At 42.7% G+C, this 282,929-nt stretch overlaps 3 protein-coding genes and 1 pseudogene across 11 annotated transcripts; 3 read left to right on the top strand and 1 right to left on the bottom strand.

Moving 5' to 3' along the window:
• Positions 1-47,472: 47,472 nt before the first annotated feature.
• LOC110502449 (elongation factor 1-alpha, somatic form) lies at positions 47,473-52,469 on the top strand. Its single transcript, XM_021580472.3, has 8 exons — positions 47,473-47,813; positions 49,114-49,280; positions 49,534-49,713; positions 49,935-50,231; positions 50,436-50,586; positions 50,672-50,928; positions 51,305-51,539; positions 51,672-52,469. The coding sequence occupies exons 2-8, from the start codon at positions 49,137-49,139 to the stop codon at positions 51,794-51,796; spliced, it is 1,389 nt and encodes a 462-aa protein (XP_021436147.1). The 5' UTR covers positions 47,473-47,813; positions 49,114-49,136; the 3' UTR covers positions 51,797-52,469.
• Positions 52,470-59,310: 6,841 nt separating this feature from the next.
• Positions 59,311-62,835, top strand: LOC110502447 (cyclic GMP-AMP synthase). 2 transcript variants are annotated; one of them, XM_090217994.1, is made up of 5 exons: positions 59,311-59,814; positions 60,002-60,218; positions 60,322-60,585; positions 60,949-61,048; positions 61,224-62,835. In XM_090217994.1, exons 1-5 carry the CDS (start codon positions 59,443-59,445, stop codon positions 61,558-61,560), a joined length of 1,290 nt encoding a protein of 429 aa, XP_090074120.1. In that variant the 5' UTR covers positions 59,311-59,442; the 3' UTR covers positions 61,561-62,835. The 2 variants fall into 2 exon arrangements, with proteins under 2 accessions (XP_090074120.1, XP_021436146.3); XM_021580471.3 differs by having other exon boundaries at positions 59,345-59,907.
• Positions 62,836-119,034: 56,199 nt separating this feature from the next.
• LOC110502446 (potassium voltage-gated channel subfamily KQT member 5) lies at positions 119,035-260,417 on the bottom strand. Of its 7 annotated transcripts, none has more exons than XM_036960013.2 (16): positions 258,940-260,417; positions 159,128-159,224; positions 139,916-140,042; positions 138,484-138,659; positions 138,107-138,232; positions 137,218-137,328; positions 137,018-137,113; positions 134,603-134,697; positions 133,483-133,509; positions 129,734-129,969; positions 126,384-126,492; positions 123,661-123,792; positions 123,323-123,457; positions 122,777-122,896; positions 121,700-121,826; positions 119,035-120,765 (listed from the first exon to the last, which is right to left on the bottom strand). In XM_036960013.2, the coding sequence occupies exons 1-16, from the start codon at positions 259,386-259,388 to the stop codon at positions 119,653-119,655; spliced, it is 3,276 nt and encodes a 1,091-aa protein (XP_036815908.1). In that variant the 5' UTR covers positions 259,389-260,417; the 3' UTR covers positions 119,035-119,652. The 7 variants fall into 7 exon arrangements, with proteins under 7 accessions (XP_036815908.1, XP_036815909.1, XP_036815910.1 ...); XM_036960014.2 differs by having other exon boundaries at positions 159,134-159,224; XM_036960015.2 differs by lacking the exon at positions 133,483-133,509.
• Positions 260,418-278,129: 17,712 nt separating this feature from the next.
• LOC110502445 (arylsulfatase I-like) lies at positions 278,130-282,093 on the top strand (annotated as a pseudogene). The gene is made up of 3 exons (XR_016490963.1): positions 278,130-278,388; positions 278,537-278,850; positions 279,121-282,093. The product of XR_016490963.1 is annotated as an arylsulfatase I-like (transcript).
• The last annotated feature ends 836 nt before the right edge of the window (positions 282,094-282,929 follow it).

The following is a 282,929-nucleotide window of genomic DNA, read 5'->3' as shown; positions in this document are numbered from 1 at the left end:
GGTGTGCGAGCAAGATTAATCAATAACGAGTGGCGGTTCCTCAGAGGAGGAAAGGGAGGACCATCCTCTGATTTTCAGAAAAATAAAAGTGAAACATTAAAGTTATCCTTTTTAGATAAAACTATACAAAATATATTAAAATGGCACCAATTGATAACTAATTTGCAATGAAGGTATACAGTAACCTCTGCAAAATTCTGTAGTGTAGCATCATGGTGTGGCCGGAGGACAGCTAGCTTCTGTCCTCTGGGTACATTGACTTCAATACAAAACCTAGGAGGCTCATGGTTCTCACCCCCTTCCATAGACTTACATAGTAATACCTTCCGAAGGACGTCCTCCAACCTATCAGAGCTCTTGTGGCTCTGATAGTAATCAGAGCTCTATCAAAGCTCCATCTATATTTTGTAGTGTGTGTGTGTGTGTGTCACACAACCGTTCAAAAGTTTGGGGTCACTTAGAAATGTCCTTGTTTTTTTAAAGAAAATCACTTTAGTCCGGTAAAATAACATCAAATTGATCATAAATAGTGTAGACATTATTGATGTTGTAAATGACTATTGTAGCTGGAAATGGATTAATATTTATCTAGAGGCCCATTATCAGCAACCATCACTCCTGTGTTCCAATGGCACGTTGTGTTAGCTAATCCAAGTTTATAATTTTAAAAGGCTAATTGATCATTAGAAAAACCTTTTGCAATTGTTAGCACAGCTGAAAACTGTTCTGATTAAGGAAGCAATAAAACTGTCCATCTTTAGACTAGTTCAGTATCTGGAGCATCAGCATTTGTGGGTTCGATTACAGGCTCCAAAATGTCCAGAAACAAATAACTTTCTTCTGAAACTCAGTCTATTCTTGTTCTCAGAATGAAGGCTATTCCAATGGAAAAATTGCCAAGAAACTGAAGATCTCGTACAACGCTGTGTATTACTCCCTTCACAGAACAGTGCAAACTGGCTCTAACCAGAATAGAAAGAGTGGGTGGCCCCGGTGCACAACTGAGCAAGAGGACAATTACATTAGTGTCTAGTTTGACACTGGCAGCTTCATTAAATAGTACTTGCAAAACACCAGTCTCAACGTCAACAGTGAAGAGGCGTCTCCGGGATGCTGGCCTTCTAGGCAGAGTTCCTCTGTCCAGTGTCTGTTCTTTTGCCCAAATTAATATTTTTTATTTTTATTGGCCTGTCTGAGATATGGCTTTTTCTTTGCCACTTTGCCTAGAGCATAGAAGTTATTTAGCTCGTCTGGTACGCTCGTGTCACTGGGCAGCTGGTTGCACATTTAACATGCCGATTAGAAATTAGGTTAAACTCTTTAAGTTACCCTGTGTTAAAGTCCCCAGCCACTAGGAGCGCTGCCTCTGGATGAGTTTTCCTGTTTGCTTATGGCGGAATACAGCTCATTGAGTGCAGTTTAAGTGCCAGCTTCGATCTGTGGTGGTACGTAGACAGCTGTGAAAAATACATATGACAACTCTCTAGGTATATAGTGTGGTCTACAGCTTATCGTGAGATACTCTACTTCAGGTGAGCATAACCCTGAGACTTCCTTAGATATCGTGCACCAGCTATTGTTTACAAATATGCATAGGCCCCCGCCTGGTGTCTTACCAGAGGCTGCTGTTCTGTCCTGCCAATAGTTTATGTTCTTAATGTCGTCATTCAGCCACGACTCTGAAATAAGATATTTGTTTTTAATGTTGTGTTGGTAGGATATACTTGCTTTCAGTTCGGCCCATTTATTTTCTGCCGATTGACCGTTAGATAGCAGAATGGAAGGCAAAGGCAGATTAGCCACTCGTCGCCTGATCCTCACAAGGCATCCTGATCTCTTTCTGCGACACCTACGTTATCTTTTCCAGCGAATAACGGGGATCTGGGCCTGCTTGGGTGTCCGTAGTATGTCCCTCGCAGCGGACTCATTGAAGAACTCCTCGTCCAATTTGAGGTGAGTAATCCCAGTTCTGATGTCCAGAAGCTCTTTTCTAAAACAGCATGGTTGGTTAATTAAGAGCCAATAAAACCGCAGCCCTACCGATTATAACTTTTTTTTTAAACAGAAGCAAACGGAACGCAACTGGGATAAACATACCTGAACTTGTCCAATAGAAGCTCTTGTTTGCAACTGTTGGCTTAATGATTACAACCTAGATCATCTAGATGCAGGAAAGAATGTGCAAGGCGGTAATGAATGTCTGTCACCTTGATTATTCTAATTTCTCTTGACCTGTGCACCTACCTTGTAAACTTTCATTCTTAGGCTTTGTTGGAGCAACCTCATGATGGGTATAGAGGAAATTTTAGTATCATGTAGTAGACTAAACCTATAAATGTTACATTGAGCTGTGTGAATGGAATATGAATGAGTCATCCAAAATGCTGTAATAGAAATAAGGCCATGCGCTTAAAGAAAAAAAATCCTCCCTCGCCACTCGCCCCCGCAACTGGTTTGAACATCTACAAATATTTTTGTCATGGTAGGGCGCTAAAGTACTGCCCAAACTCTAAGCAAAATTTACACGTAGTAGGTTTACAGATGCAATTATTGCTCAAAAAATATTAACTTACAAGTTTGCAAATGCGAATACAACTAACAAAAGTATATTTTATTTCATGTTCACAACTCATCAGTTACATGTTTGGGAATGAGGGGAGGGGGGAATGCCTGCATGCAGGAATGCCCGAATTGTAGGCTGCAGTTGTACACTATTGAGCTAGCAAGCCCTCTGCGACAATGTTATTGGGACACTGGAATTTCTGATTTGTATATAAATGTTAACTGTCATTGAAGTTGATGGTTACTGCTGTACTGGTTTCAGATCCGAAGCGAGAGAAATGGTCTGCATGTTTTGGTAAGGGGTCAGTGACGTACCACCCCCAAAGAAGCTCAATCAACCCGATGGGTTCGCGACTCATGAATATTCATACAATTTGCCACTGCTTTTCTACCGCTAAGCCATGTTCATGCGCTTGTCGGAACTAGGAAACTCAGACATTCCCGACTGGCTAACTGGTGGAACGCAGCAAGTGTAAAACTATAACCAGTTAGCAAGTCGGAAATGTCAGTTTCCTAGTTCCGACTAGCATATGAACAAGGCAGAAATTTCGCCTCGGGTTCATGCCTCAGTGGGTTCCCCTCAACGTCCGCTCACAGTTCTCGTGATTAAATGCTGACTGCCGTACTTTCATACAACAAACATTTAACTCTGATGTGCAATAGACCTATATGCATCGGAGACCGATGAGCAAGAACGACCATTGTTACTCAGCCGAAAAGATGATCCAGCTTGCACTGACCTTTTTCAACTGTAACAGCTGCTTGAAGCAATCTGACCGTTGCCCCAGGCTAGACTGGCCCTGAAATATCATAGCCTGTATTAACACAACCATTTGTTACCCCTGGGCTAAGGTTTAGCACTGACCTAATACACACTAATATTCCAAAGTCCTGGGCTAACGGACAAACAATGCGACCAACATTCTATCTCTGACACGCAATCAATGTTAAAAGCAAAGCAATAGCACACTTATTAACACTAACACTAACACCTCTTGCACTAGCATTGTATTTCCAACAGTGGTGGTTTGTATAAACCTTGCTGACTGCCTGTCTGACCTCGTAAACAAAATGTTTTACTTTTGAAATTCGACCTCGCTCCTGTCAGAATGATGTGCACGAACGAGACATCACCTTTTCTGATCCAGGCGAAATCATGAAACAATATTATTAAAATGGTTATATCCAATCAAATATCAATATAAAAGTTATGAAAACAGACAAAATGGCGCATTTCCTGCACTTCCAATTGTAGAGTTTGTAGCTTTACTAGTTGGCTAAGTGAGAAGAGCCTGCATAGCAACCATTTTTGTTATTCATGGCAACCAATGATTTAGAGCGAGTGAAAGTTTTTTTTTTTTTTTTGTCCTCAGATGTAAATAGTATGCATCTACTTATCAAAATAATGCAGAACGCATTACAGCCATCACGAGCATATGTTAATTGACAGTGCAACTTTTGATGGACAGTGAGCATTCTAGGCGTTTTTCTAGACCCAATTTCACACGGGCTATTTTGGCACCGTATTTCTGGGGCTAACCCCGAAAACTCGGTCTTAAGTACATAGCCGTTGAATGTTGGGGGCTGCAGCACCCCCTGAAAAATCGGAATTCGTTTTTTTCATATAAAACATTTAAAATAAACTTCAATAATTTTTTCAAAAGTAGCTCACTCTTGCAAAAAAAAATACTGTCAGGCTGTTGTATAACTGTAGTTAGAGTGCAGTATAACTGCAGAATGTTGCAATTACCACATCCAAAATATTAGTCGAAATACTAGTTGACTGCAGTTTCAAAACAACATACTTTTTTTTTGTAAGGGCAGGGCCTTTACTGTTCTTCTATTGGCGGACCGATGTAGCAGGCAGATCATTTTTTTGCATCCTGTTTCCATTGATCATCCTAGATGTTTCTACAACTTGATTGGAGTCCACCTGTGGTAAATTAAATTGATGGGACATGATTCGAAAAGGCACACACCTGTCTATGTAAGGTCCCACAGTTGACAGTGCATTTGAGAGCAAAGACCCGGCCATGAGGTCGAAGGAATTGTCCGTAGAGCTCCGAGACAGGATTGTGTCGAGGCATAGATCTGGAAAAGGGTAACAAAACATTTCTGCAGCATTGACGGCCCCCAACAACACAGTGGCCTCCATCATTCTTAAATGGAAGAAGTTTGGAACAACCTAGAGCTGGCCGCCCGGCCAAACTGAGCAATCGTGGGAGAAGGGCCTTAGTTGGGTTAATGGTTAATGGTCACTCTGACAGAGCTCCAGAGTTCCTCTGTGGAGATGGGAGAACCTTCCAGAAGGACAACCATCTCTGCAGCACTTCACCAATCAGGCCTTTAAGGTAGAGTAGCCAGCCACTCCTCAGTAAAAGGCACATGACAGCCCACTTGGAGTTTCACAAAAGACACCTAAAGGACTCTCAGACAATGAGAAACAAGATTCTCTGATCTGATGAAACCAAGATTGAACTATTTGGCCTGAATGCCAAGTCTGGCGGAAACCTGTCACCATCTGTACAGTGAAGCATGGTTGTGGCAGCATCATGCCGTGGGGATGTTTTTCAGCGGCAGGGACTGGGAGACTAGTCAGGATCGAGGGAAAGATTATACAGAGCAAAGTACAGAGAAATCCTTGAAGAAAAGAGCTCAGGACCTCAGACTGGGGCAAATGTTCACCTTCCAACAGGACAACAACCCTAAGCAAACAGCCACACACAGCCAAGACAACGCAGGAGTGGCTTCGGGGGGGGCGGGGGGATCTTATTATTAAGCAGACTTTCCAAATGTGGGCCTGCTGTAGACCCACTTCCTCTCTGCTTACTTCTTGTCAAAATTAAAGTCCTATAAGTGTGCCATATGTGGACAAAAAAGGAATAACTTGTAGTGGACTTTTATATTGACATGAGGTAAGCAGCAGAGATGAAGTGGAGCTACAACAGACCCACATTTGGCAAGTCTGTTTAATAATACAAACCTATTTAGTACCCACTACAATCAAATGCAATGCAAGTGTTTGTAAATACACCCGTGTTGCAAAAAGAACCTACCTGGGTCCCAGTCTGTTTTTTCTCTCTTGCCAACTCCTTGTGGAATTGTCATGCCACCTAGAAAAAGATTCACTGTTGAACCTTGCTCCACTACAAGATCTTTTGCACTACCATTACCAGCTGTTTATTGATTCATTGTGTCACGGGTTGTGGAACTAATTTCCATCACTAGGGCTAGTTAAGAAACTTATAAAGTCAAAGTTCACTCTCGAAATCTGTCAGATGTTTTCAGACCTTGGTGTTATGCCAAGATTAGTTCACGTTTCATTCCACCTCAAAAAGCACAAGAAAAAGATTGACACCTGCCATCTCAGATTGTGTTGGAATTAGAAACAGAGATTAGCATTCCTGCAACATTATTTTGTTGAAATATAATTTGACCTGTGAGAAATAAAGGTAATTGCACCCAAATTGGCCACTTAATTTATAAGATTCTTATATTCAATAAATATTTTACCCAACATCGGATTTGGACTGAACATATTTTCTAACACTGAGTGAGACATGAGGAATCCAAATAAATTGTCAAAAGCCACCCACAGACGATGACTATGTAGTATTAGTTCTCTGTTTGACACGACTTGTTTTTCTATTTAGAGAAATTCGTCATTGAAGTTTTGGGGTTTGTCCCATCCTGCATCCTGATATGTTCAGGTTCTGATCACCTAGATGGTACCGTTCCTGCTATTAGGTGATTTTTTTTTTTTTTAATGGATCAATCACTCAATTTACAAAATTCCATATTTGGTTTTCTTACCCAGTAAGCCAGCGTTTCTTAAAGTATGGGTCGCGGACCTGTTATTGGTGGGTCGCGAAGTAAATGTATAATTATTTCATTAATTACGGGAATTGATTTGGCCAAGTAACTGGCTCTCGGTTCAGTGCGCTCTCTGCTTAGCTGCTCAGTTTGGCAGCTGCGCCAGTGGGAGAGGGAGAAGCGTGTGTGCTTTGCGGTTTCCCTGATATTTTTTAGGAAGTTTTCTTGAAGTTAACTCATCGACCCACACTCTGCATCGCTGTCTTTCAGCAGCAGACGATGCCCTGTCAGCCACTGACTTGTCATTCCCACTCACCGCTGTCATGAAATGGTCTCATGCTGGACACAAGTTCCGACTGAGCGCAATCGTCATGACACGCAAATACAGTGATGCCTCTCCGTCTCTTTCATACAAACCTTGAGAAATAACGAGGAACACCGACAATGTGCGGGGAAGTGCTTAGTAATGAGTCTTTCAAAACGAACAAATAAATAAAACGACACGTCCTGACCAAACATCCACAACTTGACGGTAAACCCAGGGAGTTATTTCAGAACAGGGCAGAATGCTTCAGGAAACAGTGCTACGAAAGTGGAAAAGTCAACCAACAAGACATTGTCATTTTATAACAGGTGGGTGATAAGCAGAAATAAGGGAGTACTATCTCTCATAGTAGATGTGAGTTTCTCTTTCAAACAGTACAGATGAAAAATTATACTGTACATATGATTGTTGAACACATGTCTAGGTTGGAACTGTTGCTGTTAAAATACAACTAATAATTTTATTCTGAACTGGAATAAACAGATTGAAGCAAGATGTTTTTTGAGACAAACATACTCACTATTCTGCCCTGGAATTGCGTTCTCATACAAAACCAGACAGACAGCTAACAACGGAGTCTTCAATAAACTCCCAATTGCGTGACTTTTCTGAATGAATATATATATTGACAGCGTTTGTTGTAAAACCGCGAAATGCAGAAAATAATATACTTTAATATTCAATTTACATCAACATACTGTAGCTGTACATTATACATTTCAAGCTGAAGTTACATAAATACAAAGCATGGGCCAAGGTACCATGTACCTGGCATGATGCCAAACCAGATAGCCAATTATGAGTAGCAACTAGCCAACTCCTTTCATTACTCGAATGATGTGCAAACACCTCCGTACATTAACAAAGCATATTACACTAGAAACAGTAACAAAACTACAGTATTGTATGTTTTACAATTCGTTTACATGACGCACGAGCAAACTAATACAGCTGACGGCATACATGCAAGGCAATTTGCGTGAGTAAATGCAACCAACTAGCATTGATAAGTAAGCAATTCTACCAATAACAATATCATCAGTAGCAATATGCTTGAATCGAACTTAGAAACAAATATTTTCCGAGGCTGAAGCGTGACAAGAAATGGCTGCACTGAAATAACTGCACCGTAGCGTTGTTTTTAGCCGATTCTCTGCGTGCAGAAATGACTACTCTAATCTACTTCCTGTTTCCGTGCAGTCTTTATAAGTACAAGAGAGCTCCACTAGGGGGCGATAAACACCATGGAACACAATGAAAGTCCATTTTAACCACTATAATAAAATAATCTGTTACATTCTAACAGGATGGCAGCACACTCACACAGTTCTGGGTTGCTCATCTACAGCAGGTCATCATGACCTTAGTGTTGCGCTGTCAAAACCTGAGCCCAAAATAGACATTCTTGTTGAAAACTTCAACCAGCCACACACCTCATTTAGGACTCTGTGTGTGTGTGTGTGTTTTCTGATCTACATCTGTGTGATGTGATCAATTAGTCCAGTTTAGAATGAAATTAATTATTGTATTTCAACAGCAACAGTTCCAACCTAGACAGGGATGTAAGAGTGTTTTTAATTGGGAAAAAATAAACTTGAAAATATATTTATGGGTATTTCATTGTTTGTTTTTTAAGCATAAGGGCAATGTACTGATATTTACATATAGTTTCATATTTTCCTAAGCTTGGGTTCCAGGAAAACACAGAATTTCTCATTTGGGTCCCAGGCTGAAAAAGTTTAAGAACCCCTGCTGTAAGCAGTCTATGGACCATGTATATTACCCCAACCCATGCTTTGGTTTTGTTTACCTGGCCACTTACAAGGTTAGACAACCAATATGTAATTTGGGTGAATTATTCCTTTAACAATTGAAAACTAATCACCTACAATCTTTGAAAAATAATCACCTGATTGCAGGAACAGCAACATCTAGTGGTCAGAAGTTGGTAATATCAGGATGCAGGATGGGCCATAAACCCAACAACTTCAAAAACAGATTTCTCTGAATAGGGGGAAAAATTATTAAATGAGAATACATTACATAGGATAAAGAAACAATATTCAGAGCCACGGCTCCATAATACTTGACAAAATAGAGAACTGATACTATATACTGGTTGTTGGGATAGGATTGGCATTTGGTGTGGAGGGGTCCGTAGATGGCTTTTGATCACTTTTTTAGATAACGCATGTTCTACTCATTGTTAGAAAAAAGTTTGGGCCACATCTGATGTTAGGTATTATAATTATTGAGTATTATATAAATCCTATAAATTAAAATGGCCAATTTGGGTGCAATCAATTAGCTTAATTTCTCAGATCAAATTATATTTCAACAAGATGTTTCCTGAATGCTTATCTGTTTTTAACTACAGAACTGATTTCAGAACAATCTGAGATGGTGGGTGCCATGGCCTGCTGAAATGACAAGGAATGACTCTCACATTACATCCCACGCCTGTTATTTCAGTGGTGCATATCAATCCCAAATAAATGAGGAAGATCGTGTTAGAATGGTGCTTATCCTATGAATTCCAGCACCAATAGGTTGTAGCCTAGGACCAGTCCATATATTTATTTGGCCTAGACTAGTAGAGGAACATTTCTAAAGGACTTTGAACAGGCAGGCCAATTTTAATATTTTGCCCAATTATAGGCCAAAGAGCTGATCTGATTGGTTAAAAGCCAATTTGGTGGAAAAAGATTAGAATTGGACTGCTTGTGTAAACACAGCCAGAGAGAGGAGGGGTGTATTCATTACACCAATTCTGTTGCAAAATGTTCCTTAAACGGAAGAAAGCGGAACGAAACAGGGATGGACCTAGCTGAATTTGTCCAATAATAGAAACTCTTGTTTTCATTTTGCAACTGTTTGGACTAATAATTCCTCCCCAGAATTATTATTTAACAAGCTAAATTTAAATCAGATGTGTTCATTCCTCCTCCTTGACTCTGCTTCTCGTTAGCCCCAAAAATCGAATTATGTCTTCAAAATAAGGTTGATTAGCGTACTGGGGCTACGCTTGTCCTGTGGCAAAGTGAAGCTAGCAAGAAGGAATCTACCACCCTTCACACATCCAATTTGTCAATCTGTAAAAAGGTATTAAAGTTTTTTTTCTGGACAGAACCCGGAAAAGTTTTCAATATTGATTGATTAGGCATGTTGTGGAAGTATTAAATGTGTCACACTTTGTCAGCAAGCTGGAGAGGTCACAGTCAAACTTAGATGCATAAGTACCGGCCTTAAGTGCCTCCAGAAGGGCATTCCTTACATAGTATATAGTATATAAGGCTCTATCTAAACCTACATCAACATGATTCATTGGATCGGTTCCCACATGTGACTGGCTCTGTCTCTTATCTTAACTGAAAGAGCATATTCTGGGGCGTTCTGACCCCCCCCCCCTTTACTGTGTCTGGTCCATTTCCAACGGGTTACAGCATCTTACAACTCTCTCTGGTCTCCCTCCACTCTCTCCTTCTATCTCTCCCTCCCTCTCTCCTTCAGCCCCTGCGTGCTGCTGGTCGAGGTACGGTCTGTCCCTGCTCTCCTGTTATGGTTTCTTTGTGGCTTATGCCCTTAGGGTCAACCTCAGTGTTGACATGCTTAACACAGACGCCAGCAGCAACACCACCAGCACATCAGTGTGTCCTGCACACCCCAGCCCTGCTCGTCCCAAGCACAACCACACTGCGTGTATCACCACCCCAGCCCTGCTCGCCCCAAACACAGTAGAGTAGATAATGTAGATAAGTAGATAATGAAACATGTTCAATTTGGTTTAAATAATGCAAAAACAAAGTGTTGGAGAAGAACGTAAAAGTGTAATATGTGCTATGTAAGAAAGCTAACGTTTCAGTTCCTTGCTCAGAACATGAGAACATATGAAAGCTGGTGGTTCCTTTTAACATGAGTCTTCAATATTCCCAGGTAAGAAGTTTTAGGTTGTAGTTATTATAGGACTATTTCCCTCTATACCATGTGTATTTCATTAACCTTTGACTATTGGATGTTCTTATAGGCACTTTAGTATTGCCAGTGTAACAGTATAGCTTCCGCCCCTCTCCTCGCTCCTCCCTGGGCTCGAACCAGCAACACAACGACAAAAGCCACCACATCGAAGTAGCGTTACCCATGCAGAGCAAGGGAAACAACCACCCCAAGGCTCAGAGCAAGTGAAGTTTGAAACGCTACTAGCGCGCGTTAACTAGCCAGCCATTTCACTTCGGTCACACCAGCCTCATCTCGGGAGTTGATAGGTTTGAAGTCATAAACAGCGCAATGCTTGATGCACAATGAAGAGCTGCTGGCAAAACGCATGAAAGTGCTGTTTGAATGAATGTTTACACGTCTGCTTCTGCCTACCACCGCTCAGTCAGATACTTAGGATACTTGTATGCTCAATCAGATTATATGCAACACAGGACATGCTAGATAATATCCACCATGTGTAGTTAACTAGTGATTAGGATTGATTGTTTTTTATAAGATAAGTTTAATGCTAGCTAGCAACTTACACAAATGCAGTAAGCCAAGGTAACAGGCTCCTTGTGGAGTGCAACGAGAGAGGCAGGTCGTTATTGCGTTGGACTAGTTAACTGTAAGGTTGCAAGATTGGATCCCCCGAGCTGACAAGGTGAAAATCTGTCTTTCTGCCCCTGAACGAGGCAGTTAACCCACCGTTCCTAGGCCGTCATTGAAAATAAGAATGTGTTCTTAACTGACTTGCCTAGTTAAATAAATATTAAATAAAGGTGTAAAAAAAAAAAATGGGGAAAATCGGGGCCCAAAAATACCGATTTCCGATTGTTATGAAAACTTGAAATCGACCCTAATTAATCGGCTGACCTCTAGTGTGTACACGCAAGACTGCTATAAACTTCTCAGTGTGTCCTGAGTCTGTGCCCAGTCATAACCCAGGGATATTTGTGTCTGTCAACAGGGAGTGACGTTTCCCGCCATGCAGCCCCCCCCCCCCCCCCCCAAAAAAAAAAAAATATGAAATAATATTTTAGGATTTCTTGGGGGGGGAACCACTAACTTCCAACAATTCTCCAAATGTTACCATGGGTCAAAGAGAAACATGTTCTGTTTTATAGCTAATTTCACGATAATCTACACATTTTGCCATGAGGCTGAGAGGAAAATGTGCAGTTTTTCAATTCTGGTTTTCCAATTCTATATGCAAGAATACAGAGACAAAATCAGAAGGTCAATGGCATGGAGGAGGATTGCAGAGAGTGTTGGTGGGTGAAGAGAGATTTGCACAACAATGTTTGCCTGTTCTGTTAGCTAGCGATGAAACTCAATCAATCTAAACCTCAAAACTGATCAAGGCCACTATTTGTGAATGTGTTGACTAATTTTGATTAAATTTGCCCACCGAAGGGTAGAAATCACCAGTAACACACAACATTGTGAATTAAACACCGGGCATGAATTTCCCATGTTAAATGCTACCAATTTAATTATGGTATCTTAACATCATGATTCTCATATATTATATCTTATGGCTCTTTCATTATACCTGTGTCTTGATATGGATGACTATAGCTCACTTCCTGTAAAATACATTGGCCTACATGTAATGGGTACTTTAGGTAAAGGTTTTGACTTGCAAACATCGTGCAAAGCTCTCTTCACCTAACTTCAACAATCTCTGCAATCCTCCTCCATGCCATTGACCTTGTACTCTAAAATCATTCTCAGCAAATAAACAAGGTAGAATTACGCGCCCCAAGATCCTTTTCGACATTTTGAATTACCCTACAAATTGTCAGCTCCTTATTTTCATATACAATAATGCACCTACAATACAAGGGATGGATTTGCACTAAACAATTTCATGTCAGAAAAAAAACAAAGGAGGTTGGTTAGCCTCATTATCTGCTGGTATCATTTTAAACAGGTTTTGCTTTGGCAGGCCTTGTTTTTTTATTGACATTTGTCAATAAAACTCATGAATACATCTATATATGTAAACTTGTTTTGTATGCTACTTGTAGCTCTGGTTGTCCTGAAAAGAACAATGGTAAAACACTTCACTATGAGGCTAAATATAAGACCTGGACATGCAGATTCAGTTGAAGTCGGAAGTTTACATGAACTTAGGTTGTAGTCATTAAAACTCGTTTTTCAACCACTCAACAAGAAATTTGTGAACAAACTATAGTTTTGGCAAGTCGGTTAGGACATTTACTTTGTGCATGACAAGTAATCTTTCCAACAATTGTTTACAGACAGAACATTTCACTTATAATCCACTGTATCACAATTCCAGTGGGTCAGAAGTGTACAAACACTAAGTTGACTGTGCCTTTAAAAAGCTTGGACAATTCCAGAAAATGATGAAGCTTCTGATAAGCTTCTGTTTACATATTTAGAAGCTTCTGATAGGCTAATTGACATCATTTGAGTCAATTGGAGGTGTGCCTGTGGATGTATTTCAAGGCCTACCTTCAAACTCAGTGCCTCTTTGCTTGACATCATGGGAAGTATCTATATCCACTGTAAAACAAGTCCTATAACGACATAACCTGAAAGGCTGCTCAGCAAGGAAGATGCCACTGCTCCAGACTACAGTTTGCAACTGCACATGGGGACAAAAATTGTACTTTTTGTAGAAATGCCCTCTGGTCTGATGAAACAAAAATAGAACTGTTTGGCCATAATGTCCATTATGTTTGGAGAAAAAGGGGGAGGCTTGCAAGCCGAAGTACACCATCCCAACCGTGAAGCATGGGGGTGGCAGCATCATGTTGTGGGGGTGCTTTGCTACAGGAGGGACTGGTGCACTTCACAAAATAGATGGTATCATGAGGCAAGGAAAATTATGTGGATATATTGAAGCAATATCTCAAGACATCAGTCAGGAAGTTAAGGGGTTCATAGCAAAGCGGGTAATACATATGCACGCACCACTTTTCTGTTTAAAATATATATATATTTGGAAACAAGTTCTTTTTTATCATTTAGCTTCACCAATTTGGACTATTTTGTGTATGTCCATTACATGAAATCCAAATAGAAATCAATTTAAATTACAGGTTGTAATGCAACAAAATAGGAAAATCGCCAAGGGGGATGAATACTTTTGCAAGGCACTGTACATAAGTATTCAGACCCTTTACTCAGTACTTTGTTGAGGCACTTTTGGCAGTGATAACAGCCTTGAGTCTTCTTGGGTATGACTCTACAAGCTTGCCGCACCTCTGTTTGGATAGTTTCTCCCATTATTCTCTGCAGATCCTCTCAAGCTCTGTCAGGTTGGATGGGGAGTGTTGCTTCACAGCTATTTTAACCAGTTAGAGCTCTAGGGGCGCTATTTCATTTTTGGATAAAAAACGTTCCCGTTTTAAGCGCGATATTTTGTCACGAAAAGATGCTCGACTATGCATATTCTTGAAAGAAAACACTCTGAAGTTTCAGAATCTGCAAAGATTTTGTCTGTAAGTGCCCCAGAACTCATTCTACAGGCGAAACCAAGATGATGCATCACCCAGGAATTAGCAGAATTTCTGAAGCTCTGTTTTCCATTCTCTCCTTATATGGCTGTGATTGCGCAAGGAATGAGCCTACACTTTCTGTCGTTCGCCCAAGGTCTTAGCAGCATTGTGACGTATTTGTAGGCATATCATTGGAAGATTGGCCATAAGAGACTACATTTTCCAGAGGTCCGCCCGGTGTCCTTTGTCTAAATTTGTGCGTAATCTTCAGGTGCGGGCATTTTCTCCTGGGATTCAGGAGAGAAAGCATGTGTCCAAGAACGATGTATCAATGAAGAGATATGTGAAAAACACCTTGAGGATTGATTCTAAACAACGTTTGCCATGTTTTCAGTCGATATTATGGAGTTAATTTGGAAAAAAGTTTGCGTTTTGAGGACTGAATTTATGGATTTTTTTTGGTAGCCAAATGTGATGTATAAAACGGAGCTATTTCTAATACACAAGGAATCTTTTTGGAAAAACTGAGCATCTGCTATCTAACTGAGAGTATCCTCATTGAAAACATCAGAAGTTCTTCAAAGGTAAATGATTTTATTTGAAGGCTTTTATGTTTTTGTTAATGTTGCGTGCTGGATGCTAACGCTAATGCTAACGCTAAATGCTAACGCGAAATGCTAACTCTAGCTAGCTACTTTTACACAAATGATTGTTTTCCTATGGTTGAGAAGCATATTTTGAAAATCTGAGATGACAGTGTTGTTTACAAAAGGCTAAGCTTGAGAGATGGCATATTTATTTCATTTCATTTGCGATTTTCATAAATAGTTAACGTTGTGTTATGCTAATGAGCTTGCTGATAGATTTACACAATCCTGGATACAGGGGTTTTTTCATAGCTAAACGTGACGCAGAAAACGGAGCGATTTGTCCTAAACAAATAATCTTTCAGGAAAAACTGAACATTTGCTATCTGAGAGTCTCCTCAATGAAAACATCTGAAGTTCTTCAAAGGTAAATGATTTTTTTGAATGCTTTTCTGTTTTTTTGTGTAAATGTTGCCAGCTGAATGCTAATGCTAAATGCTACGTTAGCCATCAATACTGTTACACAAATGATTGTTTTGCAATGGTTGAGAAGCATATTTTGAAAATCTGAGATGACAGTGTTGTTAACAAAAGGCTAAGCTTGAGAGCTAGCATATTTATTTCATTTCATTTGCGATTTTCATGAATAGTTAACGTTGCGTTATGGTAATGAGCTTGAGTCTGTATTCACGAACCCGGATCCGGGATGGGGAGATCAGAAAGGTTAAGGTCTCCAGAGATGTTCGATCTGATTCATGTCCGGGCTCTGGCTGGGCCACTCAACAACATTCAGAGACTTGTCCCAAAGCTGTTTCTGTGTTGTCTTGGATGTGTGCTTAGGGTTGTTATCTTGTTGGAATGTGAACCTTCGCCCCAGTCAGAGAACCTGCTCCAGAGCACTCAGGATTTCATCAAGGTTCTCTCTGTACGATGCTCCATTAATCTTTCTCACGATCCTGACTAGTCTTCCAGTCCCTGCTACTGAAAATCATCCCCACAGCATGAAATGTAATCCATTGTATAATAAAGCTGTAACTTAACAAAACCTTGAAAAAGTCAAGGGGTCTGAATACTTTCCGATTGCACTGTAAACGGAGTTGAAAAACACCTACAATAGTGCCTAAGGAGCAATACATCAGTCAATTCAAACCAGAATATTATGGTGCCATTTTTTCCTGTGTTAGTCTTTGGTCTAGCCTTACTTAGCGATCTTGAAATATAGGTGACTGGGTAGAGGCTAACAGTTTTCACTCGATCAATTTACACATTTAAACTTGACAATTTAAACATGAAAGGTAAGTATCACTAACATTTTCTATAGACAATGTGCTTTTGTACACCACATACCTGTTTAAGATAAAGAAAAAACGGATAGGAGAAAGGGTAGAATTGTCACAGGCGTCTTCCATTGGTTTCCATTGGGAATTGCTGGATGCAACAGGCATTAACTATTCCCAATGGAAATCTTTGGAGGACTCTAACCAAAATAGTTGATTACAACCATATACAGTAATTGATTACAACAATATCTAAACCATGTTTTATAAATACAATGTGATTCCATTATCTTATGGGCAGCCACAACTATAGTTTGCGAAAAATAAATATTCATACTTGTATATCTGTGAGTTTTCAAAACTTGTACATTACAAATTATAAACCTACAATTATCATGTTTCAGGGAAGACCCAGATGCAGACAGTGTCAAGGTAACAAAAGTGTATTACTAGGACAGTGGGCAGGCAAATCGACAGGTCAAGGGCAGGCAGAGGTCAATAATCCTGATCAGAGTCCAAACATAACAGAACGGCAGGCAGTCTCAGGGTCAGGGCAGGCAGAGGTCAATACTCCAGTGTAGTGTGAGAAGGTACAGAACAGCAGGCAGGCTCAGGGTAGGCAGTATGGTCAAAACCTGGAAAACTAAAAAACAGGAACTAGAAACCGACAGGACCAAGGGTAAAAACACAGGTAGGCTTGATGAACAAAACGAACTGGCAACAGACAAACAGGGAACACCGGTATAAATACACTGGGGATAATGGGCGACACCTGGAGGGGGGTGGAGACGAGTACAAAGACCGTTGAAACAGATCTCAATTTAATCTCAAAATGAGATGACAACATAAAACAAAGTAGTCATAAAGCCTAACACTAAAATTATAATAATTATATGCCATGTATGTCAGCTGCGTGAATGAGGACCCAAAAGCGAATTAACAAAACAGAGTTTCTTAAATAACGAAACACACGTAGGCTCAGATGGACAGGCAGATTCCGACAGGACAGGACAAGGTTGCAGCAAACACGACGATAGTCTGGTTCAGGCATGAGTAACACAAACGAGAATCCGACAAAGACAGGAGCAGAAACAGAGAGAGATATATAGAGACCTAATCAGAGGGAAAAAGGGAACAGGTGGGAAAAGGGGTGAACGAGGTAGTCAGAGAAGACAAGGAACAGCTGGGGGAAAGAGGGGAAGAAAAGGTAACCTAGTACGACCAGCAGAGGGAGACAGGGTGAAGAGAAAGGACAGAAACAAGACACAACATGACAATACATGACAGTACCCCCCCACTCACCGAGCGCCTCCTGGCGCACTCGAGGAGGAAACCTGAAGGCAACGGAGGAAATCATCGATCAGCGAACGGTCCAGCACGTCCCGAGAGGGGACCCAACTCCTCTCCTCAGGACCGTACCCCTCCCAATCCACTAGGTACTGATGACCACGGCCCCGAGGACGCATGTCCAAAATCTTACGGACCCTGTAGATAGGTGCGCCCTCGACAAGGATGGGGGGGGGGGGGGGGAAGACGAGCGGGGGCGCGAAGAACGGGCTTAACACAGGAGACATGGAAGACCGGGTGGACGCGACGAAGATATCACGGAAGAAGAAGTCGCACTGCGACAGGATTAATGATCTGAGAAATACGGAACGGACCAATGAACCGCGGGGTCAACTTGCGAGAAGCTGTCTTAAGGGGAAGGTTCTGAGTGGAGAGCCAAACTCTCTGACCGCGACAATATCTAGGACTCTTAGTTCTACGCTTATTAGCAGCTCTCACAGTCTGCGCCCTATAACGGCAAAGTGCAGACCTGACCCTCTTCCAGGTGCGCTCGCAACGTTGGACAAAAGCCTGAGCGGAGGGGACGCTGGACTCGGCGAACTGAGATGAGAACAGCGGAGGCTGGTACCCGAGGCTACTCTGAAAAGGAGATAGCCCGGTCGCAGACGAAGGAAGCGAGTTGTGGGCGTATTCTGCCCAGGGGAGCTGTTCTGACCAAGACGCAGGGTTGCGAAAAGAAAGACTGCGTAAGATGCGACCAATAGTCTGATTGGCCCGTTCTGCTTGACCGTTAGACTGGGGTGAAAGCCGGAAGAGAGACTGACGGAAGCCCCAATCAAACGGCAAAACTCCCTCCAAAATTGAGACGTGAATTGCGGACCTCTGTCCGAAACGACGTCTGACGGAAGGCCATGAATTCTGAAAACATTCTCGATGATGATTTGTGCCGTCTCTTTAGCAGAAGGAAGCTTAGCAAGGGGAATAAAATGAGCCGCCTTAGAGAACCTATCGACAACCGTAAGAATAACAGTCTTCCCCGCTGACGAAGGCAGTCCGGTGACAAAATCTAAGGCGATGTGAGACCACGGTCGAGAGGGAATGGGAAGCGGCCTGAGACGGCCGGCAGGAGGGGAGTTACCGGACTTAGTCTGCGCGCAGACCGAACAAGCAGCCACGAAACGACGCGTGTCATGCTCCCGGGTGGGCCACCAAAAACGCTGGCGAATGGAAGCAAGCGTACCCCGAACGCCAGGGTGGCCGGCTAACTTGGCAGAGTGAGCCCACTGAAGAACGGCCAGACGAGTAGGAACGGGAACGAAAAGAAGGTTCCTAGGACAAGCGCGCGGCGACGGAGTGTGAGTGAGTGCTTGCTTTACCTGCCTCTCAATTCCCCAGACAGTCAACCCGACAACACGCCCCTCAGGGAGAATCCCCTCGGGGTCAGTGGAGGCTACTGAAGAACTGAAGAGACGAGATAAAGCATCAGGCTTGGTGTTCTTAGAGCCCGGACGATAAGAAATCACGAACTCGAAACGAGCGAAAAACAGCGCCCAGCGCGCCTGACGCGCATTAAGTCGTTTGGCAGAACGGATGTACTCAAGGTTCCTATGGTCAGTCCAAACGACAAAAGGAACGGTCGCCCCCTCCAACCACTGTCGCCATTTGCCTAGGGCTAAGCGGATGGCGAGCAGTTCGCGGTTTCCCACATCATAGTTACGTTCCGACGGCGACAGGCGATGAGAAAAATACGCGCAAGGGTGGACCTTGTCGTCAGAGAGGGAGCGCTGAGAAAGAATGGCTCCCACGCCCACCTCTGACGCGTCAACCTCGACAACGAACTGTCTAGAGACGTCAGGTGTAACAAGGATAGGTGCGGATGTAAAACGATTCTTGAGGAGATCAAAAGCTCCCTGGGCGGAAACGGACCACTTAAAGCACGTCTTGACAGAAGTAAGGGCTGTGAGAGGAGCTGCCACCTGACCGAAATTACGGATGAAACGACGATAGAAGTTCGCGAAGCCGAGAAAGCGCTGCAGCTCGACGCGTGACTTAGGGACGGGCCAATCAATGACAGCTTGGACCTTAGCGGGATCCATCTTAATGCCTTCAGCGGAAATAACAGAACCGAGAAATGTGACGGAGGAGGCATGAAAAGTGCACTTCTCAGCCTTCACAAAAAGACAATTCTCTAAAAGGCGCTGGAGGACACGTCGAACGTGCTGAACATGAATCTGGAGTGACGGTGAAAAAAATCAGGATATCGTCAAGGTAAACGAAAACAAAGATGTTCAGCATGTCTCTCAGGACATCATTGACTAATGCCTGAAAGACAGCTGGAGCGTTAGCGAGGCCGAAAGGAAGAACCCGGTATTCAAAGTGCCCTAACGGAGTGTTAAACACCGTCTTCCACTCGTCCCCCTCCCTGATGCGCACGAGATGGTAAGCGTTACGAAGGTCCAACTTAGTGAAAAACCTGGCTCCCTGCAGGATCTCGAAGGCTGAAGACATAAGAGGAAGCGGATAACGATTCTTCACTGTTATGTCATTCAGCCCTCGATAATCTATGCAGGGGCGCAGGGACCCGTCCTTCTTCTTAACAAAAAAAAACCCCGCTCCGGCGGGAGAGGAGGAGGGGACTATGGTACCGGCGGCAAGAGCTACAGACAAATAATCTTCGAGAGCCTTACGTTCGGGAGCCGACAGAGAGTATAGTCTACCCCGGGGGGGAGTGGTTCCCGGAAGGAGATCAATACTACAATCATACGACCGGTGTGGAGGAAGAGAGGTGGCCCTGGACCGACTGAACACCGTGCGCAGATCGTGATATTCCTCCGGCACCCCTGTCAAATCACCAGGCTCCTCCTGTGAAGAAGAGACAGAGGAAACAGGAGGGATAGCAGACATTAAACATTTCACATGACAAGAGACGTTCCAGGAGAGGATAGAATTACTAGACCAATTAATAGAAGGATTATGACAAACTAGCCAGGGATGGCCCAAAACAACAGGTGTAAAAGGTGAACGAAAAATTAAAAAAGAAATGGTTTCGCTATGATTACCAGAGACAGTGAGGGTTAAAGGTAGCGTCTCACGCTGAATCCTGGGGAGAGGACTACCATCCAAGGCGAACAAGGCCGTGGGCTCCCTTAACTGTCTGAGAGGAATGTCATGTTCCCGAGCCCAGGTCTCGTCCATAAAACAGCCCTCCGCCCCAGAGTCTATCAAGGCACTGCAGGAAGCTGACGAACCGGTCCAGCGTAGATGGACCGACAAGGTAGTGCAGGATCTTGAAGGAGAGACAGGAGTAGTAGCGCTCACCAGTAGCCCTCCGCTTACTGATGAGCTCTGGCTTTTACTGGACATGAAGTGACAAAATGACCAGCGGAACCGCAATAGAGACAGAGGCGGTTGGTGATTCTCCGTTCCCTCTCTTTAGTCGAGATGCGGATACCTCCCAGCTGCATAGGCTCAGCACCCGAGCCGGCAGAGGAAGATGGTAGTGATGCGGAGAGGGGGGCAACGGAGAACGCAAGCTCCTTTCCACGAGCTCGGTGACGAAGATCAACCCGTCGCTCAATGCGAATAGCGAGTTCAATCAAGGAATCCACGTTGGAAGGAACCTCCCGGGAGAGAATCTCATCCTTTACCACTGCGCGGAGACCCTCCAGAAAACGAGCGAGCAAAGCCGGCTCGTTCCAGCCACTGGAGGCAGCAAGAGTGCGAAACTCAATAGAGTAGTCTGTTATGGATTGATTACCTTGACATAGGGAAGACAGGACCCTGGAAGCCTCCTCCCCAAAAACAGATCGATCAAAAACCCGTATCATCTCCTCCTTAAAGTCCTGATACTGGTTAGTACACTCAGCCCTTGCCTCCCAGATTGCCGTGCCCCACTCACGAGCCCGTCCAGTAAGGAGAGATATGACGTAGGCGATACGAGCAGTGCTCCTGGAGTAAGTGTTGGGCTGGAGAGAAAACACAATATCACACTGGGTGAGGAACGAGCGGCATTCAGTGGGCTCCCCAGAGTAACACGGCGGGTTATTGATTCTGGGCTCCGGAGATTCGAAAGCCCTGGAAGTGGCCGGTGGATCGAGGCGGAGATGGTGAACCTGTTCTGTGAGGTTGGAGACTTGGGTGGCCAGGGTCTCAACGGCATGTCGAGCAGCAGACAATTCCTGCTCGTGTCTGCCTAGCATCGCTCCCTGGATCTCGACGGCTGAGTGGAGAGGATCCGAAGTCGCTGGGTCCATTCTTGGTCGGATTCTTCTGTCAGGTGCGTGAATGAGGACCCAAAAGCGAATTAACAAAACAGAGTTTCTTAAATAACGAAACACACGTAGGCTCAGATGGACAGGCAGATTCCGACAGGACAGGACAAGGTTGCAGCAAACACAACGATAGTCTGGTTCAGGCATGAGTAACACAAACGAGAATCCGACAAAGACAGGAGCAGAAACAGAGAGAGATATAGAGACCTAATCAGAGGGAAAAAGGGAACAGGTGGGAAAAGGGGTGAACGAGGTAGTCAGAGAAGACAAGGAACAGCTGGGGGAAAGAGGGGAAGAAAAGGTAACCTAGTACGACCAGCAGAGGGAGACAGGGTGAAGAGAAAGGACAGAAACAAGACACAACATGACAATACATGACAATGTAAAAAAACAAACATTTGTGGAACACATTTCATAACAATAAATGAATGTACTTATTTTTCTGAGTACATGATAAATACATATCCATATTATAATATTTTTATGGGGAGTGTGAGATTTATAAATGTTATTAAAATATATGTCACGTTTATATATGGGTTTTAAATATATGATCATATATTTTAAAATAGACTGACTTTTCTGTTTCCATTTACGTGGGCCGGCACCCATGTCTCACTGACCCATGGCTCCAGTGTCAACTCATTTACATAAGTATTCACACCACTGAGTAAATACTTTGAAGAAGCAACTTTAGTAGCTGCTACAGCTGTGAGTCTTTCTGGGTAAGTACTGTATCTAACAGCTTTCCACACATGATTGTGCAAACTAATTAGCCTATTATTCTTTTCAAAATTCTTCAAGCTCTGTCAAATTGATTGTTATTAATTTATAGGCAACCATTTTCAGGTCTTGCCATAGATTTTCAAGTAGATTTAAGTCAAAACTGTAACTCAGCCACTCAGGAACATTCACTGTCTTTTTGGTAAGCAATCCCAGTATAGATATGCCTTGTTTTTTTAGGTTACTGTTCTGCTGAAAGGTGAATTCATCTCCCAGTGTCTGGTGGAAAGCAGACTAAATGGAATAGAGAGTTAGCACAGGCAAAATCCTAGAGGAAAACTCTAGAATTTTGCCTGTGCTATATCTCTATTCCGTTTATTTTTTTATCCTGAAAAACTCCCCAGTCCTTAACAATTACAAACATACCCATAACATGATGCAGCCACCATTATGCTTGAAAATATGGAGAGTGGTACTCAGTAATGTGTCAGTATTGGATTTAACCTAACTTAAAAGTGAATTGCTTTGCCACATTTTTGGCTGTTTTACTACTACTACACCTGTTTGTTCATGTTTGTTTTCCTGAGTTTTCCCCGCATTCCCAGCATAAGGAGCTCGTCGATTCAGGCGCGGCTGGGAATTTTCTTGACAGAGCGTTCGCCCTTAGTTTAGGGATTCCCATTGTTCCTGTGGTTAGACCTTTCCCGGTACACCCTCTGGATAGTCGACCATTGGATAGTCGACCAGGTTGTTAGCCCTCCTGAGATCCAGTTTAGTGAAGAAGCGCGCCCCGTGCATTAACTCAATCGCCGTGGCGATGAGAGGTAGCGGGTAACCTCACCGGGATTTGATTGAGACCTCGATAGTCAATGCACGGGCACAGACCTCCCTCTTCCTTCTTTACAAAAAAAGAAACTTGAGGAGGCGGGTGAAGTGGAGGGCCGAATGTACCCCTGACACAGGGGTTCAGAGACATATGTCTCCTGGGCGAACTCCTGGGCACTCCTCACAGGCAGACACTTTATTTAGGCAGGAGCAAACAGCAACTGTGTCAAAACCTCCAGCAAAAATGGCAAAAGTGCAAAGCACGAAAACAGTCACAAGAGCTATAGTTACCAAATAAATATACATCGTGAAAGAAACGGAACATGGAAAACCAGCCTGGTGCGTCACATAAAACAATTCCACACAAGGACATGGGGGGAAACAGAGGAATATATATACACAATGTGATTAGGGAATGTAAACCAGGTGTGCGGGGAACAAGACAAAACAAATGGAACAATGAAAAATGGAGCGGCGATGGCGAGAAGGCCGATGACGTCGACCGCCGAACGCCGCCCGAACAAGGAGAGGAGCCGACTTCGGTGGAAGTCGTGACATTGATGGCATGTATGCATATGCTTCAGACTACAGATTTAAACCTCTAAGGAATCGGTGGCCCTATACCGGGACGCTTGTTGCTAACGTGCACTAATGTGACTAGAATGAAGTAACTAACAGCCAAATTTTCACAACATAGCCTGACGTGGCCTGTCTTATATGGGCAGAAAGCTTAAATTCTTGTTAATTTAATTGAAGTGTCCAATTTACAGTAGCGATTACAGTGAAAACAATACTATGCTATTGTTTGAGGAGAGTGTACAACAACAATCTTTTAAACACGGTAACTGGTTTGATACATTCACCTCTGAAGGTAAATAATGTACTTTACATTCAGTAATCTTGCTCTGATTTGTCATCCTGATGGTCCCAGAGATAAAATGTAGTATAGTTTTTTTTTATAAAATACATTTTTATATTCAAATGTAGGAACTGGGTTCTACAGTTTGAACCCCTGCTGTGTCTTGCTTCAGGTCCTGAGATACAGGCAGGTAGATTTGGGTATGTCATTTGCGGCGAAAATTGAAAAAAAAAGGTCAAATCCTTAAGAGTTTTTTTTAAGGGCATTGAAGTGGTAAAAACAATGTCACAAGGGGAAAAGCAGTAAAGATGAAAAAAACACATTTACAATGGTTTTCTATGTATTCATATTACTGTATCCACATCAGCCCATTTAAACACCTAGGTAGAGCAGAGAGGACTTAGAGCATGTGGCTTGGCAACAATCAAATGTTTCATCTCCACACTGGGATGATTTTAACACCACACAGGTAAACCATAAACCCAACAACTTCAAAAACAGATTTCTCTGAATAGGGGGAAAAATTATTAAATGAGAATACATTACATAGGATAAAGAAACAATATTCAGAGCCACGGCTCCATAATACTTGACAAAATAGAGAACTGATACTATATACTGGTTGTTGGGATAGGATTGGCATTTGGTGTGGAGGGGTCCGTAGATGGCTTTTGATCACTTTTTTAGATAACGCATGTTCTACTCATTGTTAGAAAAAAGTTTGGGCCACATCTGATGTTAGGTATTATAATTATTGAGTATTATATAAATCCTATAAATTAAAATGGCCAATTTGGGTGCAATCAATTAGCTTAATTTCTCAGATCAAATTATATTTCAACAAGATGTTTCCTGAATGCTTATCTGTTTTTAACTACAGAACTGATTTCAGAACAATCTGAGATGGTGGGTGCCATGGCCTGCTGAAATGACAAGGAATGACTCTCACATTACATCCCACGCCTGTTATTTCAGTGGTGCATATCAATCCCAAATAAATGAGGAAGATCGTGTTAGAATGGTGCTTATCCTATGAATTCCAGCACCAATAGGTTGTAGCCTAGGACCAGTCCATATATTTATTTGGCCTAGACTAGTAGAGGAACATTTCTAAAGGACTTTGAACAGGCAGGCCAATTTTAATATTTTGCCCAATTATAGGCCAAAGAGCTGATCTGATTGGTTAAAAGCCAATTTGGTGGAAAAAGATTAGAATTGGACTGCTTGTGTAAACACAGCCAGAGAGAGGAGGGGTGTATTCATTACACCAATTCTGTTGCAAAATGTTCCTTAAACGGAAGAAAGCGGAACGAAACAGGGATGGACCTAGCTGAATTTGTCCAATAATAGAAACTCTTGTTTTCATTTTGCAACTGTTTGGACTAATAATTCCTCCCCAGAATTATTATTTAACAAGCTAAATTTAAATCAGATGTGTTCATTCCTCCTCCTTGACTCTGCTTCTCGTTAGCCCCAAAAATCGAATTATGTCTTCAAAATAAGGTTGATTAGCGTACTGGGGCTACGCTTGTCCTGTGGCAAAGTGAAGCTAGCAAGAAGGAATCTACCACCCTTCACACATCCAATTTGTCAATCTGTAAAAAGGTATTAAAGTTTTTTTTCTGGACAGAACCCGGAAAAGTTTTCAATATTGATTGATTAGGCATGTTGTGGAAGTATTAAATGTGTCACACTTTGTCAGCAAGCTGGAGAGGTCACAGTCAAACTTAGATGCATAAGTACCGGCCTTAAGTGCCTCCAGAAGGGCATTCCTTACATAGTATATAGTATATAAGGCTCTATCTAAACCTACATCAACATGATTCATTGGATCGGTTCCCACATGTGACTGGCTCTGTCTCTTATCTTAACTGAAAGAGCATATTCTGGGGCGTTCTGACCCCCCCCCCCTTTACTGTGTCTGGTCCATTTCCAACGGGTTACAGCATCTTACAACTCTCTCTGGTCTCCCTCCACTCTCTCCTTCTATCTCTCCCTCCCTCTCTCCTTCAGCCCCTGCGTGCTGCTGGTCGAGGTACGGTCTGTCCCTGCTCTCCTGTTATGGTTTCTTTGTGGCTTATGCCCTTAGGGTCAACCTCAGTGTTGACATGCTTAACACAGACGCCAGCAGCAACACCACCAGCACATCAGTGTGTCCTGCACACCCCAGCCCTGCTCGTCCCAAGCACAACCACACTGCGTGTATCACCACCCCAGCCCTGCTCGCCCCAAACACAGTAGAGTAGATAATGTAGATAAGTAGATAATGAAACATGTTCAATTTGGTTTAAATAATGCAAAAACAAAGTGTTGGAGAAGAACGTAAAAGTGTAATATGTGCTATGTAAGAAAGCTAACGTTTCAGTTCCTTGCTCAGAACATGAGAACATATGAAAGCTGGTGGTTCCTTTTAACATGAGTCTTCAATATTCCCAGGTAAGAAGTTTTAGGTTGTAGTTATTATAGGACTATTTCCCTCTATACCATGTGTATTTCATTAACCTTTGACTATTGGATGTTCTTATAGGCACTTTAGTATTGCCAGTGTAACAGTATAGCTTCCGCCCCTCTCCTCGCTCCTCCCTGGGCTCGAACCAGCAACACAACGACAAAAGCCACCACATCGAAGTAGCGTTACCCATGCAGAGCAAGGGAAACAACCACCCCAAGGCTCAGAGCAAGTGAAGTTTGAAACGCTACTAGCGCGCGTTAACTAGCCAGCCATTTCACTTCGGTCACACCAGCCTCATCTCGGGAGTTGATAGGTTTGAAGTCATAAACAGCGCAATGCTTGATGCACAATGAAGAGCTGCTGGCAAAACGCATGAAAGTGCTGTTTGAATGAATGTTTACACGTCTGCTTCTGCCTACCACCGCTCAGTCAGATACTTAGGATACTTGTATGCTCAATCAGATTATATGCAACACAGGACATGCTAGATAATATCCACCATGTGTAGTTAACTAGTGATTAGGATTGATTGTTTTTTATAAGATAAGTTTAATGCTAGCTAGCAACTTACACAAATGCAGTAAGCCAAGGTAACAGGCTCCTTGTGGAGTGCAACGAGAGAGGCAGGTCGTTATTGCGTTGGACTAGTTAACTGTAAGGTTGCAAGATTGGATCCCCCGAGCTGACAAGGTGAAAATCTGTCTTTCTGCCCCTGAACGAGGCAGTTAACCCACCGTTCCTAGGCCGTCATTGAAAATAAGAATGTGTTCTTAACTGACTTGCCTAGTTAAATAAATATTAAATAAAGGTGTAAAAAAAAAAAATGGGGAAAATCGGGGCCCAAAAATACCGATTTCCGATTGTTATGAAAACTTGAAATCGACCCTAATTAATCGGCTGACCTCTAGTGTGTACACGCAAGACTGCTATAAACTTCTCAGTGTGTCCTGAGTCTGTGCCCAGTCATAACCCAGGGATATTTGTGTCTGTCAACAGGGAGTGACGTTTCCCGCCATGCAGCCCCCCCCCCCCCCCCCCAAAAAAAAAAAAATATGAAATAATATTTTAGGATTTCTTGGGGGGGGAACCACTAACTTCCAACAATTCTCCAAATGTTACCATGGGTCAAAGAGAAACATGTTCTGTTTTATAGCTAATTTCACGATAATCTACACATTTTGCCATGAGGCTGAGAGGAAAATGTGCAGTTTTTCAATTCTGGTTTTCCAATTCTATATGCAAGAATACAGAGACAAAATCAGAAGGTCAATGGCATGGAGGAGGATTGCAGAGAGTGTTGGTGGGTGAAGAGAGATTTGCACAACAATGTTTGCCTGTTCTGTTAGCTAGCGATGAAACTCAATCAATCTAAACCTCAAAACTGATCAAGGCCACTATTTGTGAATGTGTTGACTAATTTTGATTAAATTTGCCCACCGAAGGGTAGAAATCACCAGTAACACACAACATTGTGAATTAAACACCGGGCATGAATTTCCCATGTTAAATGCTACCAATTTAATTATGGTATCTTAACATCATGATTCTCATATATTATATCTTATGGCTCTTTCATTATACCTGTGTCTTGATATGGATGACTATAGCTCACTTCCTGTAAAATACATTGGCCTACATGTAATGGGTACTTTAGGTAAAGGTTTTGACTTGCAAACATCGTGCAAAGCTCTCTTCACCTAACTTCAACAATCTCTGCAATCCTCCTCCATGCCATTGACCTTGTACTCTAAAATCATTCTCAGCAAATAAACAAGGTAGAATTACGCGCCCCAAGATCCTTTTCGACATTTTGAATTACCCTACAAATTGTCAGCTCCTTATTTTCATATACAATAATGCACCTACAATACAAGGGATGGATTTGCACTAAACAATTTCATGTCAGAAAAAAAACAAAGGAGGTTGGTTAGCCTCATTATCTGCTGGTATCATTTTAAACAGGTTTTGCTTTGGCAGGCCTTGTTTTTTTATTGACATTTGTCAATAAAACTCATGAATACATCTATATATGTAAACTTGTTTTGTATGCTACTTGTAGCTCTGGTTGTCCTGAAAAGAACAATGGTAAAACACTTCACTATGAGGCTAAATATAAGACCTGGACATGCAGATTCAGTTGAAGTCGGAAGTTTACATGAACTTAGGTTGTAGTCATTAAAACTCGTTTTTCAACCACTCAACAAGAAATTTGTGAACAAACTATAGTTTTGGCAAGTCGGTTAGGACATTTACTTTGTGCATGACAAGTAATCTTTCCAACAATTGTTTACAGACAGAACATTTCACTTATAATCCACTGTATCACAATTCCAGTGGGTCAGAAGTGTACAAACACTAAGTTGACTGTGCCTTTAAAAAGCTTGGACAATTCCAGAAAATGATGAAGCTTCTGATAAGCTTCTGTTTACATATTTAGAAGCTTCTGATAGGCTAATTGACATCATTTGAGTCAATTGGAGGTGTGCCTGTGGATGTATTTCAAGGCCTACCTTCAAACTCAGTGCCTCTTTGCTTGACATCATGGGAAGTATCTATATCCACTGTAAAACAAGTCCTATAACGACATAACCTGAAAGGCTGCTCAGCAAGGAAGATGCCACTGCTCCAGACTACAGTTTGCAACTGCACATGGGGACAAAAATTGTACTTTTTGTAGAAATGCCCTCTGGTCTGATGAAACAAAAATAGAACTGTTTGGCCATAATGTCCATTATGTTTGGAGAAAAAGGGGGAGGCTTGCAAGCCGAAGTACACCATCCCAACCGTGAAGCATGGGGGTGGCAGCATCATGTTGTGGGGGTGCTTTGCTACAGGAGGGACTGGTGCACTTCACAAAATAGATGGTATCATGAGGCAAGGAAAATTATGTGGATATATTGAAGCAATATCTCAAGACATCAGTCAGGAAGTTAAGGGGTTCATAGCAAAGCGGGTAATACATATGCACGCACCACTTTTCTGTTTAAAATATATATATATTTGGAAACAAGTTCTTTTTTATCATTTAGCTTCACCAATTTGGACTATTTTGTGTATGTCCATTACATGAAATCCAAATAGAAATCAATTTAAATTACAGGTTGTAATGCAACAAAATAGGAAAATCGCCAAGGGGGATGAATACTTTTGCAAGGCACTGTACATAAGTATTCAGACCCTTTACTCAGTACTTTGTTGAGGCACTTTTGGCAGTGATAACAGCCTTGAGTCTTCTTGGGTATGACTCTACAAGCTTGCCGCACCTCTGTTTGGATAGTTTCTCCCATTATTCTCTGCAGATCCTCTCAAGCTCTGTCAGGTTGGATGGGGAGTGTTGCTTCACAGCTATTTTAACCAGTTAGAGCTCTAGGGGCGCTATTTCATTTTTGGATAAAAAACGTTCCCGTTTTAAGCGCGATATTTTGTCACGAAAAGATGCTCGACTATGCATATTCTTGAAAGAAAACACTCTGAAGTTTCAGAATCTGCAAAGATTTTGTCTGTAAGTGCCCCAGAACTCATTCTACAGGCGAAACCAAGATGATGCATCACCCAGGAATTAGCAGAATTTCTGAAGCTCTGTTTTCCATTCTCTCCTTATATGGCTGTGATTGCGCAAGGAATGAGCCTACACTTTCTGTCGTTCGCCCAAGGTCTTAGCAGCATTGTGACGTATTTGTAGGCATATCATTGGAAGATTGGCCATAAGAGACTACATTTTCCAGAGGTCCGCCCGGTGTCCTTTGTCTAAATTTGTGCGTAATCTTCAGGTGCGGGCATTTTCTCCTGGGATTCAGGAGAGAAAGCATGTGTCCAAGAACGATGTATCAATGAAGAGATATGTGAAAAACACCTTGAGGATTGATTCTAAACAACGTTTGCCATGTTTTCAGTCGATATTATGGAGTTAATTTGGAAAAAAGTTTGCGTTTTGAGGACTGAATTTATGGATTTTTTTTGGTAGCCAAATGTGATGTATAAAACGGAGCTATTTCTAATACACAAGGAATCTTTTTGGAAAAACTGAGCATCTGCTATCTAACTGAGAGTATCCTCATTGAAAACATCAGAAGTTCTTCAAAGGTAAATGATTTTATTTGAAGGCTTTTATGTTTTTGTTAATGTTGCGTGCTGGATGCTAACGCTAATGCTAACGCTAAATGCTAACGCGAAATGCTAACTCTAGCTAGCTACTTTTACACAAATGATTGTTTTCCTATGGTTGAGAAGCATATTTTGAAAATCTGAGATGACAGTGTTGTTTACAAAAGGCTAAGCTTGAGAGATGGCATATTTATTTCATTTCATTTGCGATTTTCATAAATAGTTAACGTTGTGTTATGCTAATGAGCTTGCTGATAGATTTACACAATCCTGGATACAGGGGTTTTTTCATAGCTAAACGTGACGCAGAAAACGGAGCGATTTGTCCTAAACAAATAATCTTTCAGGAAAAACTGAACATTTGCTATCTGAGAGTCTCCTCAATGAAAACATCTGAAGTTCTTCAAAGGTAAATGATTTTTTTGAATGCTTTTCTGTTTTTTTGTGTAAATGTTGCCAGCTGAATGCTAATGCTAAATGCTACGTTAGCCATCAATACTGTTACACAAATGATTGTTTTGCAATGGTTGAGAAGCATATTTTGAAAATCTGAGATGACAGTGTTGTTAACAAAAGGCTAAGCTTGAGAGCTAGCATATTTATTTCATTTCATTTGCGATTTTCATGAATAGTTAACGTTGCGTTATGGTAATGAGCTTGAGTCTGTATTCACGAACCCGGATCCGGGATGGGGAGATCAGAAAGGTTAAGGTCTCCAGAGATGTTCGATCTGATTCATGTCCGGGCTCTGGCTGGGCCACTCAACAACATTCAGAGACTTGTCCCAAAGCTGTTTCTGTGTTGTCTTGGATGTGTGCTTAGGGTTGTTATCTTGTTGGAATGTGAACCTTCGCCCCAGTCAGAGAACCTGCTCCAGAGCACTCAGGATTTCATCAAGGTTCTCTCTGTACGATGCTCCATTAATCTTTCTCACGATCCTGACTAGTCTTCCAGTCCCTGCTACTGAAAATCATCCCCACAGCATGAAATGTAATCCATTGTATAATAAAGCTGTAACTTAACAAAACCTTGAAAAAGTCAAGGGGTCTGAATACTTTCCGATTGCACTGTAAACGGAGTTGAAAAACACCTACAATAGTGCCTAAGGAGCAATACATCAGTCAATTCAAACCAGAATATTATGGTGCCATTTTTTCCTGTGTTAGTCTTTGGTCTAGCCTTACTTAGCGATCTTGAAATATAGGTGACTGGGTAGAGGCTAACAGTTTTCACTCGATCAATTTACACATTTAAACTTGACAATTTAAACATGAAAGGTAAGTATCACTAACATTTTCTATAGACAATGTGCTTTTGTACACCACATACCTGTTTAAGATAAAGAAAAAACGGATAGGAGAAAGGGTAGAATTGTCACAGGCGTCTTCCATTGGTTTCCATTGGGAATTGCTGGATGCAACAGGCATTAACTATTCCCAATGGAAATCTTTGGAGGACTCTAACCAAAATAGTTGATTACAACCATATACAGTAATTGATTACAACAATATCTAAACCATGTTTTATAAATACAATGTGATTCCATTATCTTATGGGCAGCCACAACTATAGTTTGCGAAAAATAAATATTCATACTTGTATATCTGTGAGTTTTCAAAACTTGTACATTACAAATTATAAACCTACAATTATCATGTTTCAGGGAAGACCCAGATGCAGACAGTGTCAAGGTAACAAAAGTGTATTACTAGGACAGTGGGCAGGCAAATCGACAGGTCAAGGGCAGGCAGAGGTCAATAATCCTGATCAGAGTCCAAACATAACAGAACGGCAGGCAGTCTCAGGGTCAGGGCAGGCAGAGGTCAATACTCCAGTGTAGTGTGAGAAGGTACAGAACAGCAGGCAGGCTCAGGGTAGGCAGTATGGTCAAAACCTGGAAAACTAAAAAACAGGAACTAGAAACCGACAGGACCAAGGGTAAAAACACAGGTAGGCTTGATGAACAAAACGAACTGGCAACAGACAAACAGGGAACACCGGTATAAATACACTGGGGATAATGGGCGACACCTGGAGGGGGGTGGAGACGAGTACAAAGACCGTTGAAACAGATCTCAATTTAATCTCAAAATGAGATGACAACATAAAACAAAGTAGTCATAAAGCCTAACACTAAAATTATAATAATTATATGCCATGTATGTCAGCTGCGTGAATGAGGACCCAAAAGCGAATTAACAAAACAGAGTTTCTTAAATAACGAAACACACGTAGGCTCAGATGGACAGGCAGATTCCGACAGGACAGGACAAGGTTGCAGCAAACACGACGATAGTCTGGTTCAGGCATGAGTAACACAAACGAGAATCCGACAAAGACAGGAGCAGAAACAGAGAGAGATATATAGAGACCTAATCAGAGGGAAAAAGGGAACAGGTGGGAAAAGGGGTGAACGAGGTAGTCAGAGAAGACAAGGAACAGCTGGGGGAAAGAGGGGAAGAAAAGGTAACCTAGTACGACCAGCAGAGGGAGACAGGGTGAAGAGAAAGGACAGAAACAAGACACAACATGACAATACATGACAGTACCCCCCCACTCACCGAGCGCCTCCTGGCGCACTCGAGGAGGAAACCTGAAGGCAACGGAGGAAATCATCGATCAGCGAACGGTCCAGCACGTCCCGAGAGGGGACCCAACTCCTCTCCTCAGGACCGTACCCCTCCCAATCCACTAGGTACTGATGACCACGGCCCCGAGGACGCATGTCCAAAATCTTACGGACCCTGTAGATAGGTGCGCCCTCGACAAGGATGGGGGGGGGGGGGGGGAAGACGAGCGGGGGCGCGAAGAACGGGCTTAACACAGGAGACATGGAAGACCGGGTGGACGCGACGAAGATATCACGGAAGAAGAAGTCGCACTGCGACAGGATTAATGATCTGAGAAATACGGAACGGACCAATGAACCGCGGGGTCAACTTGCGAGAAGCTGTCTTAAGGGGAAGGTTCTGAGTGGAGAGCCAAACTCTCTGACCGCGACAATATCTAGGACTCTTAGTTCTACGCTTATTAGCAGCTCTCACAGTCTGCGCCCTATAACGGCAAAGTGCAGACCTGACCCTCTTCCAGGTGCGCTCGCAACGTTGGACAAAAGCCTGAGCGGAGGGGACGCTGGACTCGGCGAACTGAGATGAGAACAGCGGAGGCTGGTACCCGAGGCTACTCTGAAAAGGAGATAGCCCGGTCGCAGACGAAGGAAGCGAGTTGTGGGCGTATTCTGCCCAGGGGAGCTGTTCTGACCAAGACGCAGGGTTGCGAAAAGAAAGACTGCGTAAGATGCGACCAATAGTCTGATTGGCCCGTTCTGCTTGACCGTTAGACTGGGGTGAAAGCCGGAAGAGAGACTGACGGAAGCCCCAATCAAACGGCAAAACTCCCTCCAAAATTGAGACGTGAATTGCGGACCTCTGTCCGAAACGACGTCTGACGGAAGGCCATGAATTCTGAAAACATTCTCGATGATGATTTGTGCCGTCTCTTTAGCAGAAGGAAGCTTAGCAAGGGGAATAAAATGAGCCGCCTTAGAGAACCTATCGACAACCGTAAGAATAACAGTCTTCCCCGCTGACGAAGGCAGTCCGGTGACAAAATCTAAGGCGATGTGAGACCACGGTCGAGAGGGAATGGGAAGCGGCCTGAGACGGCCGGCAGGAGGGGAGTTACCGGACTTAGTCTGCGCGCAGACCGAACAAGCAGCCACGAAACGACGCGTGTCATGCTCCCGGGTGGGCCACCAAAAACGCTGGCGAATGGAAGCAAGCGTACCCCGAACGCCAGGGTGGCCGGCTAACTTGGCAGAGTGAGCCCACTGAAGAACGGCCAGACGAGTAGGAACGGGAACGAAAAGAAGGTTCCTAGGACAAGCGCGCGGCGACGGAGTGTGAGTGAGTGCTTGCTTTACCTGCCTCTCAATTCCCCAGACAGTCAACCCGACAACACGCCCCTCAGGGAGAATCCCCTCGGGGTCAGTGGAGGCTACTGAAGAACTGAAGAGACGAGATAAAGCATCAGGCTTGGTGTTCTTAGAGCCCGGACGATAAGAAATCACGAACTCGAAACGAGCGAAAAACAGCGCCCAGCGCGCCTGACGCGCATTAAGTCGTTTGGCAGAACGGATGTACTCAAGGTTCCTATGGTCAGTCCAAACGACAAAAGGAACGGTCGCCCCCTCCAACCACTGTCGCCATTTGCCTAGGGCTAAGCGGATGGCGAGCAGTTCGCGGTTTCCCACATCATAGTTACGTTCCGACGGCGACAGGCGATGAGAAAAATACGCGCAAGGGTGGACCTTGTCGTCAGAGAGGGAGCGCTGAGAAAGAATGGCTCCCACGCCCACCTCTGACGCGTCAACCTCGACAACGAACTGTCTAGAGACGTCAGGTGTAACAAGGATAGGTGCGGATGTAAAACGATTCTTGAGGAGATCAAAAGCTCCCTGGGCGGAAACGGACCACTTAAAGCACGTCTTGACAGAAGTAAGGGCTGTGAGAGGAGCTGCCACCTGACCGAAATTACGGATGAAACGACGATAGAAGTTCGCGAAGCCGAGAAAGCGCTGCAGCTCGACGCGTGACTTAGGGACGGGCCAATCAATGACAGCTTGGACCTTAGCGGGATCCATCTTAATGCCTTCAGCGGAAATAACAGAACCGAGAAATGTGACGGAGGAGGCATGAAAAGTGCACTTCTCAGCCTTCACAAAAAGACAATTCTCTAAAAGGCGCTGGAGGACACGTCGAACGTGCTGAACATGAATCTGGAGTGACGGTGAAAAAAATCAGGATATCGTCAAGGTAAACGAAAACAAAGATGTTCAGCATGTCTCTCAGGACATCATTGACTAATGCCTGAAAGACAGCTGGAGCGTTAGCGAGGCCGAAAGGAAGAACCCGGTATTCAAAGTGCCCTAACGGAGTGTTAAACACCGTCTTCCACTCGTCCCCCTCCCTGATGCGCACGAGATGGTAAGCGTTACGAAGGTCCAACTTAGTGAAAAACCTGGCTCCCTGCAGGATCTCGAAGGCTGAAGACATAAGAGGAAGCGGATAACGATTCTTCACTGTTATGTCATTCAGCCCTCGATAATCTATGCAGGGGCGCAGGGACCCGTCCTTCTTCTTAACAAAAAAAAACCCCGCTCCGGCGGGAGAGGAGGAGGGGACTATGGTACCGGCGGCAAGAGCTACAGACAAATAATCTTCGAGAGCCTTACGTTCGGGAGCCGACAGAGAGTATAGTCTACCCCGGGGGGGAGTGGTTCCCGGAAGGAGATCAATACTACAATCATACGACCGGTGTGGAGGAAGAGAGGTGGCCCTGGACCGACTGAACACCGTGCGCAGATCGTGATATTCCTCCGGCACCCCTGTCAAATCACCAGGCTCCTCCTGTGAAGAAGAGACAGAGGAAACAGGAGGGATAGCAGACATTAAACATTTCACATGACAAGAGACGTTCCAGGAGAGGATAGAATTACTAGACCAATTAATAGAAGGATTATGACAAACTAGCCAGGGATGGCCCAAAACAACAGGTGTAAAAGGTGAACGAAAAATTAAAAAAGAAATGGTTTCGCTATGATTACCAGAGACAGTGAGGGTTAAAGGTAGCGTCTCACGCTGAATCCTGGGGAGAGGACTACCATCCAAGGCGAACAAGGCCGTGGGCTCCCTTAACTGTCTGAGAGGAATGTCATGTTCCCGAGCCCAGGTCTCGTCCATAAAACAGCCCTCCGCCCCAGAGTCTATCAAGGCACTGCAGGAAGCTGACGAACCGGTCCAGCGTAGATGGACCGACAAGGTAGTGCAGGATCTTGAAGGAGAGACAGGAGTAGTAGCGCTCACCAGTAGCCCTCCGCTTACTGATGAGCTCTGGCTTTTACTGGACATGAAGTGACAAAATGACCAGCGGAACCGCAATAGAGACAGAGGCGGTTGGTGATTCTCCGTTCCCTCTCTTTAGTCGAGATGCGGATACCTCCCAGCTGCATAGGCTCAGCACCCGAGCCGGCAGAGGAAGATGGTAGTGATGCGGAGAGGGGGGCAACGGAGAACGCAAGCTCCTTTCCACGAGCTCGGTGACGAAGATCAACCCGTCGCTCAATGCGAATAGCGAGTTCAATCAAGGAATCCACGTTGGAAGGAACCTCCCGGGAGAGAATCTCATCCTTTACCACTGCGCGGAGACCCTCCAGAAAACGAGCGAGCAAAGCCGGCTCGTTCCAGCCACTGGAGGCAGCAAGAGTGCGAAACTCAATAGAGTAGTCTGTTATGGATTGATTACCTTGACATAGGGAAGACAGGACCCTGGAAGCCTCCTCCCCAAAAACAGATCGATCAAAAACCCGTATCATCTCCTCCTTAAAGTCCTGATACTGGTTAGTACACTCAGCCCTTGCCTCCCAGATTGCCGTGCCCCACTCACGAGCCCGTCCAGTAAGGAGAGATATGACGTAGGCGATACGAGCAGTGCTCCTGGAGTAAGTGTTGGGCTGGAGAGAAAACACAATATCACACTGGGTGAGGAACGAGCGGCATTCAGTGGGCTCCCCAGAGTAACACGGCGGGTTATTGATTCTGGGCTCCGGAGATTCGAAAGCCCTGGAAGTGGCCGGTGGATCGAGGCGGAGATGGTGAACCTGTTCTGTGAGGTTGGAGACTTGGGTGGCCAGGGTCTCAACGGCATGTCGAGCAGCAGACAATTCCTGCTCGTGTCTGCCTAGCATCGCTCCCTGGATCTCGACGGCTGAGTGGAGAGGATCCGAAGTCGCTGGGTCCATTCTTGGTCGGATTCTTCTGTCAGGTGCGTGAATGAGGACCCAAAAGCGAATTAACAAAACAGAGTTTCTTAAATAACGAAACACACGTAGGCTCAGATGGACAGGCAGATTCCGACAGGACAGGACAAGGTTGCAGCAAACACAACGATAGTCTGGTTCAGGCATGAGTAACACAAACGAGAATCCGACAAAGACAGGAGCAGAAACAGAGAGAGATATAGAGACCTAATCAGAGGGAAAAAGGGAACAGGTGGGAAAAGGGGTGAACGAGGTAGTCAGAGAAGACAAGGAACAGCTGGGGGAAAGAGGGGAAGAAAAGGTAACCTAGTACGACCAGCAGAGGGAGACAGGGTGAAGAGAAAGGACAGAAACAAGACACAACATGACAATACATGACAATGTAAAAAAACAAACATTTGTGGAACACATTTCATAACAATAAATGAATGTACTTATTTTTCTGAGTACATGATAAATACATATCCATATTATAATATTTTTATGGGGAGTGTGAGATTTATAAATGTTATTAAAATATATGTCACGTTTATATATGGGTTTTAAATATATGATCATATATTTTAAAATAGACTGACTTTTCTGTTTCCATTTACGTGGGCCGGCACCCATGTCTCACTGACCCATGGCTCCAGTGTCAACTCATTTACATAAGTATTCACACCACTGAGTAAATACTTTGAAGAAGCAACTTTAGTAGCTGCTACAGCTGTGAGTCTTTCTGGGTAAGTACTGTATCTAACAGCTTTCCACACATGATTGTGCAAACTAATTAGCCTATTATTCTTTTCAAAATTCTTCAAGCTCTGTCAAATTGATTGTTATTAATTTATAGGCAACCATTTTCAGGTCTTGCCATAGATTTTCAAGTAGATTTAAGTCAAAACTGTAACTCAGCCACTCAGGAACATTCACTGTCTTTTTGGTAAGCAATCCCAGTATAGATATGCCTTGTTTTTTTAGGTTACTGTTCTGCTGAAAGGTGAATTCATCTCCCAGTGTCTGGTGGAAAGCAGACTAAATGGAATAGAGAGTTAGCACAGGCAAAATCCTAGAGGAAAACTCTAGAATTTTGCCTGTGCTATATCTCTATTCCGTTTATTTTTTTATCCTGAAAAACTCCCCAGTCCTTAACAATTACAAACATACCCATAACATGATGCAGCCACCATTATGCTTGAAAATATGGAGAGTGGTACTCAGTAATGTGTCAGTATTGGATTTAACCTAACTTAAAAGTGAATTGCTTTGCCACATTTTTGGCTGTTTTACTACTACTACACCTGTTTGTTCATGTTTGTTTTCCTGAGTTTTCCCCGCATTCCCAGCATAAGGAGCTCGTCGATTCAGGCGCGGCTGGGAATTTTCTTGACAGAGCGTTCGCCCTTAGTTTAGGGATTCCCATTGTTCCTGTGGTTAGACCTTTCCCGGTACACCCTCTGGATAGTCGACCATTGGATAGTCGACCAGGTTGTTAGCCCTCCTGAGATCCAGTTTAGTGAAGAAGCGCGCCCCGTGCATTAACTCAATCGCCGTGGCGATGAGAGGTAGCGGGTAACCTCACCGGGATTTGATTGAGACCTCGATAGTCAATGCACGGGCACAGACCTCCCTCTTCCTTCTTTACAAAAAAAGAAACTTGAGGAGGCGGGTGAAGTGGAGGGCCGAATGTACCCCTGACACAGGGGTTCAGAGACATATGTCTCCTGGGCGAACTCCTGGGCACTCCTCACAGGCAGACACTTTATTTAGGCAGGAGCAAACAGCAACTGTGTCAAAACCTCCAGCAAAAATGGCAAAAGTGCAAAGCACGAAAACAGTCACAAGAGCTATAGTTACCAAATAAATATACATCGTGAAAGAAACGGAACATGGAAAACCAGCCTGGTGCGTCACATAAAACAATTCCACACAAGGACATGGGGGGAAACAGAGGAATATATATACACAATGTGATTAGGGAATGTAAACCAGGTGTGCGGGGAACAAGACAAAACAAATGGAACAATGAAAAATGGAGCGGCGATGGCGAGAAGGCCGATGACGTCGACCGCCGAACGCCGCCCGAACAAGGAGAGGAGCCGACTTCGGTGGAAGTCGTGACATTGATGGCATGTATGCATATGCTTCAGACTACAGATTTAAACCTCTAAGGAATCGGTGGCCCTATACCGGGACGCTTGTTGCTAACGTGCACTAATGTGACTAGAATGAAGTAACTAACAGCCAAATTTTCACAACATAGCCTGACGTGGCCTGTCTTATATGGGCAGAAAGCTTAAATTCTTGTTAATTTAATTGAAGTGTCCAATTTACAGTAGCGATTACAGTGAAAACAATACTATGCTATTGTTTGAGGAGAGTGTACAACAACAATCTTTTAAACACGGTAACTGGTTTGATACATTCACCTCTGAAGGTAAATAATGTACTTTACATTCAGTAATCTTGCTCTGATTTGTCATCCTGATGGTCCCAGAGATAAAATGTAGTATAGTTTTTTTTTATAAAATACATTTTTATATTCAAATGTAGGAACTGGGTTCTACAGTTTGAACCCCTGCTGTGTCTTGCTTCAGGTCCTGAGATACAGGCAGGTAGATTTGGGTATGTCATTTGCGGCGAAAATTGAAAAAAAAAGGTCAAATCCTTAAGAGTTTTTTTTAAGGGCATTGAAGTGGTAAAAACAATGTCACAAGGGGAAAAGCAGTAAAGATGAAAAAAACACATTTACAATGGTTTTCTATGTATTCATATTACTGTATCCACATCAGCCCATTTAAACACCTAGGTAGAGCAGAGAGGACTTAGAGCATGTGGCTTGGCAACAATCAAATGTTTCATCTCCACACTGGGATGATTTTAACACCACACAGGTCTCATGCCGCTCAGGTAGGAGGGTACCAGTAATAAATTAATAAAAACACAAAACTAATGAAAGCGCACACAGGATCACAGCACTTCAGGAGCACAGACACCAAAAACATCAATTTTCAACTGACCCGGCTCGCTATTCCACAAATGGACATTTATTAAAGGCAGATAAAATTCCTATTGAGAGGGATGGCTGGAAACAGCCGATGAATCTGCCAAAGACTGCCAAAAGCTACAGCACTGTGTTTGTTAGTGAAAATCAGGAGATTTGTTTGAGTTCCTCTGCTAAAACCTGTTAGAGTCTAGGCTTGTGTAGTGTGGCACTGTCATTGACAGTGAAGAGAAAGAATATGAGCACTACGATCATGATGAAGTAGAGGATGGTAGTGGCTGCCGCGCTAATGATATGCAGCTTGGAGAAGAAGTAGTGCAAGTCGTAGACAAAAGGGTAGACTGCCATGAAGAGACTGGTCAGGAAGCAATGCCACAACCCGTGAGTACAATACAAAACACAACACATTCTTTACGTTTGGCTCAATTTTTTGGACACTGTAGTGAGGTCTAATTGCTTGTATCGATGAGCAGAGAAACATTTGCATCATTTAGAAAGTTTTCATGAAAAGAAATCGATTTACTGTTGACACGAAGACTTGACACTTGGTTGTTAAACATACTGGCACAGATAATCTGGCAAACTGAAAACGTTGGAAATGCGTTTAGCAAATATTACACAATACTTTTATACTAAACGAAAATGTAAATGTAACAATTTAAATGATTTTACTGAGTTACAGTTCATATAAGGAAATCAGTCAATTTAAATAAATTCATTAGGCGTTTATATAGATTTCACATGGCTGGGAATACAGATATGCATCTGTCGGTCACAGATACCTTAAAGGCTGATTGTGGCCTGTGGAATGTTGTCCCACTCCTCTTTAATGGCTGTGCGAAGTTGCTAGATATTGGCGGGAACTGGAACACTGTTGTACATGTCAATCCAGAGCATCCTAAACATGCTCAATGGGTGACGTCTGAATATGCAAGCTATGGAAAAACTGGGAATGTTCACCTTCCAGGAATTATGTACAGATCCTTGCTGTGCATTATCACGCTGAAACATGAGGTTATGCCGGGGGATGAATGGCACAACACTGGGCCTCGGGATCTCTTCACGGTATTTCTGTGCATTCAAATTTCCATCTATAAAATGCAATTGTGTTCGTTGTCCATAGCTTATGCCTGCCCATACCATAAACACACTCTGTTCACAGCGTTGACATCAGCAAACCACTCACACCACACAATGCCAAAGATTTGTCACCAAAGCCCCTTATACCACCCACCACTGCGACCTGTATGCTCTAGTCGGCTGGCCCCCGCTACATATTCGTCTCCAGATCCACTGGCTCCATGTCATCTATAAGTCTATGCTAGATAAAGCTCCACCTTATCTCAGCTCACTGGTCACGATAACAACACCCACCCATAGCACGCACTCCAGCAGGTATATCTCACTGGTCATCCCCAAAGCCAACACCTTATTTGGCCACCTTTCCTTCCAGTTCTCTGCTGCCAATGACTGGAATGAATTGTAAAAAAAATTGCTGAAGCTGGAGACTTATATTTCCCACACTAACTTTAAACATCGGCTATCTGAGCAGTTAACCGATTGCTGCAGCTGTACATAGCCCATCTGTAAATAGCCCACCCAATATACCTACCTCATCCCCATATTGTTTTTATTTACTTTTCTGCTCTTTTGCACACCAGCATTTCTACTTGCACATCACCATCTGCTCATCTATCGCTCCAGTGTTAATTAGCTAAATTGTAATTACTTCGCTAATATGGCCTATCCTCCTCACGCCATTTGCATACTCTGTATATAGACTTTCTTTTTTTTCTATTGTATTATTGACTGTACGCTTGTTTATTCCATGTGTAACTCCGTGTTGTTGCTTGTGTCGCACTGTTTTGCTTTATCTTGGCCAGGTTGCAGTTGTAAATGAGAACTTGTTCTCAACTAGCTTACCTGGTTAAATAAAGTTAAAATAAAAAATGTGGTTTGCGGTTGTGAGGCGGGTTGGATGTTGTGCCAAATTCTCTAAAACGACATCGGATGCGGCTTATGCTAGAGAAATAAACTAATTCTCCGGCAACTGCTCTGGTGTACATTCCTGCAGTCAGCATGCCAATTGCATGCTCCTTTAAAACTTTATACATCTGTGGCCTTGTGTTGTGTGACAAATCTTCACATTTTAGAGTGGCCTTTTATTGTCCCCAGCACATGAATAATGATCATACTGTTTAATCAGCTTCTTGATATGCCACACATGTCAGGTGGATGGACTTCCTTGACAAAGGAGATATGCTCACTAACAAGGATGTAAACAAATTTGTGCTTAACTTTTGAGACAAATAAGCTATGTGTGCTTATTATTTTTTAGATATTTTATTTCAGCTCATGAAACATGGGACCAAGTCTTTACATGTTGTGTTTATATTTTTGTAAGGTTTACATACAGAGAGAGCACAGTATGCCATTATCGTAATCCATGTAAAGTACCAGTCAAAGTTAGGACACACCTACTTATTTAAGGTTTTTCTTTATTTGTACTATTTTCTACATTGTAGAATAATAGTGAAGACAAACTATGAAATAACACATATGGAATCATGTAGTAACCAAAAAAGTGTTAAACAAATCAAAATATATTTTATATTTGAGATTCTTCAAAGTAGCCACCCTTTGCCTTGATGACAGCTTTTCCAACTCTTGGTATTCTCTCAACCTGCTTCATGAGGTAGTCACCTGGAATGCATTTCAAATAACAATTAACGGTGTGCCTTGTGAAAAGTTAATTTGTGGAATTTCTTTCCACTGTGAAACATGGAGGTGTGATGGTGTGGGAGTGCTTTGCTGGTGACACTGTCAGTGATTTATTTAGAATTTAAGGCACACTTAACCAGCATGGCTACCACAGCATTCTGCAGTAATACACCATCACATCTGGTTTGCCCTTAGTGGGACTGTCAACTGTATTTCAACAGGACAATGACCCAACATACCTCCAGGCTGTGTAAGGGCTATTTGACCAAGAAGGAGAGTGATGGAGTGTTGCATCAGATGACCTGGCCTACACAATCACCTGACCTCAACCCAATTGAGAGGGTTTGGGATGAGTTGGACCACAGATTGAATTAAAAGCAGCTAACAAGTGCTCAGCATATGTGGGAACTCCTTCAAGACTTTTGGAAAAGCATTCCTCATTAAGCTGGTTGAGAGAATGCCAAGAGTGTGCAAAGCTGTCATCAAGGCAAAGGGTGGCTACTTTGAAGAATCTCATATAAAATATATTTTGATTTGTTTAACACTTTTTTGGTTACTAGATGATTCCATATGTGTTATTTCATAGTTTTGATCACTTCACTGTTATTCTACAATGTAGAAAATAGTAAAAAAAATCAAGAAAACCCTTGAATGAAGCACATAGGGTTGGGAAGTTCAGCTCTTTTTACTGACACAGATCTTTTCGACTCGTTCAGTGAAATTAACCGGTGGTGGAAAAAGTACCTAATTGTCACACTTGAGTGAAAGTGAAAGTCACCCAGTAAAGTACTACTTGAAGTATTTGCTTTTAAATATACTTAAGTATCAAAAGTAAATGTAATTGCAAAAATAACTTTTGATAATTAAGTATAAAGTATAAATAATTTCAAATGGCTTATATTAGGCAAACCAGACAGAACACTTTTTTAAATATTTCTTTAAATTTATGGAACCCAGGGGCACACTACAATATGCAGACATAATTTACAAATAAAGCATTTGTGTTTAGTGAGTCCTCCAGACCAGAGGCAGTAGGGATGACCAGTGCATGAATTGGACCATTTTCCTGTCCTGCTAAGCAATAAAAATGTAACTAGTACTTTTGGGTATCAGGGAAAATGTATGGAGTAAAAAGTACAATATTTTCTTTGGGAATGCAGTGAAGTAAAAGTTTTCAAATACAAATAGTTAAGTAGTTTTTTGGGGTATCTGAACTTTTACTTAAGTAGTACTTTGTAGTATTTTTACTTAAGTACTTTAGCCCACTGAAAATAACAAATCTTTCGACTTATTTCATTAATTTGCATCAGTAATGCCCAGAGCACACAGGACCGCCTACCGGCGAACAAAGAGTATTGATGCTACAAGCCTCTTGTTCACTTTTCGTTCACCACAAGGGTAGTGGTGGGGGGGTCACGTCCTAAAGAATTGATTCCACCAGTCCTTGCCCGTCGACTCCTATTTCTGGGTGTCAAGACTTCTACGATTCTGTATTTTTGAAAGGAGGAAACTAATTTCCACAGTATACTTTGAGAACACAAACTCTCACATCTTTCACAGCAAAGAGAGAGAGCTAGCGAGGGAGAGAGAGAGATGGCAGGGCCACAGCCAGGCATAGGTAGGCATGTTTCCAAGTGTTTTGGGAGTCGAGCAAGAGTCAACTCCTGGTTGGAGTCGACTCCAAAAATCCTGAAGTCGTGCAGCGCTACATAAGGGGCTTATTAGGGATGTTATTTGTGACTGAGTCACGTAAAATTGTGCTTTAAAAGATGTACATTTGTTGTTGGCTAGACATAAAAATATCATTATTTCTTGCTAGATTTGAAACAAGGTCTAGTTGTGGCAGCAACCGGACAAGATTTTGAACGACTACTTGCGGAATGTATTACCATTACAAAAAAAGATTGCAGTTTTGAAACTGCAGTAAAAGTGCAGTAACTGCAGTCCTCTGTGGTATTTTGGAAGCAGTACTTGCAGAATAACTGTAACTGCAGTTACACTGCAAAATTACTGCAGTAAAAAAAACGGTGTTATTTTGGATGCAGTATTTCCAGCATACTGCACTATAACTGCAGTTATACTGTAGTGTAATTCAGTTTTACTGCACTGTGACTGCAATATTGTTTGTAAGGTTTTGCTTGACTGCCATGAGGGCGATAACCACAATACAGTTCGAACTGCAGCACCCCAAATGATTCGTTTTTCAGTTTTTTGAGCAAGTGTTACAGAATGTCTCTGCAGAGGGCGCTGTGTTGTTGTTTATGTCTGGCTGGAGCCATGCTGAATGACTCTCACCCTTTCTCCCCTTCACCTGAGAGATCACGTCTCCTCCAGCTCATGGCTTCAGCCAATCAGACAATAGCCATGTGTCTCACCCCTGTGCACACTAACCATGCAGTCTCTCCAGGTTCTGATTGGCTAGCCAGCCTGAACCACACTCTCAAAAGGGAGTAAAGATTACCACACTGTACCTGAACTTGGTATTCCAGTCTGTGATTGTGGGTGGACATATAAGTATGTGCATGGGATGCTTGAGTAAGTTATTGTTGTTTAGCTTGGCTTTGTATGGCTACGTAGCTATTACAATGTTATATGCTGAAGTTGTTATTAGGATTGGCAATTATTACCTTTTAGTGTAATGCTTGCTATTTATGTTTCCCATTTGTATAGCCTTATTGTATAGTATTAGGTAAGATGTTTACATTAACTCTGCTGTTATTATTGTACTAATATTTAATACCTGGTTATTAGAGACGGTCCTTACCTATTGTGCTATTGCGGTTTTCTTCCATTTTTTTAATTCACTGTTTTAGCCCATTTCATATGCAGACATTCATCCTGCTCTATTCATTGCTTTCCATTTGTATATGAATTATTTCTCTGTTTCTGTACCTTTACAGAACCATATACCCCATGTATATACCCGTGTTCATCTTGTCCTGTGTGTGAATAAAAGTTATGTATGCGTTTTAACTCTTGGACTGCCTTATTCCCCTCTAACCAGCGGCGGTGTCAGTGAGTCACAAACCAAACCAGTGAAATACGTAGGGCAGGGTCGCGCTCTTTCACAAAGGCTGTTGAGAAAATACTCAACAATCAAAATCACACTCCTTGCTCCACTCCTTGTTAATTACACATTAGCAATCAATGAATTACTTGTTTGTTTCTTTAGGAATCATTATACAAGCACCGCAAGTCAATTCAGTTCATGGTTGAGTGACAGACTTGACACTTGTTATTAACAGCCGCTGAGCGCAACTGCAGATCCTAGTTACTAGGCACCGCTGTTAAGGACGTCATGCTGCTTACTTAGCGAGGACCACCAAAGATTATGGATATACTGACAAGATACATGTCTCTCCAACCTAACAGTGAGAGTCGTTTGTCCACAAAGCGGCACAGCGTGCTGTCTAGCTCCCACCTATGTTTTCTTTGGATTGGTGGATACATCTCATTATTGTATCCTTTTTTTAACATTAGGGTTTTTCATTTATTTATTTTTTCATTTTTGGAGTAACGAGTACAATATTTTCTTTAGGAATGTAGTGGAGTAAAAGTAAAAGTTGTTATCAATATAAATAGTAATGTACAGATACACCCAAAAACGACTTAAGCAGTACTTCAAAGTATTTGTACTTAAATTCTTTACACCACTGATCAGTGGTTCCACTTTCGCTTTGGCCCATACCTGGCGAGAACTCGGGACCTCTGCCTCGCTAGCACACGTGACCGCCCTCCTGAAGCGTCTTATATACAGTACACACTATGGTTTTACCAGTCGGCATCACGCGAAAAGCTAGCTAGCTATTCGCTGGCGCAAGTGTGGACACTGCCCGCGGATGAGTACGTTTCACACATCCCCATGTGCTACACTTGCTTGCAGAGCAGCTCTTACAAAACAGAAGATTAACCAGTTGCAATTGTTGTAAATAAATTGCATTCATTCTCAAATTGAGTTACATGCTTGCAAATCGTATTGAATTTATTCACATATCAAGTTACATGTTTGCAAGTGTTATATTTTTTCACATCACATTACGTGTTTGCGAGTATTGCTGCATTTATTCTCAAAATAATTTACATGTTTGCAAATATTTTATGCAACTACAAAACGGATTATACAGGTGCAACTCATATTTTACAAGTGCAAGTCATACTTTACATGCCTACACAATACATTGTCTTTAATTTACTTCCATAGCAGGACCTCATGTTTAGGAGTCCATGCTTATGTTATAGGTCGGTCTTATTTATAGGACCTTATTTAGTTTATACACAATTATTATTTCTCTCCGAAAATACTTGTACTGATTATATCCCTAACCGCTAACACTTTCATTGACGAATTCAAATTAAGTTGAGCATTAAAAATTAGAAAAAAGTCAGGGGTTGTATTCGATAAGTTTTTATTAAAAGTCTGAATTTCAGCACCACGCGGAAGGACTGCGGTTGTGTAGGAAGGGTAGGCGTTTTCATAATTACAATTTGTACAAGTATGGACTGATGGCGGCTCAATGTTGTCGCTAGCAAAACGCGGGACCTGTTATCGTAACTCAACTGTGCCTCAATGTAAGAAAAGTGAGTGTGCCTTATCTACTCGTTCCCTTGCTCTGATGCTCTGTCTAGGACGGTCTAGGAGGGGGTATGAGAATTGAGCGCAATTGCATAACCCCCTACTGTCTGGGATATAAGCGGATCAGCATCTCGTCACACACGGTCTTTCATTCAGCACCGAACTTGACTATCGTTTGAGCAGGTAGGCAACAGTTTCCGATAATATTTCACCCTTTGATAAATTGTTCTCAAATGCAATGCTGTAAATGGCAAATGATTGAATTATCTTTCTCTATTTTCAATGTGTCCTTATAATATTGTTGTCCGTAATGTTTGTGTGCGTGTGAATATTGCATTGACGCTGGAAGCCGACAGTCGGCCGCTAATGCGCATAGATAGTCTATTCCAGTAAACAGAGGGATGAGAGAACATGGCGGCAGAGGCAGAAGGAGAGCTCGAAAAGCCTGCTAAATCCCCTAGACTCCCTTAGAATGATCTGGTCGCGCTGCTAATTGTAGCACCCGCCCCCGTTTTCTAGTCACCTATTTTTAAATACATGGACAGCAAAGGAAAATGAACAGTGGAGAAAAAAAACTATTGCAAAGAAAATTAAACTATTGCAAAGCTACCAGAATTTTATAGTAAAAATAACTCAGTTCTGATTATATCTGGTATCAGCTCCCAGTGCACATAGATAATCTTGCAGAACTGGCTACTGTAACAATTTCCATACATTACTCAGCTAATGAAATGTTATGTCATAAATAAATAACAACCTAGGGTGTTGATTTAATGTGGCAATTGCAAAATTAGGTGAATTTGTGATGATCTTGTGTTTATCTGTCATTGTCATGTTGTAAGTCAATGAAAAGGAATCCACACTACTGTCCTAGAAAAGCCAGGAATTGTTGACATGTTATTCCCCTTCATTTAACCTGTGCATGCATCCACTGCAGTAGTCTGGCTTCAGAAATGGCTGCTGCACTTCCAATGGCAAGGATCATGACAAAATGGAGGACTATCTGTGAGGCTATAGTTAGCTAAATTGATACGGAATACGGAGGATATTCAGTGACATAAGATCTGATCGTCTCAATGTCTCATTACTGAGCTGAGCTGTGTTGGCAGAGGAAAGGAGGGATAACTAGCTGGCCTGCTAAGTGGAAGAAGAGAGGTGTGTGGAGGGATGTGAGGACAGTGAAGAAACTGTCAGTGTGTCTTGAGCTTGACACAATTCTGTGCCCACTGATGTGATGCCCAATTTGCTGACATTAAGTGATTGCTTATTTGTCTCGTGGTGACAAATATGTGAAATTGTTTGTGTGTGTGTGTAAACTGTGCTTGCCCTTAGAAGTTATACCGAGGCAGTAGCTGCTGGGGCTGTTACGCAATGGCAAGTCAGTTGTAGTGTCCTTGTGCTATAATTCAATGTATTCCCTGCTGTGTTTTTGCCAAGGAAATCCCTTAAGATCCGTTGACCGTGCAGTGTTTTCCGTTTGCAGACTCTCTCACTGTCACGTTAACCATGGGCAAGGAAAAGCTTCACATCAACATTGTGGTGATCGGCCACGTGGACTCTGGAAAGTCCACCACCACTGGCCACCTGATCTACAAGTGCGGTGGCATTGACAAGAGGACCATCGAGAAGTTTGAGAAGGAGGCTGCTGAGGTGAGTAGGAGTTCGTACTGTACTCTTCAATCAACTCTTGATAGTCCGTTCTTCTGTTAGCCGACATGTTATGAAAAGGGTTTGTAGACTGCTGTTGTATTGTATTTTCCAATCATCTTTATAGGCTACTTAAAGATAGTGTTTTCTTGTCTATGTGTCAAAAATGCGACAATCCTTCATCTTGCGAGTAAAATTCACCACCATGTTACTCCTCAGTAACATGTTTACAACCAGTGATGTGTGGTTTTCTCAGATGGGGAAGGGCTCCTTTAAGTACGCCTGGGTGCTGGACAAGCTGAAGGCAGAGAGGGAGCGTGGCATTACCATTGACATCTCACTGTGGAAGTTTGAGACCAGCAGGTACTACGTCACCATTATCGATGCTCCCGGACACAGGGACTTCATCAAGAACATGATTACTGGAACCTCCCAGGTCTGAACCACTATGACAATCTTTCCTTACACACAGACACCTGCCAGGTCTTCACTTGCAGGGCCTGGAAGTCTATTATTAAACTTGCAGCTTTGGTTTTCAAGGTTAGCTTATAGCTGTACTATAACCCCAGACAAATTCAGTAGTCGTAAAGTGCCATCGTAGCATGACTTTTTTGAAAGCTTACTATATGCATTATTCCCATGTTCTGGTGTTTACAGGCGGACTGTGCAGTGCTGATCGTGGCGGCTGGCGTGGGGGAATTCGAGGCGGGCATCTCAAAGAACGGGCAGACCCGCGAGCACGCCCTCCTAGCCTACACCCTGGGGGTCAAGCAGCTGATCGTGGGAATCAATAAGATGGACTCCACTGAGCCCAACTACAGTCAGAAGCGCTATGAGGAGATTGTGAAGGAAGTCAGCACCTACATCAAGAAGATTGGCTACAGCCCGGATATGGTAGCCTTTGTTCCTATCTCTGGCTGGAACGGAGACAACATGCTAGAGGCCAGTCCTAATGTACGTAAGCACAAAACTTAAGCGCATTTCTTGTTATTTCTGGTCATTATTCTAGGATAGCGTTGCAGCCACAGTGAGCCATCTATGACTATATGTAATATAATCTGCTCTCCACTTTAATTTGAAGTACGTCAATGTGTAGCACAGCACACTTCATAACTTTGCTTTGAACATACTGCTAACTCCTGTCTCCTGCATGCTCAGATGACCTGGTTTAAGGGATGGAAGATCACCCGGAAGGATGGCAGCTCGTCCGGGACCACCCTGCTGGAAGCTCTGGATGCCATCCAGCCCCCGTCCCGCCCCACCGACAAGCCCCTCCGCCTGCCCCTTCAGGATGTCTACAAGATTGGAGGTGAGCATCACACCCACCCTAGAGGCTGTACATCCATAATGATGATACATTTATCACGCTCACTTTCTTATCCTCTCTCACTCAGGAATTGGCACAGTGCCCGTGGGGCGTGTGGAGACGGGTATGATCAAGCCAGGCATGGTGGTGACCTTTGCCCCTGTTAACGTGACAACCGAAGTGAAGTCTGTGGAGATGCACCACGAGGCTCTGACCGAAGCAATGCCCGGAGACAACGTGGGCTTCAACGTCAAGAACGTGTCCGTCAAAGATATTCGCCGTGGCAACGTGGCCGGAGACAGCAAGAACGACCCCCCAATGGAGGCAGCCGTCTTCACTGCTCAGGTGGGCAGGGTCACACACACACACACACACACACACTACTGTAGAGGTGTAAAAACCATAGAACCAAAAGTCATACAACTACAAATAATTATTATGTTTAGCTATGATACACAGTAATGATCACATGGATAAAAGTATTTGTGTCGATGATACAGCTTAGTAGTTACTATTAATATCCCATATTTCTTTCCACTGTTTTATACTGCTCTTCTCTTTTTTCTCACAAATATATATTTGTGGCACAGTGTGATGAGCTGTGGGGAACTATTTTTGGCAGAAAAGGGGCCAACATTGAATGTCATGGTTACCACATCAGTGCTGATACAGGTGTTGACAGAACAACCACGTTAACTGTGTCTGATGTTCCCCCCTTTAGGTGATCATCCTGAACCACCCAGGTCAGATCAGTGCTGGGTATGCCCCGGTGCTGGACTGCCACACCGCCCACATCGCTTGCAAGTTTGCTGAGCTCAAGGAGAAGATAGACCGTCGCTCAGGCAAGAAACTGGAGGACAACCCCAAGGCCCTGAAGTCTGGGGATGCCGCCATCGTGGATATGGTCCCGGGAAAGCCCATGTGTGTGGAGAGCTTCTCTGAGTACCCTCCACTGGGTGAGTATTGTTGGGTAGTAGTTCTCTTGGGCCTGGTTGGAATTCTTTGAAAAATCATTCCACTCTCCCTTGAAGTTACCATTGATCTGACATCCTCTCTTTCTCTCTCTCGCTCTCTCTCTCTCTCTGCAGGTCGTTTTGCAGTGCGTGACATGCGCCAGACAGTGGCAGTCGGGGTGATCAAGGGTGTGGAGAAGAAAGCTCCCTCCACTGGCAAGGTCACCAAGTCTGCCCAGAAGGCCCAGAAGACCAAATGAATGTTGTGCTGTGCTGCCGACTCCAGAGTCACCCATGGCAGGACAGTAGTCACCCAACCCCATCCCCCTATTGGCTGCTTCAACTCCATAGTCAAGGACTGGTTAATAATCACAATGCATCGCAAAAGTATCAGAAGGAAAGAAAAAAAAAAGCCTAGTCCTTAAGACAGTGTTTGTTCTTCCTCCCATTTCAAAGTGGCTATATTCATATATTCATATTCATATGTATTTACGTTGTAATAGCACATTGCTAGCACATTGCTAGTTTTAAACGTGTACTGTTAAATAAGTGAATGACCATGTTCCCCGTGTGTGAGATATTTTAACTCACTCTTCACGCAGTCTGTTGTCTTGCTTTTAGTGTTTCTTTGTAAACTACCTGGTGCTTTATAGCAGCCTATGGTAATACAACTTAAAACTCTTATAAGTAGAACATTTGAGAAAAGTTAAGTGTATGTTGTATTATAGCTTTAAAGGAAACAAAAAAGCTGAACATTTTACATTTGTCTCACTCTAGGCATACTGAGCCGACCAATTGTTGACTCTAAGCACTTTTAATTGGCGTTTTGTTAACTTTGCACTGGAAAACGTTTTAATTGGCAGAAGCTGTTGCATCTTATTCTGTTCAAGATGGCAGAAGCCCTGTTCATGACATTAAAGATGTTTCAACCAACCAGAATGTTCACGTACACAGTTTTTGCAGATGCAATCGCAGGTGCACGAAATGCTTGTTTCTCGCTCCGACAATGCAGCAATATCTAGCAATACACACAGGTTGAGCAATATCAGAACGTGCAATGTCAGGACCAGAATGTAAATGTATACAGAATGTATTTGAATGGTGTGTATAGACAGAATGGACAGTAGGGGAGTGAAGTCATTTGAGCCGAAGGGTTACTTGAGCCACCACCCTTTTCTAGGAAACCATACCCAAAATGAATCTTAAACCAAATATTAAGGAAGATGTCATCTTCAAATCAAATTTGATTTGTCACATGCGCTGAATACTTACAGTGAAATGCTTACTTACAAGCCCTTAACCAACAGTGTTTTAAGAAAAAAAGTGTTAAGTAAAAATAGATATGTAAAAAAAAAAAGAGAAAATAACGTTTTTTTATTTTTATTAAACAGAAGCAGTAAGATGACTATAGCGAGGCTATATACATGGTGTCTGAAGAAAGAAACCACATGGAAAATGTGGTAAGCAAGTTAGGTCCAAAAAACTGATTTTCACAGTCGAATAAATGTATTGTGTTACAGTGGCTTGCAAAAGTATTCACCCCCCTTGGCATTTTTCCTATTTTGTTGCCTTGCAACCTGGAATTAAAATATATTTTTTGGGGTGTTTGTATCATTTGATTTACACAACATGCCAACCACTTTGAAGATGCAAACTATTTTTTCTTGTGAAACAAACAAGAAATAAGACAAAAAAAACTGAAAACTTGAGCGTGCATAACTATTCTCTTGGGGTATGTCTCTATAAGCTTGGCACATCTAGCCAATGGGATTTTAGCCCATTCTTCAAGGCAAAACTGCTCCAGCTCCTTCAAGTTGGATGGGTTCCGCTGGTGTACCGCAATCTTTAAGTCATACCACAGATTCTCAATTGGATTGAGGTCTGGGCTTTGACTAGGCCATTCCAAGACATTTAAATGTTTCCCCTTAAACCACTCAAGTGTTGCTTTAGCAGTATCCTTAGGGTCATTGTCCTGCTGGAAGGTGAACCTCCGTCCCAGTCTCAAATCTCTGGAAGTCTGAAACAGGTTTCCCTCAAGAATTTCCATGTATTTAGCACCATCCATCATTCCTTCAATTCTGACCAGTTTCCCAGTCCCTGCCGATGAAAAACATCCTCACAGCATGATGCTGCCACCACCATGCTACACTGTGTTGGGTTTGCGTCAGACATAGCGTTGTCCTTGATGACCAAAAAGCTCAATTTTAGTCTAATCTGACCAGAGTATCTTCTTCCATATGTTTGGGGAGTCTCCCACATGCCTTTTGGCAAACACCAAACATATTTGCTTATTTTCTTCTTTAAGTAATGGCTTTTTTTCTGGCCACTCTTCCGTAAAGCCCAGCTCTGTGGAGTGTACGGCTTAAAGTGATCCCATAGACAGATACTCCAATCTCCGCTGTGGAGCTTTGCAGCTCCTTCAGTGTTATCTTTGGTCTCTTTGTTGCCTCTGATTAATGCCGTCCTTGCCTGGTCTGTGAGTTTTGGTGGGCGGCCCTCTCTTGGCAGGTTTGTTGTGGTGCCATATTCATATTTCTTTTTTAATCATGGATTTAATGGTGCTCATGGGGTATTTTTTTATAACCCAACCCTGATACGATATATCCGTGATATTTTTTTATAACCCAACCCTGATCTGTACTTCTCCACAACTTTGTCACTGACCTGTTTGGAGAGCTCCTTGGTATTCATGGTGCCACTAGCTTGGTGGTGCCCCTTGCTTAGTGGTGTGGCAGACACTGGGGCCTTTCAGAACAGGTGTATATATACTGAGATCATGTGACAAATCATGTGACACTTAGATTACACACAGGTGGACTTAACTAATTATGTGACTTCTGAATGTAATTGGTTGCACCAGATCTTATTTAAGGGGTTCATAGAAAAGGGGGTAATACATATGCACGCACCACTTTTCCGTTTAAAAAATGTATATATTTGGAAACAAGTTATTTTTATCATTTCACTTCACCTATTTGGATTTTTTTGTGTATGTCCATTACACGAAATCCATATAAAAATCCATTTAAATTACAGGTTGTAATGCAACAAAATAGGAAAAACGGCAAAGGGGATGAATACTTTTGCAAGGCACTGTATAGGTTTCATGCTTGTATCTAAACCAAAGTACATATTTTTAACATCGTTTTATACATCAGTTGGGGTCTCTATAAACTAGAATATGAGTTCCTTAACCCAGCATGAAAGTGCATCCTTGTAGCTGTGTGGGCTAATATATTCATGTGTTTTTGAACACGGGTAGGTTGAGCCAATAGCCATGGGGTAAATTGAGCCAATGGCCACCATACCACATACAAATTATGAGTACATTTCTTCAGGTTCTTGAGAGAGCAGTCAAGGAAGTGAGAGAAGGGAAGAAGTCCAATCGAGCAGCAGCAAGGTATGAAAAAAATAGACTGAATGACACAGAAGAGGTACATTGACAAAAAGGAAAGAGTATCTGTGCGAAAGAGAGGCTATGATAGAGTAGCAGAGGCACACACAGTTTTATCTGCTGACATGGAGGCTTAAGGTATCAAGAATCTTCAGAGTAGTTTAATGGGCATAGTAGCATCAAATGCAGAGATCTTAACTACAAATTGACACATTGATACAACATCCCTGTCCCAGACAACTGGTCAAAAAATAGAAGGGTAAGTGATATTGAACAGAGAGATCTACAGTGCCTTCAGAAAGTATTCATAACCCTTGACTTACTCCACCATTTTTTGTGTTACAGCCTGAATTCAAAATCGATTAAAAACAATCTCACCCATCTACACACCATACCCCATAATGACAAAGTGAAAACATGTTTTTAGAAATTTTAGCACATTTATTGAAAATGAAATACAAAAATATCTCATTTACATACTGTACGTATTCACACCCCTGAGTCAATACTTTGTAGAAACACCTTTGAAAGAGATTACAACTGCAAGTCTTTCTGGGTAAGTCTCTTAGAGCTTTCCACAAATGTGCAACATTTTCCCATTATTATTTTCAAAATTCTTCAAGATATGTTGAATTAGTTGTTGATCATTGCTAGACAACCATTTTAAGGTCTTGCCATAGATTTTCAAGTAGATTTAAGTCAAAACTGTAACTCGGTTACTCAGAAACAATCATTGTCTTCTTGGTAAGCAACTCCAGCATAGATTTGGCCTTGTGTTTTAGGTTATTGTCCTGTTGAAATGTGAAATCATCTCCCAGTGTCTGGTGGAAAGCAAACTGAGGCAGGTTTTTCTCTAGGATTTTACCTGTGCTTAGCTCCATTCCATTCATTTTTTTATCCTAAAAAAACTCCCCAGTCCTTAACAATTACAAACATACACATAACATGATGCAGCTACCGTTTTGCTTGAAAATATGGAGAGTGGTACTCCGTAATGTGTTGTATTGGATTTGTCCCAAACACAACACGTTGTATTCAGGACAAAAAGTGAATTGCTTTGCCACATTTTTTGCAGTATTAGCTTAGTGCCTTGTTGCCAACAGGATGCATGTTTTGGAATATTTGTATTATGTACAGGTTACCTTCTTTTCACTCTGTCAATTAGGATAATATTGTGGAGTAACTACAATGTTTTTCATCCATTCTCAGTTCCTCCTATCACAGCAATTATACTTTGTCACTGTTTTAACGTCACCATTGGCCTCATGGTGAAATCCTTCCTTTCCGGCAACTGTGTTAGGAAGGAAGCCTGTATCATTGTAGTGACTGGGTGTATTAATACACTATCCAAAATGTAATTAATAACTTCACCATGATCAAAGGGATATTCAATATCTGATTTTTTAATTTTTTACCCATCCACTGACCAATAGGTGCCCTTCTTTGCGAAGCACTGGAAAACATCCCTGGTCTTTGTGGTTGAATCTGTGTTTGAAATGCACTGCTCGACTGAGGGAACTAACTTATGTATGAGGTAGTCATTAAAAATAATGTTAAACACTATTATTGCACACAGAGTGAGACCATTCAACTTACTATTGGACTTGTTAAACACATTTTTACTCTTGAAGTTATGTAGGCTTGCCATAACAAAGGGCATGAGTACGTACTGCCTCAAGACATTTCAACTTTTCATTTTTTATGAATTTTTCACTTCTTGTGAACTCAAATGTTGAGTGTTTTTATAGGGCAGGGCAGCTCTAACCAACATCTCCAATCTCGTCTCATTGATTGGACTCCAGGTTAGCTGATTCCTGACTCCAATTAGCTTTTGGAGAAGTCATTAGCCTAGGGGTTCACGTATTTTTTACAACCTACACTGTGAATGTTTAAATGATGTATTCAATATAGACAAGAAAAATAGAACAATTTGTGTGTTATTGGTTTAAGCACACTGTGTTAGTCTATTATTGTGACTTAGATGAAGATCAGATCAAATTTTATGACTAATTTATGCAGAAATCCAGGTAATTCCAAAGGGTTCACATACTTTTTCTTGCAATTGTACCTGCACCATCGCCCCTTGTCACAGGACACCATCACCCACTTATCCCAAGGCTGCTCAATTTAACCTGTCCCTATGCTCAACTTACCCACACCTGGGGTAAATTGTGTCAAGAGACCACTTTTTTTTGGACAAGCTATCTTTTCAAAGCTGTTATGTTTTCATAAATTCTGATTATTTCCAAGGATTCACAACATTCTGAAATATATGTAGATATCTTTGTTAGAAATAATACTATATTTCCCTTGAAGTAGTGATGCTGAATGTAAATAATGGCTCAACATACCCCACTCTCCCCTATATGAATAGAAAAGGTGTGTACATCAGTAGTTATATAGAATGAGCCAAAGTGCTGGAGTACAGAGACAAAAAAAACAATTATGTTTTTTTTATGCTATGTGAATGGCATTAAACACCAGCCATTACCACGTGCCCGTCCTGCCCAATTAAGGTGCCACCAACCTCCTGTGGACTAGAAGTAACATTAAATGTAATCCGGGACACTCAAGTTAGTATGATATGTTAAGGCTACCCTGGGGCGGCAGGGTAGTTAGAGCGTTGGACTAATAACTGGAAGGTTGCAAGTTCATATCCCTGAGCTGACAAGGTACAAATCTGTCGTTCTGCCCCTGAACAGGCAGTTAACCCACTGTTCCTAGGCCGTCATTGAAAATAAGAATTTGTTCTTAACTGACTTGAGTAGTTAAACAAAGGTCAAATAAAAAAGTTTGGTATGGTCACATAAGACAGAACATTATTTAAGGCAAAAACAAAAGGAGGGTGGTTGGTCCATGGTGGATGGATAGCCATATAATGTGAACTTCTAGCAACCCAAAGGTTGCGTGTTTGAAAATCATCTTGAGCATTTTAGCTAATTAGCAACTTTTCAACTAATTGCTACTTTTTAGCTACTTTGCAACTACCATGAATGTTCGCTAACCCTTACTAACACTCAAGTTAGTAACCTTAACTCTTGTAGCTAACTCTAACCTTAACCGTCTACCCTATCTCCTTACCTTACCCAGCTAGCACAGTGGAGCTGGGCCGTTTCCGGCTGAGGGTCGGGGCACTCGGCTGAGAGTCAGACTTGGCCAATGTCATGTGGCCGAGTCTGGGCCGCCATCGGCAGTATTAATTATGGCTAGGATGCTCGGGCTGCTTCCGGTGTGAGTTATCTGGCCCAAATGTATATATTACTTGGTGCTCAGGCCATTTCCGGTGTGACTTATCTGGCCCAAATCTCTTACTTGGGGCTTGGCCGATTCCGGTGAGAGTTATCTGGCCTAAATGTATATATTACTTGGTGCTCGGGCCAATTCCGGTTATCCGGTCCCAATCTGTTACTTGGGGCTCAGACCGATTGGCGCTACTCTCTGGCAGATGATTACACGGGCTGCTTTATATAATTAATATTTCATTAATTATTTATTTATTCCATATTTTCCTCATTGCTTCTGTGATCAAAAAATACAATTAACATTTAAATTAAATTCTTTAAGAGTCCTGTGTAGTATTTTAGTATTTTGGTACTTTGTGCAGGGCAATTGATAAGCATTAAAAACTTTGTGGGAGGAACTTCCTGAGTGGCGCAGTGGTCTAAGACACTGCATTGCTAACCCCTAACTCCTAGCCTAGCTAATGTTAGCCAGTTAGCTAACGTTAGCATTAGCAATCTAGCCACCTAGCTAACGTTAGCCACAACATATTCGAATTCATAACATATCATTAGTTTTGCACGTTCGGGACATATTTTACGTTTTGCAAATTCTTAACATATCATACAAATTCATAACATATAATTTGAGAAATGGATGATGGACATCCACAAATTAATGCTTACCATACAAAATGTAACATATCCCACTAAATAGAGTGTCTCGGATTTACGTACAGAATAACACAAAATGCTCTGATACCAGGTTGATAGGGCAGCAGTCTCTATGGTCCAGGATAGAGATGACTGTTTAACAGCCTGATGACCTGAAGAGCCCCTCTGGTGTTCATGGATATCTCAAGAGACATCTTATACTTGTTTAACTGGGTTAGGGTAGTCATTTGCCCCGGTTTAGTAATATAGTTCATTAATGTAAGAGTAAAATAGTAAACGTTACATATTTATCACTATCATACTGAAAGTTAAGTTCATTAAGTTACTCGATGGAAGATAGGGATTTGGAGCAACAAGCATTTCTCACGTCATTTACCTGACAATAGCACATTTCAGGGCAATCATACATGACACAAGTGAGCGGTGGGCGTGCATGTGCTTTTGTTTACTCTGTCTCAATAGCTTTCGACACAAGAGGGCGACGAACGGATTCTGTATGTGGAAAGGGGAGTGTTCACATTCACTTTTCATCACACGGAAACAGTGAAGAGAGTATCATTTAGCTAGCATAGAATACAGTTGAACTCGTCGGTGTCACATCACGATCATACTTACTACAATGAGCGGCAGAGGGAAACCACGAAGCGTGCGCGCAAAAAGTCCGGAACCAGCGCATGCCAAGAATCCGGTTCGGGCCAAGAGTGCCCGGCAACCTCTAAAGGAACCAGTGAAAGACACTAAGAAGGAAACGCATCAGGCCACTGATGAATACAACCCCAAGAAAACCAAGGAACATAAGCAGCCTAAGCGCACCACTGAGGAAAAGGCACCTGTGCCACAGAAGTGCGTAGAAGTTAAAACCGGATCAAGGATGGTCAAAAAAGGTTACAGCGTTGACTCAAATCCGAATAAGATCCTGTTTACAACCATTGAACAATTGAAGATTAAGAAGAAACAGAAATCGGAATCAGCAAGTATTGTCAATGACACGGTAAAGCATATAATGGACCACATGAAAAAGTGTACAGAATGCTTCAAAGATGTAAATGAACTGCGCACTGGGAGTTATTACGAGAATTTAAAGGTGGGTCATTAATTAAATTCAATCATACATCACCAGTGTGACCCAATAGTCTTTCATGCTTCACAAATGTTTAACGATTTTTTGATCAATATAGATTTCTAATCCCGACGAATTTGACGTGATGTTAACTGTGCCTGTCGAGCGGGTGGACATTCGGCCGTTTGGGGATGTTGGGGCGTTTTACAGCGTGGCGTTCAAACGAGGAAAACACTCGTTGGATCGCTTTCTATGTGAAGACAACACAATATCTGCCAGTGGAATGCTTACGGAGTTCAGAAACGAGGTTAAAAAGTGTGTGAAGATACTCAAAGGTGTGTACGTCTATAGCGCGCGTTTCCCAAATGCCTGTACTGTAGCGTATGTATGCAAAACATGTGTTCATTAAATGTTTATTTTTTCCATACTTCTATCAAGGCGTGGTGTTGGATAAGAAAAAGAAGGGTTGCCCGGCGGTGACCTTACTGATAAACGGGACGGGAACGGTCCCTATCTCACTGGACATTGTTCTGGGTCTTGAGGTCCGCTCGAGCTGGCCCACTTTCACCCAAGGAGGCATAGACAAAATAGACAACTGGCTCGGGACCAAAGTGAAGAAAGAACAAAAGCTTAAGGGGTACTACCTCGTTCCGAAGTACGAGGGAAAGGGCACGGTGGAACGGGATGGTGTCTGCGCTAGAGGTAACCTTTTTGTAAACATTAAGTCAACACTATTAAAGCTTACACATCTTGAATAAAACTATCACTTTCATTTGTGATTTCTTCATGAATGGGAGTTGCAAAGGGCGATCAGGATGCCTGCAGAACCCCCCCCCCCCCCCCCCCCAAACAAAAATCTGAATAAAAAATGTTTTGAAATTGTTGAAAAAAATATTTTTCTCACAAAATTAGGGCCTTTACTAGTCCTGTATTAGAGGTCACATATAGGTGTCAAAAATACATTCAGCACTGCTTCCCCCCTTACCAGAGAAAGGGGAAGTGGCATGTAACTATGTCCCTTTTCTGAGTTTCCTAAATGTTTTTTTCTTGTCCTGTTACCTACAGACGCATGGCGCATCTCATTCTCGCATGTGGAGAAGAGTATCCTAACAAATCATGGCTCCCAGAAGACCTGCTGCGAGGCCAGCGGGACTCGCTGCTGCAGGTAAGCCTACTATAGAATGAATACTACAAACATGAAAACTGTAGTCATAACGATCAAGTGGATTTTTCCTAGTCGTATGAATTTACACATTTTATGAACTCGTCATTAAACCCATTTCCTTTGATAAATTGTGTATTATCATGTGTGCCTTAGACTTGCCATTTTCTTGCTTCAGGAAGTTATGTCTGAAGCTTCTGAAGCACCTGTTGGACTTGCTGAAGGCAGAGAACCCTAGTCTGTCCAAGTTCTGTTCCTACCACGCCAAGACCACCCTGCTCCACGCCTGCTGCTCCAGGACCCAGGACAGCGACTGGGAGGCGGCCCAGCTGGGACTCTGCTTCCAGCAGCTGCTGGAGGACTTTGAGGGCCACCTGAAAGATGGCATGCTCCCCAACTTCTTTATCCCCAAACACAATCTACTGGGCTCTGGCCATGACCGCAGGAGCTGTCAGTTTCTGGCCCGGCGCATCGAGGAGGAACGCAACAATGGTTTCCCCATTTTCCGCAAGTGAGTCGGGACCTCGATCACCTCCCTTTAATGACTCACCCAGAGGCCCAATAGGCATAAGTGGAGTACAGTGGTGGTTCTCATAATGTTGTCTATTCTTAAAGCAAAGGCATAGGCAGGAGGAATTGAAGAGCAGAGGAGTCGGAAGTTTAATTTCATTCAGATCTTACTTGACAAGTTGAGTGAGAGCCAACTGCTCCTCCAACAAATTATAAAAGGTAATGTAGCCCTTTCCTGCTGTCAATGAACAAAAGCGCGCTCTTAGGACTCATGGGTGGAATGTTATTAATATATTTTTTTAATAATTTCATAACGAAGATTATTTTTTTCTATAAGATAATTTTTTTGCTATATTTCAGTCTTCTGTGATGTATATAAGTGTAAAATTGGGATGCAAAGTAAAAAATGTATACATCTCAACTCTGTATCTGACACGGTACAGGTGTCTTCTTTTTTTAAGCCCATAACCATGTTTGAGGTGTATACTTTTGTTTAAGACTACCAAGAATCACTCTGTGTGACCCTACATTTTGCCCACTGCAGTAAAAGGTAAAACAAACTCAGTACAACACTATTAATTGTTCAATAAATTTAAAAAAAAACATACAAATGTGCAACACAAAAAAAGCCTGAACACTGGAGGTTCCAGCATGGAAGTAGCAAGTTGCTTCTTCTGAGGAAAGAAATTAGATTCGAAAGACAAATTGGCAATGGGATATTGGACTCTAAACCACAAAATATTAGTCGTTTTAGCACTAGGAGCTAACATGAGCTTTCAATGAGGATTTTCCATAACTTTTTTTTAAAATCGCTTAAAAATAATTCCATACTAAATTCTACCTACTCAGGATGTCAACACCATCTATTCCTTGCAGAGTATTTGTCCACCTGTGTGTCGGTCTTGGCCAAACCAGGAGGAAGAAACAGATTTTCCGTGGTGTATGTTTTGCTCTTTTGAGTTGTTAGAAACTGACTGTGTGACAGTTGGTCCAGGTGCATGCTGGGAAACTCCAGCTATAATTTTTGTTGACCACGGTCATTGATTCGAACTGTCTAACAGAGAGTGTGTGTGTGTGTGTGATGTGAACACATTGCAGGTGCCTCTCTGTTTACCCGATATGTATTTCTGTTCAGCTTTTGTTCACACAAGTTTATTATTAGCCATTCATTGGAATTTAAGGCCTGAGGGCAGAGGTGTTATCAGCTGTATACCAATAAATTGGAATGTGCATGTGTGACATACTCTACTTTATAATAAAACAGAATACATAATGGAAAATATGTCTTATCTCTGAACCCAAAGGACTAGACTATTGTTGAAACCCTACCCCTTTTCTTCACACATGTATGCTTAACCTGTTCAATAGGCATGGTCTGACTCAGTGGCCTTGTGGTTGAGACTCCACCCTGTGATGGGAATTTTGTGAGTTCAATCCCTGGCTGAGTCATACTGAGTCTTTGCTTGGCAAGGAGCTAGATTGGGGGTAAGGCCCTGCGATAGACTAGCTAGGGGGTGTAGTTGCACATTAAGCTGCCTTGTGCTACTGAAACAGGAAATAGGCTCCTGCCCTATGAGACATTTCGGCTTGCACAAGCAAGGCTACTTACTCATGGTATGACAAACACTGCTGTAGCTCGGCCACCTTCCATACAATATTCTTAAAATGTTTTATTAATGGATTTAATGGTGCTCTGTGGGATGTTCAAAGTTTCGGGATATGTTTTTATAACCCAACCCTGATCTGAACTTCTCCACAACTTTGTCTCTGACCTGTTTGGAGAGCTCCTTTGTTTTCATGGCGCCGCATGCTTGGTGGTGCCCTTGCTTAGTGGTGTTGCAGACTCTGGGGCCTTTCAGAACAGGTGTATATATATATACATATATATATATATATATATATATACACTGAGATCATGTGACACTTAAAGTCCACCTGTGTGCAATCTAACTAATTATGTGACTTCTGAATGTAATTGATTGCACCAGATCTTATGTTGGGGCTTCGTAGCATATTCAAGCACCACTTTTCAGTTTTTTAGAATTTTTTTAAACAAGTATTCTTTTCATTTCACTTCACCTATTTGGACTATTTTGTGTATGTCCATTACATGAAATTCAAATAAAAATCCATTTAAATTACAGGTTGTAATGCAACAAAATAGGGAAAATGCCAAGGGGGATTGTAATGGGTGGGTGTTGGGTGCAGGGAAGTCAGGCGCAGGAGAACGGACTTGGTAAAAACAGTTGTTTAATAAATGCTGATAAAACTCCAAAAAAACTAAATGTGCAAAATAACAAAAGTGGGTACAAAACCCATCACACACCTACATACTACATGCCCGTCACATACCATCAAACAATCTCCGACAACGACATGAGGGGAAACAGACGGTTAAATACAAAACATGTAATTGATGGGATTGGAACCAGGTGTGAAGGAAGACAAGACAAAACCAATGGAAAATGAAAAATGGATCAGTGATGGCTAGAAGGCCGGTGACGTAGACCGCCGAACACCGTCCGAACAAGGAGAGGGACCGACTTTGACAGGGATGAAAACTTTTGCAAGGCACTGTAAGCTGTATCAAGTTAGTTACAACTGGGGATGGAATGAGAACCTACAGGAAGTTAACTTTCCAAGAACAGGGCTGGATAGCCCTGGCCTATTGTTTCTGTAACAATAGCCTAGAGCTAAAACCACTATTGTTTGTCAGAGTAGCCTGTAATTTTGGTCATCCGTGTGGTCATAAACAATATTCTGCTTACGTCTCCAGTCATGCCCTTACCAAAATATCAGGCTTCTGGCAAACAGTTGTGGAAAACCTTAGGCAAATTTGCTGCAAGCTCATATTTTCACATGCAAAGTAGTTTTTTCACAGAGAACTGAACCATGTGTACTATATATGCATTGAACAAAAATATAAACACAACATGTAAAGTGTTGGTCCTATGTTTCATGAGCTGAAATAAAAGATACCAGAAATTTTCCATATGCACAAAAAGCATTTCTCTCTCAATTTTGTGCACAAATTTGTTTACAGCCCTTTTAGTGCGCATTTCTCCTATTCCCATATGTTGTCTCGTCAAGTACAACGTCCGCTGTTGCCCCCTGACGACCGGCTTCATCGTGGACTCCCTTCAAAACCGTCGCCCTCGTGGAGGTGGGTACTACATACTGGTTAGTCTTCTTCTTTGAAAGCAAACTATTGGTAACGTGATATAGTACACCCATTTTCAGAGTGAGCTTCTCCCAGGTCTTCAGAATCCTTAGAGCCTCGAGTGTTTCTTGGCCACATTCCCTCCTAGAAGGTCTCTGGCCCCTGTCCACGTAGAAGACAACTATGGCGAGTGCGTCATCCTGGCGCTGCTTTGATATCAAGTCGTCATAGGATAGCACTCTCACATCTGACATCTCAGATGGCACCAGTGACTGAGTGAGCTTAGGCAGTAGCAGCGCACTGTTCTGCAGACCAGCCTTCCCTCCCCTCTCAAGGTCGAATGGGTAGTTCGACCAGCCGAACACATCTTGCACCTTCTCAGCATGTACTCCCGCAGCTTCTTCCAGCAAGGCCTTGTATGGAACCCTTGTGATGTGGTGGAGAGCGCTCGGCTGCATAAATGGCCATCTACTGAGTGCATCAGCAATGACGTTCTTGGGACTGGGGATGTACTTGATGTCAAACTCGAATGGAGCGAGCTTAGCAACCCATCTCTGTTCACAGGCGTTGGCAGGATGTACGTTAAAACTTTTAGTGAGCATTTCTCCTTTTCCAAGATAATTCATCCACTTTACAGGTGTGTCAAATCAAGAAGATGATTAAACAGCATAATCATTACACAGGTCAATCACTCAAACTGATTACATAGCCCTTTTAACATCAGCAGATGTCACAAATTGCTTATACAGAAACCCAGCCTAAAACCCCCAAACAGCAAGCAATGCAGACGTAGAAGCACGGTGCCTAGGAAAAACTCCCTGGAAAAGGAGGACCCTAGGAAAAAACCTAGAGAGGAACCAGACTCTGAGGGGAGGGGGAGAGGGAGAAGGAGAAAACAGCAGGTCCAGGACAAGGTAACACTTCCGGTGAACAGGTCAGGGTTCCATAGCCACAGGCAGAAGAGTTGAAACTGGAGCAGCAGCACAACCAAGTAGACTGGGGACAGCCAGGAGTCATCAGGCCAGGTAGTCCCGAGGCATGATCCTAGGGCTCAGAGAGAGAGAGAGAATTAGAGGTAGCATACTTAAATTCACACAGGACACCAGATAAGACAGGATAATTACACCAGGTATAACAGACTGACCACAGCCTCCTGGCACATAGACTATTGCAGCATAGATACTAGAGGCTGAGACAGGGGTGGTCGGGGGACACTGTGGCACCATCCAACCAGGCAGGATATAACCCTACCCACTTTGCCAAACCACAGCCCCCACACTACTAGAGGGAAATCAACAGACCACCAACTTACTACACTGACAAAAGGCTGATTATAGCCCATGAAGATCTCCTCCACCGCACAAGCCTGAGGGGGAGCAAGACAGGACAGGAAGATCAAGTCAGTGACTCAACCCACTCAAGTAGAGTATAATACATAAAAGCCTGGCACCCTTCCTAGAAATGGCATGCAAGAGTAAACCAGTGACTCAGCCCCCGTAATAGGGTCAGAGGCAAAGAATCCCAGTGGAGATAGGGGAGCCGGCCAGTGGTCCCAGTTGAGCATTATTTATTATCTGCTGTTGTTAAATAGGAAACAGCACGTTAGTTGTGCAGGGCTTGATGATGTTGATGGCTGTCGATGGTAAAATCGGTAGCATGAAAACAAATGTTAGCAGTGGGCTTATGTGACCAGCATGCTAGCTAACACACTTATATACAGCAAACATATACCAAAGCACATCTCAGAAAGACCCTTAATCCCTAACAGGTACCATATACCCACACATGTATAAATCAGCAATGTACAGCAAACTTGTACACATTGTAAAATAGAAAATAGAAAACAGTATTCAGAACGTGACCTATCCCTTGCATCACATTTTCATACCGGGGAGACCCGACGTTCGCGATCTCCCACTATCTGCAAGCGGGGCCAATCCCAACACGCCTTGTCATTGGATTGAACCAACCAATAAGAATGCTTGAACATTAAATACACCTTTCTTTAGAGGCAAGTGGTAACATAACCAACCCTGTAACATTCTCCTCTGCTGAATTACACTTGCATACTATAAAGAAACAAAATGAGGTATGCAATAACATTGCAATACATAGAGGTCAACCGATTAAATGGAATGGCTGATTAATTAGGCCTGATTTCAAGTTTTCATACGTCATTTTTAGACACCGATTGTGGACGATTTTTAAATTATTTTTAAAATGTTATATATACATTTTTTACCTTTATTTAACTAGGCAAGTCAGTTAAGAACACATTCTTATTTTCAATGACGGCCTAGGAATGGTGGGTGAACTGCCTTGTTCAGGGGCAGAACGACAGATTTTTACCTTGTCGATTCGATCGTGCAACCTTACGGTTAACTAGTCCAACACTCTAACCACCTGTCTTACATTGCACTCCATGAGGAGCCTACATGGCAGGCTGACTACCTGTTACGCGAGTGCAGCAAGAAGCCAAGGTAAGTTGCAAGCTAGCATTAAACTTATCTTATAAAAAACAATCAATCAATCATAATTTCTGGTTAACTACACATGGTTGATGATATCACTAGTTTATCTAGCGTGTCCTGCATTGCATATAATCGATATGGTGCCTGTTAATTTCTCATCGAATCACAGCCTACTTCTCCAAAGGGGTGACGATTTAACATGCGCATTCGCGAAAAAAGCAATGTCGTTGCACCAATGTGTACCTAACCATAAACATCAATGCCTTTCTTTAAAATCCATACACAAGTATATATTTTTAAACCTGCATATTTAGTTAATATTGCCTGCTAACATGACTTTCTTTTAACTAGGGAAAAGTGTTTCACTTCTCTTACATGCACAGAACGCATGTATATGCAGCAGTTTGGGTCGCCTGGCTCGTTGCGAACTGTGTGAAGACCATTTATTCCTAACAAAGAACGTAATTAATTTGCCAGAATTCTACATAATTATGACATAACATTGAAGGTTGTACAATTTAACAGCAATATTTAGACTTAGGGATGCCACCCGTTAGATAAAATACAGAAAGGTTCTGTATTTCACTGAAAGAATAAACGTTTTGTTTTCAAAATGATAGTTTCTGGATTTGACCATATTGATGACCTACGGCTCGTATTTCTGTGTGTTATTATGTTATAATTATGTCTATAATTTGATATTTGATAGAGCAGTCTGACTGAGCGGTGGTAGGCAGCAGCAGGCTCGTAAGCATGCATTCAAACAGCACTTTCGTGCTGGCAAACGCACCTCTTCACTGTGCTTCAAGCATTGAGCTGTTTATTACTTCAAGCCTATCAACTCCCGAGATTAGGCTGGTGTAACAGATATGAAATGGCTAGCTATTCAGCGGGGTACGCGCTAATAGCGTTTCAATTGGTGACGTCACTCGCTCTTAGACCTGAAGTAGTTGTTCCCCTTGCTCGGCAATGGCCACGGCTTTTGTGGAGCGACGGGTAATGATGCTTAGAGGGTGGCTGTTGTCGATGTGTTGTTCCTGGTTCGAGCCCAGGTAGGGGCGAGGAGAGGGATAGAAGCTATATTGTCACACTGGCAATACTAAAGTGCCTATAAGAACATCTAATAGTCAAAGGTATATGAAATACAAATGTTATAGAGATAAATAGTCCTTTAATTCCTATAATAACAACTACAACCTAAAAAAAACTTCTTACCTGGGAATATTGAAGACTCATGTTAAAAGTAACCACCAGCTTTCATATGTTCATGTTCTGAGCAAGGAACTTAAAACTCTAGCTTTTTTTACATGGCACATATTGCACTTTTACTTTCTTCTCCAACATTTTGTTTTTGCATTAATTAAACCAAATTGAACATGTTTCATTATTTATTTGAGGCTAAATTGATTTTATTGATGTATTATATTAAGTTCAAATAAGTGTTCATTCAGTATTGTTGTAATTGCCATAATTACAAATAAATCAATAAAAAAATCATCCGATTAATCGGTATCGGCTTTTTTCGGGGTCCTCCAATAATCAGTATCGGCATTGAAAAATCATAATCGGTCGACCTCTAATAGATATGTCACCAAATATTACAATGCAAAGACTATTCTCTAAAGAGAATTAGGGGAATTCAAAGACCCCGTAGAAAAACATGCCTGTTACATATTCAGTACACTCAGTGACAATAAGAACCTCAGACAGAAAAACCTTGGCCTACTTGACCACTGACCCATTACCTCCATAGGGTCTCTTGAAAGTAAAAAAAAAAAATGGGCTGCAGACCTTGAAATCTACAGGCCAACATGTATTCCAATCCTAGGTATTCTAATGAACTCTGTATGAAAACCCCTCTGTGTCTGCATAGTCTCTATGAGTCTCACTGGGTGTTTCCTAACCCGACTAGCCCCTGACCTGACAGGCCTAACAGAGTTATAATTTTGTTAAACCTGTTCAACTACAACCACCATTGTTGGGTCACTGTCCACAGTCGGTGGATAGTCAAGGTCAAAGGTTCTGTGACTGTTGCTGGAGCTTGTGCTACCAGCGGCATCTTCAGAATGATTCCTTCTTCAGAGGGTTCGAACATTTTTTCTACCAAAGGTAAGCTCTGACGTACTTGTGCCACAAGTGGTACCCTCAGAAGTGGTGAGTTCTGAGGGTCCCTCGCCAGTGGCCCATCTTCCAGCACATCTGGGGTCTCTTTTTCAGAGGGCTCCGACTCTGAGGTCTGTTCTGATACCAACACACCAGTCTTCTCACCAATATCCATTTCTGGTATATCGTTCATGGATGAGTCCTCCATCTCCTCACTCTGATCCTCACGGTCTCCCGTATTAGGTGTCTCCAAGGCAGTGTCAGGGAGAAGCAAGAAGTTTACAGGCATTATCAGATTACGGTTGACTGTTCTCTCCTGGCTAGTCAACATGTTCTGTATCTTGAGGATGTGGATGTCACTATTCTTCTCCGTAACAATAGAGGTTGTTCTCACAACGATCAGCCAGCTTCCTCTTTCCACGTTCACCCTTATTCACCAGCCGCACCCAATCACTGACCTCCACTGGAGCTCCTCTGATCTTCCTGTTGTAGAGGCCTGCATGCCTCTTCAGCTGTTTGGTTGCAGACACCTGTACCGTCTCCATGGCCTCCCTCAGGTCTCTCGGCAGGGACTTGATGTACTCGTCATAATCTACAACCACTGAGTCTTGCAGCACAGTACCAAACATGTCAACAGGCAGACGTGGGGTTTTCCCAAACATCATCTGGAAAGGGGCTTGGCCCGTGGTTTCATGGACTGTGCAGTTGTAGGCAAAGTTCAACGACTTCAGCTTCTGGGGCCACCTGTGCTTCGCTCTCGTAGGTAAGGCCCTGATCATGTTTCCCAGCGTTTTATTGAACCTTTCAAATCCCCCGTTCCCCATCGGAGTCGTGTGTGACTTCTGGACTCAATCAATTTACTTTCAAAGTTGGCCCCTTGGTCGGAGTGGATACGATGAGGAAAACCATACACACAGAAGATGTTGTTCCACAGCTGAAGGGCCACTGCTTTAGCTGATTGGTTCGGACACAAGAAGGCATGGGCCATCTTAGTAAAATGGTCAGTGATGACCAGAACATCCAAGGACTTGTTGTTGGAGTCTTCAGCAGACCAGCAGTCCACACACACCGACTCGAGGGGCTCAGTCGTGATGATGTTCTCCAATGGAGCTCTGGCCTTTGGCTCGGGGGCCTTACTGAACACACACCTCTTGCAGGTCTTGATGTACTCTCTCACATCAGACTCCAGACCATGCCAGAAGAACCTCTGTCTCGTCACGTACAACATCCACTGTTGCCCCCGATGACCGGCTTCATCGTGGACACCCTTCAAAACCGTCGCCCTCGTGGAGGTGGGTACTACATACTGATAAGTCTTCTTCTTTGACAGCAAACTATTGGTAACGCGATATTAGTACACCCATTTTCAGAGTGAGCTTCTCCCAGGTCTTCAGAATCCTCAGAGCCTCGAGTGTTTCTTGGCCAAGTTCCCTCCTAGAAGGTCTCTGGCCCCTGTCCCTGTAGTAGACAACTATGGCGAGTGCGTCATCCTGGCGCTGCTTTGATATCAAGTCGTCACGGGATAGCACTCTCACATCTGACATCTCAGATGGCACCAGTGAGCTGAGGCAGTAGCAGCGCACAGTTCTGCAGACCAGCCTCCCCTCCCCTCTCAAGGTCGAATGGGTGGTTCGACCAGCCGAACACATCTTGCATCTTCTCAGCATAATACTCCCGTAGCTTCTTCCAGCAAGGCCTTGTATGGAACCCTTGTGATGTGGTGGAGAGCGCTCGGCTACACAAATGACCATCTACGGAGTGCATCAGCAATGACGTTCTTGGGACTGGGGATGTACTTGATGTCAAACTCGAATGGAGCGAGCATTTGTTATTAGTATTGGATAGAAAACACCCTGAAGTTTCTAAAAATGTTGAATGATGTATGTGAGTATAAACAGAACTCATATGGCAGGCAAAAACCTGAGAAAAATCCAACCAGGAAGGGGGATATCTGAGGTTTGTAGTTTTTCAAAGCTTGGCCTACCGAATACACAGTGTCTATGGAGTCAAGTTGCACTTTCTATGGCTTCCACTAGATGTCAACCATCTTTAGAAACTGGTTTGAGGATTCTACTATAGAGAGTCAGTGGTCTGGCAGTGTCTCAGGCTCGTGACACGCGCTCCCGACAGAGTTAGCTCTCATTCCAGTGCTTTTCTTCAGACATAGGAATTCTCCGGGTTGGAACATTGAGGTTATATGTTAAAAACATCCTAAAGATTGATTTCAAACATCGTTTGACTTGTTTCTACGACCTGTAATGGAACTTTGAGTTTTTGTCTGGATGAAGTGCTCGCGCCTCATGAAGATGGATTACTGGGCTGAACACGCAAACAACAAGTGGCTATTTGGACATAAATGATGGACTTTATGGAACAAATCAGTCATTTATTGTCGAACTGGGATTCCTGGGAGTGCCTTCTGATGAAGATCAAAGGTAAGTGAATATTTATAGTGTTATTTCTAACTTCTGTTGACTCCAAAATGGTGGATATTTCTCTGGACGGATTGGGCTCTGAGCGCCGTTCTCAGATTATGCTTCTTCCATAAAGTTTTTTTAAAATCTGACACAGCGGTTGCATTAACCTTTCTAGGGCAGGCGTTCCGCTAGCGGAACCCCACGACAACATTCCGCTGAAAAGGCAGCGCGCGAAATTCAAAAATATTTTTGGGAAATATGTAACTTTCACACACGAACAATTCCAATACAGCAAATGAAAAACTTTGTTAATCTACCCATGTCCGAATTCAAAAATGCTTTACAGCGAAAGCACAACATATGATTATGTTAGATCACCGCCAAGTAAAAAAAAACACACAGCCATTTTTCCAGCCAAAGATAGTCACAAAAAGCAGAAATATAGATCAAATTCATCACTAACCTTTGATCTTCATCAGATGACACTCATAGGACATCCTGTTACACAATACATGTATGTTTTGTTCGATAATGTGCATATTTATATCCAAAAATCTCAGTTTACATTGGCGCGTTACGTGCAGTAATATTTTGATTCCAAAACATCTGGTGATTTTGCAGAAATACTCATAAACATTGATAAAAGATACAAGTGTTATTCACAGAATTAAAGATAGACGTCTCCTTAATGGGTTGTTCTATCCATACAGTAAAGGCTTGTCCCTTAACCAATGATTAAACTTCTCAGACGGTCCAGCGCAAAGCAAAAAACTGTAACCTATGGGCAGGATACTTTGATTATGCATAAGTGATTTACTAGCAAAGGCTACGGGTATGGCCGCAGACCCATCCTCTGGCACCTGGGAGAGGACAGCACCTAAGCCATTACTAGATGCATCGACAGACAGTAAGAAAGGTCTACTAAAATCAGGGTGGGCTAACATGACCTGATCGAGGAGAGCGTGTTTCAACTGACTGAAGGCCTGTTTGCATTCACGAATCCAGTCTGCTACTGTGAGTTTCCTATGTATTCCTCGTTTCCTCTTGCCTTTCCCATGGCGTGGTGCCTTCGTCCCAGTTGTCAGCCCATGCAGCGGCTTAGCGATGGTGGAGCACCCCTCAATGAACTGCTGGTAATAGAGTATCATTCCGAGAAAGGACCGAATCTTCCCCTGGGAGGGCACTTCCTCTGGGAGGGCACTTCCTCTGGTACTCCTCCAGCCTCCTATGGACCTCCGCAGCTGTCCATTCATGCAATGGTTTGCACATGAATATCAATGACATCTCTGGGTTCGGACAGTGCTTGATGAACATGACAGTCAGAACACTTTTGTACAGAGGCATGTTTTTTGGACTTTCATATTATACTTGCAGTTATGTAGCCAATGTTCAGTTTCATTGACTCGGTGTATAGATGTGTTTATTGTGTGCTGTTGGCTTTATGGACACCAGTAAGGGAACATTAAAATCTACATGTTTTGTAGAGGACTGCTTTGTCGGCTTTTGTATTATACTTACTTACATTGTTGTAGCTTATGTTCAAGTTTAGTGAATGTGTGTGAAGTGTTTTGATACTCTTGATATGTTTGATGCTTGAATATAAAGATATCCAGAGTTAGCTCAAATGTTCAAACGGTTCTCATTCTCTTTTTAAAAAGTGTAGGTTAATTGTTTTGTGTGTCTAGCCTTGTACATTTGTATGTGCTATGATTGGTGTATTCCTAGTGAGTTGAGGGTGCACCCATAGCCATAGCATACCTTAAAAACTCAGTGTTCAGATAGGCTACTTGTTGGTCAGTCCCAAATGTTTCTATTTTGTAATGTGGATAACTTTCTTCCCAGATGATCATAGTGTCCAAATGTATAACTAGTTTGGTACCTGTTACATCAACAAATAGGGTTAGCCTACAAAATTAGCGGTCTGGTGGTTTGCGTGAACAGGGTGGCCTTGGATGGAGTAAAAATATATATATATATATATTTTTTTTTAAAATTTTCACCCCTTTTTCTCCCCAATTTCGTGGTATCCAATTGTTGTAGTAGCTACTATTGTGTCTCATCGCTACAACTCCCATACGGGCTCGGGAGAGACGAAGGTTGAAAGTCATGCGTCCTCCGATACACAACCCAACCAGCCGCCCGGAAGCCAGCCGCACCAATGTGTCGGAGGCTACACGTGCACCTGGCAACCTTGGTTAGCGCGCACTGCGCCCGGCCCGCTACAGGAGTCGCTGGTGCGCGATGAGACAAGGACATCCCTACCGACCAAGCCCTCTCTAACCCAGACGACGCTAGGCCAATTGTGCGTCGCCCCACGGACCTCCCGGTCGCGGCCGGTTACGACAGAGCCTGGGCGCAAACCCAGGGACTCTGATGGCACATCTGGCGCTGCAGTACAGCGCCCTTAACCACTGCGCCACCCGGGAGGCCGGATGGAGTCAAAATGCCTGCCTGAATTATTTCAGTCCGCCCTTGGCTAGGGGCATGTCAGAGTTGATTGTGTCGCTAAAGTGATGCTTCAGAATGTCAAAACCGGTCTAGGGCCCTGGCTTAAGTCAACATGATTACTGCGTAGGCCTACTCTTACCATGTCATGTGACTGCCCCGTCAGCTTGCCCAAAACATAATCTGACCTCTCCTGCCCACCAAACCCCTTCTGCATGTACACTAACATGATCTCCTCCCACTCATGCATTCCTCTGAACCACCCCCCCTGAAACACACTGGTTCCCTGACATCATTTTTCACCACTACATTTAGACTAGAGCTGGTCCCAACCTTGGTACCACCAACATAATCAGCCTTCTGAAGTTCCACCCAATCTCCCATAGCCTTTGATTCCAAACAAGAGGCAATATTATCACCTATGGAGTGACCTATCTGCTTACCAATGCCTGCCAGGAAATCCACAGACACATCCTCATTCCTATGACTAGGTGAAACTGTCTCGAATGCACTGAGTTGAGGTAACTCTAAATGATGTGGAAGGCGCACACTTGACTGTGCAGTTGGCCTGGCCAGAGGTGTGGAAGTAAGTGGAGAAATAGCCACCCCCCCTACCCACTGACGGTGAAGGGTTAAACATGAGAACTCCCCTACCTCTCCCAAAACTCTCCATTTAAAAAAATATAAAACAATAAATATATATATATTTATTTTTATGCAAATAAAATTAGGTAAAAAAAATCTATATATCACAATCAATATGAACACAAATCAGCTTGAACATACTGTACTCAAAATAAAAGTTCAGGAGTAGTTGCACTAACAAGTAGCTAGTAGTAGTTGTCTAACAAGACCAAGAATCGACGCAGAAAAGTAACAAGAAACGCCCTCAAATAATAGCTGTCACCACCGTTTGGCAAGAAAAAAGGCGTCGCATTCACATTAATTGGCTTCGGAAAGTTACTAGCATAACAGCACAAGTACATCACTAAATAATCATACTATCCCCGCATACAAGTAATAAACAGTATATTATATTTCCCCACTCTCTCATGCAACCAGGAGCTCCCAGAGAAATCCACTTGTGCAGAATGCGAAACCTAGGCCACTGGTGTGCATCAGCAACCGCAGTACTTCTTGAAGCCAGGTCTCTGAACCATCCACGTGACGTCCGGCGAAGACAAGACGACGAGTCTCGGCACCAGTGTAACAGATGTTGATCGTACTCTGCGTGCATTGTGTTTTGTCCAAAAAAATCACCCCAGCCAGTGGTCCCAGTTGAGCATTATTTATTATTTGCTGTTGTTAAATAGGAAACAGCACGTTAGTTGTGCAGGGCTTGATGTTGATGGCTGTCGATGGTAAAATCTGTAGCATGAAAACAACTGTGTTAGCAGTGGGCTTATGTGACCAGCACGCTAGCTAACACACTTATATACAGCAATCATATACCAAAGTACATCCCAGAAAGACCCTCAATCCCTAACAGGTTCCATATACCCACACAAATATAAAATCAGCAATGTACAGCAAACTTGTACACATTGTAAAATAGAAAACAGTACTCAGAACGGGACCTATCCCTTAAATCACATTTTCATACTGGGGAGACCTGACGTTCGTGATCTCCACCTATCTGCAAGTGGGGCCAATCACAACACACCTTATTGTCATTGGAATTGAACCAACTAATAAGAATGCTTGAACGTTAAATACGCCTTTCTTTAGAGGCAAGTGTAAACATAACCAACCCTGTTACATTCAGAAGCTTCTGATAGGCTAATTGACATCATTTGAGTCAATTGGAGGTGTACCTGTGGATGTAGTTCAAGGCCTACCTTCAAACTCAGTGCCTCTTTCTTTGACATCATGGGAAAATCAAAAGAAATCAGCCAAGACCTCAGAAAATAAATTGTAGACCTCCACAAGTCTGGTTCATCCTAGTGAGAAATTTCCAAACGCCTGAAGGTACCACGTTCATCTGTACAAATAATAGTATGCAAGTATAAACACCATGGGACCACACAGCCATCATACCGCTCAGGAAGGAGACACGTTCTGTCTCCTAGAGATGAACGTACTTTGGTGCGAAACATGCAAATCAGTCTCAGAACAGCAGCAAAGGACCTTGGTGAAGATGCTGGAGGAAACGGGTACAAAAGTATCTATATCCACAGTAAAACGAGTCCTATATCGACACAACCTGAAAGGCCGCTTAGCAAGGAAGAATCCACTGCTTCGAAACCGCCATAAAAAAGCCAGGCTACGGTTTGCAACTGCACATGCGGACAAAGATCGTGCTTTTTGGAGAAATGTCCTCTGGTCTGATGAAACAAAAATAGAACTGTTTGGCCATAATGATCATCGTCATGTTTGGAGGACAAAGGGGGACGCTTGCAAGCTGAAGAACACCATGAAGAACACCACCCCCGTGCCACCCCCGGGTAGCATCATGTTGTGGGGGTGCTCTCCTGCAGGAGGGACTGGTGCACTTCACAAAATAGACTGCTTCATGGTAAAGGAAATTTATGTGGATATATTGAAGCAACATCTCAAGTCATCAGTTAAAGCTTGGTCGCAAATGGGTCTTCCAAATGGACAATGACCCCAAGCATACTTCCAAAGTTGTGGAAAATGGCTTAAGGACAACAAAGTCAAGGTATTGGAGTGGCCATCACAAAGCCCTGACCTCATCCTTTAGAACATTTGTGGGCAGAACTGAAAAAGTGTGTGTGAGCAAGGAGGCCTACAAACCTGACTCAGTTACACCAGCTCTGTCAGGAGGAATGGACCAAAATCACTCAACGTATTGTAGGAAGCTTGTGGGAAGGATACCCGAAACGTTTGACCCAAGTTAAACATTTTAATAGGAGCATCGAAAGGAGGAATGGACATGGGAGGACGTCTTGGACGGCAAGGGTTGTTACACTTGGGAGGAGATCCTGGCTGGAAGAGATTGCCTCCCATGGGAACAGGTGGAGGCACTTAGGAGAGCAGAGGCAGCCGGAGAGAGGAGCCGGCGTTACGAGGGAACACGGTTGGCAAGGAAGCCCGAGAGTCAGCCCCAAAAATGTATTGGGGAGGCACACAGGGAGTATGGTGAAGCCCGGTAGGAGACCTGCGCCAACTTCCTGTGCTTACCGGGGGGCTAGAGAGAACGGGCAGGCACCGTGTTATGCTATGGAGCGCACAGTGTCTCCAGTGCGGGTGCATAGCCCGGTGCGGTACATACCAGCTCCTCGTATCGGCCGGGCTAGAGTAAGCATCGAGCCAAGTGTCATGAAGCCGGCTCTTCGCATCTGGTCTCCAGTGCGTCTCCTTGGGCCGGCTAACATGGCACCAGCCTTGCGCACGGTGTCCCCGGTTCGCCTGCATAGCCCAGTGCGGGCTATTCCACCTCGCCGCACTGGCAGGGCGACCGGGAGTATTCAACCAGGTAAGGTTGGGCAGGCTCGGTGCTCAAGAGCTCCAGTGCGCCTGCACGGTCCGGTCTATCCAGTACCACCTCCACGCACCAGCCCTCCGGTGGCAGCTCCCCGCACCAGGCTTCCTGTGCGTGTCCTCGGCCCAGTACCACCAGTGCCAGCACCACGTACCAGGCCTTCAGTGCGCTTCGCCTGTCCAGCACTGCCAGAGCCTTCCTCCTCTCCAGCGCTGCCGGAGTCTCCCGCCTGTTCAGCGCTGCCGGAGTCTTCCTCCTCTCCAGCGCTGCCGGAGTCTCCCGCCTGTCCAGCGCTGCCAGAGCTGCCAGTCTGCAAGGAGGAGCCAGAGCTGTCAGTCTTCAAGGAGCCGCCAGTCTGCAGGGAGCTGCCGTCTGCAAGGAGCTGCCAGTCTACAAGGAGCCTCCAGAGCCGCCAGTCTGCATGGAGCCGCCAGTCTGTGGGAGAACGTGCACAATTGGTGGCTGACTAAATACTTTTTTGCCCCACTGTAACTGTTAATAACTTGGAGCCGCCAGAGCCGCCAGTCTGCAAGGTCCTGGAGTGGCCTAGCCAGTATCCAGATCTCAACCCCATAGAAAATCTTTGGAGGGAGTTGAAATTCCGTGTTGCCCAGCAACAGCCCCAAAACGTCACTGCTCTAGAGGAGATCTGCATGGAGGAATGGGCCAAAATACCAGCAACAGTGTGTGAAAACCTTGTGAAGACTTACAGAAAATGTTTGACCTCTGTTATATACCCTGTTGGCAATGACAAAGTATTGAGATAAACTTTTGTTATTGACCAAATACTTATTTTCCACCATAATTTGCAAATAAATTCATTAAAAATCCTACAATGTAATTTCTTCTTCTTTTCTTTCTAATTTTGTCTGTCATAGTTGAAGTGTACCTATGATGAAAATTACAGGCCTCTCATCTTTTTAAGTGGGAGAACTTGCACAATTGGTGGCTGACTAAATACTTTTTTGCCCCACTGTAACTGTTAATAACTTACTAATAAAACATCTGCTCGGCTTAGAAAACCACATGAACTGCTTGACACAAATATATATATATATTTTTAAACCAAATATTGAAATGGTCTTAATGGGTATGTGGGCTTAATAAGGTACACGTACCCTTTGCCTCATGCCAGACCATAAACTAATACACCTTTTTTTCCACATGCAAATAAATAAAAGGTTAAATTTAAAATCAAAGGCAAAGCACAAAACTGTTACAAAAAGCTAAAAAGCTAAAGACCTCAACCAGAGAACTAAGCACATAATTACACACATGATTACACAAATCAAAACTATAAATCTCTCGCCTCATCTTTCTCTTTGTCTCAGCTACATGGGGAGTGGCACTGGACTGGAAAGGGCGAGGCGGGTGGTAGGACAGAGATAAGTTTAGTTTTCCTGCAAATATTCATTGGGACATACAATTTTCTAATCCAAGCCAAAGGCAGTCAAGTTGACATTTGTTTGAGCCATATAATGAGTGCATGACTCACAGGAAATGCTAAAATGATGACTTGGCATATCTTTGTCGACAATTCCCTTGTCCTTTGTTTATCATGTTGTGTTTCTGCAATGGCATTCTGCCACGGTTAGGACTCCTACCCCCCTTAGCCATTGTGAAAAGTCAACAACCTATCAGAAATGTAGAGCTACTACCATATACTGTATATCCTTTACACCGGTCCAATGTTATACCAATCTAATTCGGTCAGATTTACATGAAGTGCCTCTTGAATCGGACAAGGAATAAATGCATAGGTCTCTCAATGTCTTGCTAGCCGTCATGTTGTGCGACACTATTCTTGCCTATGAAGAAGATTAGAACTTGGTCCTCAGGCTCCACAGTAGCAGTTGTTCATTCTTCTGTGTAACAGTTGGGATTATCGGACAATTCGGGGGGAAAACATATTTATCCCATGATTGAGGTACGTTTCCCGAGCCATATCTAGCCAATCCAATCTGATAGTGGGTTATAAGCACTGCAGCTCGTAAAAGGTCCATTGCAGTCATTTTTTTATCCAGAAATGTTTTAATATTGAGATAACAATTAAGTACCTTATTAATGTGATTCTTTTCAATTAAAATGGTCCCAAAAGAGTAATAATCTTAGCAAAGAGCAATTTCTCAAGCTAGATTTTTGCTAGGACTATCTGCGATTGGTCTGAGTGTGGAGGGGAAAACTGAAAACTAGCTCTTATTGGCACATCCTAGTGATGACACCAGGAAGGCCAAAACCCCATCCCACCTAAACATCCCACCGCCTTTTCAATAAACTGTTACACTAAAAGTGAATTGTCATCATTTTCACAATTTCAATATTATTCCAAACTTGTAGCGTGGAAATATATATAAAACACAGTAAAATCAAGTTGACTGCACTGGGTCTTTAAAAGGCAATTGTCCCTCGTGCACGGAATCCCATTCACAGTAAACGTGTTACGGTGCGTGAATGAGGACCCAAAAGCGAATTAACGTAAACAGAGCTTCTTTAATAAGAAAACAAACGTAGGCTCAGATGGACCGGAAGGTTCCGACAGGACAGGACAAGGTTGCAGCAAACATGACGATAGTCTGGTTCAGGCATGAACAACACAAACAAGAATCCGACAAGGACAGGAACAAAAACAGAGAGAGATATAGAGGACTAATCAGAGGGAAAAAGGGAACAGGTGGGAAAAGGGGTGACGAGGTAGTTAGGAGGAGACAAGGAACAGCTGGGGGAAAGAGGGGGAGAAAAGGTAACCTAAAACGACCAGCAGGGGGAGACAGGGTGAAGAGAAAGGACAGAAACAAGACACAACATGACAATACATGACAGTACCCCCCCACTCACCGAGCGCCTCCTGGCGCACTCGAGGAGGAAACCTGGCGGCAACGGAGGAAATCCTCGATCAGCGCACGGTCCAGCACGTCCCGAGAGGGAACCCAACTCCTCTCCTCAGGACCGTACCCCTCCCAATCTACTAGGTACTGATGACCACGGCCCCGAGGACGCATGTCCAAAATCCTACGGACCCTGTAGATGGGTGCGCCCTCGACAAGGATGGGGGGGGGGGGGGAAGACGAGCGGGGGCGCGAAGAACGGGCTTGATACAGGAGACATGGAAGACCGGGTGGACGCGACGAAGGTATCGCGGAAGAAGAAGTCGAACTGCGACAGGATTAATGACCTGAGAAATACGGAACGGACCAATGAACCGCGGGGTCAACTTGCGAGAAGCCGTCTTAAGGGGAAGGTTCTGAGTGGAGAGCCAAACTCTCTGACCGCGACAATATCTAGGACTCTTAGTTCTACGCTTATTAGCAGCCCTCACAGTCTGCGCCCTATAACGGCAAAGTGCAGACCTGACCCTCTTCCAGGTGCGCTCGCAACGTTGGACAAAAGCCTGAGCGGAGGGGACGCTGGACTCGGCGAACTGAGATGAGAACAGCGGAGGCTGGTACCCGAGGCTACTCTGAAAAGGAGATAGCCCGGTCGCAGACGAAGGAAGCGAGTTGTGGGCGTATTCTGCCCAGGGGAGCTGTTCTGACCAAGACGCAGGGTTGCGAAAAGAAAGACTGCGTAAGATGCGACCAATAGTCTGATTGGCCCGTTCTGCTTGACCGTTAGACTGGGGGTGAAAGCCGGAAGAGAGACTGACGGAAGCCCCAATCAAACGGCAAAACTCCCTCCAAAATTGAGACGTGAATTGCGGACCTCTGTCCGAAACGACGTCTGACGGAAGGCCATGAATTCTGAAAACATTCTCGATGATGATTTGTGCCGTCTCTTTAGCAGAAGGAAGCTTAGCAAGGGGAATAAAATGAGCCGCCTTAGAGAACCTGTCGACAACCGTAAGAATAACAGTCTTCCCCGCTGACGAAGGCAGTCCGGTGACAAAATCTAAGGCGATGTGAGACCACGGTCGAGAGGGAATGGGAAGCGGCCTGAGACGGCCGGCAGGAGGGGAGTTACCGGACTTAGTCTGCGCGCAGACCGAACAAGCAGCCACGAAGCGACGCGTGTCATGCTCCCAGGTGGGCCACCAAAAACGCTGGCGAATGGAAGCAAGCGTACCCCGAACGCCAGGGTGGCCGGCTAACTTGGCAGAGTGAGCCCACTGAAGAACGGCCAGACGAGTAGGAACGGGAACGAAAAGAAGGTTCCTAGGGCTAAGCGGATGGCGAGCAGTTCGCGGTTTCCCACATCATAGTTACGTTCCGACGGCGACAGGCGATGAGAAAAATACGCGCAAGGGTGGACCTTGTCGTCAGAGAGGGAGCGCTGAGAAAGAATGGCTCCCACGCCCACCTCTGACGCGTCAACCTCGACAACGAACTGTCTAGTGACGTCAGGTGTAACAAGGATAGGTGCGGATGTAAAACGATTCTTGAGGAGATCAAAAGCTCCCTGGGCGGAAACGGACCACTTAAAGCACGTCTTGACAGAAGTAAGGGCTGTGAGAGGAGCTGCCACCTGACCGAAATTACGGATGAAACGACGATAGAAGTTCGCGAAGCCGAGAAAGCGCTGCAGCTCGACGCGTGACCTAGGGACGGGCCAATCAATGACAGCTTGGACCTTAGCGGGATCCATCTTAATGCCTTCAGCGGAAATAACAGAACCGAGAAATGTGACGGAGGAGGCATGAAAAGAGCACTTCTCAGCCTTCACAAAAAGACAATTCTCTAAAAGGCGCTGGAGGACACGTCGAACGTGCTGAACATGAATCTGGAGTGACGGTGAAAAAAATCAGGATATCGTCAAGGTAAACGAAAACAAAGATGTTCAGCATGTCTCTCAGGACATCATTGACTAATGCCTGAAAGACAGCTGGAGCGTTAGCGAGGCCGAAAGGAAGAACCCGGTATTCAAAGTGCCCTAACGGAGTGTTAAACGCCGTCTTCCACTCGTCCCCCTCCCTGATGCGCACGAGATGGTAAGCGTTACGAAGGTCCAACTTAGTGAAAAACCTGGCTCCCTGCAGGATCTCGAAGGCTGAAGACATAAGAGGAAGCGGATAACGATTCTTCACTGTTATGTCATTCAGCCCTCGATAATCTATGCAGGGGCGCAGGGACCCGTCCTTCTTCTTAACAAAAAAAAACCCCGCTCCGGCGGGAGAGGAGGAGGGGACTATGGTACCGGCGGCAAGAGCTACAGACAAATAATCTTCGAGAGCCTTACGTTCGGGAGCCGACAGAGAGTATAGTCTACCCCGGGGGGGAGTGGTTCCCGGAAGGAGATCAATACTACAATCATACGACCGGTGTGGAGGAAGAGAGGTGGCCCTGGACCGACTGAACACCGTGCGCAGATCGTGATATTCCTCCGGCACCCCTGTCAAATCACCAGGCTCCTCCTGTGAAGAAGAGACAGAGGAAACAGGAGGGATAGCAGACATTAAACATTTCACATGACAAGAGACGTTCCAGGAGAGGATAGAATTACTAGACCAATTAATAGAAGGATTATGACAAACTAGCCAGGGATGGCCCAAAACAACAGGTGTAAAAGGTGAACGAAAAATTAAAAAAGAAATGGTTTCGCTATGATTACCAGAAACAGTGAGGGTTAAAGGTAGCGTCTCACGCTGAATCCTGGGGAGAGGACTACCATCCAGGGCGAACAAGGCCGTGGACTCCCTTAACTGTGAGAGGAATGTCATGTTCCCGAGCCCAGGTCTCGTCCATAAAACAGCCCTCCGCCCCAGAGTCTATTAAGGCACTGCAGGAAGCTGACGAACCGGTCCAGCGTAGATGGACCGACAAGGTAGTGCAGGATCTTGAAGGAGAGACAGGAGTAGTAGCGCTCACCAGTAGCCCTCCGCTTACTGATGAGCTCTGGCTTTTACTGGACATGAAGTGACAAAATGACCAGCAGAACCGCAATAGAGACAGAGGCGGTTGGTGATTCTCCGTTCCCTCTCCTTAGTCGAGATGCGGATACCTCCCAGCTGCATAGGCTCAGCACCCGAGCCGGCAGAGGAAGATGGTAGTGATGCGGAGAGGGGGGCAACGGAGAACGCGAGCTCCTTTCCACGAGCTCGGTGACGAAGATCAACCCGTCGCTCAATGCGAATAGCGAGTTCAATCAAGGAATCCACGTTGGAAGGAACCTCCCGGGAGAGAATCTCATCCTTTACCTCTGCGCGGAGACCCTCCAGAAAACGAGCGAGCAAAGCCGGCTCGTTCCAGCCACTGGAGGCAGCAAGAGTGCGAAACTCAATAGAGTAGTCTGTTATGGATCGATTACCTTGACATAGGGAAGACAGGACCCTGGAAGCATCCTCCCCAAAAACAGATCGATCAAAAACCCGTATCATCTCCTCCTTAAAGTCCTGATACTGGTTAGTACACTCAGCCCTTGCCTCCCAGATTGCCGTGCCCCACTCACGAGCCCGTCCAATAAGGAGAGATATGACATAGGCGACACGAGCAGTGCTCCTGGAGTAAGTGTTGGGCTGGAGAGAAAACACAATATCACACTGGGTGAGGAACGAGCGGCATTCAGTGGGCTCCCCAGAGTAACACGGCGGGTTATTGATTCTGGGCTCCGGAGATTCGAAAGCCCTGGAAGTGGCCGGTGGATCGAGGCGGAGATGGTGAACCTGTTCTGTGAGGTTGGAGACTTGGGTGGCCAGGGTCTCAACGGCATGTCGAGCAGCAGACAATTCCTGCTCGTGTCTGCCTAGCATCGCTCCCTGGATCTCGACGGCTGAGTGGAGAGGATCCGAAGTCGCTGGGTCCATTCTTGGTCGGATTCTTCTGTTACGGTGCGTGAATGAGGACCCAAAAGCGAATTAACGTAAACAGAGCTTCTTTAATAAGAAAACAAACGTAGGCTCAGATGGACCGGAAGGTTCCGACAGGACAGGACAAGGTTGCAGCAAACATGACGATAGTCTGGTTCAGGCATGAACAACACAAACAAGAATCCGACAAGGACAGGAACAAAAACAGAGAGAGATATAGAGGACTAATCAGAGGGAAAAAGGGAACAGGTGGGAAAAGGGGTGACGAGGTAGTTAGGAGGAGACAAGGAACAGCTGGGGGAAAGAGGGGGAGAAAAGGTAACCTAAAACGACCAGCAGGGGGAGACAGGGTGAAGAGAAAGGACAGAAACAAGACACAACATGACAATACATGACAAAACGCTGTATATGCCAGCTCAATCGCAAATTGCCATTAAAAACTTTGTCAGGAAAGGTGTCCCGTCCACAGAACCGTTGAGCTAACGTAGGCTAATGTGATTAGCATGAGGTTGTAAGAAACAAAACAAAAATCCCAGGACATAGACATATCTGATACGGGCAGAAAGCTTAATTTATTGTTAATATAACTGCAATGTACAATTTACAGTAGTATTTAGAGTGAAAAAATGCCATGCTATTGTTTGAGAATTGTGCACAATTATGAACTTGAAAATGTATGAATAAACCAATTAGGCTCATTTGGGCATTCTTGATACAACATTTTGAATATATATGCAAGGTTTCAGTAGAGAACTCTACAACTTTGCACACAGTGCTGCCATCTAGTGGCCAAAGTCTAAATTGTGCCTGGGCTAGACATTCATTGTGCCCTTTATCTTGCATTTCAAAGATGAAAAAAAAACACACTTTTTTTAACCATTGTATCATCTTCTACCAGATCTAATGTGTTATATTCTCCTACATTCCTTTCGCATTTCCACAAACTTCAAAGTGTTTCCTTTCAAATGGTATCAAGAATATGCATATACTTGCTTCAGGGCCTTAGCTACATGCAGTTAGAGTTGGGTATGTCATTTTAGGTGAAAATTGAAATAAAGGGGCGGATCAGGCAGGCCAAAACCCCATCCTACCTAAACAGGATGGAATTTCAGGCGGCCTTTTCAATAAGCTGTTACACTAAAAGGGAATTTTCATCAGTTTCACAATTTCACTATTATTCCAACCTCATTGTGTGGAAATATATATATAAAGTAAAATCAAGATTGTACTGCACTGGGTCTTTAAAAGGCAATTGTCCCTCGTGCGCGGAATCCCATTCACAGTAAACACTGCATATGCCAGCTCAATCGGAAATTGCCTTTAAAACCTACAATTCATATAAACCCTCAATTGGATTGAATCCCACTCTAGGTCTTTACATACCTCCCCCCTCAATCCCCCAACCCCCTGCACACTATAATTTTATGTATACAAATCTGTGCACTAAGATGCAGTTCGATGCGTGGTAAATGTACTGTTGAAGAAAATGCCCCCTTATAGTAAAGCCATAATAACATGTGTTATGTAGTACAGGCTACAGCTGAGCAGAGGCATTTTTAGGATTTCCACATTTTTTTTTTTGATTGCAATTGTTCCCGAATGAGTGAGCGTTCATGTGTAAAGGATTAGCATTTTAATTGTTATAATTATCACTCTCTAGTGACTTCTTAGTCGAGGTTGTGACAAGGTAGGGGTGGTATACAGGGCTTCAATATATCCACATAATTTTCCATCCTCATGATGCCATCTATCTTGTGAAGTGCACCAGTCCCTCCTGCAGCAAAGCACCCCCACAACATGATAGTGCCACCCCCGTGCTTCACGGTTGGGATGGTGTTCTTTGGCTTGCAAGCCTCCCCCTTTTTCCTCCAAACATAACAATGGTCATTATGGCCAAACAGTTCTATTTTTGTTTCATCAGACCAGAGGACATTTCTACTAAAAGTATGATCTTTGTCCCCATGTGCAGTTGCAAACTGTAGTCTTGTTACGGTGCGTGAATGAGGACCCAAAAGCGAATTAACGTAAACAGAACTTCTTTAATAACAAAACATAGGTAGGCTCAGATGGACCGGCAGATTCCGACAGGACAGGACAAGGTTGCAGCAAACATGACGATAGTCTGGTTCAGGCATGAAAAACACAAACAAGAATCCGACAAAGACAGGAACAAAAACAGAGAGAGATATAGAGGACTAATCAGAGGGAAAAAGGGAACAGGTGGGAAAAGGGGTGACGAGGTAGTTAGGAGGAGACAAGGAACAGCTGGGGGAGAGAGGGGGAGAAAAGGTAACCTAATAACGACCAGCAGAGGGAGACAGGGTGAAGGGAGAGGACAGAAACAAGACACAACATGACAATACATGACAAGTCTGGCTTTTTTATGGCGGTTTCGGAGCAGTGGATTCTTCCTTGATGAGTGGCCTTTCAGGTTATGTCGATATAGCACTCGTTTTACTGTTGGACGTAGATACTTTTGTATCCGTTTCCTCCAGCATCTTCACAAGATCCTTTGCTGTTGTTCTGGGATTGATTTGCACTTTTCGCACCAAAGTACATTCATCTCTAGGAGACAGAATGCATCTCCTTCCTGAGTGGTATGACGGCTGCGTGGTCCCATGGTGTTTATACTTGCGCATTATTGTTTGTACAGATGAACGTGGTACTTTCAGGCGTTTCGAAATTGCTCCCAAGGATAAACCAGACTTTTTCTGAGGTTCTGGCTGATTTCTTTTGATTCTCCCATGATGTCAAGCAAAGAGGCACTGAGTTTGAAGGTAGCCTTCGAAATACATCCACGGGTACACTTCCAACTGACTCAAATAATGTCAATTAGCCTATCAGAAGCTTCTAAAGCCATGACATTATTTTCTGGAATTTTCCCAAGCTGTTTGAAGGCACAGTCAAGTTAGTGTATGTAAACTTCTGCCCACTGGAATTGTGATACAGTGAATTATAAGTGAAATAATCTGCCTGCAAAAAAATTGTTGGAAGAATTACTTGCGTCATGCACAAAGTAGATGTCCTAACATTCTTGCCAAAACTATAGTTTGTTAACAAGAAATGTGTTGAGTGGTTGAAAAACGGGTTTTAATGACTCCAACCTAAGTGTATGTAAACTTCCGACTTCAACTGTATATACACTAGCGTTCAAAAGTTTAGGGTCACATAGAAATGTCCTTGTTTTTGAAATAAAAGCACATTTTTTGTCCATTAAAATAACATAAAATTGATCAGAAATACAGTCTAGACATTGTTAATGTTGTAAATGACTATTGTAGCTGGAAACGGCAGATTTTTAATGGAGTATCTGCATAGGCCCATTATCAGCAACCATCACTCCTGTGTTTCAATGGCACGTTGTGTTAGCTAATCCAAGTTTATCATTTTAAAAAGGCTAATTGATCATTAGAATACCGTTTTGCAATTATGTTAGCACAGCTGAAAACTGTTGTGCTGATTAAAGAAACAAACTGGCCTTCTTTAGACTAGTTGATTATCTGGAGCATCAGCATTTGTGGGTTCGATTACAGGCTCAAAATGGCCAGAAACAAATAACTTTCTTTCGAAACTCGGTCTTTTCTTGTTCTCAGAAATGAAGGCTATTCCATGCAAGAAATTGCCAAGAAACTGAAGATCGTACAATGCTGTGTATTAATCCCTTCACAAACAGCGCAAACTGGCTCTAACCAGAATAGAAAGAGGAGTGGGAGGCCCCGGTACACAACTGAGCAAGTACATTAAATTGTCTAGTTTGAGAAACAGACGCCTCACAAGTCTTCAACTCTCAGCTTCATTAAATAGGACCCACAAAACACCAGTCTCAACGTCAACCGTGAAGAGGCCACTCCGGGATGCTGCCTTTCTAGGCAGGGTTGCGAAGAAAAAGCCATCTCAGACTGGCCAATAAAAAGAAAAGATTAAGATGGGAAAATGAACACAGACACTGGACAGCGGAACTCATATACAGACACCACAATCATTGAATATATTTGATCCCTTGAAGAGGTTTTGGTTGCATAAGGTTATTACAGTAGCTTCCATGTGCTACTTGATAAAATCCTAGTTTTATAGTGCATTAGTAGTATGTATGGTACCATTTGAAGCCCTTGGAGCTATTCTTGTGGCACTCTGACTAAATCTGTAGAGCCAGTTCTCTAGCGGGAGTCAGAACCAGCATACCAGGGACGTCCCTGATTGAGAGTCCCTTAGGGTGGCGCACAAATTGGCCCAGCATTGTAAATAAAAAATGTATTCTTAACTGACTTGCTAAATAAAGGTTCAATATTATTATATATTTTTTTTAATGGTGTAAAACTCAGACTGCGCATACATGTGGATGAAGCCAGGTAGGCCCTGTGCCTGTCTGGGCGATCATGGCATCACAGTAGTGGGTTTATTATATCTCAGAATAAAGACCTTGTCAATGCCCACCCAGGCATCACAGAATGGGTGTATGCTGCCGTTACTGATGTTAGGTGCAGGAAGTGTAGTCAGCATAATGGATATAACCACAGATAACAGGAAGCTATGAGTCATTACAGGCAGAAAGCTTTCTCACTAAATATCCTTCATTGAGCTTCAAAGGGTATGTCCCAATAACATCTCCTTTCTCCTAGTTATGCACATTATACTTCTTTACTTTTTTGATACTTGAACATAAAAAAATGGTTTGGTACTACAATTTAGTTACTTTCGGTACTTCTATCAAATGTGTCTCATGTCGCGTAATGACTTAGAGGATTCTGGCCAGAAACGTCTCAGCGCATTTGGTGTTCCAGTTCGACATTTAGATGCTCTGCCGCAGTTTGCCATTTAAAAAAAATTGTGTCGCAAACACATGGAAAACTCATGCTATATTTAAGCATTATGATTAATTCATGGTCTACTACTTCCGGCGCCGACAGAGATGGCCGCCTCGCTTCGCGTTCCTAGGAAACTATGCAGTATTATTTTTTTTTTTACGTGTTATTTATTACATTCGTACCTCAGGTAATCTTAGGTTTCATTACATACAGTTGGGAGGAACTACTGAATATAAGAGCAACATCAACTCACCATCAGTATGACCAGGAATATGACTTTCTAGAAGCGTATCCAGTGCTCTGCCTTCCACCCAGGACAACGGAATGGATCCCAGCATGCGACCCAAAACAACGATGTCGTAAAAGAGGCAAACTAAGTGGTCTTCTGGTCAAGCTCCGGAGAAGGGAACATCACACACCACTCCACTCAACAATGTCCAGTCTCTTGACAACAAGTTTTATGAAATCCGAGCAAGGGTAGCATTCCAGAGAGACAGGGACATTCTTTGCTTCACGGAAACATGGCTCACTAGAGAGACACCAACGGAATCGGTGCAGCCAGCTGGTTTCTTCATGCATCGCGCCGACAGAAACAAACATAATTCTGGTAAGAAGAGGGGCGGGGGCATATGCCTTATGATTAACGAGACGTGGTGTGATCACAAAATAGAGGAACTCAAGTCCTTCTGTTCACCTGACTTAAAATTCCTCACAATCAAATGTCGACCGCATTGTCTACCAAGGGAATTCTCTTTGATTATAATCACAGCCGTATATATTCCCACCCCAAGCAGACACATCGATGGCCCTGAATGAACTTTATTTGACTCTTTGCAAACTGGAAACCACATATCCTGAGGCTGCATTCATTGTAGCTGGGGATTTTAACAAGGCTAATCTGAAAATGAGACTCCCTAAATTGTATCAGCATATCGATTGCGCAACCAGGGCTGCTAAAACCTTGGTTCATTGCTATTCTAACTTCCGTGACGCATATAAGGCCCTCCCCCGCCCTCCTTTCGGAAAAGCTAACCACGACTCCATTTTGTTGCTCCCTGCCTACAGACAGAAACTAAAACAAGAAGCTCTCGCGCTCAGGTCTGTTCAACGCTGGTTCGACCAATCTGATTCCACGCTTCAAGACTGCTTCGATCACGTGGATTGGGATCTGTTCCGCATTGCTTCCAACAACATTGACGAATACGCTGATTCGGTGAGCGAGTTCATTAGAAAGTGCATTGACGATGTCGTTCCCATAGCAACGATTAAAACATTCCCAAACCAGAAACCGTGGATTGATGGCAGCATTCGTGTGAAACTGAAAGCGCAAACCACTGCTTTTAACCAGGGCAAGGTGACCGGAAACATGACCGAATACAAACAGTGTAGCTATTCCCTCAGCAAGGCAATCAAATAAGCTAAGCGTCAGTATAGAGACAAAGTAGAGTCACAATTCAACGGCTCAGACACAAGAGGTATGTGGCAGGGTCTACAGTCAATCACGGATTACAAAAAGAAAACCAGCACCGTCACGGACCAGGATGTCTTGCTCCCAGGCAGACTAAGTAATTTTTTTGCCCGCTTTGAGGACAATACAGTGCCACTGACACGGCCTGCAACCAAAACCTGCGGACTCTTCTTCACTGCAGCCATGTGAGTAAAACATTTAAACGTGTTAACCCTCGCAAGGCTGCAGGCCCAGACGGCATCCCCAGCCGCGTCCTCAGCGCATGCGCAGACCAGCTGGCTGGTGTGTTTACGGACATATTCAATCAATCCTTATCACAGCCCGCTGTTCCCACATGCTTCAAGAGGGCCCCCATTGTCCCTGTTCCCAAGAAATCTAAGGTAACTGAACTAAACAACTACCGCCCCGTAGCACTCACTTCCGCCATCATGAAGTGCTTTGAGAGACTAGTCAAGGACCATATCACCTCCACCCTACCTGACACCCTAGACCCACTCCAACCGCCCAAATAGGTCCACAGACGACGCAATCGCAACCACACTGCCCTAACCCATCTGGACAAGAGGAATACCTATGTGAGAATGCTGTTCATCGACTACAGCTCAGGATTTAACACCATAGTACCCTCCAAACTCGTCATCAAGCCCTGGGTCTCGACCCCACCCTGTGCAACTGGATACTGGACTTCCTGACGGGCCGCCCCCAGGTGGTGAGGGTAGGTAACAACAGCTCCACCCCGCTGATCCTCAACACTGAGAATGCACCCTTGTGGGGCCCGAGCCCTCTCCTGTACTCCCTGTTCACCCACGACTGCATGGCCATGCACGCCTCCAACTCAATCATCAAGTTTGCGGACGACACTACAGTGGTAGGCTTGATTACCAACAACGACGAGACTGCCTTCAGGGAGGATGTGAGGGCCCTCGGAGTGTGGTGTCAGGAAAATAACCTCACACTCAACGTCAACAAAACAAAGGAGATGATTGTGGCCTTCAGGAAACAGCAGAGGGAGCACCCCCTATCCACATTGACGGGACAGTAGTGGAGAGGGTTGTAAGTTAAGTTACTCGGCGTACACATCACGGACAAACTGAATTGGTCCACCCACACAGACAACATCATGAAGAAGGAGCAGCAGCGCCTCTTCAACCCCAGGAGGCTGAAGAAATTCGGCTTGTCACCAAAAGCACACAAACTTCTACTTCGAGAGCATCCTGCCGGGCTGTATCACCGCCTGGTACGGCAACTGCTCCGCCCACAACCATAAGGCTCTCCAGAGGGTAGTGAGGTCTGCACACCGCATCACCGGGGGCAAACTACCTGCCCTCCAGGACACCTACACCACCCGATGTCACAGGAAGGCCATAAAGATCATCAAGGAGCCACTGCCTGTTCACCACGCTATCTTCCAGAAGGCGAGGTCAGTACAGGTGCATCAAAGCAGGGACCGAGAGACTGAAAAACAGCTTCTATCTCAAGGCCATCAGACTGTTAAACAGCCACCACTAACATTGAGTGTTGCCAACACACTGACTCAACTCCAGCCACTTTAATAATGGGAATTGATGTAAAATATATCACTAGCCACTTTAAACAATGCTACTTAATATAATGTTTACATACATATGAGATGAGTAATGTAGGGTATATACTGTACTCTATATCTACTGCATCTTAATGTAATACATGTATCACTAGCCACTTTAAACTATGCCACTTTGTTTACATACCCTACATTACTCGATACCATCTACTGCATCTTGCCTATGCCATTCTGTACCATCACTCATTCATATATCTTTATGTACATATACTTTATCCCTTTATACTTGTGTGTATAAGGAAGTTTTGGAATTGTTAGGTTAGATTACTCGTTGGTTATTACTGCATTGTCGGAACTAGAAGCACAAGCATTTCGCTACACTCGCATTAACATCTGCTAACCATGTGTATGTGACAAATAAATAAATATGATTTGATGGTCATTCATTTATGCACCACCACGCTTCGCACTGCACACGCAAGCTGTCCAGAGTGCAGACTAGCAAAAAGGAGCACTCATCAATCCACTCTGAGTTGATTTATTTTAGGGAAAGTGATTTATTTACAAAAGTAAACTTCCAATAGTGAACATAGTAGCAATACCAAAAGTCAGCTCTAAAAACCCCCACCTAGGATTGGTTTAGACTACTGTAGCCAAATCGATCAAAAGTGTGCAACTGCAGCCTGTAACGGCTGTTGGTGGAAGAAGGCGAGGAACAAAGCGCAGCGTGGTACGTGTTCATGTTATTTATTAAACTGAACACTAAATACAACAAGTACCAAAAGAACAACCCAAACAGCTCCGTCAGGTGCAAAACACAATAAACAGAAAATAAACTACCCACAAACACAGGTGGGAACAAACACGAGAGACAGCTGCCTCTGATTGGGAACCATACCAGGCCAAACACAGAAATACAAAACATAGAATGCCCACCCCAACTCACACCCTGACCAAACCAAAATAGAGACATAAAAAAAGGAAATAGAGTCAGGACGTGACACAGCCCGCAATTTGTGGCATTCCTGCATGTGGGCATTCTGCATATGCAGGAACGCCCCCCCCGAACATCCCTTTGGTTCCTTCATGAATGCACCCCCCCGGCTGGAACACGACATCGTCATGCTTGTGTGACAGTTTTGAATGTGGGTCAAAAGGGATATAAAAGTATAATTTTAGTTTTTTTGCCCCCGTCTACCGGAGTCATCCTTGCCAGCACACAGAAAAACTGTCTACCAGTCATCCCTACCTCCATCTAGCACAGAAGACGGGAGGCGAGGGCAGCACTGTGTACCAGCTAGCTTGATAGTTAGCACATGGTGTCACCTCCACCTCCTGTTTGCTGTTTACCCGAGTGCTCCTTAGGATACTGTGATACAGTGCCTTGCGAAAGTATTCGGCCTCCTTGAACTTTGCGACCTTTTGCCACATTTCAGGCTTCAAACATAAAGATATAACTATTTTTTTGTGAAGAATCAACAACAAGTGGGACACAATCATGAAGTGGAACGACATTTATTGGATATTTCAAACTTTTTTAACAAATCAAAAACTGAAAAATTGGGCGTGCAAAATTATTCAGCCCCCTTAAGTTAATACTTTGTAGCGCCACCTTTTGCTGCGATTACAGCTGTAAGTCGCTTGGGGTATGTCTATCAGTTTTGCACATCGAGAGACTGACATTTTTTCCCATTCCTCCTTGCAAAACAGCTCGAGCTCAGTGAGGTTGGATGGAGAGCATTTGTGAACAGCAGTTTTCAGTTCTTTCCACAGATTCCCGATTAGATTCAGGTCTGGACTTTGACTTGGCCATTCTAACACCTGGATATGTTTATTTTTGAACCATTCCATTGTAGATTTTGCTTTATGTTTTGGATCATTGTCTTGTTGGAAGACAAATCTCCGTCCCAGTCTCAGGTCTTTTGCAGACTCCATCAGGTTTTCTTCCAGAATGGTCCTGTATTTGGCTCCATCCATCTTCCCATCAATTGTAACCATCTTCCCTGTCCCTGCTGAAGAAAAGCAGGCCCAAACCATGATGCTGCCACCACATTTGACAGTGGGGATGGTGTGTTCAGTGTAATGAGCTGTGTTGCTTTTACGCCAAACATTTGCATTGTTGCCAAAAAGTTCAATATTGGTTTCATCTGACCAGAGCACCTTCTTCCACATGTTTGGTGTGTCTCCCAGGTGGCTTGTGGCAAACTTTAAACGACACTTTTTATGGATATCTTTAAGAAATGGCTTTCTTCTTGCCACTCTTCCATAAAGGCCAGATTTGTGCAATATACGACTGATTGTTGTCCTATGGACAGAGTCTCCCACCTCAGCTGTAGATCTCTGCAGTTCATCCAGAGTGATCATGGGCCTCTTGGCTGCATCTCTGATCAGTCTTCTCCTTGTATGAGCTGAACGTTTAGAGGGACGGCCAGGTCTTGGTAGATTTGCAGTGGTCTGATACTCCTTCCATTTCAATATTATCGCTTGCACAGTGCTCCTTGGGATTTTTAAAGCTTGGGAAATCTTTTTGTATCCAAATCCGGCTTTAAACTTCTTCACAACAGTATCTCGGACTTGACTGGTGTGTTCCTTGTTCTTCATGATGCTCTCTGCGCTTTTAACGGACCTCTGAGACTATCACAGTGCAGGTGCATTTATACGGAGACTTAAACACAGGTGGATTGTATTTATCATCATTAGTCATCTAGGTCAACATTGGATCATTCAGAGATCCTCACTGAACTTCTGGAGAGAGTTTGCTGCACTGAAAGTAAAGGGGCTGAATAATTTTGCACGCCCAATTTTTCAGTTTTTGATTTGTTAAAAAAAGTTTGAAATATCCAATAAATGTCGTTCCACTTCATGATTGTGTCACCCTTGTTGTTGATTCTTCACAAAAAAATACAGTTTTATATCTTTATGTTTGAATTCTGAAATGTGGCAAAAGGTCGCAAAGTTCAAGGGGGCCGAATACTTTCGCAAGGCACTGTAGGTTAGCCAGCTAGTCCTTCGCTGCCACCTGTCAAACAACTGCCTTCATCGTCATTAACAGAACTGGGGGAAAACAGTGCCTGACAGGTGAGGCCGAAGGACACTGTCTACCGGTGTACAGCTAGCTAGCTACCGTTGTATGCTCTGAGTCTTGTTTTTAAATGTATGCAGTTCTGTCCTTGAGCTGTTCTTGTTCATTACCATGCCATGTTTTATGTTTCGTGTGGATCCCAGAAGGAGTAGCTGCTGCTTTCGCAACAGCTAATGGCGATAAATAATTAAATAAAAGACCAATATGGTTTTGCAGAAGGATTTTAGGCTAAATGTCCACATCTCATTATTGGTTTTTCTTATTTTAAAACTACAGAAGCCAAGTGCCACCACTCCATCAGCTACAGAGTACAGTTACATGCACACAATGTGTTTGTGGATAGTCATACTAATATACACTGCATTCGGAAAATATTCAGACCCCTTGACTTTTTTCACATTTTGTTACGTTACCACCTTATTCTAAAATGAATTAAATAGTTTTTATTTTTCCTCTCAATCTACACACAATACCCCATAATGACAAAGCAAAAAACAGGTTTATACATTTTAGCAAATTTATAAATAAAAAAAATACAAATAAAATGTGCCTTTTACTGAGGAGTGGCTTCCATATGGCTACTTTACCTTAAAGACCTGATTGGTGGAGTGTTGCAGGGATAGTTCCCCATCTCCACAGAGAAACTCTGATTGACCGATTGACAGATTGACCATCTGGTTCTTGTTCACCTCCCTGACCAAGGCCATTCTCAGTCATTATGGGGAATTACATGTAGATTGATGAGGAAAATAATGTTTAATCCATTTTAGAATAAGGCTATAACAAAATGTGGAAAAAGTCACGGGGTCTGAATACTTTTCGAATGCACTGTAACAATTTTCATTAAATGTTAACATGCTTTGCAAGAAAAACGATTCCCCTAATAATCCTGTTTACATGGACACATTGAAAAGGCTACCTGATGGCACTGATAAATGCAGAAAATCGCCAATCAAAATAAACGTTCTACATCAGAAAACATGCTATTTCTGGGAAGCATATTTGATTCTGAGTTTGGAAATATAAAGTATGAATGTGAAAACTACTTCTAACGCATACATTCAGTTCCGAACTCCCTTCACTCACGCTAAAGAGGGAGGCTCAGTCGGCTGGTGCTAGCATATGCGCAGATCAAATAAACTGCTGAAACACTGATTAAGGTGTTTACTGTCCTAATAATTTGAAAGCTTGCTAAGAAAACCAGTTATTTTAATCGGCGTATGTTTACTTAGATTTGGACTTTATGCCGATTAAGATAAAGAGTTGTCACGCCCTGACCTTAGAGAGCCTTGTTTATTCTCCATTTGGTTAGGTCAGGGTGTGACTTGGGTGGGCAAATCTATGTTTATAGTTCTTTGTTGACCTAGTATGGTTCCCAGTCAGAGGCAGCTGTTTATCGTTGTCTCTGATTGGGGATCATACTTAGGCAGCCATTTTTCCCCACCTGAGATTGTGGGATCTTGTTTTTGCTAGTTGCTGTATAGCCTGCAGAACTTTACGTTAGTTTTGTATTTTGTTGGGTTTTGGTGTTCATTTGAAATAAAAGTAAGATGTTTGCCTACCACGCTGCACCTTGGCTTCATTCAAACGACGAACATAAGAGTAAGGTGTTTACACGGCTATTGCACAGTCTGCCTGTTGCCATAATCTGTTTCATATTAAATTATTAGTGTGCATGTAAACACACGCCAGCCTACCATTACATCCATGCAAGAACCAAAGACTGAAGTGAAACATCCCACTCCCCCATATTTTTCTGGTTCATATCAGAGCATGTGAGCAGAGTTGAGAGGTTGGAAATCCAGCTCATTGCTTGTGGAGGGGGGCTTGCGCACCATTCCGGTGTTCGGTTTGCTTTCCTACTACAGGGGGGAAAAAACAAACACAATTTAACTAACACCCATCTATTTTTGTGACTACATGGACCTACCAATTGTTTAAGTATTTGAATAAACATGAAAAGGTGACTGTAAGAAGTGAACATAATTTCAAATAGGCTACATGTCATATTACACAGCATATAAACACTCTAAATAGGTCAGGAGACAGACAGGGAGCCTAAGAAAGAACAAATTATTTAGGTTATATTTCAATTTCAAGGCTATAGCCTACATAGAAATACATTGTGAAGCATTTGCAAGTGCGACACAATAGGCTGGAAGGTACAAAAAGCGTTCAGCATTTAAACACTTAGCTGAATCAAATCATAATAATCTTTAAATTGCGCATATTGGATGTGACTTACTTAGAATTAAATGCAGATCAAATGAAAAATTACTCAGTGCCTTTGAATTCATTTTTAGAATTCATCTTTTCGAAACATGAGTTTGGCCAGTCTGAGGTTTCAGGCTCATAAGACGGTGCCTGGAGAGCCAGCCAGCAGCGGAAAATATCCTCTCCACACTTGCAGCGCTACTGGGATGATCAACACCCCTTTGGCTAATCTTGCCAGGCTGGGCAGAGATGCAGTTGTTTTTGCATTTTTCTATAGATTTGCCTAAAAACTTTAGGCAAAATAACCAAATCAAAACGGAAACCTCCTTGAAAGTATGCCAAAATGATGTCCAATTGTATAGATAATAGAACGAACGAAACTTTTTTTTTTTGTTGTTTAGAAATACTTTGCTACAATGACACACTTTGTCATTTACCCACCTTGTTCCTTTCTTTTAGCATGTGCACATAGCATGCTTTTGGGATAGTGTGATTCTTTAGTTGTGGGCACTAATCACCACACTTCCTCTATTACTATTGGTCCTCATCTTTGTAAGTTACCTTGATTTAGCACCTGTGTGATTTACCAGTTTCTTTATGAAATATTTAGAGAATTCCATGAGAGTAGCACAAGCAAGGGGCTAAAGCAGCACACAAGTAGACTACGAATGCATGCTGGGCCGAGCATGCTCTGAGCTTGTGAAGTGAGTGCTACTTGTGCTGGCGAGAAGGCCGACGCTCCAGCCAAAATGGGCACACTCAGCTCACTTACTCTGGTTCATATACAGTCAATAAACTAAGCAGACCAGACCCAGCTGATAATGCATAGGTGCCTATAGATGGGTTACGTTTACACATTTTTAGTAATTTAGCAGACACATCCAGAGCAACTTACAATAGTGAACGCATACAACCAAGTCACCAAGCAGAGGTCTGTTGGTATAAAGACTTAGACTGCAGAAATTGTGGGGGAAAAGGGTCACATCGAACCTGCATGTAAAAACAAAGAGACAAACAAAAGTACTGAACAAATGAAAAGCGACTTGAGGAAGTACATATAATGCATAAAATGAAGCACACAGAGGATGAACAAAGTGATACCCTGTCTGAAGGGGAAGAATCTTTGCATGTTTTGTCCATTTCAGACAATGGACACGGATACTGGTTGGCACCGCTGCAGGATGGAAACGCAGTACGGATGCAAGTGGACACTGGAGCATCCTCATCTTTGCCGTCTGAGGCTGTATAGAAGGAGAAACTACATCACCTCACAGCCCACAAAGATCACGCTGAAAACATACACCTGTGAGATTGTCCCAGTGAGAGGAGGCATGATTTTTACTGTGGAGCTCAACAAACAGAAGGTAGTGCTACCACTCTACATTGCGAAAGGCAACCGTCCAGCATTGCTAGGACACACATGGCTGGAAAGGATCAAACTAAACTGGCAGGAAATTCACATGGTTGCAAAAGAGGACACCAACCTACAAGGCATATTGTGGCAGCAAGTAGCCTAGTGGTTAGAGCATTGGACTAGCAACTGAAAGGTTGCAAGATTGAATCCCTGAGCTGACAAGGTAAAAGAAATCTGTTGTTCTGCCCCTGAACAAGGCAGTTAGCCTAGGAACAGTGGGTTGTCATTGAAAATAAGAATTTGTTCTTAACTGACTTGCCTAGTTAAAATAAAGTTTGTTTTTTTTAAAAATAGAGGAAACACGTGGATGTGTTCAAAGGAGAACTTGGCAGTATGAAGGACATAACAGTTAAACTGACTGTGAAACCAGACAGCAAGCGAAAATGCTTCTAAGCTAGAGCTGTCCCATATGCCATAAAACCAAAAGTTGAAACAGAGCCAGACAAACTAGTCGAGAGTGCAGGATTTGATCCAGTGAATGGGCTACACCTGTTGTTCCAGTCATAACAAATATGGATCACTCAGACTGTGGTGATTTCAAAGTCACCATTAACCCAGTCTTGACTGCTGAAAAATATCCACTACCCCTCATTGACAACCTCTTTTCTGGTTTAGCTGAAGGACATAAATTCCGTAAGATAGGCCTGACATAAGTATATGTACAGATGCATGTGGACCAAGAGTCATAAGAACTGTTGACCATAGTGACTCACAAAGGACTATACAGGTTCTCGGAGGCCTCCTTTTGGAATCACCTCAGCTCCGGCCTTGGTTCAGAGAGCTATGGACCAGACACTGAGCGGGCTCACTGGGGTCCAATGTTATCTCGATGATCTACTCATCACCGGCAAAGATGAGCAGGAGCACCTGAGAAACCTGAACGCTACACTACAGAGACTTGAGGAGTACGGTCTGAGGGTCCGGAAGGAGAAATGCAAGCTTTTACAGCCTTCTGTTGAATACCTGGGCTACGTCATCGACAGTTCGGGGCTCCATAAGGCACCATTGAAGGGGAAGGCCGTCGCGAAAGTTCCCTCCCCACAGAGCGTGAGTCAGCTGAGATCATTCTTAGGATTACTGACATACTATGCAAAGTTTGTGTCAAACCTAGCTAACATGTTAAAGCCACTGCATGAACCTTTGAACAAAACCAAACAGTGGAAGTGGACAAATATGTGAGGAGGCCTTCAAGAAAGTGAAAAAACAGCCTTAGCCCAGTGAAAGGCCCTAACCCACTTCAACCCCAACTTGCCATCACAGTTGGCATGTGATGTGTCGCCTTACGGCATTGGTGATGTGGTCTCACACATCATGCCATCAGGTGAAGGCCAATTGCTTTCGCATCACAGACATTAGGTAAAGCCAAGAGCAATTATGCACAGTTAGAGTGTGGAGCACTCGCCATCGTGTTTGGAGTAAAGAAATGTCATCAGTTCCGTTTGGCTGGCGATTTACACTGCTGACGGACCATAGACCCCTCACCTGCATCTTTGGTCCCCACACCGACATTCCGTCGCTCGCAGCCAGCCGCATGCAGCAATGGGCATTATTGTTATCTGCTCACCAGTATGATATCAAGTACAGAAGCAGCACTGCAATGCGGATGGCCTCAAGGCTTCCCTTACGCCCCAATTACGTCTGTCCAAGTGAAAAAGTTCACCTACACTGATCCAGTGAGGTCTGAGGTTGTGGACATTGTCACTCGTGGGAAAGGAGGAGAGCTGTCGGACAGCCTAAAACCTTACCTAGTGAGGAGAAACAAGCTCAGTCTGAATGCTTGCTATAGGTCTTTCGAGTCATCATAACGCCGCCACTGAAAAGGAAGGTGCTTGAAGAACCCCATTCAGGGCACTGTGGCATGGTGCGAATGAAGGAGATTGCATGCAGCTACTTTTGGTGGCCAGGTTTGGACGCAGCTATTGAAGACAAGGCCAGTGTCACATTCGTCGTATAGAGGAGACCAAGGCGCAGCGTTGTAAGCGTACATCTTCTTTAATAAAAGAGAGAACGATGAACAAACTATACAAAATTAACCGTGGTGCTAATATGAGAAGTGCAGAACAGGCAACTAAACATAGACTATAACCCACAAAATAGAAAATGGCAACCTAAATAGGATCCCCAATCAGAGACAATGATAAACAGCTGTCTCTGATTGGGAACCAATTCAGGCCACCATAGACCTACAATTAACCTAGACTAGCAAACACCCTAGACATACAAAAACCATAGACAGGACAAACAAGCATACCCACCCTCGTCACACCCTGATCTGACCAAAATGGTACATAAAACATAGATAACTAAGGTCAGGGCGTGACAGTACCCCCCCCCCCCCCCTCCAAAGGTGCGGACTCCCGACCTTATGGGGGAGGGTCCGGGAGGGCATCTAGGAAGCTTACCTTGGTTGAGATAATGGATGGGCTGGACATGCTGAGAGATGAGTTCGGATTGGTCTGCCATGTAACATGAGCTGCTCAGTCTGTGTAGATAGATAATCCTTTCTTCCGTAGCTTTATTGAATGATATCATAAAGTACTGCAAACGTGTTGCTGGTACTGTTCTCCAATTTCTGGAGGAATATCGTGCCATGCTGACTCTCTGACTGAAAAGGAATCAGTAGATGAGGAAATCGCTGATTCATGTAAAAACATTTATATTGAACCAGGTCCTGCAAGAGAATACAAAACACACACACAGAAACTCTGACAATTCGGGAGCCTAGTTACAGCAGGGAAAGCCGCAACGGAAGGCAGACCTTGAAAAGCTTCACAGAAATCTATACTGTAAGAACACCGACTTGATTCAGTAAAATATGTGATGTTGGTGTTTTACTGCTGCGGAATACCCGGGACTTTTGTCTCCGGCCACCAGCTCCTCTATCATCTCTCAGGCCTTCTACTGCTCCTCACCTTCATAGTCCCCCTTGTTGATCTACAACACTGACACACACAGAGGGAGGTTACCTCTACAGGAGGTCTTTTGATTAGGTGTAGTGTAGAAAATGTATCCCCCCAAAAATCCTACATGCTGCTACTGCTAAGCAAATGCAGTGTCTAAGTTAATTTATTAAAGCTGAAGAATGTACAGTTGAAGTCAGAAGTTAAATACACTTAGGTTGGAGTCATTAAAACTCGTTTTTCAACCACTCCACAAATTTCTTGTTAACAAACTATAGTTTTGGCAATTTGGTTAGGACATCTACTATGTGCATGACACAAGTCATTTTTCCAACAATTGTTCACAGACAGATTATTTCACTTATAATTCACTGTATCACAATTCCAGTACGTTGACTGTGCCTTTAAACAGCTTGGGAAAATTCCAGAAAATGATGTCACGGCTTTAGAAGATTTTTGATAGGTTAATTTACATAATTTGAGTCAATTGGAGGTGTACCTGTGGATATATTTCAAGGCCTACCTTCAAACTCAGTGCCTATTTGCTTGACATCATGGGAAAATCTATAGAAATCAGCCACAACCTCAGAAAAGAAATATAGACCACAAGTCTGATTCATACTTGGGAGCAATTTCCAAACGCCTGAAGGTACCACGTTCATCTGTACAAACAATAGTACGCAAGTATTAACACAATGGGACCACGCAGCCTTCATACTGCTCAGGAAAGAGATGCGTTCTGTCTCCTAGAGATTAACGTACTTTGGTGCGAAAAGTGCAAATCAATCCCAGAACAACAGCAAAGGACCTTGTGAAGATGCTGAAGGAAACAGATACAAAAGTATCTATATCTACAGTAAAACAAGTCCTATATCGACATAACCTGAAAGGCTGCTCAGCAAGGAAGATGCCACTGCCTCCAAAACCGCCATAAAAAAAGACAGACTACGGTTTGCAACTGCACATGAGGACAAACATCGTACTTCTTGGAGAAATGTCCTCTGGTCTGATGAAACAAAAATAGAACTGTTTGACCATAATGACCATCGTTATGTTTGGAGGGAAACGGGGATGCTTGCAAGCTGAAGAACACCATTCGAATCGTGAAGCACGGGGGTGGCAGCATCATGTTGTGGGGGTGCTTTGCTGCAGGAGGGACTGCTGGACTCCACAAAATAGATGGCATCATGAGGATGGAATATTTTGTGGATATATTGAAGCAATATCTCAAGACATCAGTCAGGAAGTTAAAGCTTGGTCACAAATGGGTCTTCCAAATGGACAATGACCCCAAGCATACTTCCAAAGTTCTGGAAAAATGGCTTAAGGACAACAAAGTCAAGGTATTGGAGTGGCCATCACAAAGCCCTGACCTCAGTCCTATAGAACATTTGTAGGCAGCACTGAAAAAGCGTGTGCGAGCAAGGAGGCCTACAAACCTGACTCAGTTACACTAGCTCTGTCAGGAGGAATGGGCCAAAATTCACCCACCCTTATTGTGGGAAGCTTATGGAAGGCTACCCGAAACGTTTGACCCAAGTTAAACAGTTTAAAGGCAATGCTACCAAATACCAATTGAGTGTATGTAAACTTCTGACCCACTGGGAATGTGATGAAAGAAATAAAAGCTGAAATAGATATTTCTCTCTACTATTATTCTGACTTTTCACATTCTTAACATAAAGTGGTGATCCTAACTGACCTAAGACAGGGAATTTTTACTTTGATTAAATGTCAGGAATTGTGAAAAAATGAGTTGAAATGTATTTGGCTAAGGTGTATGTAAACTTTCGACTTCAACTGTACTTTGATGTGTAGTGTCAGGGTTTGCTGCTGGCATGTTTGCTAGTCTTGCCAATGAAAAAATAATTAAAGTAGTTGGCAATGTCAGTGGGTTTTGTGATGAATGAGCCATCTGATACAATGAATGATAGAGCTCAGTTTGCCTTTTTTCCCAACATTTCATTTAAGGTGCTCCAAAGCTTTTTACTATCATTGTTTAGATCATTTATCTTTGTTTCATGGTATAGTTTCTTCTTTTTTAAATTCAGTTTAGTCACATGATTTCTCAATTTGCAGTATGTTTGCCAATCGGTTGTGCTGCCAGACTTACTTGCCATACCTTTTGCCTCATCCCTCAACCGTACAATTTTTCAATTCCTCCTAAATCCAATCCAATTCCTCCTCAATGCCTTTTTTCAGTCCTTTTCTTAATGGGTGCATGCTTATTAGTAACTGGAATAATACATTTCATAAATGTGTCAAGTGCAGTGTCTGATTGCTTCTAATTACACACCACAGACCAGTAAATATTGTTTACATCATCAACATAAGAATCACTACAAAACATATTGTATGACCTCTTATACACTATAATAGGTCCAGCCTTTGGAACTTTGATTTTCCTAGATATGGCTACTATATTGTGATCACTACATCCGATGGATCTGGATGCTGCTTTCAAGAAAATTTCTGCAGCAATAGTAAAGATGTGATCAACACATGTTGATGATTTCATTCCTCTGCTGGTTGTAACTACCCTGGTAGGTTGACTGATAACATTTTGAAGCTTTTTCTTGAGTGGGCAGCTTGATGAAAGTCAGTCAATATTGAAATCACGCAGAAAATATACCTCTCTGTTGATATCACATACATTATCAAGCATTTCACACATATTATCTAGATACTGACTGTTAGCACTTGGTGGTCTATAGCAGCTTCCCACAAGAACAAACTTTGGGTGAGGCAGATGAACCTGTAACCATATTACTTTAACAGTATTTAACATGACATCCTCTCTAAGCTTTACAGGAATGTGGTTCTGAATATAGACCGCAACACCGCCCCCCATTGGCATTTCTGTATTTTCTGTAGCTGTTATATCCATGTATTGCTACCACTGTATCATCAAATGAATTATCTAAGTGAGTTTCAGAGATCAGAATGTGAATGTAGTCTGTTACTAGCAAGTTATTGACTTCATTAACTTTTTTCTTAAGCTACATGTGTTAATGTGGGCTATTTTTTAGCACTTTTCTTGGATTCTTGATTGTTTTCATTGCTTTACTGGGAAGTCGGCACCACCGATCTGCCAACTTCTGTCTGCAGCGTCTGAAAAGTTTGGGCTCTCACGAACATGATGGTGTTCTCCACAAGCGTCTGAAGTTTGCACCGCCGATCTGCCAATTCCTGTCTGTAGCGTCTGAATAGTTTGGGCTCTCACGAACATGATGGTGTTCTCCACAAGCGTCTGAAGTCGGCACCGCCGATCTGCCAATTTCTGTCTGTAGCTTCTGAATAGTTTAGGCTAGACACTAGTAGGACGCCCACAAGCCTCTCAGGACTCGTCTGAATGTAGCTCGGTACCAGTTTAAACAATTTATGGAAGTCTACAACGACTGTACAAAGCATTAGGAATACCTTTCTAATATTGAGTTTCACCCCCTTTTGCCCTCAGAACAGCCTCAGTTCGTCACTCTACAAGGTGTCGAAAGCATGGCACAGAGATGCTGGTCCATGTTGACTCCAATCCTTCCCACAGTTGCATCAGGTTGGCTGGATGTCCTTTGGGTGGTGGACCATTCTTGATACACACGGGAAAATATTGAGTGTGAAAAACCCAGCAGCGTTGCAGTTCTTGACACACTCAAACCAGTGCGCCTAGCACCTACTACCATACCTCGTTCAAAGGCACTTAAAAAATGTGTCTTGCCCATTCACCCTCTGACTTGCACACACACATAATCCATGTCTCAATTGTCTCAAGGCGTCCTTCTTTAATCTCTCTCCTCCCCTTAATCTAGATTGAAATTAATTGAACAGGTGACATCAATAAGGGACCATAGTTTTCATTTGGATTCACCTGGTCAGTATGTCATGGAAAGAGCAGGTGTTCCCTAATGTTTTATACACTCAATGTATATGGAAGTAATTTAGTGCCCAAATGGTTGTGTTAAATATTCTCCTGATCTATTTTTATATCTCTCAGATATGGGACAGATCTGTTTTTCAATGTATGAATCTGTTATTCAAAGCATTTTTATGGGCTAACAGCATTAAGGCAGGGGAAGTGGGGGAAGTGAAATGATAGGCTTTGCTGATGATCATACACGCTGCAAATGACATGGAACTACACATTCCTTGGCTTTTATTTTGCAGGTGCCTTTTCATTATCATTATCTGGATGCAATTAGTCTGGGTAGCCATTGGACTAGATGTTCAGGAGTCTTATGGCTTAGGGGTAGAAGCTGTTTAGAAGCCTCTTGGACCTAGACTTGGCGCTCCGGTACCGCTTGCCGTGTGGTAGCAGAGAGAACAGTCTATGACTAGGGCGGCTGGAGTCTTTGACATTTTTTAGGGCCTTCCTCTGACACCGCCTGGTATAGAGGTCCTGGATGGCAGGAAGCTTGGCCCCCACAGTGATGCAACCAGTGGTGCAGCTGTAGAACCTTTTGAGGATCTGAGGATCCATGCCAAATCTCCTGAGGTGGAATAGGTTTTGTCGTGCCCGCATCACAACTGTCATGGTCTGCTTGGACCATGTTAGTTTGTCCACTGATGTGGACACCAAGGACCTTGAAGCTCTCAACCTGCTCCACTGCAGCCCCATCGATGAGAATGTGGGTGTGCTCGATACTCTTTTTCCTGTAGTCCACAATCATCTCCTTTGTTTTGATCACTTTGAAGGAGAGGTTGTTGTCGGTAATCATTTAGGGAGGTTACCTTAGTGTTTTTGAGCACAGGCACTATGGTGGTCTACTTTAAACATGTTGGTATTACAGACTCGGACAGGGAGAGGTTGGAAATGTCAGTGAAGACACTTGCCAGTTGATCAGCGCATGCTCGCAGTACACATCCTGGTGATCTGTCAGGCCCTGCAGCCTTGTGAATGTTGACCTGTCTAAAGTTCTTGCTCAAGTTGGCTGCGGAGAGCGTGATCACTCAGCCTTCCAGAACAGCTGGTGCTCTCATGCATGTTTCAGTGTTTTTTGCCTCGAAGCGAGCATAGAAGTAGTTTAGCTCGTCCGGTAAGCTTGTGTCACTGGGCAGCTCTCGACTGTGCTTCCCTTTGTAGTCTGTAATGGTTTGCAGGCCCTGCCATATCCGACAAGCGTCAGAACCGGTGTAGTACGACTCGATCTTAGTCCTGTATTGACGCTTTGACTGTTTGATGGTTCGTCGGAGAGAATAGCGGGATTTATTATAAGCTTCCAGTCCCGCTCCTTGAAAGCGGCAGCTCTAACCTTTAGCTCAGTGCGGATGCTGCCTGTAATCCATGGCTTCTGGTTTGGGTATGTACGTACGGTCACTGTGGGGACAACGTCATCAATGCACTTATTGATGATGCCAATGACAGATGTGGTGTACTCCTCAATGCCATTGGAGGAATCCATATTCCAGTTTGTGCTAGCAAAACAGTCCTGTAGCTTAGCATCTGCATGTGTCCCTGCATTAAAGTCCCCGGCTACTAGGAGCATTTTCTTGCTTGCTTATGGCGGAATACAGCTCATTTAATGCTATCTTAGTGCCAGCCTCTGACTGTGGTGGTATGTAAACAGCTACAAAGAATACAGATGAAAACTCTCTCATTAGGTAGTGTGGTCTACAGCTTATCATGAGAAACTCAACCTCGGGCGAGCAATAGCTTGAGACTTCCTTAGATATCATGCACCAGCTGTTGTTTACAAAAAAACATAGACCACCACCCCTTGCCTTACCAGACGCCGCTGTTCTATCCTGCCGGTACATCGTATAACCAGCCAGCTGTATATTGATATTGTCATCGTTCAGCCACGACTCCACGACTCCATAAAGCATAAGATGTGATCGTTTTTAATGTCCCGTTGGTAGTTTAATCTTCCCCGTAACTCATCCGTTTTATTGTCCAAAGATTGCATGTTTGCTTGCAGAATATAGGGAAGTGGGGGTTTATTAGATCGCCCCCCCGACTTCTCAGAAGGCAGCCCGCTCTCCGGCCTCTCTTTCTCCACCTCCTCTTCACGCAGATCACTGGGGTCGGGGCCTGGTCCCGAAGGAGCCGTATATACTCCGCCTCGGGCTCGTCAGAGTTGTGAAAGAAGAAATGTCTAGAAGTTATTTTCGGTCAAAAGGGACGGTAGTGGCAACATGTACAAAATGAGTAAAATAATAAGTTACAAACAACGCAGATAAACAAACAAAAAACACAATCGGTTGGGGGCACATAAAATGTCTGCCTTCTGCTCCGGTGCCATCTTAAGGTGTTAGTGAACATTTTATCATTTGTCAAGATAATCCATCCACCTGACAGGTGTGGCATGTCAAGAAGCTGATTAAACACCATTACACAGCTGCACCTTGTGCTGGGAAAAATAAAAGGCCACTCTTAAATGTGCAGTTTTGTCACACAACACAATGCCACCGATGTCTACATTTTGAGGGAGCCTGCAATTGGCATGATGACTGCAGGAATATCCACCAGAGCTGTTGCCAGATAATGTAATGTTAATTTCTCTACCATAAAACGTCTCCAATGTTGTTTCAGAGAATTTTGCAGTACGTCCAACCGGCCTCACAACCGCAGACAATACGTAACCATGTCAGCCCAGGACCTCCAAATCTGGCTTCTTCACCTGCTGACTCATCAGAGGGGGTAAGGGGGAAAGGAGGGGGATTATTTCTGTCTGTAATAAAACCCTTTAGTGGGGATAAACTCATTAGGATTGGCTAGGCCTGGCTTCCCAGTGGGTCAGCCTGGTTCCCAAATGGGTGGGCCTATGCCGTAATATCAATTATGGTCCCATTATCATTTGCTTAAAACAGTACCAAGAATTGGAACAGGTCATGGTTTAAATAGTTTAAGTTACTCAGCTCCGTGGTCCTGGAATTCTCCCCTTGAACATTGAAAGATTTGATGATCTACAGTCGTGGCCAAAAGTTTTGAGAATGACACAAATATTAATTTTCACAAAGTCTGCTGCCTCAGTATGTATGATGGCAATTTGCATATACTCCAGAATGTTATGAAGAGTGATCAGATGAATTACAATTAATTGCAAAGTCCCTCTTTGCCATGCAATTAAACTGAATCCCCCAAAAACATTTCCACTGCATTTCAGCCCGGCCACAAAAGGATCAGCTGACATCATGTCAGTGATTCTCTCGTTAACACAGGTGTGAGTGTTGATGAGGACAAGGCTGGAGATCACTCTGTCATGCTTGTTGAGTTCGAATAACAGACTGGAAGCTTCAAAAGGAGGGCGGTGCAGGGAATCATTGTTCTTCCTCTGTCAACCGTGGTTACCTGCAAGGAAACACATGCCATCATCATTGCTTTGCACAAAAAAAGGCTTCACAGGCAAGGATGTTGCTGCCAGTAAGATTGCACCTAAATCAACCATTTATCGGATCATCAATAGCTTCAAGGAGAGCAGTTCAATTGTTTTGAAGAAGACTTCAGGGCACCCAAGAAAGTCCAGCAAGCTCCAGGACCATCTCCTAAAGTTGATTCAGCTGCGGGTTCGGGGCATCCCCAGTACAGAGCTTGCTCAGGAATGGCAGCAGGCAAGTGTGAGTGCATCTGCATGCACGGTGAGGCGAACACTTTTGGAGGATGGCCTGGTGTCAAGAAGGGCAGCAAAGAAGCCACCTCTCTCCAGGAAAAACATCAGGGACAGACTGATATTCTGCAAAAGGTACAGGGATTGAACTGCTGAGGACTGGGGTAAAGTCATTTTTTCTGATTAATCCCCTTTCCGATTGTTTGGGGCATCTGGAAAAAAGCTTGCCTGGAGAAGACAAGGTGAGCACTACCATCAGTCCTGTGTCATGCCAACAGTAAAGCATCCTGAGACCATTCATGTGTGGGGTTGCTTCTCAGCCAAGGGAGTGGGCTCACTCACAATTTTGCCTAAGAACACAACCATGAATAACAAATGGTACCAACACATCCTCCGAGAGCAACTTCTACCAACCATCCAGGAACAGTTTGGAGACGAACAATGCCTTTTCCAGCATGATGGAGCACCTTGCCATAAGGCAAAAGTGATAACTAAGTGGCTTGGGGAACAAAACATTGATATTTTAGGTACATGGCTAGGAAACTCCCCAGACCTTAATTCAATTGAGAACTTGTGGTCAATCCTCAAGAGGCGGGTGACAAACAAAACCCCACAAATTCTGACAAACTCCAAGCATTGATTATGCAAGAATGGGCTGCCATCAGTCAGGATGTGGCCCAGAAGTTAATTGACAGCATGCCAGGGCGGATTGCAGAGGTCTTGAAAAAGAAGGGTCAACACTGCAAATATTGACTCTTTGTATGAACTTCATGTAATTGTCAACAAAAGCCTTTGACACTTATGAAATGCTTGTAATTATATTTCAGTATTCCATATAACATCTGATAAAAATATCTAAAGACACTGAATCAGCATACTTTGTGGAAATTAATATTTGTGTCATTCTCAAAACTTTTGGCCACGACTGTAGTCACTTTGGTGAGGTTTAAACACTTGGTCGATGTAAATATCATAGGAGATTGTAATTGTCTTTAGGACAGCTGTTTTTTTGTTATGACATTTGTGTTTCTTTACATAATAGGTCATTCTTGTTCTGTGTATGTGTCTATAGTTTTGTTCAATGCTGTGTTAGTGTATGTAAGTGGTTTTGTCTGAAACTTTGGCCCCCTGCTGCTGTTGGACCAGGTCTCTCTTGAAAAATAGATTTTATCTCAATGAGGAAAAACCTGTTTAAATAAAGGTAAAAAAATTATTAAAGAAAATGCCGTCCCAGGCCCACCCATGTCTGCGCCCCTGACCCGTCTTGTGTACTCCATAGATTAGGGCATAATTTATTTATTTCAATTGACTGGTTTCCTTATATGAACTGTAACTCAGCAAAATCTTTGATATTGTTGAATGTTGCGTTTATAATTTTGTTCAGTATATATATACTGTGCATTTGGAAAATGTTCAGACCCGTTTACTTTTTCCACATTTTGTTATGTTACAGCCTTATTCTAAAATATTTAATTGTTTTTTTTCTCATCAACCTACAAGCAATTCCTCATAATGACAAACCAAAAACAGTTGTTTTTTTTGAAAATGTATTAAAAATAGAAACACTTATCTCACATTTAAATAAGTATTCAGACCCTTTACTCTGTACTCTGTTGAAGCACCTATGGCAGCGATTACAGCCTTGTGTCTTCTTGGGTATGATGTTGGTAACGATGACGCTGGGAGTCAGGAAGCAGGTGCAGGTGGTGAGTTTAATAATAATAACGAAGCATCTGGACATGAACACAGAACCAATACTGCCTGAAGAGTGATGCTAGGGACTGTTAAATAAAGCGGGAGTAATCAGGGAATTGATGAAGTCCATGATGGGGTGCAGGTGTGCGTAGTGAGGGTTGCCAGGTGGGCGTACAGTAATGATGGGTTGCTAGGACCGGTGGTTAGTAAATCGGCAACACCGAGCGCAGGAGCAGGTGAGCGGGAGTAGACGTGACAACGCTACAAGCTTGGCACACCTGTATTTGGAGAGTTTCTCCCATTCTTCTCTGCAGATCCTCTCAAGTTCTGTCAGGTTGGATGGGGAGCATTGCTGCACAGCTATTTTCATCTGAGATGTTCGATAGGGTTCAAGTCCGGGCTCTGGCTGGGCCACTCAATGACATTCAGAGAAGCCACTCCTGCATGTTGGCAGTGTGCTTGGGGTTGTTGTCCTGCTGGAACGTGAACCTTCATCCCAGTCTGAGGTCCTGAGCACTCTGGAGCAGGGTTTCATCAAGGACCTCTCTGTACTTTGCTCTGTTCATCTTTGCCTCGATCATGACTAGTCTCCAAGTACCATGCTTCACCGTAGGGATGGTGCCAGGTTTCCTCCAGATGTGACGCTTGGAATTCAGGCCAAAGAGTTCAAGTTTCACCAGACCAGAGAATCTTGTTTCTCATGATCAGAGTCCTTTAGATGCCTTTTGGCAAACTCCAAGCGGACTGTCATGTGCCTTTTACTGAGGAGTGGCTTTCATCTGGCCACTCTAAAAATAAATGCCTGATTGGTGGAGTGCTGCAGAGATGGTTGTCCTTCTGGAATGTTCTCCCATCTCCACAGAAGAACTATGGAGCTCTGTCAGAGTGACCATCGGGTTCTTGGTCACCTCCCTGACCAAGGCCCTTCTCCCCCGATTGCTCAGATTAGCCAGACAGCCAGCTCTAGGAAGAGTCTTGGTGGTTCCAAACTTATTCCATTTAGGAATGAATGACGCCACTGTGTTCTTGGGGACCTTCAATGCTGCAGACATTTTTTGGAACTCTTCCCCAGATCTGTGCCATGACATAATCCTATCTCTACGGACAATTTCTTCAACCTCATGGCTTGGTTTTTGCTCTGACAAGCACTGTCAACTGTGGGACCTTGGACAGGTGTGTGCCTTTCCAAATCATGTCCAATCAATTGAATTTGCACAAATGGACAATCAAGTTGTAGAAACATCTCAAGGATGATCAATGGTAACAGGATGCACCTGATTTCAATTTGAAGTCTTATGGCAAAGGATCTGAATACTTAAATAAGGTTTTTATGTTTTTATTTTTAATAAAGTAGCAAAATTCCTAAAAACCTGTTTTCGCTTTGCCATTATGTGTAGATCGGCTGACGATTTCCCCTCCAAATATATACATATATATATATTTATTTATAAAAACTTTTTTTAAATACAGACTTCCTAAAAAAATAAGTGAAAATTGACATACTATCCAAAGAATTCTGATAATTTTCTGGTAAAATTGTGCAAAAAAGTGCAAAAAACAATTTTGTACCCCATATTTTAATTTGCTCCATGTGGACACAAGGCTGTTTGGCTCATCTCAGATGCAAAGAGGAATAACTTTGCAGCTGTTTCTAATTAATGAGCAATGCCATGCTGGTGTGTGGTAACATTCCAATAAAACCCAGTCCTGAAACCAAATGTATGTTGAAAATAATGTTATATTATAGGAAAAGATACCACATTCACACGGATTTTTACAAAGTATGCAATTCGTATTTGTAACTTCAATCCCAATTATACCATACTTTCGCAGTTGTAAGTCAACTAGCCTACCTGGTTAACTAAAGGTGAAATAAATAAATACTTTGACTAAAACTATAACTTATTGACTTAACTCATTGTGCAACATCATGGGTAATCTCTGGCCCTCCTATTTTAGCTAAAATATATATATTTCTACAGGTGTGGGCGTTTAAAAAAAAACAACTGCGTTGGACATTACATTACCAAAAGTATGTGGACACCTACTCATCTAACATCTCATTCCAAAATCATGGGCATATAACAGCCTCCACTCTTCTGGGAAGGCTTTCCAATAGATGTTGTAACATTGCTGAGCGGACTTGCTTCCATTCAGCCACAAGAGCATTTTTGAGGTCAGGCACTGATGTGGGGCAATAAGGCCTGGCTTGCAGTCACCGTTCCAATTAATCTCAAAGGTTTTCGATGGGGTTGAGGTCAGGGTTCTGTGCAGGCCAGTCAAGTTCTTTCACACTGATCTTGACAAACCATTTCTGTATGGACCTCGCTTTATACACGACAGCATTGTCATGCTGAAACAGGAAAGGGCCTTCCCCAAACTGTTGTCACAAAGTTGGAAGCACAGAATCACCTAGAAGGTATGCTGTAGCATTAAGATTTCCATTCACTGGAACAAAGGGGCCTAGCCCGAACCATGAAAAACAGCCCCAGAACATTTTTCCTCCACCACCAAACTTTATAGTTGGCACTATGCATTGGGGCAGGTAGTGTTCTCCTGGCATCCTCCAAACCCAGATTAGTCCGTTGGACTGACAGATAGTAAAGTGTGATTCATCACTCCAGAGAACACGTTTCCACTACTCCAGAGTCCAATGGCGGAGAGCTTTAACACCACTCCAGCCAGCACTTGGCATTGCACAAGGTGATCTTAGGTTTGAGTGCTGACGTTGCTTCCAGAAGCAGTTTGGAACATGGTAGTGAGTGTTCTAACCGAGGACCGACGTTTTTAAGTGTTACGTGCTTCAGCACTCGGCGGTCCCGTTCTGTGAGCTTGTGTGGCCTACCACTTTCCACTTCACAATAACAGCACTTACAGTTGACCGCCGCAGCTCTAGCAGTGCAGAAATGTGATGAACTGACTGGTTGGAAAGGTGGCATCCTGTGACGGTGGCACGTTGAAAATCACTGAGATCTTCAGTAAGGCCATTCTACTGCCAATGTTTGTGTATGGAGATTGCATGGCTTTGTGCTCAATTTTATACACGTCAGCAATTAGCTGAATCCACAAATTTTGAAGGGATGTCCACATACTTTTGTGTATATATAGTGTATTTCTGTCTCAGCATAGGCTGTAGTATCAAACATGGTGGTATTATACTGAATGGTGTATTCTTCGCCTCTGCCTCTCCTCTCTGCTAGGCTAATATCTATTTCAAGTGACAGACCTTTCCACAGAACATGGCTGCACAGCTTTCTGTAGGCTGTATATAATGCAACTTGGTGTGGTTATATTTCATTCAATACATCCAGACCAAAAAGACAGTTTCATGTTTGTAGTTTATTTACATGTGATATTATAATTCATTTAGCATTTCTCATCCACAGAGATTGTCATCTCTGTTATGTGCATTTTAATGCATTTATTTGAAAGAAATCAGAATGTTAACATTATCAAGCATGTATTTTAAGGCCAGTTTTGTGTAATAAATTCACTCTACGAGTGGTAGGGAAAATGTACTGTGGTAGATTTGCAGACCTTGAACATGTGTGTTATCCTAGTTTCAGAAACTAGGCTTACATCTGCATGAGTTCTTCTAGTTAGGCACTGTAGAAACATATGCAGCCCAGTGGAGAAAAAAAAATAGATACCATCATATATAAATGTTAAAAAGGCACCGTTAAGCTTTTGGGTCGTTACATATTTTATACCTTTATTCTTTCTACCTTTAGGCAAGTCAGTTAAGAACACATTCTTATTTACAATGACGGCCTAGGAACAGTGGGTTCACTGCCTGTTCAGGGGCAGAGACGACAGATTTGTACCTTGTCAGGTCAGGGGTTTGAACTTGCAAACCTTCCGGTTACTAGTCTAACACTCTAACCACTAGGCTACCCTGCCGCCCCTATGATTTAAGTCATTTTCTGACTGCACCCCTTTAGATTTGAACTGCACACTTTTTGATTTGAACTTTCATGTTTGCCCATGGTGGAAGTGGTCAGAAAGTGACTTTTTGGACCCGAATGCCAAAACATTCAGGAGGTACTCAACATGGTTGATCCATGTTGCATACCATGTCCTGCCATGTCTTGGTCTCTCAAAAAGATAAAACGGCTGAGTTTAATCACATTTGAAAGCTTACAAACAGGGTTGTCAAACTATTCTATGATTTATTGAACACTTGTTTTAATTAAACAATGATGTTCTTTAAACTTTAATGTCTATGATCTAAAAACACATAGATTTTTCTCATTTTCACAAGTGTTGAAGTTTAGACCCTATTTTACATCATCTGAAGTGTTTGTGTTGTGCCAGTCATCGATTGAGACATAACATACTCTTGAATACAGGGTGGGTGTTTATTTAATCATAGATGTATAATTAATAGAATGGACCTATCCTTTCAGACCTATGAAATGTACAGTAGGTGGTACACCATTGACATTTGAATTGAAACTTTAACTTCTAATTACTACCAGAAAGATGGCTGATTGTCCACCCATTGTTGAATGTCAACTTGAATGGGAAAGTATATTCTATTATCTGTATTTCTATGATTTCAATAGGTTTCCTATGGAAGATTGACAGCTTAATTTATAACAATGGATATTCCCACTCAAGTCAATATGCTCTGATGTGTGGACTTCCAACCATCTTTGTTGCACCATTTGAAAGTGCTAGCAAGCTACAACATAGGGTACCAGTCAAAAGTTTGGACACACCTACTCATTCAAGAGTTTTTCTTTATTTGTACTATTTTCTACATTGTAGAATAATAGTGAAGACATCAAAACTATGAAATAGCACATATGGAATCATGTAGTAACCAAAACAATGTTAAACAAATCCAGCCACCCTTTGCCTTGATGACAGCTTTCCACACTATTGGCATTCTCTCAACCAGCATCATGAGGTAGTCACCTAGAATGCATTGCAATTAACAGGTGTGCCTTCTTAAAAGTTCATTTGTGGAATTTCTTTCTTTCTTAATTATTTTTAGCCAATCAGTTGTGTTGTGACAAGGTAGGGGTGATATACAGAAGATAGCCCTATTTGGTAAAAGACCAAGTCCATATTATGGCAAGAACAGCTCAAATAAACAAAGAGAAATGACAGTCCATCGTTACTTTAAGACATGATTGTCAGTCAATCCGGAACATTTCAAGAACTTTGAAAGTTTCTTCAAGTGCAGTTGCAAAAACCATCAAGCACTATGATGAAACTGAGTTCAAGTAACAGACACATCTCAACATCAACTGTTCAGAGGAGATTGCGTGAATCAGGCCTTCATGGTTGAATTGCTTCAAAGAAACCACTACTAAAGGACACCAATAATAAGAAGAGACTTGTTTGGGTCAAGAATCAAAATAAATGGACATTAGACCGGTGGAAATCTGTCCAAATTTGAGATTTTTTGGTTCTAACCACCATGTCATTGTGAGACGCAGAGTAGATGAACAGGACACCAATAATAAGAAGATACTTGTTTGGGTCAAGAATCAAAATAAATGGACATTAGACCGGTGGAAATCTGTCCAAATTTGAGATATTTTGGTTCTAACCACCATGTCATTGTGAGACGCAGAGTAGATGAACAGATAGTTCCCACTGTGAAGCATGGAGGAGGAGGTTTGATGGTGTGGTGGTTCTTTGCTGGTGACACTGTGATTTATTTAGAATTCAAGGCACACTTAATGAGCATGGCTACCCCAACACTCTGCAGCAATACTCCACCCCATCTGGTTTGCGCTTAGTGGGACTATAGTTTATTTTTCAACAGGACAATGACTCAATACACACCTCCAGGCTGTGTAAGGGATATTTGACCAAGAAGGAGAGTGATGGAGTGCTGCATCAGATGACCTGGCCACCACAATCACCCAACCTCAACCCAGTTGAGATGGTTTGGGATGAGTTGGACCACAGAGTGAAAGAAAAGCAGCCAACAAGTGCTCAGCGTATGTGGGAACTCCTTCAAGACTGTTGAAAAAGCATTCCAGGTGAAGCTGGTTGAGAGAATGCCAATAGTGTGCAAAGCTGTCATCAAGGCAAAGGGAGGCTACTTTGAAGAATGTCAAATGTAAAATATATTTTGATTTGTTAAACACTTTGTTGGTTACTACATAATCCCATATGTGTTATTTCATATTTTTGATGTCTTCGCTATTGTTTTACAATGTAGAAAATAGTAAAAATAAAGAAAAACCCTTGTGTGTCCAAACTTTTGACTGGTACTGTATATGAACATGAAAAAAAAATCTGAGTTGACGTGTTTTTAGATCATTTATGTTAAAGCTTAAAAAAAAAGGACATTTTTATTTTAAAAGCTTTCTTTCAATAAATCATATAACAGTTGGATAACCCTGTTTGTAAGCTTTCAAATGATGTCAAACTCAACCGTTTATCTTATTCAGTGATGAAGACATGGATGCCTCATGGTAGGAGAGGGTGTGCAAAATGTGTCAACTTTGAGCATCTCTAGATCCTGAATGTTTTCGCATTCAGGACCTTTTTGACCATTTCTCACATGGGCAAACATGTCTGGAAGGTTTCGTTCAAATCAAAAGGGGTGTGGTCAGAAAGATGTTGAAATCATATGGAACGACCATTTCCAGAATCAACTGAGGGAAATGAACCATTAATGTCAGCGAAGCAAACGTTATAATAACTTCAGACTTTAGACCAAGCATGATATTATGAAAGAGTTCATAACTCCATAGTTATCCAAGTGGATTCAATATTCAGTCCTGCCTCCAATGCATCTGTCCTCTGTACAAGTACTTCCTGTCTGTAGCGCAGTTTTTTGATTATGTATCTGGAAAACATTTCATTACAGAGAATAACACCACCGGTCACATATGCAGGTTCCAACGTCTCCAAACAATTGTGCTTTCAGTTGTGCATTTATCGTACCAACTCGGGCCATTTTCATACAAAATCCCATTGTAACACACAGCTATATAGATTTTGCTGGTCACGTCACACATATGAACATAAAATATACACATTATACAGTATAATTGCTAATCAGCTAAGCCAATGCACCTATGCACCAATCAAAAAACGAAATAAAAACATAAACAAACATGTTGAATGGAAGCCGTCATCGTTAACTCGACAGAATACATATAAGACTGCTGTGCCTCTCTCCTTCAACAACAAAAAGGTGCAACATAGAGAAAATAAAGATGTCTAACACAGTTTGTGCATATTCTCATTCAAGAGCAGTCGTCTGTGTTCAGGCTGAGTGGCAGTCAGCAGTGCTGCTGCCTCGTAAGGCAGTGGGACATGCAAACAACAGACAAATCACATTCAGGAGTTGACAGCAGACTTGTTGCCATATTTTCCATCCACTTACAACATGGCTTGTTCATTACTTTCCTGTCTGTGTATCTCTATGGACAGCATCATTAGGGATGACATTGGTTGGACAGTAGACACACAAGACCAGTGGCCTTCTCTAGACAAAAGATCCTGTGTGCTCTATTGGAAGTGCCAGGCTTGTAGGCTCACATACCACTACTTTAAGGGGACTAAAACATGGTGGATCAGGTCCTCTCTCCCTGTATTCATGATCCAACTCCTCTGACTTACTCTCACGCCGCTCATCTGTACCTTGGCAAGTCTGTAACAAGTTCTGATCATTATAGCTACTGACAAAGTGTAGGCTTGCTAACCATTTGTAGAGATGTCCCCAACCTGTCATAGACTAATGTTCATCCACTTTGAGGAGATATACTGTATTTATTTTAAAAGTTTGAAGTGTCCCCTGTCAACCAGCTAGTAACAGAAGGGAATACTGTGGGCTCATGAGCTGTACGACAAGGAACCCTGAAACCTGTAGTGTTTATTGTGACCGACAAATGCAGTGTTCCACAGCCTTGTTTCACCATCTACAGTACCATAGTAATAACTGATCTTATTTGACTGCTGTTTGTCTTTCACTCAAATGCCTTTAAAAGTGAAAATACTGAATCCTACTGGCCTTGTCAGATTAGAGCACCCAATCAGCATATTGGATTTGTCATCAAAATCAAATGGCCACACAAGATTGTAAAATGTATTTAAAAAAAAATGTTTTGACAACTTTACATCAGTAGGATTATCTTATGTTATTATCAAATTAGTTATTGTATTATCTATTTACGACATTTTCTATATTTGGGTAATAATTGCTGACTGCTCATAATTGCCTCCCAAGGGTTTGGAGGATACATTACTGGAACATGCAGATAAACAGGTGAAATGTGGACTTATGAGGTTGGGCTCAGCCATCATGACTGTGTTTCCAGGGCTTGAATGCTCTCGACCCCAAAGTGCGGTTTAGACATGCAGTGGTCATGCATAGCCGAGAGAGCAAACATTAACACTATCTGACCATCCTCTCTTTTGTCCAATCTTTCTCCCCTATCTCCCCTCCCCCTGTTAGTTTCTCTGCTTGTTCCTGTTTTAGGAAATTCGAAATAGTCCATGCAATGATATGTATGAGAGTATAAAGGGTGCCTGGAATCTTTGATTGAAAGGAGTGAGAACCCCCCCCCCCCCCATCTCTTAAAAACAGAGTTATAATCAACAATTGCAATTATATTTGTTGTTTGTCCAGTGGTAATATTGGTAATGTATGTGTTGGGGGGAGGGTTTATCTTATTCACTCCTATGGAAGAGTTATTTTAGTCGTACGTGGGTAGGCTGGTTGAGGGACTCTGCACTGCCCGTTGTGTGGGTGCGGAGACCAGTCAGACTGCTTAAGGACCCCCCATCTTCAGTCCGCAGAACGTCCAAGCAGCCAGTACCGTCCGCTGTGGGATGGGACAGGAAGTCACTCCCCTGGGACAGGAAATCAAACTGGTCCTCCTGCGGTTCCAGGTCACGGCCGGTGATGAAAAGGTCCGTCTCGCCCCAGTTGCTAGCGTCGGGGTTGCCATGGCAGTCGTCACTAGAACTTCTACTGTTGCCGAGGGGGGAGGACAGGTTAGGAAGGTTGTCTGCAGATGGCAGGGTGAGGTTATGTGCCGACAGGGACTTCCCCAGCCCCTGTTCCTGCTCCGAGGGCTTGCCATCACATCCAGAGGAAAGCAGCAGCATGGGGTCCACCTCCAGGCTCATGTGCCTCCTCCAGGGGCCCTCCTCCCTCAAATGGGGCTTCCCCCTCAGCTGCACCCTGCCCCAGCTATGTCCACCCTCTCTGTCCCCCTCCTCTCCATGGTCCACCCCGGAGCCCACCACCATAGAGAGGCCTGAGCTCTGCTCCAGCCTAGCCCCTCGTGTAGCATCTTGGGTGGGGCTGAGGGGACGTCTTTGCTGGGGGCCCATGGGGGGCAGCTGAAGGGTGGCAGCACCAGCGGATGGTGGAGGGGGCGGGAGGTCAGGGAAGTGCGCTCGCCTGGGGAAACTACTGGGTGTGGTGAGGAGCGGGTAGGGGCTGTCAGGCGGCAGGAGAGGCGAGGGCGTGAGGGATGCAGTGGAGGCAGGGTAGGATGGGGGGCAGGTGTTGAGGGTGAGCTCGCTGGGGGCCAGGATGAGCTGGAGGCCCCTGGAGAGATGGCCTGTTGTTGACCGGGACATCCCCCCACCACTTTCCTGCCCCCCTCTGCCCTCCCCTCCCTGGGGGGAGCCAGAGGACAGGTCCTTGCTGAGGATGGAGCTTCGGTAGTCGGAGGTCTGGTGCTCCAGCTCGAACAGGGGCAGGGAGGAGAGGGTGAGGGCAGACGAACCATTTTGTAACACCTGCCTGTACACATCCAGCAGAGAGTCCAGCTTTGACTCTATGGATGTCACCTGGGCGGGGGGAAGAGCAAGAGACATGACCGTTAAAAGCAGCAAGGGTTCATTGCACTTTCTAAAAAATCTAGTTGATTCAACTAATTATTATATAGTAAAACCTCATTTAGTTTACTCAACTTTTTGGTCAAATTGTTACCTGAATTTAAAATGCTTAGTTAGCTCCAACTTCATAAAACTAGTCAAACATTGGGTTAGCAACACCCAAACATTCAAATAGTGCTTTTATCATACAATGTTTTTCAACTTACGTATTTGACACATACTGACATACTGTACATGATTAGATTGTGCATGTTCATTTATACAGTAATTATTATTCAACAGGTTCTCAGGGATTTTCTCAGGGATTTTGAACAACAACCTCTTGGTTCATGAAATTCCTATCTTCCTGCTACAGCACCATGTCTGTGTCAATGACTGATTTCACCTGTATTCCTACACTTTGCACTGGTAAAAGTTCACAAGAAAAACAATTGTATTTATTATAGTGATTAAGGAGTAACATTCAAACAGACAATCATTAAATAAGTCAATCAAATCAATGATGAGAGAATAGTCAGATTAACTGATATCTGACACATATGGTGGTGTAGCAGGACGATCAGAAAGACTTGAACCAAGAGGTTGTGAGTTCAAATCCCAGCTAAGGACATGTTGAATAAATATGTAAGTTGAAAACATTGTGTGTTAAAAGCCCTGTGTGGGTGTCCCTAGCCTAATTCTTCTCAAGTTGGAACTAAGTTTGGGCCAGATAAAAATGTTAAGTTCAGGTAACACTTCGACCGAAATGTTTAGTAAACTAAAAAAGGCTATGTTTCAGTCACTAAATTAATTATTAGTTGAATCTACTAGATTCTTTTTACAGTGTGTGCAAGTGACACTTCTCTACGAGTACACACAAACTAATGTAATTGGCTTAATTGGTCACCTGTCTTTCCACCTTACACACACGTCCCAGCATGCTCATGTCCTCCAGAGTATCCCTGTCAGGGTGCAGCTTGTCCCTGATCTTCTTGTCGATGGGGATTTGGCCCTTACCCAGTATCTGATCCACCCTGCGATACACACACTTGTCGTATTAATCACAAAAAGTGGACAAATGGGCACATCGACCGTCACCCCAGCCTCTTCCAAGGGCCCTTCACAGCGGGCAACAGACCTAACTCTAATGGAAGCATGTCAGTGTTAGAGTTAGTTAGAACAGACACACCATGATTAGATTCAACAACCCACACTACAAAGTCACAGTGCACACAACAAACCACAGGCTACAGTCAAACACACAATCATACAGGGTTTCTAAACTACAGCTTCAATTAGCTACAGTGCAAACTACAGTTCATGTTAAAAACAACAATCTGCACCAACTAGTAACTGCAGCCATTCCCTGTGTTCACAAAAGTTCCACAATGAGAGATCCTTATTCATTAGTCAATTCTTTGCAGGAGGAACATCGATTCTGTTAGATTGACAGCTGCTGCTGTATCTTTACTATGTCACCTAAGCGCAGCAACATGCAAGATATTTGAGACAGGAAGCTTTACTTCTACCACACATTTGGGGATATGTTACATCTGCTAGTTGAATGCTTCCATTTCTTAAGAAGCATTTCCGAACACCTTTATGTCATCAGGGAGTCCAAAGCTTCTAAATCTGGGTTGATTCAGTGAAAGCAGTGTGTCCTTTCTGGTCAATATATACAGAACTATGATGCTCTAAATCTAAAGATCTAAAAGTGACCGGATAGTGTAAGCAATATATTAGAAACTCTTGTAGTCCCTTTGGAAGCCTGAAGGTTGAGCCATCATCATCTCACCTTTAAACCTATCCTGCCTCTGTAGATCTACAAACACAGGCTTTGTGCTCCCTGATGGACACATGGACATAGCACCATCTCCTTTCAAACTGTCCTCTGTGTGAGGAACTGGGGGACAGGATTGAGTTGGGGGTAGTGTCTAACGGGTCTACGTTATTAGGGGTTGGTGTGGGAGGGGGGGTATCTAACCCTGGGGACTTCATCCCTGGGGTGGACTTCCTCCTGGCCTGGCTGTAATATAATTGCAGGGAGGGGGAGGACATGTTCCCAGGTTTGCTGCCCAGTGTGGGACCCAGTCCAGTGGCCAGTCTGTGTGGGAGAGACATGGGGGTCAGATACAACACACACACACACACACACACACACACACACACACAAACACTTGAAGTGTATCAAAAAAGGGAAACCTACAGGCACCACGTATGTACCAGCTACAATTACATTCTTTAAAACCAGACTAGACTACCACTACTACAATCCACTACTAAACTATAGTAGATTCCACTCTTTTGGCTGAAAGACACAGTGCAATATCAAGTCAATCAGGGTTATATCACTGATTTAACCGAAGACAACAATCCTAACTCCTGAAAAATTATTATTTATTCTCAGACATTGTTAAAAATAACACCATGCAAGAGACTACAATATTCATAATGTCACACATCGATGCATGAGATGTCTACAGTTAGCCTATTTTAGGCAGGCGAGCGGGGGGTGGGGGGGTTGCCTAACCCTGGGACAGACTTCGTCCCTGGCATGGACTTCCTCCTGGCCTGGTTGTAATATAAGTGCAGGGAGGGGGAGGAAAAGGTCTTGACTCTGGGGCTCAGCAGCTGCTGCTGAGGAGGACCCACTATGGTGTCCAGCCTGGGAGGAAGAGGTACATAGGAGGGTCAGATATATACACACACACACACAGACAGACACACACGTGAATTAAGTGGTGAAGGTGAACATAGATATGAAGGTGTGTGTGTTTATGTGTGTCTGTGTGTGTGTGTGTGTGTGTGTGTGTGTGTGTGTGTGTGTGTGTGTGTGTGTGTGTGTGTGTGTGTGTGTGTGCATCTCACCTAGTCTGTAGACTCTTGATTCTGCAGAGCATATCCAGGTGTCCTGCAGAGTACTGTTCAATCACATCTTTCACATCATACGGGCGCAGAGTCTCCTTAAACTTCTTCTTTGCCACATGAAACTTCATGATCCTGAGTGGAAAAGTGATGAGAATCAAACAGAATCATGTCATTGGGCCATGATCTACCTGTCATCTCTTAGTCAGCCACTAGAGGGAAACAACAGCTTAACTATGCATAAACCAGCATGTTGACAAGAAGCTAGCTGACAGTTGTTACTTTAGCCTTTACCTTTTGTTTTTGGAGTATAGGTAAAATAAACATTGCTCAAATACTATCACAAGAACATTATGAAACCGTAGCACATGTCATGTAAACAAAATCTGACTGAGCTATTTTGTAACTAAACCACACTCGAATTGTACTATCCCTCCACCTTAAGGTACAAGTACAGCTACTGCTGAGTGAATAATATTGATGCAGGTAAGTGGCTCTCTACAGTCGGTTCATTCTGACCCCCTAATGGCTCCAGAACTGCTCCAGTTGCTCATTATCCTCACTGTATAAATGGAAACCATCATGACAGATGAGCTGCTGTGAAAACAGTTCTCACTGAGAGGGTGTCAACCCGACACCCTGGGAAAGTCAGGGACACGTCTCCACTCCCGCTGCCCACAAAGGGAGCCTGCTGAGCAAGTAGGCTGGGCAAGGGGAGAGGGGGTCCTCTGGAGCAACAACCTGTGGGTGGGAATTGGAGTGTTGGCAGACAATCAAAATAGGACATCTTTTGACATCTTTTGCCAGAGAGAGGTGGGGGAGAGGGAGAGTTAAAGGGAAACGGAAAAATAGAGGGAGGTAGAGAGAGAAGAGGTAGTAAAAAGGAGAGTGATGGAGGGAGATGGTGAAGGAGAGGGAGAGACAGTGCCAGTATGGTGACCACATGAGTAAACAGAGACATGTTGTCGGGGTCAGAGTGAGTAAGGGGCCAGATAGAACAAAAAACACCCAAACTGTTCTCCCTGAGCCATCACTGGGTTAGCAGAATCCCCTTGAAGCACTGGGCTAGAACAACATAGAGGAGGCCCATGCTCTGGATGTGTTGTATCTAAAAGCCTTAGGAGCCGAGGGGAGAGAGGGAGGTGAAGGAGCCCTGGAAGGCTCTATGTTTAAGTGAAGATTGTGGTCGGGATGCGTTTGCTATGTACACTGTTTAAAATAGTCATGTCATGTACAAAATAAATAGAATGTTTTACAAAAGATTGCGTAAGAAAACAAAAGTCTACTGTATATAGAGATCTATATAGCGATATACAGTGAGCTCCAAAAGTTTTGGAACAGTGACACGTTTCGATGTTTTAGCTCTGTACTCTATCACTTTGGATTTGAAATGATGCAATGACTATGAGGCTAAAGGACAGACTGTCAGCTTTAATTTGAGGGTATTTTCATCCATATCGTGTGAACCGTTTAGAAATTACTGCACTTTTTGCACAGTCCCTCCATTTTAAGGGAGAATAGAATGCTTCTAAATACTTCTACATTAATATGGATGATACCATGATTACGGATAGTCCTGAATTAATCGTGAATAATGATGAGTGAGAAAGTTACAAAGGCTTAAATATCATACCCCCCAAATTTTTTTATTGTAACAGTGAGAGGTTAACATGTCTTGGGGATATGATAGTTGTGCGTCTGTATCACTCATCATTCACTATGTGACTCCGAAATGACACAATACATAAAAAAATATATATATATTTGACCTTTATTTAACCAGGCAAGTCAGTTAAAAACAAATTCTTATTTTCAATGATGGCCTAGGAACAGTGGGTTAACTGCCTGTTCAGGGGCAGCTCGGGGGTTTGAACTTGCAACCTTCCAGTTCCTAGTCCAACTCTCTAACCACTAGGCTACCCTGCCGCACCATTCATTTCTACTGGGCACAAAGTAATCTGAAACACAACCAAAACAAACAGCAAATGCATCCAAGTTTGTAAAGTCACAAACTTGATGTAATCATTGCGTGTTAGGAATATGGGACCAAATATAACAATTTGGACAACTTTAATACACTTAAGTTAATTTGTTCCTATTATTTTGGTCCCCTAAAATGGGGGACTGTGTATAAAAACTGCTGTAATTTCTAAACGGTTCACTCGATATGGATGAATATACCTTCAGATTAAAGCTGACAGTCTGCACTTTAATCTCATAGTCATCGTATCACTTCAAATCCAAGGTGCTGGAGTACAGAGCAAAATCAACAAAGTATTTGTCACTGTACGAATACTTTTAGAGCTCACTGTAGATAAGCACTCCTACCAGCTCTCACAATCCCACGTCAGAATTCGACAAACGTCAGAAGTTTCGCAAACGTCAAATTTCGGCGTTCTTCCAGACGTCAAATTTTGAAGTGTTTAAGAATAAGTTTAGTCATTAACTCAGAGTTGTTAAGGTTAGGTTCAGGCATTAACTCAAAATTGTTAAGGTAAGGGTTATGGTTTGGGATAGACTGAAAACAAAAATATCAAAAACAACTTTCTATCTCTGGATTTGAACATGCAACGTTTGGAATCAGAGGGAGATGCTTACGCACATCTAAAACAGAACCATACTTCAAGGTAACAGAGCTCACTGTTGCCCTTAGTGGCCGGTTTCTACGTCAGTATTCTACATCGAATACTGACTTGTATCACGGGTGACCTGGCTGAAGCACTCACCTGACGGCTCTGATGACAGCCTTTAATGGAGCTGATAGGTCTTCCACGGTGACATCACAGTGGCAAACTCTGTCGCCAAATGCGTCATCATTCCCCATTCCTGTGTCCACTGAGAGACAAAAAGAAGTGTCAAGTTATTTATTTTTTATGGGGTAGATCAGCTTTAACCTGTTTGGGATAGAGGGCAGCATATTTACGTTCAGATGAAAAGTGTGCCCAGAGTAAACCTCCTGCTACTCAGGCCCAGAAGTGAATATACGCAAATTATTAGTAGTATTGTATAGAAAACACTCTGAAGTTTCTAAAACTGATTGAATGATGTCTGTGAGTATTACAGAACTCACATGGCAGGCAAAAACCTGTGAAAAATCCAATCAGGAAGTGGGAAATCTGAGGTCTGTAGTTTTTCAACTCATTGCCTATTGAATATACAGTGTCTATGGGGTCAAACACTTCCTAAGGCTTCCACTAGATGTCAGCAGTCTTTAGAACGTTGTTTGAGGCTTCTACTGGGAAGTGGGGGCGAATGAGAGCTGATTCAACCAGAGGCCTGCCAGAGTGCCATGAGCTGAAAGACAAAGGAATTCTCCGGCTGGAACATTATTGAAGTTTATGTTAAAAACATCCTACAGATTGATTCTATACTTTGTTTGACATGTTTCTACGAACTGTAATATGACTTTTTGAACTTTTCATCTAAACTTTCGCCTAGACTTGCACCAAACGCTCTAACAAAAGGAGGTATTTGGACATAAATGATGGACTTTATCGAACAAAACAAACATTTATTGTGGAACTGGGATTCCTGGGAGTGCATTCTGATGAAGATCATCAAAGGTAGGTGAATATTTATAACGCTATTTCTGACTTTTACTGACTCCACAACATGGCAGGTATGGCTTGGTTTTGTGTCTGAGTGCCGTACTCAGATTATTGCATGGTTTGCTTTTTCTTTTTCTTTTTTTGAAATCTGACACAGCGGTTGCATTAAGGAGAAGTATATCTATAATTCTGTGCATAATAGTTGTATCTTTTATCAAAGTTTATTATGAGTATTTCTGTAAATTGATGTGGCTCTCTGAAAATTTGCCGGATGTTTTCGAGCCACAACATTACTGACCATAAAGCGCCAATGTAAACTAAGATTTTTGGATATAAATATGAACTTTATCGAACAAAACATACATGTATTGTGTAACATGAAGTCCTATGAGTGCCATCTGATGAAGATCATCAAAGGTTAGTGATTAATTGTATCTCTATTTCTGTTTTTTGTGACTCCTCTCTTTGGCTGGAAAATGGCTGTGTGTGTTTTTGTGACTAGCCTCTGACCTAACATAATCATATGGTGTGTTTTCGCTGTGAAGCCCTTTTGAAATCGGACACGATGGGTAGATTAACAAGAAGTTTATCTTTAATTTGGTGTATTGCACTTGTGAATGTATGAAAGTTACATATTTCCCAAAAATATTTTTGAATTCTGCGCTCTGCCTTTTCAGCGGAATGTTGTTGAGGGGTGCTGCTAGCGGAACCCCTAGCCGTAAGAATATTGCAGATAGATTGTAGCTTCCTTACAGACTTCTGCTCCAAGCTGAAACTCAACAATGTAATATTTATTTATCTTTTTCCTCAAATGAAAATTGAAATCAAATTAAATTGTTATTGGTCACATACACATGGTTAGCAGATGTTGTTGCGAGTGTAGCGAAATGCTTCTAGATCCGACAGTGCAGCAGTATCTAACAGGTAATATCTAACAATTCCACAACAAAACCTATATCTAACAAATTGGACAACAAAACCTAATATCTAACAAATTCCACAAGAAAACATAATACCTACAATCTAGTAAAGGAATGGGATGAGAATATAGAAGTATAAAATATATGGATGAGCAGTGACAGAGCGGCTAAGATGGAAAGATAGTAAAGAATAGATAGTGAAAGATACAGTATACAGTATATACATATGAGATGAGTAATGCGAGATATACAGTATATATAGTACATAGGCATACAGAGGCCCATTATCAGCAACCATCACTCCTGTGTTCCAATGACACGTTGTGTCAGCTAATCCAAGTTTATCATTTTAAAGGGCTAGTTGATCATTAGAAAATAGTTTTGCAATTATGTTAGCACAGCTGAAAACTGTTGTCCTGATTTAAGAGGCAATAAAACTGGTCTTTAGACTAGTTGAGTATCTGGAGCATCAGCATTTGTTGGTTCGATTACAGCCTCAAAATGGTCAGAAAAAATACCTTTCTTCTGAAGCTTTTCAGTCTATTCCTGTTCTGAGAAATGAAGGCTATTCCAGGCGAGAAATTGCAAAGAAACTGAAGATCTCATACAACGCTGTGTACTCCTCCCTTCACAGAACAGCGCAAACTAGCTCTAACCACAATAGAAAGAGGAGTGGGAGGCCCCAGTGCACAGCTGAGCAAGAGGACAACTACATTAGGGTGTCTAGTTTGAGAAACAGATGCCTCACAAGTCCTCAACTGGCAGCTTCATTAAATGGTACCCACAAAACACCAGTCTCAACGTCAACAGTGGAAAGGTGACTCCAGGATGCTGGCCTTCTAGGCAGAGGTGCAAACAAAAAGCCATATCTTAGACTGGCCAATAAAAAGAAAAGATTAAGATGGGCAAAAGAACACAGATACTGGACAGATACTAGAAGGCCAGGATCCCAGAGTTGCCTCTTCACTGTTGACGTTGAGACTGGTGTTTGGCGTTTAGGACTGGCAGCTTACTGAATGTAATCTCTGCACTTAAATAGCAAATGGAGGACGGTTTTCCTGTGGTTAATTTTCATGCCAGCCAGGTAGGCTATAGTCCTGTTGTAAATAAGAAGCAATGTGCTTAATATTAGGAAAGTTGAGAAATAAATATAGTCAGCCTATAGAAAGCTGATGGGATCCTCCTCTTTTTAATAGAGGCCATCACTAAGTAATTTCATAGCCTATAGAAATGTTGCACAAGAGGAGCTTATGGGCTCTCATGATTAGATTTTCGATTACATTTGCATTGATGTCAGAGTGATTAGAGGGACAATAGTGTGCTGAATACAAGGCAGTTAGCAAGTTTGGTAGGCTAATAATGGCCATCAGCAGCATCAGAGCTTGGAGAAGCTTAATTACCGTGACTAAACGGTCACGTGGAATTTTACTGCCTTCATGACTCGTGACCGTCAGTGTGGCGGTAATACGGTCACAGCAACAGCCCTAGACTCTCCCCTTGTGGACTTCTTAAAAAGCACATACCTTATACAAACACCCGCACTCACACACATTCACATAGACCCACACATACGCAGACACACAGAGGCAACACATCCTCTCTACTTACCCTCGGAGGGCGCGGTGCGTGATTGACTCTTGAGGCGCAGGGAGGGTCTAAAGCGTGTGCGGTCGTTGAAGCTCCAGCTCTTCTGCACCTTAGCAGGGCTGGTTCCCGTGTTAGCGCCCGCCACATCGTTGCCTGGGGAACAGCGTCGGTCGTTGTTGATGGATGTCTGGCGGCTCTTCATGCTCTGGCCGCGAGGGCTTGCCATCCGTACCCGCTCCTTAAAGCTCAACTTTGTACTGGAGAGAGAAAGAGAGAGAGGGAGAGGAAGAAAGAGAGAGAGAGAGAAAGAACAAAAGCCTGTTATTATGCATTCCACCTGAGAGATAGAAATGTGTGCCCACAGAGCACAATCACAGTGTAGTGCAGTGAACTGTCCTTTCCTCAAAACCAAACATGCTTACCTCATCCACAACACACTTAGATTACCCCATCTGCTCTCTAAGAGAGTGGTCCCTAACCCCGATCCCGAGGAACTACAGATATAGAATCTTAATTAGAGCTAGTTTGCAACAGCAGGAAAATAATCCTGCAGAAACAGGAAATGTGAAATGTGTGATTATAAAACATGGAAAATCAAGTCTGAAATTTCAAAATGGAAATGACAAACTTCAGAAGCCTTTTTAAACTTCAAATATACTACACATTTAAAATGTCCTGCATTGAAGGAGAGTTCTCCTGCAACAGGATGATCAAATGAAGATCCTACATCTGTATAGGATGTGCAGGATTTTTCTCCAGCCCAGCACTAAAGCAGCTGAATCAGCTGGGTGGAAACAGAAGTCTACACTCTTAGAAAATAAGTTGCTACGTAGAACCATAAAGTGTACTTTATTGTCGCTACATCCAAGTGGAACCCTTCACTAATACAAGGGTTCTACCTGGAACCAAAAAAGGGTCTCCTATGGTGACAAACAAAGAACCCTTTTTTATAAGAGTGTACACACATTGTAGCTCTCTAGGTCCTCTAACTCTTGTGGACTATTGTTCTAGAGAGCAGTTGCAGTAGTATGACACTGACCACTGTTCTAAGACAAAGAAAATTACCAGGGAACACTGCAAGACTTACTTTTCCTACTACTAAAACTGTAGGCTACTATCTCTATCTCTAGGACACTTAGACCTGTATTGTGCCGATGGGCCTGTGCTTAGACGTACTGTAGATTTATGGCCAGGTGGGGGGTGCAGAGAGCCTCTACCTGTGACACACCCTAAACCCCCCCTGCAATGCCAACCGGACAAGCATGCAATGCTGTGCATCAATCAGATGGCGTGACAGTAAGCCCAATGCTCAGGCTTGATTCTGCAGGCACTAAAGTTTTTGTGGAAACTTCAGGAGGGAATATTGCGCTCCAGAAACGATAAGGAAGTTATTAACGATAACAGGGACCTTGCCCAAGCCCAGGTCAATGAAGATGCATCAAGGTAGTGTGGAAGACAGGGATCAGAGGGGGTCAAAGGTCAGCAATGGTGGTTGCAACCATTGTTTATGAATTCATGCAGTGGCACCATGCAGCCAAGCTGAGGGACCTCAGCAGGCCAATGGAGATCGAGATGGACTGTATATTTCAGAGAATAAGGACTATATTAAGAGTTCAGATTTCTACACACAGAACTACTTCCGATACCCAAGGGGACCAGGATACAGTTAGTTAGGGGTTGTGTCTGATAAGGGGATCCAAGGGAGGTGGGGGTCAAAATCAACAGGCAACAGGCAGCAATCCCATTAGACAAGCAAAGGGCAAATACAATAGTCTCATTGACGGGAAGGGGGTAGGTGGCAGTTTGGGGGTTCTCTCATCATCCTGCATGCACTTGACAGTTAGAAGGCATTCCCAGAGATCATGTGACCAGGGAGGAGTGGATGCTGGGTAGTGGGTACCTCCTAAATTTCCATGTGTAATACCTTCTGAAGCGCCTCCTATTACTATGACCCTTACTAGCGGGGTAGGGAGGAAGACAAATAGAGGAGGAAGGGGTTAACACACCATGGAGTATGAAATGGAGGGACGAGAGACATCTGTACGGTCAATACTGTCAGAAGTTTAAACTTGCGATTATGTATCTCACATTCCATGTTGTCAGTGCTGAAGAGTAAATATAACTGGGGATTATATGGCTCACATACATTTAGCTGTAGGCCTAGGAGTTTACATGAAAAATATGAAGGTTAATTTGTGGTGATTATGTCCTTACACTCTACACTCTTAGGAAAAAAGGAACTATCTAGAACCTAAAAGGGTTCTTCGGCTGTCCCCAAAGGAGAACCCTTTGAATAACCCTTTTTGGTTCCAGGTAGAACCCTATTGGGATAGGGTTCAGAAGCCTTTCCTCAGAGCGTTCTACATGGAAACCAAAATATTTCTACCTGGAGCCAAAAAGGGACAGCCGATGAACCCTTTTTGAACCCTTTTTCTTTTCAAGAGTGTAGATTGACAGAAGTCATTAGTTGTGAAGAATAGATTCCAAAAGAGCAGAATAAGCAGACACACCCCCTGACACAACCCCAGTATACACACACGCACACACACACGCACACACACACACACACACACACACACAGTTTAGCTGGTTGAGTTTATACGTCTGTTTTACCAAACAAATTTGCTACTGTAAAGGAACTAATAACATTATCTAAGTTATAAACCCTTGATGTGAGCGATGCGTAGGAAAAATGTAATTGTACAGCTAATTGTAAAAATGTAAGTGCATGAAAAGATGGGGTATAATTACGATTTCAAAAGCTTTTGCGTTATTGACTAAACCACAACAGAAGTTCTTTGAGAAGCCAATGAAAGCATACAAAACCCCATAACTTCTAATAGTTTGCAGAATTAGCAGAGAATTACAGTTTGGTTGTGTGTGTGTGTGTGTGTGTGTGTGTGTGTGTGTGTGTGTGTGTGTGTGTGTGTGTGTGTGTGTATATGTGTGTGTGTGTGTGTGTGTGTGTGTGTGTGTGTGTGTGTGTGTGTGTGTGTGTGTGTGTGTGTGTGTGTGTGTGTGTGTGTGTGTGTGACTGCATCTGTGCTATGCATATGTCTCTCAACAGAAAATCCACATTTATAAAAGCTGCACTGGCATGACATGAGAAATCCACCGTTGCCAAAGGAGCACTGTATTGTAAAAACAATAACCAAAAATCATAATTAAAGTCACAAATCTCTCTGTCTCTCCCTCCTCCTCTCCTTGTCTCTCGGCCTGCCGACTGAGACTAGTGTTTGATGAGTTATATAAATACCCTTGGAATGGAAAAAGTGCGTCATGGTGCAGACATGGTACAGACGCCGGTTTGCACATACTGTAACACACACATATCGTAGAAACACACACACTCAAACCCATACAGTGTAGAAATACACACACACACACATACACACACAAACAGTAAGCATAGAAACACACTCAGATACTCTCTCAAACACATGGCAGAGACAGAGAGAAACGACCGGTACTGCATTCATGGTGGCTTGGAGAGGTGCACTGAGAGACAGAGACGGAAACACTAGAGAGCCTTTTCTCAAACCAAGACATCGACTTCCATAGCACTGCTGATCTCCCCCTCTAACCAGGGACTGATTCTGACCTGGGACCCCCTGGTGATAGGAAGCTCTGGCCAAACAGTGACTTTCAAAACAATTTGAAAACAAGAGTTCAGTATCTACACTTGTAACAAACAGCATACGACTTCTTATTAGAGTGGACGTCATTGAATAAACGATTGCGCGATGTGTGTAGAGGTGAGAGCTACAAACCTGCTAGTTGTCTCGCCCTGTTCTTTCCTTTAGGTGTTAGTGAGAAAAGAGGAGAGAGAGACAAGGGAAGAGACATCAGTAGTTAATGACAGAGTCTACAGCAGGCCTGGGCAACTCCAGTCCTCGGGGGCCTGAATGGTGACACATTTTTGCCCCAGCCCCAGCTAACACACTTGACACCAATAATCAACATCTTCAGTTAAAAATGCAATAAGTTTAAATCAGGTGTGTTTACTAGGGATGGGGAAAAGTGTGACACCAATCAGGCCCCCAAGGACTGGAATTGCCCAGGACTGGTCTACAGGGTCTCCCACCGGGACTGCGAGATGAAGACAGAGGTCAGCCAGCTTCCTAACATCCTGTCTGTGTGTGTCGCATGCGAGACATGATGTCAGAACATGAACACAAACAGTCAGGCGTGGAGAACACAAACCACCACAGTCAAAGCCTTGTGCAAGATAAATGTTGTCAGCTAGTTTGCAGAACATTGCAGCAGGTGCACATGCAAGCGATGGACGTGCCACATGACCGGGCTAGGAAAAGCACTGGCAAACAGAGAAAGGAGATAGAAAGGTGTATGTGTGTGTGTGTGTGTGTCTGTGCATGTATTTCTGTGTATTTGTGTATTTCTGTGTATTTGTAGACCTACGTGGGTGTAGGTTTGCATGAGAGAGAGTGAGTGCAATAAAGCAGGTGATCCAGACAATATTACCAGGCTCCTCTCCTGTGCCCTTTAACATACCCTAAAGCCTTCAGAGAAACCACGGATGTCATTTCTGAACAACAGAAGTTGGAAAATGTTTGTTTGTACACTCGGTTTTACTTTCCATGTTTAAATGAATTAGTGAAAGTTTGGTTCTTTGTGTGTGAGCGCCTGGAAATATTGGACTATTTGATGAATGTGAGCCTTCAAAAAAATGACTGTAAAAGTACTGTATCCAATGACAATAATAAATAGATAAGTATACAGAGGAATGTCAAAAGTAGTTGCTGATTAAACTAAAAAAGACACCTGGCCACTAAAAAAGCAGAGAATGAAATTGTGAAAAAAAAGCTGGAAGAGCACAGAGACCAAATAGGAAAAGAGCAGAGCAGCAGCCATACTTTAGGTGTTACCTACTTTGCAGGACTGCAGGTATGCAACGCCTTCAAATGAGGCTTCCAGGTAGCTATGGAAACCGAGTTCTCATCAGCAGCATAACTACGCCAGACACACTACGTGCAGTCAACAGAAAACAAAAGAAAAAGACAAAGGAGGGAGAAGGGGGGAGAAATGTTTTGTAAGACAAGGCCGGAGGGAGGGAGGGAGGGAGGGAGGGAGGGAGGGAGGGAGGGAGGGAGGGAGGGAGGGAGGGAGAATGAAAGGAAACAGAAAGAAAACAAAAAGAGAGTGATTAGTAAAACCGGTGGTATCAAGGCATCATGGGGCAGGGGGAGGGGGGGATACATGCCTGAAGGGGGAGAGGGCACCCTGGTAGTGCTGCCACGTGGCACTGAGGTAGGGACGAACACCGTCAGTGGAGTAGAGCCGCCAAGCCGCCTGGGGTACGAGTTGACACACGCAGACAGACACACATCGACGGGAGGAATAGCATCATGGTGAGGAGATGGGGTACACGTAATCATAAACACAGAGGTGCACAACACATACGCAGACAGACACACACATACAGTATACTGAACAAAAATATAAAAGCAAAATGCAGCAATTTCAAAGATTTTACTGAGTTAAAGTTCATATAAGGAAATCAGTCAATTGAAATAAATTAATTAGGCCCTAATCTATGGATTTTACATGTCTGGGAATACAGGTATGCATCTGTATTTAAAAAAAGGTAGGGGCATGGATCAGTCAGTATCTGGTGTGACCACCATTTGCCTCATGCAGCGCAATACTTCTCCTTTACATAGAGTGGTTCAGGCTTTGTCATCAGGCATTTCATCAGGCCTGTTGTATGTTTTCATCAGGCGTGTGGAATGTTGTTCCACTCCTCTTCAATGGTGGGAACTGGAACACACTGTCATACACGTCGATCCAGAGCATCCCAAACATGCTCAAAGGGTGACATGTCTGGTGAGTATTCAGGTTATGGAAGAACTGGGACATTTTCAGCTTCCAGGAATTGTGTACAGACCTTTGCGACATGGGGCCGTGCATTATCATGATGAAACATGAGGTTATGGGGGGATGAATGGCACGACAATGGGCCTCAGGATCTCGTCATGGTACCTCTGTGTATTCAAATTGCCATTAATAAAATGCAATTGTGTTCGATGTCCATAGCTTATGCCTGCCCATACCATAGCCCCACTGCCACCATGGGGCACTCTGTTCACAATGCTGATATCAGCAAGCCCGGTACAGTACAGTTGAAACCGGGATTCATTCGTGAAGCGCACACTTCTCCAGCGTGCCAGTGGCCATCGAAGGTGAGCATTTGCCCACTGAAGTCGGTTACGACGCCAAACTGCAGTCAGGTCAAAACCCTTGCTTGGAAGACGAGCGCACAGATGATCTTCCCTGAGATGGTTTCTGACAGTTTGTGCAGGAAATATTCAGTTGTGCACGCCTACAGTTTCATCAGCTGTCCTAGTGGTTGGTATCAGACGATCCTGCAGGTAAACAAGACGGATGTGGAGGTCGTGGGCTGGCGTGGTTACATGTGGTCTGTGGTTGTGAGGCCGGTTGGACGTACTGCCAAATTCTCTTAAACAACATTGAAGGTGGCTTAGGGTAGAGAAATACGCTTTTTGTGAGTATGGAACATTTCTGGGATATTTAATTTCAGCTCATGAAACATGAGACCAATACTTTACATGTTGCATTTATATTTTTGTTCAGAACAAAGGGGACACAATAGTGAAAGACCAGCACAAAGAAACAACAGCGATAACACATCCCTGCCAACTGAATACTGGAAGTCCGTCTGTGGATAAAAAATATCTGGTTAGAAGTGTTCCACATCAACTCAGCCATACTATACAGATAGGATAAATAGAGTACAAAGCTAAATTAGTTGACTGTTTGCAGGCCTTAAAGCAATGGAAAAAGGGAGCTAAATATATGAATCAAACGAGAAGCCTAATCGTTTTTTCTGCTTGATGGCAAAATCTCTATAAAAACAAGATCTGTGTGTTTGCTTTGTGGAGTTTATTGTCTATGTTGAGTTGATGGTGTATTTTAATAGTCAGAGGCTTGTCTGTTAGGATGAGCTTTGGCGTAGAGGTAAATCCACCCTGGGAATAGCTCTGGTGGAAACAGCTCATAAATATCAGCCCTGTATTGCCTTTGGACCTGAGAGAGGACAAAGAGTCTTAGCTATCAAATGCACACACTCGTGCACACACTCACACACAAACACACACGCGCACGTGTTTTCACACACACACACACACATACACATAATATATATTTTATACAAACACACTCTGATACAAACACACGTACACGTGGGCACTTTCACGCACGCGCACTTGCGCACACACACAGAACAGTTAAATCATATCTGGTGATAGACCTGTGTGTGTTGTGTACCTGGATGAGGCTGGCTGCTGGGTTCCTCCTCTTCTCAAAGTGTTTTTGTCTGTGCTGTTCCTGTACCTTCAGGGCAAAACCTGAGCCCAGGATACCCTGCACACACACACACACACACACACACACAATGGACCACGTTCAATCAACGTCAAATTGTGCGTGTGTGTATGTGTGCGCATGTGGGTGTGTGGGTGTCTCACGGCAGGCAGGGCGAAGAAGGAGATTCCCATCAGAGCAAAGCCAGCTGAGATCAGACGACCTGTCCATGTCTGAGGAGTCTTGTCTCCATAACCGATAGTTGTCAGGGTGATCTGTTCACACACACAGAGGTCAGAGGTCACAAAACGATTTTCCCACAATGCCAGTTTGTATTATTTTGGGTCAATTAAAATGTTCAATTCAGTCAATTCAGGTAGTGAAATGTACTTCCTGAATAGAAAAACCCACTGTATAGAGCTCTTGAGGACCAGGATTGAATAACACTGCACTGTGTGTGTGTGTGTGTGTGTGTGTGTGTGTGTGTGTGTGTGTGTGTGTGTGTGTGTGTGTGTGTGTGTGTGTGTGTGTGTGTGTGTGTGTGTGTGTGTTGTATATTTCAGTGACCCCCTTTCTCTTCCAGTCCCTGTCTCCCCTTGCACATCTAAAACCCCAGTCTCGCCTGACAGACACTGGAAATTACATTTATCGATTGGGTCATGTTAGCACGTCTGAAGCCGTGGGCATTCATTAATTGTGTTGACATTGTATAAGGTCTAGCAGAGTAGCGCCTGGGAGGTGTTTGAAGACCAGCCAAGCATGATCTTGTAGCGGTGTCATTAAGGTGTCTTAAGGTCATATTATAGACTGGTCGGCAAATCCAGTAATGAATATAAAGCTACTCTTTCTTTTTGTCTTTCAGAGATGTCCTGGTTAGGTTTTTTTCTTTTGTATCTGCTGATTAAACCTCCGTCCTGTGAATATTGGTATGGGCTACGTTGAAACATATTGATCAATCTAAATTGAGTGTTTGTGTGGAGTGTGTGTGTGTGTGTGTGTGTGTGTGTGTGTGTGTGTCTGTGTGTGTGTGTGTGTGCGTGTGTGTAGACTCACCGTGCCCCACCACAGAGCATCGGCATAGGTGGCAAAGTCTTTGTTGAACTCCTTCTCCACGAGGTAGACCAGGAAAGAAGAGAAGATGAGCACCAGGAACCCAATGTACCAGGCTGTCACCAACTCCTATAGGAAATTAAAGATTATGCTCAAACAAATACATCAAATCTCACTGTATTGGATGTGTAGCCTAATAGACACTAGGTCCTAAACCCCTAAAGAGCAAGTTGTAGTGACAGAGACAAGGAAAGATTCACCAGGAAGAACATGAGAGGAACCAGACAGTAGAGGGGGAGCACATCCTTTTCTTTCTTTAAGAAGGTCAGAGTACATAGGACCATCTAGGCCAGACTGTTGGACTACAAATTTGGTTGTACCTTACTGTGTGCATAGACTACAGATCCCAGTAGTTTCCAAGTGCCCCCTCTGCGGTCCATACGCACCATCCGCAGGATCTGCAGGAAGCGAAGGCTACGCAATGCTGAGGTGGCAAAGATGTTACCTTGGCTACCAGCGGACACCACAGCAATGGAAGCTATGAGGACAATTATGTCTGGAAAGAGACAGAAAGAGATAAAACCAACTTCAATACTTTTGTAGTATTTACAGTCTTGTAAACTTTCATGAGAGTCTAATGATAATGTAGTGCAGTGCATATGAGTGATACACATGATACTATAACATGTTCCAAATAAGTTTTAGAGAGTTAAGGATTTGAATTGGTATGGTAGTTGTGGGTAACATCTCCACGTTCCAGCTCTGTGAAAATGTCCCCCACTCATCAGGCTGCTGGAGCCCAACACCAGAGAGCGTAGAGGGGGCCCGGGGCCACAAACTGTTGATCTGGAGCTCTGAGACTGGTTAAGAAAATAGACACAGTGTACTGGAGGAGTCATCACATGGATCTAATGTACCTAGTATTCACTTTCACACAATCAGAGAAGAAAGGAGAGAGAGTATGAGGGATTAATAAAGGGATAATGCGAGGGGTAAAGAGGGTTCACACAAACCCACATCCTTAGGGCCACGGAGATAGTCCTGAAGAACATACAAACCTCTACTGCTCCTACAGTACACTGGGATGATAGTGTGTTTCGCTCCAGTTCACATCTATCACATTTCAGCAAACACATTTAAAATTCTGAAACTCTAACCGTGGCTGGTTTTAGTCTTCTCTATTGGGAGAAGAAACAGACAGTGATCTGTGTTCTTGTAAACTGTATTTATCCTTCTTTTATGAGAACCCAACGCCAGCTTCTGTTTTCTCTGTTTGTGTATTGAAGTACGCCATCTGTCAATCAGAAGTCAGCCTTGAATATTGACAGTCTTGATGATCATCTCTCAACAACAAGATCTCATAGCTTCCATTTGAAATTCAACGTATTGTGGATGAACGTCTATTTTCAATGCATTACAGGGTTAAAACAGAAACAACTCAAAGGTTAACAGTTTAGGCATTCATTTTGAGTGGTTAAACTAAGGGCTATGGTTTGGGGATGGCTCCGCAAACCAACCAGCACTGTTTCCATCAAGTATCCTCGAGTATTCTCACGACTTGCTAGAGCATTGTGAACTGCCGTAGAGCAGTGGTCTGAGCAGTGCACTTTGGCTCTGAGCATCATGAGTTTGAGCCCAGTGTTGAGCAACTGTTTTTCTTTTTTTGTGAACCACGAGGAAGGCATATATCGACATCAGGACATTTTCAAATGTCGAAATCGAAGTCTATTTCTAGCAATCAGGCTGCATCTCTCGGTGGAGTGATAGCACCTTTGCAGTGCAGCACACACACACACACACACACACAGTTACCTATGACACAGAAGGGTTTCCTGGCAAAGCGGAGGCGTCCCTGCCATCCCCTGTAGCGACAGCAGCAGCCGGCGCTCCATATCCTGATGATGTACTCCAGCCCAAACACCACGATCATCACAAACTCCTACAGGACACGCACGCACACAAGCACACACACACAGTCGCAGCCCATTATTGAGAGTCAAGAGGCAAGGGGCAAAAGCTCAATATGCTGTAAATACCAGGCAGTTGAATAGAAAAGCCAGCAATCAATAATGTTATCCAATAATCAATATACAGATGTTAGATCTTTATTTGACCCTCTATCTGTCGCGGAATAATCCTGCAGCAGGAGGATTTGGATGAATATTGAATATTTAGAATCGCCGCCAGGGGGCAGTTAGAAGCGGTGTTTACAGTAACTTAGACTGCAGGTCCACTGGCCGTCAATTCAAGTAGCCAATGTAGACTACACCTCATCTTGTGTGAATTATTATGTAGATTTAAATAATATTTGTATGGGGTAGACATTATATTTACATTTTTATTTTAGATGAACAGTTTTATTAAACAGTACCAGTCAAAAGTCTGGACACACCTACTCATTCAAGGGTTTTTCTTTATTTTTACTATTTTCTAAATTGTAGAATAATAGTGAAGACAAAAAAACTATAAAATAACTCCTATGGAATCATGTGGTGACCACAGAAAGTGTTAAACAAATCTAAATATATTTTATATTTGAGATTCTTCAAAATAGCCAAGTTTTGCCTTGATGACAGCTTTGCACACTCTTGGCATTCGCTCAACCAGCTTCACCTTGAATGCTTTTCCAACAGTCTTGAAGGAGTTCCCACATATGCTGAGCACTTGTTGGCTTTTCCTTCACTCTGTGGTCCAACTCATCCCTATGTCACGGCTCTTGTCGGAATGCATGAACCAAAATGCAGTATGGTAAGTGTTCATGATGTTTTATTAATCAATAAACACTCCAACAAAACAACAAAGAGAAAAAAACTAAAAACAGTTATTTCAGGTGCAGACACTAAATAGAAAATAACTACCCACAAAACCCAAACGAAAAAGGACAACTTATAAATGATCCCCAATCAGAGACAAAGATAGACAGCTGCCTCTGATTGGGAACCACACCAACATAGAAATAAATAAACTAGAATGCCCTCCTTAGTCACACCCTAGCCTAACCAAAATAGAGAATAAAAACCTCTCTATGGCCAGGGCGTGACACCCAAACCATCTCAATTAGGTTGAGGTCGGGTGATTGTGGAGGCCAGGTCATCTGATGCAGCACTCCATCACTCCTTCTTGGTCAAATATCCCTTGTCATTGTCCTGTTGAAAAACAAATTATAGTATCACTGCAGAATGCTGTGGTAGCCATGCTGGTTAAGTGTGCCTTGAATTCTAAATAAATCACTGACAGTGTCACCAGCAAAGCACCCCCACAACATCACAAGTCCTCCTCCACGCTTCACACACGTGGAGATCATCTGTTCACCTACTCTTTGTCTCACAAAGACATGGCGGTTGGAACCAAAAACCTCAAATTTGGACTCATCAGACCATAGGAAAGATTTCCACCAGTCCCATGTCCATTGCTTGTGTTTCTTGGTCCAAGCAAGTCTCTTCTTATTATTGGTGTCCTTTAGTAGTTGTTTCTTTGCAGCAATTTGACGATGAAGGCCTGATTCACGCAGTCTCTGAACAGTTGATGTTGAGATGTGTCTGTTACTTGAACTCTGTGAAGCATTTTTTAAATTATTATTATTTGGGCTGTAATTTCTGAGGCTGGTAACTCTAATGAACTTATCCTCTGCAGCAGAGGTAACTCTCGGTCTTCCTTTCCTGTGGCGGTACTCATGAGAGCCAGTTTCATCATAGCGCTTTGTTTTTCCGACTGCACTTGAAGAAACTTTCAGTCATTGAAATGTTCCGTATTGACTGACCTTCATGCCTTAAAGTAATTATGGACTGTCATTTCTCTTTGCTTATTTGAGCTGTTCTTGCCATAATATGGACTTTTACCACATAGGGCTATCTTCTGCATACCAACCCTACCTTGTCACACCATAACTGGTTGGCTCAAACGCATTAAGAAGGAAATACATTTCCACAAATTAACTTTTAACGAAGCACACCTGTTAATTGAAATGCATTCCAGGTGACTACCTTATGAAGCTGGTTGAGAGAATACCAAGCTTGTGCAAAGCTGTCCTCAAGGCAAAGGGTGGCTACTTTGAAGAATCTCAAATATAAGATATATTTTGATTTGTTCAACACTTTCTTGGTTACTATCTTTACTGTTAAAACAGAGCACAGTAAGTGTACATTTTGCATTTGTGAAAATATTTTGATGTGATATGAAAGTAAAGGTTTTCATGTTTCTAGAACCATATAGAAATTGAGAATCTATTCATGTTTAGATAGAGTAGTTGTCTGTTTTGGCAGCCAGAGCCAGTTGACTTCTGAAAATAACTCACTCATAGGCTTGGTCGTGCCATGACATTGTTATGAGCGTTCTATAGCCGCCCTCTCAAGCCCAGTCATTCTGGACGGAGGCTAACTACTGTTTAGTCTAACTTACACTATAGTTTCTGGAAATATGACGACATTGATCAAGTAGTCAAATATTTAGTAGGAAACAACTTTGCCAGCATTATCATGTCATCAAATTTACTTTAGACAGATGACAATGTTGTCATTAGCTAGCAAATATCAGCTATGTTTTTTTAAAGGCAGTAAATGAGGCTGAATAAACTGTTTTGTTGCCAGACAAGGCTCCGCTAATAGCCAGGTATAGCAGTGGTAAGGTGTTGGGACTGCTGTTGGGACTTATGTAAGCCCTAACAGCTTGTGAGCACCGTTTGTCACCGTTATATAGTGCAATTAATGTATTGTTTAGATTGTGTTGTGCTGTGTAGTGGCTTTGATGGAATACATCCAAGGACCTTATTCATGGCTTACATGTTTCATAACAATATTGTTTTTAACGTTAATTTGGACTGATGGCCGACTGGGCATTCTACCCAATGCATTGTCAATGATTGCTGATGAAGATTTCATCAAAAGTGCATTACAGTGGCTTGGAAATACTATGACATTCATAAGGAGGCAATTTTTTATTTTTTGTATTTATTTCGCCTCTTTTAACCAGGTAGGCAAGTTGAGAACAAGTTCTCATTTATAAGTGCGACCTTGCCAAAAAAAAGCAAAGCAGTTCGACACATACAACAACACAGAGTTACACATGGAGTAAAACAATCATACAGTCAATAATACAGTATAAACAAGTCTATATACGACGTGAGCAAATGAGGTGAGATAAGGGAGGTAAAGGCAAAAAAAGGCCATGGTGGCAAAGTAAATACAATATAGCAAATAAAACACTGGAATGGTAGATTTGCAGTGGAAGAATGTGCAAAGTATAAATAAAAATAATGGGGTGCAAAGGAGCAAAATAAATAAATAAATAAAATAAATACAGTAGGGAAAGAGGTAGTTGTTTGGACTAAATTATAGGTGGGCTATGTACAGGTGCAGTAATCTGTGAGCTGCTCTGACAGTTGGTGCTTAAAGCTAGTGAGGGAGATAAGTGTTTCCAGTTTCAGAGATTTTTGTTGTTCGTTCCAGTCATTGGCAGCAGAGAACTGGAAGGAGAGGCGGCCAAAGAAATAATTGGTTTTGGGGGTGACTAGAGCGATATACCTCCTGGAGCGTGTGCTACAGGTGGGAGATGCTATGGTGACCAGCGAGCTGAGATAAGGGGGGACTTTACCTAGCAGGCTCTTGTAGATGACATGGAGCCAGTGGGTTTGGCGACGAGTATGAAGCGAGGGCCAGCCAACGAGAGCGTACAGGTCGCAATGGTGGGTAGTATATGGGGCTTTGGTGACAAAACGGATTGCACTGTGATAGACTGCATCCAATTTGTTGAGTACGGTATTGGAGGCTATTTTGTAAATGACATCGCCGAAGTTGAGGATTGGTAGGATGGTCAGTTTTACAAGGGTATGTTTGGCAGCATGAGTGAAGGATGCTTTGTTGCGAAATAGGAAGCCAATTCTAGATTTAACTTTGGATTGGAGATGTTTGATATGGGTCTGGAAGGAGAGTTTACAGTCTAACCAGACACCTAAGTATTTGTAGTTGTCCCCGTATTCTAAGTCAGAGCCGTCCAGAGTAGTGATGTTGGACAGGCGGGCAGGTGCAGGTAGCGATCGGTTGAAGAGCATGCATTTAGTTTTACTTGTATTTAAGAGCAATTGAAGGCCACGGAAGGAGAGTTGTATGGTATTGAAGCTTGCCTGGAGGGTTGTTAACACAGTGTCCAAAGAAGGGCTAGAAGTATACAGAATGGTGTCGTCTGCGTAGAGGTGGATCAGAGACTCACCAGCAGCAAGAGCGACATCATTGATGTATACAGAGAAGAGAGTCGGGCCAAGAATTGAACCCCGTGGCACCCCCATAGAGACTGCCAGAGGTCCGGACAGCAGACCCTCCGATTTGACACACTGAACTCTATCAGAGAAGTAGTTGGTGAACCAGGCGAGGCAATCATTTGAGAAACCAAGGATGTCGAGTCTGCCGATGAGGATGTGGTGATTGACAGAGTTGAAAGCCTTGGCCAGATCAATGAATACGGCTGCACAGTAATGTTTCTTATCGATGGAGGTTAAGATATCGTTTAGGACCTTGAGCGTGGCTGAGGTGCACCCATGACCAGCACTGAAACCAGATTGCATAGCAGAGAAGGTATGGTGAGATTCGAAATGGTCGGTAATCTGTTTGTTGACTTGGCTTTCGAAGACCTTAGAAAGGCATGGTAGGATAGATATAGGTCTGTAGCAGTTTGGGTCAAGAGTGTCCCCCCCTTTGAAGAGGGGGATGACCGCAGCTGCTTTCCAATCTTTGGGAATCTCAGACGACACGAAAGAGAGGTTGAACAGGCTAGTAATAGGGGTGGCAACAATTTCGGCAGATAATTTTAGAAAGAAAGGCTCCAGATTGTCTAGCCCGGCTGATTTGTAGGGGTCCAGATTTTGCAGCTCTTTCAGAACATCAGCTGACTGGATTTGGGAGAAGGAGAAATGGGGAAGGCTTGGGCGAGCTGCTGTGGGGGGTGCAGTGCTGTTGACCGGGGTAGGAGTAGCCAGGTGGAAAGCATGGCCAGCCGTAGAAAAATGCTTATTGAAATTCTCAATTATGGTGGATTTATCAGTGGTGACAGTGTTTCCTATCTTCAGTGCAGTGGGCAGCTGGGAGGAGGTGTTCTTATTCTCCATGGACTTTACAGTGTCCCAGAACTTTTTTGAGTTAGTGTTGCAGGAAGCAAATTTCTGCTTGAAAAAGCTAGCCTTGGCTTTTCTAACTGCCTGTGTATAATGGTTTCTAGCTTCCCTGAACAGCTGCATATCACGGGGGCTGTTCGATGCTAATGCAGAACGCCATAGGATGTTTTTGTGTTGGTTAAGGGCAGTCAGGTCTGGGAATAATTATAATTAGTAGGAACATCTTTCGTCATCATTCTGAAGTCACCAGGTTGACTTTAAATGCACTATAACGTTATAACTGTCACGACGTCCGCTGAAGTCGGTCCCTCTCCTTGTTCGGGGCGGCGTTCGGTGGTCGACGTCACCGGCCTTCTAGCCATCGCCGATCCACTTTTCATTTTCCATTTGTTTTGTCTTTGTTTTACACACCTGGTTTCAATTCCCCAATTACTTGTTCATTATTTAACCCTCTGTTTTCCCCCATGGTATTTGTGAGTGATTGTTTTATGTATGTTCGGTCCGTTATTGTGGGCTCAGTATTACGACATGTTATTGGAATATTTGAGTAAAGTTACTTGTGTTACTCATCTCTGCTGTCCTGCGCCTGACTGTTCTACACCAGCTACACCCAGACCACTACAGAATCACGCACCAGAAAAATGGAGTCAGCAGGAGCAGACAACCCCCCTTTTACGGTCGAGGAGCACGTCCAGCATCATGCGACCATGTTGCAATGTTTTGGCACCACCATGGATCGTGTGCTGCAGACGATGGATCGATGGGAGACAGGAGGAGTTCTTCCAGGGCCTCCATCGGCACCACTACAACAGTCACCACTGTTCACCCCTCCTTCACCCGGTCCCAGTGGGATTTGGCTCGCTCTCCCGAGGGAGTATGATGGGACTGCTGCCGGATGCCAGGGGTTCCTACTCCAGCTGGAACTCTACTTCGGGACGTGAGAGCATGTCCACCCTCGTCTCCTGTCTCTCAGGGAAAGCCCTGGAGTGGACCAACTCTGAAAGGGGGGAAGGAGAAGCGGTGTTGGACCTTTACGCGGAGTTCACCCGAAGTTTTAGGGCAGTTTTCAACCACCTCCCTGAGGGTACAGCGGCGGGTGAACGTCTGTTCCACCTGAGGCAGGGGACGAGGAGGGCACAGGAGTTCGCCTTAGACTTCCGGACCCTGGCCGCCAGCGCGGCATGGAACGACAGGGCCCTGATCGATCACTACCAGTGCAGTCTGCGTGAGGACGTCCATCTGGGAGTTGGCCTGCAGGGTCACCACTCACACGTTTGACCAGCTGGTGGACCTGTCCATCCGGCTGGTTACCCGCGGACGTCCGGATCGGGGCCTGTCAGTTCCATCCCCAAGCACCACCGCTCCGACACCCATGGAGCTGGGAGGTGCTGCGCTTAGGGCGACCGGAGGAGGGGTCATTTCCTGTACCATCTGTGGCCGCAGAGGGCACACTGCTGGTCGGTGCTGGGGAGGTTCCTCTGGGAATTGAGGCAGCAGGCAGGACACTCTCGTGTCATCACAGGTGAGTCGGCTCACTGAGAGCCCCCTGCTGCTCACATGTTTTTGTTTATACATTTTCCTAATATTTCCCCGCATTCCCAGCATAAGGCACTCGTAGATGCAGTCGCAGCTGTGAATTTTATTGACAGAGCATTTGCCTATAGTTTATGGATCCCCATTGTTCCTGTGGATATGCCCTTACCCTGTGCACGCGCTAGATAGTCGACCATTAGGGTCAGGGATAATTAGGGAGGGCACCACGCCACTGGGCATGGTTACGCAGGAGGGTCACAAGGAGAGAATTAGTATTTTCCTTATTGATTCTCCTGTGTTTCCCGTGGTGCTGGGCCTACCCTGGTTGGCCTGTCATAACCCCACTATTTCGTGGCAACAGAGGGCTCTCAAGGGGTGGTCACGAGAGTGCTTGGGGAGGTGTTTAGGGGTTTCCCGGTGCTACTACGGTGGAAAGTCCAGACCAGGTCTCCACCATGCGCATCCCCTCTGAATATACAGTGCCTTGCGAAAGTATTCGGCCCCCTTGAACTTTGCAACCTTTTGCCACATTTCAGGCTTCAAACATAAAGATATAAAACTGTATTTTTTTGTGAAGAATCAACAACAAGTGGGACACAATCATGAAGTGGAACGACATTTATTGGATATTTCAAACTTTTTTAACAAATCAAAAACTGAAAAATTGGGCGTGCAAAATTATTCAGCCCCTTTACTTTCAGTGCAGCAAACTCTCTCCAGAAGTTCAGTGAGGATCTCTGAATGATCCAATGTTGACCTAAATGACTAATGATGATGGTTCTAATTCCCATTGGGGAGGAAGGAGTAGGCTGTCCTTGTAAATAAGAATTTGTTCTTAACTGATTCATTATGTGTTATTTCATAGTTGTGATGTCTTCACTATTAATCTATAATGTAGAAAATAGTAAGAAAATAGTAAACATTTAGAAAAATCCTGGAATGAGTAGTTGCGTCCATAATTTTGATTGACACTTGCTGGAACGGTAAATATGGAGCTGTACAACGTGATGGTCAGCAGTACAGTACTGGGCTGTTTAGCTAAAGAATCCTCGCAGGGCACGAGGAAGGAGTAGGCTGTACTTGAAAAATAAGAATTTGTTTTTAACTGACTTGCCTAATTATATTAAGGTTACACTAAGAGCATAACATTTCTGCATCCTAATTTACCAGTACCCAAATGGAGATTAAGTGAAAATAAAAATCTCATTGATTTACAGTGGGGCAAAAAAGTATTTAGTCAGCCACCAATTGTGCAAGTTCTCCCACTTAAAAAGATGAGAGAGGCCTGTAATTTTCATCATAGGTACACTTCAACTATGACAGACAAAATGAGGAGAAAAAAAAATCCAGAAAATCACATTGTAGGATTTTTAATTAATTTATTTGCAAATTATGGTGGAAAATAAGTATTTGGTCAATAACAAAAGTTTATCTCAATACTTTGTTGTATACCCTTTGTTGGCAATGACAGAGGTCAAAGTTTTCTGTAAGTCTTGACAAGGTTTTCACACACTGTTGCTGGTATTTTGGCCCATTCCTCCATGCAGATCTCCTCTAGAGCAGTGATGTTTTGGAGCTGTTGCTGGGCAACACAGACTTTCAACTCCCTCCAAAGATGTTCTATGGGGTTGAGATCTGGAGACTGGCTAGGCCACTCCAGGACCTTGAAATGCTTCTTACGAAGCCACTCCTTCGTTGCCCGGGCGGTGTGTTTGGGATCATTGTCATGCTAAAAGACCCAGCCACGTTACATCTTCAATGCCCTTGCTGATGGAATGAGGTTTTCACTCAAAATCTTACGATACATGGCCCTAATTCATTCTTTCCTTTACACGGATCAGTCGTCCTGGTCCCTTTGCAGAAAAACAGCCCCAAAGCATGATGTTTCCACCCCCATGCTTCACAGTAGGTATGGTGTTCTTCAGATGCTGACTTGACAACAGGACAACAGGACAGATTTCTGACTTGGCTGGTTACTGTTTGTAATGATTTGTCTGCTGGGTTATGTTCTCAAATAATCGTAAGGTATGCTTTTGCCGTAAAGCATTTTTTAAATCTGACACCTTGGTTGGATTCACAAGAAGTTAATCTTTAAACCTATGTAAAATAGTTGTATCTTTTCTGAATTATTATAATGAGTATTTCTGTATTTGAATTTGGCGCTTTGCAATCTCACTGGATGTTGGCCACATACCCTAGAGAGGTTAAATAAATAAGACCTACACTATTTTTAACAGGACATTGTTCTCCACTCATTACCTGTATTAACTGCACCTGTTTGAACTCGTTAACTGTATGAAAGACACCTGTCCACACACTCAATCAAACAGACTCCAACCTCTCCACAATGGCCAAGACCAGAGAGCTGTGTAAGGACATCAGGGATAAAATTGTAGACCTGCACAAGGCTGGGAAGGGCTACAGGACAATCGGCAAGCAGCTTGGTGAGAAGGCAACAACTGTTGGCGCAATTATTAGAAAATGGAAGAAGTTCAAGATGACGGTCAATCACCCTCGGTCTGGGGCTCCATGCAAGATCTCACCTCGTGGGGCATCAATGATCATGAGGAAGGTGAGGGATCAGCCCAAAACTACACGGCAGGACCTGGTCAATGACCTGAAGAGAGCTGGGACCACAGTCTCAAAGAAAACCATTAGTAACACACTACGCCGTCATGGATTAAAATCCTGCAGCGCGCGCAAGGTCCCCCTGCTCAAGCCAGCGCATGTCCAGGCCTGTCTGAAGTTTGCCAATGACCATCTGGATGATCCAGAGGAGGAATGGGAGAAGGTCATGTGGTCTGATTAGACAAAAATAGAGCTTTTTGTTCTAAACTCCACTCGCCGTGTTTGGAGGAAGAAGAAGGATGAGTACAACTCCAAGAACACCATCCCAACCGTGAAGCATGGAGGTGGAAACATTATTCTTTGGGGATGCTTTTCTGCAAAGGGGACAGGACGACTGCACCGTATTGAGGGGAGCATGGATGGGGCCATGTATTGCGAGATCTTGGCCAACAACCTCCTTCCCTCAGTAAGAGCATTGAAGATGGGTCGTGGCTGGGTCTTCCAGCATGACAACGACCCAAAACACACAGCCAGGGCAAATAAGGAGTGGCTCCGTAAGAAGCATCTCTAGGTCCTGGAGTGGCCTAGCCAGTCTCCAGACCTGAACCCAATAGAACATCTTTGGAGGGAGCTGAAAGTCCGTATTGCTCAGCGACAGCCCCGAAACCTGAAGGATCTGGAGGTCTGCATGGAGGAGTGGGCCAAAATCCCTGCTGCAGTGTGTGCAAACCTGGTCAAGAAATACAGTAAACGTATGAACTCTGTAATTGCAAACAAAGGTTTCTGTACCAAATATTAAGTTCTGATTTTATGATGTATCAAATACTTATGTCATGCAATAAAATGCAAATTAATTACTTAAAAATCATACCATGTGATTTTCTGGATTTTTGTTTTAGATTCCGTCTCTCACAGTTGAAGTGTACCTATGATAAAAATTACAGACCCCTACATGCTTTGTAAGTAGGAAAACCTGCAAAATCAGCAGTGTATCAAATACTTGTTCTCCCCACTGTACATTTATAGGATTGGAGGACTCTAAATGGATATCTAAGGGGCATTTTCCATTAGGATCTGTGAGAATATCTGAATTACAAAGCAGCCATTACTTAAATCATTTTCTAGAAATCATTTTCTAGAAATCAGTTTCTAGTCTATTGCATAGTTACAATGTGTAATCATTGATGTCCCAGGAGCAGGAGTGGTAAACACTGTTGAAGTGTATAATTGTAATACATACATGCAGACACAGCATTATTCACAGAATGGAGTTTGATACACCTGGTATTGGATATGACAGACAAAAACTTGCTAAATAGCAATATTCGTAAACAAAAAAATACACACAACCATTTGTCTCTACATTAACTAACATTTTCCTTTCAATTGTACATTTTTTGCTTGACTCGTTATGACGTTAAAACTACTTACATTTACATTTTGTCAGCCATCTTTGCTGAATAAAGTCACCAGGGAGCGGTGGCTCACGTCAAAGCCGTGACGCTAGATACCTCTAAGTCCTGTGGTGTAAGCACGCAACTTTTAAAGGAGGAACCACTGTACATCATGGATGGGGTTTTACACACAATGAAAGCATAGCTAAAATAACGTAGGCCTGCCTATAATACATAGATAAAAAGGGAACCTCAGCTCACTGTTTTGTTCCTTTCCAACTTGATATTTTAATAAAGATTTGGTAAATAAAATGTATTTCCAAGCAGTCTCACGAGCCAAACACGTTATCGACGATCTTGACGAGCTACTTGATTACATTTGGCAGGACAAAAAGAAAACAGACTTCATTGAGATGAGGGTAGGCTATACTTGGTTTTTACATCTTGTTCCATGCACATATGGGCAGTGTGCGTCACGGCTGGATAGGCTGCGTTTCCGCTGTCAAAATTAATGCCATAACCAACTGCGTTAAAACCAACTGCGTTAAAACCAGCTTTTGGTTGGTCTTCCCTACTAGCGCTGCCTGAACTGAGCACTTTGGATTTTTAACCTCTACAGGATCGGTGTCACCCCACTTGATACAACATTTTGAACAGAAATGCAATGGTTAATTGAATCAGTCTAATACTTTGCACAAACACTGATGCTAAAATTGAAATTGCACCTAACCTGGAATATTATATTTTGGCCTTTCTCTTGCATTTCAAAGATGATGGGGAAAATAATGAGAGAGAAAAAAACACTTTTTCCCCCTTTGTATTATCTTTACCAGATCTAATGTGTTATATTCTCCTACATTAATTTCACATTTCCACAAACTTCAAAGTGTTTCCTTTCAAATGGTATCAAGAATATGCATATCCTTGCTTCAAGTCCTGAGCTACAGGCAGTTAGATTTGGGTATGTCTGTCAAATCTGCTCCTGCAAAGCCCTCTACTGCTCGTCCTGTGTCTCCTTGACCTGCCACCCCTCCCCCAGTACACTCTCTCGCACTCTCTGTGTGTGTGTGTGATTATGTGGGCAGAGACAGGTGTGCTGGGGTCAGAGCAGATCCACCAGCTGCAACCTGTTCCATAATCAAGACCTCTACAAATACTCAGCCCTGCCACTTCCACGCTGCCAGATTGTAATCTCTGCTCAGTCAGTCTACATTTCTAGCTGTTTGTTACTATTCAGATCCTGTTGTGCCTGTTTTCCTCTCCTCTACAGTTCTGCCAGGTCTGACTGGTTCCTGTCTCCAGTCCTACATCTCCTCATCCTGCTACTCTGCCCTGGATTCCCCACTCTACTACTCCCCTGGATTCCCCTCCGGCCTGCTTACCCTGTCTCAACACCTCTCGTGCCAGCCTCAGCCTCCGCTCCTAGTTTCCAGCAACCTGCACGAGCTTCTCCTGACCTGCACTCCATGTCCCCCCTGTGTCAAAAAATACCTTGGTTACTTCATCCCAGTCTGCTCGGGTTCCCGTTCCACTCCGCAAAACAATGTCATTTTAGGCTAAAAGTTTTTAAAAAGGGTGCGATCCTTAAGAGGTTTTAAGGACATGCCTCAAATATTTTCCACCCCTCCCATCTAATCGCAAGCGTGCTGATGTTAGACAGGTAAAATGCAGAACCTGGTGTTAGGGCTGGAAAATGCCAGTGTTAGTTTTTTTTCCATGATGAAATTGCAAACTAACGTGCGTTTGACACTAGCACCACCTTAACGCCAGCCAAAAATGGAGCCCTAAAGGCGATGCATCTATTTGATAAGCATTTTGTACCATGACAAATCTACTGTGGCAATTTACCCAACACTTTGTATGAATGAAAACTAATGTTGGTGTAACCTACTGTTATTTTATTTGTTTCCTATTTATGTTATCCAAAAGTGTCTGGTATAGTAATTTCTTATCAAGATCGGCGTTAAAATGTCCATGTGTGACCAACAGCCTTGATTTGGGCTTATGTATTCAAATGTGAAATTGTGGGCCTCCCGGGTGGTGCAGTGGTTAAGGGCGCTGTACAGCAGCGCCAGCTCTGCCATCAGAGACTCTGGGTTCGCGCCCAGGCTTTGTCGTAACCGGCCGCAACCGGGAGGTCCGTGGGGCAACGCACAATTGGCCTAGTGTCGTCCGGGTTATGGAGGGTTTGGCCGGCAGGGAAATCCTTGTCTCATCGCGCACCAGTGACTCCTGTGGCGGGCCGGGCGCAGTGTGCGCTAACTAAGGTTGCCGACACATTGGTGCGGCTGGCTTCCGGGTTGGATGGCGTTGTGTTAAGAAGCAGTGCGGCTTGGTTGGGTATAGTAGCAATATCAAAAATAATGCCAATATAAAGAAAAAAGTAACAAGTATCAATGCCAGTAGAGAAAGACCAAAATAATATACAGTATGTACAACAACAATATAAGTGATACTTGTGATGAGGTAGTTATATGCACACAATCAGGGGTAAAGTGGCTGAGCAAACGTGTCCATAGAGGCACTGCAGATAGTGCTGATGACTGGGAACCCGCCCCCAGTGATGATCTGGTCCATCCGAACCAAGCATGAACAAGGGAATCTATATTCAGAGAGCCTGTTTCTGTCCTGCCATTGACTTTGGTGCAGCTAGCTAAACAATTAACCATAAACCCAATCTTTAGAGTACTAGCAATACAAACCGATTGTCATAGCTAGTTAAAGTTAACCAAATAGGTTCAATGCTAACATTAGGCTATAACTAGCAATGAAAATGGATTTCTGAGATAATATTAATACACAGATCATACACTTAATGTTAACTAGCGAGCCAGCCACCTAATGCCAGCTAGCTAGGTAACAATAAGCTCTAAATTGCAATGAAAAAAAATTCAGACAAAATTAGAAACGTATAATATCTGAAACTGTAGCTAGACTCTTACCTGTTTACCTGGATGAATGCTTCATGGCAGACTGCAACCCTTTTCATTAAATAAGACGTCCTATGTGGTTTCCGTTTTGTTTGTACAGCTTGCTTGGCCCGTTGTGTCAAGTCACTCTGGTTTACACTGACCGTGAGCAATGCCATAAGAATCATCAAATCTTTCTCCCTTTCTGTCACGGATGCTATGGTTGCCCTTAGTTTGAAGATGTAATCCGGAGACAGGTGTTTCATATAACAGCCTTCTGTGTTCTCTTTTCATCTCCTTATCATACTTTGCTTCTACCGTACATTCTACTGATTTCAAAACTCGGTGAACTTCTTCCGTGACAATAACACTGTGGATCGCTGTTTCTTCCCTATCACTGTCATGAGAAGACTCTACAATGTCTTTTTCATTTACAACATTTTTAAAACCTAAATCAGGGATTTCCTCATTGTCTGGTTAATTTTCAGAGTCAGAGAGAGTCAGCATGGTACAATTGTCCTCCTGAAAGTAGTTCATCACAACGTTTTCCCACTGACCTTTGTCGATAGCGCTTGATAAATTCAGGGCAGCAATGTTATTGGGAGCATTAGCAACACATTTGCAGTTCTCCTTGGCTAAAGAAAAAACTTTTTAAAAATTCTGTAGGATTATCTACACATAAAAGGATTATCTACACATAACGAGCAGCTCATTTTATAGACAGAAGATGCTACAGTGGTTCTTCCTGTAAAAGTTGCATCATACTGCAGCACACCTTGGGGGCTACCGCAGAATTCTATGGCACGTTATTTAATTGTCAGACATTGTTGCCATTAATGCTAGTTAGTGCTAGTTTGACCTCCAGAGGGCATCTTTGAGAAGCATTTGACTTTTTGTAATATTAGCTGTACCTAGAGAATTAAAAACATTTTTGTAAGAACATAGTATATTGGATTGATTTTAAATGTAGCTTAATTAATTTGATTAATATTATGGTGTTTCTATTCCAAGAAAAATGAGAAACGAAACCCTCAGTGTTTCCGTTAGGAAAATATGGCGCTGTACAATGTGACAGTTTCCACACCCTAATTGTAGGCTAACCAATAGCCAAACGGAGATTCAGTGAAAATAAAAATCTCATTGATTTATCAAGACCAGTCCCCATGCTTGTCTCAGAGCAGTGCAGTCTTTTCCCTTTTCCACTTGCCTCTTCCATTACTTTTTCCATTAAACAACTATTTGTTTAACTTCATTAGCCTACAATATTTCTGTCATTCAGTGATCTTTATTCCCACATTAATTCGTTATGGATCCATATTGAAAATGACATGTGCAAGAAACAGTGGTAATATTTTTCCTTTTAGAGACTATACATGGTGTCCAGGTCAGGATAACCAAAACATGTACTTATTAAAAGACTGTCAGAAAGAATGTTGGTACTTATTTATTTTGATCCAAAGCCATGAATTAGTGAGTCACTAAGCTTTATGTAGGTGCCGAGGCTATATGACTGAGTCACTCAGCTTTATGTAGGTGCCAAGGCTATATGACTGAGTCACTCAGCTTTATGTAGGTGCCGAGGCTATATGACTGAGTCACTAAGCTTTATGTAGGTGCCGAGGCTATATGACTGAGTCACTCAGCTTTATGTAGGTGCCGAGGCTATATGACTGAGTCACTCAGCTTTATGTTATCAGTTATCAGTTTCAATTTGGTTTATGTCGCCCATTCATTATAATTTAGAGACACATTAGCGCCTTGGAACCCAAAAGCATAATCAGTGCTTTAACTCCCCTTTGTGGTGGTCTGGAGCAATGAAGTAGTGACACAGGGTACCGTACTAAACCACAAATTACCTCTAAGTCCCGCAGCATAATCTCAAAACGTTTAGTTGAGCAATCACTGTACACGGCAGACCAATCTGAAACTCACCCTTCGGCATCTCCAGCCCATTCATTATCTCAGCCAATCATGGCTAGCGGGAAGGTTCCTGTTTTTTTATAGGCTCGTCATTTAACAGCTTTATTTGTATTAACAAAAAGTTTGTTATTAAGGCACATGAAAGTTCAAATGTTCCAGAAGGCATTTCTGCCAAACAACGCATTTTGATGAAGAAGAAAAAATGCCTCTCCTGTGAAGTCGTGACTTGCGACACATGCCTAGTTTCCTGAAACGAGTCACATGTTTGAAATGTGCAACTAAATCAAGTTGATCGGGGGATTGAGTTATTTGTGCCAGAAGGGCCCTAACCACTAGATCACCCCAGGCTACGATTGAACACAAATTTGACAGTTATTTCGAAACACTTCACACTTGTATGTCATAGCCTAGTGGAGTAGAGACCAATATCTATCTTGTGTTATTAAGCTAGATAAAATGATGGTTATGGATGTGTATGGTTGCATTTCAGATACATTTTTGTACATTTGAATGTTGCAGTAATAGGACCTAGGCCTACTGTATACCGTATGAGCAAGAGAGAATATTAGTTTGATAGCAGGCTTGATCCCAATGGAGAAAACGAGCACTGCTAATTTTCAAGGAATCACGAGGCTCATTTGAATTTCCTGAGGCAACAGGAAAATGATCTGCAACAAAATAGTGATCTAGTTAAGATCCGACATCTGTAGCATCACTGATTGCTAACTTGATACGGTATAGCTGCAGTAGATTAAATGGAATGTCCATAATTGTTGAGTTTTAATTTCTGTGGTCCTGCGAAATAACAAGAAAGCAATCAGGAAGATTAGTATGCAGAGTCATGAGTCTACATTGTTTCATTGCAACACACACATGTACAGTTCACACACGCATGCACACATACATACACTTTGCGCAGCATGTGCTTTGTTGGTTCTTATGGGATGCAGTTAGAGGCAGACCGAGTAATTCATATGATTGCAATCCATCAGTGCCAAATGTAGCCGACAGTAGGGATGCTCTAATTGCGGTGTATGATAAAACATGATACGGATCTTCACAAGCACTCAGCACACACGTCAGCTACCCTTGAATTTCTGAAAATGCACACATTTAAATATATGCACAGCAAATTGATCAGGGTAACCTAGCGTTAGCATTTTTTGTGTTGATTCAGGTGTGACATTAACACTTATTGGTGTAAAAGAACCCCAGTGTTTGTGTTAATAACCAGTTAAACCAAAACCACACACATCATGATCATATTTCCCAGCATGCTCTAGTCCAGGTAGAGTTTTTGAATAGTTTGTTTCAATGTCTATTATTTTGCGTGTACATTGATCAATTAATCTTATGCTACCCAAAAATAAATAGCATACATTATTCTAAACTAAGCCAATCTGTTAGTTTAACTTATTACTGAAATGGTTGTTTCAGTTTATACAGTGGTGGATAAAGTACCCAATTGTTGTACTTGAGTAAAAGTTAAGCTACCTTAATAGAAAATTACTTAAGTAAAAGTCACCCAGTAAAATACTACTTGAGTAAATGTCTAAAAGTATTTGGTTTTAAATATACTTAAGTATGAAAAGTAAATGAAATTGCAAAAATATAACACTCCAACACAAAATGTACTAACAAAGCATTTGTGTTCAGTGAGTCCTCCAGATCAGAGGCAGTAGGGATGACCAGGGATGTTCTCTTGGTAAGTGTGTTCCTTTGACCATTTTCCTGTCCTGCTATGCATTCCAAATGTAATGAGTACTTTTGGGTGTCAGAAAAAAATTATGGAGAAAAAAGTACATTATTTTCTTTAGGAATGTAGTGAATGAAGTAAAATAAAATTTTAACTTAAGTACTATACAGCACTGAGTTTAGATGCTTTAGGTATTCTCATACCTTAGTCTTCTCAACCCTGGGAGTCATTCTGAATGCAGGTTGTGGGTGAATGAACAATCTAAATGTTGGATATTCCCACTTTGGCTGGATTCCAATAGGAATTACACATACATTTGCGAGCCAGCATAATGTGACTTGCAGGCCTGATGTGGCCCATAAACCATGAGTTTCAGGCCAATATATTAGGGTAAAACAAGGCCCTCAAAATAAAGCATTATGAAATACATATTGTCTTAATTTAATTTTAGTGAAAACATTTATTCACTTAGTTCTCACTTAGTGAAGGCCACAGAACTGAAAATAAATGAATGCAACAACCATGTCTCTGACACTAAAAAATACAGTCATGGGTCGTAACAATTCACTCCAAAGGCAAGGCATACTGGGAAATATGCAAATTAGGCTTTACATCAAGCAGTGTGTTAATTTAACACTGAAAGGTGTGGACCAGTATAGACACGGGAACAGTTGACACTAAAATATGCTGTGTGTATATGTACTGTATATGTCCTAGCGTCATGTCCAGGGGATGTACTTCTACATCAAGCCTCACTCTGACACAGGAGATAGAGTCCTGCCCCTATGGGCCAATTTGGCTAGGACAAGGCTTACTTACAGTTGAAGTCGGAAGAATACATACACCTTATCTAAATATATTTAAAAACCAGTTTTTCACAATTCCTGGCTTTTTAATGGCGGTTTTGGAGCAGTGGCTTCTTCCTTGCTGAGCAGCCTTTCAAGTTATATCGATATAGGACTCGTTTTACTGTGGATATAGATACTTTTGTACCTGTTTCCTCCAGCATCTTCACAGGGTATTTTGGCTGTAGTTCTGGGATTGATTTGCACTTTTCGTACCAAAGTACGTTAATCTCTAGGATACAGAACTTGTCTCCTTCCTGAGCGGTATGACAGCTGCGTGGTCCCATTGTGTTTATACTCGCGTACTATTGTTTGTACAGATGAACGTGGTACCTTCAGGCATTTGGAAATTGCTCCCAAAGATGAACCAGACTTGTGGAGGCCTAGAATCATATTTCTGAGGTCTTGGCTGATTTCTTTTGATTTTCCCATGATGTCAAGCAAAGAGGCACTGAGTTTGAAGGTAGGCCTTGAAATACATCCACAGGTACACCTCCAATTGACTCAAATGATGTCAGTTAGCCTATCAGAAGCTTCTAATGCCATGACATCATTTTCTGGAATTTTCCAAGTTGTTTAAAGGCACAGTCAACTTAGTGTATGTAAACTTCTGACCCACTGGAATTGTGATACAGTGAATTATAAGTGAAATAATCTGTCTGTAAACAATTGTTGAAAAAATGACTTGTGTCATGGACAAAGTAGATGTCCTAACCGACTTGCCAAAGCTATAGTTTGTTAACAAGAAATTTGTGGAGTGGTTGAAAAATGAGTTTTAATGACTCCAACCTAAGTGTATGTAAACTTCGACTTCAACTGTACTTCTTACTTATACATCCAGCAGCCTTGAGGGAAAATGTAGTGGCATAAGACATAAGGCACTTATGCTGCTTGGGAACTCTGCTGGACTCTGACACTGATTCAATAAGTGTTGTATTGAAAACAGAGTTCCGCATAGAATAGTGTTTATTATCCTACAGATCTGATCCACTGAGAAACAGACAGACATCCACATGAACACACAAGGACAGTAAGGCAAGTGGCAGTATATCCTTACACTCACCAGGATGAGCAGACAATGGTTGGACAGGTCTTGATGGGCAGGGATTGTGGAGAACACTGACAGGACCAGACAGCCAAACACCAAGATGAACCTGGGTGAGAGAATCACGCAAACTCTACATTAGATAATAAATATAACACCTACAGATAATACACACAAATATATACAGTTTAAGTCGGAGGTTTACATACACCTTAGCCAAATACATTTAAACTCAGTTTTTCACAATTCCTGACATTTAATCTTAGTATGAATTCCCTGTCTTAGGTCAGTTAGGATCACCACTTTATTTTAAGAATGTGAAATGTCAGAATAATAGTAGAAATAATTATTTATAAAATTGTTTAAAACTTGGGTCAAACGTTTCGGGTAGCCTTCCACAAGCTTCCCACAATAAGTTGAGTGAATTTTGGCCCATTCCTCCTGACAGAGCTGGTGTAACTGAATCAGGTTTCTAGGCCTCTTTGCTCGCACATGCTTTTTCAGTTCTGCCCACAAATTTTCTATGGGATTGAGGTCAGGGCTTTGTGATGGCCACTCCAATACCTTGACTTTGTTGTACTTAAGCCATTTTGCCACAACTTTGGAAGTATGCTTGGTTTCATTGTTCGTTTGGAAGACCCATTTGCAACCAAGCTTTAACTTCCTGACTGATGTCTTGAGATGTTGCTTAAATATATCCACATCATTTTCCTTCCTCGTGAAGCCATCTATTTTGTGAAGTGCACCAGTCCCTCCTGGGGCAAAGCACCCCCACAACATGATGCTGCCACCCCTGTGATTAGCGGTTGGGATGGTGTTCTTCAGCTTGCAAGCGTCCCCCTTTTCCCTCCATACATAACGATGGTCATTATGGCCAAACAGTTCTATTTTTGTTTCATCAGACCAGAGGACATTTCTCCAAAAAGTATGATCTTTGTCCCCATGTGCAGTTGCAAACCGTAGTCTGGCTTTTTTATGGAGGTTTTGGAGCAGTGGTTTCTTCCTCGCTGAGCGTTTTTTCAGGTTATGTCGATATAGGACTCGTTTTACTGTGGAAACAGATACTTTTGTACCTGTTTCCTCCAGCATCTTCACAATATCTTTTGCTGTTGTTCTGGGATTGATTTGCACTTTTCGCACCAAAGTACATTCAGCTTTAGGAGATAGAACTTGTCTCCTTCCTGAGCGGTATGACGGCTGCGTTGTCCCATTGTGTTATACTTGCGTACTATTGTTTGTACAGATGAACATGGTAACTTCAGGCGTTTGGAAATTGCTCCCAAGGATGAACCAGACTTGTGGAGGTCTACACATTTTTTCTGAGGTCTTGGCTGATTTATTTGGATTTTCCCAAGATGTCAAGCAAAGAGGCACTGATTCTGAAGATAGGCCTTGAAATACATTCACAGGTAAACCTGACTCAAATGATGTCAATTAGCCTATCAGAAGCTTCTAAAGCCATGACATCATTTTCTGGAATTTTCCAAGCTGTTTAAAAGGCACAGTCAACTTAGTGTATGTAAACTTCTGATCCACTGGAATTGTGATACATTTAATTATAAGTGAAATAATCTGTTTGTAAACAATTGTTGGAAAGATTACTTGTGTCATGCACAAAGTAGATGTCCTAAAAGACTTGCCAAAAATATAGTTTGCTAACAAGAAATATGTGGAGTGGTTGAAAAATGAGTTTTAATGACTCCAACCTAAGTGTATGTAAACTTGACTTCAACTGTATGTAGTACACACATATGTGCTGTATATATCAAGGTCAGGTCACGCTGTCAGAAAAAAAACGTCTTTATTACTGTAATGAGGATGAAACTGCAGATACAGAAAACTATCCCTGTTTTCACTGTTTCCTTAAACCCATGCCTTGCACTATTAGGGGATCATCAACTAGATTCAGTCGTGGGGCGATTTTTTCTGGAGCGGATGGTCGGGGGACCGGAACATAATTACAAATAATTTGTAGACTGCAAATTGACCGCAAGAAGCCCAAACAGATATAATGTTTGACCAAAACATAATCATTTCAAACCTTACTTACATTTGTTTACGATCACGTGTCTCTCTCTATTATGGGTAGGAATACTTGGGAACAGATTTCTCAAATTAAAATAACTTTAGCTGATTTCCTGGTGTTTTTACAGTCTTTTATGTCCAACAATAAAAAATTCCACACAATTATAAAATTATTTTTTTGGCTCAGAAAATTTAGGGGCCCAAATAAAACTACCCACGGGCCAAATTCGACCCACAGGCCACCAGTTGGGGTACCCTAGGTTATGAGGATCTAGAATGCTAAAGTAATGAGTTGAACACCTGTGGGGACAGAAACAGATACAGAGACGGAGCTGTAGAAAGCAGCTGAATCTTACAGAGTGGAAGGAAACTGCTGGCCAATTCCAGATGTAGGATCTTAATTTGACCACTCTTTTGTTGCTGAGAATTTTCCTTACGTAGATGAGCTCCATGATTTACATAAATTCACTGAAAACCCATACTAACACACGGTTATGTCAACAACATTATTGCACTTTTCATGTAGCCTACTTTAGCCCCAGCTAATAACCTAACTACTGACAAAGCAGCATTGTGGACTAAATGTTACAATCCTGTTGATGCAGGATTATTTTTGCTGTGACAATATAGGTGAAATTAAGATCCTGCACCTGTAGATGTTTATCCAGCTGAACTAGCAGTTGACATAGACTCAAAGTGTGAGATGATTCATCTGTGTCAAAAATGTTTTTCCTCTCTCTTCCTCTCCTGCTCATCTCCATCTTTATTTCTGTGTTTTTACCCCTCTTCCATATCTCTTTCTCTCTAAGTAAATCCACTCTGTGGCTGGTACGGGATTTTTCATTTGCAGTAAAAAGGCCATTTTTCATCTTGTCAAGAGTGAACAAGATGCATGTTGTTATTCTCTTAGTCTGATGACTTGCTCGTCTCACCCTCTGCTGTGTGTGTGTGTGTGTGTGTGTGTGTGTGTGTGTGTGTGTGTGTGTGTGACTCACTCTGTATTCTTAAATCTTATCTAATCTCCACATAGCTCTGGGGCTTAACGTATTCATTGGTGTGTCTGTTTCTCTGTGCGTGTGTGTCTGACTGTTTTTATCTGTGTGGTATGACGGTAAAACGAGGGAAAATGCAGGGATACTACTGGAGGATGATGCTAATAAGTGGCTTGGAGAGAAATTCACTATGTATTTACCTTTATGTTGCGTCTCTCACCCCTCATCCCCCTTCCCGCTTAGTCCCCTCTCTCCCCTCGCCTGGAGCTGAACTCCCCCCTTCCTCTTAGATGGTGATTCAGAACATCATTTATTTTCCATGGGATTAATGTGAAATATTAGGGTGAGTAAAGGGCTGTCGGTGGTCCACTCCAGGCTGAGTTATACCTGGAGGGGGAGGTGAGTTAGGGCATGGCTTGGACCTAACGGCCCAGGAACATCTGGTTTTGATAGAGTAGCAGACACTAATAGGCCTTTACTGTCAGACAGGCCATGCACGGACACCAGATCCGCTCCCAGCTGCTGCTGCTCAGAGAGAGAGAGAGAGAGAGAGAGTGTGTGTGTGGGTGTGTGTGCTGTGGATGAAGAAAGTTTCAAACTTTTTATAGGCTTGATCTTATACAATAATACAGATAAATGATACATTTCACAGGATCAATCGGACATCATTTGGAATCAACAATGGGTTGTCATGTGTCAGCACCATTGGGACAGAACCCCTCTCTATTGTGAAATAACAATGTGTGTCTTGACATGGGGAGGGACTTCGTGTGTCATGAACTGTGCAGGCGTCACCACCACAACCCACCATGCGTCATTACACTTCGATAACTTGACAGTATGACACCTCTGTGACTAATGACTTCATCGATGACTGGACCAATCCATCACTCACTCCCTGGATAGAGAGATCAATAAACAACCAATCCAAGGTGGATAAAGCACTGCCATGATTGGACAGTAACAGGCTTTTGGATTACGTGTATTGGATGGCTTTTGTAACGTGTTGTGTCTAACTTGCTTGTGGCTGATATGGTGTATGTAAATTGTATATCCCTGCAACTGTCAGAGACACACAAAAAAAACAGAGCGACAGAGACAGACACGCAGAGAGAGAGAGAGAGACAGAAAAACAGAGGCAGAGAGACAGAAACAGACACAAAGAGACAGGCAGACAGACAGACAGAGCCAGAGACGGAGAGGTGAAGTGCCTCACTCTCTCCTCTGGTAATGATGAGTGCATGGAAGAGCAGAGACAAAACCATATACAGCCAAAACGCCCCCCAACCTAATGCCCTCTTAATGAAATGGAACAGCCAACGTGAGAGTGTAAACGCCCTAGGAGTGTGTTCTGTTGGAGTGCCACTCTGTTTCCCTGACATAGGGGGATGTGGCTGGGGAGACGGCTTTTGGTCAGGGTGAAAGTGGAGAAGGCAAATAGTGCAGTTTCTAGCTAACCATGCCTTGCCATGCCACAAGCAACATTATAGAATGGACTGACACACACACAAAACACATTTTACCATCCTGTTTCATCTGGGCCGTGAATCTCCCTTAAGCGGACTCATCCAACTGGGCGAAGATTTAGAGTCAAGGAGCAGAAATACAGCTGTGTGTGTGTGTGTGTGTGTGTGTGTGTGTGTGTGTATGTGTGTGTGTGTGTGCGTGCGTACGTGCGTGAATGAAAGAGAATGTGTGTATAACGTATAATATTAATATCCTGTGTGAGTGTGTGTGAGTGTGTGTGTGTGTGTGTGTGTGTGTGTGAGTGTGAGTGTGTGTGACGGTTCAGCTACGTGAGAGGTCAGTGTTTTCCACACCATACTGCCTGGTATCATTATCTATTTCCTCCTTTCTTTCTATGCCAGCCATGCATTCCCCTTCAATCAGAAAGAAAGTGGGAGGGAGGGGAGAATAAGGCAAGTGCTAAAAATACAAACAAAAGAGAGAAAACTAAAAGGATACGGAGGACAAGAGAGTGTGAAATTGCAACACTAAGACCTTATTGTAATTTCAACAGTAAAACACTGTAGAATGCACAGTAAAACACCGTAAATGTGTTTTACAGCATTAATGCATTATGGGCAAAATTCAGAAAAATATTGTTATTAACTGTATTTAGAAGCCTCCTGTAAAAATTACTCTATCATACTGTATTTCTTTACAGTAATAGCTTATGCCTACTGTAGAATAAAATGATCAGTTTCAGACACCAACCTCATGCTGTCAGGTGAGACACATGAAACTCAGACTATTTTAGTAAATGTCTTCTTGAAGCTGCGGTGAAGTGGAATAATATTTTCAGCAGCTGCTGGGTAGGTACCTTGGCTTGTTTATAAGTCTCTTTATTACTAGCCAACGTTGAGTTACTGCATGTTTTCTTTGCTAACCTAGCTAGCTATTTAGCTCAAGTTGACACCAGCCATTTCAGCTGCTCTAAATTGCTCGTAAGTATATTACCGTGCGACCTAGAAAAACATCACCCAGATAATAATTGACAGACAGGTTTCACCATTACTACAGATAAATGGCTTGTTTGTAGCAGTTCAAAAGATATGACCAATATATAACCGGTGCAGCGTTTCTTAAATGGGGATTGACGGGCTGCATTACACATAAAGGTAAACCATGTTGTGGGCCGTACTTGCGAGCCACTAAAGCTGATGAGAATGAACAGTGCACCAGTGTTGTATCGAGTTGCCTGTCGACCTAAGGTGCATCTATCACAGTGTCGCCGGCGGTAGCTAGTAACGTGGCCAATTTTTTTTCTCCCTCCGATGATTATATTTCAAGTAGGGTGGCAGCCTACACAAGAAATAACTCACATCGGTAGCCATCTAGATGTCACCGTGATATAGTCTATTAGTCAATGGGGAGAGCATCAACTGCAACAACACCGGGACACAGTGTCCTCATCAACCTCGTGGGATTTGATTCACGCGGCTCTCAGCTGAGCGACATATGGCATCGTGTTGCAGGCCAAGAGTGTCCGTATACCCTCTCCCCACTAACCAGTTGTTTAATTTAAACAAAACTGTTCAATACAGTGCTACAACAATATTTGTAAACCTGTTCACTTTCACTACTAGTAGTATGCAAACATTTGGCGGAAAGAAAGGAAAATGTTGTGAGTTCGGTCAAATAATATGTGCTATTATGTAGGCTATAGTGATGTTTTATTAGGAACGGATGGAAATGTACAGATTGGTTACCTGGAGGAAAATGGGGGAGGGTCATGTTTTTTACATTTCAGTCAATGGGAGGGTTTAGTCTTTTTTCAGTTTAGTCCAAGGGAGGGTTATGTAATTTGTAATTGATGACATTTTCAGATTTCTCAGCGTTTTAGAATGAGTTGCTTATTAGGCTATATATCGATGTGTACCCGATGCCGCCCCTCATCTGATTCTCCGCTGGGCGCGCAATATGAAGTACGCCTATAGGATATTTATTGTGGTCTCAATCAAATTATCCATAGCCTATAGGCTATAGCACGTGTCAAACTCAATCCACGGAGGGCCGAGTGTCTGCGGGTTTTCGAACTCCACCCTTGAACTTGAACGATGAATTACGGTTACTAATTAGTAAGGAGCTCCCCTCACCTGGTGGTCTAGGTCTTAATTGAAAGGAGGAAAAATACAAAAACTTGCAGACAATCGGCCCTCTGTGGATTGAGGTTGACACCCCTGGGCTATAGGCTACAAAGTGCATGCTGGGAGAAGCACAGAGCAAAGTTACATTTGTAAGATAGTTTTATTTACACCATCCCAGCAGCTATGCTGCAGTACACACCGCAATGGATATTCCAGCCCTGAGCCCCGGCCTGCTCTGCTCTTGCTGAAAAAAAAAAAAAGTGTGCTGCCTAACCAGAGGCTGTGCTGTGTAGGCCTTCTGTGGCAGTTAAGGAAGCAGTAGGGTAGAGTGGTTAGGCAGCACACTTTTTTTTTTCTTCAGCAAGAGCAGAGTAGGCCGGGGTTAGAGCTTTGGACTAGTAACCGGAAGGTTTCAAGTTCAAAGCCCCGAGCTGACAAGGTACAAATCTGTCGTTCTGCCCCTGAACAGGCAGTTAACCCACTGTTCCTAGGCCGTCATTGAAAACAAGAATTTGTTCTTAACTTACTTGCCTAGGTAAAAAAAATGTCTTCTTCCATATTTTTTTTGTGATTAGGCCTAGTCCAAAACAATCTTGTGCGCGGACTAGCCTCTGTTCTGTTCAGTTTGAGAAGGTCAACTTTGATAGCTTGCTACCACTATAATTGATTTTATCAAAATAAAAAAACATTTAACCATTATGTATTTATTAGAGTTATTGACTTCACAATTAACCAGATTCGAGTAACTTACATTGTGGTGCTGAAACTGGAAGCAGCATCTGTGGTGTAATCAATCGAAAATGGACAGCTCATGGTGCTGAAAGTAGGCAAATTCGAGCAGGCATAATTCATTTCAAACGTCTTCATTTTAATTAGACTTGACTTAGAACAATATGGCTTTGTGTTGGATCCTATTTCTCCCTATTTAAAAAATAAACAGGTAGGCCTACCTGTTTGACAGACAAAATTAAGCTAGAGGCTGCTATACCCATAGATTTGTCAGTCAATTCCTCCACTCACTCTGTAAACAGCCTACCTCTGTGTCAGTGAAGGGTTCTTAAGTTAAAACCAAGACCCGAATTGTGGTGTGCCACAGGCACAGGCCTACCCCTTGTTAGTTTAAGATCCTATTATATGAAGTGATCTATAACAGTGCTTTGGTCCGCAGTGCTTTATGATAGAAACAAGCTCTAAAATACCCGGGAAGACATGACTCCGATGCATATGGGGATATCATTGTTTCGTTTCTTTGACATTGAGGCTGAGCTACAATCTGCTATAGCAAAAAAAATTGAATTTGCTTGGGAAGTAATTGAATTGTGTCACTATCAATTGATTAAGCTATTCACTGTCTGTACAATAGAAGATGTTTAAACCCAGACAGCTTTCAGGGAAACACATGTGACCTTCTCGTTGGGTTAAGCCACGGAAGAAGAGTAGACACTAGTTAAAGCTTAAATTGTTCTAACTTTTGAAAGTACCATGTTCAGATTCCTAATGACGTCTCAGATGTAATTATTTGCAAACAGGGAAAATTTCATTGCAAACGAGACACACTGGTTTGGAATTGGAGAAATATGATAAGATGAGCACATTGGCCTATTTCTCTGTCCATTCTTAGCCTGTAATTTCGGTAATTTGTGTGGTATTAAAAAAGATTGTGCTAATATGTAAAACAATGTAATTTTGCTTCACAGCAGAGATGCTGTAATATATTACACAATACTGTTTCACTACTGTAAAACATAGATACACTGAGTGTACAAAACATTAGGAACACCTTCCTAATATTGAGTTGCACCCCCGTTTGCCCTCAGAACAGCCTTAATTCATCGGGGTAAGGACTATAAGGTGTCAAAAGCTGTCCACAGGGATGCTGGCCCATGTTGACTCCAATGCTTCCCACAGATGTGTCAAGTTGCCTGGATGTCCATTTGGTGGTGAACCATTCTTGATACAAATGGGAAACTGTTGAGTGTTTACCACCCAGCAGCCTTGCAGTTCTTGACACAAACCGGTGCGCCTGGCACCTACTAACAAACCACATTCATTGACACTTAAATCTTTTGTCTTGCCCATTCACCCTCTGAATGGCACACATACAGTGGTTTGCGAAAGTATTCACCTCCCCTGGCATTTTTCCTATTTTGTTGCCTTACAACCTGGAATTAAAATAGATTTTTGGGGGGGTTTGAATAATTTGAATAATTTGATTAACACAACATGCACACAACACTTTGAAGATGCAAAATATTTTTTTTTGTGAAACAAACAAGATAAAAGACAAAAAAACTGAAAACTTGAGAGTGCATAACTATTCACCCCCCAAAGTCAATACTTTGTAGAGCCACCTTTTCAGCAATTACAGCTGCAAGTCTCTTGGGGTATGTCTCTATAAGCTTGGCACATATAGCCACTGGGATTTTTGCCCATTCTTCAAGGCAAAACTACAAAACCTATTCTCCCTCAGGAGACTGACAAGATTTGGCACAGGTCCTCAGATTCTCAAACGGTTCTACAGCTGCACCATCGAGAGCATCCTGACTGTTTGCATCACTGCCTGGTGTGGCAACTGCTCGGCCTCCGACTGCAAGGCACTACAGAGGGTAGTGTGTACATCACTGGGGCCGAGCTTCCTGCCATCCAGGACCTCTATACCAGGCGGTGTCAGAGGAAGGCCCTAAAAATTGTCAAAGGCTCCAGCCACCCTAGTCATAGACTGTTCTCTCTGCTACTGCACGGCAAGCGGTACCGGAGTGCCAAGTCTAGGTCCAAAAGGCTTCTAAACAGCTTCTACCCCCAAGCCATAAGACTCCTGAACATCTAATCAAATGGCTACCCAGACTATTTTCATTGCCCACCCCCCACCCCCTCTTCTATGCCGCTGCTACTCTCTGGTATTATCTATTTATAGTCACTTTAATAACTCTACCTACATGTACATATTACCTCAATTACCTTGACTAACCGGTGCCCTCGCACATTGACTTTGTACCAGTACCCCCTGTATATAGTCTCGCTATTGTTATTTCACTGCTGCTCTTTAATTACTTGTTCCTTATTCTTTTTTCATATTTTTTAAACTGCATTGTTGGTTAGGGGCTTGTAAGTAAGCATTTCACTGTAAGGTGAATTCGGCACATGTGACTAATAAACTTGAATTTGATTTGATTTAAAAGGTGACATCAATAATGCATTATAGCTTTCACCTGGATTCCCCTGCTCAGTCTATGTCATGGAAAGAGCAGGTGTTCCTAATGTTTTATAGCCTCACTGTGTATTATAGCATCTCTGCTGTAATGCAAAATTACAGTATTAAGATGGCAAATCTGGTGCCAGTATAATGCTGTAAATTTACAGAAAGGTTTTACAGTGAACGTCACTTACGCACTTTTCTATGTACAGTTACTGTATAACAGACTATCACTATCCAATACTGACTGATGGTAATTATGTTTGTGCGCACATGTGAACATGTGGAGTGAAATTAGAAAGGGTGCTTAGGGTAACGGTGCAGATATATATGATATTTATAACATTCTGCTATAAATACACTCTTTCTATCCCTAAAAAGTAGACCAGCATGAGAGACGATACAACAGCATAACCCCGTAGTATGGAGCACCCTGTGCAATGTGTGTGTGTGTGTGTGTGTGTGTGTGTGTGTGTGTGTGTGTGTGTGTGTGTGTGTGTGTGTGATTGCTTTCCTATATTTTCCCACTGATGTAAGAGACAAATGAAAGCTGGCCCTGAGTTTGTTTGGGTCTGGGGATAGAGAGGGAGGGAGAGAGACGAGAAGAGTTAAGAAGGGAGAAGAGATATGAGAAAGTGAGAGGCACAGACTTACTGTCTCCTTGCCAAGAGTCTATTAGTTCATCCCTGTGTTTATCAAGTGAAGTGCAGTAACTTACCTGCTGATGGCAGCGATCAAGCACACGGTTTTATTTCTAAGCAACTACTTCACAAAACACACCAGGGCCAAAGCCACTGGACGGAACAGAGAGACGTTCTCCAAAATGAAAAACCACAGCCCCTCAGCGTTCCACATTTTCTCCAAATGTCGTACATTCATATTCTTCCTATTAACAGTGACCTGAAACGTATGTAGATCCCTTGGTTAAATAAGAGAGATTCTAATGGCACTAGTAGAGTCAATCACAACCATGTTACAGTGATGCATACTGTGCTGGAAAACAAGTGGATTTAATTTCCTAAGCCCAGGTTCTATATCTGATAGGTTTTTAATAGGTAAGCTGTTCTATAATAGTGATTTAAAGTTCAGAGCTCATCATTCAGACTATGAGAGAGAGAGAGAGAGAGAGAGAGAGATGGAGAGGGAGAGGGAGAGGGGGAGAGAGAGAGAAATAGAGAGGGGGGGAGACAGAGAGAGGGAGAGGGAGGGAGAGAGGGAGAGAGAGAGAGGGAGAGGGGGAGAGAGAGAAAGAGAGAGAGGGGGGAGAGAGAAAGAGAGAGAGGGGGAGAGAGAGAGAGGGAGAGGGGGAGAGAGAGGGAGGGAGAGGGGGAGAGAGAGGGGGGGAGAGAGAGAGGGAGAGAGAGAGGGAGGGAGAGAGAGAGAGAGAGAGAGAGAGAGAGAGAGAGAGAGAGAGTGAGAGAGAGTGAGAGAGAGAGAGAGAGAGAGAGAGAGAGAGATAATGAACCAGTGCAGTGGCCAAATTTCCATGATGCTGCATGAGGCTTTGAAGTTGCAGTCAAGGGGGCAGTGCAGGCTCTTAAGTTAAGTGCGTGTGAGAGAGAGAGTAGGTTGTGTAGAGCTGGAGGGAAAAAAGTATAATTGTGCAACAGGTGTGTAACACTGGATGTAACAGCAAAGTGGAGAGCTTTCACTAGAAGTTTCTCACAAAGAGTTCCTCTAGATCAGATTAGAAACCTCTCTCTTTCTTTATCCTATCATGGAAGTTATAGGACGCAAGGGAAAACAGCTCTCTAAAAGTACTGGCTCACATCTAAATGAGTTGGTGGAGTTTTTCTCTGTCCCTACAGAAGCCACACAGTGAAGCTGAGGTTATCTGTTTTTCTAAACATTATAAAGAGTGTCTAAACCGTTGAGATATACACTGCATGGCCAAAAGTATGTGGAAACCTGCTCGTTGAGCATCTCATTCCAAATGGGCATTAATATGGAGTTGGTCCCCCCCTTTGCTGCTATAACAGCCTCCACTCTTCTGGGAAGGCTTTCCATTAGATGTTGGAACATTGCTAAGGGGACTTGCTTCCATTCAGCCACAAGAGCATTAGTGAGGTCGGGCACTGATGTTGGGCGATTAGGCCCGGCTCACAGTCAGCGTTCCAATTCATCCCAAAGGTGTGGTGTTGAGGTCAGGGCTCTGTGCAGGCCAGTCAAGTTCTTCCACACCGATCTCAATAAACCATTTCTGTATGGACCTTGTTTTGTCCACGGTGGCATTGTCATGCTGAAACAGGAAAGGGCCTTTCCCCAAACTGTTGCCACAAAGTTGGAAGCACAAAATTGTCTAGAATGTCATTGTATGCTGTAGCATTAAGAGTTCCCTTCACTGGAACAAAGGGGCCAGAACCATGAAAAACAGCCGCGGACCATTATTCCTCCTCCACCAAACTTTACAGTTGTCACTATGCATTCTGGCCGGTAGCGTTTTCCTGGCATCCGCCAAACCCAGATTTGTCCATCAGACTGCCAGATGGTGCTGCGTGATTCATCACTCCAGAGAACGGGTTTGCACTGCTCCAGTGTGCAATGGCGCCGAGATTTACACCACTCCAGCCTACGCTTGGCATGGCGCATCGTAATCTTAGGTGTGTTTTGATCTCCGTTTTTTTGTTTAGTTTCTACAATTATAAAGTGACTTTGGGTCATTGAAATGCACTACATAGGTACCATATATTATTATTAGGAGTATTGCTTTGGCACAAGGTGCAGTGAGTATATGGTAAGTCACAACAAACTAATAGACCATAGGGACATACTGTATGATTGAGTGACTACAATACTCATAACGTTTAACGGTGTTCAAATAAGACCTGAATCATATTGTCATCTATACTGTATTTATTTGTATACTTGTTCTCAATATCTTCGCACGGTGGGTATTTTGAGGTTAATTTGCAGTGCCTGTTGTTAAGCTGAGAGGGGACATGAAGCGGTTCCTGTGCATTAATGGGAGACGAGAGAGTCTGTCTCCTGTCATAATCTAATTATGACAGGGCTACGGGGAGTCTTATAGATGTTATGCATAATGCGATGCAATGTTGGCTAACCCTATTGACCAGCCAATGAAGGGCCCAAAGACAGGAGAGGAGGGAGAGAGAAAGAGATTCAGATTTTCTCTGCTACAGGATGTAGGACACAGCCAGCCTGCAGGGTAGAGAGAAATGCATCAGTTCCTCCTCACTTCCGTCTCTTCCTCTCTCCATCTGAGATTAACAGTAAGGTTACAGTGCTTGGTGTCTGGGACAGTCTGTGGAAACACAATGTGCCTTACAAGTATTCAAGGGCCTCTGTCCTCCCTTTGAAAAAATACTCCATACCTGCTATTCCGTTAGATTGAACATCTTGGGCTGATACAGAGTGTTTTCAGACAATGAGGACATCCCCAGTGTGAGAGTGCAGGAGCTCCCTGTGTGGGAGAGAGCGTTGCAATAATCAACACCTCTCCTCCCCTGCCCTCTCCTCACCTCCAAACAAACATGAACCATAAAGGAGTGGAAATATCGGCCTCCCCTTTCCTGAGTGTGCATGAAGAGGTTTCTATGGTCTATATATCTGGAGCTGTATCAGCGGGGCAGTAAAATACAGTGTCACTAGTTGTGCTGAGTGGGCCTCTTTTATATACACTCATCACCTCACAGGCTATACCCCCTATTAACCCAACATAGCAGCTAGACATTTATCAGCACTGGGCAAATACACACACACACACACACACACACACACACACACACACACACACACACACATACATACAGTGGGGCAAAAAAGGATTTAGTCAGCCACCAATTGTGCATGTTCTCCCACTTAAAAAGATGAGAGAGGCCTGTAATTTTCATCATAGGTACACTTCAACTATGAAAGACAAAATGAGAAAAAAAAATCCAGAAAATCACATTGTAGGATTTTTAATGAATTTATTTGCAAATATGGTGGAAAATAAGTATTTGGTCACCTACAAACAAGCAAGATTTCTGGCTCTCACAGACCTGTAACTTCTTCTTTAAGAGGCTCCTCTGTCCTCCACTCGTTACCTGTATTAATGGCACCTGTATGAACTTGTTATCAGTATAAAAGACACCTGTCCACAACCTCAAACAGTCACACTCCAAATTCCACTATGGCCAAGACCAAAGAGCTGTCAAAGGACACCAGAAACAAAACTGTAGACCTGCACCAGGCTGGGAAGAATGAATCTGCAATAGGTAAGCAGCTTGGTTTGAAGAAATCAACTGTGGGAGCAATTATTAGTAAATGGAAGACATACAAGACCACTGATAATCTCCCTCGATCTGGGGTCAACGCAATGTCTCACCCCGTGGGGTCAAAATGATCACACGGGGGGACCTAGTGAATGACCTGCAGAGAGCTGGGACCAAAGTAACAAAGCCTACCATCAGTAACACACTACGCCGCCGGGGACTCAAATCCTGCAGTGCCAGACGTGTCCCCCTGCTTAAGCCAGTACATGTCCATGCCCGTCTGAAGTTTGCTAGAGAGCATTTGGATGATCCAGAAGAAGATTGGGAGAATGTCATATGGTTAGATGAAACCAAAATATAACTTTTTTGGTAAAAACTCAACTCGCCGTGTTTGGAGGACAAAGAATGCTGAGTTGCATCCAAAGAACACCATACCTACTGTGAAGCATGGGGGTGGAAACATCGTGCTTTGGGGCTGTTTTTCTGCAAAGGGACCAGGACGACTGATTCGTGTAAAGGAAAGAATGAATGGGGCCATGTATCATGAGATTTTGAGTGAAAACCTCCTTCCATCAGCAAGGGCATTAAAGATGAAACGTGGCTGGGACTTTCAGCATGACAATGATCCCAAACACACCGCCCGGGCAACGAAGGAGTGGCTTCGTAAGAAGCATTTCAAGGTCCTGGAGTGGCCTAGCCAGTCTCCAGATCTCAACCCCATAGACAATCTTTGGATGGAGTTGAAAGTCAGTGTTGCCCAGCAACAGCCCCAAAATATCACTGCTCTAGAGGAGATCTGCATGGAGGAATGGGCCAAAATATCAGCAACAGTGTGTGAAAACCTTGTGAAGACTTACAGAAAACGTTTGACCCCTGTCATTGCCAACAAAGGGTATATAACAAAGTATTGAGATAAACTTTTGTTATTGACCAAATACTTATTTTCCACCATAATTTGCAAATAAATTCATTAAAAATCCTACAATGTCATTTTCTGGATTTTTTTTCTCATTTTGTCTGTCATAGTTGAAGTGTAACTATGATGAAAATTACAGGCCTCTCTCATCATTTTAAGTGGGAGAACTTGCACAATTGGTGGCTGACTAAATACTTTGTTGCCCCACTGTACATACATAATAAAATAGAATAGAATGCTAACTGGTCATATCCACAGAAATCTCCAGCAAGCATTCCAACAATGAGACAATTTGGGAATTTTCTGAATGGCCTAATCAATCTGCCTCTGAACTTATGGGGATAGGGGAGAGCAGGTCTGGTTGTCTCATGAGTTGGTTGTCACAGCGCTTATTACAAAAAAAATCCAGGGGTGGCTGGTTAATAATTTCAAGATAAAAATGTGTGTCCTCTTAAGGAGAAGACATTCATGTGGTCAATTTAGGTGTAGAGTATATTTGAGTACAGTGCAGTACAGTAGTGGTGTGTGGATAAAATCACCGGGGAAGCCAAGCCAGAAAAAATGCCATATTACAACCTATGTGTTGTGATAATTGCGTTGTTTGCTCTATAACCTGCTAGTTCATATGCCTTGACACCGTGATATGCAGACCTAATGCCGAGACAATAAGAATAAATTCAAACACACCTTTGTTTCACCACAAAACCGGAGAGCAACCTCTGTCTGGCGAAGTCCACAAAATATATTGCATATAATAAACAGTTACTGTACAAGAAAGGTAATCTTTCCGACATTTTCGGACTACAAAACAACTTTTGAATTTGAGCCACGGAACGTTACCTCAAGTCGCAAAGAAAACAGGAGCTGGCTCTACAATTCCAGCACCATTTCAACGTCAACATTTCAACATCATCTAATCAACTATGCTTAGTCTAATAAAGTGACAACTAAAAGATAGCAAAACATTTTTAGTTCAATCAACGTAAGCTAAATATGATGTGGCTGTCCATGCAGCACATACTTTTAGTTTTTGTTGTACTGGGCTACCTGGCTAAAATACTTGCCTGCTAGCCTAACTTCAGCATACTACATCTAGCTACATGTTGAACTTCTATCTTCTCAGGCCAGGGGCACAATGTATGGATTTATGGTTGGATCAGAATCCCTGTTATAATCATTGGCCAGTACGGAGAATTAAGTAAAACTAGTAAAAAAAAAAAGGCTAAATCCCTATTTTATTCCATGGCTAATTTAGGAAAGGGACCATTTTAGCTAGCTAGCCACAATAAGATGCAACAATGCACATTTTCTTTCTGTCAATAATGGCATTTGGCTTGTGATGTGATTGGTCTGAAGCCGAATCCAAACTGTCTTCCCTTGACACCTTTTTTTTGCGCCAGGACCATTCACAGCTTCATCATTAAGCTCGGGGCCCTCGGTCTCAACCCCGCCCTGCGCAACAGGGTCCTGGACTTCCTGACGGGCCGCCCCCCCAGATGGTGAAGGTAGGAAACAACACCACTACGCTGATCAAGGGTGCTCAACTCCCTTCTGTACTCCCTGTTTACCATGACCGAATGGCCACGCACGCCTCCAACTCAATCATCAAGTTTGCAGATGACACAACACAACAGCCTTATTACCAACAATGATGAGACAGCCCACAGAGAGGAGGTGAGGGCCCTGGCAGAGTGGAGCCAGGAAAATAACCTCAACATCAACAAAACAAAGGAACTGATCGTGGACTTGAGGAGACAGCAGAGGGAGCACACCCCCATCCACATCGACGCAACAGCACCTCCTCAACCTCAGGAGGCTGAAGAAATTTGGCTTGGCCCCTAAGACCCTCACAGTTATACAGATGCACCATTGAGAGGATCCTGTTGGGCTGTATCACCGCCTGGTACGGCAACTGCTCAGCCCGCAACAGCAGGGCTCTCCATAGGGTGGTGCGATCTGCCCAACGCATCACCGGGGAATTGTGCTTGCACTCCATGACATCTACAGCACCCAATGTCACAGGAAGGCCAAACAGATCATCAAGAAAATCAACCACCCGAACCACGGCCTGTTCACCGTGCTATCATCCAGAAGGCGAGGTCAGTACAGGCGCATCAAAGCTGGGACTGAGAGACTGAAAATCAGGTTCTATCTCAAGGCCATCACTGTTAAATAGACATCACTAACCTGCCTCCACCCAGTACCCTGAACTTAGTCACAGTCACTAGCCAGCTACCACCTGGTTACTGAACCCTGCACCTTAGAGGCTGCTACCCTATTTACAGTACATAGACATGGAATCACTGGTCACTTTAATAATGGAACACGGGTCACTTTAATCATGTTTACATACTGTTTAACTCATTTGATATGTATACACTGTATTCTAGTCAATGCCATCCTATTCAACTACTGCTGTGCATGCGGAAAGTATTCAGACCCCTTGACTTTTTCCACATTTTGTTACGTTAAAAATGGTTTCATTTGGTTAATTTCCCTATCAATCTCCACACAATTACTCATAGTGACAAAGTGAAAGCAGGTTTTAAGAAAATGAAATATCACATTTACATAAGTATTCAGACCCTTTACTCAGTAGTTTGTTGGAGCACCTTTGGCAGCGATTACAGCCTTGAGTCTTCTTGGGTATGACGCTACAAGCCTGGCACTACCGTATTTGGGGAGTTTCTCCCATTCTTCTCCAGATCCTCTCAAGCTCTGTCAGGTTGGATGGGGAGCATAGCTGCACAGCTATTTTCAGGACTCTCCAGAGATGTTCGATCGGGTTCAAGTCTGGGCTCTAGCTGAGCCACTCAAGGACATTCAGAGACTTGTCCTGAAGCCACTTCTGTGTTGTCTTGGCTGTGTGTTTAGGGTAGTTGTCCTGTTGGGAGATGAACCTTCACCCCAGTCTGAAGTCCCGAGCGCTCTGGAGCTGATTTTCATCAAGGATCTCTCTGTACTTTGCTCAGTTCATCTTTCCCTCGAGCTTAACTAGTCTCCCAGTCCCTACTGCTGAAAAACATCCCCACAGCATGATGCTGCCGCCACCATGCTTCACCGTAGGGATGGTGCCAGGTTTCCTCCAGACATGACGCTTGGCATTCAGGCCAAAGAGTTCAATCTTGGTTTAATCAGACCAGAGAATCTTGTTTCTCATGGTCTGTCCTTTAGGTGCCTTTTGGCAAACTCCAAGCGGGCTGTCATGTGCCTTTTTACTAAGGAGTGGTTTCCATCTGGCCACTCTACCATAAAGGCCTGATTAGTGGATGTTCTCCCATCTCCACAGAAGAACTCTGGAGCTCTGTCAGAGTGGCCATCAGGTTTTTGGTCACCTCCCTGATCAAGGCCCTTCTCCCCCGATTGCTCAGTTTGACCCAGAGGCCAGCTTTAGGCAGAGTCTTGGTGGTTCCAAACTTCTTCAATTTAAGAATGATGGAGGCCACTGTGATCCTTCAATGCTGCAGAAATGTGTTGGTACCCTTCCCCAGATCTGTGTCTTTGGTACCTTTCCCCAATTCTTTTTAGGAGCTCTAAGGACAATTCCTTCGACCTCATGGCTTGGTCTTTGCTCTGACATGCACTGTCAACTGTGGAACCTTATATACACCGGTGTGTACCTTTCAAAATCATGTCAAATCAATTGAATTTACCACAGGTGTACTCCAAGTGGTGGAAACGGTTCAAGGATGATCAGTGCAAACAGGATGCACCTGAGCTCAAGTTCGAGTCTCGAAGCAAAGGGTCTGAATACTAATAAGATATCTGTTTTTTATATTTAATAAATGTGCAAAAAAATTCTAAAAACCTGTTTTCATTTTGTCATTATGGGGTATTGTGTGTAGATTGATGAGGAAAAACACATTTAATACATTTTAGAATAAGGCTGTAACTCAACAATTCCAAATGCACTGTATACTATTCTATCCTACATATTCTACAAATATACAACATATAATTTCCAAATACTGTCGATAATGTTTATAATGTATATTCATTCCATATATATATTTATACTCTGGACTCTGACACGGCTTGTCCAAATATTTATATATATTATATATCCATCTTTTTACTTTTATATCTGTATGTATTGTTATGAATTGTTAGATATTACTGCACTGCTGTAGCTACGAACATAAGCATTTCGCCACACCCACAATAACATCTGCTAAATATGCGTACAATTTGATTTGAGTTTGATAGAAAAAGGTCTCAGTGCCTTGGTGTTTCTACTAACAGTCTTGTAAGATATACCGGTGCAGAGAAATGCTCAAATTACTCAAAAGTGTGAAAACCAACCCCGGTCTCTCCTACATGCCAGGCTATTGTCATGGTAGTCTCCAAATAAAGCAGATGAGAGGATTGGAGAAATGTGCTTGTGCGTTCCAAAGACACCACTTCAGGATAGATAAACACAGATGAGAACTTTTGGCAATGAACCCTCTGATCTAAATAGGAACATTGATTGGTAAAGGCTGGGGGAGCTGAGCCCAGTGTATGCATATGCATGTGTGTAAGGTGCGTGAGTCCTGTGTGTCTTGCAATCGGACCAAACGTACACAATCTGGGAGGCAGAGTAGCGGGAGTAGGCTTTGATCAAAAACATTTTTTTGTTAGAATGTGCTTCCTTTGATGCCTATGGCTGGCCCAGACCCGTGTAGCCTATCACAGCATAAACATTATTCCAGTTGATTACTGCCTGATTCACATCAATATCACTCATGTTGCCCTGATTAACGCCACTCTGGCTTTCTGTCAATGTTTTGTGTGTGTGTGTGTGTGAGTAGGAGAGTTTGTATTTCTATACTGTCTATGGGTGTGTGTGTGTGCAGGGAGAGTCATGAATACGTGGGCGCATGGGTGTGTGTGAGCGAGAAAGAGTCAATGCACAGGAATGTCTCCTGTAAGTCTTACTATGCAGCCCCATGCTGCCAGGAAACAAACAAACAAACAAACAAACAAACAAACAAACAGACAAACAGACAGACAGACAGACAGACAGACAGACAGACAGACAGACAGACAGCCAGACAGACATCTATTTACACTTGAGCTGCTATGACACAACATGCCCTAGAGGAGGTGTTGCATACCCCTCACTAGACCACCAGAGAGACTAGTCCACTGCTCTGTGCCCGCTATGCCACTGCCATGTGGCTATTAAGCCATTTTGATTAGTGCATGGTACGCCTGTGTACAGCATCAACAATTCAACAAAACAATTCACTTCAGGTAGCTTGTAAATATGCTGACACCAAGTATTTTAAACAGTGGAATAAATGACAGTATATAATAAAACATTATTTTTTCAGAAATATAAAGATTAAAATACAATAATGTCTGTGAATAACATCAATAGCTCGAAGTTATTGTCCTTTTAATGAATAAACAAATCGGACATGCATTTTCAGCTTAAAAAGTATGACAATTTCAAATAAGGAGTGTTTTGTGTTGTCATTATTTAAAATGATGAAAGCTGCTAACTAAACAGAAAAGTTCAAAGGAGAAGATAAGTGAAGTGAAGAAAGGAAAAGAGAAAGCACACAGAAGTGCTAATATGTGTGCTTTCAGTCCTCAGAGATTTACACCAGTACTGGCGTCTGGGTGGCTGAGGTACGGGGTACATCTTCACTAGAACATCCAAGCATGGTGAGGACAGTGACGAGAACACACACACACACGTGCACACCCAGGCACACAGACGCCTACACACACAAACATACTTAGGGGAAGTGCTGAGGAGAACCGTGTGGCCACATGCCTTTACACTTGCGTATAACTTAAGCTGTACCCAGCTGTTGCAGACTGACAGGAAAGCAGCCAGCACAGTGTGTGCATGTGTGTTTGCGTGTGTGTGTGTGTGCGTGCGTGTGTGTCCACGCATTCAACTGCCTGCTATTTCCTGAGCAGTCGGTTACGACAGCAAGTGCAGCTGTCTCTCGCAGTGATATTTCCCAGTGGAAAAGGAAGCTGTCCAAGCTGACTGTAAAGTCATTTAAAGCAATATACTGAAGCTCAACAGCTAACCAGCTCAGCAGCAGTGTGTGTGTGTGTGTATGGGTTTACATACGCATGCGTGTGTGTGTTTATATCCATATGTCTGTATATTGTATGTTGCATAGGCGTGTATGTGTCTGCGTGCGCACGTGTGTGTGTGTGTTCTCGTCGCTGTCCTCACCATGTTCTAGTAAAGATGTACCCTGTTGTATAATTGTGTGTGTATATACTATGTGTGTGTGTGCTCTCCATAGACCCTCAGTTCCTGCATCTTTAATTGATGTGGTCTTCTATAAATACACAGCCAAGGTGCAGACCTGCCTTCCTGGGTGTCTGCAGCCCTGCTTCTACAGAGCATTCTGCTCCAGAGCACCAAAAAACTGCTGACGCACACATTTTACTCAGCATCCATCATACACACCCCTGCGGACCTAGAAGATACACACCTTATACACAACCCATTGGATGCACACCTTTTGCTGAGCGACAATAATACACAAAACCTTTGATTTGCACCTAGAAGGTACATACCACTGCATTCTGAACGTATTTAGACTCCTTGACCTTTTCCACATTTTGTACATTAGAGCCTTATACTAAAATTGATTACATTTTCCTTATCAATCTACACACAATTCCCCATAATGACAAAGCAAAAACTGATTTTTAGACATTTTAGATTTTTTTGAAAATCACATTTATATAAGTATTCAGACCATTTACTCAGTACTTTGTTGAAGTACCTTTGTCAGCGATTACAGCCTCGAGTCTTCTTGGGTATGACACTACAAGCTTGGCACACCTGTATTTGGAGAGTTTCCCCCATTCTTCTCTGCAGATCCTCTCAAGCTCTGTCAGGTTGGATGGGGAGCGTCGCTGCACGACTATTTTCAGGTCTCTCAGAGATGTTTGATCGGGTTCAAGTCCGGGCTCTGGCTGGGCCACTCCTGCATTGTCTTGGCTGTGTGCTTAGGGTCGTTGTCCTGTTGGAAGGTGAACCTTCGCCCCAGTCTGAGGTCCTGAGCGCTTTGGAGCAGGATTTCATCAAGAATCTCTCTGTACTTTGCTCAGTTCATCTTTTCCTCGATCCTGACTAGTCTCCCAGTCCCAGACGCTGAAAAACAGCAGAGATGGTTGTCCTTCTGGAAAGGTTCTACCTTCTCCACAGAGGAATTCTGGAGCTCTGTCAGAGTGACCATTGGGTTCTTGGTCACCTCCCTGACCAAGCCACTTCTCCCCCGATTGCTCAGTTTGGCCAGGCAGCCAGCTCTTGGAAGAGTCTTGGTTGTTCCAAACGTCTTCTATTTAAGAATGATGGAGGCCACTGTGTTCTTGGGGACCTTCAATACTTCAGACAATTATGGGTACCCTGCCCCAGATCTGTGCCTTGACTCATTACTGCTCTACAGACAATTCCTTTGACCTCATGGCTTGGTTTTGCTCTGACAAGCACCTTCAACTGTGGGACCTTATATAGACAGGTGTGTGCATTTCCAAATCATGTCCAATCATTTGAATTTACCACAGGTGGACTCCAATCAAGTTGTAGAAACATCTCAAGGATGATCAATGGAAACAGGATGCACACTTCTTACCATATAAATGTACTTGAACTTTATTACTTAATTTAATTCTATAAACTCTCACACAATAATAATTTAAGTAATATCAAATAAATTGAACTGTGATACATTTAAACATGAACTTACTTTAATAATCTCTGCTACAATCTATGACCCGAAACATTAAATGTTACACAACAACCTAGAAGGATCAGATATTAAGTCTGCAAAATAGTATTTTTTACCTTTGATTATTACTACAGCAAAACACATTAACCCAAAAATCTGCTGAGACACTCCACTCAGAAGGTAATCTGGCCCACCTGAACCTCAGCCAAACTCAATGACATCCATGAATATGTGAGGTACTTTTACTTGAAATAACTTTATTTAGACTATAGGGCTTTATTGAGACGGTGTTGGGAGAGGAGAAGGGGGCTAAAAAAGCAGGAAGGGGGAGACAGATGAGCAGCCAGATCAGAGGAGGCTGTATCAGGGGCTGTTCGTCTCGTGACAGTGTGTGGAACGATTTTCCATCCATTAGTGTGGCCGTGCTCCCAGAGGCATACACACACACTCTCCTGTGTAACTTCTCACAATTCCACTTGCTTATGTTAATAAACTACCAATGCATGTTAATGTTTACAGACATGAGTGTGTGCCAAGAATCATAAAAATACAACAAAGTCATCTACAAAATGATTGACAAATGATTCAAAGCAATGTACTCAGCTGCATATGGAATGCGGGACAGAGACATGGACAGGGCAGGACCAAGGAGAAAATAGAAGAGAGGAAGAGATTACTACTATAGACAATTACAGTCAACATTCTCCTCTTATGGCTTACTCATAGGCCCTGCATATAGCCAACCTACGCTGTAAAAAAGCCAACTTAACCAATTGTTTAATCAGCGTCATTATGTGAGTTGAGTGGACTTGAAAAGGACAATCGTTTCAGTTAATGTGTTAAAGTTGGTTTACTCAACAAACTCTGCTCGAAGCGAGCTGAATTTGAACCATCTTGTTGAGTAAAATTAGAAATTAATGTTTGCGCAAAATCACTCAAGACCACGCCCATCATTATCATATTTCCCAGCATGCTCTATTGCATGGTGATTTTTTATTTGTTTCAAGGCCTGTGTTTTTCTATGTACATTAATTGGTTGATTAATAATATAATACAGAAATATAAATAACATACATTTTTCTAAACTAATCCAATCTGTCAGCAGTTAGATTTACTGCTCCTGTTACTGAGAAGGCTGTTCCAGTAAACCAGGAGTTTCAGACCACTGTGTTAGGGTGTGACTAGGCATCAAAGAAAGACCTTATGGTATATGTAATGTACTGTCAAAAAATGGTTAGCTTTTAAACATAACATATTGGTGTTCAGTTAGAGAATCACTGGCTACAGAATTAAAGCCATTGAATACAAAAACCAGGTGTCTGTTGCTAACAAATACAGTCATGGGTAGTAACTACAATTCACTCGAAAGGCAAGGCACACTGGGAAATATGCAAATAAGCTATAGTAAATTCTCAAGTTGAATTGTACAGTATGTTCACGCCACCTAAAATTCAAAGTTGAGTGAACATACAATTCAACTTGAGAATGTATGTTGGTTGAGCTATATGCCCAAATGTTGAGCAAACTCACTATCCTATTGCAGCTAGTTGCCTAACAATTGTATGATGAATCAACCTCTTTTGTTTTACAGCATACTGCTCTTTAATACTAATGCATAATTTGGTATGGTAGGCTGGGCCATCTATGGATACTTTTTCCAATTGTCAGTTGGTTAATTAGACTGTTGAACCATTCTGTAATGTAAGTCAGGTATTAACAGAACCAAGAGTGAGAACCAGTCATGTAAGTCAAATTGTTTTGATCTAATATGTTTCAGACTGTGATCCAGCACAGTGCTGCAGTAGTCTTGTTGTGGAAAAGGACAGTAGCACTACGTAATGGAATCTCTGATGTGCTGTCTCGCGTCTAGTTTAGAGTTTGTCCTGTCCCATCCATCGTTTGACACACACACACACACACACACACACACACACACACACACACACACACACACACACACACACACACACACACACACACACACACACACGGTAGTGTCTGTAGACTCCTGTGTGGCTCTGCGTCTGGATGTCTGGACAGAATCACTCACTGCAGCAGGCTGGATGTCTGGGCCAAATACAAGACGGACAGATACACGCACATGTCCACACACAAGGTCTGAGTCTCAAGTCGAATCACAAGTAGAACGGGTCGAGTCTCAAGTCGAATCACAAGTAGAACGGGTCGAGTCTCAAGTCGAATCACAAGTAGAACGGGTCGAGTCTCGAGTCGAATCACAAGTAGAACGGGTCGAGTCTAGAGTCGAATCACAAGTAGAACGGGTCGAGTCTCGAGTCAAGTCCAAGTCGTGCATTCGAAGAGCAAGTCAAGTCAAGTCGAATCAAGTCTCAAATCTGACAAAAAAAATCTTGGGACTATAAGGTTGATTATGACATTTTTGTCAAAAATGAGTTAGTTCCATATGGTAGAACTTTAGATGGTTAAGTAAATGTTATGTTCTATCTGCATAAAGCCATTTGAACTTGGCTCTATAAGGTTCTATCTGCAATCCAATCACATGTCTGAACAAATACAGACGGACCAATCAGAACACGTCTTTGCCATCTCACTCTAAGTACGATCTAGCTAGTCTAGCCAGCAATAATAGCACACAATCAAATAAATAACACTGTCAGAAATCTTAAGAAAGAGAAATTTACTACCAAACAGTTCTGAAATCTGGGATGTGAAAACTTCGATGCTCAATATCTCAGAACTATGCTTTGCGCAGATAGAACCTTAAAATCGCACGGTCACAAAATCTTGGTCTATTATTGAGGCTACCAGACAGCCCGCACAGCGCGAACACGAGCGCACAATCGCCACACAAATGTATCCTGTCATTACAGCCATAAAAGGTGATGCATTTTCAAAACGCAAGATACAGAAATAAACTGCGTTTAACACCTGCATTTGGAGCTGAAAGTCATTCATGTTAATAGTCAATATCAACTAGGGATATCATGTCACATTGTCACTTCTCTGGTGTCCAGACCAGCAGGATCATAAGGCCTACCTGGATGGAAAGCATGATCTGTCTGTAGCCTTCTTCTTCCTCACAAGGATCGTCATTAATTTGTCAGAAAATGTTACATCTTCATCTCATACAGTAGCTAAGGTAGAGTGATGTTACAGCTACACTGTTTCTTTAGACATACAGTATAGTCAGTACCACCACTGAGGTATATCATTATTACCCACCCAAACTAGGCATGTCTGAAATATGAAAATGATCAATGAAATCACCAGGTAGCATATTGTTCTGGCAAAGATGCGTCCGTTGCAGATTGCTAAACGGTATTCTATATGGATGATATCAGCGGAGGTAGGCAGGCTACTCTGTTTTTGCCAGGTAAAACCGGAGAAAATTAAACAAGCGCTCTCTGGTCACTAATCTGGATACAGGCGCTCGCCTTTGCGCTTCAATGCTGATGACTGGTCAACGGTTTTACGCAATGTATTGGTTCTGAAACTAATGTTTTTGAAACTCAATTTGGTGCAATGCCGTAGGCCTATGTTAGTGACCAGATCGAATAAGCAAAGTGACTGCTGATTGACAGTTTGCTGGACCAATCAGAGGGCGGAGGGTGCATTTCAGTAGCCAATCAGTTTTTTTTGCAAGTGCGATACTGTCTCTGGCAGTGTGGAGAGTAGCCTGATCCATTGAGACTGTGCCACAAAACGAATGTCAAAACTAGACAAAACCTGGCTAGAAAATGTCAAGTGATCAGTCTCATATAAAAGTCAAGTCACAAAACGAGTGACAAAACCTCATTTTATTTTCTATCAAGTCGAGTCTCAAGTCATCAAATTTGTGACTGGAGTCAGACTTGAGTCCAAGTCATGTGGAGCCACACTCACTCACTCTCTTTCACTCAGGGTGTCTCCATATACAGACACATTCTCTGATGTCACACACACACACAGAGATTCCCAGTTCAGACTATAATAAACACTATGTCATGGTGAAAGCTCCGGTTGTGTCGTGAACAGAATATCATTATAGCAGGTTGAGGGTACCTACAGGGAACCTATTCGGACCTCAAAATAGAATGCCCCCTACTCACACACACACACACACACACACACACACACACACACACACACACACACACACACACACACACACACACACACACACACACACACACACACAGACACGCACACGCACACACACACTGGATGCCGACCATGTCAGTCAACCCTCATTCTCTTTGTCACTGTGAACATCCTGTGACATTTCTCTACAACTATGGTCCAGACACATTCTAAAATTAGCACACACACATACTGTTATAAATCATACGATCAAAATAACCATTGTAATGCAACATTGGTCCGTGGCTGTGTTTTAATTATCATCCATATGCGGCCTTAAAACAGCACTAGATACATTTTGACCAGTGAGTAACCCCAACATAATTACAATCCCCACCCTAACCTTAGTACATGATGTTATCCATAGATCCTGCACCTAGTTGAATGGGATTTCACTACAGACAGACATAGGGACAGACAGAGAGAAATATGTCTATTGGTTGACAAACAGCAGCAATAGGTATCCATTAGACTAGTCTGGGAGCAGAGGAGCCAAGACACAATAGCCTGACAAGACCATGGGAAACCAGGTCAGCTGTGACTGCCTACGTCATTGGTTACCAAACGGGTGTATGTATGCCTCTGTCGGACTGTTTGTTTGTTGTTTGTTTCTATCTATTTAGCTATATCATCTAGGTTATCCGTATTCTTGCGGATGTGTATGTGTGTAACAGTGTGTGTCCAGAGACATAAGGTGGGCTTATAAAACCCCAGTCAAACACCGCCCACCCTCCTCACCTCACCACTCCTCAACTCACAACTCCTCACCTCACCCTCCTCAACTCACCACTCCTCACCTCACCTCAGCCTCCTCACTATCTTCACAGGTTTCTCCACCACTGTTTATCCCAACTGATGGGTCTAATGCAGCTACAATGACTACTCTCACTACAAGTGCTCTGAGAGAGAGAGAGAGAGAGAGAGAGAGAGAGAGAGAGAGAGAGAGAGAGAGAGAGAGAGAGAGAGAGAGAGAGAGAGAGAGAGAGAGAGAGAGAGAGAGAGAGAGAGAGAGAGAGAGAGAGAGAGAGAGAGAGAGAGAGAGAGAGAGAGAGAGAGAGAGAGAGAGAGAGAGAGAGAGAGAGATGACGTGAGAGAGAGAGATGGCGTGAGAGAGAGAGATGGCGAGAGAGAGAGAGAGAGATGGCGTGAGAGAGAGAGATGGCATGAGAGAGAGAGAAAGGGAGATGGCGTGAGAGAGAGAGAAAGAGAGATGGCGTGAGAGAGAGAGAGAGATGGCGTGAGAGAGAGATGGCGTGAGAGAGAGAGAGAGAGATGGCGTGAGAGAGAGAGAGAGATGGCGTGAGAGTGCATAAGTATGGAATCAGGGGGGTTGTGATCTTTTTCAAATGTCAGCGAGACCACCGTGTGTATTCCTGTTATATGTTCCGACCTGTTGAGTGATGTATCAGAGGCTTTGAAAGAGGCAGGGGACAGGACCAGCATCAATCAGCCTTAACAGCTCCATAAGTCGGCCCCTCCAGTCCCCCTTAACTTTAGCTAACCCCTGGCTGACGGATCTCAGAAATTCCTTGACCTTTGACCTCTCTTTACCCTTAGGCTTCCCAGATCCGGTGTTCCTGGCCTGTTTCCAAGCCCACACCGGCAGAGCGCTGTGTGTGTCGGATCGTTTACAGGGGCCCCGCAACATCTGGAATGTATTCCCAGTTTTACTCCCGTTTATGGAATTACATGGATCCTGTCCTCCGTCTCCCCTGGTTTTAACCGCCTCTAAAATGGGGCACACCTTAAGAGGGCCAGCCGGTGAGGTTATGCCCCCACAGACGCTCTCATTATGGGGCTTGGCAGTGGGGTTATGCCCCCTCGTAACAAGCCTGGGGGGGCAGTAAGGGGGCTGTGGAAACGCCCCGGGGGGAAACCTGAGACAGAGGGGGTCCTGAGGCAGCCGGGTTACAGCCAGGGCATCTCGTCTCCTACCCTGGTTCTTCTAACTGGCTGGGGTAAAAGGTGAGAGTGTAGGGTGAGGGTCATCCTGCTCACCATCTAGTCTCTGTCTGACTGAGAGGTAGTAAGTTACACAGCAGTAAACCAGGATTATTGTTGTCTATAATGAATGCTTACACAACCAAATACACGATAAAGTACATGGGTATAAATTGTGCGAAAACAGGAGTAACCGCAATGCAAACAGGAGTAACCGCAATGAAAACAGGAGTAACCACAAGGAAAACAGGAGTATCCGCAATGAAAGCAGGAGTAACCGCAATGCAAACAGGAGTAACCGCAATGAAAACAGGAGTATCTGCAATTCAAACAGGAGTAACCGCAATGAAAACAGGAGTAACCGCAATGCAAACAGGAGTAACCGCAATGAAAACAGGAGTAACCGCAATGAAAACAGGAGTAACCGCAATGAAAACAGGAGTAACCGCAATGCAAACAGGAGTAACCGCAATGAAAACAGGAGTAACCGCAATGAAAGCAGGAGTATCCGCAATTCAAACAGGAGTAACCGCAATGAAAACAGGAGTAACCGCAATGAAAACAGGAGTGACCGCAATGCAAAACTGTTTTCAGTCATGTCAAAATACTTGTAGCCACATGCTTTTAAAACACTTTTAAAGCTGTAGTAGAGCGTGTCATGAATTTTAAGTTCCTCTACTTCCACATCACTGAGGACTTGTCATGGACCAACAACACCGCCACTCTACTGTACCTAAGGCAGCTAAAGAAATATGGCATGCCGCCCCAGGTCCTCTCCAAATTCTACCGCTGCACCATCGAGAGCGTTGCAAACACAGTCTGGTATGGAAATTGCGCCATCCATGACCACAAGGCCCTCCAGCGGGTGGTGAAGACGGCCCAGTACATCACTGGGGCCGTGCTTCCACCCATCCAAGACATCTACTTGAAACAGGGAGGAAGGCAATCAGCATCCTCAAGGACCCCACACACCCCTGCCCCGAGCTCTTCCTCTCTCTTGCAGACGGTATCGGAGCAGGAGGTCTGCTTCCAACAGGCTCAGAGACAGTTTCCATCTACAAGCCATCAGACTACTGATGACTTGAACTGAACTGACCACCTGCTATGATTCTCTGCACCTTATCACACAGCACAATCGCTGCTACCAGACTTTTGTTATACTGCTCAATTTCTACACTTGCCCCCCCATCCCCTCTTTCACCAATACACTTGTAAATATTGTACTATAAATGATGTATTCCATTCTACTGCCATTTACTTTATGTTTGTATTCTTATTTTTTACTATTTGTTATTGTTGTTGCATTGTCTCGATGGAATTTGCAAGTAAACATTTCATTGGACAATGTATACCATGCGCATCCCATACATATAACTAATAAAATTTGAAACTAGATCAAGCCTTATCTAATCAGAATCAGAGATAACGCTAGCATTATCTAACACAAGCGAACACTAGCCCAAGTCAAAATCCCAAGGTAAGTAGTACATCTTAATTTGATCACTCTTTTGTTGCTGAGAAATGTCCTGCACTGCAGGAAATGCAAACTTGTGTTGTATTCAAGGTTTAAAAGGGCGTCTAAAGTTAGTAACTTAATTTGCCCTAACAAAAAAATGTCCATTCAATATAATCTGGACTATGAATCACATTTCCTGTTGCTGCAAGATTATTTTCCTGCTGTAGCAAACTGGCTCAAATTAAGATCCAACATCTGTACACCCACTTTCTGATTTTCTCTATTTTTGCATATTTTTTGGGACCGAATGTTAGCAGATCTTCAACCAAAACCTAATATGAGATAAAGGGAACCCGAGTTTACAAATAAGGGAAAAAATGTAGGCTTGTTATATTTATTTAATGTACAAAGTTATGTAACACCCAATTAGTAATTGCCCCCTTACACTCAATGAACTGCTCGTTTCAAGTCCTGCCGCAACATCTCAATTGGGATTTGGTCTGGACTTTGACTAGGCCATTTTTATTTAATTTAATTTTTTTTGTTTTTTTACCATTTTCATGTAGACTGGATTGTGTGTTTTGGATCATTGTCTTGCTGCATGACCCAGCTTTGCTTCAGCTCACAGATGGATGGCCTGACATTATCCTGTATAATTCTCTGACACAGAGCAGAATTCATGGTTCCTTCTATTAAGGCAAGTCGTCCAGGTCCTGAGGCAGCAAAGCATCCCCAAATCATCACACTACCACCACCATGCTTGAACATTGGTTGAAGATTCATACTGTGGAATGCAGTGTTATGTTTACGCCAGACATAGTGGGGACCCATGTCGTCTAAAAAGTTCTAATTGTGACTCATCTGTCCATAGAACAGTCTTCCAAGAGTCTTGATGATCATCCAGGTGCTTCCAGGTGATTTTTGGCGAACTTGAGTCAACTTTTTGGATGAGATGAGTCTCATTATGTCTGAGGAAAACCAAACACTACATTCCACAGTAAGAACCTCATTCCAACGGTCAAGCACGGTGGTGGTAGTGTGATGGTTTGGGGATGCTTTGCTGCTGCCTAGTCAAAGTCCAGAACTAATCCCTGTTGATATGTTGTGGCAGGACTTAAAACGTGCAGTTCATGCTTGAAAACCCACAAATGTCGCGGAGTTAAAGCAGTTCTGCATGCAAGAGTGAGCCAAAATTCCCCAACAGCGATGTGAGAGTCTGATCAACAACTACAGGAAGCGTTTGGTTGCAGTCATTGCAGCTAAAGGTGGCACAACCAGTTATTGAGTGTAAGGAGGCAATTACTTTTCACACAGGGGAATTGGGTGATGCATGGGCTATTTGTAAACTCAGGTTCCCTTTTTTTATATAACAAATAGGCAAAAATAGAGAAAATCAGAAAGGGGGCAAATACTTTTTCAAAGCACTGAATATATCATATAACTACATATTGTAAGCTGACAATTGTGGAAATATTATAGTTTTTCATCCTTAGTTTTATTGAATTTGATTAATACTTGAAAAGAAACCAGTACAGTGAGTTGATGAGTTCATCTAGCTAACAGACAATACAATGTGAGCCAAGAAGAAGCTCATCTGAGCACTGAAATACGGTAGTGTACTAAACAATGCCAGCAGCATACCACCCTGCATACCACTGCTGGCTTGCTTCTGAAGCTAAGCAGTGCTGGTCCTGGTCCGTCCCTGGATGGGAGACCAGATGCTGCTGGAAGTGGTGTTGGAGGGCCAGTAGGAGGCCCTCTTTCCTCTGGTCTAAAAAAAATATCCCAATCCCCCAGGGCAGTGATTGGGGACACTACCCTGTGTAGGGTGCCATCTTTCGGATGGGACGTTAAACGGGTGTCCTGACTCTCTGAGGTCATTAAAGATCCCATGGCACTTATCGTAAGAGTAGGGGTGTTAACCCGGGTGTCCTGGCTAAATTCCCATTCTGGCCCTCAAACCATCACGGTCACCTAATAATCCCCAGTTTACAATTGGCTCATTCATCCTCCCTCCTCTCCCCTCTAACTATTCCCCAGGTCATTGCTGCAAATGAGAATGTGTTCTCAGTCAACTTACCTGGTAAAATAATAGATAAATAAAAAAAACTAGGACTGGCCTATGGGTTTTTAATGGACAGCACTAAAATGCTGTGAGAGACAAATGGATGAGTATCTGTTGTCAAACACACTAAATGAAGGACATATCGCCAAGGTTTTTTGTCTCTTTGTCTTGGTTTTGCATTCTATTTCTGTCTTTAGAGTCTCGTTTCAAACCTACAGGCCTCCGTTGAACTCGAAATAACCCTTGGGCTAGGCAAGGGATAAACGCCAACACCGTATGGCTGAACTGAGGACATTTCTCACCAGCAACTACTGTGCTGTTCCAAACTGGACAAACACCACGTACTGTGAAATGACACAGCCATATGGAACTAATCCCCTCCACTCACTGTGAGGCGATATCAGAGCAGGGGTAAATTGTTGTTATGACTGGGAGGGATGCTTGGATTTCAACATCTGAAAGAGTCAGTGTCATAATGTAAGTCACTTACTGAGGCAGATGATGACTCAAGTGTAGTTATCCAAAAATGGGGTAATGTGTCAATGTGCTTTAGTAGCTATTTTCGCCACTCTATCTCAGGCTGTGTTTGTGTCAGTGTGTGTACAGTATGTGTGTGTGTTTGTGTGGGTCTGTAAGTGTGTGTGTGTGTGTGTGTGTGTGTGTGCCGCCTATGTCACTTCCCATTTACCTCTCCATGGGGGTTTAAGGTCTTCTGTAGGTGGCGATGGTTATGTAGTGCATTATTTAAATTCTCTCTCTCTCTCTCCCCCTCACTCCTCTTCATCTCGCTCACTCTTTCTGCTGACCACCCCCTTTCTCATAACTTTCACTTAACTATCTCTTGCACATTTCACTCCTTCTCTCTCTCCCCTCCCCTACTCACTCTTCCTACTTTTACCACTCTCCACCCTCTTGCTCTCTATGTCTCACCTGTCCTTTCTTCCCCTTCAGTATTATGCCCCTCCCTCTCTCTCTCTCCCTCTCTGTCTGTCTGTCAGAGTGTGTATGAAGCATGTTTATGTGTCATGTGTTAACTGAGAGCTCAGAGTGGGTGGTGTGGTCAGCCAATTTGTCAATGCTTGACAGGGCGATCGTAGTCTTCCTGTGGGTTGGGCCAACGTCATCCTGACAACAACCAAACAACCACAACGTACAACACCATAATAAGGAGAGAGCTTGGAATTTGAGAAAAGTGGTTCACTAAATGCAAATCATCACCACGATCATTATCATCATCGCCATCATCTTCATCATTGGATCAGACTGAATTGAGTCAAGACTAAAAGTAAACATTGTGCCCCTATAGGTGGTAAACATCAGTATGGGCACTTTCATAAGCATTAAAAAAAATTGCCCATAATTTGGACAAACCATTATTCACGAGTTACCCTATAGAATCAATATGTAATTGGAACTAATGAAAATATTGTTTCACCCTATTTCTAAACACAGACGAAAGGGAAATATTACCAAAGGGAAGATTAAGGGGAAGATTACCCAAGTACATACTGTACATGAACAGACACTAACATAATTAGCCAGGGAGAAGGTAATTGATGGACATTAATTTATAGCCAAGTAATTCCCCACAGCCTGTTCTGAGCTGTAGCTATGCCAGCTACAGTATGTGCAACTTTCAACTGGCTGACTCAGAGGAGCTGTCCAGCTGCTTACAGCCTTCAGTCATCACCAACGAGACAGACGAGACAACCCAGCAAACCGGGAACATTCCAAGAACATTTGCTAAGATTGCCATTACGTTCCAGTTAGAGTTTTAGCAGACATTACAAAAACATGCCATTTTGTTTTTGATAGGAAAATATTTAAAACATTTTCCCGAATTTGTTTTCATGAAATATCCTCGGAATGTTCTCCAAACAGTCGCAAGAATGTTGTGTACAACATCTGTAACAACCACAACAGAACTTTCCCCAAAAGTTCTCATTAGGTTTCCAGGCAATGTATTGTAATAACACAATGTACCAGTAATGTTTTTCCGGCAAATTAAAGTTGTATCTGTGAAAGTTCCCAGAACATTAAGTAAGGTCGTGGCAAATCTTTTCATAATACAAAAACTGTCCATTCATGGTGATGATTATACACTATACAAAAATATGAAGTGTTGGTCCCATGCTTCATGAGCTGAAAAAAAAGTTCCCTGAAATTTTCCACACGCTAAAAACTTATTTATCTCAAATTTTGTGCACACATTTGCTTTAATCCCTGTTAGTGAGCATTTCTCCTTTGCCAAAATAATCCATCCACCTGACAGTTGTGGCATTTCAAGAAGCTGATTAAACAGCAGGATCATTACACATGTGCACCTTGAGCTGGGGACAATAAAAGGCCACTCTAAAATGTGCAGTTTTGTCACACAACACAATGCCACAGATGTATCGAGTTTTGAGGGAGCGTGCAATTGGCATGCTGACTGCAGGAATGCCCACCAGAGCAGTTGCCAGATAATTTAATGTTCATTTCTTTACCATAAGCCTCCTCCAACTTCTTTTAGAGAATTTGGCAGTACGTCCAACCGCAGACCATGTGTAACCATGCCAGTCCAGGACCTACAACATCCGGCTTCTTCACCTGCGGGGTCGTCTGAGAACAGCCACCCGGATAGCTGATGAAACTGTGGGTTTGCACAGCCAAAGAATTTGACCTGATTGCAGTTTGGCGTCGTAACTGACTTCAGTGGGCAAATGCGATTGCCACTGGCACACTGGAGGAGTGTGCTCTTCACGGATGAATCCTGGTTTCAACTGTACTGGTCAGATTGCAGACAGCGTGTATGGAGTTGTGTGTGTGTCGCGCTGCATGATACTGACTGGTTTTCTGATGCACGCCCGTACCTTTTTTTTTAAATATATACTATCTGTGACTAACAGATGCATATCTGTATCCCAGTCATGTGAAATCCATAGATTAGAGCCTAATTTATTTATTTCAATTGACTGATTTCCTTATATGAACCGTAACTCAGTAAAATCTTTGAAATTGTTGCATGTTGCGTTTATAAATTTGTTCAGAGTAGAATGTTTGCATAAAACATTTGCCTAATGTTGCAAGAATGTTCCTATAACACATTTAATCAAGATTCCCAGAATGTTCCGTTAGGTTGTGGGAGCAGTCTGGTGGGAACATTGTGGGGTCATCCTAAAATATACTGTATGTTCCCAAAACACAAAAAGTGTCCAGTTGTGTGGAAGATTCTACGATGGGTTTTTTTTGTGCAAAAAACATTCACCTGATGTAACAAGAACGTTCCCAGTACACATTTTGTCTGTTTTTTAATGGTTCCCAGAATGTTTTATTAGGTTTTGGTAACATTGTGGGGACATGACAAGAATATGTTCCCAAAACACAAAAACTGTCCATTTGTGCTGACATTCAGGTAATGTTTGTATCATGGTGCACCAAACATTCCTTTGATGTTTGTTGCAAGAATGTTGACAGAACAGCCTTTCTGAGTTTTTTAAAGGTTCCCAGAACATTTAATTAGGTTAAGGGAACAGTGTGGTTACATTACAAAAGATAGGTTCCCAGAACACAAAATATGTTCCGTTGTGATGACATTCATCCAATGTTTATGTTATGTTGCACAGGACATTCCCTTAATGTTATAATCATTAAATAAGTCAGTTTTTTATGACATTCATAGCGTATTTGTTTTAGGTTCAACATAATATTCCATTGATGTTCACGCAATATACATTTTACCTTGTCTTGAAGGTCCTCAGAACATTTAGAAAATGTTACATTTAAGTTTGAAATATATTACCACAACATTCTCAGCAGGCAAATTGGATTTAATCCCAATTGTGTTTCTCTTCAGATTTAATACCAATTTACATGATATAGAAACACATACATTTGTTTAACCTAATCCTAGCCAACGTCGCTAACCCATAGATATACTGTTAACTGGGTTATTCACCTTCACATCACTAATGTTACAAAATACAGATACAAAACACCATTAAGATGAATGTATCAATATAAACTACAAAATAATTGGGATACTTGTATTTTGTAATGTATTTAATTAAAATACATGTATTTTAAAATACAAAAATATATTTGCAAGTAGCCGGCCCGAACAGCAACAACGTTCTCAGTAATGGTTTCAAAAAAAAAAACGTTTTACTTGTTATGACTGTGATATGTCGTTTAACTACCTTAGTTGAGCAAGTCACTCTGGTTAAGCATGTCTGCTAAATGACCAAAATATAAATGTACAGTGCCTTGCGAAAGTATTCGGCCCCCTTGAACTTTGCGACCTTTTGCCACATTTCAGGCTTCAAACATAAAGATATAAAACTGTATTTTTCTGTGAAGAATCAACAACAAGTGGGACACAATCATGAAGTGGAACGACATTTATTGGATATTTCAAACTTTTTTAACAAATCAAAAATTGAAAAATTGAGCGTGCAGAATTATTCAGCCCCCTTAAGTTAATACTTTGTAGCGCCACCTTTTGCTGCGATTACAGCTGTAAGTCGCTTGGGGTATGTCTCTATCAGTTTTGCACATCGAGAGACTGAATTTTTTTTCCCATTCCTCCTTGCAAAACAGCTCGAGCTCAGTGAGGTTGGATGGAGAGCATTTGTGAACAGCAGTTTTCAGTTCTTTCCACAGATTCTCGATTGGATTCAGGTCTGGACTTTGACTTGGCCATTCTAACACCTGGATATGTTTATTTTTGAACCATTCCATTGTAGATTTTGCTTTATGTTTTGGATTATTGTCTTGTTGGAAGACAAATCTCCATCCCAGTCTCAGGTCTTTTGCAGACTCCATCAGGTTTTCTTCCAGAATGGTCCTGTATTTGGCTCCATCCATCTTCCCATCAATTTTAACCATCTTCCCTGTCCCTGCTGAAGAAAAGCAGGCCCAAACCATGATGCTGCCACCACCATGTTTGACAGTGGGGATGGTGTGTTCAGCTGTGTTGCTTTTACGCCAAACATAACGTTTTGCATTGTTGCCAAAAAGTTCAATTTTGGTTTCATCTGACCAGGGAACCTTCTTCCACATGTTTGGTGTGTCTCCCAGGTGGCTTGTGGCAAACTTTAAACAACACTTTTTATGGATATCTTTAAGAAATGGCTTTCTTCTTGCCACTCTTCCATAAAGGCCAGATTTGTGCAATATACGACTGATTGTTGTCCTATGGACAGAGTCTCCCACCTCAGCTGTAGATCTCTGCAGTTCATCCAGAGTGATCATGGGCCTCTTGGCTGCATCTCTGATCAGTCTTCTCCTTGTATGAGCTGAAAGTTTAGAGGGACGGCCAGGTCTTGGTAGATTTGCAGTGGTCTGATACTCCTCCCGTTTCAATATTATCGCTTGCACAGTGCTCCTTGGGATGTTTAAAGCTTGGGAAATCTTTTTGTATCCAAATCCGGCTTTAAACTTCTTCACAACAGTATCTTGGACCTGCCTGGTGTGTTCCTTGTTCTTCATGATGCTCTCTGCACTTTTAACAGACCTCTGAGACTATCACAGTGCAGGTGCATTTATACGGAGACTTGATTACACACAGGTGGATTGTATTTATCATCATTAGTCATTTAGGTCAACATTGGATCATTCAGAGATCCTCACTGAACTTCTGGAGAGAGTTTGCTGCACTGAAAGTAAAGGGGCTGAATAATTTTGCACACCCAATTTTTCAGTTTTTGATTTGTTAAAAAAGTTTGAAATATCCAATAAATGTCGTTCCACTTCATGATTGTGTCCCACTTGTTGTTGATTCTTCACAGAAAAATACAGTTTTATATCTTTATGTTTGAAGCCTGAAATGTGGCAAAAGGTCGCAAAGTTCAAGGGGGCCGAATACTTTCGCAAGGCACTGTATGTGTGATAATGACCATACCAAAATGAACTGCAAAGCACACTGTGTATTGTTTTATGGCAGAGCTAATTAGAATAATACTCAGCATTCTTTACAATGACACATATTTACATGCACATTTATATTTAGTTCATTTAGCAGACGGTTTTATCCCACCATAGTCTTATCAGACTTCTGATACCAATGCAGGGTGAAACCGCTGTAAAAAAAATTGTATAGAAAAGTATTTTTTACGTTGAAAATACAAATGGCAGTATTTTGAAAATATAAAATACATTGGAGTGTAGTTCAGCCCAGCATAATTCAAATGACAAACTACTCAGAAGTAATTCTAATACATGTAACAGAAATACTACCCATCTCTGACTTCACCCATCCTCTTTATATGCTGCATACTTCTGCACCCATATTTACAAGGTATTCAAGACTATAAGTACTGATCTAAGATCACTTTCGCACTTCAGATCATAAAGATTAAGCCGGGAGGGACCGTATCAAGCGTTTCAAAGTAGGAATTATATCGGGTGTGTTTTTTTTTTTTTGAACAAGTTTTACTCAATGTTACATTTTTTTTTTTTTTACAGTTTGTCTAAATTCTGCATTTCTGATTCATACATCTTTTAGTAGAGTATATCTGAGCCTCAATTAATGCATCAAAAAACATGGTTGAAGAATATGTGGGACAGAACCTGCAATATTCAGATCTGCAGTAAAATAACTGACCACCAGTGGATAGCTAGCCTTGTGGTTTTTCTTCAGTCAAATATGGTCAATCAGGACACAGAACACAATTTCAGAGTTATTAAACTGTTCCCATCCTCCTCACATGCTGTGTACTTGTAAAACTGTATTTTATGATTTTCTTCCTTCATCGCATGTGTTGTAAAATGTGATTTTAGTTGGATAGAGCTTCCTTTAAACAACCTGTATTCATGTGTATTCCTACGCTTCTTAAATACAGACTCAGAACCTTCAAACTAAATAGGAAAACAACCTTTTCTCAATTTTTAAATCACATTTAATTTGATTTTCAACACGTGACTGTCACACCCTGACCATAGTTTGCTTTGTATGTTTCTATGTTTTAGTTGGTCAGGGTGTGATCTGAGTGGGCATTCTATGTTACATGTCTAGTTTGTCCAGTTCTATGTTCGGCCTGATACGGTTCTCAATCAGAGGCAGGTGTTCGTCATTGTCTCTGATTGGGAACCATATTTAGGTAGCCTGGTTTTCACTGTGTGTTTGTGGGTGATTGGTCCTGTCTATGTGTTTTCACCAGATAGGGCTGTTTAGGTTTTCGTTACGTTCATTACGTCCTTTATTTTGTAGTGTTTGTATTGATTCGTGTTTTACGTTTGTTTATTAAAACATGGATCGAAATCTACACGTTGCATTTTGGTCCGACTCTCCTTCACATACAGAAAACCGTTACAGTGACGAAGTAAGACAATCATCAAATACAATGTTACATGTTTCTTTGGGATCCCTTTCAGAACCTGAGATCTTCCGTGGCAATCACAGTTTAAATAGGGGTCTGCATATGCAAATGTGTGTGTGTAGTTGAGGTGCTGACAGTCTGTCTGTTCCGCGGCAACACATACAGTATACGGTTAAACACACCGTTCATTCCCTTCCTCTCATAACTGTACCACAGCCCACATACACATGCACATACACACACCGTAACACAACACATCCATGGCAACGAGTGAGAGGGGCGGGGACTCCTCAAAATACATATAGCTACCAAGAGAATGATTACCTAAATGGATATCAAATCCCTACCATTTCAGCACTTGAGGAGGCATATGAAACGAGAGCTGAGTCAAAGATCATAAATGGCCTCTTATATAGCTTAGCCGTGTCTGATATAACCTAGTTTAACTCCCACATAAACCCACTGGCCTGGCAGAGGTTTAGTGCAGGAGGGGAGGAGGGGAGCCAGAGGAACAGCCAACGACCATCATACACACACACACACACCCACACACTTGCATTGACAAGTATACACACGTACACACACAATGACAGGGTATAAATAAATAAACAACTGAGTGAATGAACAATAAAACAATGAATGATTGAACAAATTCATGAGGAATGGAGGAGTGAGGGGGCTGATTGATCGAAGGAGGTGGGATAGGAGACAAAAGAATGAATTAAACGTTAAATCAATGAAAGAACAACTGCACAATTGACAGAGGAAGCCCAAAATGTTCATCTCTCTGTCCCTTTCCTTCCCTCTCTCCATCCTCCTCTCTCCCTCAGTCCCTGAGTCACTGTTTCTCAGGGCCCTGTGGCCCTCTAGGTAATTTTATGTGACAGGCTGTGTCCTGGAGGCTAAGAGGAGGATTAGGCTGCCCAACTCCCTGAAACCAGCCAAAATCCACACCACAGAGCCCCTAAACCCCAACCATTCATAGAGCCTGATCCTGTCTGTGAGAGAGAGTGTGTGTTCGTGTGTGTGTGTGTACAAGTGAGCATGCGTGTTGAGTTCGAGCGGGAAACCACACACACACACACACTACACAGTACACAGTACACAGGAGGCAGTATATGAGATAAGTCCCAATTAAACAGCCACTTAAGCTCTACTCTATATTACCATCTCCAATTTCCTCCTGCCTCTTTCCACCTAGGATACATCCCTGCATGTCTGGTCCTCCTGGGTGCATGTTTACTTTGCAGTTATCAAAGACAAGTGGTACATTACATGCGGGTCACATGACGAGACTGCTATTTCCACCGTGGCCCCCTACTATACCTGTTTTGGATTCTTGCGGTCAATTTGTAGTTTACAAATAGTTTATAACTATGTTACGGCCCCTGGCCGTCCACTCAAGGAGAAAAATCGGTCGATGGTTGAATGTAAAAAATGGTGGACTCCTGTCCTAAATTTATATTCAAATACACAGAATTAAAGGCCATACGTAAAGCCATTGCAAAACTCATGGTACTTACCAATTTAGTTAGGTATTTCATTGAGAAAACGTTCTCAATCAATCAATCAAATGTATTTATAAAGCCCTTCTTACATCAGCTGATGTCACAAAGTGCTGTACAGAAACCCAGCCTAAAACCCCAAACAGCAAGCAATGCAGGTGTAGAAGCACGGTGGCTAGGAAAAACTCCCTAGAAAGGCAAGAACCTAGGAAGAAACCTAGAGAGGAACCAGGCTATGAGGGGTGGCCAGTCCTCTTCTGGCTGTTATCATACAGAACATGTGGCTGTGCTAAGTACAGTTTCTTTGATCAGCATCTATGCTGGAAACATTCCAGGTAAAAGTTCCCCACAACTTCATACAACGTTGAGTTACAGCATTAGCTAAAGAGGTCAATCCCCTATCAATCAGTAGATAATGTCACTTCAGCCTAATGCACTACACTGTCCCTAATTCCATTAATACAATCCACCACTCAAACCAACGGTGGGTACCTTACCCAAAACATCGGGAGACAGTAGGCAATGAGTTAGAGGCCTGTAAAAGACTAGTAAAGATCTTTACAAGGCTTTGAGAACTTTAACACTCTCCAGTCCACACTCAGTTTTCACTGTAAAAGCTTGAGAGAGTTTAGGAGACTAGAGTAGGAGATGGAGGGAATGTGCGATAGAGGAGAATGAGAAAGCAAGTGCAAGACGAAGGAGAGTGACGATGAGGGAAGAGTAAGACAGCCAAGTGTGAGAAAATGGGTGAGAGAAAGAAACAGTGAGGTAGTTGAGGATTGTAAAACAGATATATTGGAGGAGAGCAAGATAAAGGAGCAAGAAAGGGCTTGAGATGGGTCTTGAAGTCAGTCGTATTCAAAAAGTATGTTGTATGAGACAGAATCAATGCGTGTCCAATTCCCATCAGTTGCAGACTCAAAGTTCACACGCACACACACACGCACACGCACACACACACACACACACACACACAGATAGAATTCAGGACTGGTAGCCAGATGAAAGGCCTCTACTGACATGTGGAGACACGGTTACTATTTTTGGCCCAGGTATCAATCATGGGCTGTCTGAAATATTAAAGAGAGGCTTACAAAGAGTGAAATGAAATATGTAGAGCATCATTAGAAAAGACCTACATGTACATGACCCTTAAATAAGGGAGGAGTGAGTGAAAGAGGGGGAGATAAAGTGGCAGAGGGGAAACAGAGAGGAGAAGAGCGAAAGGGACAGATGGAGAGTGGGAAGATGCAGAGGAGGTAGAGATGGAGAGAAGAGTCACCCAAGAATGGCAGGTTAAAGTGAGTCAGGGTGTGTATATATAGGGTATAGAGTGAAAGTGAGGGGGAAAATTGGATATCGGAAAGGAGTGATACTGTAGAATGAACACTAACACACACACACACACATACACGACCATGAGGGGGCAGGGAGGGGTGGGGAGTACACCATGTTGGTTAAAACATTGTGTGTGTATCAACAGAACCTCCATTAAAGATTATTTGTGGGGGAAGCAACCAGTGAGTGGAAATTACTTTATTTCCTCACAAATCTCAGTTACCTACGGAGTCCTATTCTTGGGGATTGCAGACATTGATTTATGTGTGTGTACCTGGAGCGCCAGTCAAGACTTTAATCTAAGAGCAGTTCTACATCCCTGACTGCACTTTATACAGACAGGAGATGCCACAGGATAATGGGGATAAGTTCAAACATACACACAAACGAACCACCAGGATTGTTTTTTACATAGACAGGATGATGAGTTGATTAACAGGATCTGGGTACAGGTGCATATTTCCTCCACTCTACTCTTCTCTCCTCTCCCTTCTCTCTTCTGTAATCTATTTTGTTTCCTCCCTTCCTTGTAAATTAGGTAAATTAAGAACAGTTCAATTGAACGACTTCACAGTCTCCCCCTACTGTTTCATCGTCAGCTTAGGTGGTGCAATCAAACAAACACACACTCATGCACACACATTTGCACACCAAGATAAATCAGTTCCCAAATTAACACTTTCCTGACATAATAATACATGACGACCCCCTCCCCCCCACACACACACACACACCATTCAGCAGACCATGGTAATTAAGCCTATGGCCGGTACAGTACTGTTCTGTGTGGTTGAAAGAAGTGCTGTCCTAAGCAGATGTGTTATTAATATTAAAAGGAGGCCTTTTGAGGTTAGTCAGTCCCAGTGAGGATAACACTCTTTGCTTCAGCTTTGGCTCAGCACTCACAGACAGTACATACTGTACACATTTAGCCAAAGGTTTGGACACACCTACTTATTAAAGGGTTTTTATTTATTGTACTATTTTCTACATTGTAGAATAATAGTGAAGATATCAAAACTACGAAATAACACATTTGGAATCATGTAGGAACCAAAAAAGTGATAAACGAATCACAATATATTTCATATTTGAGATTCTTCAAATAGTCACCCTTTGCCTTCTTGACAGCTTTGCACACTCTTGGCATTCTCTCAGCCAGCTTCATGAAGTAGTCACCTGGAATGCATTTCAATTAACAGGTGTGCCTTGTTAAAAGTTAATTTGTGGAAATGTATTTCATTCTTAATGCGTTTGAGCCAATCAATTGTGTTGTGACAAGGTAGGGGTGGTATACAGAAGATAGCCCTATTTGGTAAACGACCAAGTCCATATGGCAAGAACAGCTCAAATAAGCAAAGAGAAACGACAGTTCATCATTACTTTAAGACATGAAGGTCAGTGAATACGGAAAATTTCAAGAACTTTGACAGTTTCTTCAAGTGAAGTCGCAAAAACCATCCAGCGCTATGATGAGACTGGCTCTCATGATGACCACCACAGGAAAGGAGAGTTACCTCTGCTGCAGAGGATAAGTTCATTAGAGTTAACTGCACCTCAGATTGCTGCCAAAATAAATGCTTCACGGAGTTCAAGTAACAGACACATCTCAACGTCAACTGTTCAGAGGAGACGGTGTGAATCAGGCCTTCATGGGCTAATTGCTGCAAAGAAACCACTGCTAAAGGCCACCAATAAGAAGAAGAGTCTTGCTTGGGAAAAGAAACACGAGCAATGGACATTTGAGCGTTGGACATCTGTCCTTTGGTCTGATGAGTCCAAATTTGAGATTTTTGGTTCCAACCGCTGTGTCTTTGTGAGACGCAGTGTAGGTGAACAGATGATCTCTGCATGTGTGGTTCCCACCATGAAGCATAGAGGAGGTGTGATGGTGCTTTGCTGGTGACACCGTCTGTGATTTATTTAGAATTCAAGTGACACTTAACCAGCAGGGCTACCACAGCATTCTGCAGCGATATGCCATCCAATATGGTTTGTGCTTAATGGGACTATCATTTGTTTTTCAACAGAACAATGACCCAACACACCTCCAGGCTGTGTAAGGGCTATTTGACCAAGGATGAGAGTGATGGAGTACTGCATCTGTAACGGCTTTCATATAGTGAAGGAGAGTCGGACCAAACTGCAGCGTGTCGATTGCGATCCATGTTTATTTAAACAAACGTAAACACGACTAAACACGAACACTACAAAAACGTAACGAAAACCGAAACAGCCTATACTTGTGTAAAACTAACACAGAACAAGGACATCATGATACTAAGGACAATCACCCACCACAAACTCAAAGAATATGGCTGCCTAAATATGGTTCCCAATCAGAGACAACGATAAACACCTGCCTCTGATTGAGAACCACTCCAGACAGCCATAGACTTTGCTAGATAACCCCACTAGCTACAATCCCAATACATACACACCAGAACCCCAGGACAAAACACACCACAATACAAAAAACCCGATGCCACACCCTGGCCTGACCCAATACATGAAGAAAAACACAAAATACTTAGACAAGGGCGTGACAGCATCAGATAACCTGGCCTCCACAATCACCCGACCTCAACCCAATTGAGATGGTTTGGGATGAGTTGGACCACGGAGTGAAGGAAAAGCAGCCAACAAGTGCTCAGCATATGTGGGAACTCCTTCAAGACTGTTGGGAAATAATTCCTCATGAAGCTGGTTGAGAGAATGCCAAGAGTGTGCAAAGTTATCATCAAGGCAAAAGGTGGCTACTTTGAAGAATCTCAAATATAAAATACATTTATATTGGTTTAACACTTTTTTGGTTACTACATGATTCCATATGTGTTATTTCATAGTTGTGATGTCTTCATTATTATTCTACAATAAAGAAAATAGTAAAAATGAAGAAAAAACCTTGAATGAGTAGGTGTCCAAACTTTTGACTGGTACTGTACATGTGCACACACTCAGCCACCCATCTTTAGGAGCGACACGACAGCAACAAAACATCTGACAGACACATGGGAGAGAGATATAGTAAGAGAGTGAAGGCGATGTGTGCACACATGCTTGTGTAAGAATGTGCATGTGTACGATCGAGAGACAGTGTGTGTGTACGTCACTAAGCCAGTTGCACAGAGAAAGGAAGTCTTGTAAATGAACCCCTAAAACGAGTGTTAGATCACAATGTCTGCTCTATATTTGGACTTTAATTTTTCTTGTATGAGCTTTCTATCCTCACTGTATAGTTGACAGTTTAGTGTGACTTTTATTTTGAAAGCAGGTGTTGTTTTTTTGCCTTCTCTGGTTTACACGCCAAGGGTAAATGGGAAATGGGCACAAAAAAAACTTTTTGTTAAGGTTGTTCAAGCACCCAAGAAACAACCTCAAATGTAGCACCTAGTTGGAAAGAGAACAAGGCATTTAAGGTCTTTAAAAATGCTCTTGTTTCAGATATCTTTCTAATTCTTTAGAACGTGTACTGAAAGGATATTTGTGTTGTAATTGATGTTGTCACGTTCTGACCATAGTTCTTTTGTGTTTTCCTTGTTTTAGTGTTGGTCAGGACGTGAGCTGGGTGGGCATTCTATGTTGGATGTCTAGTTTGTCTGTTTCTGTTTCTGTGTTTGGCCTGATATGGTTCTCAATCAGAGGCAGGTGTTAGTCGTTGTCTCTGATTGGGAACCATATTTAGGTAGCCTGTTTTGTCATTGTGGGTGATTGTCTATGTGTAGTGTTTGTGTCAGCACATTTCGAAGATAGCGTCACGGTCGTTGTTCAGTTATTGTTTTGTTCACTTTACTTTGTGTTTTCGTCATCCATTAAAATGATGCATTCACACCACGCTGCGCTTTGGTCCGCTTCTTACGACGATCGTGACAGATGTTCTTAAGTCTGCTAACGATATGACGTTATTAGCTGTAGCCTAGCTTCAACTGTTTGTTAATATTAGTTAATATTGTGCCATATTAGCAAGCTATTAGCACGTAATCAACTACTGTACCTTGCAAAAGTATTCACCCATGGCGGTTTTCCTATTTTGTTGCATTACAACATACAACAATTTAAATGTATTTTTATTTGGATTTCATGTAATGGACATACAAAATAGTTTAAATTGGTGAAGTGAAATGGAAATGGGAAAAAAATTGGTGCATGCACAAGATCTGGTGCAACCAATTACCTTCAGAAGTCACAATTTGTCAAATAAAGTCCACCTGTGTGCAATCTAAGTGTCACACGATCTGTCACATGATCTCAGTATATATACACCTGTTCTGAAAGGCCCCAGAATCTGCAACACCTCTAAGCAAGGGGCACCATGAAGACCAAGAAGCACTCCAAATAGGTCAGAGACAAACTTGTGGAGAAGTACAGATCAGGGTTGTTAAAAAAATGAAAAGAATATGGCACCTCAACAAACCTGCCAAGAGCGGGCCGCCCACCAAAACTCACAGACCAGGCAAGGACGGCATTAATCAGAAAGGCAACAAAGAGACCAAAGAGAACCCTGAAGGAGCTGCAAAGCTCCACAGAGGAGATTGGAGTATCTGTCCATAGGACCACTTTAAGCCATACACTTCACAGAGCTGGGCTTTACGGAAGAGTGTCCAGAAAAAAAAAGCCATTACTTAAAGAAAAAATAAGCAAACACGTGGTGTTCACCAAAAGGCATGTCGGAGACTCCCCAAACATATGGAAGAAGGTACTCTGGTCAGATGAGACTAAAATTGAGATTTTTGGCCATCGAGGAACATTTCTGGTGCAAACCCGACACCTCTCATCACCCCGAAAACACCAATGCCGCAGTGACGCATGGTGGTGGCAGCATCATGCTGTGGGGATGTTTTTCATCGGCAGGGACTGAGAAACTGGTCAGAATTATGGATGGCACTAAATATAGGGAAATTATTGAGGGGAAACCTGTTTCAGTCTTCCAGAGATTTGAGACTGGGACCGAGGTTCACCTTCCAGCAGGACAATGACCCTAAGCATACTGCTAAAGCAATACTCAAATGGTTTAAGGGGAAACATTTAAATGTCTTGGAATGGCCTAGTCAAAGCCCAGACCTCAATCCAATTGAGAAACTGTGGTCTGACTTAAAGATTGCTGTACACCAGCAGAACTTGAACGAGCTGGAGCAGTTCTGCCTTGAAGAATGAGCAAACATCCCAGTGGCTAGATGTGCCAAGCTTATAGATACATACAGTGCCTTGCGAAAGTATTCGGCCCCCTTGAACTTTGCGACCTTTTGCCACATTTCAGGCTTCAAACATAAAGATATAAAACTGTATTTTTTTGTGAATAATCAACAACAAGTGGGACACAATCATGAAGTGGAACGACATTTATTGGATATTTCAAACTTTTTTAACAAATCAAAAACTGAAAAATTGGGCGTGCAAAATTATTCAGCCCCTTTACTTTCAGTGCAGCAAACTCTCTCCAGAAGTTCAGTGAGGATATCTGAATGATCCAATGTTGACCTAAATGACTAATGATGATAAATACAATCCACCTGTGTGTAATCAAGTCTCCGTATAAATGCACCTGCACTGTGATAGTCTCAGAGGTCTGTTAAAAGCGCAGAGAGCATCATGAAGAACAGGGAACACACCAGGCAGGTCCGAGATACTGTTGTGAAGAAGTTTAAAGCCGGATTTGGATACAAAAAGATTTCCCAAGCTTTAAACATCCCAAGGAGCACTGTGCAAGCGATAATATTGAAATGGAAGGAGTATCAGACCACTGCAAATCTACCAAGACCTGGCCGTCCCTCTAAACTTTCAGCTCATACAAGGAGAAGACTGATCAGAGATGCAGCCAAGAGGCCCATGATCACTCTGGATGAACTGCAGAGATCTACAGCTGAGGTGGGAGACTCTGTCCATAGGACAACAATCAGTCGTATATTGCACAAATCTGGCCTTTATGGAAGAGTGGCAAGAAGAAAGCCATTTCTTAAAGATATCCATAAAAAGTGTTGTTTAAAGTTTGCCACAAGCCACCTGGGAGACACACCAAACATGTGGAAGAAGGTGCTCTGGTCAGATGAAACCAAAATTGAACTTTTTGGCAACAATGCAAAACGTTATGTTTGGCGTAAAAGCAACACAGCTCACACCATCCCCACTGTCAAACATGGTGGTGGCAGCATCATGGTTTGGGCCTGCTTTTCTTCAGCAGGGACAGGGAAGATGGTTAAAATTGATGGGAAGATGGATGGAGCCAAATACAGGACCATTCTGGAAGAAAACCTGATGGAGTCTGCAAAAGACCTGAGACTGGGACGGAGATTTGTCTTCCAACAAGACAATGATCCAAAACATAAAGCAAAATCTACAATGGAATGGTTCAATAATAAACATATCCAGGTGTTAGAATGGCCAAGTCAAAGTCCAGACCTGAATCCAATCGAGAATCTGTGGAAAGAACTGAAAACTGCTGTTCACAAATGCTCTCCATCCAACCTCACTGAGCTCGAGCTGTTTTGCAAGGAGGAATGGGAAAAAATGTCAGTCTCTCGATGTGCAAAACTGATGGAGACATACCCCAAGCGACTTACAGCTGTAATCGCAGCAAAAGGTGGTGCTACAAAGTATTAACTTAAGGGGGCTGAATAATTTTGCACGCCCAATTTTTCAGTTTTTGATTTGTTAAAAAAGTTTGAAATATCCAATAAATGTCGTTCCACTTAATGATTGTATCCCACTTGTTGTTGATTCTTCACAAAAAAATACAGTTTTATATCTTTATGTTTGAAGCCTGAAATGTGGCAAAAGGTCGCAAAGTTCAAGGGGGCCGAATACTTTCGCAAGGCACTGTATCTCAAGAGACTTGCAGCTATAATTGCTGCAAAAGGTGACTCTACAAAGTATTGACTTTGGGGGGGGATAGTTATTCACGCTCAAGTTTCTGTTTTTTTTGTCTTGTTTCTTGTTTGTTTCACAATAAAAAATATTTTGTATCTTCAAAGTTGTAGGCAAGTTCTGTAAATCAAATGATACAATCCCCAAAAAATCTATTTCAATTCCAGGTTGTAAGGCATACTGGACATATTCCAAGGGGGGGTGAATACTTTCACAAGCCAATGTATTCTGGTATAAAAGCACACTGGTATCAAGCACGCTAACGTAAAGTTGTGTAAAAGTGTATTGTTTGTGGACTTTATTGTTCGTATTTAAGAGCGTTTTGGGTTTCTTTCTCCATAAGCTCTTACAGTGTGTTTATGGAAATAGTACCGCATTAAACTCTCAAACATCAGTTTGAGAGTTGACCATTCATTCAGCTGGAGAGGCTACAAGTCTAGCCCACTAAACTGATAATTGAGAGGGAACTCTACCTAACAGATAAACACACAGTTGATATCTATTTTTTTTATACCCTGGATAGGTCATAATAACATATCATATTAAACTGAACAAAAATATAAACGCCACATGTATCAATTTCAAAGATTTTACTGTGTTACAGTTCATATAAGGAAATCAGTAAATTTAAATAAATAAATTAAGCCCTAATCTATGGATTTCATATGACTGGGCATGGGTGCAGCCATGGGAGCCACCAGCTGGGGAGCCAGGCCCAGCCAATCAGAATTAGTTTTTACCCACAAAACAGCTTTAGTACAGACAGAAATTATCCAAAATGTGACAGATAAAATATTTTTGTGAGTATGGAACATTTCTGGGATTTTGTATTTCAGTTCATGAGACATGGGACCAATACTTTACATGTTGCATTTATATTTTAATTCAGTGTAAAAACAAAACACAACATTTTAAGTGAGAAGTATTGGTCTGAAGCTGAAAAAGAAAGGAAATTCACATAAGCACCACAAAGCCTACTCCACCCATGCTCTACCAAGTTTTTCCAGCACATAGCTTTGACCTACTACAGTAGCTATGTTGGTCTATTGTACTTCAAACAATGTGTATGCAGGTTGCTTAGGATTCAAACCTTCTCCAACAGCCCAATTCATAGTCTTAGAGGAGGCGCTCCCACCCCTTACGAAAAAAAGATTGCAGTAAAAGTGACTGCAGTCGACTGTGGTATTTTGGATGCAGTAATTGCAGAATTATTTGGATTTGAACTGCAATTTTACTGCACTGTAACTGCAGATACACTGCAAAATTACTGCAGTAAAATAACTATTGTGGTTTGCTGCATACTGCAGTTATACTGCAGTTATACTGCACTCTAACTACAGTTATACTATAGTATACTGCAATCTGACAGCAATTTGTTTTGTAAGGGACACTAATGTGATTTGTACCGCATACAAGTAAAAGTATTATATTCTTCACACACCACACTAATCCCATTCCAATACCTTTTCAAGTTTTTTTAAATTATATGAAAGCAAGCTTTGCTTTTGTATTTACAAGACCATCATGCTTGATTTAGCAGGCTATTTTGTCTTGTAGTAATGTGGTGCCTGCCTGTTTTCTTAAGCCTTTCTTTTAGCAATGCATGCCATTGAGGAAAAATGTGACCCGATTCAGGAAACTAGGTGTGTGTCACAAGTCACGACTTCACAGGAGAGCAGTTTGAACTTAAAAAATATTTATATTTGATTAAAATTTTATTATATTATTAAAATGTGTTGTTTGGCAGAAGTGCCTTCTTGAACATGTGAACTTTCATGTGCCTTAATAACAAACTTGTATGCCATCTGTAAATATGTATAAACTATTTAATAAAAAAAATAAAAAAAGTTAAATTACGAGGTGAGGAGTTCGGATTGGTCTGCCATAGAAGTTCATCAGTCTGTGTTGGTAATCCTGTCGAACGCTGCCTTTAAAAAAATATATTGTGTAATAGAGCTGCATATGTGTGGCTCTCCACTTTCTGGGTGATCAAGTTTTGAAATCAGTGGAATTAGAGTTTGATAGCTAAAGAGATGGAGGAAAGACCTGTCTCCGGATTACATCTTAAAACTAAGGGCAACTGTGGCATGGAGTCCTGACAGGGAGATGTGTCCATGCATGATGATGTACTGTATACAGGTATGATAGTCTAACGTTAGCTAGCTACATTTTCAGATATTACACGTTTTCTAATTTTGACAGAAAGTGGTTTCATTTCAAGCTAAAGTGTACTGTTAGCTAGCTAATGTTAGCTGGCTGGCTCCTTAGCTGATGTTATCATTCATTTCCCAGAGCTGTTTGCTGTTTCAGTTAGCTAACATTGAACATGGTTGGTTTGCTCCCAGCACTGTGGTAGGCTGGACACATGACATTTTTAACAATGCTTTTTTTCTGATAAAAACGAGTTCTTTGCATAAGCCGTGGAGCCCAGTTTCATAATATGACCATATTTCCCAGCTTCTTGCCATCGTTTTGAAGTAATCACTAAAAAACAGGCCATATTTTAGGGCATTTTTCACCCTGCCAGCTCCTATTAGTTATATTGAGCACCGTGGCACCAACTCGCTTTTCGAACGTTCTATTTCCAGCTTATTGTTCTACATCACAATGCCTTCTTTGCTATTGTTGGCAATGAGACCTGCTCACATTGTCTATAGATAAAAGGTAAGCAAAAACAAAAAATTACTCATGGAACTCTGAGGTCGTCCCATTGATTCCTATAGGGGAAATATAGACATGTCTGTCAATTTCGCCAAATATCTCGCAATGTGCATGCTTAGATTTTTTTCATTTTAATCATGAGAATCTCCTCTTTCTAATTATGTAAGTCTGGGCAGCGAGCTCGGTTGTCATCAAATGCTAGCCACGAGGCATGCCAGTCTATTTCGCCAATATCTCACAATGTGTATATTTCAATTTTTTTCAAGTCAGGCACCATTTTATTCAGGAGAATCTCCTCTTTGTAATTATGTAAGTCTGGTCAGTGAGCTTGTTTGTCATTGATCACTAGACCAGAAATAGTCAGAAGTTTTCATTTTTTCCCTACTTTCTCATTACGCAGACATAAGCGCAGTTGACACCATCGAGGTGCGGATGTTAACTTTCTACACAAGTAGTTTTTTTTCAGTTTTGTCCGATGAACAGATTGTAGTGGTAAAATGAAAAGGATACATTTTTTGTGCCATTTAGGTGAAATGGAATCCTAAGCATCACTCCAGTCAAAACAGGCTCTGAGAACGTTTGATTCCATTCATTTGCTATGGGCTCCTGCTAGTGTTCCAGCTTAGCCAACGTTCTTATGCTGTTTTTCAGCCTTGGGGGAATTTTGACTTGTTCTATTGTCCAGCCTACCTCTGGCATTGTTGGCACTGTTCATTGTTTAACTAGCTAACGTTGGCTGGCTGGCTCGTTTACTAATGTTAAGTGACGTCAGTAAACGTCTGCAAAAAAAGCAGAGCTGGTTAGGCTGTTTTCATGCTATCCAGACGTAAACAAATTATCGGCCAGAGCGTCAAGTGTGCGCTTCAAGAGCGAAACGAGATGGGTGGGGCTAAAGAGGTTGTGAACGATACTGAACGGGTGAAGACAACGAAGAGCTCTTCACTAGATAGCAAAACATTCAAAGGCTATTTTCTCAAAAGTGAGTTTACAAGTTTATCAACTTTCAAAGCAGAATTACTTTCCCATTGTTCCTCAAATGCAGTGTATGATATACCATTTTGTAGCTCTGAGTCTCTACTTTTATATAATGTAAAAAACACAATTTCAAAATTTGATACATAAGACCGAATCCAGGTTGTGAGTCACAAATATATATTTCATAGCATCTTTTTTTTGGTCAGTAGGTGCCCAACATAACAACAGGTGGTGGTGTGTTGGACACAGTCACTGAAATGTAAAGGTCTATAGAGTCTATCTTCCTTCCTGATTTCTGTAACTGTTAGCTTACCTGTGTAATATTGACATAAGCTCAGAAACACTTGTTTTGCAAAAAATAGTCCTGTTTTATCAATTGCTGTGCTAATATTACATATATGTATATAATTTTAATAGCAGGACACTGTAAAGTCCATTATTCCTTTGAAGAGTATGAATTGGGCTGTTTAAGAAGGTTAAGAAGTACAATAGGCCAACATAGCTACTGGAGTAGTTCAAACCTGTGTGCTAGAAAACCTTGGTAGAGCATGGGTGGAATAGGCATTGTGGTGCTAGTGAATTTCCTTTATTTTTCAGCTTCAGACCAATGCCTACTTCTCACTTAAAACATAGGTTTTGGTTTTTGATGTTTTTTTGTTTTTAGACCGTTAGGTGATTACACAAAATTATCCAACATTTCAACATGCGAAAGGTATCTTTCAAAAATGTAATTTTGCGATTCAAATTATGTAAAAAATGTGTTTTGTCTCACATAATTTATTTTTCAGTGTAGTGCTAGGGCAAAAACCAAAACGTGCACCCCTTGGGGTCCCGAGGACCGAGTTTGGGAAACCTTGCCATAGCTTAAGGATTCAAATAAGCCGCCTCCAATTTGCAGCCATCGGTGATCACTTCATTCTAGGAACTGATCCGTCCTCAGTATCTAATGTTAAGGTAATATTTGAATGGAGAATGCTGATCCGAGAGCAGCGCTGTCTTTCTTTCAATCCTATTAGTATCGACACATGCTCTAACGACGCACTTATTAAAAGTTCTCCCTACGTGGTGTTTTAGGCAACCATGTGAGTTCTACGGCTGTTATAGATACGATGCATCATTAAAACACTCATAAGCTTAAGTTCCATCGCAAAGTTCCATCACAAAACATATGGCTTCTCCCTTTAAAGAGGGGAGGGGGGTGAATATCAACAGCTGCTTTTCATTATGCACATACCAGCTCCTTTGACTCTCAAAGAACTAAATAAATTGAGTGAGCATTTGAGTGAGCATTTGGAAAGAGAGTCCCCCCAGATCCCCCTTGTTGATGGCTACTACAAACTAAGGGGACCGACGCCAATGTCTTTTTTTGTATTTTTTTTTGTGTAGTCCGGACCCTAAAAACACGCCACTTCGATACAAGTTACTTTCATAGCACGTTAGGAGAGCATTTTCGAAACATAGACATCTTTGTTTGGTTCAGATTTGGTACAGGCCAGACTGGAACAAATCTGAACCAATATTAGACATCTATGTTTCACAAGTTAGGACAGCACAGGACAGTACAGTACAGTAGAGTAGCGGTTCTCAAACCTCTCCATGGGGACCCTAGGCCGTTCCATGTAAATGATCTATTTACAGAGCTAGTGTAACGGATGTGAAACGGATAGTTAGCGTTTCAATCGGTGACGTCACTTGCTCTGAGACCTTGAAGTAGTGGTTCCCCTTGCTCTGCAAGGGCCGTGGCTTTTGTGGAGCGATGGGTAACGATGCTTCGTAGGTGACTGTTGTTGATGTGTGCAGAGGGTCTCTGGTTCGCGCCCGGGTATGGGCGAGGGGACGGTTTAACGTTATACTGTTACATTGATGCTGTTGACCCGGATCACTGGTTGCTGCGGAAAAGGAGGAGGTCAAAAGGGGGGTGAGTGTAACGGATGTGAAACGGCTAGTTAGCGTTTCAATCGGTGACATCACTTGCTCTGAGACCTTGAAGTAGTGGTTCCCCTTGCTCTGCAAGGGCCGCGGCTTTTGTGGAGCGATGGGTAATGATGCTTCGAGGGGTGACTGTTGTTGATGTGTGCAGAGGGTCCCTGGTTCATGCCCGGGTATGGGCGAGGGGACGGTCTAAAGTTATACTGTTACACTAGCACACCTGATTCAACTTGTGAATATGGTGAAATATGGCTCGCTCTTACCATAGCTAGTGTTGCAAAATCCCATTACATTGCATGCATTGCATGTTTTGTCACAAAACCATGCCACAGATGTCTTAAGTTGTTGTCAGAATTGAATGTTAATTTCTCTACCATAAGCCACCTCCAACGTCATTTTAGACGATTTGCCCAAAGTTTGGTGTTGGTTTTGAACTGATGTATATTGCTAGCTAACTATTGTAAGGAAACAGCAGGGAGCAGGTCTCGAACCCTCGACCTTCGAGCCCGAGGTCCGGCGCGCTATCGTCTGTGCCGCAAAAGCATGCTCGTGCGGCCGAGTCGATTTCCTCGCTTATAAACCCAGGGTCGTTACACTATGTTTTGTGGAAAAATGTAGTACTGGAATTTGGACGGGAGCTAACTATTGTTAGTTAGCTTCTGTGTCAAGGTCAGTTGTTGTTGTCTGGCTCTAGCTAGCTAGCTAATGGCTGAAGGTATTTGTGTAACATATCTTCCATAAACAAATATAGCTAGCTACCATTCTTTGAAAATTCGTTAGCTAGCATTTAGCTGACTGGTGTTAGCTAGCTAAAGAGGCTAGCTGCTGAACTTTGGACAAGCAAGCTAATGTTAGCTAGCTAATCAAAATATATGTTTGCAATTATTGATTAACCTCAGCTTGAATACCACCATATAGCGATCTATAGTAGCCTAGGTTTTTTAAATGTATTTTTTTTTGCCTAGGTTTGTTATCAGTCACTTCTTGTAACTGGCAGCATTTTGCAACTGAAATTCTCGACCCGGTTAGACAGAACTGAGATTCGGCTAAAAAGATGTTAGCTTTCTCAGAAATGCTACAAAAAGGCAGCATCTAATTGGTCCTTAATGGAGGGAAATGAGCGCGTCAGAGCGATAAATTATTGTTGCACCTAACAACATTGTCAATCCGACATTTTTTAAATCAATTTGGATGCTATAGTCTCATTTTAATCCATCAGCTAGAATTTGAGCTAGGTAAACACCAGCTAGGCTGCTGAGGGGAGGACGGTTCATAATAATGGCTGTAACGGAGAGCAAATGGAATGGCATCAAACCATATGTGATTGATACCATTACGCTCCAGCCATTACCATGACGCCATCCTCCCCATTTAAGGTGTAGCCAACCTACTTCGGTAACAGCCGGACGGCTCATGACAAGAGGTGGAGAGTGTGTTGTGTACCACCAATCAAGTTAATTTGTGAATTCACCGAGATTGCTGTCATATTGGCTTAGATATGAAGGTAGAGAGATTTTAATTTAACACTGAGCTTCAACCAGTACCATACTATTGTGGGGGCTATCGACCCTACAATAGTAACATTGGTGTCTCAGTAAAAACACTCTTCTGTTATTAGATTGCTTACAATAAACCTACTAATTCCAGGTCACACACTCCTTCACACAGGTTCACACACACCTCTGAATATTCCTAATCAAACAACAGTGTCCCTAATGTTGAGTTTGTGTTTTTCAGAACGCTGGGGAGAGACCCTGACCTTTACGATGGCAGGAGAGGAGATAAAGCAGTGAGTACGGTCTGTTCTGTAGCCTTCTCTTAATTGCTGCCTCCCCCCACTCTTCTTTCCCTCTGCATCCCTCTCTCCATCCCTTTATCATGTTCTTTCTGTCTCTTTCTGTCTCGCTCTCCCTCTTTCCTCTCTTTCCATATCTCTTTCCATCTCTATCTCTCTGTTTTGTTTTGACACACACACAAAGTATACTGAACAAAAATATAAACCAAACTGTTTCATGAGCTGAAATAAAAGATCCCAGAAATGTTCCATACGCACAAAAAATGTTGAACAAATTTGGTTACATCTCTGTTAGTGAGCATTTCTCCTTTGCCAAGATAATTCATCCACCAGACAGTTGTGGCATATCAAGAAGATGATTAAACAGCATGATCTTTACACAGGTGCACCTTGTGCTGGGGACAAGAAACGGTCACTGTAAAATGTGCAGTTTTGTCACACAACACAATGCCAAAGATATCTTAAAGGTTAAGGGAGTGTGCGATTGGCATGCTGACTGCAGGAATGTCCACCAGAGCTGTTGACAGATAATTTCTCTACCATAAGCCTCTTCCAACATTGTTTTAGAGAATTTGGCAGTACGGCAACCGGCCTCACAACCGCAGACCATGTGTACCACGCCAGCCGAGGATGTCCACATCCGGCTTCGTCACCTGCAGGAATGTCTAAGACCAGCCACCCGGACAGCTGAAGAAACTGTGGGTTTGCACAACTAAATAATAACTGCCAAAACTTTCAGAAACCATCTCAGGGAAGATCATCTGTGTGCTCGTTGTCCTCACCATGGTCTTGACCTGACTGCAGTTTGGCTTCAAAACCGAAGAAACCATGGTGGCGGTGGGGTTATGGTATGGGCAGGCCTACGCTATGGACAACGAACACAATTGCATTTTATCGATGGCAATACCGTGACGAGAACCTGAGGTTCACTGTCGTGCCATTCTTCCGCCGCTATCACCATTCAGCATGATAATGCCCAGCCCCATGTCGCAAGGATCTGTACACAATTCCTGGAAGCTGAAAATGTCCCAGTTCTTCCATGGCCTGCATACTAACCAGACATGTCACCCATTGAGCACGTTCGGGTTGGGGTGCTCTGGATCAAGGTGTATGACAGTGTGTTCCAGTTCCTGCCAATATCCAGCAACGTCGCACACCCATTGAAGAGGACTTGGAAAACATTCGACAGGCTACAATCAACAGCCTGATCAACTCTATGCGAAGGAGATGTGTCGTGCTGCATGAGGCAAATAGTGGTCACACCAGATACTGCATGATTTTCTGATTCACGCTCCTACTTTTTTATAAAGGTATCTGTGACCAACAGATGCATATCTGTATTCCCAGTTATGTGAAAGTAAGTTATGTAATGAATTGATATAAATTGTCTGATTTCCTGAACTGTAACTCAGTGAAATCGTTGAAATTGTTGATGTTGAGTTTATATTTTTGTTCAGTATAATAGACAAAGTAAAACAAAAAAACGCAAAAAGCGTACACACCCACACATCTAGAGACACACACAGGGTGTTCTCATAATGAATGCATACTACTGTGCTCCGAGCACACAAATTGGAGTACGGGAGGGTCGGAGTATGAGTCCAAATCAAAGTATGCAAAACGGAGCATGGAGGGCACTTTTCTAATGCACACCAATCGGATTCCAGGCTTCAAGATTGCTTCGATCACGTGGACTGGGATATGTTCCAGGTAGCCTCAGACAATACCATTGATGTATACGCTGACTCTGTGAGACTGTTTATTAGCAAGTGCTTCGGGGATGTTGTACCCACGGTGACTATTAAAACCTTCCCTAACCAGAAACCGTGGATTGATGGCAGCATTCGAGCAAAACTGAAAGCACGAACAACCGCTTTTAATCATGGCAAGGCGACAGGAAACCGAATGACGAATACAAAAAGTGTAGCTATTCCCTCCGCAAGGCAATAAAAATAGCAAAGCGTCAGTATAGAGACAAAGTAGAGTCGCAATTCAATGGCTCAAACACGAGACATATGTGGCAGGGTCTACAATCAATCACGGATTACAAAAAGAAAACCAGTCCCATCGCGGACATCGATGTCTTGCTCCCAGACAAATAAAGCAACTTCTTTGCCCGCTTTGAGGACAATACAATGCCACTGACATCTCCAGCTACCAAAGCCTGTGGGCTCTCCTTCACCGTGGCCAACGTGAGTAAAACATTTAAACGTGTTAACCCTCGCAAGGCTGCTGGCCCAGACGGCATCCCTAGCCGCGTCCTCAGAGCATGAAGACCAGCTGGCTGGTGTGTTTACGGACATTTTCAATCAATCCCTATCCCAGTCTACTGTGCCCACATGCTTCAAGATGGCCACCATTGTTCCTGTTTCCAAGAAAGTTAAGGTAACTGAACTAAATTACTATCACCCCGTAGCACTCACTTCTGTCATCATGAAGTGCCTTGAGAGACTAGTCAAGGATCATATCACCTCCACCTTACCTGAAACCCAAGACCCGCTCCAATTTGCTTACGGCCACAATAGGTCCACTGTCGATGCAATCACCATCACACTGCACACTATCCCATCTGGACAAGAGGAATACCTATGTAAGAATGCTGTTCATTGACTACAGCTCAGCATTTAACACCATAGAACCCTCCAAACACGTCATTAAGCTCGAGACCCTGGGTCTCGACCCCGCCCTGTGCAACTGGTTCCTGGACTTTCTGACGGGCCGCCCCCAGGTGGTGAGGGTAGGAAACAACTTCTCCACCCCGCTGATCTTCAACACTGGGGCTCCACAAGGGTGGAGCCCTCTCCTGTACTCCCTGTTCACCCATGACTGCGTGGCCATGCACGCCTCCAACTCAATCCTCAAGATTGCAGACAACACAGTGGTAGGCTTGATTACCAACAACTACGAGACTGCCTATAGGGAGGAGGTGAGGGCCCTCGGAGTGTGGTGTCAGGAAAATAACCTCTCACTCAACGTCAACAAAATAAAGGAGATGATTGTGGTGGAAAGTTTTAAGTTCCTCTGCGTACACATCATGGAAAAACTGAAATGGTCCACCCACACAGACAGAGTGGTGAAGATGGCGCAACAGCACCTCTTCAATCTCAGGAGGCTGAAGAAATTTGGCTTGTCACCAAAAACACTCACAAACTTTTACAGATGCACAATCAAGAGCATCCTGTCGGGCTGTATCACCACCTAGTATGGCAACTGCTCCCCCCACAACCGCAAGGTTCTCCAGAGGGTTGTGCAGTCTGCACAACGCATCACCGGGGAAAACTTCCTGCCCTCCAGGACACCTACAGCACCCGATGTCACAGGAAGGCGTGCAAAATTATTCAGCCCCTTTACTTTCAGTGCAGCAAACTCTCTCCAGAAGTTCAGTGAGGATCTCTGAATGATCCAATGTTGACCTAAATGACTAATGATGATAAATACAATCCACCTGTGTGTAATCAAGTCTCCGTATAAATGCACCTGCACTGTGATAGTCTCAGAGGTCTGTTAAAAGCGCAGAGAGCATCATGAAGAACAAGGAACACACCAGGCAGGTCCGAGATACTGTTGTGAAGAAGTTTAAAGCCGGATTTGGATACAAAAAGATTTCCCAAGCTTTAAACATCCCAAGGAGCACTGTGCAAGCGATAATATTGAAATGGAAGGAGTATCAGACCACTGCAAATCTACCAAGACCTGGCCGTCCCTCTAAACTTTCAGCTCATACAAGGAGAAGACTGATCAGAGATGCAGCCAAGAGGCCCATGATCACTCTGGATGAACTGCAGAGATCTGAGGTGGGAGACTCTGTCCATAGGACAACAATCAGTCGTATATTGCACAAATCTGGCCTTTATGGAAGAGTGGCAAGAAGAAAGCCATTTCTTAAAGATATCCATAAAAAGTGTCGTTTAAAGTTTGCCACAAGCCACCTGGGAGACACACCAAACATGTGGAAGAAGGTGCTCTGGTCAGATGAAACCAAAATTGAACTTTTTGGCAACAATGCAAAACGTTATGTTTGGCGTAAAAGCAACACAGCTGAACACACCATCGCCACTGTCAAACATGGTGGTGGCAGCATCATGGTTTGGGCCTGCTTTTCTTCAGCAGGGACAGGGAAGATGGTTAAAATTGATGGGAAGATGGATGGAGCCAAATACAGGACCATTCTGGAAGAAAACCTGATGGAGTCTGCAAAAGACCTGAGACTGGGACGGAGATTTGTCTTCCAACAAGACAATGATCCAAAACATAAAGCAAAATCTACAATGGAATGGTTCAAAAATAAACATATCCAGGTGTTAGAATGGCCCAGTCAAAGTCCAGACCTGAATCCAATCGAGAATCTGTGGAAAGAACTGAAAACTGCTGTTCACAAATGCTCTCCATCCAACCTCACTGAGCTCGAGCTGTTTTGCAAGGAGGAATGGGAAAAAAAAATCAGTCTCTCGATGTGCAAAACTGATAGAGACATACCCCAAGCGACTTGCAGCTGTAATCGCAGCAAAAGGTGGCGCTAAAGGGGGCTGAATAATTTTGCACGCCCAATTTTTCAGTTTTTGATTTGTTAAAAAAGTTTGAAATATCCAATAAATGTCGTTCCACTTCATGATTGTGTCCCACTTGTTGTTGATTCTTCACAAAAAAAATACAGTTTTATATCTTTATGTTTGAAGCCTGAAATGTGGCAAAAGTTTGCAAAGTTCAAGAGGGCCGAATACTTTCGCAAGGCACTGTACTTGTTAGATATTACTGCACTGTTGGAACTAGAAGCACAAGCATTTCGCTACACTCGCATTAAAATCTGCTAACCATGTGTATGTGACCAATAAAATTTGATTTGATTTGATAAAGCCACAGAAAATTGTTCGCTAGCTAGTTACCCACAAACAATTGACATCTACCTTGCATAACATTAGTCTTAAATAATTTTGTTTGTTACACTATCTGGTTAGCTAGATGATTACAATTCACATATAGCTAGCTGATAGTTATGAAGTAAAATGTATATCTTGTTTCCTCTATTGTTGCAACTGTCTTGGCTAAAAGAAGGTTCAGTGAATAGAAGGGTAGCGTGAGGTAATACAGTAGGGGGAGGGCGAGTGCTTCTCAAATGTATTGTTTGATCCGTTCTTCACTCTCTCGTTCTCACAAGAGCGTATTTAAGTGAACGTCCTCGGTGAATGCACAAGGAGCATGAGATTATGGAGTACCGTTGTCACGCCCTGACCTTAGAGAGCCGTTTTATTTCTCTATTTGGTTAGGTCAGGGTGTGATTTGGGTGGGCATTCTTTTGTATCTGTTTCTTTGTTTTTGGCCAAGTGTGGTTCCCAATCAGAGGCAGCTGTCCATCGTTGTCTCCGATTGGAAATCATACTTAGGCAGTCCTTTTTCCCTCTGTCATTTGTAGGATCTTATTGGATTGGTTGTTATTTTGCCCTGCAAAAACGTCACGTTCGTATTTTGTTTTGTTGTTGTCGGTGTTCATTCTAAAATAAATAGAATGAACACGTGACAACCGTGGTACGCATATTGAGAAACACCTACGCATTCTCTCACTTTCCAATAAATCTATTTCATTTTAAGCCCAAGGTTTAGAAGAGGAAATCCAGTGTTATGAACTGAGAAATAAGTAGTAGCCTACACCTCCCTGGCTCCTCAGCCAACAAAAAGAGGTGCTCATAACCCACACACACCGGACACACACACACAATGGGCCATCATATTGCTTTCACATAAGCCCTTTCACATTTGTAATAAATAGGAGAATGGGAAAGGAGGCCATTCTGGGTATGTATTAGGATGTGGCCCTGTCTATATTTCCTCCAGTTTCCTCAGTCCCAATCTGTGAAGCAGATGAATGCAGCAAAACTGAGCCCATCATGGGGTCCCCAGTGTCCAGAGCAGGTTCAGCACATACTCTGAGCACCAACCACCACCCTAGGAAGAAAAACACCTTATACTTGAGTTTAGTAAATATACACATACTCTCCCCACACACACCATCATAGGAAAATATCCCACCTCCACACACAACGCACACACGCACACACACACACACACACACACACACACACACACACACACACACACACACACACACACACACACACACACACACACACACACACACACACACACACACAAGCACAAACATATATAGAGAACCTCCTCCTCACACTTGTCGTATTGTCAGAAAAGCCTTAGATTTTTCATAAACAAATAAACCTGCCACCTCCACATCCACTTACATTGCTGGCTGGCTTTGTAGGGTTATGAGAGCATATTTGATTGACATAACCATGTGTGCACATTATTATTATTACAACCAATAACTTTCAGTCACAAGAATCTGTGACCTATGTGGGAGCAGAATAGGTCACGGTAACCCTATGGAGAGTTTCATTCACTTACACAAACACCCTTAAATCCCCTCTCCAATAATGCACAGATTAAGTGGGCGAGCTATGGCAAACATAGGAAAACTAGGTTCTGACATACATACGGAGCAAAACACAGGCTATAAATGTATTTTTTATTTTTAATCTATTGCAGCTTATCGTAGAATTCAGTATGTGGGAGATCTATATAAAGCCACTGGTTATGTGAAAGCATATGCCATCCTGTAGAAAGGAGGTGTCGTTAACTTAAGATAACCTTCACTGTGCAGGTTTGCCTAACACACACACACGCTAACATCGGCATCCTAAACAAATGCATTTAATTGGTCTTACAATACATTAGATGCCTCAAACGTCAAAGCCCATTTTGTCTTTGTCTATTCATCCTCCTATTGACAGAGTATACAACATTATACAGTAGGTCTGGCGGTGTGAGTGAGATCAGTAGAATCCAAGTAAGAAATCACAGAGGGGTGGAATTATTTCATATTTCATTTTCTTTATTGACTTGGCAATGGACCATCAATAGCCCTCCATATCAGCTATAAAATGCCAAAACATCCAACATAAAACTAAGTAGGGGAGCTAACTTAATTTAACGAGCAGCTTTCTTTGCTAACTAGACTGTATGGGTTCTGGGATGTTAGCTTGGCAGGGCTGGATGGATCCTATTACTTAGCTACTTCCCTTGTCTTCTTTTGTAGTTGCTGCCCTATTGCCCTATGAGTCAGTTCAAATCAAATCAAATGTTATTTGTCTCATGCGCCGAATACAACAAGTGTAGACCTGACCGTGAAATGCTTACCTACAAGCCCTTAACCAACAATGCAGTTCAAGAAATAGAGTTAAGAAAATATTTACTAAATAAACTAAAGTAAAAAATCAAATAAAAAGTAACACAATAAAACAACAATAACGAGGCTATGTGCAGGGGGTACCGTTACCGAGTCCATCTACACAGGGGGTACCGTTACTGAGTCAATGTGCTGGGGTACAGGTTAGTCGAGGTAATTTGTACATGTAGGTAGGGGTAAAGTGACTATGCATACAGTGCCTTGCGAAAGTATTCGGCCCCCTTGAACTTTGCGACCTTTTGCCACATTTCAGGCTTCAAACATAAAGATATAAAACTGTATTTTTTTGTGAAGAATCAACAACAAGTGGGGCACAATCATGAAGTGGAACGACATTTATTGGATATTTCAAACTTTTTTAACAAATCAAAAACTGAAAAATTGGGCGTGCAAAATTATTCAGCCCCCTTAAGTTAATACTTTGTAGCGCCACCTTTTGCTGCGATTACAGCTGTAAGTCGCTTGGGGTATGTCTCTATCAGTTTTGCACATCGAGAGACTGAAATTTTTTCCCATTCCTCCTTGCAAAACAGCTCGAGCTCAGTGAGGTTGGATGGAGAGCATTTGTGAACAGCAGTTTTCAGTTCTTTCCACAGATTCTCAATTGGATTCAGGTCTGGACTTTGACTTGGCCATTCTAACACCTGGATATGTTTATTTTTGAACCATTTCATTGTAGATTTTGCTTTATGTTTTGGATCATTGTCTTGTTGGAAGACAAATCTCCGTCCCAGTCTCAGGTCTTTTGCAGACTCCATCAGGTTTTCTTCCAGAATGGTCCTGTATTTGGCTCCATCCATCTTCCCATCAATTTTAACCATCTTCCCTGTCCCTGCTGAAAAAAGCAGGCCCAAACCATGATGCTGCCACCATCACGTTTGACAGTGGGGATTGTGTGTTCAGCTGTGTTGCTTTTACGCCAAACATAACGTTTTGCATTGTTGCCAAAAAGTTCAATTTTGGTTTCATCTGACCAGAGCACCTTCTTCCACATGTTTGGTGTGTCTCCCAGGTGGCTTGTGGCAAACTTTAAAGACACTTTTTATGGATATCTTTAAGAAATGGCTTTCTTCTTGCCACTCTTCCATAAAGGCCAGATTTGTGCAATATACGACTGATTGTTGTCCTATGGACAGAATCTCCCACCTCAGCTGTAGATCTCTGCAGTTCATCCAGAGTGTTCATGGGCCTCTTGGCTGCATCTCTGATCAGTCTTCTCCTTGAATGAGCTGAAAGTTTAGAGGGACGGACAGGTCTTGGTAGATTTGCAGTGGTCTGATACTCCTTCCATTTAAATATTATCGTTTGCACAGTGCTCCTTGGGATTTTTAAAGCTTGGGAAATCTTTTTGTATCCAAATCCGGCTTTAAACTTCTTCACAACAGTATCTCGGACCTGCCTGGTGTGTTCCTTGTTCTTCATGATGCTCTCTGCGCTTTTGACGGACCTCTGAGACTATCACAGTGCAGGTGCATTTATACGGAGACTTGATTACACACAGGTGGATTGTATTTATCATCATTAGTCATTTAGGTCAACATTGGATCATTCAAAGATCCTCACTGAACTTCTGGAGAGAGTTTGCTGCACTGAAAGTAAAGAGGCTGAATAATTTTGCACGCCCAATTTTTCAGTTTTTGATTGGTTAAAAAAGTTTGAAATATCCAATAAATGTCGTTCCACTTCATGATTGTGTCCCACTTGTTGTTGATTCTTCACAAAAAAATAGTTTTATATCTTTATGTTTGAAGCCTGAAATGTGGCAAAAGGTCGCAAAGTTCAAGGGGGCTGAATACTTTCGCAAGGCACTGTAGATAATAAACAGTGAGAAGCAGCAGTGTAAAAACAAAGGGGGGTCAATGTAAATAGTCTGGGTGGCCATTTGATTAATTGTTTAGCAGTCTTATGGCTTGTGGGTAGAAGCTGTTAAGGAGCCTTTGGGACCTAGACTCGCTTGCCGTGCGGTAGCAGAGAGAACAGTTTATGACTTGGGTGACTGGAGTCTTTGACATTTTTTTTACACAGAAGTGGTGACCATGGCAAGGTAACAAAGAAAAAGGGAAATGTGTTTCCTTCTCCACACACACACTCACAGTGGTGTAGTAAATAATTGAGTTTCTCTCTGACTCGTGGCAGTCTTGACACCGGTTATAAGGCGCCTGGCGAGCGTCGCTGCGAAAGGGGCCAGCTTATTGCCATGGAAACTGCTGACTGAAAGGTCTGGCAGGTACAGGGATGGAGGAGGGGGTACACCTGCAGGGACGGGTGGACTAAGGACCTGAGAGAGACACCGTCACACTAAAGGAAGGTGCCTTTCTGTGTCTTTGCAACTCTCTTTCTGGCTATGCTTTGTTTTCTTTCCCTTACTCCACCTCTGTACTTCCTCCATCTCTCTCTACCCAGACTAAAAGTCTCAATCATAACCAAGATGAACAAAGACACGCTGAGTGAGAGAATGAGAGGCCGAGTGAAGTCAGAGGGGATATTGAAGAGTCAAGTCTGCGACGTGTGTGAACATTTTTCATTTAGCTGTACTGGTGAGTCCTAACATGAACAGAGAGCAAATGAAAGAATATTAGTAGCAAGAGAGAGAGCGAAACAGAAGGGGAGGACAGAAGGTGAAGGAGAGGTTTAAGTGAGAGAGGGGAGCTGACACTGTTCACATCCCTCTGTCTGCCAGGGTATGTGACCTGGTATCTGTTGCTGGCCTTATGAGCAAATACCTTCTTCATTTTATGTGTGTGTCTGTGTGTGTGCGTGTTTGTGTTCTAACTTGGGCTGAAATAGCATTGAACAATGGAGCAACAGTAGGGGATAGAATGTGCCCAATGTGGCACGCCAGCACACCTGTGTCTGCTTTTGTGGATCTCATTGGATGTTTGGTCACGTGATTGGGGCCAGCTTGTCACTGGCTGATCAATCTGATTAACCTATCCTTTTCATTCAGATCAGTGCAGGTGAAGGAGAGGAGATGAGGAAAGGAAGATACTTTAGACTATTGAGATGCACCCCTGGTCCTTCTATCTAGGCCAGATGTAGGAGAGGAGACAAGTGTAGGCATGAAGTCTATTAGAACGCAGCCGTTCACTAAAAGAGAAGAGTATGTGCAGACAGACAGCCCCCCTCCTCCCCCTCTGTGTGGACATTTTGATCTCTTCCTCTCATTTAGTTTCAATTAGAAAGGGGATTATGTACCAGCTGCATTATGGCAAATGGGGGTGTTTTTGTTTGCTTTGTAGTATTAGCCGGGTTCCTTTTTTTAATTATGAAAAATAAAAGTGATTTATAATGGAAAAAGAATATGTCCACACACACACACACACACACACACACACACACACACACACACACACACACACACACACACACACACACACACACACACACACACACACACATAGTTTCTCTGGCTGCCAGTGAAAGAGGGATAAAAGGATACAAGTTTTATTGCCTGGCCACCACATAAATCCAGCAATTACTTCAAGACCCAGGAATAAAAATTATAATATTTTTTCTTTTAATGCACACGAATACTTTTGTCATTGTTAGTCCCACAGAGCTAGAAGGAGATTGAGAAATCATTTTTAATTTGAAGCCACACATACATACAATGCCTCCCAGTACTACACACAAAGGGACCCGAACAGAACACAAAGACAAACAGATAGATACACACGGAAAAACAGCTCCAGACACCCACACACTCAAATGGCGACATGTAGGCTTTGAGGACATGACTTGCTGGATTACCATATTCACATAAGAGAACATGGGACATTCACTCCCTCCACCTCCACATACTGTGGTAAAGGTTATGGTAGAAATTGATTTACATAATTTTTCCATATGAGTATAAAAACAAATCAGAGAAATGCTAGCATGTGAAGCTTGTCTATATAACACTGCAACGTGGCACCGTCTTAGGATGCCAACAAGTCAGTAGCACGTAAAAATCGTATGTCCTCGGTTGCAACACTCATTACCGAGTTCCAAACTGGTGGTCTGGGGCTGTTTTTCATGGTTCGGGTTAGGCCCCTTACTTCCAGTGAAGGGAAATCTTAATTCTACAGCATTCAATGACATTCTAAACGGTTCCGTGCTTCCATCTTTGGGGCAACAGTTTGGGGGAGACACTTTCCTGTTTCAGCATGACAATGCCCTCGTGCTCAAAGCGAGATCCATACAGAAAAGGTTTGTCAAAATCGGTGTGGAAGAACTTGACTGGCCTGCACAGAGCCCTGACCTTAACCACATCGAACACCTATGGGATGAATTGGAACGCCGAATACGAGACAGGTCTAATCGCCCAACATCAGTGCCCGACCTCACTAATGCTCTTGTGGCTGAATGGAAGCAAGACCCTGCAGAAATGTTCCAACATCTAGTGGAAAGCCTTCCCAGAAGAGAGAAGGCGGTTATAGCAGCAAAGGGGGGACCAACTCCATATTAATGCTTATGATTTTGGAATGAGATATTTGACGAGTAGTTATCCACATACTTTTGGTCATGTAGTGTATGTCTATTAATTTGGCACTGTAACTCACTTTGGGACTGAGTTTTATTATACACACACACAGAGAATCTGTAGCGCTGGTCCCCACATGTTTTTCATTGTGCCTCAGTGCGTATGAGTGTATTCCATCATCCTGCCTGTAGCAACACAGCTAAGATATTAAATCTATAATTTCAATAATTGCCACATTGCTTTCCCAAAACAAACAATATTGCTTTCTGGGGTGACATTGTGATGACAGCAGTGAGAATGTGAACAGTGCTGAACAGACATTAAGCAAAGATGTGAGAGAAACAAAGTACACACACACACACACACACACACACACACACACAGTCATCATCAACATCCGCAACTCCACAGCTTTCTCCTGTGGAGCCTTTCGTTGGGTGGTGACATTCACATTGACGATAGAGCAGCTTGTTATAGGTAATTGGGAAAGGTTTCTGTGGATGAAATGAGTTGTCGTGGAGATGTGGATGTTTGCAGTAACCACTGTGTGAGCATAGGGTACCTGTGTGTGTGTGTGAGCTCTGATCCAGATGGTAAAGATGTAATGTATGAAGGCCAGAAAATATCACGCATGGACATAAATAACGAGACAAAGACTATGACGCATCTCTCGTTGGAGAGATAAAGAATCTCACAATTAGATTCCACATATTTGTTATCGATTGGATTAAGCACAAAGGATTTGCGTCCGAGTCCCCCATGACCAACCTGTGATCTTATTGGATTAGGGATAGGGAGATTGGTAAATAATAATCTGGTCCAATTGAGTATTGTCCTTTAAAAAAAGAGGGTTAGTACCAGGGGTTGGAAACGGTTCAGGGAACAAAACCAAAAATCACAAAATAACCACAAAAAAATGAAAGGAACAGAATCAGAACCACAAACTAAAATGATTTATACTGTTCCAGAACCGTTATTTTAAAAGCATGGTAACTGGTTAATAATGTTATTTTACATCCCGGGCGTTTTATTTCAGTCCCACAAAAAATGCAACAAACGCCTATGCAAATCCCTCCCTCTGACAATCAGAAAATTATTCCAGCGTCTGCCTGCCAGCCAGCTAAAACATCTTTGTCAGTGTGTGTGCATGTAGGCTACCTGCCCCTCTGCCTCATTTTGCATATCTGTAGCCTACTGACTTTACAAGCGTGATTCAGAAAATAGGGAGAGATATTTTTAATTAGAGAAAAGTTGAATAACTCTTTCAATGCTAAATAGGGATACTGTACTTATCACATTTCACATTGGATTTATTAACTGGTGTGTTTTAACACCAATAAACCCATTCCTTTAAAAATGAATTTAGTATATGTCAATCTAGCAAACCAGGCAACTAAAAGCAACTGTCTAAAACATGTTTTGGTTTGTTTATAGCTTGTTAGCTAGCTAGCTAATGTTAAATTAGCTGGCTAGGCAGTTCAAATAATTACCATATCATATAGCTGACAACATCTTAACTTTAGCTAATTTTATATTCAATATTACAGGAAAATAAACTCACAAGAAGATCATTATTCACAACTTAATGGCGAGCTAATTACAGAAAATTTCTTACGATTGTGAGCGTGACGAAATAAAAGCAGGACATTCTACCGGAGAATTTTTGAATTTGGGCACTGTCTCATTGGCCTAATGTTATATCCTAATTTGACTTTGGTGCAGGTCAAATTGTTCTTCATGTTACCGTCTCTGCTAAACAAAGACTATATCAAATAAAATCCACGTTTATTTGTCACATGCACAAGATACAGAAGGTGTAAACGGTACAGTGAACTGATTACTTGCATACTGGAGTTTTTTGTTAAGACATGTAGCTAGCTAGCTACCTAAACAAAGAACCATAATCCCAACTCATAACATTACTACCCTGCAAGAATCTGCAGGTAGCTAAAACTAACCAACCAGGTTCAATGTTAGCTATCTAGCTAACATTAGGCTATAACTAGCAATGCAAATGGCGCTGAGAAATGAATAATTTGACTAAATTGATCATACATGTAAGGCTAGCTAGCGAGCCAGCCAGCTAACTTTAGCTAGATAGCTAACAGTAAGCTTTAACTTGCAATGAAAACAACTTTCTGACAAAATCATAAACGTATAATAAATTAAAATGTAGCTCGACTCTTCCCCATATACATAGATAAACACTTCTCCCTCTGTGTCACGGATGCCATGGTTGCCCTTAGTTTGAAGATGTAATCCGTAGACAGGTGTTTTATACAACAGCCTTCTATGTGTTCTAGTTTCAACTCCCTCCGCATATTTGCAATCAAAAGCCAGAATTTTCTCCATCTCCTTAACTATCACACTCTGCTTCCACCGGACATTCCACTTATTTCAAAACTCAGTCCTACAGAAAGTGGACTTTTCAGTTCTTCGTGATATATATTTTTTAAAGCAGCATTAGAAAGGATTACCCACACATACTGAGTAGTGTGCTACATGTCATACCAATCCGATTTCATCTCTCGGCATGTCCAGCCCATCCATTATCTCAGCCAATCATGGCTAGCGGGAAGGTTCCTAGCTTTTTCCATGGCTAAACCCACTCTACATTTAACAATTGTATTCGTATTTACAGATGACATACAAGTTTGTTATTAAGGCACATGAAAGTTCACAAGTTCCAGAAGGCATTTCTGCCAAAATAAACGCCTTTTGATGAAAAAATGTACTAGTTCAAATGCCTCTCCTGTGAAGTAGTGATGCAAGACATAGGCCTAGTTTGAAATTAGTCACAGATGTAAACCAGGCTTGCTATTGGGTAAAGTTTGCCAACTTGAACATTTAAGTTCATTCAAAATATATATATATATATCAGTTACAGTTGCCAGCCCTAATTAAACACATGCATTCAGGTCCAAAATGATTGTCCCCCCCGCTTGATAAATACTGAGCTATATTGTATGCTCCAAAAAAAATATTTTATAGTAATACAATTGCTCAGAAAAATAGATTTTGTATAACATGTAATAATATAATATATATTGACACCCCTGTTTTCAATATATTTCAGTGGCTCACCTTGCAAGGATAACGGCACTGAGTGTTTTTCTAAAATGTTTTATGAGATTGGAGAACACATTGGGAGGGATCTTAAGACTATTCCTCCATACAGAATCTTTCCAGATCCTTGATATCAGTCGTCTGCACTTATGGACAGCCCTCTTCAATTCAAACCACAGGTTTTCAAAGGGTTTCAAATCCGGAGACTAAGATGACCATTGCAAAGTGTTAATTTTTGTGGTCAATTAACCATTTATTTGAGGATTTTGATGTATGTTTAGAGTTATTGTCTTGCTGGAAGATCCACTTGCAGCCAAGTTTCAGCCTCCTAGTAGAGGCAAGCAGGTTTCTTATCAAAAATGTCCTGGTACTAGGTAAAGTTCATGATGCCGTTGACCTTAACAAGGGCCCCAGAACCAGTGGAAGCAAGTTATTTTCTGCCTATGCATCTTTATTTCAACGCCAAACCCACCACTGGTGTGCGTGGCAAGAGAGCTTTATTTTCATGTCGTCTGAGCATAGCACCGGTTCCAATCTAAGTTTCAATGACATTGATGAAACTTCAGGCACTTTACATATGTTGGATGACATGAAAATAGTTCATACTGTACTGTGTGCGTATGTGCATCTACTGTAGGTGTACTGAGTCATTTGATGGTCCTCAACTACACACACACACACAAACACACACACACACACACACACGCAAGAGCATACAGTATAAGTTGGACCTTTACATACACCTTAGCCAAATACATTTAAACTCAGTTTTTCCCCATTCCTAACATTTAATCCTAGTAATCCTAGTAAAAAATTCACTGTCAGTTAGGATCACCACTTTATTTAAAATTATGTGAAATGTCAGAATAATAGTAGAGGGAATGATTTATTTCAGCTTTTATTTCTTTCATCACATTCCCAGTGGGTCAGAAGTTTACATACACTCAATTAGTATTTCGTAGTATTGCCTTTAAATTGTGTAACTTGGGTCAAACGTTTCGGGTAGCCTTCCGCAAGCTTCCCACAATAAATTGGGTGAATTTTGGCCCATTCCTCTTGACAGAGCTGGTGTTACTGAGTCAGGTTCGTAGGCCTCCTTGCTCGCACATGCTTTTTCAGTTTTGCCCACAAATTTTCTATAGGATTGAGGTCAGGGATTTGTGATGGCCACTCCAATACCTTGACGTTGTTGTCCTTCAGTAATTTTGCCACAACTTTGGAAGTATGCTTGGGTTCATTGTCCATTTGGAAGACCCATTTGCGACCAAGCTTTAACTTCCTGACTGATGTCTTGAGATGTTGCTTCAATATATCCATATGATTTTCCTTACTCGTGACACCACCTATTTTGTGAAGTGCACCAGTCCCTCTTGCAGCAAAGCACCCCCACAATATGATGCTGCCACCCCAGTACTTCACGGTTGGGATGGTGTTCTTCGGCTTGCAAGCCTCCCCTTTTTCCTCCATACATAACGATGGTCATTATGGCCAAACAGTTATATTTTTGTTTCATCAAACAAGAGGACATTTCTCCAAAAGCACGATCTTTGTCCCCATGTGGAGTTGCAAACCGTAGTCTGGCTTTTTTATGGCGGTTTTGGAGCAGTGGCTTCTTCCTTGCTGAGTGGCTTTTCAGGTTATGTCGATATAGGACTCATTTTACTGTGGATATACAGTGGGGCAAAAAAGTATTTAGTCAGCCAACAATTGTGCAAGTTCTCCAACTTAAAAAGATGAGAGAGGCCTGTCATTTTCATCATACACTTCACATATGACAGACAAAATGAGAGAAAAAAATCCAGAAAATCCCATTGTTGGATATTTTTATGAATTTATTTGCTAATTATGGTGGAAAATAAGTACAGTGCCTTGCGAAAGTATTCGGCCCCCTTGAACTTTGCAACCTTTTGCCACATTTCAGGCTTCAAACATAAAGATATAAAACTGTATTTTTTTGTGAAGAATCAACAAGTGGGACACAATCATGAAGTGGAACGACATTTATTGGATATTTCAAACTTTTTTAACCAATCAAAAACTGAAAAATTGGGTGTGCAAAATTATTCAGCCCCTTTACTTTCAGTGCAGCAAACTCTCTCCAGAAGTTCAGTGAGGATCTCTGAATGATCCAATGTTGACCTAAATGACTAATGATGATAAATACAATCCACCTGTGTGTAATCAAGTCTCCGTATAAATGCACCTGCACTGTGATAGTCTCAGAGGTCCGTCAAAAGCGCAGATAGCATCATGAAGAACAAGGAACACACCAGGCAGGTCCGAGATACTGTTGTGAAGAAGTTTAAAGCCAGATTTGGATACAAAAAGATTTCCCAAGCTTTAAAAATCCCAAGGAGCACTGTGCAAACGATAATATTGAAATGGAAGGAGTATCAGACCACTGCAAATCTACCAAGACCTGTCCGTCCCTCTAAACTTTCAGCTCATTCAAGGAGAAGACTGATCAGAGATGCAGCCAAGAGGCCCATGATCACTCTGGATGAACTGCAGAGATCTACAGCTGAGGTGGGAGATTCTGTCCATAGGACAACAATCAGTCGTATATTGCACAAATCTGGCCTTTATGGAAGAGTGGCAAGAAGAAAGCCATTTCTTAAAGATATCCATAAAAAGTGTCGTTTAAAGTTTGCCACAAGCCACCTGGGAGACACATCAAACATGTGGAAGAAGGTGCTCTGGTCAGATGAAACCAAAATGTAACTTTTTGGCAACAATGCAAAACGTTATGTTTGGCGTAAAAGCAACACAGCTGAACACACCATCCCCACTGTCAAACGTGATGGTGGCAGCATCATGGTTTGGGCCTGCTTTTCTTCAGCAGGGACAGGGAAGATGGTTAAAATTGATGGGAAGATGGATGGAGCCAAATACAGGACCATTCTGGAAGAAAACCTGATGGAGTCTGCAAAAGACCTGAGACTGGGACGGAGATTTGTCTTCCAACAAGACAATGATCCAAAACATAAAGCAAAATCTACAATGGAATGGTTCAAAAATAAACATATCCAGGTGTTAGAATGGCCAAGTCAAAGTCCAGACCTGAATCCAATTGAGAATCTGTGGAAAGAACTGAAAACTGCTGTTCACAAATGCTCTCCATCCAACCTCACTGAGCTCGAGCTGTTTTGCAAGGAGGAATGGGAAAAAATTTCAGTCTCTCGATGTGCAAAACTGATAGAGACATACCCCAAGCGACTTACAGCTGTAATCGCAGCAAAAGGTGGCGCTACAAAGTATTAACTTAAGGGGGCTGAATAATTTTGCACGCCCAATTTTTCAGTTTTTGATTTGTTAAAAAAGTTTGAAATATCCAATAAATGTCGTTCCACTTCATGATTGTGTCCCACTTGTTGTTGATTCTTCACAAAAAAATACAGTTTTATATCTTTATGTTTGAAGCCTGAAATGTGGCAAAAGGTCGCAAAGTTCAAGGGGGCCGAATACTTTCGCAAGGCACTGTATTTGGTCAATAACAAAAGTTTATCTCAATACTTTGTTATATACCCTTTGTAAACCACACTCTTTCTCTCTGTATCTCACTCTCTTTTTTATACACACACACACACACACACACACGCACACACACACACACGCACACACACACACACAAACACACACACACACACACACAAACACACACACACACACAAACACACACACACACACACACACACACACACACACACACACACACACACACACACACACACACACACACACACACACACAGCACCTTGTTATTCAAACACTCAGCTGTCTTGTTGTGTCAGGCTCGCTCATCTGCTGGCTGGAGTCCTGGGAGCAGGCTTACTTAGAGAAAACAGACTCAGAGTGTATTAGGCTCCAGTCAATGGACTGGGCCCAAAGCCTGGATAAACACACAGACACACATACAGTACACACACCGATCCACAAATGCATAACTATCCCAGACACAAACACAGATAAACATACTAACAGAAATACACAAACACACAGAAAGAATGATAAACAGACAGACAGACAGACAGACAGACACTGTCATGCACTCTCACATTCTATCACACAGTGAGCTTTTTATCCTGGGTAATTTGAGTCACTGACTTCTGGTTAGGCTCTTGGTAGCAATAATAGCAATGTCCACTTTGGGGAGAACTTAATATCTGTGAGCATTCACCACACACACCTACCCTCAATGCAAGACAAACTGTTTTTAACCACAATGATGCTGAATAAACACACACACATCAAGCAAAATTCATTATCACATATCTCATACCTCATTGTACAAACAAACACACAGAGACACACACACACACACACACAATAGGCACACTCTTTCCATCACACTAGTGAGACTGTAAGGTAGTACTAAAGTCCAGGAAAAAAATCATTATAAATTTTTGTCCAATAAAGGAGTTTCCCAGCTGATAAAGTCACACGATTCAAGTGTTGAGAAATGAACACTGTCCATCGATCTGAACTCTGAACACAGCCCTGACACTTGGAATGAGTCCCTGTCAGGAATGGTATCCATGCGGGATTCACAGCTTCTGATGGCTCTGATGACAAATGGAAAAAATGTGCTTCAGTCGTTTTCATTAAGCCTACTAACACATGTGCAAAGATTCCACACTCGCTGAACTTCAAAGGACGGTTACGGGCAGACGGGCCACAACAAAAGAGCAATCTTTAAACAGCAATAACGCACTATGCGCTCATGATTCAAGTTTGCACTTGATTCACAACAGCTTGCAAAAAAAAGAGCGAGGCGGTCAAAATTATTTTAATATTTGATTAAATCAAAAGATTGCAAGACAAACAGACGCATTCCATTAATGTGCTTTCAATGCATATTTCATCAGGACGGGACACACACGGAGGGCGGGGGGGGGGGAAGAATGGCTGGACGACCATCAGAGGCTGGCTCCAGGGGAGGAGGAGCAGAGCGAGGGATGACGTGATGAGATGGAGGCTTTGTCCCCAAATGAATCCCCAATACAGCTTATTCTACCTCTCCTTGTCTCCTATCCTCATAACCACTCAGGTTTAACTCGATTCAATTTTAATTAACCACAACAACTTCTTATCAAAGACTAGGTGTTCATTGTCCACTTTTGATGCCAAAGAGCCACTGATGAGCAAACACATTTGAGGAAGCCCCTATCGCAAAGGAATAATATGGATCGCAATGGGAAATAGCAAACCAACTGTGCACAGACGTAATTTCAACGTGTAGTTTTGATTTACATTTGGTTGAGATGTCAACTAATGTGAAGTCAACAGGAAATCAACAAAACATTTCACCCTGTAATTGGATTTAGGTTAAAAGTTGGGTGAAAAAAAGACAGAATTCCCTGACGTTGATGACTTTTTTCAAATCCAATAATTTCCCCATGTTGATTCAATGTCATCAGATGAAATGTTTTTGTTGAAATGACGTGAAAGCAACGTCGATGGGAAGTGGGAAGGCACAGATGAGACAAACGTCACCCTGACGACGTTCTCCTTCTCTTCTATCTCTCGTCTTTTTCTCTCTATACATCTTCCTCCCATAACTCTTTTCTCCCCGTGTTTCTCCAGTTCTTCCCCTCTCCCCTCCTGACTCCCTTACTTTCTCTCCTTCTCCCTCAATCTCTGCCCCACACTCATCCTCTCTCTTTATTTCTGTCTTCCACTCTTTGTTTCTTTCCTCCTCTCTCCTCCTGCATGTGTCAGGTTGGCTGGGGAGCAGGCATTGTGCTCGACAGGTTCTTCACCACCAATTAAACTCCCAGGCAACGGTTGCTAGACAGGTAGCAACAAGGTCCACCCTCCTCAGGCCAGGGCATTACACGTCACTTTCTGCAAGGGGTCACGTCAGAAGATGACCTGGAAGTAATTGCCTTACTTGAACAATAGCTGTTTTGGGGTTTTCTAGCAAACTGTGAGACCAACATAGGAATCAGAGAAATTGCTCCTCAAAAGAGAGAGAGAGAGACAGAGAGACTTGACACATTGGAAAGAATTCACAAATAAACAGAGCAAACTAGAATGCTATTTGGCCCTAAACAGAGACTACACAGTGGCAGAATACCTGACCATTGTGACTGACCCAAACTTAAGGAAAGCTTTGACTATGTACAGACTCAGTGAGCATAGCCTTGCTATTGAGAAAGGCCGCCGTAGGCATACCTGGCTCTCAAGAGAAGACGGGCTATGTGCACACTGCCCAGAAAACGAAGTGGAAACTGAGCTGCACTTCCTAACCTCCTGCCAAATGTATAACCATATTAGAGACACATATTTCCCTCAGATTACACAGATCCACAAAGAATTCGAAAACAAACCCCATTTTGATAAAGCCCCATATCTACTGGGTGAAATACCACAGTGTGCCATCACAGCAGCAAGATTTGTGACCTGTTGTACTTTAACCATTTGCACATCGCTACAACACTGTATACATAGATAACATGACATTTGAAATGTCTGTATTATTTTGGAGTGTAATGTTTACTGTTCATGTTTACTGTTCGTTTTTATTGTTTATTTCACTTTTGTTTATTATCTACTTCATTTGCTTTGGCAATGTTAACATATGTTTCCCATGCCAATAAAGCCCATTGAATTGAATTGAATTGAATTGAGAGCAAGAGAGAGAGAGAGAGACATTGAAAAACAAAGACAGAGAGAGAGTGGTCAGGGTCAAAAAATGTGTCATTTCCAGGATGAATCACCAATGCTACCTGCCCCTGGACATACAGTAGTTTCAGACAGTTCTACCTCTCTACATCTCACTGTGGACTCAGACAAAGGGGGAAACAGGGAGATCTAGGTAATATATAAAACCATTTAAACAGCCTGGACACTGTCAGCTATTTTATCCTGGTAAAAATGTACAGTACTCCACCCTGAGCGCTTGCCTGTCTCTCCCATGGTGAAGGAAAGGTCTTTGCCAAACTGTGTTTGGAGAAAAGCGACATGTAAGTGTGGGGGAGGTGAGAGAACCCTCTGCGTGAATCAGGAAGGCTGTCTGGGAGATATCTGGATGACTAACTAACGCAACAGCAAGATAATGTAGTGGGGAGGGGGGCACAGGGGGAACGTGAGTAAAAACCTAAATAATCTCTAACGCACGCACACGCACGCACACAGACACAAACACACAATCCCCTGGGCTGAAGGTAGGGGGATGTCACTGCATGGTAAGATATGACAGAGGGATTGCTCCAGTGTTGCTGGGCAGGAGAGCCCAGGGTAGCTCAACACCAGTCGCAGTGCATTTTGTGTGGGCAGAGAGCACTCAGTTGCCTGTCTCCATCAATCAGCTCCAAAATTGTCTGGGGGAAGTGGCACCTATGCTGATAGGGGGCTACTGTATGACTAATACTCACACACAGAGATCCACACACCACAACTTCTGAGCACAGTGATTTCTAGAACCTTTGGTAACACACACACATTGCCACAAAAAGGCAAACAGTCACACACTGAAGCACACATTTCCCAAATAATACCACTTACACACACATGCACACACTGTTCTACCAGCATTGGTTCTACCACAAACGCTCTCTGACTATTGCCCTCGCACGGACACACACACACGTACGCAAACACACATACACACACATTATAACTTTGACATTCACATCCTACGACCAGTTCAGCAGCAGTAACATACTGTACATACACAAGCCCTTTACTTGGCTTAGACCCTGATGTCTAACTCTAACTCTCTGGGTTACACATAATGCCATATTGATACATTATAATCAGTTCAAACTCCACTCCAGCTCTATCTACACGTTTAGAAAAAAAAGTTATTTGTTTGTCCCCTTTTTGGTTCCAGGTAGAACTCTTGGTGATGAAAAGGGAACTTGTAGCCCCTTCCTGTAGTCAAATGACCTAGTTGCCTCATGGGTGGAATGTTTTCATATTTTTCATAATTCAATAATGAGTAAACTTCTTTTTTTTACGACGAAAATCTGCTGTTTCTATGTTAAACGGTTTTGTTATATTTCAGTCTTCTGTGATGTACAGGACCAGTCAAAAGTTTAGATACACCTACTCATTCAAGGGTTTTTCTTTATTTTTACTATTTTCTACATTGTAGAATAATAGTGAAGACCTTAAAACAATTAAATAACACACATGGAATCATGTAGTAACCAAAAGTGTTAAACAAATCAAATATATTTTATATTTGAGATTCTTCAAAGTAGCCACCCTTTGCCTTGATGACAGCTTTGCACACTCTTGTCATTCTCTCAACCAGCTTCATGAGGTAGTCACCTGGAATGTGTTTCAATTATCAGGTGTGCCTTGTTGAAAGTTCATTTGTGGAATTTCTTTCCTTCTAAATGTATTTGAGCCAATCAGTTGTGTTCTGAAAAGGTAGGGGTGGTATACAGAAGATAACCCTATTTGGTAAACGACCAAGTCCATATACATACAGCTCAAAGTCCATACAGCTCAAATAAGCAAAGAGACATGACAGTCCAGGTTAGTGTTGCAATTCTTCAGCCAATCCTGAAGCTGCGACCAAAAGCTAGCTACATATGGACAGTACCAAAACAAATAATCAAATGATTCTGTCTCTTCGCAGCAGAATCTGCAGAGCTGGGATGATTGTATCAGTAAGCAACAATTTGTTGCCGTCAATTGCATTAGCCTAATTTACTCAAATATTTTTGACATTCAGCGATATTTATTCCCATGTGGACTGACAATTTTCAAAAAATAGGATACTTGTGCATTACAACCCATTACATAAATGAAGAGTGGCTGTTATCCACCACAGAGTGGGACAGTGCAGCTCAAAACTGCAGAGGCCTACTGTCCAACTGGTAATTGTGTGGTTCCAAAGGATAACGCATCATCTACAGATGGATTTGTGGTTTCAGAGAGAAGCCAGTTGCGAGCCTGTTTCCAGGCACGGTGGGTGACGTCCTTTTCCTGCACATCAATTTGAAGAAATCCAGTGATGAATGGACTATTTTTCAAGTTATTGTTTTAGTATATTTATTTGTTGTCTAATATTAGAAGGCTCTTTAAAGCGATTTGAGTTGTCAATGTGCCACATTGCATCGTGACATTCATGATTCATGCATGTTTTCTTTTTAGCCAAAGGTTGAATAGACCATGCAGACAAATAAATGAATGCCTTAAAAGAGGAATAATAGCCTACTGTCTGTTGTCATAAAAACAATTAGACTAAATAAATTGATGTTATAGGCTCTCGGAACTCATTAAGAGGCGGCTTCTATCTTCAATATAATCATTCATTCAGAAGGTTAAACCCATAGGCCTGCAGCAAATTAAATTAGATTACCAGGTTCATTTTTTATTAGGTTATAATAATCCATGCCTTCTGGGAATGTTATCAAGTCTAAAAGTTATGGGCGGAGTTAGAAAGTCAGCTGTCAGGCCTCTCGAGTGGCTCAGCGGTCTAAGGCACTCCATCGCATGCAGTGCTAGAAGCGTTACTACAGGCCCGGGTTAATTTTATGGGCTGTGCCACAACTGGCCATGGCGGGTCATGTTTCGAAGGACGGCCTCTTCCGAGCCTGTCGGGGGCTGTCAGAATTATTACAATGGAAATCAACTTTCAATCCGTCTGTTTGCATACTTCAAGAGATGACATTTAAGGGTGCCGTGTGATACCCAATGGGTTGGACGATACTTTTCTTGACAATCATCTTGAAAAAACTGAAAATCAACCAATGTCAGCCTTTAAATGCTTTACTATCCAAATGATTAAAGTGGGTGGGCAACGGACAGAAACAAAATGGTGAAATCTGAGGCTGTATGCCCTGTGTAGCTCAGTTGGTAGAGCATGGCACTTGTTGGGTTGTGGGTTGGATTCCCACGGGGGACCAGTATGAAAAAGTATGAAAATGTACTGTATGCACTCACTATTGTAAGTCACTCTGGATAAGAATGTCTGCAAAATAACGTAAATGTAATATGTGGCCCAGAGTATGGTGGGTTGGTGATGTAGTTGTTGTGTGTATGTTTTGTAATGTCTCAGAAAATAGAATAAAATGTTAAAGGGAAAATGACAAGCTTGCAACACACATCTGATGATTCATTATGAATGGGATTTATTTGATTTATTTCCTTTCCATTCTTCATTGTAACCGCTGTCACAAATATTTGAACACTTACACACACACAACATGAGCAGATTAACTTGGTCAAAACATTTGTTTATTAAAGATAATCAGAAACAGTGTTGGCACTTATTTATTTGGATCCAAAGCCACAAATGAGTGAGTCACTCAGCTTTATGCTGAGAAGTATAGCTTTATGCTGAAAAAAATTAAAAAGCCCAAACGAATACAGTGCATTCGGAATGTTTTCGGAATGTTTTCAGACTTTTTCCACATTTAGTTGCGTTACAGCTTTATTGATTAAATAAAAACATTTCCTGAGCAATCGGGGGAAGAAGGGCCTTGGTCAGGGAGGTGACCTGATGGTCACTCTGACAGAGCTCCAGAGTTCCTCTGTGGAGATGGAAGAACCTTCCAGATAGACAACCATCTCTGCTACACTCCACCAATCAGGCCTTTATGGTAGAGTGGCCAGACGGAAGCCACTCCTCAGTAAAAGGCACATGACAGCCCGCTTGGAGTTTGTGGAAATGTGGAAAAAATCAAGGGGTCTGAATACTTTCTGAATGCACTATATATTAAATTGCATAAATAAACTAGTACATTTCATAAATAAAATGAATTAAGTAGCTCAGGTCTTTAAAATATGGGCAACCTTTGATCCCTTTCTGGACCCTCTTTCATTCAGTTTCTTCTTCTCATCAGCAAAGAAGGACTCTGTGTTTCAGAAACTCACTTTATACAGAGGGGATATCACTCTTTCACACTGTGGTAAATAAAGCCAGTAAGTTTATTTAGAATTATTGCTTTCTGTTTTTAGAGGGAGAGAAACAAAAAGCCCACTTGCCTATTTTTTGAAAATTGTCAGTCCACATGTCAAGTGTAATTGCGCCATTGTATTTACCCAAGTTCTATCTCACCTCCAGGACCACCCACCAGTTAATACCTTTTTGATCTGATGCAGGGCTCTAGTGCCAGAGGAGAGAGAATCTCGGACGGAAACATTCACACCTCCGTGAATTTACCCAAGGATAGTCTAATAGCTCAGCTCGGTGTGAAAAATACCCCAATTTGTGCCACAGTTTAGACTACCGATAGATCAGCATTCTAACACCCCTTGTGATAGTGTGGCGCAATGACAGAATGATGCAATTTACCACCGTCTGCCACCATCTACCACAAACTGTTGCAGCATAAGCTCTAAACTTGTAATTGAGGAACCAATTACAGGACCGAAACAAATGATCTAATGATTCTGTCTCTTCGTAAAATCTGCATAGCTGGCATGGTTGTATCACCCATACTGTACATATAACATTTTATTGGTTGCAAGAATTCTGTATAATAATTTAAATAGAAACATTTTAAGTTTTGAATCCGGCGTTGTTTTGTGTATCAGTTTATAAACCATGTGCCATGGAATCGGTACATCGAAAATCTCTTCCCAACTATTTTGCAATTTATATGGCACAGCTGTCAATTTTTTGGTCCATTATTGAAACTGGTATACTTTTTTATTTATCACAATTTTCTTTAACCAATTTTGGTCTGTAATGCAGGGCCGACAGACAAGTTTCTTACTTTGTCCTCCTTACACTTGCCTCTTCCATTTTTGAGGTAATGCTGCAATTAGTTGTAATTTTAGGTAGAGCAGACATTTCCATATATTTTTGTTAACTGCATGTGCGACAACTCTCCACCAGTCCAACAAAGATTATAAAGATCATAACTTTTCCAATTTAATTTTTTATTTTTTATCAATTAGTATATTTGAGTTTGTATTATTTGTTTAGTCTTTTTTAGTGGATTAAACTGAAATGTCAACCAACCTTCTATGGCTTGTTTTAAAAATAGCAATAGTATTTTCTCAAAGTATTGCCATGCAGGACTTCACTGCTGTCGTTTGCCTTTCTCTGCCATTTTTCCAACTGTGAACGACAATGATATAGTGGCGGAGAGTCGACTCCAAAATAATTGATTCCGCAACTCCTTGCACATCGACTCTCTCATTTCTGAGTGTCAAATGTCACTCCCAAGTATTCACTCTTAAGAGTCCGAATTTTTGGAACCGAGGAGACTGATTAGTTGCCGTACTTCAGAGAACACAAACACCTGCGTCTTTAGCGTAGCAAGTGAGCACGGAGAGAGAGGGCAGGGGCACAATATATACAGGTCGGCCACCAGGCAGACAGAGTCAGAACCGTGCACTAGGCCTATCTATCAGCAATCAAAATCTGTATCTCACAATGAAATGAAATTATCAAAACTTCGCTCTCATACAGTAACACACAGTATCTGCGCATGTGCACGGGTTCACAGGGTGCTAGCCACTGAGGTATAAAGTTCCAGGGCACCAAAACAGTGGAGAGAATGAGCCTCGTGCTTAAAAGCTCTTTGTTGTAGAGTTAATTGACCCAATATGCTGTTTACTTTCTGAATCTACTTTATATCGCATAGTCTACCTTTAAATTACCCAATTTTCCCCAAGCCTTTATAATCTATCGTCTAGTTAGGCTATAACATGTCAAATAATATGTTTTGTGATAACTGCACTGTTATTTACATTATATTAAGAAAACAAATAACAGGTGTTCGGTTAGGGAATTTTCTTAATGTTAAGGATCCCGATTTCGTTTAAACATTTTAACGTTTAAACGTACACCCCCCTACTTTAAGTGGGGAAAGGATTCCATGTAGAACCTTGTTTTTAGTGAAAGGGTTCCACTTGGAACCAAAAGTAGTTATTTTCAGTGAATTCTCCTATATGGGGACAGTTAAAGATCCCTTTAATCCCTTTAAAGCACCTTCTTTGCTTACTTCAGACGTAGTTTAGACATTTGCACTAAAAACCTATCTGGCTTACAGGGTTTTCAGAAAATGATTTTACATTAAGAGATCATGGGAGAGTGTCATGGGAGACGGGGTGGTTGCGTAGGTGAGTGGGTGTCTGTGCATATGTGCATTAGGGTTGGTGGATAAGGAGATCGTTTAGAGATAATGAGATAACCATCACATTCTTAATCACAGGCACCAGACTCTCTCCCCTTCCTTCTCTCCCTCGCTCTCCCGCTCCCTCTCTCTGGGCACAAATTAAAGAAGAAGCTCAGCAGTGATGTGGTGACTGTGTTGTGTCACAGAGCCCAGTAAAGGATCAAACAGTGTCCTGTTCACCTAATGCCTCTCTCTGCCCATTCATACTCTTACTGGAATACACACTGTCACATTGTTTATGTGCCTCCATGCACCTCTCTCTCATCTTTTCTCCCCCCCCCCCCCCCCCCTCTCTCTTTCCCTCTCACAACATCCTATCTGTCCGGATTCTACTGCCTACTTTTTCCATTGGGTACCTGCCAACACCGGTCTCCATATGTACCTTTTAACGGTGGACCAAAACACAAGGTGTTTTATGTGTATGTGGGTTGTATATAGTTGTCTGTGAGACCGATGACACAAAAAGGAGTGAAAATCTAACTGAGTTACTGTGTAAATGAGGTTAGCGGTGAGGTAGCGTTAACGTACGTAATGTCAGAGTGCCATCAAGATGAGATGTGTTACCGATCAATGCACCGCAGAGGCTCTTGAATGAATTGTGCTGACGCACTGAGCTGAAAATTGAGCAACACAATCCAATTATCGCTGCTGCGTAAGCTTAGTACAAACTGGCTCTTCATCACAAATACACACACGCAAACACACATGCACGCACACACACACGATAAGTCAGTGGAAACTAACTTTGGCTCCTAGACTAGCACATGATGCAAATTGGTGGTTCTGTCCCGGCTCAGCAAATCTGATTACTCAAACACACAGCAGCACATTATGAGATTGGATCGTAGTGTCATTATTGATTCAATAACGGAGCACTATTTGGCAAGGGTAGGGCCTGGTCTTTATTGGATTCATGCTAGAGTGGTTGGACCAGAACCACAGATATCAACAACTCAGGGAAATCCACACAGGCTTAGTGAGTGGAGAGTGGGGTTGAGGGGGAATAAGCCTGGATTGAAGTTGCCCATAGACTGAGTGAAGGTAAGTTTTATGATGTGGAAGGTATCTATGGTCAACTACTATCCAGAGTAAGTTAAGCACTCACCTTGGCACCCACAAGCTCATAACATTTATACACGACCATCCTCAGAGAGCTTCCTACCTGTGCCCACATCGCTCTCTCTCTATCTTGAGACATACACTACCGTTAAAAAGTTCAGTCACTTAAAAATGTCCTTGTTTTTGAAAGAAATGCTCTGTTGTTCAGAGGACCTAGCCAACAACACAGCTAACACAATCATTTCAAACTGAAGCTGGAAAGACAACAAACTAGCTGCACTTTGTTTCGTTTGACCTTTTTTCAGTTTACATTTCTTTGTATATATCCATACAAATTATTGCAGCTGATTCATGATTACTACTGGTTGAGAAACGCTTCCTGCCTCTCTGTCTCTTCCCTACTCCTGACACATTCATTACCATGAGACACCTGTTGTATAAAAATAAATCAGTCAATTGAAATCAATTCATTAGGCTTCACAATGGAACTCAGGATCTGGTCACGGTATCTCTGAGCATTCAAATTGCCATCGATAACATGCAATTGTGTTCATTGTCCGTAGCATATGCCTGCCCATACCATAACCTCACCACCACCATGGGGCACTCTGTTCACAATGTTGACATCAGCAAATTGCTCGCCCACAAGACCCCATACGCATGGTCTGCGGTTGTGAGGCCGTTTGGACATACTGCCAAATTTGGTGCACCCCACAGTTTGGGAACCACTGTTTTAAACAACTTATTGGCCGATGTCAATTCAATTATTTTAATTCCATTGAGTTTTTGAAACTTTCCGTGAGCTCAATGCGCACATCGCACAGTTCCTCTAGAGATAAATCCGATCCAGACTGAACTGTGTGATGTAATAGGGAGTTGTAGTTTCCAACAGGTCAATATTCAACATAGTTTAGCGCATAAAATGTGGTAGGTATTTACAATGACCACAATCCATTGCGCATATACTTGTCCGGTCTGTGCTTCTTTTACGCCTGCTACTACTGAAGCGAGAAGCAGCAGCTGTTGCTTCGCGAGGTATCTCTACCTAAAAATACATGATCTAAGTTATTAATAGTTGGTATTCAGCAGTCATAAAAGTATAGCTTTTTTACTTTTTTATATATAAATATATAATAATAATAATAAATACATATATATATATATATATATATATATATATATATATATATATATATTAAAGGAATAGAGTCCGGCTTTAAACTTACTCTTGAAAGTTGTAATAGTAGAATGCACAATTTAGAAATTTGGTAGTGTTCATCAGTTCCTCTTGTCATGTTAGTCATTGCATACCTTAGAGAGCTAATATAACTTGTCAGAAATGTCCAGATCAACTAATCCATGTCAGCCCCCCCAAACAATTTGCTCATCGATATCATTGTAATTTTTTTGTCACTCAAATATGACATGAATACACATTAGACACATTGTTCGTAGTAATGATGGTCAGACCAAGGCGCAGCGTACTTCAAGTTCCATGTACTTTTAATGAATAAAGTGAAACTTAAGCAAATACAAAACATATAAAGGATAAATGAACCGTGACGACAATTCAGTGCAAACAGGCAACTAAACATAAACAACATCCCATAACCCACAGGTGGAAAAAATGCAACTTAAGTATGATCCCCAATTAGAGACAATGATTACCAGCTGAATCTAATTGGGAATCATACACAAACACCAACATAGAAAAATAAACCTACAACCCCACATAGAAATAATAAACTAGACTAAACCCCCCTAGTCACACCCCTAGTGGGAACTCATTAGCATGGCAGGCTTTGGTGCCTTCCTCCCGTGGGTTCAAAACAAAAGAGAGAATGATATGCTTTTGTAGTACCTAGTCTGTTTTCCTTTTTGTTTTGTCAACTTTCCGGCCTGTTCTCTGTGAAGTAGGCTACGGGAGTTTGGTAACTTTTTACAACTTGGCTTAGTGTTATATATCTGAACCTATCTATTTGGGATTCTCAATCGGCCAGTGACACGCTCGCCTCCCCCTGGCGTTGGTAGCTAACTCAGCCTGCACACTTTTAAAATATTTACCATCTAATGGTTCCCAGCCATCATTCAGTAAGTCTCTGCTCTCTCTTTGCTTTGATCAGTGGTTATGTTTTAGTTGTGTTGTGTTAGTTGGGTTCTAGCTAGTCTCCAGTAGTTGGGCTCTAGCTTGCCGACCATAACAATGGTGGCTGGATAGGCTAATAGCTGGTTGGCTAAATAGATAATGTTAGCTGACTGGCTCGCTTGCTGGCTAATATAACTGCATATAGCTAACAATCTTTGATAACTGGTTAGATGGCGTTATGTATTTCCAAAATTTTGGTTTACTTTAATGTAAGCTACTGTAGGTGTAGATAGCAACTGGCTGACTCATGTTGTGCTAACCAAACATTAGCAGGCTAGTAGGGCTAACTTTAGCAGGCTAGTAGGGCTAACGTTAGCAGTCTAGTTGACTAGCAACCTTGTAAGTTGATTTGTAACAATAAATTCATTTTTTTTGTAAGTTGTCTGAAAATGTAATTGAAACCCTTAGTCATGAGTGCTAACAATTTTGTTCAATTTGAAGTTATTTCTGTTGGAGTTTACATTATAGGGAATAGACTGACTTGCCAGGTCCTCCATATTACATCACCCCCCAGAAAAACATATTCCGACGTAACTTTGGAATTCTTTGGAATTCTGATAAGTTTTATGTAATAACTTGAAAAATAGAAAAGGAAGGTGTAACTTTTCATTGGGACATTTCAAATCCATATGTTGTATGTGGAAATGTTTATGCTGCCTACCCTTTAACCAATCGGAATGAGTGCCTAAACAATGTTTTAACCCTATCCCAAACCTTAACCCTTACTGTAGCCAATCGGAATGTGCCTAAACTTAACCCTTATAACTTTGGCATTTTACGTTTAGAGAAATGAAACGATACAGAGAGAGATGAGGAACAATACAGGGCAGCAGAAGCAACAACAACAACAACAAATTCCCCCCAAATTTGATGTTGGAGAAGCTTTGAAATTTGACATTTGATGAATGTGGATGAACGTCTAATTATGCTGGGAGGCTGTGAGAGCACGTTGAATAATCTGCACAGAATCTCAAACAGCATTGATCACTTGCACCATGTAATCTCAACTGCAATCCAGGTCATTTGGTTGTACTATTAGATAACGCACAGTAATAACACATTAAGTTGTTGGATAAATAAACAAAATATCTGATATTGTTTTCCCCATTTGAAATGGTTGAATGTGCAGTGATAACACATTTAGGTGACAACTAAATTAAAAATCAGACTGACTTTAATTGGAATTTGGTTGCGCTTTTAGATGGTTGAAAGCATTGTGGTAACACATTGGCAATTCATCAAACTTTTGAGTAGGTGAAAATGAACTCAGCAAAAAATGAAACGTCCATTTTTCAGGACCCTGTCTTTCAAATATAATTCGTAAAAATCTAAATAACTTCACAGATCTTCATTGTAAAGGGTTTATACACTGTTTCCCATAAACAATTCATGAACATGCACCTGTGGAACGGTCGTTAAGACACTGACAGCTTATAGCTTATAGACGGTAGGCAATTAAGGTCACAATTATGAAAACTTAGGACACTAAAGAGTCCTTTTTACTGACTCTGAAAAACACCAAAAGAAGGATGCCCAGGGTCCCTCTTCATCTGCATGAATGTGCCTTAGGCATGCGTTTTGGAGCTTTACACACTCTCTGTAGATGTGTCCACAATTGTGGCACTTTTCATTTTGGAATCGACATTCACTGTGCTGGTGATTATCTTCCCCACAACTTGGCTTAGACCTTTGTGATGTGGGCTGCTTTGTTCCTGTGTAACCTTGAGGACGGGACTGAGAAAAGTGTGACTTTTGTGAGCCTTTTTCACCACATGCATCACTGACCTTGTGAACACCTTTCTGATATTCTGCATGTCCCGATAGCTCAATAGTATCCCTGTGGGCAAGCTCAAGTCCAAGTGCTATATCACAGGCTTTCTTAAAGGTCAGGTCCTTCTCTGACAGAAGCCTTCTGTGATATGCTTCACCTGTGAGACCACCTACAAACTTGTCTCGGAGAGCGTCATCAAGAAATTGTGCAAACTCACATGTACTTGCCAGACTTTTTAAAAGCAAGGATGTAGTCAGCCACGGTTTCCCCTTGACTCTGGTGACGTTGGTCAAATCTGAAACGTTCTGCAATGAGAATTGGCTTAGGCTTGAAATTCCTTGAAAGGGTTTCAGTCAGTTCTGCATAGTTCAACTCCACTGCTTTTCTTGGTTCAATGAGACCTTTCAGCAATCCATACTCGGTTGGACCCAAAACACTGAGAAATACGTCTGCTTTCTTTTCATCTTAGATTTCATTTACAGCCAGCCAACACTCAAAACGCTCTAAATAGGACTCAAAATCCTCTTTTGTAGCCTCAAACTCTGGTACTCGACCAATGGTTGCCATTTTCACAGTTAATTGTTCAGTTTCCTCATTCCTTGTATTCCTTAATTTTCAGAAATGTCATCTAATTCTTCACTTCAGAAGTTTCTGCAATTACTTCATGCACTGCACTCATTTGTAATAATGTACACATAGTGTTACATTCCTTTTTTTCTACAATATTTCTCCACTGAGATCGCCTAATTTCAATGGGTTCAATTTGTTTTTTAATTTAACCACCAGAGGACAGTGTCGCTATCCTGGACTCCAATAGGCTTGCTACTTGGCAGCTCCTGAACACTGTTTCCTCCAGCCATGACGCTTGGCATTCAGGCCAAAGAGTTCAATCTTGGTTTCATCAGAACAGGGAATCTTGTTTCTCATGTTCTGAGAGTCTTTAGGTGCCTTTTGGCAAACTCCAAGCGGGTTGCCATGTGCCTTTTACTGAGGAGTGGCTTCCGTCTGGCCATTCTACCATAAAGGCCTGATTGGTGGAGTGCTGAAGTGCAGAGATGGTTGTCCTTCTTGAAGGTACTTCTATCTCCAATCAAGTTGTAGAAACATCTCAAGGGTGATCAATGGAAACAGGATGCACCTGAGCTCAGTTTCGACTCTTATAACAAAGGGTCTGAATACTTATGTAAATAAGATATTCCTTTTTTAATTTTTAATAAATGATCTACAATTTCTAACAACCTGTTGTTGTTTTGTCATTATGGGTTATTGTGTGTAGATTGATGAGGGATATTGTTTATTTAATCCATTTTAGAATAGGGTTGTAACGTAACGTAACAAAATGTGGAAAAAGTAAAGAGGTGTGAATACTTTCCGAATGAACTGCATGTGTGTCCATCTCTTGTGGTGCATTGTGAGGCTCAGTAGCGGTGTGTGGGTAAAATCACCATGGAAACCATGTGATTATGTGTTGCGATAATTGCGTTGTTTGCTCTATAACCTGTTAGTTCATATGCTTTGACACCGTGATATATAGGCCTAAAGCCGAGACAATAAGAAGACACAGTAGCAGAATAAAGAGAGCAACATCTGTGCAGTGAAGTCCACAAAACATATTGCATGTAACAAACATGACCTACAGCAAGTTAATGTTTCCAACATTTAACAACTATTGATTTAGAGTTACGGCAAGTCGCAAAGAAAACAGCCGCCGACTCCACAATTCCAGCACCATTTCAACTTCAACATTTCAACATCATCTAATCAATCTAATCAATATGCTAATATGCTAAAAACTTTTTAGTCCAATCAGCGTAAACTAAATATGATGTGTGTGTGTGTGTGTATGCGTGTGTCAAATCGGTCACATACATATATATATATATATTTTTTTAAATGAATTTTACCCCCTTTTCGTGGTATCCAATTGTTAGTAGTTACTGTCTTGTCTCATCACTACAACTCGTACGGGCTCGGGAGAGACGAAGGTCGAAAGCCATGCGTCCTCCGAAACACAACCCAACCAAGCTGCAATGCTTCTTAACACAGCACGCATCCAACCCGGAAGCCATCAATGTGTCAGAGATACACCATGCACCTGGCGACCTGGTTAGCATGCACTGCACCTGGCACGCCACAGGAGTGCGCAATGAGACAATGATATCCCTACCGGCCAAACCCTCCCTAACCCGGACGACGCTAGGCCAATTGTGCGTCGCCCCATGAACCTCCCGGTCACAGCGACAGAGCCTGGGCTCGAACCCAGAGTCTCTGGTGGCCCTAGACCACTGCGCCACCTGGGAGGCCCCATACACATATTTAGCAGACGTTATTGCGGGTGTATTCCTAGCTCCAACAGTGCAGTAATATTTACAATTCACACACAAATCTATAAGTAAAATAATGGAATTAAGAAATGTATAAATATTAGGACGATCAATGTCGGGGTGGCATTGACTAAAATACAGTAAAATAGAATACAGTATGTTGATGCACCTGTACTGACCTTGCCTTCTGGATGATAGCGGGGTGAACAGGCCGCAGCTCGGGTGGTTGATGTCCTTCATGATCTTTTTTGGCCTTCCTGTGACGGGTGCTGTAGGTGTCCTGGAATGCAGGAAGTGTGCCCCCGGTGATGCGTTGGACAGACCGCACCACCCTCTGGAGAGCCCTGCGGTTGCAAGTGGTGCAGTTGCCCTACCAGGCGGTGATACATCCTGACAGGATGCCCTCAATTGTGCAGCTGTAAACTTCTGAGGGTCTTAGGGGCCAAGACAAAATTATTCAGCCTCTGTTGTGCTGTTGCGCCTTCTTCACCACACTGTCTGTGTGGGTGGACCATCTCAGATTGTAAGTGATGTGTACGCCGAGGATCTTGAAGCTTTCCACCTTCTCCACTGCAGTCCCGTCAATGTGGATAGGAGCATGCTCCCTCTGCTGTTTTCTAAAGTCCACGATCAGCTCCTTCATTTTGTTGACGTTGAGGGAGAGGTTATTTTCCTGGCACCACTCACCTCCCTGTAGGCTCTCGTCATTGTTGGTAATCAGGCCTACTATGGTTGTGTCTTCTGCAAACTTGATTGAGTTGGAGGCATGTGTGCCATGCAGTCATTGGGTGAACAGGGAGTACAGGAGGGAGCTGAGTATGCACCCTTGTGGGTTGAGGATCAGTGAAGTAGAGGTATTGTTTCCTACCTTCACCACCTGGGGGCGGCCTGTCAGGAAGTCCTGGGATTCAAACCCAGGGCCCCGAGCTTGATGATGAGCTTGGAGGGTACTATGGTGTTGAAGGCTGAGCTGTAGTCAATGAACAGCATTCTAACATAGGTATTCCTCTTGTCCAGGTGGGATAGGGCAGTGTGCAGTGCAATGGTGATTGCATCATCTGTGGATCTATTGTGGCGGTAAGAAAAATGGAAGTGGGTCTAGGGAGTCATTTAAGGTAGAGGTGATATGATCCTTAACTTGCCTCTCGGAGCACTTTATGATGGCAGAAGTGAGTGCTATGGGGCGATAGTCATTTAGTTTAGTTACCTTTGCTTTCTTGGGTACAGGAACAATGGTGGACATCTTGAAGGAAGACGGGACAGCAGACTGAGATAGGGAGAGATTGAATACGTCCGTAAACACTCCAGCCAGCTGGTCTGCGCATGCTCTGAGGACATGGCTAGGGATGCCGTCTGGGCCGGCAGTCTTGCGAAGGTGAACACGCTTAAATGTCTTACTCATGTCAGTCACGGAGAACAAGAGCCCACAGTCCTTGGCAGCGGGCCACGTTGATGGCACTGTGTTATCCTCAAAGCAGGCGAAGAAGGTGTTTAGCTTGTCTGGGAGCAAAATGTCGGTGTCCACGATGTGGCTAGTTTTCCCTTTGTAATCTGTGATTGTCTGTAGACCCTGCCACATACGTGTCATATCTGAGTCGTTGAATTGCAACACTTTTCTCTGTACTGACGTTTTGCCTGTTTGATTGACTTACAGAGGGAAAAACTACACTGTTTGTATTCAACCATATTCCCAGTCACCTTGCCATGGTTAAATGAGGTGGTTTGCGCTTTCAGTTTAGCGCGAATGCTGCTATCTATCCACAGTTTCTGGTTTGGGTAGGTTTTAATAGTCACAGATGGAACAACATCCCCTATACACTTCCTGATGAACTCAGTCACCTTGCGAAAGTATTCAGCCCCCTTGAACTTTGCGACCTTTTGCCACATTTCAGGCTTCAAACATAAAGATATAAAACTGTATTTTTTTGTGAAGAATCAACAACAAGTGGGACACAATCATGAAGTGGAACGACATTTATTGGATATTTCACACTTTTTTAACAAATCAAAAACTGAAAAATTGGGCGTGCAAAATTATTCAGCCCCTTTACTTTCAGTGCAGCAAACTCTCTCCAGAAGTTCAGTGAGGATCTCTGAATGATCCAATGTTGACCTAAATGACTAATGATGATAATACAATAAATACAAATTAACTTTTTGGCAACAATACAAAACGTTATGTTTGGCGTAAAAGCAACACAGCTCATCACCCTGAACACACCATCCCCACTGTCAAACATGGTGGTGGCAGCATCATGGTTTGGGCCTGCTTTTCTTCAGCAGGGACAGGGAAGATGGTTAAAATTGATGGGAAGATGGATGGAGCCAAATACAGGACCATTCTGGAAGAAAACCTGATGGAGTCTGCAAAAGACCTGAGACTGGGACGGAGTTTGTCTTCCAACAAGACAATGATCCAAAACACAAAGCAAAATCTACAATGGAATGGTTCAAAAATAAACATATCCAGGTGTTAGAATGGCCAAGTCAAAGTCCAGACCTGAATCCAATCGAGAATCTGTGGAAAGAACTGAAAACTGCTGTTCACAAATGCTCTCCATCCAACCTCACTGAGCTCGAGCTGTTTTGCAAGGAGGAATGGGAAAAAAATTCAGTCTCTCGATGTGCAAAACTAATAGAGACATACCCCAAGCGACTTACAGCTGTAATCGCAGCAAAAGGTGGCGCTACAAAGTATTAACTTAAGGGGGCTGAATAATTTTGCACACCCAATTTTTCAGTTTTTGATTTGTTAAAAAAGTTTGAAATATCCAATAAATGTCGTTCCACTTCATGATTGTGTCCCACTTGTTGTTGATTCTTCACAAAAAAATACAGTTTTATATCTCTATGTTTGAAGCCTGAAATGTGGCAAAAGGTCACAAAGTTCAAGGGGGCCGAATACTTTCGCAAGGCACTGTACATTAATGTTAACATATCCCAGTCCATGTGATAAAAACAATCTTGAAGCATGGATTCCGATCGGTTTGAGTTTCTACCTATAGGAAGGGAGGGAAAAATGGAGTCGTGATCTGATTTGCCAAAGGGAGGGCGGGGGAGGGCCTTGTAGGCATCCCGGAAGAGAGAATAGCAGTAGTAGTGTTTGTGTGTACACGCACATGCAAGTAGCAAAAACATGTTGACTCACACTACTTGTAGAGAAACGCCAATGCCGTCCTCTTTCATGTTGCCTGAATGGTCTATGACTCTGCCATCCAGTACAAGCTGTTAGTTTTGGTTGTCCTAGGCTACCTGGCTAAAATGCTTGCTCACTAGGCTGACTTCCTTTCATAGGCAAACGATGCGCCAGGCCAGCTCGTTAACATTACCCAGCCAACTAAATCTAGCTACATGTTGAACTTACAGTAAAATTATAAAAAAGGATTAAAAAAGTCAAAATCCCTATCTCCATCCATAGCTTATTTAGGAAAGGGATGATTTTAGCTAGCTAACTGGCCACCGGAGGACAACGACATGCAACAATTCAAGTTTTCTGTCAATAACATTTGGCTTCTAATGTGATGTGATTGGTGTGAAGCCAAATCCAAACTGGCTTCCCTTGACACTTTTGTTTGGTGCGCCAGGACCATTCACAGCTGAGCTCACTCAGTTTAGCTCAACGCTGATTGGTTATTTTATTTTATTTTATTTATCAAGGGAGGCGAAATGCTCGCTGGCTTCCCTAGCATTCAGTGCTACGCCTGCAACAATGTCATGCTCTTTTTGAACCGACAGCATAGATAGGCTACACATACAGAGACAGATGGGCGCTGTTCCGTTCACTTGGATGCTTTCCCCCGGGAGACACATTCAGCCTCTTGTGAATTGAAGGAAATTTATGAAACCTAGAGAAATTAAAGAAAAATGACTTTGTATGTTTTTTTCTTGATCATTTTTTGGAGGAAGCCTGGCTTCCCTTGGCATCAATGAATAAACGCCACTTGTGAGGCTGAGTTGTGGTCAGGGCAGATGTAAGGACTTAACCCCGGTGACCCTGCTGTCCCGCCTGAACAAATAAACCATCAACATCCTGCTTCACAGCCCCTCGCCGTGCCCCATCTTACCCAACCTGACAGCTCCATTACCTTCACATACTCCTCCCTACACTCCACGGCCACGATTCAGCTGCAGTGTTAGGAGACTATTTTAACTTAAATCAAATAAAAAGTCAGCACAAATAAGTGTGTGTGTGTGTGTGTGTGTGTGTGTGTGTGTGTGTGTGTGTGTGTGTGTGTGAGAACTTTGAGTCTGCAACTGATGGGGATTGGACACGCATTAATTCTGTCTCGTGTGTGTGTGTGTTTTTGTTTGTTTGTGTTTGGTTTTGCTATGCTAGGACCAGAAGTCCTCACAAGGATACTTCATCAACGAAAATGTGGATAAGTGGGCACATCAACAGATTTTCACCTTGTCAGCTCAGGTATCCAAACCAGAAACCTTTAGGTTACTGGCCCAATACTCTAACCGCTAGGCTACCTACCACCCAACCTACTGAGTCTACCTATAATGTAATTTACTATTTCAGATCCCATGATGAGAAATTAGATCTCTAACTTTGACTAAAGGAGTCCGATAACATAAAATATGATTTCTCAACCCGAACTGTACCGAGTACGGTTATGTGCACACAATAATAGTTCGATTTAAACGTTTACATGCTTTGCAAGAAGAATGATTACCCTAATAGTCCTGTTTACATGGACACATCTGAAATCAGGCTTCCTGATGGGAGTTTGATAAATGCAGAAAATCGCCAATCAAAATAAACCTTTTACCACAACGACAAACCATTTCTGTATGGACCTCACTTTGTGCATAGGGGCATTGTCATGCTGAAACACAAAGTTGGAAGCACAGAATCGTCTACAATGTCATTGTATGCTGTAGCATTAAGATTTCCCTTCAATGAAACTAAGGGGCCTAGCACAAACCATGAAAAAGCCCCAAACCATTATTCCTCCTCCACCATACTTTACAGTTGGCACTAAGCATTCGTGCAGGTAGAGTTCTCCTGGCATCCGCCAAACCCAGATTCGTCCGTCTGACTGCCAGATGGTGAAGCGTGATTCATCACTCCAGAGAACGCGTTTATACCACTCCAGCCGACGCTTAGCATTGCACATCTTAAGCTTGTGTGCGGCTGCTCGGCCATGGAAACCCATAACATGAAGCTCCCGACAAACGGTTATTGTGCTGACATTTCTTCCAAAGGCAGTTTGGAACACGATAGTGAGTGTTGCAACACAGGACAAATGATTTTTACCAGCTATGCGCTTCAAACCTCGGCCTTCCCATTCTGTGAGCTTGTGTGGCCTACCACTTCACAGCTGAGCCGTTGTTGCTCCTAGACGTGTCCACTTCACAATAACAGCACTTTCAGTTGACTGGGCAATTCTAGCAGGGCAGAAATTTGATGAACTGACTTGTTGGAAAGGTGTCATCCTATGACGGTTCCACGTCAAAAATCACTGAGCTCTTCAGTAAGGCCATTCTACTGTCAATGTTTGTCGATGGAGATTGCAAGGCTGTGCATTCGATATTATACACCTGTCAGCAACAGGTGTGGCTAAAATAGCCGAATCCACTAATTTGAAGGGGTGTCCACATACTTTTGTATATATGGTGTACTTCCGTATGAGACTGCTATTATTGAAGTTGTTTGTGGTGACATCAAAAAATGAGGGGTGTTGTACAAAACAAAGTAATCAGAGATTTGGATGCTCTCTGACCAATCAGAGTATCAAAGCCAATGACGAATTATCAAAACGCAGCTTTACCCTCGTGTTCTGTCTCTGGCCCAACCCATCGGTTTCTGGGACAAATCAGACCAGTCTGGAATGGATTTCCATTCTACAAATCGTCAGGGAGGTACTCAGAGCCACACTCATTGCAGAGAAGAAACTAACGTCCGTGGGTGTGATGTAGCGTTTGGCCGGTGCAAGGAATATGGGTAGCCTATCAAGATTCATGTGTTATCACTATGACTTATCTAATAGCAGAACCAAATGACCTGGATTGCTGTTGAGATTACATTAAAAGTATCAATGCCGTTCGAGATTCTGCACAGATTATTGCAGCAATTGTGAAGATCTCCACAGATCTGCGATGACCTATGCATGCTATCTTGATCATGCACACTTTATATGATTACATAAAACATTTATAGTTGCAGTAACCTCAAAATGTTGCCATGGATGTGTTACTCATTCTAAGGTTGAATGTTACATTAGTTTGTGAGATAGCCTTAACTTTAGGCTATTTACTGTATTACAATAGTAATATTGAATTGTGTTTGTCAACATTTAAAGGAGATGTATCTACTGCTTCGATAGTTCCATCTGAGCCACTGGCTTAATCCCATTCTTTAATGTATATTTTTGGCTGAGTTGAAGATGTGAATCCAACATATAATTTGTGAACTTGTTCACAAGTTAATAGGCTATTTATTGTATTTCAAATGTGATATTGAATTGTGTCTGGTTGTCAACGCAACCAAATATCAACATTTGAGGGAGATTTATCTTCTGCTTAGATAGTTCCATCTATGTCATTTAGTCTGGATATAATTCCAGTTTGTCTACAAATCAATAATTGATACGTTGGATTCACATCTCTATCTCAACCCCCCAAAAAATGTAAATGCACTTCAAATAAAGTCGGATATGATTTAGTCCTATTTTTGTACTTTGATTGTTGGTTGAAATGGAGACGTGAATGCAACATATGGTGCTGGCACATGCGCAGATTAAATACACCACTGGAAATCTGATTAAGCTGTTTACATATCCTAATCATTTGAAAGATTGCTCAGAAAACCAGGTGTTTCAATCGGCGTATGCTTACTTCAATTATGACTTTACGCCGATTAAGATGAGCAGAGTAAGGTGTTTACATGACTAATACCATACGTGGCCTACTACCATAATCACTTTAATATCGAGTGATTAGTGTGCGTGTAAACATGATTAGTGTGCGTGTAAACATACTCGTATGGCACTACTCTACAACAGCAGCATCCAACTGTTACAATGAAACAATCCAGACAAGGCACTTGGACACTTGGATCCACAGCCTTTTTTTGATTTTGCTAAACTTTTCGGTCCAGGTGTTAGCTGAACAACAAAAAAATTGTTTGCCTAAACTTATCTCTGTAAATTTCAAATGATGTATTTGCTCAATTTGTCTCATACAGTAACTAATTATTATGTGGGCATCTTAACTAGAAAAGGCTGTGCAACTGGTTACACATACAGTGATTTTAACATAGAACTTAGATATTTGATACACATTGACATTTCCCATGTATACAGGAAATTGTATTACTGACCTGGGATTTGAACTCACAACCACTTGGTTCATTCTGATCTTCCTGATATGCCACTATGTCTGTGTCAATTGATCAGTTAATCTGTCTATTCCCTCATCATTGATTTGCTTTACTTATTTATTTATTTATTTATTTATTTTTTTTGGGGGGGGGGGGTTCTGTATAGTTGTCTAATGTTGGAAGGGCATATTACTCTGTTTTAATGTTACTCCTTAATTTTCTCCTTAATTTCGTTTTTCTTGAGTGTACTTTTAACAGAGCTTAGATTTACTTTGAACTGCAAAGTGTGGCCATACAGGTGAAATCTGTTATTTACACAGTGGCATAGCAGAAAAATTGGAATGCTGTGAACCAATAGGTTGTGTGTTCCCAGTTGAGAACATGTTGAATAATAATTAGTGTATAAATGAACATGCACAATGTAATCATGTGTGTCAAATATGTCAATTGAAAACATTGTATGTTAAAAGTACGGTATCTAACACATAATTTTAAATTGACTGAATGTTTGCCAACATTTTCTCATTTTGAAGCTAAGTTTGGGCCAAATTAAAAATGCTCAGTTAACACTTTGACAAAAAGATTGAATAACGATTTTTTTTAACAGTGTGGTTCTGGTAGCCTACACTTCACCTGGACAAAACCTCTAATCATTCCCTTTCCCCTACGTAGCTTTGTGCGCTGGGAGAATTCCCAGCAACAGGTGACTGATTTAGTACCCTGCCATAAAAGTACTGTTTAAATCTGTTTAGATTACATGATAACAGCTCGTATACTCACACGAAGGCGTGGTAGATGAACGCCCATGCCCTGGGTCTCTCCAGCACATTGTAGAGGTAATTCTGCAGACGCCGGTAGCGCACATTCCTGCGCCCGCTCTGCGCGCTGTAGATGAGCGGCTTCCCGAGCAAACTCATCCGGGCGCCCTTTTGCCTCTCCGCGCCGTCTGCACCTGCAGGGCCCAGCGAAAGCATCCTGTCTCCGACTCGAACCGCGTTGTTCATCATCCTCCGTCCAGACTCCACATCTTTCAACCCGTAGTCCTGAGCCCGACGCCCTGGGGAGGTTTTCATCCAGAGCCCAGTACCGGCCTCATCGCCACTGTGGTTGCGGGGCATGGCATCACCAACGCCGGCTGGGGATGTGCAGCTGGTACCGGGGACGTGCACATAGAGTGTAGATAAGTTTGCACAAAGGTGTAGGAAAGAAAACCATACGGCTATATTCATGAATTCATTGAAATAACTACAATAAACACTAGGCTATTTTATTGTCTCATCCTCTATCTCGGTGGTCTGTCTACTGGGGTTCGGTGCGGTAAGTAGAATTCTGGGGTTTGGAGACTTCTGTGCCCACGGCGCTTTGGCCATCTGCGCGAGGCGCAAAAGAGCAGGGTTATGAAGGAGTGTCAACGACTCCCGGACAGAAATTTGGCGAGGGGAGGAAATCACCCGACACTAACTCCCTCCCCCCTTCTCTTTCTCTGACTTCATATGTAATATCCACGCGGCTCAGGATTTGCACAGACAGACAAGAGGATTGATGTTTCTGAACCAGGTGCGAGCTAGTTTACCGAATTGTGGCACTTTGTTTGGTTCTTCACTGCGCGCGTCTTCAATCGTGAAACGGCAGTTATCTAGAATGTTTAATCACTCAGAAACCAAGTATGTGGTATTAGAGAGCACCAACAAGCCAATGGCTACCAGGGAATCGATGTGAAGCTTCAGCAGAGCCGGGTGTCATGCATGTGCAGTGCTGAGGAAAATCTATTCGGGATAAGTGTAATAATCTGTATTCGGAAACACTGCCTCGATATAATCACACACTGCGACCTCACCTCTAAAATATCAACGGGCTCCTATGGAATAAACTCCAATTAAGCGCGTGTAGGCTTTTACACTTCCATTTTAAAGGCGGGTGAATAAACGGTCATCCAAAACAAGAAACTAACTCGCGTCAAAAGCAGATATACACATCGGGTAAATCCAGTTCCTCACTGTCCTCCCTCCTACTCACGGTGTCCCAGATTGTCGGATTGTAGACTCTAATGTAGCGCTGAATATGGGCTTTGACAATTACAACGAGATTCATCCGTGGCCAAAGTGTCGTCGGTCTGATGTCCATGTTCGTTTACTTTCGTTTCAAATACGATTTTCTGTCCTCATTTTTGTTTATGTAAATACGTTTATTTGAACTTTTTGCGCTTGTGACTCTGGGTCACACTCTTCACAGGCAACATGGATTTTGTCCGACCACGTGACCTCAAGTGAAACACACACACACACACACACACACACACACCGTATACATTGTAGCCTATTAGGCCTATGCAGCGGGATTAAACAAACTACCCACTGGGCAAAAACTTGTTGAATCAACGTTTTTTCCAGGTCATTTCAACAACAAAAATTCAATGTGATGACGTTGATGGAAAGCGGATTGGATTTGCAAAAAGTCATCAACCTAAGGGAATTTTGTATTTTTTTCCCACCCAACTTTTAACCTAAATCCAATGTCATGGTGGCATTTGTTGATTTCACGTTGAATTCACGTTAGTTGGCAATTTAACCAAATGTATATGGAGTTGATCTGACATCTGTGCCCAGTGGGTATAGCCTACACTCTCATTGAAAAACGTTTCAATTGCACATGGACTGTGTCAGGGCAGGGAAATGTTTGTGAAATCATATTCATTCTGGGAAAGAAAAAAAAAAACATAGACCTAAAAAAAATCTACGTTATACAGTACTGCAGACGGTGCAGATGCTGTATGTAAAGCAATTACAGAGCAACCTACATTAGCTTTAAAATGCAGTGATGTGTTGTAGGCCTATATGTCATGTAGCCTATATATAAACTATTTGATTTCGTTATCTATACCCAGGGAAGCACCAGTGGGGTGCCTCTAGTTACATTTCTGACAGCTCGCTTAGTAAATTAAAACCTCACAATCAATTTATGTGATTGCTCTCTAAAAGCCTCCTTATTTTGGTAAAACAGAGACTGAGAGACCTCATCTCCAATAAGATCTCTCTCTCTCTCTCTCTCAATTCAAATGTATTTATTGGCATGGGAAACATTGCCAAAGCAAATGGAATAGACAATAAACAAAGGGGAAATTAACAAGGGAAACATTAGTAATCAAGTTTTAAGAGAAAATAGACATTTCAAATGTTATTTTATTGGCTATGTACAGTGTTGTAACAATGTGTAAGTAGTTATTATTTATATTTATAAACATAAATATAGGTTGTATTTAAAATGTTTGTACTCCACTGGTTACCCTTTTGTCATGGCAACAGGCCACAAATCTTTCTGCAGTATCTGCGGTATTTCGCCTAACAGATATGGGAGTTCATCAATGTTTGATTTGTTTTCAAATTCTTTGTTGATCTGGGGGAATATGTGTCTCTAATGTGGTCATACATTAGAGAGGTTAGGAAGTGTAGCTCAGTTTCCACCTAATTCTGTGGGCAGTGGGCACGGAGCATGTCATCTTTGAAGAGCCAGTCTGTACATGCTCACTGAGTCTGTACATAGTCAAGGATTTTCTTAATTTAGGGTCAGTCACAGTGGGTCAGTCATTGTGTACTGTTTGTTTAGGGCCAGATAGCATTCCAATTTACTCTGTTTTTTGGTTGATTCTATCCAGTGTGTCAAATAGTTATCTTTTTGCTTTCTAATAATTTGGGTGGGTCTAAATGTGTTACTGTCCTGGGTCTGTGGGGTCTGTTTGTGTTTGTGAACAGATCCCCAGAACCAGCTGACTGAGGGGATTCTTCTCCAGGTTAATCTCTCTGTAGGTGAGGACCTTGGGGTGGAATGTGTGGGCATCGCTTCCTTTTAGGTGGTTGTACAATCTTTGCTGGATTTTATAACCAGCAGGTATAGCCCTAATTCTGCTCTGCATGCATCTCTCTCTCGCACGCGCACGCACGCACAGACAGACAGACAGACAGACGCATTATATCCAAACATTCTGTAGCACCCTACTCTTTTCAAATACAGTGGAAAGAAGACAGGGAATGTGTCCCTCAAATTAATCTCTTAGACTAAGAATAGAGTTACCATTTGGCCCACAGGCATCCTTATGACAGGATATCAAACACCAGAGGAATAAATACAATGGATTTGAGCGGAGACTTGGCTAGAGGAGCATAGCAAGTGCTTGTGTGTGTGTGGGTGTGTGTGGGTGTGCGTGCGTGCGTGCATGATTGTGTGCATTTGCTGTGTTTATGTTGGACGAGGGAGCTCTATGGACAGGGTGTCTACGAAGATGATGTCCTTCAGGGGTTACTGATAGGCCATTACTGAGCCATATCCACTGCCTCTCTCAGCAGGGCAGAAGTCATCCTCCTGTTCCCCAACATCAGTAAGGCCCCTATTCTGTCCTTTTAGTATCTTGAACATGCTGTCTGTGTCGTAATATAAGTACCCCCTCTAGTGGTGACAGGTTGACATCACAAGCTGTCTTTTTGGGGGGGGACTCAGGTATGAAAGTTCACATTTCACTTTTGCTCCACTGTTACAATTGTCATTTAATCATGGACGCATTCGAGGGATAAGAGTGATAAAGACGTCTTTAGAAATATTTAATTAAATAGGTAAATCTGCTCATTAAACTGCAATAGAGGTAATTAAACTCACACACAATTAAAGGTATCCCTTCACAGCAGACAGTCCAAACATACAAGCATACATGAACTCAGTTGTAAGTCATAGCCTTGTGGGATCTATCAGCAACTCATTTCCTTTGATACGGCTATATAAAATCAATGGTTCTGCAAAAGGAATTAGCTGATCCACCATTTTGGAAAACAATGCTACTAACAGCACAAATCGTTCAACCATTAGGCCTAAAACAATATATGGGGTGTCAAAAAGAGCTACAAGACTAAGCCTACACAGAGAGCGAGAGAGAGAACAAGACAGAGGGCCATGGGGGTGAAGAAAAGAGAGTGGAAAAGTGATAGAGAGCACGAGAGAAAGAGCAAATGTGCTACAGACAGAGAGAGCGAGAACAATGAGAGGCCAGTTTGGTTTATGGGATGTTTAAGCCTCTCTTCCTCCTGTGCAGTATTTTTTTCAGAGCTGCCGGAGCATGGCACAGCTATGAGGCATAGCGTGAGGCCAGACAAACGCCCCCGTAACGCGGGCCGTAAAAATACTGAGGAGATTACACGGCTATCGGGATCAAGGCTGCGCCCCATGAGTAATGAGCCTTTAAATATAAGCAGTGGATGCTAGTGGGAGATGAGCTCCAGTCTTGACATGCTTCTTAGCATATTTGCTAGAGCCCAGGTATAAATCAGATTCCTTTAAAATAGATTTTTTTATACCACAGTGGTGGTAATTTTGATAGTGGAATGCTGTGCCAGGCAAGGAGATTGAGCACCTTCTCACCTCCAGCAGAAATAAACTCAGATCAAGTGAGCAACCAAATAGGGTTCTCTTTCATATACTAGTTTCGATGTATGACATTGGGGAAGGACAAATCAAAGTAGGAGACAGACAGGTCAAGTGGCAAATGAGGTGAGCCCCTCCCTTCATTATAAGGTGCCACCCGCCCATCCTTTAGTCATTCTCTCGTCTCTTCCTTGCAAAGAGCTCTTTTGAAGCTCTCCTCAGCACGACTTGATCCCTGTCATCCTGCTTAACTGTTCTCAGGTGAACCGCGAGATTAATGTTGCCAAATGTAGGATTTTTCAGCTCTTGTCCAACTGACCAAAAGGAAAGATTTTGGTTATTGTAGAATTAGCATCACACGGCTAGCTACTGAGACTTGGCTAGCTCACGCCGCAAGGCTTAGCCAACCTGGCTAGCTCGCCGCAAGGCCAGCTGTAAAACCAAACTAGGTTTTCTACCTGGAAATGTATCATTTACTAGCTCTCCTCTCTCGATTAGCTCAAACCATGTCCCCTTGTGCCGAGTTGACTAAACTGGCTGTCCTAGCTTCACAGCTTGTCAGTTGAGAGACACGCTTAGTTCATCGAGAGATGAAGAAAGCATGCGCTGTCTCTGGCTAGCATTGTGCTAACTAGCGAGGTTATTTGCCCACGAGGCGAACACTAGCTAGCTTCCACTTTGCCCGAGAACTAACTATCTCTCAGAGCCATGGAGCCTGCTGCCACTACACAGTGAGAACCAAGCAATGCTACTTCCCAGTTTATCAAAAGTTTTGGGGAAACATGTCAATAATCAATTGACTGGCTTTATTTATGTATATAGTATTCTCTCCGGTATGCAATCTGGTTTTCGGTCAGGTTATGGATGTGTCACTGTAACCTTAAAGGTCCTAAATTATGTCACCATTGCCTTTGATTTTAAACAATGTTGTGCTGATATTTTTATTGACTTGGACAAAGCTTTTGATATAGTAGACCATTCCATTCTTGTGGGTCTGCTAACTACCTCTTGTGTGCCTGGTTTGCCTCCTGTGTGCCTGGAATGTGTGCCATTCTTGTGTGCCTGGTTTGCTAACTAGCTCTCTCAAAGAGTGCAGTGTATAAAGTCAGAACATCTGCGGTCTCAGCCACTGCCTGTCACCAACGGAGTACCCCAAGGCTCGATCCTAAGCACCACGCTCTTCTCAATTACAGTATTCTATATAGAGAGTATTACTATACTATTAGAACATATACACTATTCTATATATAGAGTATTACTATAATATTTGAACATATACAGTATTCTATACATAGAGTATTACAATACTATTAGAACATATACAGTATTCTATATATAGAGTAGTACTATACTATTAGAACATATACAGTATTCTATATATGGAGTAGTACTATACTATTAGAACATATACAATATTCTATATATAGAGTATTACTATACTATTAGAACATATACACTATTCTATATATAGAGTAGTACTATACTATTAGAACATATACAGTATTCTATATATAGAGTATTACTATACTATTAGAACATATACACTATTCTATATATAGAGTAGTACTATACTATTATAACATATACACTATTCTATACATAGAGTTTTACAATACTATTAGAACATATACACTATTCTATACATAGACTAGTACTATACTATTAGAACCTATACAGTATTATATATAGAGAGTATTACAATACTATTAGAACATATACATATACAAGGAAAACGTCTCTGAGCCTTTTTCTAAAATGTTTTGTGAGATTGTAGAACATATTAGGAGGGATCTTAGACCAATACTGCATACAGAGTCTTTCCAGATCCTTGATATCCTACATCTACGCTTATAGACGGCCCTTCACAGTAAGGTACTTCATTGTTACCCAGGAAATATTTGTTATTGAGATTTTTTTTTAAATGCCGTATTGGGTCTTGAAGTATAGATCATTTTAATCAAGAGCTTTTATTCCTACACATAAATGTGTGGCAAAATTTGAGTCATTCTCAGCATTTCTATCCTGTCGGGAACCTCCTTATTCATACTCTGAGCTGCTTGATACATACAATGTATAATTTTTTCTTAGGGTCACCTTCCTTGAGCATGAGTGCAGGGCACCCAGTAAGCTAAAGCAAACAAATGTAACACACATACTTCACTAACGGACAGACAGGGTAGCACACACACCAAACCCCCAGTAACAGACAACTTACCTTGACCTGCAGTGGCTCGTCCATATGTACATCTATGTCCACGACTCAACTTACCTTTCATTTAAAAGTTGGGCAAAAAATATATAAAAAATTTAACAAATACGAAAAAAAATAGAAAGAGGAAAAATATCCTCTTGTAGTACAGCAGCATCTGTCAGCACATATAAAGGTGATTAATGTACAGTACATACTTTATGTATTATATGTTTAGACATGTTCAGTTTTTACAACTTCATTCTATACTGAAACATCTGCCTGTTATTCAAGATAAAGCTCAGTATAGCACCTCCACCTCTGCAGGTCTTCGTCATCTTCGTCAACCTCTGCTCAGACCTCAATCTCAGGGTTACAGGGTTACAAGAACCTCCACCAGGGGGAACTGTAGAATCCCCAAACAGTCAACCACCTTCTCCCAATATGCCTTCTCATACAAAGCAATAAAGACATGGAATGGCCTTTCTTCCTCCCTGAAAGCTTTAGCAGCCTCCAAGCCTTCTCATCTGAGACAAAAACATGGAGTCCAATCAGATGTGTTCACACTGATTTTAATCTAATATGTCACAATTACTTTTTCATTCAGCAGAAGACACACTAAAGCACATGAGCAATTTCAATAGGTGCAATAACTGGTCTGACTTCTGTTTTGAAATGTGTCTGTACTGTATGTCCTGACCTCTGTTTTTATATGTATGTTGTCTGTTCGTATGTAATGTTTTCATGTTTATACGTCCACCTGCCCGGAGACTTTAGATGTGTCACGGATCCCTCCGGAACATTCATCACGCACACCTGTCCCCTATTCCAACTGATTAGTATTTGTATATATGTGCCCTTTGGTTTCCATGGTCTGGTCGATTATTGTTACAATGTCCGTTGGTGCCTGTGAGCACCTGTGCTGTGTGTTTTGGACTTTCGTGCCCTTGTGGATTGCGCAGATGATTACAGGTCTCGTCCCGTGTGATAATCATTGTGCATTTGTGTTATTTATTTGGGGTACTCCTTGCTCTTTTGTTTGGGTTTCAACCCTGTGTTTTGTGTACGTGTTTGTTTGTTTCTTGTCCCCGTGCCTTTTACACGGCACGCTGTAATTTTCGGGGTAATAAAAAAAAAAACTATTCATTCCTGCGCTTGTCTCTCGGAATCATTGTTACCAACGTGACAAGATATAAATGAGCTGTTAGTTAAATCTGGTGCCACGCATGACTTCTCATTGCTGATCCATGTTTTTGTTGTACAGTACCAGTCAAACATTTGGACACCTACTCATTCAAGGGTTTTGCTTTATTTTTTTACTATTTTCAACAATGTAGAATAATAGCGAAGACAAACTATGAAATAACACATGGAATCATGTAAACAAATCAAATATTATATTTTAGATTATTAAAAATAGCCACCCTTTGCCTTTGACAGCTTTGCACACTTGGCATTCTCGCAACAAGCTTCACCTGGAATGCTTTTCCAACAGTCTTGAAGGAGTTCCCACATTTGCTGAGCACTTGTTGGCTTCTTTTCCTTCATTCTGCAGTCCAACTCATCCCAACCATCTCAACTGGGTTGAGGTCGGGTGATTGTGGAGGCCAGGTCATCTGATGCAGCACTCAATCACTCTCCTTCGTTAAATAGCCCTTACACAGCCTGCAGGTGTCTTGGGTCATTGTCCTGTTGAAAAACAAATGATAGTCCCACTAAGCACAAACCAGATGGGATGGAGTATCGCTGCAGAATGCTGTGGTAGCTATGCTGGTAAAGTATCTTCTGCATCAAAGGTAACTCTGGGTCTTCCTTTCCTGTGGCGGTCCTCATGAGAGCCAGTTTAATCATAGCGCTAGATGGTTTTAGCGACTGCACTTGAATAAACTTTCAAAGGTCTTGAAGTTCCATATTGACGGACCTTCATGTCTTAAATGAATGGGCGGCAGGGTAGCCTAGTGGTTAGAGCGTTGGACTAGTAACCGGAAGGTTGCAAAAATAAGAATTTGTTCTTAACTGACTTGCCTAGTTAAATAAAGGTAAAAAAAATGGACTCATTTCTCTGCTTATTTGAGCTGTTCTTGCCATAATATGGACTTGGTCTTTTACCAAATAGGGCTATCTTCTTTATACCACCCTACCTTGTCAGAACACAACTGATTGGCTCAAACACAGGAAAGAAATTGCACAAATTAACTTTTAACAAGGCACACCTGTTAATCAAAATGCATTCCAGGTGACTACCTCATGAAGATGGTTGAGAGAATGCCAAGAGTGTGCAAAGCTGTCAAGGCGACTTTGAAGAATCTCAAATAGAAAATATATTTTGATTTAACACTTATTTTGGGTTACTACATGATTCCATGTGTGTTATTTCATAGTTTTGATGTCTTCACTATTATTCTACAATGTAGAAAATAGCAAAAATGAAGTTAAACCCTTGAATGAGTAGGTGTGTCCAAACTTTTGACTGGTACCGTACATTTTCAAATATATGTAATAAATAAAATCAATCATTGTAAGGAAAAATAGGAATGCCTATACCCACTTCAGCCTCATCTTCTGCCTCATCATCCTCTTGAGGAAAGGATGCTAGGGAAGAGGTCTTTTTCATCAATCATTTCAAGCAATATTATCATATTACCATATATTTCCGCAAATATAAATGTTTCATTACTTGAAATAAAAAAATAGGGTCTACCCTCATCATCCTCAGACACACTCTTACCCTGTTTCTACTTTGCAGGGGCATCCTCCACTGAGTGAGGTTCCTCTAAACCACTGAGAAGACATGTCAGATTGGAGGTAGATTGCCTCTTCTTACACACACACATACATACAAATATATACCTTCCTTAAGGAAGAGCAGGATGACCAGTAGAGCAAACAGTAACACACACACACACAAATACACTGGACCATCTCCTATTACCTCAATCCTGCACTGACGAAGTGTATGTTTACAGAGATATGCCTGCTAAATTGTATCCTGTATTTGTCCTGCAGTCGCTGAAATGTGTTGTGTTTGGTGTAGTATTCCCCCTCTGTGTAAAACGAATAGCACAAATAGCAGGACACGAGAGATGCTGTAGAGGAGTCAAATTTAAGCTTTGGAATGAGTGTACATGGAAGTACCATGGGGAAGACTGTGATTTACAGTTCCCAACAATGCGGGTTCAATCCCAGTGCTACCCATATGACAAAATACTACAGTACTTACTGTAGAATTCTGTATTTCAGTAAATACTTTAGTCCGCAAAAACACTACAGTGAATACTATACTATCATTGGTGTAGTGCAGAGTATACACTGTATACCCACTTAGTTTTCAGTGGGCATTGAGTATACTAACTTCTTAATCCCCACGATGTGTATCAAAGTAGTGTAGTGGAGGTATGCGCCGTATCAATTAATAAGGCTGATGGAACAGATTAAAATGTTTAGCTTAAAATACAGACAAACTATTATTGCTTCACATTTTAGTCCCAGCAATGTTCACATTGCATCGTAGGTTCATAACTCTGCCTATTGGCCTGTCCTGGGAGACACACAGAGCCAACAGGTGATAGATTGATGCCTCTGCCTTGTGTGTGTATGTGTGTGTGTGAGAGAGAGAGTGCTACCTTTATCCCCCCACTAGAATCACCATACTTTAATTAGGACAGCTTCTCCATCCTGGAGGGGGAAATCCATCATTTCCAGGTCCAGGGACATGTACTAGTTAGTCTGGGGCGACCTAAATGCCAGAACCGGACAAGAACCTGACACCCTCAGCACACAGGGGGACAAACACCTGCTTGGAGGTGACAGCATTCCCTCCCCCATATTCTGCCCTAGGCACAACTATGACAACATAGCCAACAAAAACGGGTCACAACTCCTGCAGTTCTGTCACACGCTGGGTATGTACAGTGCCTTTCAAAAGTATTCATCCCCCTTGGTATTTTTACTATTTTGTTGCATTACATCCTGTCATTTAAATTAATTTTGGATGGATTTCATGTAAAGAACATACACAAAATAGTGAAAATCTGTGAAGTGAAATACAAAATGATTACTAGTTTCAAAAACTTAAATAAAAAAATGTGAAAAGAGGTGTGTGCATATGTTTTCACCCCCTTTGCTATGAAGCCCCTAAACAAGATCTGGTGCAACCAATTACCTTCAGAAGTCACATAATTAGTTAAATAAAGTCCACCTGTGTGCAATCTAAGTGTCACATGATCTGCCACCTGTTCTGAAAGGCCCCATAGTCTGCAACACCACTAAGCAAGGGGCACCACCAAGCAAGCGACACCATGAAGACCAAGGAGCTCTCCAAACAGGTCAGGGACAAAGTTGTGTAGAAGTACAGATCAGGGTTGGCTTATAAAAAAATATCTGACATTTTTAACATCCCACGGAGCACCATTAAATCCATTATAAAAAAAATGAAAGAATATGGCAGTACAACAAACCTGCGAAGAGAGGGCAGCCCACCAAAACTCAAGGAACAGGCAAGGAGAGCATTAATCAGAGAGGCAACATCGAGACCAAAGATAAGATCTCCACAGCGGAGATTGGAGTATCTGTCCATAGGACCACTTTAAGCTGTACACTCCACAGAGCTGGGCATAACGGAAGAGTGGCCAGAAAAAAAGCCATTACTTAAAGAAAAAAATAAGCAAACACATTTGGTGTTTGCGAAAAGGCATGTATGTGGGAGACTTCCTAAAGATATGGAAGAAGGTACTCTGGTCAGATGAGACTAAAATGTAGCTTTTTAGAAAAAGCTGTTTCAGTCTTCCAGAGATTTGAGACTGGGACCGAGGTTCACCTTCCAGCAGGACAATGACCCTAAGCATACTGCTAAAGCAATACTTGAGTGGTTTAAGGGGAAACATGTAAATGTCTTGGAATGGCCTAGTCAAAGCCCAGACCTCAATCCAATTGAGAATATGTGGAATGATTTAAAGATGGCTGTACACCAGCGGAACCCATCCAACTTGAATGAGCTGGAACAGTTTTGCCTTGAAGAATGGGCAAACATCCCAGTGGCTAGATGTGCCAAGCTTATAAAGACATACCCCAAGAGACTTGCAGCTATAATTGCTGAAAAAGGTGGCTCTACAAATTATTGACTTTGGGGGGTGAATAGTTATGCACGCTCAAGTTTCTGTTTTTTAGTCTTATTTCTTGTTTGTTTCACAATCAAAAATATTTTGCATCTTCAAAGTGGCAGGCATGTTGTGTAAATCAAATGATTATAATCCTCCAAAATATCCATTTTAATTCCAGGTTGTAAGGCAACGAAATAGGAAAAATTCCAAAGAGGGTGAATACTTTCGCAAGCCACTGTATATATCAACAAATTGGCGAGGGCAGTAGAACAGTTTGCAGCACCCGACCTCACCCTACTAGAATCTGAAGTCAAATGTCTACTGTTTTCTGATGATCTGGTGCTTCTGTACAGATTCTGGAACACCAGGAACGCACAATCCCTCCATCAGTGCTCAGACTGTCCACAATAGGCTGAGAGAGGCTGGACTGAGGGCTTGTAGGCCTGTTGTAAGGCAGGTCCTCACCAGACATCACCGGCAAGAACGTCGCCTATGGGCACAAACCCACCGTCGCTGGACCAGACAGGACTGGCAAAAAGTGCTCTTCACTGACGAGTTACGGTTTTGTCTCACCAGGGTTGATGGTCAGATTCACGTTTATCGCTGAAGGAATGAGCGTTACACAGAGGTCTGTACTCTGGAGCGGGATTGATTTGGAGGTGGAGGGTCCGTCATGTTCTGGGCCGGTGTGTCACAGCATCAACGGGCTGAGCTTGTTGTCATTGCAGGCAATCTCAACGCTGTGCGTTCTCCTCCCTCATGTGGTACCCTTCTTGCAGGCTCATCCTGACATGACACTCCAGCATGACAATGCCACCAGCCATACTGCTCCTTCTGTGCGTGATTTCCTGCAAGACAGGAATGTGAGTGTTCTGCCATGGCCAGCGAAGAGCCCAGATCTCAATCTCATTGAACACGTCTGGGACCTGTTGGATCGGAGGGTGAGGGCTAGGGCCATTCCCCCCAGAAATGTCTGGGAACTTTCAGGTGCCTTTGTGGAAGAGTGGGGTAACATCTCACAGCAAGAACTGGCAAATCTGGTGCAGTCCATGAGGAGATGCACTGCAGTACTTAATGCAGCTGGTGGCCACACCAGATACTGACTGTTACTTTTGATTTTGAATCCCCCCCCCCCCCCTCCCCCTTTGTTCAGGGACACATTATTCCATTTCTGTTAGTCACATGTCTATGGAACTTGTTCAGTTTGTCTCAGTTGTTGAATCTTCTGTTCATACAAATATTTACACCTGAAGTTTGCTGAAAATAAACAGTTGACAGTGAGAAGATGTTTCTTTGCTGAGTTTATATTTCCCATTCCAATAAAGCCCCTTGAATTTAATTGAATAGAGAGAGAGAGAGAAATGCTCTCTGTCAGGCTGAACTACTGACCTCTGCTACATGATTGTGACTGACACTTCAGCCCTGGCCCCATACCTCCCTGGGGTCTACCCTGGTCACTCTGCCTATCTGTGCCAGATGCTGAGTGTCTTAGACCTGGAAGAGAGCCATGTGGCCCTCTTTGATCCATACCTGCTACATACACCTTTCTCATGTGCCAGCTGGTTGAATGTCAGTGAAGTATACTGTAGGAATCCTCCTCCTGTGGTAGGAATCCTCCTCTTACTTTTAAAATGAAAGACAATTTCTCAGCAGCATTGGGTTGTTTATCGGTCAAGGAACCCTTCCTCCCCTACTACCCCCTGCTACAGGAATATCCGTGCAGCAGTCTGCATGTATTTCTCTGTTAAGCTACCGGAATGAGCTGTCACCCACAGACTGACTCCACTCCAGTGCTATAGTAGGCAGCTCTAGGGTTGTGTAAACCTCTTCATTATGGATAAGTCTAACATAGCGCTACTCTCCTCAGGCGATAATGGGAAGGATGCAGTCACGGGCTAGCCTGCGAGGAAGGAGGAGAAAGTACAGTACAACTAGTTCATTTCTCAAAGTTTTTCATTTCATGTAATGATGGAATGGTGTTGAAAGACATTGTTTCTTGGGCTAGTTTTGGTACTGTTGTCTTTCCTATGGAAATTGAGATTTATGGGGAAAGTATTGGGTTTCCACTGTGATAGCAAAAATGATACCAGAGTATTACTGGGACTGCATTACAAGGTCAGTGGCGGTATCATCTTCAGATATGACGTCAGGGAGACACAGAAATAGTATCTCTCAATGGAGGGAGGCCTATATGTGACGTCGAGCCACCCGGTCTTCGTGTGTGTGTGTGTGTGTGCGTGTGCGTGTGCGTGTGTGTGTGTGTGTGTGCAAGAGTGTAAATGTGTCTGTGTGAATGATGAATTCTGTCACCAGTGGGACTGTATAGGATGATGTGAATTTCAGAGCGGCAATTGTGAAATATCTCCTTTAGGCTGTACAGTACAGCAGGTTTTACATGATTCTCACTGACATGTGTCATGTTGGATGTCCTCCACTGCTTGACTCTGTCTGTCTGTCTGTCTGTCTGTCTGTCTCTTTGTCTTTAATCTTATGTGACCTCGGCGGATCTCACCTCCACTTAATTTCAATTGTTTCTCTCACTGATGACGGTTACCACTATGTTTTCTCAGCCACTTGCTAACACCCACATCATTTATAACTAAGAACAAGCTAGTGTCTCTGTGAGAAATCAGTGTCTTGGGAATGTATTACCACAGTTAGACATTTTTCATATTTGTTCTCTTTAGTAGGATGAGTATAAAAACCCTGCCAGTGAGGATGGATCTATTGTTCACCCCCAAACGTCTCTCTCCCTGAGATCCGCCTGCATGCCTAAGAGCCTGCCTACCTGAGAGCCTGCCTGCCTACCTGCCTGAGAGACTGCATGTCTGCCTGCCTAAGAACCTCAAGACACAATGAGTCACTTAGTCTTCTCATGAATAAATCCCACCTGCCTTATATACTCTACGCTTCTTTCTTTCCAAAATATTTCTTGGGAGTTCGCTGGTGTCTCTGTCATGGAGAACACAAATGCTTGCACACTAAGCAGTAGAGGCAGCAGGCACACTGACACAGTGTCAATTCACACACAGCCTAGGGTTGAGTTACATACTGTGGGCTCATTTAGTCAAACCCACATATTTAAACCATACTCTTTTGCCCACGGTAAACATAAATCACCAAATGGGGTTGTCCGCCATGATCCTACCACATTGAAACAATATCTCCATGAGATCCTATCACTACCGAGAGTGTGTTGTGTTTTTTAAAACTGGTAGATGTTTTTTTTCTGTTTGTTCGGTTATTTCCCATCTATGTGTGGCTCCATGGAGGCAGAGGAATCTTATGCCCTTCTCTTTCTCCCCCCACCCCTTCTCTGTGGGTCAGTAAAAAAAAGGTCTCGGGAATAAAATAGCTGTCTGCTTTGGCCCTATAATGTAGGAAATGGACTTGTTTCTTTGGCATCGATTTCCTTTCCGCTTCATTGGAAAGCAGCGTTGTGGAGGCTATCCTAAGAGCGGCGGGTCGATAGGCCTACGAAGTGGAAGGAAGCCAGGGGATGTTGTTCACTGTACAGGCCCTAATTGAAGTGCTCTCTGTCACCTCCGGCCGCATGGCAAATGGCTCAAGACTATGCCCAAGGGTCAGTATGCGCTTTACACCTCTGAAGGGCCAAAAATGTGTCTCTCTCTCTATAGTATCCAGAGGACTGACTATGGAATGTGATATACGTGATACTAGACATGGATACTATAGTATTATTCTATCTGAAACTTGTTCTCTGAGTAGAACTCTGAAGCTACCTACATGGATGTATGATCTCTGTGGTCAGTTGTATCTGTACAGGGTGAACTAAATGACTCTATGCAAAGGAATTTCATTGTGTATTTGCATTGGGTAATCAGGTTACTGTAAACTTGGTATCGTTTGATTGGTCAGTGGTGGTTGGTTGTGGTTTGAAAAATGTACACCATCAGATGTTAGAAATGAAATTGAAGTTCTGTTGTTCTCTCTCGTATCCTGTACATTGGAGGTTTGGTTTTATGATACTTTCTCATTTCCCAGGCTTTTAAGCCTCTGTTCCTGCTTTGTCTTGTAAGTTAACCTTAGGATATATATGCCTAGAATTATGCTTTGTTAATCTCAGTGCTGCCTTGTAACTTGAGCTTTATGCCTTGTATGTGAATCCATTCATCTGTCCAAGTTATTCAATAATACTTGCTTTGATATTCACTTCTCATGACCATTTCTTTATCTTAGTCAGCTAAACGCATAATACTTGATTGCACACGGTTTTACTGTCATGTTAAATGGAGTCAGATAAAGAGAAACATTTACAAAACGAATGACAAAATCTTATCATGGGTCGCATGTGAGGTATATATAATATACACATATCAAATACTACCCCACTACAGATGTGATGCTGCTCTACTCACTGATCACCAGATAGGGTTCACTGTGCGTTCACATATGAGTGGTTACCAGTGGTGATTTTGTCCAAATGGTATTGGGCAATGAAAGAGTAATACTTTGTCGAAATCTATTTTCATATTCGCTTCAGATCTTGATGGTGAGTGAATGTCCTCTGAAATAGGATATGGTTGTCTGGTACTACTGTACTGTACTATGTTGACTTACACTAATGAAGATCTACTTGTCAAATACTTCCCTTATGTCACTCTCTGTCAGATAATGTGCTTTTGAGAATCCAGCCACAAGTGTCACATTCTGATCCAACTACAGGCTTCAGAACTGAAAAGAAATCTTCCGTCATTACTTCAATTTGACCACTAATAGGTCTAATATCACTAATACTGTGCGGAGGAAATAATCATTGATAAAGCTTCTGTTCTGGGAATTGAATGAGAGCAAAACCGGTGCTTTCCTATGGTTACAGAAAGGTAACTTAATAAATCAATATGATTCTCCATATGAGCATCAGGAGCGTAGATAGATCGATTGATGCTCTGTGTTTTCAAGGCTTATTATCTATGATTAAACTGAAACGTGAGAGACGGGAGGCATTGATTCTGCTTGTTGTTTTCCACAGCAGACTTTTCACAGGGTCTACCCTATGTTCCCTCGGCACTATGTTCCCTCAGCCCTATGTTCCCTCAGCCCTATCTTCCCTCAGCACTCTGTTCCCTCAGCACTATGTTCCCTCAGCCCTATGTTCCCTCAGCCCTATATTCCCTCAGCCCTATGTTCCCTCAGCACTATCCCTATGTTCCCTCAGCCCTATGTTCCCTCAGCCCTATGTTCCCTCAGCCCTATGTTCCCTCAGCCCCAGCAGCAGCGGCTGTGTCTGTAGAAGGCACTGTAGTTGTCAACGCAGCTGGAGCTTGTGGTTGAAGGATTGTAGTTTACCTCATGGCCAGGAGGTGTCAACATTGTTTTTCACCCTGTGAACTATACCTTCCACATGTGTTTTTCAATGGAGTTGCAAAACAATTGTGTGTGTGTGTGTGTGTATATACAGCTCTGGAAAAAATTAAGAGACCACTGCAAAATTAGCAGTTTCTATGGTTTTGCTATTTATAGGTATGTGTTTGGGTAAAATAAACATTTTTGTTTTATTCTATGAACTACTGACAACATTTCTCTCAAATTCCAAATAAAAATATTGTCATTTGGAGCATTTATTTGCAGAAAATGACAACTGAATGATGCAGTGTTGTCAGACCTCGAATAATGCAAAGAAAATAAGTTCATATTCATTTTTAAACGACACCATACTAATGTTTTAACTTAGGAACAGTTCAGAAATCAATAATTTGGTGGAATAACCCTGATTTTCAATCACAGCTTTCATGCGTCTTGGCATGTTCTCCACCAGTCTTTCACATTGATGTTGGATGACTTTATGCCACTCCTGGCGCAAACATTCAATCAGCTCGGCATTGTTTGATGGCTGGTGACCATCCATCTTCCTCTTGATCACATTCCAGGGGTATTCAATGGGGTTCAGGTCTGGAGATTGGGCTGGCTATGACAGGGTCTTGATCTGGTGGTCCCCCATCCACACCTTGATTGACCTGGCTGTGTGGCATGAAGCATTGTCCTGCTGGAAAACCCAATCCTCAGAGTTGGGGAACATTGTCTGAGCAGAAGGAAGCAAGTTTTCTTCCAGGACACCCTTGTACGTGGCTTGATTCATGTGTCCTACACAGACAAATCTGCCCGATTCCAGCCTTAATGAAGCACCCCCAGATCATCACAGATCCTCCACCAAATTTCAGTGAGTGCGAGACAGTGGCTTGTAGGCCTCTCCAGGTCTCGCACCCACTGTGAAATTTGGTGGAGGATCGGTGATGATCTGGGGGTGCAAATAAATGCTCTAAATGACAATATTTTTTATTTTGAATTTTGGATAAATGTTGTCAGTTTTGTGTGTGTGTGTGTGTGAGTGTGTGTGTGTGTGTGTGTGTGTGTGTGTGTGTGTGTGTGTGTGTGTGTGTGTGTGTGTGTGTGTGTGTGTGTGTGTGTGTGTGTGTGTGTGTGTGTGTGTGGACATTTTGTGTGCGAATGTGGCAGGTTCCCGTGAAGGAGAAGCCTCTGTACTTCCAACTAGACACACACACAGACATGCACAGCCCAGACAGACACGCATAGCCCAGACACACACACACAGCCCATACAGACACACACAGCCCAGACAGACACACACAGCCCATACAGACACACACAGCCCATACAGACACACACAGCCCCGACAGACACTCACAGCCCGGACAGACAGACACAGACAAGACAGACACACACAGCCCAGACAGACACACACAGCCCAGACAGACACACACAGCCCATACAGACACACACAGCCCAGACAGACACACACAGCCCATACAGACACACACAGCCCAGACACACACACACAGCCCATAAAGACACACACAGCCCATACAGACACACACAGTCCAGACACACACACACACACAGCCCATACAGACACACACAGCCCAGACAGACATACACACACAGCCCAGACAGACATATACACACAGCCCATACAGACCTACACAGCCCAGACAGACACACACAGCCCGGACAGACAGACACACACAGCCCAGACAGACACACACAGCCCAGACAGACACACACAGCCCGGACAGACACACACAGCCCAGACAGAAACACACAACCCAGACAGACACACACAGCCCAGACAGAAACACACAACCCAGACAGACACACACAGCCCAGACAGACATACACACACAGCCCAGACAGAAACACACAACCCAGACAGACACACACAGCCCAGACATTGCTTCGCAATCCTGGTCTGAATCGGAGTAACAGATCTCAGACATACACTACCCTCCAGACTGATGATGGTTATGAGAGGTGCTGTCAAGTCGGAATTCCTTCTGCTCGGAGTGGCCATACTAGGCTGTCTCTTCTGCGTGCCTCTCGGCCTCATCTTCATCCTGGTGGATGACCAGGGCTATGGGGATGTGGGCTACCATGGCTCGGACGTCCACACTCCGGTCCTGGACCAGCTGGCTGGGGAGGGGGTGAAGCTGGAGAACTGCTATGTCCATATGTCCAGTCAATTTGCTCGCCCTCATGCAGCCAGCTCATGACTGGACGGTGAACATTGCATGTTGTTTTGAATAGGTATGTATGTGTTTGGAACAATAGTTTGAAGGTTCTAACCGTGATCCCTGACAATAAATTGGTTCTGACAATCTTGCTTTAGCTCTCATCTCACCTTCCCCTCCTCTCCCCCTTTTCCCAGGTACCAGATCCATACGGGCCGCCAGCATTCCATCATCCGGGCGCGTCAGTCCCTGTGCCTGTCCCTGTGCCTGCCCCTGTGCCAGTCCCTGTGCCTGCCCCTGTGCCTGCCCTCAGATGTGCCCACCCTGGCTGAACTTCTGCAGGAGGCAGGCTACAGCACCCAGATGGTAGGGAAGTGGCACCTGGGCTTCTGGTGATCACTTCTCCTATGAGAGCTGTGACCAGGCTGAGGCCTGCTGCTTTGACCTGCACGACGGGGAGAGACGACCTGGAGCTGAGCAGTAACTACTCAGCAACACTCTACATAAAGAGGTGAGGTCAGCCTTTACACACATCTTTCGTTGTGTTGTAATTAATGTACGAAAAGGAGCTTGTCTAGTACTAAACACTACTGTGCATGTTGGAAACGGAATGAAGAGGTTTTTAGAGTGTTCTTGGTAAAGTGATTCGCATTTGATTATAATTGGGCACTTCAAAGTCTTCAGCTATTTCAAAGATTAGGAAGATTAGGTATTTTACATAATGTCTCAGTTATATAAAGAAGTAACCCAGACCTGGTGGCCTACTCCTCTTTCCATCCAGGGTTCAGAAGATCCTGAGGGCCCATGACCCCTGGAAGCCCCTCTTCCTGTTCCTGGCACTCCAGGCCATCCACACACCCCTGCAGGCACCAAACCACTTTCTGCGACGCTGCAGTAGCCCGGACAACTGCCTGCGACAACACTATGCAGCTATTCTGAGCTGTGTGGACGAGAGTGTGGGGGAGCTGGTGCAGTAGCTGAGAACCAGTGGCCTCTATCAGAACTCTGTTCTGGTCTACTCCTCAGACAACGGGGGCCAGCCTTTCTCTGGGGGCTGCAACTGGCCCATGCGTGGAGAGAAGGGTACCTACTGGGAAGGGGGAGTGCGAGCAGTGGGTTTCGTCCACAGCCCATTCCTGAAGCGGAAAGGGAAGGTGAGAAAGGCGCTGATCCATGTTTCTGACTGGTACCCCCTCCCCCCGTTGTCTCTGGTGTAGGGGGCCATCAGCCAGGGGCTGCCCTACCCCCGCACTGAGATCTTGTTCAATATCGACCCGGTATCGATGGCCCAGTGAGGCAGACTCCAGGCCCTCAACAGCTTCGGCATCTGGGACACAGCAGTGCGGGCAGCCATACGGGCTGCGGACTGGAAGCTGCTGACTGAAAATGTAGGGGACTGTGTGCCGCCTCAGACCCTGCCCGGGGGGGTCCAGCAGTAGCAGGACATGGGGCAACACCGGGACCCTTATGAGATGTCAAACCTGGCTGATGCACGGCCGGAGGTGGTCAAGATACTGCTGACCAGACTGGCCGAGTACAACCAGGTGCCCCCCCCCGATGACCCACCTGATGACCACATGGTGGACCCCTCAGCTCCATGGGGGGATGTGGACACCTTGGCTGGATAAGGCAAGGCGCCAGGGGGCAGCAGGGAGGGGGAATAGTAGTAAGATGAAGCACTGTAAGGTGTGCAAACTGCAAGCCCTCTTTAAGAATGTGGGCTCCCAGATGCAGAGGTCCTCTCTGTTCTTTTAGTCCTCAGAGGGATGGAAGGAGCACGTGGACAGACAGGTAGGACTGACAGACTTACATGAGACTGGATCTTAGTCACTGGCTGTCCCCTGGCCACCAAGGAGGTTGCAACTGTAAGATTGATGTTGAGGGTGAGTTTTTGACGTCTCATCTGCCCATCAACAGGACAAAATCAGAATGACACTCAGACACCCAGAGGGATATTTCTTGAACTTTTTTAAAAGTTGTACTTGGTGATATAATGGACCGTCCAGGCTAGACGCTGCTTATGGCATACTCCTATGTTGCCTAACCAACTCTAAACAACACCTTACTGCATCAAAATCATAAATTGGGGATTGGCCAGCATAAACTTAGCCAGAAATTCTGTGGCTGTTGTGCTCTCCAGTGCGGTCACAGTACAGTACACCCAAAACCCAAGCCACGTTCCAGACATACACTTTTAGACAAAAAGATTCCAAAAGGGTTCTTCAGCTGTCCCCATAGGAGAACGCTTTCTGGTTCCACATAGAACCCCTTTGGGTTCAATGTATTACCCTCTGTGGTAAAGGTTCTACCTGGAACCAAAGGGGTTCTTCAAAGGCTCCTCATATGGGGACAGCTGACAACCCCTTTTAGGTTCTAGATAGCTCCTTTTTTTCTAAGAGTGTATGTGGCTCACACTGTAAGTGTGATATACCGGCTAGCAAATCGCGGAATATGAAAGAATGCAGACGTAACTGGAGCAGACTGGATCAGGGTGGCACTTAGGGTTTGGATGTGTCACATTATAGAAGCCAGATCACATCAGATCAGATCAAATCTGAGGCTTGCAACTCTTGCCTATAAGCCATTTGTGTAGGAACTAATGTGTGATTATGCCTGTACTGTATATAATGTAGGTAACATTCAGCAATTCTGCAGCAATCCCACACACAGAAGGGAGAAACACTGTACATGTCTTATTTCCAGCAACAAGCTGCCTACTACTTCCCTGCCTCCTCCTTTCTCCCTCCAGCCAAGTCTCACCCTTCCCTCTTGTCTGATCTCTCACTCTTTCTCCCACTCTCTCTCATTTCATCTGATTTTCTCTTGCTCTTTGCCTCTTTCCTACAGCGGTAGGAACATGTTCTTCATCCTCCTCCTCCGCCCTCTTCATCGCCTTCTTCTCATATTCTTCTTCCTCCTCACTCTTTCTCCTTTCATTCGGGGACCAGGTCAGTTTGTAAGTAATAGGCAGGATGCATGTGAGTCAGAATTGAGATCTGATGTACAGAGTTACATAAACAGAAAGGGGGAGGAAGGCTTCCGAGGGGGGCAGCAAGGCCATGCTGTTTGAAGCACTCCCTGCCTTATCTGTTCTCTCGCCATTTGAAAAGAGGTACATATCCTGACATGCCGGTAAGTGTCTATGTATAGCTTGATGCTAATGGTATACTGAAATGCGTTCTGCCGTTTGCGGCTTTCCATTCATAAAGAGACTCTGACACAATGTGTTGGTGATTTTGTCACTTGTGTTGAACATCTGTGTGTACAGTCGTGGCCAAAAGTTTTGAGAATGACACAAATATACATTTTCACAAAGCCTGTTTGAATGATGGCAATTTGCAAATACTCCAGAATGTTATGAAGAGTGATCAGATGAATTGCAATTAATTGCAAAGTCCCTCTTGCCATGCAAATTAACTGAATCCCCCAAAAAAACATTTCCACTGCATTTCAGCCCTGCCACAAAAGGACCAGCTGACATCATGTCAGTGATTCTCTCGTTAACACAGGTGTGAGTGTTGATGAGGACACGGCTGGAGATCACTCTGTCATGCTGAGTTCGAATAACAGACTGGAAGCTTCAAAAGGAGGGTGGTGCTTGGAATCATTGTTCTTCCTCTGTCAACCATGGTTACCTGATAGGAAACATGTGCCGTCATCAGTGCTTTGCACAAAAAGGGCTTCACGGGCAAGGATATTGCTGCCAGTAAGATTGCACCTAAATCAACCATTTATCGGATCATCAAGAACTTCAAGGAGAGCGGTTCAAGTGTTGTGAAGAAGGGTTCAGGGCGCCCAAGAAAGTCCAGCAACCGCCAGGACCGTCTCCTAAAGTTGATTCAGCTGCGAGTTCGGGGCACTCCCAGTACAGAGCTTGCTCAGGAATGGCAGCAGGCAGGTGTGAGTGCATCTGCACGCACAGTGAGGCGAAGACTTTTGGAGGATGGCCTGGTGTCAAGAAGGGCAGCAAAGAAGCCACTTCTCTCCAGGAAAAACATCAGGGACAGACTGATATTCTGCAAAAGGTACAGGGATTGGACTGCTGAGGACTGGGGTAAAGTCACTTTCTCTGATGAATCCCCTTTCCGATTGTTTGGGGCATCCGGAAAAAAGCTTGTCTGGAGAAGACAAGGTGAGCGCTGCCATCAGTCCTGTGCCATGCCAACAGTAAAGCATCTTGAGACCATTCATGTGTGGGGTTGCTTCTCAGCCAAGGGAGTGGGCTTACTCACAATTTTGCCTAAGAACACAGCCATGAATAAAGAATGGTACCAACACATTCTCCGAGAGCAACTTCTCCCAACCATCCAGGAACAGTTTGGTGACGAACAATGCCTTTTCCAGCATGATGGAGCACCTTGCCAAAAGGCAAAAGTGATAACTAAGTGCCTCGGGGAACAAAACATCGATATGTTGGGTCCATGGCCAGGAAACTTCCCAGACCTTAATCCCGTTGAGAAGTTGTAGTCAATCCTCAAGAGGCAAACAAACAAAAACCCATAAATTCTGACCAACTCCAAGCATTGATTATGCAAGAATGGGCTGCCATAAGTCAGGATGTGGCCCAGAAGTAAATTGACAGCATGCCAG

The sequence above is a fragment of the Oncorhynchus mykiss genome, chromosome 23, assembly GCF_057628025.1.
Source record: "Oncorhynchus mykiss isolate SJ-2025 chromosome 23, ASM5762802v1, whole genome shotgun sequence".
Taxonomy (NCBI): Eukaryota; Metazoa; Chordata; class Actinopteri; order Salmoniformes; family Salmonidae; genus Oncorhynchus; species Oncorhynchus mykiss.
The sequence above is the reverse complement of the archived record's forward strand: the minus strand, read 5'-3'. Positions and strand labels throughout refer to the sequence as shown.

Coding starts and splice junctions, on each gene's coding strand:
- LOC110502449 (XM_021580472.3), top strand. CDS start 49,137: ATGGGCAAGGAAAAGCTTCACATCAACATTGTGGTGATCGGCCACGTG. Junction 49,281..49,533: donor TTGAGAAGGAGGCTGCTGAG/GTGAGTAGGAGT, acceptor TGGTTTTCTCAG/ATGGGGAAGGGCTCCTTTAA. Junction 50,929..51,304: donor CAGCCGTCTTCACTGCTCAG/GTGGGCAGGGTC, acceptor TCCCCCCTTTAG/GTGATCATCCTGAACCACCC.
- LOC110502447 (XM_021580471.3), top strand. CDS start 59,443: ATGAGCGGCAGAGGGAAACCACGAAGCGTGCGCGCAAAAAGTCCGGAA. Junction 60,219..60,321: donor GTGTGTGAAGATACTCAAAG/GTGTGTACGTCT, acceptor ACTTCTATCAAG/GCGTGGTGTTGGATAAGAAA. Junction 60,586..60,948: donor GGATGGTGTCTGCGCTAGAG/GTAACCTTTTTG, acceptor TGTTACCTACAG/ACGCATGGCGCATCTCATTC.
- LOC110502446 (XM_036960013.2), bottom strand. CDS start 259,388: ATGAATATAGCCGTATGGTTTTCTTTCCTACACCTTTGTGCAAACTTA. Junction 123,793..126,383: donor GCTGTCATCAGAGCCGTCAG/GTGAGTGCTTCA, acceptor TTTTCCACTCAG/GATCATGAAGTTTCATGTGG. Junction 122,897..123,322: donor GGGACGAAGTCTGTCCCAGG/GTTAGGCAACCC, acceptor TCTCCCACACAG/ACTGGCCACTGGACTGGGTC.